This window comes from Quercus robur, chromosome 9, assembly GCF_932294415.1.
Source record: "Quercus robur chromosome 9, dhQueRobu3.1, whole genome shotgun sequence".
Taxonomy (NCBI): Eukaryota; Viridiplantae; Streptophyta; class Magnoliopsida; order Fagales; family Fagaceae; genus Quercus; species Quercus robur.
Genome location: NC_065542.1, coordinates 4,863,878 through 5,152,235, shown reverse-complemented (window position 1 = coordinate 5,152,235; position 288,358 = coordinate 4,863,878). Strand labels below are relative to the sequence as shown.

Genomic DNA, 288,358 nt, shown 5'->3' with positions numbered 1-288,358 from the left:
CTTTTAAGTTCATTGCTATGATAAAAAAAACTACATTATTAATTAATTGATTGAATTTCTTTTAATTTTCACTTTCAGCAGATAGTTGATTTTAATTAGTCAAATTACCAACGTGTTTAATAAGATCAATTATGCAATGTATTTTGTTGTTTTTAGATCCTTGTTAAAACACCTATTAACCAGTTTTAAGCCCAATTTGTTAATTTGATTAATTATGTACAGCCCTTGATTAATGAAACAATTACCAATATTTTGTAACAAATAAACACATTAGAGAAGAAGAGTACGTAGCAATATGGTAATCTAGGGAAAACCAATGAAATATAAATTCCAAAGTGATTCAACCTAACAATCCAAAGGCACAACCGTCGCATCTAGAAACCTAGGGCATGAAACCCAAGGCTTGGGTCATCATGGGCAGAAAATTGAGCTTGATCAGTCAGTTGGAGTCGAGATTTAATGAAGCTTGATTGATCGAGCTGCAATGTCCAATACCATATTGGCATTCCTTTTATCCTTCTTTTTGCATCTGTTTCTTGTCCGCGTTAATCGTGCAAATGCAACCAACTTATTCTTCAAATACCATTAATGATATGCAAAATCCTAACAAATATGATTAGAAGTAAAAATAAACTTATGCAACCAACTTATTCTTCAAATTCCATTAATGATATGCAAAATCCTAACAAATAGGATTAGTGACAAAAATCCAGTAGCGGCTTCAGGATTTTTTTTCTAGGAGGATCAATAGTGTCGAAGCTATAAATTTGTTGTAGGAGTACAAAATAAAATGATTTTTTTTTTTTTGGTATATACAACTTTCATATTATATAAAATAATCTAAAATAGTATTCTAAATACAATTTAGTATACAAACTGTATTAAACAACAGTCTAAAAAATTATTAATAGTTTAAAGATCGATAAGACAACAACCATTGAATGCATAAATAAATATAATTAAATAATAATTAAACATTTTTTTCAAATTTATAATAATTTATAATATTTATATGTACTAACAATTTAAAAAAAATGATAAAGAAGAATAATAATACACGTAAGACTGGGAGTAAATGTGAAACTAAGAAATAAAAATAGTAATTGATATAAGTTTTTGCTTTTGAAGTGTATGACTTTTTAATCATACACATGGTCATTCTCTTGGAATTAGAGCAAGCAATAAAAGACTTCTTAGATTTGGAAATCTATAAAGCACTTATCAACCTACTTTGATTAGACAGAAAGAAAACATAGAAGGGAGAAAGAAAGATAAAGAGAATAAGGAAAGAATCACAGATATAAATAGGTTTGTTGTAGAGGTGGTGTAGTTTTTTTTTTTTTTTTTTTTTATATATATATATTTTTAATTGCTAAAAGTGGAGTAATTTTTTGCTAATGAAGAAGAAAATTGGAAGGAAAAATAGTTTAGTTCCACTATCAATAGTAAAGTAAGCCAGAGTTAGATAAAGTTTATTTATTTATTTATTTTAAATGAATGAGTAATTTTAAGAGTAATGTTACTGCACAACACCTTTACAACAGAATCTAAACGACAAGTTGTTATAGATGACAAATTGTTAAAGGTATGTAAAAAAATAACGTCAATTGTGGGTCTAAATAAAATCAGTTATAACTTGCCACTTAACCTTTATTTTAAAATTATTATAAAAAAAATTATGAAAATAGCAATAAGTTAAGCATATTCAATCTTATTTCAACTAAATTTAAACAAAATTGATGTTCAAGGCATTCAAAATTTTGTTTTAAGCGTCAAAACAAAAAGATTAATATATAATTTTTTTTTTTTTTTTTTTTTTGCCCAAGTTCATTTGAACCCCTTTCTAAAAAAAAAAAAAAGTTCATTTGAACCCCTGATCAGGCTGTAAAGCCGACCCTGCAAAAATCATATAAATATTATTAAAAATTCCCGTAGCATTAAACAATTGTAAAGATCTTTCCTTCTGTCCTTCTAAAATAATTATACAAGCGTCCGGTTAATATATACTCTAAAAGTATATACTAATAAATCTGTTTTTAAAAAAATTTTATCGAATTTTTTAACTTCCAATAAATCCTTTTTAAAAAATAGTATACTATTCTGTGCTTTAGGACATGCTAGTAAAATCTATTATACAATCCACCATTGTCACGTCATTTCTTTGGAAGATTGTCCTTTTTTTTTCTTTTTCTCTTTTACATGGAAGTTGCCATGATTAGACTGATGAGAAACTTACTTTTGTTTGCTATCAATCTTTCTTCAAAGCTGACTCATTAGGACTTGTAACAGAATTGTTTGCATGGAAGTTGCCATGATTAGACTGATGAGAAACCTACTTTTGTTTGCTATCAACTTTTCTTCAAAGCTGACTCATTAGGAGTAGTAATAGAATTGTTCCATCACAATTATGACTTGACACTTAAACCTTTGAACTTGGTCATGAACGGTGAGCCATTGAACTTCTGTTTGTTCATATTTATTTTTTAAAATTTTCTTTTAAGATAAAGATGAGAGCTTCAAGCCTACACAATCCTGTTCTCATCTTGTTTCCAAGCAAATATTGTTGGAGACCCACATGCTTGCATTTTCTAGAGAAACTTCTGAGTAATTGTAGGACAACGAACAAACACACAATTTTTGTCATAATTTTACGGATGAATTGTAAATGGTAAAAGTATAAGGCCTGTTTGGTATATAAACTTAAATACATGTTTTCAGTTTTTAAACAATATTACACGTATTTTCATATTTTTTCATCCACACGTATTTTCAAAAAAATTGAAAACTGTCATTTAAATATATGTACCAAACGGGCCATAAACACAACTTTTTTTTACTATTCACAACTCACCTTCTTTTGGATAAAGATGACAACTTCAAGTCTACGGCACTCATGTTATTATATCTTGTATCAAAGCAAATATTGTCAGAGACTCACATGCTTGCATCTTCTAGAGTATCTTATTAAGCAATGCTAAGACCACAAACAAATACACAACCTTTGTCATAATTTTACCACGTGACGAGTTGTGAGTGATGAAGGTATGATCCCACGTGGACTCACCACTTTTTCCTTACTACTCATAACTCATAACTTGCCTTCTTTTGAATAAAGACAACAACTTCAAGTCTATGGCAATCCTGTTTTTATCTTGTTTCCAAGCAAATATTGTCGGAGACTCACATGCTTGCATCTTCTAGAGAAACTTACCGAGCAATGCTTGGACCACAAATAAACACACAATTTTTACCATAATTTTGCCATGTGGCAGTCATAAGTGGTAAACAAGGGCGGTTCTACCCTTTGTTCAGGGGTTCAAATGAACCCTTTGACTTCCCACAAAAAAAAAAAAAAAAATATATATATATATATATATATATATATATATTTATAATTTTTTTGTTAGTTTAATATTTTAATTTATTCTTAACAAGATTGTTGCACACCCTAACTTAAATTTATACACCCTTACTAAAGGCAATTCCAACTTTAAGAGTATGAGTAAGTGTTTGTGAACTGTAAGTGTCACTATTTATTATAAATTATATTATATGTGTGTAAGTGTGTCTAATATTAATTATGTGCATTACTTTTTGTTATAATATTATTTGTATGAATAATGATGTGTGTGAATATTTGTGTGTACAGTATAAATATAATATAACTTTATATAATTTAATAATTAGGAAATAAAGAGGGTTTTTTACATGTGTGTATTGTTATCATGTTATAATAACTTTTTGTTATAAAGTCAAAAAAATTCAAGAAGAAAAATTGTAAAGTTAGTGATTTTTCAAGCATTTAATTGGTTAAGTAGACACGTAGTGTATTATTTTATATATGAATGAGTGTGGTTGTGTGCGTTAATAATTAATATAGAGCCAATTAGTTAAGTTTATCATTTAGTTTAAAATGTTTTTATAAAAACAATGACAAGTTAATAGATAATAACAACTGCATAAAAATAAAAATGTTAGATAAATTTAACAAAATAAAATGGTCATAGCTACCTACATTGGCAATAAATACTCGTAATGAACTTTTTTTTTTTTAATAGTTTCCCACAGTGTTTCCTCAATACTTTCAACTAGAGACTAATCACTGTTCAAAATTTGAAAACTTGTAGAAGGAAATTGTAAAACAATTTTTTTTTTGGTCGATAACTTGACATATTCAAGTTCTCTTTTTATTAAATATTTTTTTAATTTAAGTTTTTTAATGACCCCCTAAACAAAGTTCCTGGAGCCGCCACTGGTGGTAAAGGCATAGACCCGAGTGAACCTACTACTTTTTCTTCATCACTCATAACTCGCCTTCTTTTGGATAAAGATGACAACTTCAAGTCTATGGCAATCCTGTTCTTATCTTGTTTCCAAGCAAATATTGTCAAAGACTCACATGCTTGCATCTTCTAGAGAAACTTAGCAATACTAGGACCACAAACAAATATACAATTTTTGTCACAATTTTGATACGCAACGAGTTGTGAGTGGTAGAGGCTTGGATCCATCACTTTTTCTTCCACACCAACAACTCGCCATGTGGCAAATTGTGCAAAAATTGTGTAATTATTTGTGGTTCTAGCATTTTCAAAACTTACTTCTAAGTGAGTTCACATTGAACCTTCAAAAAATAGCTAAAATGTTATTTTAGGAACTTCAAACACCAAAAATCTTTCTCTATTAATTAAATATTGCTTTTATTTTTCTAGTGTAGCATATCAAATTAGCTACTTACTACTAATTAATGCTTCGTTTGTTTTGATGTAAAATATTTTCACATTTTATAGTGTTTGTTTTGTAGTAAAATATTTGGTCAAAAGTAAAATATTTTCAGTCAACCAAATCATCCTGGGCAAATTTGTGTAAAATATTTTACACTTGAAATTTCGGTAAAATATTTTACATTTTTTCTCTCCCTCTTGCCTGATACTTTTCACGCTTTCTCCCTCTCACACTCTCTCTCCCTCTCAGATTTCTCTCCATAACCTAGGTTACCTAGCCACCTCCAATCCCTCTCTCCACCAGCTAGCTCTAATTTAGCAACAAACTTGGTTGTAGACTTTTCCTAAAAACAAAACTTGGTTTTAGATTAAGACTACAAATCCATTGAATATTATTTTATTAGATGTGAATTTTGATAAATCCACCATTGGATTACATTTTTTTTCTTATATCCTTCATCTTTGCAAAACTTCAAGAAAATCAAAGATCGATAGTTATGTCATCAATTAAATATTTAAATTTCGAGTTTTTGTAATCCAAAATTATACATAAAAAATAAGTATATGGATTGAATAGTAAATAGCATCTGATTAGCATTAAATTTGGCATGTGTTTTAAGAATATAAAAATATAGAATTCAACGGTTAGATTTTCAAAATATTTAGTCCTGTTAATTTTTTTAGTGAGAGTTGTAGTCTTAGGTTATTACTAAGTTTGTAGTTAAACTTTATCCTTAAACTTTGGTCCTCTTAAGTCTTAACAATATATTAGGCCCTTACAAATCCAAGAAAAATTTTATTTAACTAAAATTTAAAAAAAGATGTAACTTGTAGTATTGATAATGAGATTATCATGCAACGATTTCAAAATAAAAAAAGTCGTAGAAATAAATTGTAAGATTTTATGTATTTGCGTTTTTTTTTTCCAATAAATGAAGTTATCTTCTTATTTTCTCCACACAAAAAAAAAAAAAAGTAAAAAGTTATCTTCTTATTAGATTTTGTATAATTTAAGTTTTTTAATGACCACCTTAAAAAAATTCCTAGAGCATCCACTGGATACTTGAAACCTTGTTACAGAAAGTAGAAGTTCTCATAAAGCTTTGTTCAATTTCCATTCTCTCTTTTTCCTTAAAAAAAAAAAAAAAAAAAAAAAATCCTTTCTCTCTGTAATTAGGATAATAACATAAAAATTATAAAAAGGTCATGCCGAAATTATGAATATTTTACTTTTAAGTTATATAATGAATGCATATTGTGTGAGACTAAGTTTTAAAAGCATATATATATATATATATATATATATATATATCTGTCTAAAATAATTGAATGGAAGATGGTAGATAACTAAGTAACTAATATAAAATGAGATACATAAAAGAAATATAAAAGGATTTTTCATAATATATTGAGATTTAGGGCTCAAGTAATATTTAAATGGAAAAACCTTGAATTTAATAATTAAAAGCTATTAAAAAATGATTGAAAGCATATTTAAGTGGAAACCTCAATTCAATAATTAAGAATAATCTAAATAACTAAACATTTAAAAATATAAAGTAGAGAGACATGCATGAAAATATAATTTTTGTCCTTGAAAGCATAGGAGAAGACACTGAAACTTGAGTGATTTTCACCCAACCAAAAAATAAATAAATTCATTAGCATTGAGATATGAAGAGAATTGAGAAGTGATACCTTTCAATAGTAGCATCCATTTTGGCCTTTAGTTGTGAACAATAATCTCTATTATTTGATCTCAACCTCTCTCTCTATTATTAACAACCCAAAATAAGTAGCACAAAAAAAAAAAAAAAAAACCCAGCTTAGCATGATATTTCCTATCTAGTTCACCTAATTAAGATTTTTCAAATAAGGCTTAAACTACAAAGAGAATGGTAGACAGTAGTTTCCCAATTAACAATGTGAGCAATACGGATAAATAAAAATAAATAAAGAAGAAGCAAAAAGACCAACAAAATAAAAATTATTGAGGCATAAATAGAATAAAATAAGTGAAAGGGAAAAATGTCTTACTTTTTCTTTGGAAATCATTGAGTAATTCTTTACTTGCAATGGACAATTTATCTAGGCGTGGTGTTTATGTTGAAGCAGTTTGTCCAATATGCAGAACTTCGAATGAAACTGTACTAAATGAAAACAGAAGTGTGATATTGTTGAGTGTAATTCATATGTAATATACAAAATAATAAAAATTCATGTCTAACTCTATTTAATGATTGATGCTCAAACAATAACCAAATAAATAGGATAAAACTTTGGGAAATTAGGTTAAATAAAAGACAAAAAATATACAAAACCTATTCAATTTTATGGGAAAAAAAATTAAACAAATACATTAAAAAAAATTAGAGTAAACAAATACATGTGTAAGGTTGTAGGGAGAAGAAGGGAATAATAGAGGAAAAAAACTGTATGGTAAGTATTTATTACGAATTATCTTATATATATACACTCCACATTAAAGAAGTTGATATGAATAAAAAGTCTAATGTCAATCTAATTTATAGAGGTGTATGAAGTTAAAATTAGATGGACTTTAACGTGTACTTTAAGAAAGGATTAGATGAAGAATTTGGATTATAATGAAATTAAGATTTTTATCAACTTAGAAATTATCGGAGAATAAAAATTATATCTATTTTTTTAAAAAATCTAAAAACTTTTCTGCAATTTTTTCGTGTAGTAAGGTTTTTTTTTTTTTTTTTTTAAGATTTTACATGTAGTAATATAATTTAAAAAAAAAGAAAAAAAGAAGAAGAAGCATTAGATGGACCTTTTTTTACGTGTACTACATTGATTTTTTTAATTAAGATTCTTATCAACTTATATATTATAATAAGAAAATGATCAAATTTGGATTGTAATCAAATTATGATTTTTATCAATTTAGAAATTATAGGAGAAGAAAAATAATATATACTTAAAAAGCATCAAGATGAAAGAATCTCTTTTTTTATTTAAATTCTATCCTTAGCTAATTCTATTCTATTGATTTTAGTGTTTGTTGATAACATTTTTGATAGACACAACTGTTATAGTTGTAAATCAAATACTACTTTCTTTCATTACTTGATTTGTCATATTTATCCAAAAAATATGTATATATCTATTCTTAAAATCTAAAAATTTATTATAATTTCTGCAATTTGGTGAAGCCATGTGGCGCAACCACGGCGTTTAAGCCCAGCTTTTATTATATATAATATAATATAATATGATTTAAGCCGTAAGACAATAATGAATAGATCATTAGAGAATTAATTTCGAGCTAAGTCTCAAGAGGTCAGGTTTCCTCAGTAAAATCCAATTCTTATCTTTTTTTATTTTAGTTTAATTTTTTTTTAATTGTTATCACCAAAGAACCATCATAGGTAAAGATATTGTCTTATACGTACCAAAGTGGTATCAGAGCTTAGGGATGGACTAGAGGGTGGAGTAGTTAGGACAGAGCGTGAGTTCTCTTGTTTGCAGCCAAAAACAGATAATGGAACAGTTAATAGAGATTTACACCAAGCTTGGATCACTATCTTCCAGTCGAGAAGAGGGAGAGAGCTCCCAAAACCGCAATGGCAAGCGGCCATTGAGGGTGGTCATTCTAGCAGAAGCAGTCATTCATATGCTCCTCGTTTGGTGAAACTCGACTTTCCTAGATTCAATGGAGCCGAGGATCCCACGAGTTGGATATGCCAGGTTGAGTAATTTTTTTGCTTCCATGAAATACCCATTGAAAACCAAGTAGCGTTGGCTTCCTTTCATCTAGAGGGAGAAGCACAATTGCGGTGTCAATTGATGCAGTAAGAAGCAGAGACTCTTACTTGGGCTGCCTTCAAGATAAGGCTATTAGCTCATTATGGTCCTACTCAATTTTATGACTATTTTGGAGAGCTCACCAAGTTACAACAAACTGGGACTGTTAAGGAGTACCAAACCAAATTTGAGCAACTATTGGCCAAGGTTGGGCACCTCTCACCTGTTCGTCAAGTAAGTTGCTTTGTGAGTGGATTGAAGGAAGGTATCAAGGCTGATGTATTAGTAGGAAGGCCAACTGATTTGTCTATGGCAATTGGGTTAGCCCGATTATATGGAGCTAGAAATTCTTCTCTAAGTCGAACACCTGTGACAGTTCCTGCAACTACTAGAGTTGCTCCTCAGGTCTCTAAGGAGGATGCCTCACCACGAACCCCCCTTGAAGTCCAACGAATGTCACCCGCTGAGTTTAAAGAGTGGTGTGAAAAGGGACTTTGTTACAATTGTAATGAGCGATTTGTACTAGGGCATTGATGCAAGAAATTGTTCCTCATTGAGGCTTGTACCACAGAGGAAGATGGAGATTTGGACATGGAAGTGGAAGGTCCTTTTGAGGAAGATGCTCCTGGAATTTCCTTGCGTGCTATTAGTGGGGGTCACACACTAGAGACAATGAAGGTTGTAGGAAGCATTGAATCCGTTCTTGCTAGGGGTGTCCAGACCCGACCATGACCCATCGGACCGACCAACCAGCCCGATCTCCACCCGAGTTCAGCTCGAACCAACGCTCTTGTCGGTTGGTTTCGGGTTTTCGCGCCCAAGGCCCGACGCCAGCGGGTCGAGTGGCGGGTTTTCTTTTCCAAAATCTGAGCCACCTGACCCAACGAAGGTAATATACAAATCCGGCGAAATCACGCTCAAATCCAAGGAGATCCAGCGAGTTCTCAACCATATTTGGTGAGATTTGGCCAAATTCGGCCATTCCCAGTAGATCCCAGCGATTTTGGTGCAGATTTTGACAATTTTGAAGCAAATCTGGTGAGTTTTTACATTTTCCGACGATGATTTGTAGATTCCGGCGATGATTTGCAGCTCCAACGACGACCCGAACCCAAAATTGACCCAACCGATTGACGCCGGTGGTCGGTTTGGGGTCACTCTTCTGTCCACCCGACGCCGACAGGTTGGGTTCGGGCTGGGTCGAAAACCGACCCGGCCCGACATGTGGACACCCCTAGTTCCTGCCACTATTTTGTTAGATTTAGGAAGTTCTCATAATTTTTTGAGTGAATCCTTTGCTTAAAAAATTCAGCTGTAACCAGTTAAAGGCCCTATGATTCGAGTAATGGTAGCTTTTGGAGAAAAGCTTACTAGCAAAGGGAAGTGTGTCAATGTCATGGTAAAGCTTGGAAAATTTTTTACAAAGGCCGACTTCTACATTTTATCTCTTGAAGGGTATGATGTTGTTATGGGAACTCAATGGTTACGTACACTTCGAGAAATCATGTGGTATTTTTCTAAGATGATTATAAGGTTCCAAAGTGCTGGTAAAATGATTAGTTTGAAGGGCCTTACAGACCAAGTGGTGGATAGCTATGAAATCAATTGTTTCTCATCAAAACAACCTGTATGGGTGTTGGTTCAAGTCATGGCTATTGAAGACCATGACCAGCTAGAACCAAGGAGGGATGCACTAGAACTTCAAGAATTATTAGGCTCATTTTTAGAACTTTTCAGAGAGCCTACTGGTCTACCTCCCAATTAGGTCAATGATAATAAAATTCCACTACAACTCGGCAGCTAGCCTGTATGTTCTCGCTTGTATTAGTATCCTCATTATCAAAAGGCGGAGATTGAGAGATTGATGCCAGAAATGCTCTCTATTGGAGTGACTCACCCTAGCAATAGTCCCTTTTCCTCACCAATGATATTAGTCAAGAAGTAAGACAGAACTAGGCGCATGTGTGTGGACTATCGATCATTAAATAGGATCACCATCAACGACAAGTTCCCAATTCCAGCTATTGATGAGCTTCTTGATGAATTAAATGGAGCAAGGTTCTTTTCTAAATTAGACTCGTGTTCTGGCTATCATCAGATTTGAGTTCAAGATAAGGATGTGCCAAAAACGGCATTTTGCACTCACTATGGGCACTTCGAGTTCCTTGTTATGCCTTTCGGTCTCACAAATGCACCATCCACATTCCGCACTAATGAATGAGGTGTTCAACAACCAACTCCGTAGATTTGTGCTTGTATTATTCGACGACATCCTAGTTTATAGTGCAACTTGGGATGAACACTTACAACATCTTAAAGAAGTTTTGGAGGTTCTGAGACGCCATACTCTTCATGTTAAAATAAAAAAAAATGCAGTTTTGGCCAGACTAAGGTCCATTATTTGGGCCATATCATCTCTCGAGAAGGGGTTCTTGTGGATCCTGAAAAAATTTCAGCGATGGTACAGTGGCCTTAACCTCGGTCTCCAAAGGCAATGGAAGGCTTCCTTGGTTTAACGGGGTATTACCAAAAATTTATTCAAGACTGTGGTAAGATTGCTACTCCACTAACCAACATGTTAAAGAAGAATTCGTTCAAGTGGACTACCAAGGCTGAAGAAGCATTTCAAAGATTGAAGGAAGCAATGACCTAAGCTTCTATTTTGGCACTTCTAGATTTCACAAGGCAATTTGTGGTTGAGTGCAATGCCTCTGGGTTAGGTATTGGAGCTATTCTACGTCAAGATTATCCTATTGCCTTTCATAGTCAAGCATTACATGAGAAAAATCTGATGTTATCCACCTATGAAAAGGAGATGTTTGCCTTACTCATGGCAGTGAAAAAATGGCAACATTATTTATTGGGAAGGAAATTCATAGTGTGAACAGACCAGCGAAGTTTGCAGTATCTTTGGAGTCAGAAAATCACAACGGAGGCTTAACAGAATTGGTTACATAAGCTTATGGGATTTGATTTTTTAATTGAATACAAGAAGGGTAGTGAAAATAAAGTGGCTGATGCATTATCTCGTTGAGATGAAGCTATGGAGGAGGAGCAATTGTTAGCCTTCTCATCCCTCGTTCCTCATTGGGTTGATGCAATAAGGGAAGAACAACAATCTCAGCCTCAAGTACAGCAACTAATTTAGAAGGTTCAGGATGATGAGGTAGTGGGGCATTGGGAGCTAAGAGATGGTCTACTCTTATTCAAGGACCGGATTTACTTTGAATCAGGTTCAGCTATAAGGGTTGATATCATCAACCAGTTTCATGGAAGTGAAGGATTCCAAAAACATTTCAAAGGGTGTGAGCAAATTTTTACTGGGCTAAGATGATGGAGGACATCAAGGCATTTATTTGGGAATGTGAAATTTGTCGAAGGCACAAGGTGGAACAACTTTCTCCTGTTGGTTTACTATAGCCGTTGCCAATTCCAAGTTGAGTTTGGGAGGATATCTCCATGGATTTTGTGGATGGGCTACCCATGTCTCAAGGTAGGTCCACTATCCTGGTTGTGGTAGGTAGGCTTTCTAAATACTCACATTTTATTCCAGTAACACATCCTTACACAGCAGTGAGTATTGCCCAAATATTCTTTGAAAATGTTTTTAAGCTCCATGGTATGTCTAGAACCATAGTTTGTGATCGTGATCCAGCTTTTACTAGTGCCTTTTGGACTGAATTGTTTCGGCTTAATGAAACTAATTTCAATTTTAGTTCGGCTTACCATCCACAAACAAATGGACAATGCGAGGTGGTGAATATAACTTTAGAGATGTATTTACGTTGCTTCACTAGTGACAAACCCAAGCAGTGGGTCAGGTGGATATGTTGGGCAAAATTTTGTTACAATACTAGTTGGCATTCGACTATCCAAAAGACTCCGTTTGAAGTGGTGTATGGCAGGGAGCCACCATCATTACTGACTTATGTTCCGGGTACTACCAAGGTAGCTACTTTGGAAATAGAATTGATGAAGAGGGATCAGATTCTCAAGGATCTCAAGGAAAATCTCAAGATGGCATAAGACCAAATGAAGAAAAGATATGATTTGAAGCATAGCGAAAAGATCTATAAGGAAGGGACTTGGGTGTATGTACGGCTTCAGCCATATTTTCAAGTCTCTGTTTCTTTGCGCCAAAACGCGAAGTTAGCTCCACGCTATAATGGTCCATTTCTCATCCTGCAATGTATTGGACAAGTGGCTTACAAATTGGAATTACCTTCAAATTCTCGTATACATCCGGGTTTCCATGTGTCTTTGTTAAAGGAGAAGCTAGGTACCAAAGTTTTTGCCCAACCTTAGCTACCTATTACTATGGGAGACCAAGATGAGTTACTGGTAAGGCCACAGGCAATATTGGATCAAATGGCTCGTCGCAACAGAATTGAAGTACTCGTGCATTGGCAAGGCTTACCAACTAGTGATGCCACGTGGGAAGACTTAACAGCTATGAAGTTGCAGTTTCCTCAGTATACCCTTGAGGACAAGGGCCTTCTCAAGAGGGGAGGGAATTGATACGTGTATCTACTTGGATATGGATTGGACTCCTTTGTTTTAGGTGATTGTTATTCATGTCCTTTGTTTTAGGTGTTTGTTATTATCTTTGGGAAGATCTCTATTGTAACGTTAGGATTGTTGTTTAGTTTGGATTGTTTTTCAATTGTGAGTAAGTCCCTAGCATGTTGGGTTGTTGTGCCACAGTATCCCTTCATATTAAGAACAAGTTCTTGTATTTTGTTTTTGTTGTTATCATTATTGTGTTTAAACAATAAGACAATAATGAATAAATCATCAAAGAATTAATTTCGAGCTAAGTCTCAAGAGGTCAGGGTTTCCTCAGTAAAATGCAATTCTTATCTTTCTTTTCTCTATCGTTATCACCAAAGAACCATCATAAGTAAAGATACTATCTTATTCGTACCACATCTGTAACAAAATCTATAGTGTTTTTGTTTGCTAGTCCTCAATTCAGTGCGGAGGTTATAATTTCACTTGAATCCATTTTGTTACGGTACCTGAACGTATCGATTATCAATTTTCTTTGTTGAACTAAAGAAAAGTTCTTTTAAATCAAGTTTTTGCTGAGGGCAGTTGGAGAAAATTTAGTCCCTCTTTTACTAGTCTTCTCCTGCCAACTAGGAAAGGGCAACCTGGAAGTACTATGTCAATTATCAATTTTCTAATTATGATGTATTTAATTATGGTTCCAAAATAAGATCTTAAAAAAATCTCCAAAGCTAAATGTTAGGAACATTTTATATGCATTTTCTATGTATATCGTTAAAAAGTGAAAATTTGACGTTTATGCTTCCTTTTGTAATTATGATAGATTTAATTATGGGAAGATATTGATTGTGCAGTTAGTAGGATTTTTATATCCATAGTTATTATTAATAATAAATGAGGGATAAGTGCAGACACAAACGTTATGTTTATGACATTTTTTTCTTTCTTCTATGGCATTGTTTGGAATTGATTGTTCGAATTTTATGTTTTATTATTATTATTATTTTTAACCTCAACATGTAACTACTTTTTTTTTTTTTTTATAGTAATTTAAGGAGAAAATTTTGCTCTATAATCAATTATAAATATTTACACTCTTAAAGATTACACTATTTATTATTATATGTGTAAGGTCATGTTTTGTAGCCCAAGCCCAAAAAGGTATGAGATATTGGTCCAGTGAGCCTAATACAATAAATTTGTAGAGAGTGGGTCGAAGAACTAGGCCCTAATGAACTTGGACAACGGCTAGTATGGATTTAGTGAACAATCAAACAAAAACAAGAAGCACTGAGTTCAAAGAAGTCACTGTCCGAGGAGGTCAATTTTCATATAAATCAGTTAAATAGAGTACAATTACAATTGCTATAATATTCTTTTCCTGTTTTTCCGATCCCTTCTTCATGGAGAGTCTCTTACATTATATAGTTCCTTTTGGACCATCTTGATTCTACACTTGTTAGTCATCTAAGCCCTTATTTGAGTATTTGTCCCATCAGACACCCTCTTTGGCTTTCTGTGAGTTGTGGTAGTCAAGACAACACTGTTCAGAGGTCTTTTCTACATAAATGTGGCCAGAAAAGTAGCTGTAGTGCATTCAATGCGGTAGTAGCATTTTTTCCTTAGATATTTTTGGGTTTCCCTCCTTCTCGTATGTTCATGATGCACATCCCTATCACTGGAGTTTCATGGAAGATCACTTTGATCATTAGAATACATATTAGAGCTGTACTTATCGTATCCAAAGAGATATTCCTCCTCGGACAACCTTCCCATTTGTATTTTGCTCATTGAATCCTGAGCTTGGACCGTTCTTTACCATTTGTTCCTTCTCGGACCACCCATGCTCTCGGATAAGGTCCAAGGCCCAATATATAATTTGGGCCCTTAACCCTACAATATGCATTGGCAAAGAGGCATGTGTCGTCACTTTGTACATCCACTAGTTTGGAATCCAAATTTTATAATATCTACTACAAACAAAATTTAGCTATAAAATTGGTTGTAACCTACCTAAAGGTACAACCTTTATAAAATTGGTTGTAACCTACCTAAAGGTACAACCTTACTCAATATCTTTTTATTGGAGGTGAATTTTGACAAATCTACCATTGGATTACATCTTCTTCTTATATCCTCCATACTTGCAAAATTTCTGGAAAATTAAATATCAATAACTATGTCATCAATAAATTGTTTAAATTACAAGTTTTTGTAGTTTAAATTTGTGCATAAAATATAAACTTTTAAATCATATACTAAATAATATCCGATTGACACTAAATTTGACATGTATATTAAGAGTATAAAGAATATGCAATTCAATGATTAGATTTTCAAAATATGTAGTAATATTTATTTTATTGAGTAAGGTGCTACAACTAATTTTGTAGCTAAACTTAAGGCTACAACCAATTTTGTAGCTAAATTTTGTCCATCTAACACCTTATTAGATAATTAAATTATACACCACCGCACACCTTTGGTGCGATGGTCACTCCACAAGTATAAGTGTTTGTGGGGTGCGGTGGGTAAGGGCCGGGGTTCAAGTCTCCAGGAGGGAGGTTTACACATATATAAAATTAGGCTAGAGTAAATTTCTATCTTGTATTAAAAAAAAAAAAGATAATTGTATTATACATATATTACTAAATTAAAGTTTTTTTTTTTTTTAGAACAAAATACTTGAATATCATTTGGAAAGTGAATTGTTAGGAAAATAAATAAACAAATGACAATTTTTTTTTAGGGAGTGACAAATGACAAATTAAGAATTAATGGTGATAAATAAGAATAAAAATATAAACTTAAATACCATACTAATAAAATGAATTTACTTCATTCAAAATTTTAAATTATATGCCACGTGTTTAGGATTATGGCAGACATATTGACATGTACAAATATTTTTTTGACACATGGTATTTTTTGTCCAAATCATACCAATTAAATATAGGAAGTTGCCATATGTCATTGTAGTTTGCTTTGAAAATGAATAAGGGTACGCTTGGTGCATTGAATGGAGATTACGATAGGAATTGTAATCTTTATTACTAGTAATAAAGTTGTGAGGACACGATTTGTAACGACCCGTAATAGTGTTGGGTTCGCACGTAAAAAGGCCCAAACAATATCATTTATAGAGCGTGGGTTTGAAAACTAGGCCTTGGTCACAAGACAGTGGGTTTTTCGTGGCGGGTATACGTAATTAATATCGTGTTCGCCCTAGGAGCCTTTCTCCTGGAGGCGGGCTGGGAGGCTCTGGTTTTTGGCCATTTTTCCCAGCCACCGCTCTGGATTGCTTACTTTTCCTTTTATACTAGCATGTGTTCCTTATCCTTCGTCCACGTGTAGGATCGACTTTTCCAAGACTGATACTTGTCCCATCAACCCATATCCAGAGTGGTTGGGGGTGGTTGTAAAAGCTGGAGAGTATGGCTCTGTCAGGTGCAGAGTATTGAATGGCAGTAAGGGCAACTTTCCTTGGTCGTTATACTTTCCAGCGTATCCTTCTCTATTGACCTAGATATTTTAGATTTTTTCCAAGCTGCTCCTATACCGTTTTTGCCCTTCCTTTCAGTGAGACCTCGGATATGCCGAGGACTGAATCGTCCTCGGCTGTGTCCCAAGACTATTTTGTACTTGTATTACCGAGCCTGGGCTATAACCTTCCTCGGCTCGGGCCTTGGGCCCCAATGAATAAATGGGCCAGGGCCACAAGTTATTGGGCCCCACAAAATTAATTTTTGATTTTCTTGAAATTTTGAAAGCATGAAGGATATAATAAGAACATGCAATCTAATTGTTAGATTTTCAAAATTCACATTCAATATAAAGATATATGAGAAATTTGAAGGGTTTCTCTCTAAACTACTTTGGAGAGAAACTTTGTTCGGTTTAGAATTCTCTACACTTATATATATATATATATATATATATATATATATATATATATAGAATAATTCTCTATCCTAGACTACCAAAACACAAATCCATAAACTAATTCCATTAGTATGCAATTAACTAATAAAAAAATTCCCATAAAAAAATATTTTTGAAAAAATCACATGGAAAAAATCTATAAAATTATTTTAAAAGATTGTTGATAAAAAAAAAATGTAACTCCTTATTTTGATTAATATCAAAAGTTTAATTGAATTAGATGAAAAACTTAAATTGAATAATTTTTAAATTTAGAGTACTAAATAAAGCAAAAGTAAAGTTTAAAAGTCTGAAATGAATTTCAGTCAAATTTAGATGGTGCAATTTGCATTTTAATCAAAAATCAAAAATCAAAATCAAAATCTAAACATTAAGTGGTGTTTGATTGCAAATCATGAAAGGAAATCAGATTACAAGGGCATTTGGATTTCTACTTAACACACTTTTGTAGGAATATGGATTCCCTTTTTTAAAAAAAATGTTGATATTTACATTCTCATGTCTAGATAAAGTTACATTTTTGTATAATCTGATAATTTTACCCACCCTTTCTACCTTTACCCAATGGAAATAAAATTTAAGAAAAATAATTATATAAATTAACAATTTAAATAATTAATTTTGTATTATACATGTCATTTAAAAATGTTATATTATAGTTTCATCGATTTTTTATGATTTATTGTTTGTATTTTGATATTCATAATTTATTGTATTTACAATTCAAATGCTATCTTGGAGAAAAATAAATAATTATTATAAAATTCTTAAAAATAAACCAAATATAATATTCTCAAGATTTTTATTAGATTCTAAATCAAACCAAATATCAAAAACCAATAATCTGAATGTTACAAGTAACGTGGATTCTTCCATACCAAACATTGCATTAGGGTCAACACTTGTAATAAGTCAATAACATGTGCTATATATTTATTATTTGTTCATTGTCACAACTCACAACAAAAATTGAAAAAAAAAGTGAAAGTGAAACTTAATGGACAAGTTCTCAAAATAAAAACAAAAATTGTGTGATAGAAAACAAACTAATGAGCCATTTAACATTGCTAAGTCTATTGTCATCTCATATAGGTCTTTGGAGACGTCATAGAATTGAAAATGTTAGGTTCTAAGACCTTAGGGACTAATGTATTAGAACTTCAATATGTAATGTGTTGGCAAACTATGATCAAAACATAGAGTTTAGGTTTAGACTTACTCAAAGTATGTTTAGTTGTAAAATTGAAATCGAGTGATTGCAGAAATTATTGGACAAATTCTGCAAGGCTTGATCGGTCAAAAATTAGATTCGATCGATCGAGAATCGTGCAGAATTAATTTTCTGCAGAAATTCCAATTCAGCCCAAGTCCGTTTGACGTCTAGGGTTTTATGTTTTACTTTACTTATAAAAAGAAAAACCCTAGCTACGTTTTAGAGGTCTTTGATGTGCTGTGTGTTGAATCTCTTGTGAAATCTAGAGGTGTTTACCTTCATACACACTTAAGGTTATCAAGATCAAGATTCATGTCAAGAACTTGGTGATTGTTTCAGTTGCTGCATAAAAAACTTAAAGAAGATCTGAAATCTTTGAGTGGAGTCTCAAAGTCACAAATAGGAGAACTTGTGATTGCAATGGATCAAAGAAAGAAGTAGTCTGTGGACTTGAAGTTGTCACGTAGTTGTGGTAGTAAGTTTTCTACTCGAGGTAGCAATAAGATATTAGTGGTCTAAGTTCTATTATACAAACTTCAATTTTTTCATAGTGGACTTGTTTTACCTTAGGGATAGTTAGGTTAAATCCTCCTCGGGTTTTTTACCGGTTTGGTTTTCCTAGGTCATCAGATCTTTGTGTTCTTTACTTTCCGCATTATATTTATTTCACACATATTTGTTTAATCTAGTTTTAATTAACAAACTTGTTAATCAACTTGGCTTAATATTAGGTTAAACTTATTGTGTTAAGGGGTCTAAAACTTAACAGAAAAAAATAAAAGTGATACTAAAGTCCTAGCAAGAAATTCTAGAAAAAACAAAGTCCTTGCTAAGAAAGAAAAAAGAAATCCAATTGCTATCAGTTCATTGTCATGTTTGGCTGAGATGTGTTTCTCAAAAAAAAAAAAAAAAAATTAAATTGTTTGGCTGAGATGTGGAAAAAAAAATCCAATTGCTGTCAGTCTATTGTCATCTCATATAGGTCTTCGGCCTTATCCACAGACGTCATAGAATTGAAAAAAATAAAAGTGACACTAAAGTCCTTGCAAGAAATTCTAGAAAAAACAAAGTCCTTGCTAAGAAAGAAAAAAGAAATCCAATTGCTATCAGTTCATTGTCATGTTCGGTTGAGATGTGTTTCTCAAAAAATGAAAAAAAATTGTTTGGCTGAGATGTGGAAGATTGAAATAATATAGAGTATTCTTTCTTTTTTTTGGCTGAGAAGATAATATAGAGTATTCAAGGTTTCGTGTTTCAACACGTTTTTAGTTAAATTTAGTACGAAAAGCTAAGGGCCTATTTTGGTACTGTAGTTTAACAACAGTTTTCATTGTTTAAATTTCATAACACTTTCATAACATTTAAACAATGTTATTAAAAGTTTCTTACTAAATGGGCCTAACTTTTACTCATACGCTATTACAACCTCGACACTTTATCCATATTCTATTTAACTTATAATTTTTTTACAATATCTATATATCTATATATTTTTCTCCCCATTCTTCCGAATTTTAAACCAACTCATTCAAAAAATTAGATTCCTATGATTTCTTTCAAACGCAACCCATTCAGATCAAACACAAAAATGATTAAGTCAAACATGAGCCATTCAAATATAAATAAATAAATAATTTCCAAACAATGCAAATGATAGTCATTAGAGAGAAAACGTGATCAAAAAGAGAGAGAAGACAATCGGATCTCAAAATCATGACAGAGAGAACATGATTGTGTAAGGAAAAAAAATATCGTTGGATAAATGAAGTAAATTTGCAGAGATGATTGCATCACAATTATTACATTACATTATTTTAATTTCGTTACATATCCATTTTATATAAGAAAAAGTGACTAATTGAATTAAATATCTTATGAAATTCTCATCACAAAAAGAAAAAAAAAAAATTAGACGAGTAATATTAAGGGCACAAAGTTTTTTACAACTCACTATTGTAAACATATTGTATTGTGATAGGCCAAGAATGTATTGACCCCTTATGATGAATTAACCAATTAATTAGCCAAGTTGATTAATTAATCAGATTAACATACAATATGCGTGGCAGCACAAATAAATTACCAACTAAAATAAAATGTAGCGGAAAATAAAGTTGACACGGTGATTTATTTACGAATAGGGAAAACCTCTAAGGCAAAAACCCCACCGGGTGATTTTAAGGACACCACTCTCGAGAATTCACTATTATCACAACAAGCGATTACAAGTAAAGGAATCCCAGTACCTTATACCAACTTACAGTTGAACCCTTACCGGAATATCCAATTAGACTTGTTTTGTAGTGAAAATCTCTCATTTTAATGCACGACTCCTAGTACGTGACTAACCAATAGATGTGCAGATCCCAGTATGCGACTTAATCACCAACTTGAGAAAGATGTCAGCTGCAAAGTTCTTCAGTTTATCGCACGATAAAAACCACAAAGCTGCTTGGTCATAAAACCCAACGGCGTACAAATGCAATAGTTTCTTCAAGAGAAAGAAAAACTAGAGCGAATTAGGTTTCTGGTCACAATGTGCATGACCAACACTTTACTTCACACTCATGCAACTGTGTTACCTATGACGGCCCTTAAAATAATCCTTATATATGTTTAGGATTGTGAGAAAAGAAAACTCAAACATCTATTCACAGATTGGATGAAAATCAGAACTGAAAATTTGTTTTTCATAAATCTTGATAGATACCCTATCTATCAAGCAACTGTTGAGCATCGGGCTAAAATAGCTTTTTAAATCTCGATAGATACTAGTTGTCAAGCTAGTTGTTGAGATTTAAAAACCAGCACTTCTTCACTTGATTCTTGGACAGACTTGCATGGTTTTAACACTTGAACTTGAAACATTGTTTCTTGAAGTATTAAACACATTCTAGATCTACCTAATTACAAGTAAAGTGCGTTTTGTCAAAAGATTAGCCAATACATGATGACATATGTTCCTAACATAATGACATATGTTCCTAACATGAATCACACATGTCCTAACAATCTTCCCCTTTGGCAATCCATGACAAAACTATAACAAACAAATGAATATATGAGAGAAGTCATAAATCACTCAATTCATACTCACTTGTTGAATACAATAAAATCTATCCTAATACAAACTCTTGAAAAACTTTGCAAGAAGAGAGTTCATGGCAAGGAAGTCTTTGACAACCTGTATTTCTGAAACACTTTAAACAAAACTCATCACGGTATCTTAGTGTGAGACATAAATAAAAGATTGCATACAGTAATAAGAAGCATGTGCATAAAAAGTGAAAAGAAACAACACATGAAGAGATAGGTGAAGATGTAATAACAAGCTCAATATATATATATATATATATATATATCATCAATAAGTACAAGGTTTGCTATCACAAAGTGGTCACAAGACCAAAGGTACATGAACTAAGAATCTAAAAGATAAAGAAAAGAAAAGATACACAAGTTTTCACTACATCCCTCAACAAGTATAGACATTCCTCCTAACAAAAATCTCTTACACTAACTCTCCCCCTAAATACATGACTACTCTCATATCCAAAATTACTCCCCCCTTTTTGTCATGAATGACAAAGGGCAAGTAACTCAAGCAGTCATCTCATCATCCCTAGAAGAGCTAGCACCATCATCCTTATCATTACCGCCATCAGAGCCACCATCTTCGTCCTCATCCTCAGAAGTCTCTGGAGAAGGAGTGTGTGACTCAACGAAGCCACCAAGGCGAGCCTATCATCGTGCAATACGACTGACACGAGTGTTCACCTGACACAACTCATCGCTGAGAGTGTCAAGGCGAGCATCCATGTGCTAAAATTGCGCCATAATCGCCTTGAAAGTCACACCATCCGCAGAAGAAGGAGGAGCGAATGTGGATGGAGCTGAAGAAGCTGGAGGTGTCACCGTCTTAATCTGTGGCTGCTTCGGTCGAAGCTAGGCCTCACTTCGTCTAACAGTCGCCTCATCAATGGCACACATGACAGGGAAATGATCGGATTCAGGAAAGGAGACAGAAAAATGGTGAAGGATCCTCATGATAGCTGAAGGAAAAATAAGTTTATCACGGGTCACCGTATCCTTATAGACATCTATAAGGGAGAGGATGAAATGAGAAAGGAAGTCAATAGAGAAGTTCTCTAGGAGGGATAACAAAAATCGAGCACGAGACTCTGTGATAGAGTTATAATGAGACAAAGGATGGAGAACAAAAGTCATCACTATGTTAAGAAACCTCGGACCTTTAGCAAAGGTTGAGCAACAGGTGTTCTGACGACCACCCCCAACAGAAGGAGTCTCACAGAACAGAGACATAAGCTCGTCTTTAGACACAGTCTTAAGACGCTTACAGCCAAGGTAGTTAGGATGCGCTACCCTCGAGACATGGAGTACCTCAGATACAATATCTAGAGTGACCACAATGTGCGTACCTCAAACGCCAGTAATAAAGTGAGGTACTGAATAATCGAATCCGTGCATATTGGAGTAGAACTCCTGTATGATCACGGAAGGAAAAGTGACTGGGACGCCATACAGTGACTCCCAACCCCTCCTGTAGATGACAGTCGGAAGGTCAATATCGGAGAAATTGGATAAAATGACTTGGCGTTCCGAATGAATGTCTTGTCAAGAAAAGTTCTTCAAGAAGTCCTTACGGGCTTTCTCATCACGGAACTGAAGATGAGAAGGAGAAGGATCAGAGGAAGATGCCTTGGAATGAAGAGGATTTCAGGACGGAGTGGATTTATACTTAGGTGCCATGATGCAGATTGAAAGAAGGAGAGAGAGAGAGAGACAAGCAGAAAAGTACCAAACAGTTTAATATCAATATGATAGAAAATGGAAGGTATGTATGCATGAAAGATGCATGAGCATGTGACATGCAAAAGTAAAAAAATCATGGGCTCAGCCCAATCCAATCCTACCAGCACATAATTTTGCAACAAAGTAAACACACATTTAAAATGTATGAAACATTGTTAAAATGCAAATGTGATGCAATGCATGATCATTTAGGATCATTTATACAAAACCCATCACAAAATTTTGCAAAAAACTCATCAATTTTCAAAAACCCTAAAAAATTTTCAAAAACCCAAAAACCTAGGTCTAATGCATGAAATGCATGAAGAATGAGGGATTAAAGACCCTTATCAGAGGAGAAAAGCTAGATCTAGGCTTGAAATCAATTAGGAATGAGGTTTGGAGTGAGAGAGAGGTGTTTGGGAAGGTGAAAGGTCAGAAAGGATCGAGACAGATCGAGAAAAGTGAAGCAGAAATCGTGCTGACCCTTTAAATAGAAGTCCATAAGTCTTGACAGATCAAGAGGTATCGAGAGGTGTCGAGATTTAAGTTCAACAGATACAGCTATCGAGAAGCTATTTAGAGGTGTCCACAGCAAAAGGGGCTTGATGGATCGAAGAGCTATTGATCGAGGAGACATAAGCTTTCTCGATAGATCGAGAAGCTATCGAGTTTGCGATAAAAAGAAGGTGAAGAGCTCGATAGATAGCCTAGTTGTTGAGAGGTATCGAGAAGCTGTCGAGATTGCTTAAAAACAGTTTTTCAAAGAAGAGAAAAACACAGACATGAATGCAATCAAGCATGCTACTAAATCAAAGATCCAAACAACACTTTAAGCTCTCAAAAACATCTCTCAACAAGAAAAATGTCATGCATTTAGATCCAAAACACACACACACAAAACAAGTCTAACCAGTTTTATATTTCAAAAACAAGTCAAGACAGTTTAGTGGGTATACATTAACACATGTATTCCTTATGATGGCCAAATCACATTGTACTTGCACATGTATCAAAAGTAGCAAAGAATATTGCGTGTTGTGTGTGAAAAACTTCGCAAGATTGCACAAGTGTCTATATGTTATGACGATTTAAGATATGAGCAAATCAAATTAACTCACACAAGATCATAATTGCTTGATGGGGACTATCACCTTCGAGGTACATTCTATAACTCCCACATCTCCTAGAAGACATGCTTGTAATCATATTTAAAGCATTTTGATTTTTTTTTTTTTGCTTTAATTTTTTTTTGCATATTTTCTTTTATTAAGCAAATCATGCATATGCATAGAAGAGAGAGAAAAGAAATACCCAATTATGTTAAGCTTTTGACATTGTACTTTTGTTATGCCGAAGCATACAGATGTCATTTCATGATTGGCAGACAACAGTGGTGAGATGGTTATTTATGTTTTTCTCTTAGGTTTTTCTAGTCCTTCCCATCAAAAAGAGTGATACGAGTGTTAATTACAAGAGATTATTTAATCTTACTCATCACAAACATGAGCCACAGAGCTCACTTGCTTAGTTGTGCATAAAGATGCTCATCTAAGCTACAAGAGGTACAAAATTTAGAAAACTTTGTTTCATTAGTCATTCAAGGTACACAAGTACCAATGTACACAAACACACACTGTTTTTGTATTTTTCTGATTTTTCAATATTTTTTTGTTATGAAAATTTTTTTTTTGAAAATAAACAAACAAAAACATGTTAAACAAGGTAATGCATAAAAACTAGACTGACTCAAAACAATAAAGCAAAACACACAAGTAATGCAAACACAAATGGAAAGAGAGAGAGAGAAAAGTGACAAAATCACTTAGAACCTTTTTCCTTCTACACCTTGGAAGAACTTTTCCTTTTAGTGAACCCTTGACCCGGCGGTGAGGGGGAAGAATTACAACCGTTCAAGTTCGAAAGGAACATGAGGGCTATGAGGAGATCTCCAAGAGGAGCAAAAGAGGATGGAAACTGATTCTAATTTTCCGATGAGATCATACTGTTGCTTTGTTGAGTGACTAGCCACTTATAGCAATTAGGTCGAGTATGTCTGGTTGCTCCACAGTGATGGCAAAGATGCTACTTCTTCTGATTAGACTTTTGAGCATTACCCTTCTTAATCCTAAGGTTTTTAGGTTCTTTCTTAGTAAGCTTAGGGGGTGCTCCTAAGATAAATTTACCCTTGTCTATATTCTCACTAGCTATCACAGTTTTAACATCATTGTTCTCAGATTCAATATTATTAGCAGGAGAAACAAAAACAGTAGTACTAGAGGAAGCAGTATTAGGAGAAGAGAAATCATACCCTAAACCAATTCGTTCAGAAGTAGATTTCTGAAGGCTGGGCATTTCATCAAGCTTTGCACTTAAAGTCCTCTCCAGCTGAGCTCTGAATTGAAACAGCTCCACTTCAAACTTCTTGGTATTCTCAGCCAAGAAATTGTTCTCAAACCTCAGCGCTCCAATAGTCTGATTGGCTTCATTAAACTTTGACTCCACCAAGTCTTCCTCTTCATCCATATCTTCTACAATCCCCTCCATAGGATTGACCATGGTGATGAAGGCATTTAGGATTCTGTCATTCTCATTTTCGGAATCATCCTCAGGCTTAGTATCGCTCAAAGTAGCAGCAAGTGCCTTACTCTTCCCAATGGACTTGAGATTAGTAGGGCACTCTTGTTTCATGTGACCGAAACCTTGACACCCAAAAAACTTGGGTCCTGAGGGAACAGTGTATTGACCGCCATCCCTAGCATCCTTCTTCCCTTTGTCATGACTCTTAGACTGAGAAGAACTAGATTGCTTACGATCCTTGTCGAAGCCCTTCGCATTTGTATTCTTCATGAACTTCTTGAATTGCCTTGTGATGTAGGACTTCATTTTAGAATCTTCATCGTCTGAAGACTCATCCATGTCACTGCTTTTGACCTTTAGTGCCATGCTCTTACCCTTACTTGATTTCCCAATTCTTGTCAAACCCAACTTGTAGGTTTGCAGATTGCCAACCAGCTCTGTCAAAGGAATTTTGCCGATGTCCTTTAATTCTTCAATAGCGGTGATCTTGGCATGAAATCTCTCGGGTAGAGATCTAAGTACCTTTTTCACAATCTTGGGTTCGGGAATGGTTTCGCCAAGATTAAAGGCTAAGTTCACTATGTCCTTGAGCTTGGCATAGAACTCATCAAATGACTCATCTTCCTTCATCTTGATTTCTTCAAAACTTGTAGTGAGCCTCTGAAACTTTGAGTCCTTGACAGCCTTGGTTCCTTCAGGTTGTCTGGAGGATGGTCTATACTTCCTTCGCAGTTTCAGTAGAGGATATCTTGTTGAACTCCTCATTTGTGACTGCACTGAATAAAGCATTCAATGCTCTGCTGTTGAAGTTTGCCGCCTTGATCTTAGCATCATCCTAATTGGCCGACGCTTCCTTCAGCTTGGTCCAGCCTATCTTCACAGCTTGCCACACTTTCTCATCTAAAGACTGCAAGAAAGTTCTCATGCGTACTTTCCAGTATGCATAGTTAGTACCAAGACTTCTCCGATGTCTCCGATCAGTGCTCTCAATATGGGTTTTGAGCTCCATGCCATACGAAGGCGATTGGTTGATGAACCATTCTGTGGTCGAGTTCGAAAAGCTAAAGGGATTGGGTATATTTTTTGAGCTCAGAGTCTGTGTTGCTATCTTCTTCTTCGATGACCCCTCCACTTCCATGGCTATGTGGGTTTGCTTTTCAAAGCTTTCTCATTGTGTCTATGTCTTTGGGTCTCCATTACACTACAATGGCTTGACTTTGGGTTTGTTTGTGTTGAGTGATCAAAGTTGTAAAATGGGTATTTTTGACATGCACTTGCAAGCTGGCATAGTGGCATTTGAGCTTTGTAGTGGATTTATGGTGCTGGATGATTTGGTTGTAGTAAATCTGGGTCTATGATTTTTGGACTAGATTAGTGTTCGGTTACCAAGAAATTGCAAGAAGGGAATTAAAAGGAAATTCTGTTTGGTTAGCAATTGTAAAAGGAAAAATAAAATTGAGAAAATAAAAATAAAATTTTGATTGGTTAAAAAAATTGTAAGAATATTAAAGGCCGAAATAAAGAAAGGAAAGAAATTCGTACAATAAAATAAAAGTATTTTTAAATGTTGACTTGGCTTTTGTTTGCCAACTAAGCACTGAGTTGGCTGTTGAAATTAAGACACGTAAGTATTTCATTTAGTTTTTTAATATTAGACCTGCCAATTGTGTTAATGGTGTGCCATGTAGGCATTTTTCGTTAGTGATTTAATAGTAGGAACCAAATTGATTGCAAGTTGAAAATAACAGGAACCAAATTGACTGTTCTTAAAATGTAGGGACCAAATTGATTGTGACCCCAAAATGTAAGGACCAAAATAGTGTTTTCGCCTTTAATTTTTAGAAAAGTTAACAGATGCCCTAAGGGAATGATTTATAAAATATTTTTAGAATTTTTTTATAGATAAAATTTTGTAACAAAATTTATCGTAGTTTAAGATTACAACTCCACTCAATATATTTTTATTGGATATGAATTTTGGAAAATCCACCGTTGAATTACATTTTCTTATTATATCCTCCATGTTTGCAAAAATTTCTAGAAGATCAAAGATCAATAGTTATGTCATCATTTAAATGTTTAAATTTTAAGCTTTTTTAGTATAAAATTATGCATAAAAAATAAATTTATAGATGGAATAATAAATAAAATCTGATTAAAATGATATTTTACATTTTTGTTAAGAAAATAAAGAACATGCAATCCACGGATTAAATTTTCAAAATATGTAGTCATGTTAACTTTTCAAGTGAGGCTACAACTAAGTTTGTAACCAAATTTTGTCAATTTTTTTATTAGAAAAGGAAAAAAGTAACTTTTTTTAACAATTTTCTATATTTCTCATAGAAGTGATATTAAAACGTTTCTAAAATGGTCTGTTATCAAATACTTTAAGGGTACCCTGTTAATCGTGTTCTTTAATCTTTACTTGCTGCTCTTTAAACCAAATCAGCACCCTTAACGGGAAAAAAAACAAACAATGACAACAACAACATTAAGTGTGCCGTTTTGGTGGCGAGCAAATTTCATTAATGATAATAATAGACGGAAGGGTCACATAAACAATTATGGCAAACTTAATAGGCGAAATTGATAAAAAAAAAAAATTGAAAGTCTAGGTATTAAAATAATAACCGTCTAAAACGAACTTTTAATCTATTTTCAACGTGTTTTGTAGGTGCATTTTTGGGTCATGCTCCCACTTTAATACCACGAATGATATTGCAAGGGCAACTTCACATTGGAGCCAGGGGGGTCACAAGACCACCCTGAACTCAAAAAAAAAAAAAAAATTATTATATATAAAATTTAAAATCTTTATAAATTTTTAGATCCAATATAATTAAACTTTGGACAAAATTTGGCAACAAATTTGAATGTAGACTTTTCCTAAAAAAAACTTGGTTATAGATTAAGACAACAAATCCATTTTATATTTTTTTATTGGATGTGAATTTTGACAAATCCATCATTGGATTACTTTTTTTTCTTATATTCTCCATACTTGTAAAACTTCAAGAAGATCAAAGATCAATAGTTATGTCATCAATCAAATGTTTAAATTTCGAGTTTTTGTAATATAAAATTATATATAAAAAATAAGTATATGGATCAAATAGTAAATAGCATCTGATTAGTACCAAATTTGACATGTATTTTAAGAATATAAAAAACATAAAATTACGGTTAGATTTTCAAAATATTTAGTCTTGTTAATTTTTTCAGTGAGAGTTGTTGTCTTAGGCTACAACTAAGTTTGTAGTCAAACTTTATCCTTAAATTTTGGTTCTCTTAAGTGTTAACAAAAAGAAAAATCCAAGCTAAATTTTATTTAACTAAAATTTTGAAAAAGACGTAGCTTATAGCATTGATAATGAGATTATCATGCAACGATTTCAAAATAAAAAAAGTCGTAGAAGGAAATTGTAAGACTTTATGTATTTACGCTTTTTTTTTTTTAATATATGAAGTTATCTTCTTATTTTCTCAAAAAAAAAAAAAAAAAAAAAAAAAAAGAAAAAGTTATCTTCTTATTAAATTTTGTACAATTTAAGTTTCTTAATGACCGTCCTGAAAAAATTACCTGAAACCTTAATACAAAAAGTAGAAGTCCTCATAAAGCTTTGTTCAATTTCCATTCTCTCTTTTTCCTTAAAAAAAAAAAAAAAAAAAAAAAATTCCTTTCTCTCTATAATTAGGATAATAACATAAAATTTAAAAAAAAAAAAAAATTAACAACCGATATGAATTAAAACCCATATCTTTTCTTACATCGTATTTTAATAATTTAAGTTTTCTAAGAATGGCAGCTCTGATTTAATCCTTCTAAACTTATTATTTTTTCATTTAGGATAGGAATGATTTCACGAAAAAGGAGGGGGGGTTAGCTTTCTCTAGAATATATTTTCAAAAGGAAATGGTGTTTTGGAAATAAAAGGTCATGCCGAAAGATTCGCTATATTTTTGTTTGCAAAAGCCAACATCAACTTTTCTTCAGAGCTATAACTTGGACTATTAACAGAATTGTTTCAGCGCAATTATGATTTGAGACTTGAAATCTCTGGAAGGGTCATGAATCATCAAACCTTTTTTTTTTGAGAAAAGAATCATCAAACTTTTGTTTATTCATAAATATTTATTTTCAAATTTGTTTTGGTTAAAAATGATCGCATCTTATCCTTTTCTAAGCAAATATTGTAGAAGACTACATGCTTGCATTTTCTAAAGAAATTTACTTTTGAGGCTGCTCAATTGTTAAGAAATTTTTTTTGGATACAGAATGAAAATTCTCCTCTAACATAATCTAAGTATACATGTGTAAAATTAAATCCTAGACACTAGAACTCCAGCTTTTACCTCTCCTATCTCACAAGAATTTTATACTTGTGAAATGATTATCACGTCAAGGGTGTCAGTATTAATTTTAAATTTACTCACATGCTTGATTTAAAATTTCACCATCACACCAATGGTGCCATTATAAATTTTTAGATTTTAAACATTCAAAAATAAGAATTTCTGCAGGTTGCCATTGTTATCTGGATTACTAGATATACATAGAACTTTTTAAAACTTGAATTAATATATAATATTTCAACAATACTAATTAAAAATATAAATTTAATTTGTTTAAAAAAAATCTTATACAAACTCATTTAGGAGGTAAATACTAAATAATTAATAATTTGACTATTATGGATTATTTTGACATGACAAAAATACACATTAAAAAAAGAGGGGGGGGGGGGGGGAATTGGTCCATTCCCAGAGAGGTGGATGGAGTGTGAAACAGTGAAAGTAAGAACATGTTCCCGCTTAAAGCACCTATAAATGCCTCTCCCACGTTGCCAGGAATTTAATACCGCGAATGAAACCTTGATACAGAAAGTAGAAGTTCTCATAAAGCTTTGCTCAACTTCCATTCTCTTCCTTCTCAAAAAAAAAAAAAAAAGTTCCATTCTCTTTTTTTCCTTTAAGAAAAAAAAAAAAAAAAAAAATCCAATCTCTTTTAGTACTCTCTTTTCTCTAAACAAGCTATAGGTAGTAGTTCTCATAAATCTTTGATCAAGTTCCATTCTCTTCCTTCTCAAAAAAAAAAAAAAAAAGTTCCGTTCTCTTTTTTTCCCTTAAAAAAAAAAAGTTCCATTCTCTTTTAGTACTCCCTTTTCCAAAATGAGCTTGGCAAAATGCAAATAGCCTAACTCGGGACAATCTAGCAGAGGCAATAATGAGCTTACCTTGTTTCATCCAAAAACTAGTTAACCCATGAATTAATCACATGATGAGAATCCCATCTGCCTTTAACTACAACAACAAAATTTAAGGAAAGTGGTCCTCCACAATTAACCATCCAAAATAACTTTAAAATGGAATGGGAATAAAGAACATGGTAGTGAGGTACGATATTGAAATTGCCTACAAGTATATTTATCTTTCTTGTTCTTGTTAAAATATATCCTCATTTAGTTAATCATCTAAGAATTGGTGGCAATTAGGGAAAAAAATTATAGAACACAATTGATTTTAATTAACCAAAATTACCAATTTGTTTAATAATATCAATTATGCAATGTATTGTGTTGGTTTTTTTAGATCCTTGCTAAAACTTAAAACACCTATTAACCAGTTTTAGGGTCAAGTTGTTAGTTAGATTAATTATGTATAGCCCTTAATTAATGAAACAATTACCAACATTAGGTAACAAATAAACATAAATTTCAAAGTAAAAACAACTTCAGGGATTTAACGTAACAATCCAAGGGCACAACTGTCGCATTTGGAAACTTAGGGCATGAAACCCAAGGCTTGGGTGATCATGGGCTAAAAATTGAGTTTGATCAGTCGGTTGGAATCGAGCTTCAATTGATTGATCGAGCTGCAATGCCCAATACCATATTGGCATTCCTTTGATCTCTCTTTTTGCCCCGGTTTCTTGTCCATGTTAATCGTGCAAATGCAACCAACAGATTCTTCAAATTCCATTAATGACATGCAAAATCCTAACAAATGGGGTTAAAAGTAAGAATAAACTTAGTAACAAAAGTTATATAAATATTATTAAAAATTGTTGTAGCATTAAACAATTCTAATTTCTAAAGATCTTTCCTTTTGTCCATTTAAAACAATTATACAATTCACCATTGTCACATCATTTCTTTGGATAGTTGTCTTCCACCCGCCCCCCCCCCCCCCCCCTCCCCCCCCTTCTTTTGCATGGAAGTTGCCATGTTTAGACTGAGTTTCATTCCTTTTATTTCGTGTTGTGTGGGTGGTGCAAAACGACCACTTTGATTTGTGCATGTGGGCCTTTGTGTGGAAAAAGAAAATTCACATTATGGCTTGGAGTCTCGGAGAATGACTCAAGATTTTAAGGGCATTAGCTTCGGATCAAATTCGAGTTCTAATTTGACTGGAGAAAGAAAAATTTGAGCTCTTATGAAATTGAGCTCTACCATACAGGGAGAGTAAAAAATACCACTTGTACCAAAAGACTCACAAGTATTACTTTCTTATTTAAAAAAAAAAAAAAGTTGGCTTTTTAAGCCAATGTCAGATACAACTTAAGAGAAACATGAAATGGGCTAGGTCTTGTTCTAGCTTCACAAAACCTATAAATCAATAAGAGATCGTTGACTCCACAATAAATAATTCTTGAATCCACAAAAAAGAAGAAAAAACCTCTTTGAAAATATTATCGATAATCTAAACTCTTAATTTTTGTTTCGCATATTATGTCTATTTAAAGGTTCCAAAAAACATATTTTTCATGTAAAAATATTCTTTAACATATCTGATATAATTAGGATAAGGGTTTTGTTAAAGAATGTTCTTAGAGTATTTGTTAATGGACTATTTCAAAAAAATTTGATACAAATTTTATGAAAAAAAAGGATATTTTTTTATTTTATTATAAAAATATTTTCTAAAAAAATATGTTCAAAGCATTTATTAACTTTACATTTTAATAATTATGTTTTTTTTTTTTTTTTTTTTTTTTTTTTTTTTTTTTAAGAATGACCGCTCTAATTAAACAAAAAAAAAAAGGCATTATTTTTTTAAAGAAAAGAATGGCATTTAAAAAATAAAATAAAATAAAAGAATGGCAATTCTGATTTGATGAGGGGGCATCTATCATTTCAAAAGGTTTTGGAAATAAAAGGTTGTACCTAAAGATTCGCTATATTTTTGTTTGCAAAAGCCAAATAAACTTTTCTTCAAAGCTGACCTCATTGGGACACATTAGTTGTTCCATCGCAATTATGATTAGGCACTAGAAAGTTGAAACCTCTTCAAAGTTAAAAGGGCATGAACCATCAAACTTCTGTTTCATATTTTTTTTTTTTTTCAATTTTCTTTCGGTTAAAGATGACAGCTTTAAGCCAACGGCAGTCCTGTTCTTAACTTGTTTCCAAGCAATTGTCGGAGAATGATCACATATTTGCGTCTTTTAGAAAAACTTTTTTTTTTCAATTTTGTTTTGGTTAAAGATGACAGCTTCAAGCCTACGGGATACGGCAATCCTGTTCTTAACTTTTTTTTTTTTTTGAGAAACACCTGTTCTTAACTTGTTTCCAAGCAATTGTCAGAGACTCACATATTTGCGTCTTTTAGAAAAACTTACTTTTAAAAGAGAGTTCACATTGAAAAAAGAGCTAAAATGTCATTCTTTAAAAAAATAGCTATGGTTTTTCTTTAAAAAAAAAAAAAAAAAAAAAAGCTATAGTAAATTGAGGGGACTAAAGTAAACCCCATAGATTGATTTCGAAATCTATTTTATTGAATAATAATTATTACATACATTCTATAAATGCATCATCTTTTTCATGACATATGTGTTTTGTATATGCATTCAACAACAGTTGCATATCTATATATTTCCAAGATTTATTATAATTAAGGTTAAAAACAAATTTTCATTGTTTAAATTGAAAAATACATCATATAAAAAAAAATAATCTTAAAATACAAAACTCACCGTCTAAATTTTACTAAAATTTATTTTCGTATTTTAACTTTGCTTTTATTCATTTCAATCCTCTAATATTCAAGTTTATTTAATTAAAGTCTCTTCATCAAATTTTGTTAAATGTTGTAGTTAATTGTACAAATTTTAATTTTTTCTTGAAATTAAAAAAAAAAAAAACCAATTATGATTAAAAAATATTTTCCAAATTTTTTTTTAATAAAAATTTAACAGAAAATGAGAGAGAGACCTTAATTGAATACTTCAAACTTAGAGGACTGAATGAATTCTGTTGACACTTCCTTATACACAAAGTGCTTGAGATCTAGGAGGAAAATGGTGAATTTTGCATTTAAACTTTAAAGAATTGAAAAATACAAATTATCCCTAATTCAGGATGGTTTCTACCATTAATCTATTTGTTATTTTTTATAGAATTAATCCAATTTGTTATGTGACAGACTCACAAAGTCTATTACTAGTCCACTTTGAATTATTGCTTTGAAGTTATATATATATATATATATATATATATATATATATAGAGAGAGAGAGAGAGAGAGAGAGAGATAAGTTGATATGGCTTTTGCAAAAGCATTTGATACTGTATGTTTCTTTTGCCTGCCAAGTCAACAAACCTATCATTCTTTGGAAAACTTTTTTTTTTTTTTTTTGAGTAAAACTTCTTTGGAAAACTACACATAAAAACAAAATATTAGTAGGTGAATACAACGAGTCATGTTAGGGACACAATGGCCCCTCACGCAGAAAACTAAATGAAACTTTAATATAGGCAAATTGGGTTCAAATTCTGCTTTCATTAAAAATATATTGGTGTATGATAATTATAAATACATTTAACATAAAACAGACATGACAAGTTCAAATCTTATCTTATGTAAAAAAAACAACTAATCATGGTATCTTCACGTAGGGAAAAAAAAATTATCCCAAAGAAATGTATGATAATGGCGAATACCATGAATTATTGGTAGTTTACTTGGCACAGGCAAAGACTTCTTTCTTTTTTTCTTTTCAGTTTTTATAATGTGCATGTTGCACAACAAGATATTTATTTTAGAGGGATGCACAAAAACATTTATTGAATTTTTTTGATGTTGTAACCATTTTTATAATATTATTTTTGTCAATAATATGATTTATAATTTTAATTCTTTTGGCTAAATGGTTTGTTAGGATTTTTTGTATGCTGTAAACGAGCCGAGCTTTGTCGAGTAGTGAATGTTCAAGCTCGGCTCGATAGCAAAAATAGAATGTTCAAGCTTGACTTGAGTTTGATACAAGCCTACAAATATTGTTCAAACTTGAACTCGTTATAAATTATAAAAGCTTGAGCTCGGCTTGGTTTGGTTTGATTCATTAGTCAAGCCAAGCTCGAGCTCAATATTAAGCACAAACTCAAGCTCAATATCATGCTTTTGAGCTTGAGATCCAACATAAGTATATTATCAAGCCTATATCAAGTTTATTATCTAGCCTATTTGGTTTGGATGAGTGGTCTCAACTTATAATTAATTAAAATTTTAGAAAGATATAAGTTTACTTGTCAAGCTTATATCAATTTTATTACCAAACTCATAAATAAGTCTAGGCTCAACTTGTTTTGTTACTTTTGTATCGAATTTTGGTGTTCATGAGCTTGTTCATGAACAATATTTTTTACTCGGGCTCGGCTCGTTTATTAAACAAGTTTAAAACTAAAACTTAAGCTTGGCTTGTTTATAAACAAACAAACACGAACGAGCTTTTTATCGAGTCAAGCCCGAGCTGTTTATGAACGGCTTGGTTCATTTACAGCCCTATTTGCATATGATAAATGCAAATGAATCAATTTGATTATATATATTATATACCATTAAGTTATCACTTGAACTCTAAATCAATTTGAAATTATAGTAATAGAAAAGAAGAATATTTGTATTATAAAGTATTGAGTGATTGACTTATTTGAAAAATAAATTTATAAAATGACTTAGAGCACTAACATTAAATATGCTAAATGATATATTTTTAGCATTTAGTACATTAAACATAAAAAACACGCCTACTTTAGATCTCCCCAATGCCAGAAAAAAATTTAGCATTATGGATAGTACACTTCTATTTAGTAGAAGTGTACGGTACCATGTGCTATAATTATATGGGTTTTGCTAATGTGTGTCATAAGGGCACACAATAATTTTCATTTTTGGAAAAACTTTTCTCGAGAATTGAAAAAGTATTGACAGTTTTTTTAATTCATGAGAAAATGATTCTAAAAATGGATAGTTTAATGTGTGTCCTAACCCTAATTATATTACTCTTTCTTTTCCTTTTCTCTCTCCTCCCACATGTCATGTCTCTCATTTTTGTGGTTGAAATTTTTTTCTTTTTTTCTTGTTTAACGTGTGTACTTCTTTGGAGTGTTTTTCTTTTTTTAATAAAAAATTGATTTTATTTTAGGTTATTTTAATGGTGATGTGTTAAAAGTAAGAGATGTCACGTAGGTGAATTATAAAATTGTGTGTTAAAATAGATAAAGTAAATTTTTGAAGTGTCAAAATAATATATTTTTTTTTAGCATAATTGATGCCAATACTCTTAGATCTTATAAAAATGTTATAAACCTTATTGGTCATTTTTAGGAGAAAATGCCTCATCTATGCTTCTTCATAAAGGATCTTTGCGCTTGGAGCAATGATGCAGCTAATGAGGTTCTAACCGAGGTGCATCTATTGCTGTTTGAAAACTATAAAGGTTTTGGTAATTTAAACTCTCAATTAAAGAACTTATTTATAAGGTTTTGGTAATTTAATCACATTATGAGAATCACATTTGCCATTAACTACAGCAAACAAAAAAAAACCTTCTCCCCTTTCCTCATGTGTGTGTGTTAAAAATACTTAGTATTCTATAAAAATAAATAAATTAAGGAAAGCAGTCCTCCATAATTAACTATCCAAAATAACTTTACAAAGGAATGATGTGAGAATAAAAAACATGGTATAGTGAGGTACGATATATTGAGTTTACTGTAATCATCTCTTTAAACAAAATTTATGTTCAAGGACTTCAAAATTTTGTTTTAAGGGTCAAAACAAAAAAATTTTAAAAATTATATATATATATATATATATATATATTTTTTTTTTTTTTTTTTGCCCACGTTCATTTGAACCCCTGATCAGGCTATAAAACCGCCCCTGCAAAAATCATATAAATATCATTAAAAAATTACTGTAGCATTAAACAATTGTAAAGATCTTTCCTTCGGTCCTTCTAAAATAATTATACAATTCAGCATTATCACGTCATTTCTTTGGATGATTGTCTTTTTTTTTTCTTTTTCTCTTTTGTATGGAAGTTGCCATGATTAGACTGACGAGAAACTTGCTTTTGTTTGCTATCAACTTTTCTTCAAAGCTGACTCATTAGGACTAGTAACAGAATTGTTGAATCACAATTATGATTTGACACTTAAACCTTTGAACTTGGTCATGAACGGTGAACCATTGAACTTCTGTTTGTTCATATTTATTTTTTTTTTAAATTTTCATTTAGATAAAGATGAGAGCCTCAAGCCTACACAATCCTGTTCTTATCTTGTTTCCAAGAAAATATTGTTAGAGACTCACGTGCTTGCATTTTCTAGAGAAACTTCTGAGTAATTGTAGGACTACAAACAAACACATAATTTTTGTCATAATTTTACCACGGGATGAATTGTAAGTGGTGAAGATATAGACCCATAACTTTTTTTTACTATTCACAACTCACCTTCTTCTGGATAAAGATGACAACTTCAAGTCTACTGCAATCATGTTCTTATCTTGTATCAAAGCAAATATTGTCGAAGACTCACATGCTTGTATCTTCTAGAGTAACTTATTGAGCAATGCTAAAACCACTAACAAATACATAATTTTGCTATAATTTTACCGCGTGATGAGTTGTGAGTGGTGAAAGCATGAACCCACGTGGACTCACAACTTTTTCTTTACCACTCATAACTTACCTTCTTTTGAATAAAGACAACAACTTCAAGTCTATGGCAATCCTGTTTTTATCTTATTTCCAAGCAAATATTGTCGGAGACTCACATGCTTGCATCTTCTAGAGAAACTTACTAAGCAATGCTTGGACCACAAATAAACACACAATTTTTGCCATAATTTTGCCATATGGCGAGTATTAAGTAGTAAACAGGGATGGCTCTACCCTTTGTTCAGGGGGTTCAAATGAACCCCCTGACTTCCCACAAAAAAAAAAAAAAAAAAAATGTTTGTTAACTATTTTAATTTATTCTTAATAAAATTTTTGCACACCCTAACTTAAATTTTATACATCCTTACTACAAGTATTTCCAACTTTAAGAGTATGAGTAAGTATTTGTGAACTGTAAGTGTTACTCTTTATTATAAATTTATATTATATGTGTGTGAGAGTGTCTAATATTAATTGTGTGTATTACTTTTTGTTATAATGTTATTTGTATGAATAATGATGTGTGTGGATATTTGTGTGTACAGTATAAATATAATATAACTTTATATAATTTAGTATTTAGGAAATAAAGAGGGTTTATTACATGTGTGTGTATTGTTATTATGTTATAATAACTTTTGTTATAAAGTCGGGAAAATTCAAGAAGAAAAATTGTAAAGTTAGTGATTGTTCAAGCATTTAATTGGTTAAGTAGACACGTAGTGTATTATATTATGTATGAATGAGTATGGTTGTGTGCGTCAATAATTAATATAGAGCCAATGAGTTCAGTTTATTCATTTAGTTTAAAATATTTTTATAAAAACAATGAAAAATTAATAGATAATAACAACTGCATAAAAATAAAAATGTTAGACAAACTTAACAAAATAAAATGGTCATAGTTACCCACATTGGCAATAAATACTCATAATGAACTTTTTTTTTTTTTTGTTTCCCAAATGAACCCACTATTTTTTTCATCACTCACAACTTGCCTTCTTTTGGATAAAGATGACAACTTCAAGTCTACGGCAATCCTGTTCTTATCTTGTTTCCAAGCAAATATTGTCAAAGACTCACATGCTTGCATCTTCTAGAGAAACTTAGCAATACTAGGATCACAAACAAATACACAATTTTTGTCACAATTTTACTTGTGACAAGTCGTGAGTTGTGGAGGCTTGGACCCATCAACAACTCGCCATGTGGCAAATTGTGCAAAAATTGTGTAATTATTTGTGGTTCTAGGATTTTCAAAACTTACTTCTAAGAGAGTTCACATTGAACCTTCAAAAAACAACTAAAATGTTATTTTAGCAACTTCAAACACCAAAAATCTTGCTCTATTAATTAAATATTGCTTTTATTTTTCTAGTATAGCATATCAAATTAGCTACTTGCTACTAATTAACGCTCCGTTTGTTTCGATGTACAGTATTTTCAGGAAAATATTTTCACATTTTACAGTATTTGTTTTGTAGTAAAATATTTGGTCAAAAGTAAAATATTTTTAGTCAACCAAATCACCCTAGGCAAATTTGTGTAAAATATTTTACACTTGAAATTTCGGTAAAATATTTTACATTTTTTTCTCTCCCTCTTGCCTGATACTTGTCACGCTTTCTCCCTCTCAGATTTCTCTCCATAACCTAGGTTACCCAGCCACCCCCAATCCCTCTCTCGCACCAGCCAGCTCTAATTTGGCAACAAACATGGTTGTAGACTTTTTCTATAAAAAAAATTTGGTTGTAGATTAAGACTACAAATCCACTGAATATTTTTTTATTGGATGTGAATTTTGACAAATCCATCATTGGATTACATTTTTTTCTTATATCCTCCATCCTTGCAAAACTTTAAGAAGATCAAAGATCAATAGTTATGTCATCAATCAAATGTTTAAATTTCGAGTTTTTGTAATCTAAAATTATACGTAAAAAATAAGTATATAGATTGAATAGTAAATAGCATCTGATTAGCATCAAATTTGACATGTGTTTTAAGAATATAAAAACATAGAATTCAACGGTTAGATTTTCAAAATATTTAGTCCTGTTAATTTTTTCTGTGAGAGTTGTAGTCTTATGTTGCAACTAAGTTTGTAGTCAAATTTTATCCTTAAACTTTGGTCCTCTTAAGTCTTAACAATACATTAGGCCTTTACAAATCCAAGAAAAATTTTATTTAACTAAAATTTTGACAAAGATGTAGCTTGTAGCATTGATAATGAGATTATCATGCAACGATTTTAAAATAAATAAAAAAAAGTCGTAGAAGGAAATTGTAACACTATGTATTTGCATTTTTTTTTTAAACAATATATTAGGCCCTTACAAACAAAAAGAAAAATCCAAGGAAAAATATATTTAACTAAATTTTTAAAAAAAGATGTAGCTTGTAACATTGATAATGAGATTATCATGCAACGATTTCAAAATAAAAAAAGCCATAGAAGAAAATTGTAAGACTTTATGTATTTGCGTTTTTTTTTTCCAATATATGAAGTTATCTTCTTATTTCCTCAAAAAAAAAAAAAAAAAAAAAAAGGTTTTATCTTCTTCTTAGATTTTGTATAATTTAAGTTTCTTAATAACCACTTTGAAAAAATTCCTAAAGCATCCACTGGATACCTGAAACCTTGTTAGAGAAAGTAGAAGTTCTCATAAAGCTTTGTTCAATTTCCATTCTCTCGTTTTCCTTTTTAAAAAAAAAAAATCATTTCTCTCTATAATTAGGATAATAACATAATTTTTTTTTAAAAAAAAACAGCCGATATGAATTAAACCCCATAACTTTTCTTACCTCGTATTTTAATAATTAAGGGTCCGTTTGGTAACGTTGTTTGTATATTTTGAAAATATGTATAAGTAAAAAAATATATAAAAATACGTGTAATATTGTTTAAAAACTGAAAATTGTTACTTAAAATGTCATACCGAACTGCTCTTAAGTTTTCTAAGAATGGCAGCCCTGATTTAATCCTTCTGATTTAATAACAGAATTGTTCCAGTGCAATTATGATTTGACACTTGAAATCTCTGAGAAGGGTCATGAATCATCAAACTTTTTTTTTTTTGTTTTTTTTGAGAAAAGAATCATCAAACTTTTGTTTATTCATAAATATTTATTTCGAAATTTGTTTTGGTTAAAAATGACCGCTTCAAGCCTAGTTACGGCAATCTTATCCTTTTCCAAGCAAATATTGTAGAAGACTCACATGCTTGCATTTCCTAAAGAAACTTACTTTTGAGGCTGCTCCGTTGTTAAGAATTTTTTTTTTTCAATACAAAATGGAAATTCTTCTCTAATATAATCTAAATATATGTGTGTGGAATTAAATCCTAGAGACTAGAACTCCAGTTCTTACCCCTCTTACCTCACAAAAATTTTGTATTTATGAAGTGACTATTATGTCAAAGGTGTCATTATTAATTTTAAACTTACTCACATGCTTGATTTAAAATTTCACCATCACACCAATGGTGCCATTATAAATTTTTAGATTTTAAACATTCAAAAATAAGAATTTCTGCAGGTTGCCATTGTTATCTGGATTACTAGATATACATAGAACTTTTTGAAACTTGAATTAATATATCATATTTAAACAATACTAATTAAAAATATAAATTTAATTTGTTTAAAAAAATCTTATACAAACTCATTTAGGAGGTAAATACTAAATAATTAATAATTTGACTATTATGGATTATTTTAACATGACAAAAATACACATTTAAAAGCGGGGATTGGTCCATTCCCAGAGAGGTGGATGGAGTGTGAAACAGTGCAAGTAAGAAAATCACAGGATCCATTCCCACAAAGGTGGATGGAGATGTCAAACTAAGAACATGTTCCCACTTAAAGCACCTATATATAAATGCCTCTCCCACGTTGCCAGGAATTTAATACCGCGAATGATAACTGAAACCTTGGTACAGAAACTAGAAGTTCTCATAAAGCTTTGCTCAAGTTCCATTCTCTTCCTTCTCAAAAAAAAATTCCATTCTCTTTTTTTAATTAAATAAAAAAAAAAAAAAAAAATATATATATATATATATATATATATATATATATATATAATCCAACTCCCTTTTCCATAAATCTTTGATCAAGTTCCATTCTCTTCCTTCTCAAAAAAAAAAAAAAAAAAGTTCCATTCTCTTTTTTTCCTTTAAAAAAAAATTCCATTCTCTTTAATCCAATCTCTTTTAGTACTCCCTTTTCCATAAACAAGCTATAGGTAGTAGTACTCATAAATCTTTGATCAAGTTCCATTCTCTTCCTTCTCAAAAAAAAAAAAAAAAAAAAGTTCCGTTCTCTTTTTTTCCTTTAAAAAAAAATTCCATTCTCTTTTAGTACTCTCTTTTCCATAACAAACTATAGGTTGTGAGTTTCCAATGACTGCCATGAGCACTCAAAAAGCCTGTGCATCCTCGTCTTCCTCATCTTCTTCTTCTGCATCTCAATGGAAACACGATGTTTTTCTTAGTTTCTATGAGGAGGACACCCGTAACAATTTTACGGATCATCTATATTCTGCTTTGATACAAAAAGGCATTATTGTTTATAGAGATAATGTAAATCTCAAGGAAGGAAAACCCATTGCTTCAGAACTCATGAAAGCAATAGAAGAATCTAAGTATGCAATTATTATTCTCTCAAAAAATTATGCCTTTTCAAAGAGGTGCTTGAATGAACTTGTCAAAATTCTTGAATACAAGAAAGAGAAGGGCCTGAAAATTCTGCCCATTTTCTACCATGTAATGCCCTCTGATGTTGGGAATCAGAGGGAGACTTTTGGGAAAGCATTTCTCAAGCATGAAGAAGATCGCCAGGTTAGCATAGAGCAGATACAAAAGTGGAGAACTGCACTGAAAGAAGTGAGCAAGATCCGCGGGAGGCATTTAACGGATAGGTAAGATTCTACCTTTTCTTCTGGTCATATCATCAATGGTTTGGATAACTTTTGAAATGGTTTTGTTCTAATTATTTGAAAAATAATATGAAAAAAAAAAATTGTTGCACTAGTCCAATAAAACTATAGCAGTAAAGTAAAAGTGTAAAACCCATCAAAATCAATTTGGTACCAATTTTCCCACATTTAGCAAATTCCAAATCACCAATTGAAAAAAAAAAAAAAAAAAAATTGCCCGCTGTGAGTCTGTGACTTCGATACAGCTGGAATGTTATCTCTCCTGCTATCTAGTTTGTGTGCTGGTATAATTTTTTTGTTTGTATTGTTTTATGGAACTCTGTGTTCTGTGGCTTTAAACCTGTGGCTGAGATGTTTCCGTGGCTTACTTTTAACTTTAAGTTGCTTCTTTAACTAAACATTTTATTATAATATATAATAAATAATAGTCTGAATGAGTTTAATGTCATATCTTCTCAAAAAAAGAAAACAAAGAGAGTTTAATTTCATATAATAATATGTAACTGGCTATTAAGTATTAACCCTTGCTTCGCACAATTTTTATCTATTTTTTAGTTTATAAGCTTGTAAATATTAGAAGTAAAAATATATTTTGAAAAATGATTTTTATTAGTATTATATAGAAAAGTTTTTTTATTATTTTGTGTAGTCTCTTTAATTCCTAACTAAATAAAGATTCTTTTATTTATTATTTTTAAATATAAGTTATAAACGTCATAGTGTATCTTGCATTTTTCGTGAAATTATTTAAGTTGGATGTTATTATGGTGCCTTGTGTGCAAATTAATTAAGTTGGATATTAGTCAAAATCTAGTTCTATCATCATCCTCATCAAATTAGCTACTTAGGTTTGTGACCGAGATTTTCACAAAGCAAGACAGATATTGACTGTACATTTAGATATTGCTGTGGCTTTCACTGTAGAGGTCAGCAATTAAATTGTTAATTTGGAGTGTGGCCAGCATTAGAGGAGGCTGTGGGCCATATCATGGAGGACATTAACGTTTGGTTGGGTTTAAAAATGGTGGGGCCCGGCTGTTTCTCTATAGGCCTACCAAGACTCAATCTTTCCAAATTAGAGAGAAAATAAGAGTGATTTTGCTTAAGCCTTTTTATTTATTATTTTACCCTCAATTGTAATGTTATCTCTCTCCCTCTCTCTCTCTCTCTCTCTCTCTCTCTTTTATTTTTGTTTATTTTACTCCTTTTTGTTGTTTTCTTTTCTTTCCTATTATGCTGTATTGTTCTTTACTTTTTTTTTTAGAGAGTTTCAATCTATAACATCCGCTTTCAATGATAGTTTTTTTGTTATCAGACCAAGACATAAATCAGTTTTTTGTTAATCAGTTTTTTATTTTTATTTTTATTAACGTCGTTTCTCCCTCCCCCCTCCATCTTCATCTTCATCTTCTTCCTCTTTCTCTGCTCGTTTTTCGTCCAAACTCCAATCTATGCTCTTTTTTCTCATTGTTTTATATAAAATAAATATAATATCAAAGAAAAAAAAATACAATATGTGTAACCTGTTAATTTTTACAAGATGTAATTTAAATAATTTTAATTGACAATAACTTAATAAAGTGTTAATTTCTTGTTTACTGAAATAAGGACGTAAGAGTAATTTTATATAAATTACATTTTCCATTCTCTCACTTTTCTCCTAAATCAAACAAAAAAGTTTTATATCCTTTCACTTTTCCACTCACTTAACCAAACACCATGAGAAAAAACTAAGATATTTTCTATTCTCCCACTTTTCCACATTCTCTCCATTTTCTATCCTTTTATTTTCCATTCTCCCAACTTCAACTACAAGGTGGTGGTCCTCGGAGTGTTTGTTGATTATCCAAAGAAAAATAGCGCCATGAAAGTACTAACTTATTTTGCCATAATAGAGCCCATCTTTTTTAAGATTTCTCTAGGACCATGGTAGGAGATGATGATATGACTGAGAGATAGTGTTGATTGTTGTTAGAACACTAATTTTTTAAATTGACTTAGGCCATGAGTTTTTTTTATCCTTAGAAATTCTCGGCCTCAACAATTATTCTCTAAAACAATTGTGACTTGTGACTTTGGCCGTGTATACTGTTAAAAAATCAATGGTGGTGACCTAAAAATATATAGTGCAAGAAGAAAGAGTGAGAGAGAATGAAAGGAAGCAAATGATGACGTGGAGGAGAGTATGAGAGTTGATGTTTTTTTTTTTTTTTTTTTCCTTTTAATAAGAAGAGTTAATGTCTAAATTACTAATTTCTAGATAACAATAATGACATAACCATGAGTGTTTTTTCACTCTTAGATCTAATAATAATTAATAGTTCAAAAAAGGTGTAACTCTTATAAATCTACACCAGATGTGAGTGCGTATCTTGAACACATATCTATTAAAAAAAAAAAAGTATATTATTGTGTAGTAAATGGGTTGAGGTATATATAGAATATCTTCCATATTATATATATATGTGTGTGTGTGTGCAAGATAATTGTAGCGATTTTCTTAGATAAAGAAAGTCAATTGTTTAATTGTTTATTTTTATTAGGCGAAAAGACAAAGTTTAGCTACAAAATTAGTTGTAGCCTTAGACTACAAATTTACTTAATATCTTTTTATTGGAGGTGAATTTTGACAAATCCATCATTAGATTATATCTTTTTTTTATATCCTCCATGCTTGCAAAATCTCAAGAAAATTAAAGATCAATAGTTATTTCATCAATAAATTGTTTAAATTGCTAGTTTTTGTAATTTAAAATTATGCACAAAATATAAGCTTATAGATCATATAGTAAACAATATCTGATTGACATAAAATTTAACATGTGAATTAAAAGTGTAAAAAACATGCAATTCAATGGTTAGATTTTCAAAATATGTTGTAATATTTATTTTATTGAATTAGTTTGTAGTCTTAAACTACAACTAATTTTGTTGCTAAACTTTGTCCTTAGGTGACCATTTTGGGGTCACAGTCAATTTAGTCCCTACATTTTGATGCCAATAAATTTGGTCTCTGTTATTTTCAACTCACACTTAATTTGGTCCTTACCGTTAACTTACTAACGGAAAATGCTTACATGGCAAACAGTGTACACTGTTGGCACACTTAAATATGTAATTAATGTAATGTATAGGATTTGGACCAATTAAAAATTGCCACATCAATTAAAAAAATGCAGTAAGCTACAACTCAGCTAATCTTAGTTTTCAATCCCAGAAAGATCCCACTTCGCCCATGACCCAAACAGCCCCGTTCATTACTTGTCAATCAAACTCAACCTTCATCTTCATCTTCATTGCTACGCCGCAGGCCACCGGCTGATTTAGAAGTCTGTTTCAGATCATAGTGGACGTGTGGACATTCAAATCATTTTCCCTTTTTGAAATTTTGCCATGTTGGATCAACCTGTGGAACCCACTATCAGGTGGGTTTATAATTTCACGTAGATCACATCATCCATCACGGCAGTTCTGAAGAGGCTAAGGAGGTGCCATTTTGAAATTTGAAGAGTAACAAACATTTATTACTAAAATCATTTATATGGGTTTATCTTATGTCGACATTTTGATACGTATATACAAATTTATCATTGTTACTAGTTAAATATGAGAATAAGAATGAGATAAACACACAAGTATCGTAGAAAAGAGTCCAAAAAATTATAAACTCATAACCTGTAAAAGTCATTTAAAGGATTATTCTCGCATTTTGATACATTAAAAATTCATTAAGTGATCATAGAAAAGTGTCCACAAACAAAACTTTTGAGGGAGTGAGACCTGGAGTTTGTGGAGCGTGATGTGTTCCCAGATCTTTTGACGGCGTGGGTGCAGGATGACTCGGAGGCGCCGCTGAGAAAGTTGCCGAGTTGTGGAGATATCGGCACCGATGGCAAGCGGCGTAGCAATGAAGATAAAGATGAAGTGGTCGAGAATGGGTTGGTTTGACAGGGAATGGGCAGGACATGGTTGTTTGGGTCATGGGAGAAGTGAAATCTGTCTGGGTTGAAAACTTAGATTAGCTGAGTTGGAACTTACTGTGTTTTTCTAATTGGGCAATCTTTAATTGGTCCACATCTTTTACATGGCGTTAATTACATATTCAAGTGTAGTGCACATTGTTTGTCACATATATATTTTTTGTTAATGAGTTAATGGTAGGGACTAAATTAAGTGTGAGTTGAAAATAACAAGGATCAAATTGACTGTCACTAAAATGTAGGGACCATATTGACTATGATCCCAAAATGTAGGGACCAAAATAGTGTTTTCGCCTTTCTATCATTACATCTGAACAGTAGTTTACACTTGGTTATTCACAATTTTCTTTCATATAAATTTTTTATATAACTAATTTATAAAAAAAGTCATAACTATTGCTAAATCTTATGTTCCAAGTTCCAACTATGTTGAACCCCTAAAAAGGCTTAAAAATGTGAAAGAGAAATGGTTAGAAAATTTAGTTCATACAATTAAAAATTATTTAAATACAATGAAATAACATAAGATACAACCTAATAGAGTTAAATGTTAATTTGTTCAAGTGGCAGAGCCAAAGAATTTGTCTTGGGGGCCACGCTAAATATAAAATATATATAACTTATTATCTCCAATTGAAATTTTGTTCATAGAATAAAATTAATCTATTATAGTCTTTATCTGATACAAGAAGAAGCTATATAAAATAAAATCAAGTTAAAAAGGTACGTTTTCTTTAAAATCACTAGGCCATTTAGCCATTTTTTTATTATTATTATTTTAAAACTATTGAGTGAGCCTACTCCAATTAGGGGGAGGAGGAACTGCTATTTTAGTGGGGGAAGCCTTTAATAAGTTCTGAAGGCATATCTAGAGTGTCATATAGTTTGTACCCTATACAATTATTATAAGGAAAAGTAATTCAAATTTTTTTTTTTTTTTGGGGAATGGCCCTCCACCACAAATTTGAAGGGAAAATACACTCCCTTCTTTTGAGGCTAGAAGAAATTAACATTTTTCTCTTTTATTTATATTAGTAAAGAAATATTTTAAATTTTTATAAGAATCCTTTTAGAAAAGTTTAACCATGTTTAGTAAAAAATTAACTAATAAATTTAGAATAAAAATGAAAAATTTAACAACCCTCAAAACACTTGCAACAACAAATCCCTCCATAACCTGTTGAAAAAAGAGGAAAAAAATAATAAGCAAAATTCACGCTTAATATTTAAAATACACTTTTATTAAAAAATTTTAAAAATAAATTATAATTATGAAATAAGATAATTTTGGAAACCTACCATTGAACAAAGAGCAGGTTAGTACACAATATTTTTAATATTAATTTAACAAAATTTGGTCAATTAGGTGTGTGTTTGTATTGAGCTTTTGCGTCTACGTTTTGCGTTTCCTGCGTTTCAGTTTTTTTTTTATTTTTTAGCCGCACTTGTTGACTTTTTGTCCGTGAACAGTGCATTTGTGCACTGTTCATGGACCCACAAATTACACTTTTCAGCAACTTTTTCATTAAAAATGGGTCCCACGATACTATTCACACATTTAAAAATTATTTTGCTACAGTGTTTTCAGTTTTCAGTTTTCAGTTTCAGCAAAATAAGTTCTATCCAAACACACCCTAGATGTCAAGGGAGAGGGAGAGGGGGAAAAGTGTTTTTTTTTTTTTTTTTTTTCTTTTGAGGTGGAGTGTCATTTCCCTAAAACCTCAACGGAGGGGAATGTGATTGCCCAAAAAAAAAAAAAAAAAACCTATAAGTTTATTTATGTGACAAATTAAATCCTATATATTTAAGTGTTTCAATTTAAACTCCATATTAGTGTGACAATCAAAACCCTTATTCCCACCACCTTCTGGTATTTTTCTTTTCAAGACAAGGGTGACGTTTTAAGTTGAACTCTAGAGAGAGAGAGAGAGAGGGGTAACGGTGTCCTAATGTGTGTGTGGTTTATTTATTTATTTTTATTTTTATTTTTTCCCATTTTGATAAAGCTTTCCCCTCCCTCTCATGCGAGGAAATATATTGATGATGGGCTATACGGGTTGAATAGAGTACCTTTTTTGTGTGTATTGGTGCTAGATTTCTCGCACAAAATTTAATGGACTGGGACAAGGGTTTTGGTTGTCATGGAAATGAAAGTGTAGTAGTGCTTAAATTAACACAATTAAAATATAGCCATATATGGTTTAATTTGTCTTAAGTATAAAAGAATAGGTTTTTTATTTGGACATCTTGCCTTTCTTCTTCTTCTTCTTCGGGGTTGTTTTGACCGGTAAAACATGGCCCCATATTTCTCTACTAAAGCAAAACATATTTTTTTTTTTTTTTAGAAACAAAGCAAAATATCTTACATTTAATGATGTTTTGTTTCTTTGTGGCTACCACACTGTCTCATAAATTTTTTTTTTTTTTTAAATTTATTACAGTCACGAATCAGAAGATATTCAAGAAATCACAAAAAGCATATTTGATAAATTGAATTGTGAATCATTAGATGATTTTGAGCACCTTGTTGGAATAAACTCACGTGTGAAGGAAATGATGAACTTATTTAGCACAATGTCAGAGGATGTGCACTTCATAGGGATTTGGGGGATGTCTGGGATTGGTAAAACCACTCTAGCATATGTCATTTATAACACAATTTGTCATCAATTTGAAGCTAGCAGCTTTATTTGTGACGTTAGAGAAACAGTCGAAAAAGATAAACATGGTCTAGTTAATTTACAAGAACAGCTTCTATCTGAGACATTGATGAAAAAAGTAAACATTTGGAACCATCTTGAGGGGATCAAAGTCATAAAGAAGAGACTACGCAATAAGAAGGTTCTTATTGTTCTTGATGATGTTAACAAAGATGAACAACTAAAGGCATTAGCAGGGAGCCCTGGTTGGTTTGGTCTAGGAAGTAGGATCATTATCACAAGTAAAGATAAGCACTTGCTAAAAAGGCATCACTTGGGTACTACTATACATAAGGTTAATGGATTAGATAATGATGAAGCCCTGGAGCTCTTCAGTTGGACTGTGTTTAAGCAACCCTATCCTAGCAATGAGTTTGAGAATTTGTCCAATGGTTTTGTGAAGTATGCTAAAGGGCTTCCTATAGCTCTTAAAGTTTTGGGTTCCTCCTTGATTGATAGACCAAGAAAGTTATGGGAAGATTACCTACATCAATTAAAAGAAATCCCTGAAGGAGAAATTCTTGATAAACTTGAAATAAGTTATAGGGGATTGAAAGACATAGAGCAAAATCTATTTTTGGATATTACATGTTTCTTCAAAGGGGAGGACAAAAATCGAGTGGAACATATAGAAGGTTTTGGTACCTACAAGGATATGGAAACTCTCGAGGACAAATTTCTCATTACCATTTTAGGGGGAAAATTACGAATGCATGATTTAATACAAGAGATGGGTTGGAGAATTGTTAGTCGTGAATCACCTCAGGAGCCTGGAATACGCAGTAGGTTGTGGCTTTATAAGGATGTATTTCATGTACTAAAATATAACACTGTAAGTGGATTAGTATACATAAACTTAGAGAAGGGTATATTTTTTAATAAAATAATTCTAGCAATTTTTTGCTACAGCTTTCCCTATCTTAATCTAATTGTTCTTGATTACCAGGGAACAGATGATGTAGAAGGCATGGTGCTGAAAGAAGACTTGAATGCCGAAGATGATGTAGAAGGCATGGTGCTGAATTTGCCTCCACATAAAGAAAACTTGAATGCCGAAGCCTTCTCAAATATGAAAAATCTAAGGTTGCTTAAAATTTCAAATGTGCACCTTCCTACCGGCCTCAATTTTCTTTCTAATAAATTAAGAATGATGGAATGGCATGATTATCCTTTGAAATTCCTGCCAATGAGCTTTCAACCGGACAATCTTGTTGAACTCATCATGCCTCGCAGCCACATCAAGCAATTACCAGTGGGATTTAGTGTAAGTATTCCCTTAATTCATGCTAGCTAGTTCTGCTTTTTTTTTTTTTTTTTTTTAAATGCAGATTAAGTTCTTGACTACTTAATTTCCCATATCTATTTATTATCGCAGAAATTGACCAAGTTAAGTCTCCTGGATCTTAGCGACTCTAAAGTCTTAGTCAAGACTCCTAACTTCATCGGATGCCCAGATCTGGAGAGGCTGATTTTTCAAGGCTGTACAAGTTTGTATGAACTTCACCCATCTGTTGGAGCTCTCAAAAAGCTTACTTTGTTAAATCTGAAAGATTGCAGAAGTCTTGCTGGCCTCCCTTGCGAAATAAACTTGAAATCTCTTGAAATTTTTATTCTATCTGGCTGTTCAAGTCTCAAGAAGTTTTCAGAGATTGGAAAAAAAATGACACGCTTGTCAGAGCTGTATTTAGATGGGACTGCTGTGGAAGAATTGCCATCATCACTCAAGCGTTTGACTGGCTTGACGGTCTTGACTCTTCAAGGTTGCAAAAACCTTTCAAGTTTTCCAAATAATGTCAATTTGCCGTCTCTGAAAACTCTCAATCTATCGGGATGTAAGGTTCAACCACCTAAATCCCGGCTTATTTCGCACGGATTCTCCCTCATCCGTGCTGCACATGTTTTTTTCCAAGGTTTCTTCCCTATCCGAGAGGCCATCAACCTGTTGTTGCCTAGGTTAAGATTTATTGTATCTCTAAATCTAGCTGACCGCAATTTATGGGACGGAGGACTCCCGGATGATCTTAGTGGCTTATCCTCGTTGCAGGAACTGGATATGAGCAAAAACAACCTTACACGCCTGCCCGACAGTATTTCTCAGCTTTCTAAGCTTCACTCTCTTACGTTGAATGATTGTAGCAGGCTTCAATCATTGCCAAATCTTCCGTTAAGTGTAGGGTTTGTAACAGCACGAAGATGTCCTTTATTGGAAAAGTATTCAAATCAGTTTGCTGTATGGACTTCGGGTGAAACAGGGTTCACTCTGGTTGATTGTGACAAGGCTGAGGGCCTAACTACACCCATCCCGATTCCGTGCTTACCATACAATGACCTCGATCCATTGTTTGAAAGATTTGTGGAGGTATCTCTCTCTCTCTCACACAACACTGTCATAAACACGCGCGTTGAACATCTTTTTTATGCTTATGCATTTTAATATTTTACAGGGTATTATTCATCAAAATTGTAACTATCAACATTTGTCAAATTCAACTGAAACTCCAGAGTGGTTCAGCCATCAGAGCCCTGGGTCATCTGTAACAATCCCGCTACCTTCTAATCTGCATGGTGATAGTAATTGGATAGGGATTGCTTTGTTTACTAGAGTTGTAATCCTTGAAAATTTGAACAACGTTTCTTCTGATGGTGAGGATGAAGTTTCTATTGACTTTATTTGTAGATCAGACATAATTGAAGGTCCATGTATAAGTTGTCCTCTCGTAAACTTCTCCAAAGCGCTACCTGGACCCTTATTCCATGCTAGCTCATATGGATTGAAGGTAATTATTCCAGCCGGGAAACTTAGAGACCATTTAAAGGATTGCAGTTGCCTTAGTGCTTTTATTAGGAAGAAGTGCACTTATATCGAGATCGAAACTTGTGGTGCGCGTGTACTGTACAAGCAAGATCTGGTAAAGTTTATACGAGCTAGTGGCAAGATGAAGCAAAGATCCAAATGCTACCTTGATGATAAGGTGGAATGTTCTAAGTTGTGTCAGGTCTCCTCCTATTCTTCACTTAACATCATATTTCTGTATCTCTTTTTATCTCTCTCACGCACAAAACAAACACGTGCTTTGAACATCATTGTAATTATGTATTTTAATATTTTACAGGAAGTAATTCATCAAAATAAAAACTTTTTGGAGTTTTATTATTCAACTGAAATTCCAGAGTGGTTCAGCCATCAGAACCTTGGGTCATCTATAAGAATGCCATTACCTTTGGATCTGCATGATAATAGTAGTTGGATAGGGATTGCTCTGTTTGCTATTGTTTTAGTCCATAAAAATTTGATCAGTCAAGATTATAAAGTTTTTATCAAATTTAATTGTAGATCAGACATGGTTGAAGGTCCTGTAGGTAGACGTCCCTTGGTCTTTGACATCTCTAAATTCCTACCTGATCCCTTTCGCCATGCTAATTCATTTAGTTTTAAGTTCCTTGTTCGAGCTCGGCAACTTAGAGACCATCTAAAGGAATGCAGTTGGATTAGCACTTTGATTACGAGTGACAGCCCTCATGTCCAAATAAAGATGTGTGGTGCCCGTGCAGTTTACAAGCAAGATCTGAAAAATTTTGTACAAGCTAAAGTCAAGATCAAGCAAAGAACCAAATGCCAGATGGATAAGGTGGAATCTAGTCAGTCCAATGACCGGCTTAAAGAAAAGCTAATGTCATTGCTTTTAACAGTGTATCAGGTCTCCCCTATTCTTCACTGAACACTATATTTCTATATATATATATATATATATTTTTTTTTTTTTTTTTTTTTTGTCACACTCATTTGAACTATTTTTTAGTTCATTTTATTTTACAGGGAGACTTGGCTCGAAACCATAAATATGATTATGTCTTTCCTCATATGTCAGTTCCAGACTGGTTCAGTAATCGAAGTTTTTGTTCCGACATAAGAATTAAACTGCCCAGCAATTTGCAGCGTGAAGGGAGATGGATGGGAATCGCTGTGTGTGCTTATTATACTGTGCAAGAGCGACCAGCAATTTCTGGTGACAATAAGGATTTAACAAGTTTTCTCAACTTCTATAATCCTTTAGTTAGTCATCGAGTTTGCCTCACTCGTCACAGGGTCTTTCAGGAATCTAAAGACATTTTTCTTGAGTCATCCCATCGAATTTTGGTATTTTATATACCACACGTGTTACTTCGGCTGGAAAAGTGTCGACATATCGGGGCTTCATTTGAACACAATAAACCAGATGTGCAGGTTAAAGAGTGTGGACTCCGCCTTGTATACGAGGAAGATGTTGAAAATTTTGTGCAAACATTAGCCCAGTGCATGTTAGAAAGTCCAGATGCCGAGTGTTTTTATCAAAATTTGTTACATCAAGTTGAGGAAAGGGTGGCAAGCAAAGATTTTGGTTTCTCTTCCTCACTCCAAAGGTTTTTTAACTGGAACCAATTTTTTATTAACCTGAATGAGACATTTATCAAATTTTTATGTCAGTATGTTGAATTTCTAAGATATGTTCTTTGATACCTGCAGGATGCCTCAACCCATGCCCGTCCTTCAACCAAGTATTGAAAATATAGCAGAGGGTTGTACCTCTTCGGCAACAAGTCCGAGCTCTTTTACTGGTTTTCTCGCAACAACTAGGAAAGAGCAATATGCAATTATTATGTCAAGTGAATCTTTGATCAAAGCACGATTAGAGGTTCTCTCTGTTTCTCTCTCTCAAGAAAGTTAACCTTAGTATCATAGCATACGTACAGAGGATAAACAAGACACAATTTAGTCTTTTCTGCTCACAACTAAAATTATTATATTTGCCAATAGTAAAATACATAATAAGCTTAGAATTCATAGATACATTTAAAACATCGATATGGGTAATCTAGTCAAGGTTAATTTGTCATTTTTACATTGCCTCTTGCAAATTAAGTTTTTAATGAAAATACTATATGCAGATGCCATCATTTTGAAGTCATCATCATAATTGAATAGTGATGTCACAGAAGCCTAAAGAAAGCACACGATGCTCTCTTTGATAGAACAGAAACTAAACTGTTAGTTTCTGGTAGTAAATTTGGAATTCACGAGAGGTTCTTTGAATCCACAAGGTGATAGGTCTAGAATCCACCAAAGAAAAACAATAGAAAAAAGTCTAAATTTTTATTAATCTGAAAACTCCATTGTTTTTGGAGGCTACAATGTGTTTAAATAGTAAAAAGAAAACTTAGGCTAATTTGAAAACCTTAGGTGGCTAGGAAAGCATATAAAATTCTAATTTGACTAAACAACATTAAAAGCACCTAAAAACAAGGAAATAAATAACCTAAACCTAAAATAACGAAAATTACATAAAAATACCAAAATTAAATAGTAGATTCTATCCTACATTTGGCCCCTCCACTTGAAACAAACTCATCCTCGAATTGAAGGTTGAGATTTGAAATCTTCCATGCCAAAAGAACAAATACTTTGAATACTTCATCTCCTTTGTCTTCTTGCCAAACTTGAAAGTCATCAATTGGGAAACTTGAACTTCTTGTCCCTCGATCTTCATGCAATTGACAATATTCACGAAATAAGAGTCAATGATCAAATCAAATCTTTCCACTCCAATAAAATTAATAAACTTTGTTTCAGTGTCTCCCACTAAAATAATAGGAGCTTGAACATTGCAATCATTTAACTTGACTTCATCGAGATCATTGATAACTTCCTCTATAGTTTCTTTTTCAATGGTCTCTACTGTCTCGACTTCAAGATCTTTATGTATACTAGGATCTTCTTGGCCAATAATAATCTTGTTTTGTGTACAACAAAAGTTCTTCACAATCCAAAGGATAAAAGTTGATAACAAGTATCTTTTTCATCCATGGCCATGAGGAATTTTGTCTTTACCTTGTCAGATTCTATCAGATTGTAATCATTCCCACCAATGTAAGGCATATTCACTAAGTTTATACAAAGCAAGTTTAACTTTTCTCTTATAAAAAATATTCTCATTGTCAAATAAATCCTCTAGATCAAGAAACCAATATAAAAATAACCATTAAAACTTGCAATTCTTTTATAAGGCTTATATGAAATTTGCTTACTAATAGGTTGTCCTTGAGTTACATCTCCGTGGCAGTTGTCCCTATTGTTTCCATGCTCCAATGACAAAATTGTAGCAAAGATATTTGTGAGTGCTTGTTGTACGTCACGTAATACTTGCTAAGCTGTTCGTCGTTGTTGTTGTGGTGGTTACCGTCTTGCCGATTAATAATCATACCAGGGTAAGTCAAGGTTCTGATACCAACTTATATTGTGGAAACCTAAAGAAAGCACAAACGATGCTCTCTTTGATGGAACAGAAATTAAACTGTTAGTTTCTAGTAGTAAACCTCGAATCCACAAAGGATTCTTTGAATCCATAAGGTAATAGGTCTAAAATCCACAAGAGAAAAGTTTGAGAAAAACTTTGAATTTTATAAATCTTAAAACTGAATTGCATTTGGAGGCTACAACGCATTTAAATAGTAAAACGAAAACCTAAGGTGGCTAGGAAAGCCTATAAAACCCTAATCTAACTAAACAACATTAAAAGCACCTAAAAACAAGGAAATAAATGACCTAACTTAAAATAACAAAAATTACATAAAAATACCAAAATTAAATAATTATAAAAATTAAATAGTAGATTCTTTCCTACATCAAATAGTCCATAGGACTATAGGAGTAGAATTACCATAGTATAGTACCCCTTTTAAAATGTGCTTGAGACCTACTTTATAAGCTTCATTCACTTGGCTAAAAAGAAAAGTTTATGTAGAATCAACTTCCTAAGCGTCTTCAGCTTCACATGCTTGGATGATCAAACGTTGCCCTATCATTTGAGTCTTACTTTGTAAATGGGACCTTCCTAAGCTATTCAGATATTAATTAATTTTTATTTTTCTGAGCAATCAAGGTCATTCAGATTTATGATCTTAGTTTTGAACATCATCCTTGAGTATCAATAAACTTTCTATTCGTGAGAAATCATGAACTTCACAGCACAAGTCCTATAAAAACAAAGTGAATTTATAATTTAGCAACATTACTAGACATATGAACTGATAAAAACTCTAACAAATTATATCGTATTTTGAAACCAAAAATTTGCAAATATTATTGGAAAGCAAAAGCATTTTGAAACTTCAAGGAATCAAGAATTTCCATCTTGTCAAGGTAAAATCAAGTAAAAGGGTATTTGCTCTATCTATGAACAGAATCTTAAAAAAAAAAAAAACAATTTTCCTCAATCACTTCTACTTTCTTTAACTACATAAGTCTAGAAATTTCGTTTACTGCAAAAACAAATGACCAACTTGTATTTTTCATCAAAAACAACTTTCAGCATTTTAACTTCTGGATTTCGATTGTACTAGAATCTGACAAGCAACGTTTTTCAACCTTAATTCTTAACAACTTAAATATTCCTTCATACAAATTAAATCGATTGTTTTTTTTGTGTTTCAGTTACAGGCTTACAGCACTGTCACCCCCACAGTATATTTCTAGAGCCAATTTTTTCTGTAAACTTATTTATAGGATATATAGTACGTGTTGTATTATTCTCTCTCTGAAACTCTGTGCTTTCAGAATATCTTTTAAGCTAAACGGGGGTTTTAGACTACTTAGGGTGTGTTTGGATACCAATTATTTTGCTGAAACTGAAAATTTATTACTAAAAGTACTATAGATAAAGGTAAAAGTTAGTTGAAAGAGTACAGTGAGACCCATGAATAATACCAAAAAATGCATGAATAGTATCGTGGAACCCACCATTTTTTTTAGCAAAACGCAAAATTTTTTGCATCCCCAACGCAATCCAAATGCACGCTTACAATAAAGTATTATTATAAATAATAAAGACTTTACAACTTGTTCAGTCATTGAATCAAATCGGTCACAAATACTCTTTTCAATATTTTTCATAATTTTTAATGTGCTAAGTTGTGATTGAAATAACATCCATTTCACATAGGTATAACTCTAATCATAACATACCATCTCATCGGTCGTGAAAAGGATTTTAAGAATTTTTTGTGTTTTTAGACCTTTTGTTAAATTACCAATACATTAGTATGTTTTAGTTAGCTTAAGCTCTTCAACTGGTAATATTTTTTGTTGTTAAATAAGAGAAATGAGTTCAAAATTAGTCTACACCAAATGGTAACTCATTGGTGTCTTTGCTTAAAGAATAATAATCATTTACAGATTTCAAATACTATTGTATCTTTAAAAAAAGCAAAACTTTGATCACGCTTGATATAAATTAACTTCCGCAATATTTTCCAGAAAAACTTCGATGAGGGTGAAATATTCAATTGCTGTTTTGCTGAGCGTGAAATCCCACTGTGGTTTTGTTACGAAAATGAGCAGTCGATGAAAGTCCCGCTAGCTCCAGAATTTGTTAATGATCCTGATTGGATGGGATTTGCAGCATGTGGTCTTTTCTCATTTAATAGGCATCCAACTGCTGTTCATCAGAGACTGGGTTCAATAGGAATTGAATCGCTCCAATTCCGTTGTCTTTTGCGGACCAGCTCTTGTTATCGGCGTTTAGTATGCTATGGATTATTGACTACGGACAACGAATTAGTTACGTTAAATCAACGTGCATTCATTTGGGTAATGTTCATCCCACGTACAACTCATGCACATTTATGGAGTAAAAACACTTGGGCTGAGTTCCAGCTTGAAAGCTCAATTCCAGATTTGTCAGCACAGAGTTTTGGTATCAGTCCTGTATTCAGGCATAACATGGAAGAGTTAACGCAATTACTGGTGCAATGCTCTGCCCCGTTTGATAGCCTCCTTGACTCCTGCGATCCCCGGGTATTCTACAATATGTGGGAAAATTATCCTGAGGTATTCATTGGAACCAAGAACTCTTATGAGGACGTACACCCCCAAAGGTTATTCATTTCTCAGGAGGAGACTAGTGCAACTGCCCAATATTCTGATGAGGAGTACTTATACCCTGACAATCATTTCCGGGTAACAATTCATAACTATTTCTGCAAATTTAATAAGAAGTATATATATATATATATATATATATTATACACACATGTACCTTTATATATTTACATTGTACTTACTATGTAAACTTACATTATATACACAAAAAGTGGTAAATATTGTACACTTTTTGCAAATGTGTACAATATATGCCACTTTTTATTAGTTTATAATGTAAGTTTACATTGCAAGTAAATATAAACATAGAATTTGCAAATGTAAACATAGAATTCTCTGATATGCATGCATTGTTGTCTATGTTGGAAGTTGGAGGACCTTCATGGACTCTCACTTCCAAACACTAACGTCAAGGATCCTGGATTTTAAATTTCTATTATTAAGCAGTATATATTAATTTATCATATTTGAAACTTTTTATTGAAAAAAAAAAAAAAATCATGTATGGCCTCCCTCCAAAATTGAAAATGAGCCCTAATTAAAGAATTAGGGATTTGGATGTTGCCATATTCAATGTCTAGCTCCCCCTAAAGAATTGTTACGGTAGTCTTTTCTTTAACCATTAGCAGGATGACTTTACAATCAAGTATCATTATTAACTCCTCCTAAAAAAAAAGTATCATTATTAACTAAATATTTTCTATATTAATGCAGAAAATTTTCAATTACAATAATTGATGGATTTAGTGAGCATGTAGTTACCTATTATTATCTCATCTTTGGATTCTCCAGAGGCATATAAATATTTTTATAATTGATTATATTTGTTCATTAGTAAACAAGTTTTATTAGAAAGACTTCACAAATCATAAAAAGATACTCTTAAAAATGAAAATTCACCATTATGAGCATAATGTAGTTAAACATTTAAACTTCCAAAAATTGTTAATTTTTTTAATCCTGTCAATGGCCAATATGGACTATGAAATTAATAGCCTAATAATTTGCTTATAAAGTGGGTATACTTACACAAACTCTCTTCCAGATTCTATCGCAAATTTGGAGTTGTAGACACCCCATAAGTAGGCATGAACATTTTCAATAATGAATATTGTCTTTTGCAACAAAATAGAAAATGATTTTCTAATACATTCTTTGATATTGTATATTAAAAGAAAAATTGCTACAAAATTTAATACAAAATTAATATCGTACATCCCTTAGCTTTTGAGATATAAAAAAGATTGAGTTCCCTTTTAATAGATCATATATGATTGAGTTGAAATATTAAAATAAACTTATTTTGTATCTTTTATTTTGTTAATTCTGAATAAATTATAGTTTTATTTTTCATATATTAATTTAACTTGGAACTTTAGTGTATTTTTTATATTCTTAAATGGTCAAAAGAATTATTCATGTTTTCCCCCACACATTGATAAAATCTCGGTTTTTTTTTTATCGGTTTTGTCCCTATTCACATTACACTAAATGGAAGAAACTCACATTCACACAGCACGTACACATAGAGAGTGAGAATGAAATGGAAGAAACTCACATTCACACAGCACGTACACATAGAGAGTGAGAATGGAGAGGGAAGAGGAAGAAAACTCTTCACTTCTCTTTTTTTTTTTTTTTTTTTTTCACTCTTGGTTTGGAATAAAATGATGCATGGGATATATATACTACACCATACGACCTTTATCTCAATTACATTTATTACATAATCTCCCCACATTTATAAGTATTAAGATCCTCTTCATTATTTACAATGGATCAATTTCATGTTATAGACTTCTCAAAAACGAATTTCATGTTATTGATTGAATATTACAAATATAGAGGTACACCCAATTCGACATTTAGAATTTTACATGGCATAACATTTTGTACACTATCTATTCAAGGCATAAAATTTTAACTTGAAAATGGACTCTTTGCTCCCATTTATAAACTCTCCACATGACTTCAACAAACTCCTGGCATGAATTCACTAAAATATTGTCAAATATTAAAAAGCTTAATTAAACAATTTTAACTTCTAACAGTCTTCTCTCTCTCCCTGTAATTGGACAATGTATTTCTGTTCTGTATCTATTTTGTAGTGCTTTCATCCGTCCACTTTATATAATTCTTGTTTTCCAACAAGAAGAACTCCAATGTGGTTTGATCATCATTGTTGTCTTGGGCACTCGGTGACAATTGAGATACCCCCAAATTTGTATGAAGACAATAATTGGTTGGGGCTCGCTCTATATGCTTCTATTTTAATTCCCAGAGATCAAGAAAATGCAGTTTCAACAAATTCATCTCACTTTCTATACTGTCAATTCCAAACGAGTAAAGCTAGTCTGGACAATCAAATCCTTGTTTGCCGCACCACTGATGAAGAAAAAAACTGGTTAGATCTACTATTTGGACTCATTTGGATATCCTACATGCCTGGTGAGGCATTGAAGGATATGCTGCATCAATGTGGCCACATTAAGGCTTCATTTGTAAGTGATTGGCCAAGTGTGATGGTGCAAAAATGTGGGCTTCGTCTTTTGTACCAGCATGATCGGTTACAGTTTGAGCAACAACTAAAGCATTGCAATGCCTTCATTTCTGCACATCGGGATTTCAAATGTCAAATTAGCAGTGGTGGCACTTGGTTAGAAAGAATGGAAAGATGTCTGCTAGTGGGTGACAAAGTTAGATCTCTACTCAATAAATATGACCGGGTAAGAAATTATGAGTACTTTGTTTGCTTCAAAGAATACACCATTAACTTCCCCCTCTATGTCCTATAATTTTATTTATTTTGCAGCGCTTTGATGGGCACTATAAATATTCGTATTGTTTCCCCCCAGTGGAAATTTTAGATTATTTCAACCATCGGAGTAATGAGCCGTCAGTGAAAATCGATCTATCCAATGTTTTTTTCAATGACAGCAAATGGATGGGACTTGTTCTATGTGCTTATTTTTCAAGTGACAAGCATCAAACTGCAATTATTGAAAATCCCAAATCATCAATTTCTCACCACCTTATTTGTATTTTGGAAACGGACGTAGCTGGTCCAGAGCTAGGAATCTATGTCCATCCCACCATTAAAGAAGTATTTACGTGGCTAGATACTGAGGGTGGATTTCTTTGGCTGTGCTATATTCCATGTTGGCCGTTTCTAGATAGGTTCAATCAATGCAGTTGCATCAAGGCTTCAATTATAAGCGATTGGCCAGGTATCATTGTGAAAAAATGTGGGCTTAGTTTCTACCATATGCATGATAATTGGTTTCAGGAAATAAGATATCATTGCAATATGCAATTTGGGCATCAAGATTTATTTGATCAATTAACAGCTAGTTATAAAGCGAAAACTAGTAGAGCTGATCAATTCACAGCTAGTTATAAAGCGAAAACTAGTAGAGCTAAGAATCAGCTCTCCGAAAGCCACTTGCCGGTAATTAATAAAGTATGACTTTGCTTTGCCTCAAACATAATATTTCCTCTACCACTCTTTAAATTCTCACTCTCACTTATTAAATACAATATTTCTGTTTTACAGGGCTTTGATCCATCCTGTGACTACAATTCTTGTTGCCCTCCAATTGAAATTCCGCATTGGTTCCACATACAAAGTGATGAGTCCCACGTGACTTTCAGCCTAACTCGAAAATTGAATAATAGAAGTACTTGGATGGGAGTAGCTCTATGTGCAGTTTTTTCAATTAATAAGGATGTGGCTAACCTCAATGACGTTATGGATTCAAAATCTTCTTACAAACTTATTTGTCACTTGAAAGCAAGTAATGGCCTGAGTGTGAAACCTCGCCATATCTATTGGCCAACAAAAGAAGATATCATGATGTCACTGCTAGGTGGATTCACTTGGCTGACCTATATACCACGTGGGTCGTTTCCTGATTGGCTATATGATTGTGCCTCCATTAAGTTTTCATTTAAGACAAATTGCCATGGCTTGAAGGTGCAGAAGTGTGGCCTCCATGTATTGTCCCAGAATTCTGTGGAAAAGTTCAAGAACTGCATGAACTCCCAGTCTGATATTTCGGCCATCCTTAATCAAAAGAAGCTTGAGAATGAAAATAGAAAAATGAGGTCTTTGATTCGGAATGAACTCGGCAAAAATGACACACCGGTAATTAACAACTACGTTGTTTTTCTGTCTCAAACAAGATATTCCATCTCCCTCTCTTTGATTTCTCTCACTCTCACCCCTAAAAACACAATATTTCTGTTTCACAGGGCTTTGATCGATGCATTTCCTATAATCCCCGTTTGCCTTCAAGTGAAATTTTGGAGTGGTTCAATCATCGGAGCTATGAGCCCCGGTTGACAATCCCTCTACCTCCAAATTTGTACAATGATAGTGCTTGGATGGGTTTGGTTCTATGTGCTTATTTTGCTATGGATGTGAAAACAACTGCCCACTTTGACATTCCGGATTCAGATACTAATTATGACCTTATTTATCATTTGGAAACCAATGTTGGTAGTGTGAGACCTCTTGATGGTTATAGCCTGACTAAAGAAGATCTCGTGATGCTACAGGAAGGTGGATGCATTTTGCTATCCTATATTGAGCGTGGGTCGTTTCAAAATTATCCGAATCAAGTCACCAGCATTATGGCTTCATTTGGAACTGACTGCCCAGGTTTGAAGGTGGAGAAATGTGGCCTTCGTCTCTTGTACCATTATGATTTGGAAGAGTTTGAGGAAACAATAAGCCATAGCATGTACTCCTTGTCTGAAGATTGGGATCTCATCCATCAATTGACAACTGATGATGTAAATAGGGAGAAGCAAAAGCATGATGGTGTAGGAACATCTAGTAGAACCTCCAGCTCTAGGAAAGAGTCTAATTTTGGAAGTCAGAGGGGACCCATTGATCCTAAAGACAAGGGCAAGCGAGTTCTAGAAGAATAATTTCTCTTATGGGGCTCTTCCTTCTGAAATTATTGGTAAGTCATCCTCCCTCTAATTTTCAATTTTAACCTAATACCAAAGAACTGATAATCTTTACTGCAGTGCACAGAAAGATAAGATGGAAATCATATGGGTGGTTGTTTTCCAAGATAATAAGCCCATAGATACCAAAAAAAAAAAAAAATTTATAAAAATTTTTCACACCAATTAATGTGTTAGTGATAGTTTAAAAAATTGATGTCATGATTGGTACAGATAAAAATTAGCAAAAACTTGCTAACTTGATTGTTGTGTAAAATATTGTGAAATTTTTTGTTTCTTTAACACTGCTCCTCTCAAACAATGAATTGCTTGGACTGTGCAAAAATTTGTGTTTTTTGACTTATTTCCTTTTGATTATGTGAAGATATAATTTTACTATGTTTTAAGTTGGACTTACCTCAACGACTCAACCTTTTCTTTTTTTATAAATTATATTTCAAACCCTATTGTTTAGGAGTAATTTTAAACTTATCCTACACTTTTCAAAAATTTCAATTTAAACTATGCTTGTTCAAAAGGTTTTCAAATAACCCTTCGATTATTTTCCTAACATCATTGATGAAAAGGACGCTTTGATTTGTAATTCAGAGAACTGGATGGGCTTATTTGAAACCTTTTAAAAATAGTTTAATTTTGTCTACTTGTTCAGGGTTGAGCTTGGAGTGGAAGGGACTGTCCTAAGGCTAATCTAATGGATCCATCTGACCCGAAGCATGGAGGACTGTTTTGAATGAATGGGTCAGTTGAAATCGGGTTTGAAAAGTCAAAAAAATATTCAGGGTGTTTGGACAGGTGGCAAGTTTAATAGAGCTTCTAGGTTCTTGATTGTGTAAATTTGTTGGTAGATGTGTAACATTGGTAGTATATTTATGTTTTCAGTTGTTGATGTAAATTTGTGTAATTTTATGTCTTTTCGATGAGATTTATAAATTTAAATGTCTTTTTTTGTTAAGAGTAAATTTGCAGAGAAGTGAAGGTGAGCTTTCTAGAAGCATATTGATATTAAATAGACCTGTTAATATAATAAAAAGCCTCAATTTTTTATCTTTATGTTGTCGAGCATAAAGTGCACAACCTAGCCCATTAGGTTATGCCAATTTTTTATTTTTATTTTTTAATCCTTCTGTTCAATTTGAATTTCTATTATATAACATTTGGGTTTTATTTATGTTCAATCAATTTCAAATTGTGAATTAAGAATGGCAGAGAGGAAATTTTATATAAGCTGATATTGAGCATTTCCCACTGCAATCAGGAGTACTTGTCCACCCTGTCTTGGTTAGTGATCAATCCTCCATGTCTTGGCTAGAGATTTTAATTTTATAGATATTGTTGATTGCAAGTACAAAACAAACTGTTACAGATTCAATGAGTTTAGTATTCATGCTTTGCAGTTTCTATAGTAATTATTGTAATTGGTTTCCCTCCCAATTTCGGGCAGTGACACTAACACTACTTACATAAAGAGAATTATCGAATATGGCTTCTTCCATGTTCATTGAGCTTATCTGGAATGTGTTCTCTTGCAGATTTTCCCAATTCATGTGAAGGGGGCTGCTAGTAGCTTGATGGTGCTGGTGAACTGGTTTAGTGCTTAGGCAGTTTCCTTTACAGTCAATTTTCTTATGAAATGGAGTTCCTCATGTAAGGAAAAATTTTCCCTTAGCACCAAACGAATGTATTGTCAGTTTACATTTTTTTACAACTGACACTGTCACTCCTGTGTTTGATTTTCTTTTCCAGACTTTTTTCATCTACTCTGCATAGAATCCTAGAGGGGGAGAAGGCTACAAATAATTGAACAGACAATAGCTGGAGATACTAGATCATTGGATTTTGTTTTGGCTCAAATATCATCTTCATTTGGTGCTGAGAATTGAAGTTCAAACACGGCAAGAAGAGTTTAAACTATCTGTTTTATTAGCAATTTTTTTGGGCACCATGTAGATTAAATTTATGGGCAAAAGAAGGAAGATGAAATGAAAATTATTTGTGGGTTGGACAATAGACAGCAGAGACAATTTTTAACAAGCATAAATATGTATGCTTGTGTTCATGTAAAAGAACATAGGGATTACTACTTCTATCCAATTTTTGCAGAGTTTTCTGTTATACTTTCACGTTGCAAGCCAGAAATAATTTTTTTTACACAGTAAGTCTAATATACTAGTTTGCTAAATGCTATGACCACCTGATGCATGAGTTGCTAGCTTTGAAAGTTTAACGGAAATTTGAGATTAAAAGAAATTCAATTAAATAATAATGTAGGTTTTTTGGTCATAGTAAATTAGCAATGTACAAAACCAGTTCTAATATTCAAGAACTAGTATGGTTTGGTCGTTGATTAAGGCTTTGGGTAGAAAAAAGGCAGGGGAACAGAAAGGCTTCAACAGTTGATTGTGGCTATGAAAAGCAAACTAGAGATCTTTGGTTCCATTCTTTCTAGCTATAAAGGCACATGACTTGTGGCTGTGGGTGATCAGGTGTATAATCAGATCAAAATAAAGTTTTTATTTCATCTAGATAATATAAGTAAGTAATTGTTTGAGCAAACCAAATTTTATTGAGTTTGGTCTCTTCAATGTTCTGCATGTGGCTTGAAGTGAAACTCGAGGAATTATAATTCGAAGTCAAATGTGTCGGGGGAAAAACACCTTGGAGAGCTTCCTTGAGTAATTAATATAACATATAGAGACACACTTTAACCCAAAAGGCCTAAACCTAATAGATATGTGCTCAATTATGTTATATTAATCACTCATTCTTCTCATCTTTATTCAATGTGGGACTTCACTCACACGTGTAACCCAACAATCTCCCCCCTCACGTGTGAGTCTGCCTTTCTATGGGTTTCAAGACCTCTGTGGGCCATGATCAAGTCCTACTCACTCCCCCTTGCCTAATGGGCCTTTCACTTCATCAACGTGTCATTCATGGGTCTCTTGTACGCCATTCATGGGAATCACGTGTTAACCCCGCACGCACATCCATGGGAACCGCGCATCACACCATTATTTAGCACCATTAGCAATATTCTTTTTTTTATTTTTTTTTATTTTTTATTTTTTTATTTTTTTTATTCCAAGATCTTTGTGTGTGGGCTGTTTAGGCTTTTTCTGTCCCCGCTGGGTAGGGACCATGAACACCTCATCACCTTCGCCGCACACCACCATGGGCTCTGATACCACTTGTCTGGGGAAAAAACACATTGGAGAGCTTCCTTGAGTAATTAGTATAACATATAGAGATACACTTTAACCCAAAAGGCCTAAGCCCAATAGGTATGTGCTCAATTATATTATATTAACCACTCATTCTTCTCATCTTTATTCAATGTGGAACTTCACTCACATATGTAACCCAACAAAATGATCTGACTTCATGGATTAAATGGCTCACCTAAGAGGACTTTATGTCGTAATGCAAGTAACAATGAAAAATGAAAAATATAGACACCACAACCATGACAAAGTGCTCAGATATTTAATCTAAGTTATTTCTAAATTCTAAGAGCATCTCCAATGGTCTATGTAAACCCAAAATTCTCTCTATAATAGAGAGTGAAACCCAAAAAAGGCTCTCCAATGGACTCTCTATTCCTAGATTTTTTTTTTTTTTTTTTTGGCTCATGAACAGTAGCTCATCAAGTCTGATGAGCTACTGTTCACTCTTCAAATGCTTTTTTCCTATTATAATAATTAGATGTTGAATAAAAAAATGTTGGAAGATGCGTAGCTGTTAAAAAAATAATAAATAATGAATGAAGAAATAATATTTAAATGAGATAGAGAATGGGATAGAGAATGGGATAGAGAATCTGTTGGAAGTGTATTTGAAAAAGTGAGTAGTTAAAATGTAAAAGTCACTGTTCATTCTCCAAATAATACAAAAATTTGGAGATTCTGCTAAAGATACTCTAATGCCATTGATTCAAAAAGTCATGCAACAGTACAAGGCTTTTATCAAAAGCCTAAGGGCTATTCATTTGTACAATCTTTTTATCGAGGGGGGGTCCTAAAAATAGAATATGAACACATTCTCTCCCAAATCTTTGGCCTGTACAGACACAATAGGCTTTTATCTATTTATCATGGTAATCTTGAATGCCTCCCAGTTAAAAAATTTGTTTGTGAATAGCTTTGCTACTAATAATTTAGGTTTCCTCCAACTCTCAACCCATCATTGATTAACCTTTAGATACCTAGTTCAAATCCTCAAAAGAGAGTGGGTCTCTAAGACCTCACCTCAGGAGGTATTAGGTTTTCAGCTAAGTTTATGGTTACTAAATATTCTAGAAAAATGTAAACAAAGGAAAATGCCAAAAAGGAATAGAAAAATGTCTCATAGTATAGGTTTTTATTTTTCAGGAAAAAAAAAATTGCTATATCAAAAATGTTTTGTTTGGACTTTGGATTAGATTATTTTAAAAAAATCAAGGGGTTTTGAAGAATGACTATTAGTACTTTATATAAATTTAACAACACGTTTTATACAAAATAAAAAACCAATATATGTATATGATGAAGTGGATTTTGGAGATTTACTCAAATAAAAACACACAATAATTAGTTAAATCAATGCTATATTTTAATAAAGCTCAAATATTTCCATAATTTTTCATCAATTAAAATAATTGAAATTTCATTCTCTATTCAAATTATAGCTAAATTTAAAAACTAAAATTTTCTAATTTATTTAAATTAACCACAGGTATTGAATATTAAACAAGTTAGGACAAGAATAACAGACAAAAAATCCTGTATTTCAATGACATTGCTTGATCTCCTTAAGAGAACAAAGGCTAAATTATTTATAAAAAAAAAAAAAAAAAAAAAAAAAATTTAAAAGAAGGGGAAAAAAAAAAAAAAAAAACCAAAAGAGGGGGCCAGGAGTACAGGACCATTTAAAACAATACCAAACGCACCCGACTAATTTGGTTATGGACAGATTTAGGAATTACCTAACTAATTTCCTAACTAATTACACTGTGTAACTGCTTAACGCTTCAACCAATAGATGAGTGACAACTGGCTCTTTAAGTAACTGAATCTGCCTCGCTTCTTCTCACGCGTGAGCTATGTGGGCTGCGTGTCTTCATTAAACTAAACGCTGCCGTTTCCTTCACTGCCTTATTTCTAACTGCAAGGCTACTTGGTGTCGTTTTCTTCTCATCTTGTTCAGCCTCTTTGTCGTTTAACCTCTGAATACCTTGCTGCTGTGTTACTTCAACACTTCTCTAGAGGCCCAACTAAAACGGCAGTGAGAGAATCTCTTGTTATATCTGTAGCAAATATAACAACTGGTCTCCGAGCATATAGCTTCATTGAAGGAAGGACTAATGGGAAAATCAATTTCTTACTTTTTTTTTTTTTTTTTCTTTTTCAATGCGAAAAGACGGTAATAAAAAAAGACATAACAGAATAGTTCAGAAAATGTTTTACTCAATATAGTTAATACTTAATACAGTTATTACCAATAATATGCTATAATAAACCACCTTAGAAAGGTGCAATTCATTACTTTCTATGATCAGAAACGGAAAAAAAAAAAAAAAAAAAAAAAAAGTATTTGGTGCTTGATTGTAGGTTTTAGATCCTTTTCAGTCAATTGTGTTAGGCATAGTGCCAACGGTGTTGCTCATGCATTGGCTAGATTTGCTAGATTATCTGATAATGAAACTGTATGGTTAGAGGAGGATCCTCCACCAACAGTTGATGCTATGTATTTGGATTCTAGTATTCTTCATTAATAATATTCATTTGGTTCCGGCTTCAAAAAGAAACAAAAACAAAAGTACAGCGAAAATATTTTGAATGCAAGTTGTCTTCTAGACAAAACTTTGCTTCTAGGCAACATTTAGAGTGTTGGTTGCGTTCTAGAAAATGCCATGAAAAATATATCTTTTACTATTTTCTCACATTTTTTTCATCTCTCAAGAACATATATAATAAAAATAAGAAATTTTTAAATTAAAAAAAAAATCGTGATTGTTATTGGCAGTGGCAGTGGCCAGTGGCCACCTATCACCTACGGTAGTTGGCCACTGGAGACTGGAGACGTTAGTGGGGGTAGTGGTGGGGTGGTAGACATGTGTGGTGTGGTGTGGGGAGTGGAGGTTCGGTTGATAAGTTTTGAGTGAGACAGAAAATAGTTTACGAAAAATTAAACATTAAACCAATTTTCATTATAAGTGCTTTTATTTTACAGTCAATCGGAAAACAATTTCTGGTTGATCAACATTTTTTGTTGCCCCAAACACTTGTAAATGTAGAAAATATTTTCCAAAAATCAATTTCCATAAAACCAAACACAGCCTTACACTTAAATCTATAATCTATTGGTATTTTGCACTTAAAGTTACTTTTGAGATAGGCTTATTTAATCTATAATCTATTGGTAATTTTTGTTATTTTGCTATCTTGAAATTGAATAATTGAGCTAGTGGTCTATTTACATGTATATGTGTTGTGTTCTTCCTTTCCGATTTTCAGTGTTTTTGGTCATTGGGAGCTTTTATTTGCTTGCAAATTGGGGTGGCCTGTTTGTGTACATTGTGATAGGCCAAAAACGAATTGACTCCTTGTAATTAAAATAATTGATTAATTAGCCAAGTTATTAATTAATCAAATTAACTTGCAAAACGCGTGGTAGCAGAAACAAATCACCAATAAACTAAATATGCAGCGGAAAATAAATGACACGGTGATTTGTCTACGAATAAGGAAAACCTAATGGCAAAAACCCCACTGGGTGATTTTCAGGTCACCACTTCCGAAACTCCACTATTATCACAACAAGCGGTTACAAGTAAAGAAATCTCAAGTACCTTACCAACCTACAGTTGAACCCTTACCCCAATACCCAATTGGACTTGTTCTGTAATGACAATTTCCCTTTCGATGCACGGCTCCCAAGTATGTGACTAACCAATTCCACGGATCCCAGTACACGACTTCAATCACCAACTAAGAAGGTTGTTGGCTGCAAAATTCTTCAGTTCATCCACACGATGAAGATCAAGAAGATGCTTAGTTACAAAACCTTACGGTACACATACACAGCAACTTCTTCAAGAGAAAGAGATAAACTAGGGCAAGAACTTCGTCTCCGGTCACAATTTGCTTGAACAGAATTTGCTCAATGCTTGTGCAACTTGTGAACTACTTGACGGCCCTTAAAATAATCCTTTTATATGTTTAAGGTTGGAAGAAAAGAAGACCTAAACACATAATCATGGATTCTAAGAAATCAGATCAAAATTCTGAATTTCTTAAATCTCGACAGATAAGCTGTCGAGCAGGTGTCGAGCCACAGGCTAAATAGCTTCCTTAAACCTCGATAGATGCAGCTGTCGAGACAGCTGTCGAGGTTTAATGAATTTGCACTTCTCAGCTTGTTTCTTGAACAGACTTGATGACTTCAACACTTGATCTTGAAACTTTGTTTCTTGAAGTATTTAAACACATCCTAGAACTACCCAATTACAAGTAAGTGCGTTTTGTCAAAGGATTAGCCAATTACTTGTGCAACTTGTGAACTACTTGACGGCCCTTAAAATAATCATTTTATATGTTTAGGGTTTGAAGAAAAGAAGACCTAAACACATAATCACGGATTCCAAGAAATCAGATCAGAATTCTGAATTTCTTAAATCTCGACAGATAAGGTGTCGAGCCACAGGCTAAATAGCTTCCTTAAACCTCGATAGATGCAGCTGTCGAGATAGCTGTCAAGGTTTAATGAATTTGCACTTCTCAGCTTGTTTCTTGAACAGACTTGATGACTTCAACACTTGATCTTGAAACTTTGTTTCTTGAAGTATTTGAACACATCCTAGAACTATCCAATTACAAGTAAAGTGCGTTTTGTCAAAGGATTAACCAATTACATAAAATCATGACATATGTTCTTAACATGTGAACCACATATGTCCTAACACATTGTAGTGTCACCAGCTGTGAATTTCTCTTTACATTCATTCTGTTCGATTTGAATTTCTATTATAATTTTTTTTTGATTTTATGTTCAATTCAAATTTCATATTATGAATTAGGAGTCCATGTAAACTTGTCCTTGTCTTGGCTAGAGATACAGTTGATTCCATGTGCATTAAAATTTGGAAAAGTTTGCTTCAATAATTATTCTTCTAAAATGTAGTTTTAACAAACTGTTATAGATTCAATGAGCTTGGTATTCATGCTTTGCAATTTTTATAATCATGATTGTAATAGGTTCCCCTTCCCTAGGGGCATAGCCAGGAATAATTACTTGGAGGGGCTGAGTTGTAGTAGAGATATACTAAATATAATAAAGTTTTAATTAATAAAGTTTTACCTCAAACATAATATTTTCTCTTCCTATCTTTAATTTCTCACAGACTTATTAAACACAATATTTTTGTTTTACAGGACTTTGATCCATCCCAAGATTATAATTCTTGTTTCCCACAAAAGGAAATTCCACATTGATTCAACATTCAGAGTGGTGAGACCCACATGAGATTCTGTCTGACTCGAAAATTGTATAATAACTAATGATGCCGAAAAAATCACCCGTGAGCCACACGGTTCTCGCACACTCGAAACGACACCTGCACAACAAAAAGAGAAGATCTCGCAGAGAGCACCGGTGTGGTGCCAGCCAAATACCCTCCGAAGGTCAAGTTAGAACCTCTCTTGTTCACAACTCTAGAGTGTCAGAGTTAGGGGAAAATTGTGCGTACCTTGGCTAGTGAGGGTATTGGGGCTTTTATAGTAGTAGAGGGTTAACCACTTTTTCTTGTTGTAGAAGTCTTTTCCTTATAGGACTCTTTGTGAGCGTATTTTGCGGAATCCTTTCCTTGTAGGAGTTTAACATTGAGCATGATGTGCAAGATATTTCCTTATATACCCATGTGTGGAAGCCAGCTCAAGGTTATGTCGGAATCGTCAGCTTTGTGCGTCCCCTACAACCTTGAGCCGTCAGCTTTTCAACGTCATCGAGTTAACCCCGTCGCCCTAAAGTTCTTGATTCCTTACCGTCACTTGCCAATGGACAAAAGTGAGGCTGACGGGTCTGATTGGAACGTCGCTTCACGCCACATCAGGGTCGTCAGCTTCGCCTACTCCCTCGTCGGGGTCGTCAGTTTCGCCTACTCCTTCGTCAGGGTCGTCAACTTCGCCTACTCCCTCGTCGGGGTCGTCAGTTTCGCCTACTCCTTCGTTGGGGTCATTAACTTCGCCTACTCCCTCGTTAGGGTCGTTAGAGATTCATATATCCCCTTCAGCTTATTCTCTTCAACTTACTGTCTTTAGCTTGCTGTCTTTAGCTTCCTATCTCCAGCTTACTCTCTTCAGCTTGCTGTCTTCAACTTGCTGTCTTCAGCTTACTATCTTTAGCTTAGTGTCTTCAGCTTAGTGTCTTCAGCTTACTATCTTCAGCTTACTATTTTCAGCTTACTCTTTTCAGCTTACTCTCTTCAGCTTGCTGTCTTTAGCTTAGTGTCTTCAGCTTACTATCTTCAGCTTACTATGCCCAAGATGCAGCCGTCAGGTATGGGGTGGAGTTGTAGACTTTACAACAAGGTTGTCTCTCATGAATGAAGTTGACAATCTTGTTATGTCCGTCGCCTTTTTGTTCCATCATGGGTTAATTACAAAATTACCCTTATCAGTTGCCCCCTACTCCAAAGCCTCGTCAGCTTTAGCTGACGGGTTATGGAGTTAACGTCGTGGAAGGGTCATTTATGTGTGATGCCTTAAGATATGTATTCGCAAGTTTAGAGACGCATCCGTCTATTTAGTTATAGATCCGTCTGTTTGTTGTGGTCTGTAACCTTATCCTAACGGGGTGAACCTACTTACGGACATAATCATGGACCCGTCAACTATTTATCCCCGTCTAACTGTCCAAGTTGTCACCTTTGGGTCTCGGTTGACCAACAAGGTGCTCTTGTCAGCTTTAGGATGGGACCGTCAATCTCATTCTGTCGTCGCTCGCGCTATGGTCGTGTTGGTGAGACTGACGACTTCGCCTAACATGGATGAATTTACCAGCGCTGCAAAACTTCTCTTATCAATGAGCACTTCCAAGTGCGTGGGAGCCACGTGAGTACCGTGTGTCCCCCTCTATTGGGTTCGTCCACCTGGGGTCCGTCCCCTTTGTTGGATTCGTCCATATTGAGGTTCGCCTAACTGAGGTTCGCTTCCTCTGGATCTATTTGCCCATCGAAATGTATTCGTCAGTCTTGTCATGTCGTCAGCTTTGTAGGTCTAAAAATATCCTTATCAATAACACTACTTATGGGAGTTGCTCTATGTGCTCTTTTTTCAGTTGCAAAGGATGTAGCTAATTTCAATGACATTATGGATTCAAAAACTTCTTTCAAACTTATTTGTCACTTGAAAGTAAGTAATGAGCCTAATGATCTGAGTGTGAAACCTCGCTATATCTATTGGCCAACTAAAGAAGATCTCATGATGTCACTACAAGGTGGATCCATTTGGCTATCCTATATACTGCGTGGATCATTTCCTGATTGGCTATATGATTGCACTTGCATTAAGGTTTTTCAAGACAAATTTCCATGGCTTGAAGGTGCAGAAGCAGAAGTGTGGCCTTCGTCTCTTGTACCAGCATTCTGAGGTAAATTTCAAGAAAATAATCAAGGACTGCATGAAGTCCATGACTGATTCTTCGAGTTTCCTTAATCAAATGAAGATTAAGAATAGAAATAGAAAAATGAGGTCTTGGATGGAGAGTCAACTTGGCGAAATTTACCCCCATCATAAGGATCAACGCTGCCAAAGCAACCTACTGGTAATTAATAACTATGATCATTTGCTGTCTTAAACATAATTTTCCATCTCCCTCTCTTTAATTTCTCTCAGCTCATTAAACACAATATTTCTGTTTCACAGGGGTTTAATCGATGCCTTTTCTATGATCCCCATTTTCCTCCAAGTGAAATTTTGGAGTGGTTCAGTGATTGGAACAACGAGCACTAGGTGACAATCCCTCTACCTCCAAATTTGTACAATGATAGTACTTGGATGGGACTGGTTCTATGTGCTTCTTTTTCTCTCGACGTGAATCAAACTGCTCACATCCACATCATGGATTCTGAATACTATTGCCTTATGTTTCAGTTTGTAACAAATATTGGTACTGCAAGCCCTTTCATTGGCTATCGACTGACTAAAGAAAATCTCCAAATGTTACAGAAAGGTACCAAATCAATGCAGCTACATTAAGGCTTCAATTACAATGCGGTGCCCAGGCTTGAAGGTGGAGCAAAGTGGCCTTCGTCTCGTGTACAATCATGACGAGGACGAGTTTAAGCAAACAATAGTTGACAGCATGAAATCCTCATCTGATGATTCGGATCTTATCCCTCAATTGACAACAGATAATGGAAATAGAGATAAGCAAAAGCTTGATGAAGAAGTAACATCTAGTAAAACCTCCAGCTCTAGGGAGGAGTCTAATTTTGAAAGTCTGAGGGGATCCATTGATCCTAAAGACAAGGGCAAGGGAGTTCTAGAAGAATAGTCACTCTGATTTCCTTCTTGATGAGGTGAAAATCATCAGTCCTTGCAAGTGCATCCAGATGGAGCCGAGTCTGTGTCTGTATCTCTTCAAATAAGGTAAGATGGTTCCCTCAAGGTGGTCACTGGTGTGGTGCTTGCCACAACGTCTTTGATGCCAAAGTCAATATAAGGAAGCCTTTTAGAGAATAACACAAAATATCAGAGTAACTACAAATGCTTTTAGATGTTTCTATGTACCTTATGTTGGTACTGTGAGGTCTTTATATATGTTACCACAACTCCTAGCCATTGTGGCTGTTATTGTGGTTTTAATGCCTCTCTTGGTAACGCCTCATGCTCAGTAATATGGGCTTTGATGGACTTCCAACGATCTATACAGCTGGTTTTGTAACCGTCCGAGGCATCATTGACTGCATTGAATAGCTTGCCGACCTTCGTCAGTGACGTGGATATATTGACTGAGATCTTTGGTTTGCTCGTCTGTGATTGAGAGAGATCTTCGATCCTAGCACTTCTGAACTTACAAGTAACTGGTAAGTCATCCCCCTCTAATTTTAATTTTTAGTTCATACAAAAGAACTAGTAATCTTTACTGCACAAATAAATTAGATGGAAACTATTTTTTTGTCATGATATAGGACTTTAGTAGGGTGATGAGTTCCTTGGACTGACAATTATAGTGTAATTTATTTATTTTTTATTGTTTATGTGATTATAATGGCTTAACTTGGAATTACCTCAACACTATTTTTTTTAATAAATCGTATTCATTTCACTCTTTGTACATGTGTAAGCTCCCTTAATTTTTTTTTTTTTATTTTTGGCTGAATGCCTAAGCTATGCACCTCATCTCTCACTTTATTAGTGTTTTTTTTTCCTCCTTTCTCTACCTTAGTAGCTTTGTGTGGCTGAGGATAGGGATACCATTTTCTTGGAGGACCTCAACAATGAAGTTGACTCATGGAGGACATGGTGGAGCTTTCTTCTAGCCAGTGCCGGCTCAATGGTATAAGCCATTGATGCAGTCGCCTAAGGGCCCAAATGAAAAAAAGGCCCCTAAATTTTAACCAATAATATTAATTAAACCGAAATATTAACCAATAAATTAAATAATATAATATTTTCATATCAAATGAAAAACAAATAAAAAAGAGAAAGAAATGTTATGTTCACAATATTTTTACAAAAAATCTTAAATAGCAGATTGTTAAAGGCTGTTATGGACAGCAAAAAAATATTTTTAGTGGTAGGTTCAAATAGAAAACAAGAAACAATTTAACACCTAAGATTTGTTATGAAAAATATTGTGAATGTATCACTTCTAAAAGAAAAAAGAAATGAAAGAAAGCAATCCACAAAAAAATTTACAACATTTTTCACAATAGTTGAGTTAGCAAACTTTTACTTGTTTTCAACTAGATTCACCACTAACATCACTCTTTTACTCACAACTATCAATCTGCCACATCAACAAATGTAAAAAGTTTTGTCAAATTTTTTTGTGTTTATAAAGTTAAAAAAAAAAAAAAAAAATTCTACGTGGTACATGTTAATTAATAGTAATTTTACATATGAAACAAGATAATCAATTTTCGCCTTGGCCCCCAAATATATCAAGCCGCCCCTGCATCTAGCTCTTGTAGGCAACAATGACGAGATTGACCTCCTCAATTCCTTGATAATATGATGTCTCATTATGGTCTTTGAATCGCCTCAGTGAGGATAAGACAATGCAATGAGCTCCTAGTCCTAGGTTTCTTGATTATGTAAATTTTTTTTTTCGGTATATATGTAAAATTGGCAATAGATTTGTGTTTTTCAGTTGATGTAAATTTGTGTAAATTTTTGCTTTTTTAATGAGATTAATAAATTTAGATGTCTTTTTTTGGTTAAGAGTAAATTTTGTAGAGAAGTGAAGGAAAGCTTATTAGATACATTGATGTTAAATAGACATGTGAATATCATAAAAATCATCAATTTCATCTTCATGTTGTCGAGCCTAAAGACCTGGTACAGCCCATCTCGGGATTGGTAAATTATGCCATAGGTTTTTTTTTTTTTTTTAATTTCTATTATATAACTTTTGGGTTTTATGTTCAATCCAAATTCATATTATGATTTAAGAATTTCGAAGGGGCAAAATTCATATATGCCTGAGATTTTATAGATACTGTTGATTACATGTGCATCAAAAAATTTGTAAAAGTTTACATGAATAATATTCTTCTAAAACAATGTTTTAACATCCTGTCATAGATTCAACGACCAAAGAAAGTAGATTTTCGATTCCTTTTTCTTAGTTTGGGTTGGAATACCAAAGCTATCACTAGGAGACTGCTTAGATTAGCCCAATTGAAAAATGTAAAATAATGAGTTAGTTGGCCCATGCTGGTAACAATTTTATGGGCCAAAAGTTTCCTATCATGATTGACATAACATTGATACTTGACTTGCCTCTTTCGATGTATTGGAGGATAATATTAGATGGGCTACTGCTGGTTCGAGGGAAGTATTTTCATTATAATTAAGATTAAAATAATTTTTATTGTTTAAATTGAAAAATACATCACATTAAAAAATTGCTAAAATGCAAAATTTACTATCTAAGTTTCACTAGAATTCATTACAGTTTTTAAATTTTTTTTCATTCATTTCAGTCCACTAAATTTCAAGTTTATTTATTTAAGATCTCTTCATCAAACTTTGTTAAAGGTTGCAGTTAATTATGCAAATTTTTAATTTTTTTCTTCAAATTAAAAAAAAAAAACCAATTAATGATTAAAAAAATATCTTCCATAATTTTTTTAAAAAAAATTAACAAAAATTGAGAAAGATGCCTTAATTGAATACACTTTAAATTTAGAGTACTAAAATAAATTTTGTTGGCACTATCTCATGTGCTTTGGGGGTCTAGCCGTCTAGGAGGGAAATTGTGAATTTTTTATTTTAGCCTAAAAAAATTGAAAAATACTAACAACCCTAATTCAAGATGGTTTCTACAATTAATCTCTTTGTTATTTTTATAGGATTAATCCAATTTGTTATGTGACGGACTCACAAAGTCTATTACTAGTCCACGTTGAATTATTGCTTTCAAATTTTTTTTTTTTTTTTTTTTTGTATGTATAGAGGTTTCAAGATAAGTTGATATGGCTTTTGGAAAAGCATCTGATACTGTACATTTCTTTTGCCAGCCAAGTTAACGAACCTGTCATTCTTTGGAAAACTTTTTTTTTTTTTTTTTTTTTTAACTGAACTTCTTTGAAAAACTTATGGCTTGTTTGGATAGAGAGGAGAATGAGGGAGGTGGATCGGAGTAGAGTATCGGAGTAGAGTAAAGTTGGCTAAAAATAAGCTAATTTTGTGCTAAATCTACTCTATTTTACTCTACTCTACTCCCTCTCCCTCTCCCTTAATCCAAACAGACCATTAGTTCTGAAGAATAGGAAAAATATGCATAAAAACAAATTAATATTAGGTGAATACAGCTAGTCATGTCAGCTAGTCTGTTTGTTCATATTTATTTTTTATTTTTCTACAGTAATCCTGTTCTTATCTTGTTTCCAAGTAAATATTGGCTGAGACTCACATGCTATCTTCTAGAGAAACTTTATTGAGCAAACCACAAACAAACACATAATTTTTATCATAATTTTGCCATGTAGGGAGTTATGAGTAGTGAATGCATGAACCCAAGTAGACCTACAACTTTTTCTTCATCACTCGTAACTAGCATTCTTTTGGATAAAGATGACAGCTTTGAGTCTATCGCAATCCTGTTCTTATCTTGTTTCCAAGGAAATGCTATTGAAGACTCACATGCTTGCATCTTCTAGAGAAATTTACTTCTAGGCCGGCTCAGTTGTTAAGAATTTTTCTATATTCATTTGGTTTCTTTTATGTTTCGTGCCGATCCTTTCCTCATTTTTTCTTTTCTTTTCCTTCTTAATTCCTATGTGCTTATCCTCTCTTTTCTCAACCATTAGTTGTTTTTTGTTTTTTGATAAAAAAGCTTTGGGTTCTTGAACTTCTTGTCTTTTAAAAAAAAATGAAGTACGATTCATATACAATTTTTTAATAAAAAATATGTTACTTTTTGTTTAATTTAACATGGACATAATTGTAAATTTCTAGCCAATTTCATATTTTATTTTCTCATTTTTCTTCTCATTTAAACAAATGAGTTTTCTATCTCTTCATTGTTCCATCCTCCCAACCAAACACATATGAAAGAAAACTAAATAGTTATAATCATGTATTATTCTTTTGAATGTAACCCAATCTTTTTCTTATATTCTTTATTGTTTAGTTATATATATTTTGTTTGTTTCAATAATTTCTAAGTTGTGAATCATATGATTCTTTAATATTTTTTGGTCTTTCAGAAGTTTTAGTATCTAAATTTTTGAGTTATTTTTTTACAGTATCTGAAAGTTTCTAACAATTTTTTTTAAGCCATTGCACGTTGAAGTAATGGATTCTTCATCAAATTGTAACACAAATTGAAGTCATACAAGAGCAAATCATGCAATGGTGTAGTTTTTTATCAATTTAAAATTTTATAAAAATATTTTAGTTTACCTAACAAATAAGTAGGTTTCTATGCATAGCATGAATTAGCAACTAGTTAATGATAATAATAATAGACGGAAGTATCACGTTAACAATTATGGCAAACTTAAAAGGAGAAATTGATAAAAATTAAAAGTCCAGGTGTCAATGTGTTTGGTGGGTGCATTTTTACAAGAGAGTCAATACCGTACCAGAGACCGTTTCGGTTTAGCTATGAAAACAATATATTTCGGTTCCAGTTAATACCAGTGTACTGTTTCGAGATTACTGCTAATAATAATAATAACTAACCTCATCACATGCGCTTTGTGCGTGCGATAAGGGTCTTTTTTAGCAAAAAGAGAAAAGAAAAATGATGTGTTTTTATTATATATATGATTTTTATTTTGTGAATCTAATTTATAAGTGGATAAAGTAATTTGAAAATCAATAGAAGAGTGCTTTTTTTAGCAAAAAAAAACTCTACATTTTTATTTTATATATGTAATTTTTATTTTGTGAATCTAATTTATAAATGGATAAAGTAATTTGAAAATTAACAGGAGAGTGGTCCTATTTTTTAGGTAATATTTTAGTGGAAGTTAGAGTTGCATTTTTATGAGATTATCCTTTAGTTTTGTCTCTACTTAAATATAGGGATGTAGGGGCATTTTTTAACTAAAAAATGAGGAATCCAAACAGAGGAAGCCCCTTAAATAATAATATAGATAATTGCTCATTATTTTCATTATCATTTAATATAAAATTTTACTCACACGTATCTACTCAACCTATTATATACATGTAAAAATGGCTAGAATAACCCATAATAGACAAATAACAATTAAATTTTAAATCCTATAAAAAAACAATTCAATTTTAAAAAAAGTTAAATAAATAAATAAAGTAGAAACGAAGAAGGAAGTCTATCAAAAAATAAAGAAAGAAAGAAAGAAAGAAGAGACTAGTAGAGAGGAAACTTCGTTGTAGATTTTTTTTTTTTTTTTTTTGAGGGGAACTTCGTTGTAGACTTGTAGTTATAGACAAGTTGGTCCATCATTTCGGGCAAGAAAACGTTGAGACGGTGCAAGAGGACATTACATTAGTTATGGAATCTTGAGTTTTGTGGAATTGATTCCTTATTAATGCTGACATCGTGTTCAAAGCTGGCGGTGGTTTCAAACTCTACAACAACTATGGGAATTTCTGAAAGTTCGAAATCCTAGCCAATCATTAAAGAGTCTAGCTCATTCAATGCACCTCTTATTTTGGTTGTGGAAGTAAAGAGTGATGCATTGGTAGCAGAAATAAGTGATATTGAAGCAACATTATCCACGCATAACAACTCACCAATTATTGCTCCTATTAAGTCTAATTTCCAGCAATCCCAATGGTAAGTCTTTAATGCGATTAGTATTCCAGACAAGGAAATACTCTCAACAATAGCAATTAGGGGTAATGTGTAACACCCCGACCCAATTTTTATAATTAAACTATGTGTTTAAGTGGTTAAGTATTATTAATATTTTAAGCCACTTACTTACAAGAAATAATAGAAGAGTATTTAATAAACATATTATTTTATAATGCCTTTGAATGAGAATTGTAAAGATTATACATAATTGAATTGCAATCGGTATTTTAAATATATACTAAGTATGTGCAAAATTATATTAAGTGGTTTAAGTTATTAGATATATAATTGTTGGTGTTTAATTAATGTATAAAGGTAAGGATATATATATATACATATATATATATATGTGTGTGTGTGTAAAATAATATTATTCTTGTAGATAAGTGTGAATGCAAAGTATATATATATATATATATATATATATAAAAGTGTGAATGCAAAGAAAAAAAAAAAAAAGTTGAAAAGGGGTGGGATATTTTTTTCCCTAGCATCCCACGTACCCCACCCCTAAAGTCAATTTGACTTATCTTTATTTTGCTGCATCTGAAGTCCAGCAACTCACTTTCCTCTTTCTCTACTCCTTTCTCCCCTTTCTTTGTTCTTCTTTCCTCTTCCCTTCTTACACGGCAACATCTCTCTCTTCCTTTCTCACCAAAAATTCTAGTTTCTTTAAAGATAAATTAAACAATTAGCCTTAAGGTTTCATCTTCAAAGTGTGTGGGTAAGTAATTAAACCTCATCTGATTTTGTGTATTTGGATAGTATAATTGTTTGCTTACTTTCCCTCTTTGTTCTCTACTCTGATTTTGGAAACTGAATTGGTGATTCTGTTTTAGTTACTAGAAATATTGATGATATTTGGTCTATTGAATGCTTATTATGGTATTTTAATATGTATACTATAGATATAAAAATACCCAAATTAAATTAAGACCTATTGCTATTTGTTGATGATTTTGTAAGATTATGTACTGAAGCTGTCTCTGTGACAGATTTGATGTTGACTACAAGAAAATTATGTATTAAATTGTATATAGTGAATTTGAATGCTAGGGATAATTCCTATGAAACCTAACACACTTGTGGTTGTTATTGAATTGGTCTCACAGCATTTGGATTAATATAAAAATAATGGTTTAATTTTTAAGTTGCAAGAAATTCTGTCAGGGCAGATTTGAGTATGCTGTCTTGTGTGATTTTTAGTAAATCATGGGTTTATTCTTTGACTCCGAAAATTTATGGTTTATAATGAACATACAGGGGAGTAGTTATATAAAATTCCATGACAATTGGATGTGTTTGGACAGCCCGTTTGTATTTTACAAATGGGGTATATGCTGCTGGAATAGAACAGTGAACAGTAAGGGACATGCCTAACTTTGAGGATTTAATTCTCAAGTTAGGGTGAATGTTTTGAGCTATAATTTAATATGCTCATCCTTTGGTATGTTAGAATCATATATAAATTTTATGAATTGGTTTCTCTATGATTTAGTACATCATGTTGTCTGATGAATGCATTTTGTGTTTGTGGGAACCTCTTTGAGGTGGGATTAGGACTTCCTTGATTCTAAGAAATAGGCTTTGAGATGAATGTATAAGTCTATGATAAGGAAATTATGGATAGTAATAATTTTTGATTTATGGTTTAGGTGTTACCAGTATCCAAGTCTAAGCTCCTTCAACTTTAGGCTTTCGGTTCCTCTACTTTCAGGTAAGGGATAAGTTATATGAGCATTTGGTAAGTCATAAGGTTATTTTAAAGTATATTATGCATTAAAATGTTTTTGATTAGAGATATGACATGTAATCATTATTCTGACAAAAATATGTTCGTGAGCTTTTGAAACCTTATGTATATGATTTTAGCATATTAATGCTATTACTGATTCCGCGAACATGATGTTTAAAGAAAAGAATGAAAATGCTATTATCATGAAATGTCATGCAAAACAAGAAATTTCAGTATGATGTAAGATATGAAATGTTTTCAGGTTATGTCTTCTGGTAATCTGAACTCAGCCAGTAGGGGTTAATTATTGGCTTTCCATGGAAAAAAAAAAATGTTATCTGTTTGGTCATTTAAAGTAGAGGAAATGGGGTTGCCCGTAACTCTAATCTGAATAAGGCCTTCTCCCCAATGTGTACGGATGGTGGGGAGGAACAAAATCTGGAGGGGATGTGCCATCAGGCCTCCTAAAGGGGACAATATCATACACACGGGGGCACCCAAATGTGATGAGACCTTCTCTGTACAGCTTATCAGATATGGACTAACCAATATGATATGAACAGCTATGTTATGTTATTAATCATGAGAGAATTATTTTGTTTAAATACATTATGAAAAGTTAAAAGCTCTCATGAAAATAAGAAGTTTCTGATGAAAAGAAAGCTGTTCATTAAAGATAAAAGTTTATGAAGTTCTATTGTGCTATAAAGATAAAGTTTCTGATGAAAGTACAAGTTTATGTTTAAAAGTTATCAGATATCTATTTTTATGAAACGTTAAGTTTTATGATCATGAAAGTTATAGTATTCTATGAAAAGAAGTTTATAAAGAAAAGTTTTCTTATCAGTCAAGATGTTTCTAGTTTAATACAAAGTTGCCGATTATCTGATTTAAGTTAAAATAATTATTTTGTAATGAGAATATATATATATGGTGACTTTGTAGGAAATGAAAGAAATTTAATCCGAAAGGTTTGGTAATGTTAACCTAATAAGAAAAGGAGAACAATTGTTTTCTATGAAGAGCGTATAAGTTATTATTATGAATAGTATTAAATACTATGCATGAAAAGATGTTCTCCTATTCGAATATTCATAGAATGAAATGATCTGATTTACATGCATCCTTATTGAATTCTTGTATATCTTACCTTTACTGAACTGTGTAGCTCACCCCTTCCACTCTTTCAGTTAGCAGGTTTTATTTTGGAGCAGAGGGAGTCTTAGTCGAGTTTGGAAGGAGCTGATTTTAGTTTTATATGTATAGATCCTAAACTAGCATTCTGACGTTTAGCGTTATAGTTGTTGTGTATTCTAGGATCAAATGAAAGTTGTGTACCTGAAAGTATTAAAAGATATATTATGTAAGGATGGAAATCAAATGACTGGTGGATTATGTTATATTTTGAGTATGGTGTAGATGCTCTGACTATCAAGTGAAAAATTATATCAAGAAGTAAAGAAACAAGTATAAAAAGAAAAAGAGAAGCATTTTGGAAAAATTTACTAAAAGTTAAGTTAGTTCTTGTTAATATCAGGTTTAAATTTGATATTAGCATGCCGGTCATGGTCACAAATCCGGGTATCGGGTTTGGGGCGTGACATAATGAGTCGAATTAGTCCAATCGGCCTCCACACTGTGCCATCTAGAAACCACCTCCATGGCCAATCATGAAGGTGAACTTTGATGGTGCTATTTTTTTAGAACAAAATTCTGTGAGGGTGAGAGTTGTAATCCGAGATGATAAGGGTTAGGTCGTAGCATCCATGGACAAGAAAATCACTTTGCCTAACTTGGTTATTGCTGTGGAAGTGATTGTAGCTAAGAGAGCACTTAGGTTGGCTCTAGATATCGATCTCTCACCTATTGTCCTCGAGGGGGATTCCAAGAACACTATAGATGCCCTAATGTGTGAGGGATCATTGCTGACGGACTACGGACACTTGGTAGACGATGCAAAGAGGTTAGCAAACCAGTTTAAATCCATGGAGTTTAGTCATGTAAAAAGAGAGGATAATAGTGCGGTTCACAACATTGCTAGACATGTAAGACATATTAGCAAGTTATCGGCGTGGATGAAAGATGTTCCTCCACACCTCTCCGCTGTAATTCAAGCCAAATTGGCCTTTCGTAAAATAAAAATACATGCTCTTTCTTAAAAAAAAAAAAAGTTAGAATAAAACTTCTCTTTTGTTAATAAAATATTAAAAAAAAGTGTACTGCACGAGAAAATACACTCGGGTGTATATTTCCTCGCGTTCACAAATGCAAGACCCACTCAACTACGTGTGGGAGGAAGCTACTCCCGAAACTTCCTCCTAATTCAACCATAAAATCTGTGAGTCGTGACTTGCATCGGAAGGCACACTATACAACGATATAAAAGACGATAAGATTCCTTAAATGGATGTACATCGTCCAAACAAAAGATGATAAGATTCCTTAAATGGATGTACATCGTCCAAGCAATGGACGACAAGATGTACGTTGTGTAAATGAGAGGAAACACAATTCAAGTCTTCTTGACAAAAATTCGCACTGGGAAACCCTCGGGATGGAAGAAGGTCATCCACTGAGGAACAACAAAATTCGTTAAGTCCTTAATGGATGATAAAGAAATTAGACTAACTTGACAAGGTCAGTTGACAAACAATTACTTTTCACAAATATTTCTTTAAGTCCACAATAGACGACAAGAAACATAGATAGTTCTCTAAAGGACGATGAAAAGCAAAAAAGAGAAGCACTCACAAGCAACACAAACACAAGGTAAATCAACAAGCAGGGCACAAAAAGATTGATCGTCCATAAGCCTTAAAATAGGCAGGGCATTCAAATAATAATAATAATAATAAGACTATGCTTTAGGAGCATCGTTCCCATCTTTCTCTGGTTCTAAGGGGTCGTCACCAGTAGCAGAAGCAACCTGGGAAGCCTCGTTTGCTTCAATCTCCTTGTCCACAGCTTCAAAATCCAGGTCCTCTAAGTCTACTCTTGGACCATGTTTCACCAGGTACCTCTTGAGTAGCTCAAACCCCTTAAAGTACCAGCCAAACAATATGCATCGTATTCCTTTGTTGTCTGAAAAGCATGGACAACTTTCGCCATGGCATTCTTCATTTTCTGGCCGGCCGCTGCCAAGAGCTCATCCCTCTGCTTCACCAATTGATTCTCGGTGTCCAGCTTTTCAGTTAAAGCCTTTATTTTTTCCTTGGACGAGTTATTGTAGTCCATCGCCATAATCAAGTCTCTCCTTAAACCTGAGGCCTCAACTTCCAACGCCTCTACCTTTGAAGTGGTCATGACGGCCTTCTCCTCACTCGCCAAGTATTGGGAAGTAATTTGCATTTCCTCCCCCAACACCTGGCATTTAAGGATGCAACGTTAACAATTGATATTCTCAGTATTAAAAGGGAAGAGAGAAGACGAAGAGAACTTACCTGGACGAGTTTGTGAATGTGGCGGTTCACCATCTCGTGAGAGGGAACGCCAGAGATCTCCTTCAGTTCTTCAGGAGTAACCATTTCATTCGCCCGAGCCAAGGTCTTCTCAGCGTCAGCCCAAACGCTGGCACCTATTTTCCCCTTGCCCTTCTCACTCGACTTTCGCTTCTTATGACGAGGACTAACCTCCTCAACAGATAAGGCCGGGGAAGCTACTCGACCCTTGTCCAAGGCCAGGGCAGACGAGCCCTTTTTTGCGGCCTCCTTCTCTTTCTCTTTCTCTCTATCAATCAACCTCAACCTGCGCTGACCAATGCTGGAAAGGGGTTCATTTTTCTTTGCCTTAATCCGGGGCATAGAACTCCTGATTAAACTTGGTTGTCATTTTTGCAAAAAATAAAAATAGTGGAGTTAAGTGGGAGAAAAGAAGAATGAGAAAAGAAAAGGAAAGATGGACGATCTACATTCGTCCTAAAGAAACTTACTTTTTCTTCGCAGCAGATAGCACGAAGAACGTAATGCGAAGGTTCTGGTCCCAAGCAGTGATGGGCTAAGGTCTTGGGATCCACCAAATCGTCAAAGTCATCAATAGTGCTCGCGTACTCAATGGCTGCGTGAACGTGCCCTGTAAACCTACTCTCCAACTCTAGACGATCTTTAACTAAAAAAAAAAAAAAGGCACAAGGTCAGGATGGACGCTCCAAGCAAAAAGACGAACGAAAAAGATATAAAAAAGAGAAAAATGCAAAGCAAACGCACCAAGTACAGAGGTCTCCCACCGACGTAGTAGCCTAAGGACATCCCCCCAGAAGTCGTCAGAAAGGGTCTCCCAACCGTCACCTAACACAAAGAAGTACCTCAACTTCCAATAACGGAAGGACGAAGGCAGATCGGTGATGAGCCAAGACTTTTTATCCCAAGGCATGAGCTCATAATAAGCAAACTCCTTGGACTCTTTTAGACGGTAAAGGTGGACGAGCTCGTTCAGTGTGATCATATCACCGTCAGCTATGATCGTCCAGATCACCATACAACTTATGACGATCCTCCAAGAATTTGGCATAAGTTGTCCAGGGCTATGTTTAGATGGTGAAGAAGCTCCATTATGAATGGATAGATGGGGAACTTAAGGCCACATAGGAAGGCAACCTCGTAGAAGCAGACCTCTCCGTGGGCAAAAGCACAGGATTTCTCACCTGTCTTAGGGAGACGAACCCTGGTCTCCTCAGGAAATTGAAATCTAAGGAAGGTATCCTCGTTCAGAGAACACTCCTCCTGAAGGGCATAGAAGGGCCAGGGAGAGGCTGAGATGGAAGGACGGGAAGATGAAGGCTTGGAGATAATTGTATCCATCTTAACCCCACCCATACCGACACTGGATGACAGGATAGCCTCTAAATTGTTGGATCTAACCTTAGAACTCATTTTTTCCCTCCTTAGCACCCCTTGCATCGACTTAAACCAACTTAAGGACTCACACAACAATGGGTATAACTCACCCAGCACTAGACTCAGACTACTGTCACCTAGGGCGAAATCCCTAATCGGTGGGTAAAGGCCACTAGAACAGCCTATAAACGCACCTAAGTAGGCAAAAAAGAAGGTAACAGAGGGAGAAGTACACCTAATAATAGAATAGTCCATAAAAAAGAAGCAGATAAAGCAAGATTTCAAAAAGGGAACAAAGCACAAAAAAAGAAAAAGAAAGCAAGAAAAGTAAAGGGGGGGTACTTGAAAAAGGAAGCGAAATTGAAAGGGAAAGAAGATGAGCGCAGAAATCGCAGTGGTGAAACCCAAAGAAAGTTGAAGATTCAGAGCAAGGAAGCACAAGATGACTAGAATTTTGCAAAAATAAGCACAGAGAGAAAACATCAGAGGTTTTAAAAAGGAAGCGCCTCAAAAAACGTGGGAAACTAAAAAGTTTTTCTTGAACCAAGGACCCCTCGGCCAATCTTAAGGTGACACGTGGCCACGACATATGCCACGTTGCCACAAGGTAATAACTGCGGAGAGGGAAACCCAAAGCGCCATAACCAAAAAAAAAAAAAAAAAAAGGGGGGAGGGGGGGAGAGGGGAACTCATCACATTCCATGGCCGTTTCCAAATTGAACGACCTCGAAATAGGGGGGTAGCTGATGGACGACCATAATTCCCTCAGGGGACCTCCTTGTCCAGACAAGAAACCAACATACGAAGAAACTATTCCACTCCGTCACCATTTGAACCCATTGGATAAAGAGAGGGCCTGCCAGCTCATACATGACAAGCATACGTTACAGGGTCACAATAAATCTCTTTACCGTTGGAGCACCGAAGACCCTCTCATTAACATCTTAGGGAAGCGTTACAAATAACCCATTCAAGCCTCCATTAACAGCACTCCCCAACGGCTAGGAAAAAGAGGCAAGTATACATACAGATACCTCACACCTACCAAGGTACATAGACTAGTTCATACACTCTAGTATTTTATAACTTCTTTTCTCATTCTAGTTATTCTAACTTTAGCATCGGATGTTTTGTGGTAGGCACTACACCGGTGACCCACACTTTTCCCTTTCACCATCCATTTTCTCAGGATCAAGTTGGCTGTAGACGACTCCACTCTAGACGATCACGATTCGAGCATCATCATTATAGATGCCCTAATGTGTGAGGGATCATTGCTGACAGACTACGAACACTTGGTAGATGATGCAAAGAGCTTAGCAAACCAGTTTAAATCCATGGAGTTTAGTCATGTAAAAAGAGAGGATAATAGTGCGGTTCACAATATTGCTAGACATGTTAGCAAGTTATCGGTGTAGATGAAAGATGCTCCTCCACATCTTTCCACTGTAATTCAAGCCAAATCGGTCTTTCGTAAAATAAAAATACAGCACTCTTAAAAAAGAAAAAAAAGAAAAAAGAAAAAAAAAAGAGTTAGAATAAAACTTCTCTTTTGTTAATAAAAAAGAAAAAAAAAGTGTACTGCGCGAGAAAATACACATCTTTCCCCGCGTTCAAAAATGCAAGACCCACTCAACTACGCGTGGGAGGAAGCTACTCCCGAAACTTCCTCCTAATTCAACGATAAAATCGTGAGTCGTGACTTGCATTGGAAGGCACGCTATTCAATCCGATGACAGCTTTTTTTTGACTTTTAAGGGAAAATTTAAATCAATCTGATAAACCCAACAAAGCTTCCACCATGCTCCCGCCGTCATTTACTTTTTAATTTTTAATTTATTTATTTTATTGCTCATAGATTCACTTACCCCTTGTGCTGCTGTACTGTATGGCTGTATGACTCGCTTTTTCATCACCATCTTATTATTATTATTTGCCTCGCGCTTTTTTTAGAAAAAAGAAAAAAAAAAAATCTGTATTTTTATTATATATATAATTTTTATTTCGAGAACCTAATTTATAAATGAATTAAATAATTTAAAAATTAACAAGTGCTTTTTTTTAGCAAAATAAAAAAAAAAAAAAAACTCTATGCTTTTATTTTATATATATAATTTTTATTTTGTGAATCTAATTTACTACGTCCACAACAATTTTATAATATTTTCATAATAAATCATAGGTGATTAGTTGTTACTGATTCAAATTTGAATCTAACACTAAGATTATTTTTTTGCCTCAACAATAACAACCTGCCATTTATGATTTTTTGTAAAAATGTTGTGGACATATCATTTCTCAATTTATAAATGGATAAAGTAATTTGAAAATTAACAAGAGAGTGATCATATTTTTTAGGTAATGTTTTAGTGGAAGTTAGAGTTGTATTTTTATCAGATTATCATTTAGTTTTGTCTTTACTTATATAGGGATATAGAGGCATTTTTGAACTAAAAAATGAAGAATCCAAACATGAGAAACCCCTTAAATAATAGTATAGATAATAATAATAATTTTTATTAACATTTAAAACAAATAAATTTAATAGTCTTTAAATAATAATTGGGTCAATCTGTACAATTATATTGTAATGTTGGTCAATACCATAAACATCTTCGTTAACTTAATCCCAACCTCTCTTTATTATAAAAAAATAAAAACCCAATCCTTTGTGTTCAAAAAATAAAAGCCTCAATCCTTTTCCAATTCATTATTGGGTCTGGTTAATATGTGCACATTCCATTTTTAGAAACATTTTCTCAAAAATTGAAAAAGATGTCAATACTTTTTCAATTTTCAAAATTTTTTTTTCAAAAATAATTAATTATTATGTACCCTTAAAACACACATTAATAAAATTCTTCGTTATTTTTTCTATTTTATTTTTCCTCCACCATCTTATCTAATCAACTTTAACTTCTTGTTTATTTACGTACTTTTTTTATTACGTCATTTCTCTTTAATTCCCATCCACACATATTTTCAAATTGAATCTTATTTTAAGATCTACTGCACAGTAACCTACGTTATCCTTCAGTACTTCTCCCTTACAAATCTGTTTTTTTTTTTTTTTTTTTTTCGTGTCTCAAAAAAAATATCTGTTTTTTTCGTTCTCTCTCTAGTCTCTCACGCATACTTTTCTCATCAGATCTATTTCTCTCTTTCCCTCACAGATTAGTTTATCTCTCGCAAGTTGCTTCTCCCCAATCAAACGTTGCACCGGCTGGTCTGGCCACCTTGTGCTTGAGCTACACTGCCGTTACCGTGCCTCCTTCTATTTTTCTTTCTTTCTCTTTCTCTCTCTCTCTCTTTTTTTTTTTTTTTTTCAAGTTGCAGAGTAATTTCATTCCATGCCGAGATGCATGTTTCGGCCGGAATGACCGAAATTCGCCGGAAAGGCCGGTACAAACCGGAATAGTCCGGTATTTAAAACGAAACGGTATTGACTTCCTTTTTTTAGGTCATGTTCCCACTTAAGCACCTATAAATGCTTCTCCCACGTCGCCAGGAATTTAATACCGCGAATGATTCTGAAACCTTGATACAGAAAGTGGAATTCTCATAAAGCTTTGCTCAAGTTCCACTCTCTTTTTTTCCTTTTCGATTCTCTTTTAGTACTCCCTTTTCCATAAACAAGCCGTAGGTTGTAAGTTTCCCATGGCTTCCATGAGCACTCAAAAAGCCTGTACATCCTCATCATTGTCATCTTCTTCTTCTACACATCGGTGGAAATATGATGTTTTTCTTAGTTTCTATGGCTTGGACACCCGTAAAAATTTTACGGACCATCTATATGCTACTTTGAAACAAAAAGGCATTAACGCCTATAGAGATAATGAAAATCTCGAGGAAGGAGAACCCATTGCTTCTGGGCTCATGAAAGCAATAGAAGAATCTCAATATGCAATTATTATTCTCTCCAAAAACTATGCTTTTTCAAAGTGGTGTTTAAGAGAACTTGTCAAGATTCTTGAATGCAGGAAACAGAAGGAGATGATAGTTCGGCCCATTTTCTACCATGTAAAGCCCTCTGATGTTGGGAATCAGAGGGAAACTTTTGGGGAAGCATTTCTCAAGCATGAAAAAGATCCCAAGGTTAGCAGGGAACAGATGCGAGAGTGGAGAACTGCACTGGAAGAAGTGAGCAAGATCCGCGGGAGGCATTTATTGGATAGGTAAGATTCTACCTTCTCTTCTGGTCATATTATCAATGATTTGGATAACTTTTGTAATGGTTTTGTTGTAATTATCTGAAATATAATATGAAAAAACAAATTGTTGAACTTGTCCAATAAAACTATATTAGTAAAGTAAAACCCAACAAAATCAATTTAGTACCCAAAAAAAAAAAAAAAAAAAACCAAAAAAATTATATTTGATACCAAAAATTTAATATTTCCTTCCCAGCCTGTGGTCCTCCAAACACACTGACAAAACCCCAGTTTTCCATTTAACAAATTCCAAATCACCAATTGAAAAAAAAAAAAATCCAAATTGCCTGCTGTGAGTCTTTGACTTCCATACGGCTGGAATGACTGGTACAGTGGTATCTCTCTTGCTGCTCTAGTGTATGTACTGGTATAATTATTTTTGTTTGATAGAACTCTGTGTTCTGTGGCTGAGAATTGAGATGTTTCCGTGGCTCACTTTTAAGATTAAGTTGCTTTTTTTTTTTTTTTCTTAAGATAAATAAAATTTTACTTTAGTCTTAGTAGAGTTAAGAGGTCAGAGGGCGCCATGGCCCCTAGTTTCTTGAAAATTTCATTTGTAGCAACAACAAAATGATAAATTACATGTAAATTTTATGCAAATTAGCTGACTGCCCCCCCTAGAATTTTGAGGAAAAAATTTATCGATTCCTTTGGTCTCCTTTAAAGTTTAAACCTTACATATACTTAGAAAAGCCCAAAAATTTATTAAAAAAAAAAATTACTACAAAGACCCACAAAAAAATAGCGTCTGGCCCAGGGTCAATAAAAAATTTCCAAATCCAAACACAAAAAAATTTATAATAATTTCCCAAATCAACTAAGTAAGGAAAAGAAAAATCAACCCCTTGTAAATCAGGATTCCTCAAAATGCAAGTAAAAAAGAAAAAGAAAAAACAGAATATAGCAAAATCTTCCCTTACGCAGTATCTCCCTTTCTTTTGCTCTGCTTTGATCCATCTTTAGTCAATGACCAGTGACCACCTCTTTCTCTTTGTTCTTTTCTTTTCTTTTTTTTCTTTTTTTTTGGGTTTGCCGAGATCTCTACATTTGTCTTTTTGATCTTTCTTACTCTCTCCGTTTTGATTTTTTGATTTTTTTTTTTATTTTTTATGAAGTAAATAGTTTAGTAGATGATGGGATGATGCCACAAAGTGCAACACAGTTTCAGATTGTAGTTATTATATATATATATATATATATATTTTTTTTTTTTTTATTATTTTATAAATTTGTGGTTCACAGCTTGCAGTTTTTAATGTTCTACTATTTTATGTCATATTTAATTTTAATAAAATTAGTTTCCACTTTCCATCTCTTTGATCGTTTGTTTATTTGAAAATGGTTTTATTTTTTAAGAAGAAAAATGGGTTAAGTAATTAAAGTTTGTTATTATTAAATCTTTTTTTTTTATTACATGGTTTGCATAAAAAAAAAAAGAGTAAGAGAAAAAGTATTAGTAATTTAATGAAGGAAATCACTCATGCATATTTTAAAAGAAAAAAATGTTCAAAATTTGAAGGCCATTACTCAATTCTCTATTCAAAATGCGGAAATTGCACAAAGATGTGAACTTAAAGAAACATATATTGTTTCTTTGAACATGATCATAAATTACAAGAGTAAATATGAGAATGAGTTTTTGAGTGATTGCTTAGCTGTATATGTAGAAAAATAAATTGGCTAAAAAATTTTGTTCAAGATCAATATAACTATGAAAGAAAGTAGGAAACAACTTTGTTGAGTTAGACTTAATTATATAGTAATTTTTTTTTTATAAAGAATTTAATTATATTTAACTTTTCCTCCCTGGGAAAAATTCCTGACTCCGCCACTAAATCTAAAGTATATATCTGTGAGAAACTCCTTCCTGAAGACTTAAACTCCAACTTTTACCTCCTATATTCCACAAGCACTTACAAAAGATAATAAATAATAGTGTGATTGAGTTTAATGTCATATAATAATATATAATGCTTATCAAAACTCATTAAAAATGCTTATAAAAAATATATATTATAATATATAACATACCTTACTGTTGTTTATAATTATTTATTTATATTTGGAATTTATAAAACAATTGTATATATTGGGTAGTAAATGGGTTTGCATATTTTATATTTATTTATGATAATTTTTTTTTAGATAAAGACAATCAATTGTTTAATTGTTTGTTTGTTTGTTTGTTTTTTTTATTTTTATTACATCTAAACAGTAGCTTACACTCTTTTATTCACAATTTTCTTTCATATAAATTTGTTATATAACTAATTTATCCAAAAAAAAAAAAAAAACTTAACTACCACTAAATCTTGTTCCAATTATGTTGAACCCCTAAAAAGGCTTAAAAATGAGAAAGAGAGATGGTTGGAAATTTTAGTTCACAATCAATTATAAATTACAATGAAATAACATAAGATACAATTTTATAGAGTTAAAAATTAATTCGTTCAAGACACGGAGCCAAAATTTTGTCTTTAGGGGCCACACTAAATATAATATATATATATATATATATATATATAAAACTTATTACCTCCGATTAAAGTTATGTTCATAGAATAAAATTCATCTACTATCCTCTCAGATTTATTATAAAAATATAAAAATTTCTCTTTTGTGAAAATTTTTAAAAATATTTTATTTGTGATATAAATTACTAGATTACCTACTAAATTGAATAAAAAAATTCCAATGAAACCTATAAAATCTTCTTCAATACACATGACCTAAAATTTTATCTGATACAAGAAGAAGCTATATAAAATAAAATCAAGTTAAAATGTATGTTTTCTTTAAAATTACTAGGCCATTTAGGCATTTATTATTATTATTTATTTTTAATACTATTGAGTGAGGCTACTCAAATTAGGGAGAGGAAGAACTGCTATTTTAGTTTTAGTGGGGGAAGATAAGAAGTTGCTAGAATATGAATATGAATTGTGGAAGAGTAAGAATATTGAATGGGAATGGTAGTCGTTTGAGACCACTTCAAGGGGACCTAGACCTCCATAGATAAATAGAGAGATTAAGAGAGAGACTAAGCAATTGGTCTCATTCTTCAATATCTAAAATGTTACGGATTACAAGTATTTATTATACAAGTTGTTTAGCTATACAACCAACTAACAACTTGTAACTAACTTGGCTCAACTTGTTGCAATCCTACAACTAACTAACTAACTAACTACATGCATTCTATACTAAAATGTGGGTTCCTAACAAAGCCTTCAAAAAGTTTAAAGACATATAGAGTGTCTCATATAGTTTGTACCATATGCAATTATTATAAGGAAAAGTAATTCAAATTTTTTTCCCGGCTTCTCTAATATAAGATTTTTTTAGTATCAAAAGACAAGTAAAAAAAAAAAGTTGTACGCCTGCTGGTTGCTTAATTTTTCTGAAGTTTAAAAGGTTCATGGAATTAAAAAAAAAAAAAAAACCTCTAAGTGTATATTTTTGACAAACTAAATTCTATATATTTAATTGTTTCAATTTAAACTTCACATTTTCATTAGCGTGACAATCAAAACCCTTATTCCCACCACCTTCTGGTATTTTTCTTAAAGAGGCAAGGGTGGTGGTGTTGTGAGTTGAACTCTAATAAGAGAGAGAGAGAGAGGTAATGGTGTCCTAATGTGTTCTTTTTTTTTCCCCTTTTTAATAAAATTTCCCCATTCTCCTCATGCGAGGAAATAAATTGAAGATGAGCTATACGGGTTGAATAGAGAGTACCTTTTTTGTGTGTATTGGTGTTAGATTTCTTGCACAAAATTTAATGGACTGGGACAAGGGTTTTGGTTGTCATGGGAATGAAAGTGTAGCAGTGCTTAAATTAACACAATTAAAATATAGCCATAAAGGGTTTAATTTGTCTTTAAGTATAAAAGAATAGGTTTTTTTTTTTTGGACATCTTGCCATTCTTCTTCTTCTTCGGGGTTGTTTTGACCAGTAAAAAACATGGCTCATATTTCTCTACTAATGCAAAACATCTTACATTTAATTATGTTTTGTCTCTTTGTTGCTAGCATACTTGTATCATCAAATTTTATTTATTTATTTATTACAGTCACGAATCAGAAGATATTCAGGAAATCACAAAAAGCATATTTGATGAATTGAGTCGTGAATCATCAGATGATTCTGAGCACCTTGTTGGAATAAACTCACATGTGGAGGAAATGATGAACTTATTTAGCACAATGTCAGATGATGTGCACTTCATAGGGATTTGGGGGATGTCTGGGATTGGCAAAACCACTCTAGCATATGCCATTTATAACAGAATTTGTCATCAATTTGAAGCTAGCAGCTTTATTTGCGACATTAGAGAAATAGTTGAAAAAGATAAACAGGGTCTAGTTAATTTACAAAAACAACTTCTTTCTGAGACATTGATGGTAAAAGAAGTAAACATTTGGAACCATCTTGAGGGGATCAAAGTCATAAAGAAGAGACTACTCAATAAGAAGGTTCTTATTGTTCTTGATGATGTTGACAAAGATGAACAACTAAAGGCATTAGCAGGAAGCCCTGGTTGGTTTGGTCCAGAGAGTAGGATCATTATCACAAGTAAAGATCAGGACTTGCTAAAAAGGCATCACCTGGGTACTACTATACATAGGGTTAATGAATTAGATAATGATGAAGCCCTAGAGCTCTTCAGTTGGATTGTGTTTAACCAACCCTATCCCAAAAAAGAGTTTGAGGATTTGTCCAATAGTTTTGTGAAGTATGCTAAAGGGCTTCCCATAGCTTTTAAAATTTTGGGTTCCTCCCTGATTGATAGACCAAGAAAGGTATGGGAAGATTACCTCCATCAATTAGAAGAAATCTCTAAGGGAGAAATTCTTGATGAACTTGAAATAAGTTATAGGGGATTGAATGAAATACAGCAAAATCTATTTTTGGATATTGCATGTTTCTTCAAAGGGGAGGACGAAAATCGTGTGGCAAATATAGAAGGTGCTGGTAGCTCCAATAATATGAAAACTCTCAATGACAAATCTCTCATTACCATTTTAGAGGGAAAGTTACAGATGCATGATTTAGTAGAAGAGATGGCTTGGAGAGTTGTTCATCGTGAATCACCTAAGAAGCTTGGAAGACGCAGTAGGTTGTGGGTTTGTAAGGATGTGTTTCATGTGCTAAAGGAAAATACTGTAAGTGGATTAGTATATAGACATAAACTTAGAGGAGTGTATATTTTATGACTAGCAATTTTTTTTGCTCTATTTTTCCCAACCCTGATTTCATCGTTCTTGGTTACCAGGGAACGAAATTTGTAGAAGGCATGGTGCTAAACTCGCCTCCACATAAAGAAAACTTGAATGACAAAGCCTTCTCAAATATGATCAATCTAAGGTTGCTAAAAATTTCTAATGTGCACCTTCCTGAAGGCCTCAATTTTCTTTCTAATAAGTTACGAATGATGGAATGGCATGATTATCCTTTGAAATCCATGCCAAACAGTTTTCAACCGGACAATCTTGTTGAACTCATCATGCCTCGCAGCCACATTAAGCAATTACCGGATGGATTTGGTGTAAGTTTTCCATTAAGGCATGCTGGTGTTTTTATTTTATTTTATTTTATTTTAATTTTTAATTATAATAAATATCATTTAAGTTCTTGATTACTTAATTTGTCCATATCTATTTATTATCACAGAATTTGGCCAAGTTGAGACTCATGGATCTTAGTGACTCTCAAAACTTAGTCAAGACTCCTAACTTCATCGGATGCCCAGATCTGCAGAGGCTGATTTTTCGAGGTTGTACAAGATTGTATGACCTTCCACGCAAGCTCAACTTGGAATCTCTAGAAATTTTTATTTTATCTGGCTGTGTAAGGCTCAAGAAATTTTCAGAGATTGGAACAAACATGACAAAGTTGTCTGAGCTTTATTTGGATGGGACTGCCCTAGAAGAACTGCCATTATCAATTGAGCATTTGACTGGCCTAACTTTGTTGAGCCTTCAAGATTGCAAAAACATTTCGTGTTCGACAAGCGTCAATTTGCCATCTCTTAAAGCTCTCAATCTATCAGGATGTAAGGGCCAACAATCTAAACTCTGGTATTCACATGGAATCTTCCAAATCTTTCGACTTCTTTTGGGGATAGATTATTTCTTCCCTGCCTCATGTCCGGAACAGGAGTCCATCAACTTGCCGTTGCCTATGTTATTCGGGTTAAGCTCCTTGGTATCTTTAGATCTAAGTGACTGCAATTTATCAGACGGTGCGCTCCCCGATGATCTTAGTTGCTTTTCTTCGTTGGAAGTACTGAAATTGAACAAAAACAATTTCACAAGCCTGCCTGATAGCATTTCTCAACTTTCTAAGCTTACGTGTCTTCATTTGGAAAATTGTACCCGGCTTCAATCTTTGCCAAATCTTCCGTTAAGTGTATCCGTAAACGTAAGGGGATGTACGTCACTAGAAAATTATTCAGATAAAGTGGTTCAGTGGAATTCGCCACAATGATTCAGTTTTCTTGATTGCATCGGCTATGAACCCAAAAGAAGATTCATTTTGTTACGAGCGAACATTTGGGCCACTTGCGTGAAGCAGCAACGAAGGTCTCTCTCACACACACATATTGAACATCTTCATACTTATGCCTTTCATTTCAAACTAAAAGGTCTAAAATCCAGAGTGATTCAGCCATCAGAGCCCTGGGTCATCTTGATACGTGTATCTACTTGGATGTGGGTTGGAGTCCTTTGTTTTAAGTGATTGTTATTAGTGTCCTCTGTTTTAGGTGTTTGTTATTATCTTTGGGAAGATATCTATTGTAACGTTAGGATTGTTGTTTAGTTTGGATTGTTTTTCAATTGTGAGTGAGTCCCTAGCATGTTGGGTTGTTGTGCCACAGTATCCCTTCATATTAGGAACAAGTCCTTGTATTTCATTTTTGTTGTTATCATTACTTTATTTAAGCCATAAGACAATAATGAATAAATCTTTAGAGAATTAATTTTGAGCTAAGCCTCAAGAGGTTAGGGTTTCCTCAGTAAAATTCAATTCTTATCTTTTTTTAAAATTTTTTTTTCTTTATTGTTATCACCAAAGAACCATCATAGGTAAAGATATTGTCTTATACGTACCAAAATGGTATCAGAGCTTAGGGATGGACTGGAGGGTGGAGCAGTTAGAATAGAACATGAGTTCTCTTGTTAGCAGCCAAAAACAGATAATGGAACAGTTAACAAAGATTTACGCCAAGCTTGGATCACTATCTTCCAACCGAGAAGAGGGAGAGAGCTCCCAAAACCACAATGGCAAGCGGCCAGAAGGAAGAGTGGCCACTGAGGGTGGTCATTCTAGTAGAAGCAATCATTCATATGCTCCTCGTTTGGTGAAACTCGACTTTCCTAGATTTGATGGAGCTGAGGATCCCACGAGTTGGATATGCCGGGCTGAGCAATTTTTTCGCTTCCATGAAACACCCATTGAAGACCAAGTAGCGTTGGCTTCCTTTCATCTAGAGGGAGAAGCACAACTACGGTATCAATTGATGCAGCAAGAAGCAGAGACTCTTACTTAGGTTGCCTTCAAGATAAGGCTATTAGCCTGTTATGGTCCCACTCAATTTTATGACTATTTTGGAAAGCTCACTAAGTTAAAACAAACTGGGACTGTTAAGGAGTACCAAACCAAATTTGAGTAACTATTGGCCAAGGTTGGGCACCTCCCACACTGTTCGTCAAGTAAGTTGCTTTGTGAGTGGATTGAAGGAAGGTATCAAGGTTGATGTATTAGTAGGAAGGCCAACTGATTTGTCTATGGCAATCGGGTTAGCCCGATTATATGAAGCTAGAAATTCTTCGCTGAGACGAAAACTTGTGACAATTCCCGCAACTACCAGAGTTGTTCCTTAGGTCTCTAGGGAGGATAACTCACCATGAACCCCCTTTGCAGTCCGACAAACGTCACCCGTTGAGCTTAAAGAGCAGCGTGAAAAGGGACTTTGTTACAATTGTAATGAACGATTTGTACCAGGGCATCGATGCAAGAAATTGTTCCTCATTTAGGCTTGTACCACAGAGGAAGATGGAGATTTAGCCATGGAAGTGGAAGGTCCTTTTAAGGAAGAAGCTCCTAGAATTTCCTTGCATGTTATTAGTGAGGGTCACGCACTAAAGACAATGAAGGTTGTTGGAAGCATTGAATCCGTTCCTACCACTATTTTGTTAGACTCAGGGAGTTCTCATAATTTTTTGAGTGAATCCCTTGCTTAAAAAATTTAGTTGCAATTAGTTAAGGGCCCTATGATTCAAGTAATGGTAGCTTTTGGAAAAAAGCTTACTAGCAATGGGAAGTGTGTCAATGTCATGGTAAAGCTTGGGAATTTTTTTACAAAGGCCGACTTCTACATTTTATCTCTTGAAGGGTATGATGTTGTTGTGGGAACTCAATGGTTACGTACACTTGGAGAAATCATATGGGATTTCTCTAAGATGATTATGAGGTTCCAAAGTGCTGGTAAAATGATTACTTTGAAGGGCCTTACAGAACAAGTGGTCGATAGCCATGAAATCAATCGTCTCTCATCAAAACAACCTGTAAGGGGATGTTGGTTCAAGTAATGGCTATTGAAGACCATGACTAGCTAGAACCAAGGAGTGATGCATTAGAACTTCAAGAATTATTAGGCTCATTTTTAGAACTTTTCAGAGAGCCTACTGGTCTACCTCCCAATTGGATCCATGATCAAATTCCACTACAACTCGACAGCCAGCCTGTGTGTTCTCGCTCGTATCAGTATCCTCATTATCAAAAGGCGGAGATTGGTGACAGAAATGCTCTCTACTAGAGTGATTCGCCTTAGCAATAGTCCCTTTTCCTTACCAGTGATATTAGTCATGAAGCAAGACTGAACTTGGTGCATGTGTGTGGACTATCGATTATTAAATAGGATCACCATCAAGGACAAGTTCCCAATTCCAACTATTGATGAGCTTCTTGATGAATTAAGTGGAGCAAGGTTCTTTTCTAAATTAGACTTGCATTCTGGCTATCATCAGATTCAAGTTCAAGATAAGGATGTGCCAAAAACGACATTTTGCACTCACTATGGGCACTTCGAGTTCCTTGTTATGCCTTTCGGTCTCATAAACACACCATCCACATTTCAAGCACTAATGAATGAAGTGTTCAAGAACCAACTCTGTAGATTTGTGCTTGCATTTTTCGACAACATCCTAGTCTATAGTGTAACTTGGGATGGACACTTACGACATCTTAAAGAAGTTTTTGAGGTTCTGAGAAGCCATACTCTTCATGTTAAATTAAAAAATAAAAATAAAAAATGCAGTTTTGGCCAAACTAAGGTCCATTATTTGGGCCATATCATCTCTCGAGAAGGGGTTCTCATGGATCTTGAAAAAATTTCAACGATGGTACATTGGCCTTAACCCTCGTCTCCAAAGGCAATGCAAGGCTTCTTCAATTTGACGGGGTATTACTGAAAATTTATTCAAGACTATGGTAAGATTGCTGCTCCACTAACCAACATGTTGAAGAAGAATTCATTCAAGCGGACTACCAAGGCTGAAGAAGCATTTCAAAGATTGAAGGAAGCAATGACCCAAGCCCCTATTTGGGCACTTCCAGATTTCACAAGGCAATTTGTGGTTGAGTGCAATGCCTTTGGGTCAGATATTGGAGCTGTTCTACGTCAAGATCGTCCTATTGCCTTTCCCTTTCATAGTCAAGCATTACATGAGAAAAATTTGATGTTATCCACCTATGAAAAGGAGATGCTTGCCTTACTCATGGCAGTGAAAAAATGGCAACATTATTTATTGGGAAGGAAATTCATAGTGCAAACAGGCTAGCAAAGTTTGCAGTATCTTTGGAGTCAGAAAATCACAACGGAGGCTTAACAAAACTGGTTATATAAGCTTATGGGATTTGATTTTTTAATTGAATACAAGAAGGGTAGTGAAAATAAAGTGGCTGATGCATTATCTCATCGAGATGAAGCTATGGAGGAAGAGCCCCGTTCCTCATTGGGTTGATGCAATAAAGGAAGAACAACAATCTCAGCCTCAAGTACAACAACTAATTCAGAAGGTTCAGGATGATGAGATAGTGGGGCCTTAGGAGCTAAGAGATGGTCTACTCTTATTCAAAGATCGAATTTACCTTGGTTGATATCATCAATCAGTTTCATGGAAGTGAAGGATTCCAAAACAATAACAATCTATGATTATTATTTGAACTTATGGGATTGGATTTACCTTGGTTGATATCATCAATCAAATTTGAACTTAATTCTATGATTATTTTTTGCCCAAACAATAACAACCAGTAACGACGTGCCACTTATGATTTGTTGTGAAAATGTTATAAAAATGTTGTAGACATATCATTTCTCAATTTATAAGTGGATAAAACAATTTGAAAATCAACAGGAGAATGACCCTATTTTTTAGACAATGTATTAATGGGAGTTAAAGTTATATTTTTACTGGATTGTCCTTAGTTTTGTCTTTACTTAAACATAGATATGTAGGAGCATTTTTGAAGGGAAAAAAAAAATGAGGATCCCAAACAAAGAAAGCCCTTTAAATAATAATATAAATAATAATAATAATTTTTATTAACATTTAAAACAAATAAATTTAATAGTCTTTAAATAATTAGTGGGTCAATCTGTACAATTATATTGTAATGTTGGTCAATACCATAAACATCTTCATTAACTTAATCTCAATCCCTTTTGATTATTATAAAATAAAAGCCCAATCCCTTCGTGTTCAAAAAATAAAAATCCCAGCCCTTTTTCCAATTCTTTTTTTTTTTCTATTTTATTTTTCCTCCACCGGCTTGTCTTGTCTAGTCAACTTTATCTTTTTGTTTATTTACGTACTTTTTTATTACTATGTCATTTCTCTTTAATTCCCATCCACACACATTTTCAAATTGAATCTTATCTTAAGATCCACTACACAATAGCCCACGTTGTCTTTCAGCACTTCTCCGGGTTCTCCCTCACAAATCTTCCTTTTTTCATTCTCTCTCTAGTGTCTCACGTATACTTTTATCATCAAAAGATTTAAAACTAACCCATAATCTAACTAAGATCTATTTCTCTCTTTCCCTCACAGATTAGTTTCTCTCTCATAAGTTGCTTCTCCCCAATCAAACGTTGCACCGGCTGGTCCGCCCACCTTGTGCTTGAGCTACACTGCCATTACCGTGCCTCCTATCTTTCTTTCTCTCTCTCTCTCTCTCTCTCTCTTTTAAGTTACAGAGTAATTACATTCCGGGCCGAAATGCATTTTTCGGCCGGAATGACCGAAATTCGCTGGAAAGGCCGGTACAAACCAGAATAGTCTAGTATTTAGAACGAAACGAAATAAGGGTCTACCAGTACCGGATTGTTCACGGGTACGAAAAATTCCGGCCATACTGACCGATACGAAATGGTATTAACTTCCTTTTTTTGGGTCATGTTCCCACTTAAGCACCTATAAAAGCTTCTCCCACGTCGCCGGGAATTTAATACCACGAAGACTAGTAATTTTTAATTTATTTATTTTATTGCTCATAGATTCACTTATCCCTTGTGCTGCCGTGCTGTATGGCTGCATGACTCCCTTTTTCATCACCATCTCATTAGCCTTATCGCACGCGCAGATTATTATTATTATCATTATATTAGTGTGCGATAAGGGTTTTTTTAAGCAAAAAGAGAAAAGAAAAATTTTGTGTTTTTATTTTGAAAATCTAATTTATAAGTGGATAAAGTAATTTGAAAATTAACAAGAAAGTGTTTTTTTTAGCAAAAAAAAACCTATGTTTTTATTTTATATAAATAATTTTTATTTTGTGAGTCTAATTTATAAGTGAATAAATCAATTTGAAAATTAATAGGAGAGTGATCTTATTTTTTAGGTAATGTTTTAGTGGGAGTTAGAGTTGCATTTTTACCGAATGGTCCTTTAGTTTTGTCTCTATTTAAACATAGGGGTGTAGGGGCATTTTTAAAGTAAAAAATGAGGAATCCAAATAGAGAAGAACAAATTTTAGCTACAAAATTAGTTGTAGCCTTAGGCTACAAACTTACTTAATATCTTTTTATTGGATATGAATTTTGACAAATCCACCATTGGATTACATCTTCTTCTTATATCCTCCATGCTTGCAAAATTTCAAGAAAATTAAAGATCAATAGCTATGTCATCAATAAATTTTTAAATTGCAAGTTTTTGTAATTTAAAATCATGCACAAAATATAAGCTTATAGATCATATAGTAAATGATATCCGATTGACACAAAATCTAACATGTGTATTAAGGGCATAAAGAACATGCAATTCAACGGTTAGATTTTCAAAATATATTGTAGTATTTATTTTATTGAGTGAGTTTGTAGCCTTAAGTTACAAACAGTTTTGTAGCTAAACTTTGTCCAATAGAGAAAGAATTCCTTTAAATAATAGTATAGATAAATAATTGCTCATTATTTTCATTATCATTTAATATAAAATTTTACTCACACGTATCTACTCAACCTATTATATACACGTAAAAATGGCCAGGATAAACCCATAATAGAAAAATAACAATTAAATTTTAAATCCTATAAAAGAACAATTAAATTTAAAAGAAAGTTAAAAAAAAAAAAAAAGTAGAAAAGAAGAAGGAAGTTTATCAAAAAGAAAAAAAAGAAAAAAGAGACTAGTAGAGAGGAAACTTAGTTGTAGATTTATTTTTTTTTTGGGAGGGGAACTTCGTTGTAGACTTGTAGTTATAGACAAGTTGGTCCATCATTTTGGGCAAGAAAACGTTGAGACAGTGCAAGAGGACCTTACATTAGTTATGGAATTTGAGTTTTGTGGAATTGATTTCTCATTAATGCTGACATCGTGTTCAAAGCTGACGGTGGTTTCAAACTCTACAACTACTATGAGAATTTCTGAAAGTCTGAAATCCCAGCCAATCATTAAAGTGTCCAGCCCATTTAATGCACCTCTTATTTTGGTTGTGGAAGTAAAGAGTGATACGTTGGAAGGAAAAATAAGTGATATTGAAGTAGCATTATCCACGCATGACAGCTCACCAATTATTTCTCCTATTAAGTCTAATTCCCAGCAATCCCAATGGTAAGTCTTTAATGCGATCAGTATTCCAAACAAGGAAATACTCTTAACAATAGCAATTAGGGGTAATGAACCGGATCAGTCCAATTGGCCTCCACACTGTGCCATCTAGAAACCACCTCCATGGCCGATCATGAAGGTGAACTTTGATGGTGCTATTTTCCGAGAACAAAACTCTGTGGGGGTGGGAGTTGTAATCCGAGATGATAAGGGTTAGATCATAGCATCCATGGACAAGAAAATCACTTTGCCCTACTTGGTTATTGCTGTGTAAGTGATTGCAGCTAAGAGAGCACTCAAGTTGGCTCTAAATATTGATCTCTCACCTATTGTCCTCGAGGGGGATTCCAAGAACACTATAGATGCCCTAATGTGTGAGGGATTATTGCTGATAGACTACGGACACTTGGTAGATGATGCAAAGAGGTTAGTAAACCAATTTAAATCCATGGAGTTTAGTCATGTAAAAAGAGAGGATAATAGTGCGGTTCACAATATTACTAAACATGCAAGATATGTTAGCGAGTTATCGATGTGAATAAAAGATATTCTTTCACACTTCTCCACTGTAATTCAAGTCAAATCAATCTTTTGTTTGATAAACATACAGTGCTCTTTCTTAAAAAAAAAAAAAAAAAAAAATGTACTGCACGAGAAAATACACTCGGGTGTATATTTCCTCGCGTTCACAAATGCGAGACCCACTCAACTACGCGTGGGAGGAAGCTACTCCCGAAACTTCCTCCTAATTCAACCATAAAATCCGTGAGTCGTGACTTGCATTGGAAGGCACGCTATTCAATCCGATGACAGCTTTTTTTGACTTTTAAGGGAAATTTTAAATCAATCTGATAAACCCATCAAAGCTTCCACCATGCTCCCGCCGTCATTTACTTTTAATTTTTAATTTATTTATTTTATTGCTCATAGATTCACCTATCCCTTGTGCTGCCGTTCTGTATGGCTGTATGACTCTCTTTTTCATCACCATCTCATCATCATCATCATTATTATTAGCCTTATCTAATGTACAAATTATTATTATTGTTATTATTATTAGCCTTATCGCACGTGTAAATTATTATTATTATTATTATATTACAAGCCTTATCGCATATGTTATGTGCGTGCTATGAGAGGTTTTTTTTAGCAAAAAGAGAAGAGAAAAATTTGGTGTTTTTATTATATATACAATTTTTATTTTGAAAATTTAATTTATAAATGGATAAAGTAATTTGAAAATTAAAGAAAAAGTATTTTTTTTATCAAAAAAAACTTTATGTTTTTATTTTATATATATAATTTTTATTTTGTGAGTCTAATTTATAAATGAATAAAATAATTTGAAAATTAACAGGAGAGTGGTTCTATTTTTTATGTAATATTTTAGTAGAAGTTAGAGTTGCATTTTTATCAGATTATCTTTTAGTTTTGTTTCTACTTAAATATAGGGATGTATGGACATTTTTGAATTAAAAAATGAAAAATCCAAACAGGAGAAACCCTTTAAATAATAGTATAGATAATTGCTCATTATTTTCATTATCATTTAATATAAAATTTTACTCACACGTATCTACTCAACCTATTATATACATGTAAATATGGCCAGAATAGCCCATAATAGACAAATAACAATTAAATTTTAAATCCTATAAAAGAACAATTAAATTTAAAAAAAAAAGTTAAAAAAAATAAAGTAGAAATGAAGAAGGAAGTTTATCAAAAAAAAAAAAAAAAAAAAAAGAAAAAGAAAGAAAGAAAGAAGAGACTAGTAGAGAGAAAACTTCGTTGTAGATTTTTTTTTTTTTTTGAGGAACTTCATTGTAGACTTGTAGTTATAGACAGGTTGGTCCCTCATTTCGGGCAAGAAAACGTTGAGACGGTGCAAGAGGACGTTACATTAGTTATGGAATCTGAGTTTTGTGGAATTGATTCCTCATTAATGCTGACATCATGTTCAAAGCTGGTAGTGGTTTCAAACTCTACAACTACTATGGGAATTTCTGAAAGTCCAAAATTCCAGCCAATCATTAAAGAGTCCAGCCCATTTAATGCACCTCTTATTTTGGTTGTGGAAGTAAAGAGTGATACATTGGCAGCAAAAATAAGTGATATTGAAGTAGCATTATCCACGCATGACAGCTCATCAATTATTGCTCCTATTAGGTCTAATTCCCAGCAATCCTAATGGTAAGTCTTTAATGCAATCAGTATTCCAGACAAGGAAATACTCTCAACAATAGCAATTAGGGGTAATGAGCCGGATCAGTCCAATCGGCCTCCACACTGTGCCATCTAGAAACCACCTCCATGGTCGATCTTGAAGGTGGACTTTGATGGTGCTATTTTCCGAGAACAAAATTTTGTGGGGGTGGGAGTTGTAATCCGAGATGATAAGGGTTAGGTCGTAGCATCCATGGACATGAAAATCACTTTGCCCTACTTGGTTATTGCTATGGAAGTGATTGTAGCTAAGAGAGCACTCAGGTTGGCTCTAGATATCGATCTCTCACCTATTGTCCTCAAGGGGGATTCCAAGAACACTATATGATGGACGACCATAATTCCCTCAGGGGACCTCCTCGTCTAGACAAGGAACCAACAAACGAAGAAACTATTCCACTCCATCACCATTTGAAGCCATTGGACGAAGAGAGGGCTTGCCAGCTCATACATGACAAGCATACGTTACAGGGTCGCAATAAATCTCTTTACCGTTGGAGCATTGACGACCCTCTCATTAACATCTCAGGGAAGAGTTACAAATAACCCATTCAAGCCTCCATTATCAACACTCCCCAATGGCATAGTTTGTATTTTGTTATTCATAATTTATTGTATTTACAATTCAAATGCTATTTTGGAGAAAAATAAATATTTATTATAAAATTCTTAAAAATAAACCAAATATAATATTCTCAAGATTTTTATTAGATTCTAAATTAAACCAAATATCAAAAACCAATAATCTGAATGTTAAAAGTAACGTGGATTTTTCCATACCAAACATTACATTAGGGTCAACACTTGTAATAAGTCAATAACATGTGCTATATATTTATTATTTGTTCATTGTCACAACTCACAACAAAAATTGAAAAAAAAGTGAAAGTGAAACTTAATGGACAAGTTCTCAAAAAAAAAAAAAAAAATTGTGTGCTTGAAAATAAAGTAATGAGCCATTTAACATTGACAAGTCTATTGTCATCTCATATAGGTTGTTGGAGACGTCATAGAATTGAAAATGTTAGGTTCTAAGACCTTAGAGACTAATGTATTAGAACTTCAATATGTAATGTGTTGGCAAACCATGATCAAAATATAGAATTTAGGTTTAGACTTGCTCAAAGTATATTTAGTTGTAAAATTGGAATCGAGTGATTGCAGAAATTATTGGACAAATTTTGCAAGATTCAATCGATCGAAAATTAGATTTGATCGATCGAGAATCGTGCAGAATTAATTTTCTACCGAAATTCCAATTCAGCCCAAGCCCGTTGGACGTGTAGGTTTTTATATTCTACTTCACATAAAAAAAAAAAAAAAAAAAAAAAACTAGCTATGTTTTAGAGGTCTTTGATGTGTTGTGTGTTGAATCTCTTGTGAGATCTAAAAGTGTTTACCTTCACACATACTTAAGGTTATCAAAATCAAGATTCATGGCGAGAACTTAGTGATTGCTTCAGTTGCTGCATAAAGAACTTAAAGAAGATCTGAAATCTTTGAGTGGAGTTTCAAAGTCACAAGTAGGAGAACTTGTGATTGTGGTAGATCAAAGAAAAAAGCAGTCCGTAGACTCGGAGCTGTCACATGGTCGTGGTAGTAAGTTTTCTACTCAAAGTAGTAATAGGATGTTAGTAGTCTAAGTTCTATTATACAAATTTCAATTCTTTCATAGTGAATTTGTTTTACCTTGAGAATAGTTAGGTTAAATCCTCCTCAAGTTTTTTACTGGTTTAGTTTTTCTGAATCATCAGATCTTTGTGTTCTTTACTTTCCGCATTATATTTGTTTCACAAATATTTGTTTAACCTAGTTTTAATTAACAAACTTGTTAATCAACTTGGCTTAATATTATGTTAAACTTATAGTGTTAAAGGGTCTAAAACTTAAAAAAAAAATAATAAAAAAATAAAAATAAAAAACAGAGGAAGGTGATAGATATGTTTCCCAAAAAAAAAAAAATTTGTTTGGCTGAGATGTGGAAAAAAAAAAATCCAATTGCTGTCAGTCCATTGTCATCTCATATAGGTCTTTGGCCTTATCCACAGACGTCATAGAATTGAAAAAAATAAAAGTGATACTAAAGAAAGAAAAGTCCTTGCAAGAAATTCTGGAAAAAACAAAGCCCTTGCTAAGAAAGAAAAAAGAAATCCATTTGCTATCAGTTATGTGTCATGTTTGGCTGAGATGTGTTTCTAAAAAAAATTGTTTGGCTGAGATGTGGAAGATTGAAATAATATAGAGTTTTTTTTTTTTGCTGAGAAGATAATATAGAGTATTCAAGGTTTCATGTTTCAACACGTTTTTAGTTAAATTTAGTCTGAAAAGCTAAGGGCCTATTTTGGTACTGTAGTTTAACCATGGTTTTCATTATTTAAATATCACAACACCTATTTCACAACACCTATTTTACTCATATGCTATTACAACCTTGACACTTTATCCATATTCTATTTAATTTATAATTTTTTTTTTCAATATCTATATATCTATATATTTTTCTCCCCATTCTTCCGAATTTTAAACCAACTCATTCAAAAAATTAGATTCCTATGATTTCTTTCAAACGCAACCCATTCAGATCAAACACAAAAATGATTAAGTCAAACATGAGCCATTCAAAAATAAATAAATAAATAATTTCCAAACAACGCAAATGATAGTCATTAGAGAGAAAAAACGATCAAAAAGAGAGAAAACACAATCGGATCTCAAAATCATGACAGAGAGAACATGACTGTGTAAGGAAAAAAATATCATTGGATAAATGAAGTAAATTTGTAGAGATGATCGCATCTCAATTATTATATTACATTATTTTAATTTCGTTACATATCCATTTTATATAAGAAAAAGTGACTAATTGAATTAAATATCTTATGAAATTCTCATCACAAAAAGAAAAAAAAAATTTGACGAGTAATATTAAGTGCACAAAGTTTTTTACAACTCACTATTGTAAACATATTGTATTATGATAGGCTAAGAATGTATTGGCCCCTTGTAATGAATTAACTAATTAATTAGCCAAGTTGATTAATTAACCATATTAACATACAATATGTGTGACAGCACAAACAAATCATCAACTAAAATAAAATGCAGCGGAAAATAAAGTTGACACGGTGATTTGTTTACGAACGGGAAAAACCTTTAAAGCAAAAACCCCACCAAGTGATTTTAAGGTCACCACTCCCGAGAATTTACTATTATCACAATAAGTGGTTACAAGTAAAGGAATCCCACAATTTTATACCAACTTACAATTGAACCCTTACCCCAATATCCAATTGGACTTGTTCTGTAGTAAAAATCTCTCATTTTAATGCACGGCTCCAGTACGTGACGAACCAATAGATACACGGATCCTAGTACGCGACTTAATCACCAACTTGAGAAAAATATCGGCTGCAAAGTTCTTCATTTCATCACACGATGAAGATCATAAAGCTGCTTGGTCACAAAACCCAACAATGTACAAACGTAGTAGCTTCTTCAAGAGAAAGAAGAACTAGGGCGAATTAGGTTTCCGGTCACAATGTGCATGAACAACACTTTACTTCACACTCATGCAACTGTGCTATTTATGACGGCCCTTAAAATAATTCTTATATATGTTTAGGGTTGTAAGAAAAGAAAACTTTAACATCTATTCACGGATTGGATGAAAATTAGAACTGAAAATCTGTTTTTCATAAATTTCAATAGATACCTTATCTATCTAGCAGTTGTCGAGCATCGGGCTAGAATAGCTTTTTAAACCTCGATAGATACTAGCTGTCGAGATTTAAAAACCAGCACTTATTCACTTGATTCTTGGACAGACTTGTATGGTTTTAACACTTGAACTTGAAACCTTATTTCTTGAAGCATTAAACACATTTTAGATTTACCTAATTATAAGCAAAGTGCGTTTTGTCAAAATATTAGCTAATAAATGATGACATATGTTCCTAACGTGAATCACATATGTCCTACTCCTAACAATCTCCCATTTTGGCAATCCGTGACAAAACTACAATAAACAAATAAATATATGAGAGAAGTCATAAATCACTTAACTTATACTCACTTGTTGAATACAATAAAATCTATCCTAACACAAACTCTTGAAAAACTTTGCAAGAAGAGAGTTCACGGTAAGGAAGATTTTGACAACCTATATTTCTGAAACACTTTAAACAAAACTCATCACGGCATCTTAGTGTGAGATAGAAATAAAAGATTGCATACAGTAATAAGAAGCATGTGCATAAAGAATGAAAATAAACAACACATGAAGAGATAGGTGAAAATGTAATAACAACCTCAATATATATATCATCAATAAGTACATGGTTTGCTATTACAAAGTGGTCACAAGACCAAAGGTACATGAACTAAGTATCTAAAAGATAAAGAAAAGATACATAAGTCCTCACTATATCCTTCAACAAGTATAGACACTCCCCCTAACAAAAATCTCTTACACTAACTCTCCCTCTAAATACATGACTACTCTCATATCCAAAACTACTCCCCCCTTTTTATCATGAATAACAAAGGGCAAGTAACTCAAGCAGTCATCTCATCATCGCTGGAAGAGCTAGCACCATCATCCTTATCATCACCGCCATCAGAGCCACCATCGTTGTCCTCATCCTCAGAAGTCTCTAGAAAAGGAGTGGGAGACTCAACAAAGCCACCAAGGCGAGCCTGTCGTCATGCAATATGACTGACACGAGTGTTCACCTGACACACAACTTATCGTTGAGAGTGTCAAGGCGAGTATTCATGTGCTGAAGTTGCGCCATAATCGCCTCGAGAGTCAAACCATCTACAGAAGAAGGAGGAGCGAATGTGGATGGAGTTGAAAAACCTGAAGGTGTTGCCGTCTCAGTCTGTGGCTGCTTCGGTCAAAGCTAGGCCTCACTCCGTCCGATAGTTGCCTTATCAATGGCACATATGACAGAGAAATGATCGGAAACAGGAAAGGAGATAGAAAAATAGTGAAGGATCCTCATTATAGCTGAAGGAAAGATAAGTTTATCATGGGTCGTCGTATCCTTATAGACATTTATAAGGGAGAGGATGAAATAAGAAGAGAAGTCAATAGAGAAGTTCTCTATGAGGGATAACAAAAATCGAGTACGAGACTCTGTGATAGAGTTATAGTGAGACAAAGGATGGAGAACAAAAGTCATCACCATTTTAAGAAACCTTGGACCTTTAGCAAAGGTCGAGCAACAGGTGTTTTGACGACCACCCTAAACATAAAGAGTCTCACAGAATAGATACATAAGCTCGTCTTTAGACACAGTTTTAAGACGCTCACAATCGAGGTAGTCAGGATGCGCTATCCTCGGGACATGGAGTACCTCGGATACAATATCCGGAGTGACCACAATGTGCGTATCCCGAACGTGAGTAATAAAGTGAGGTATTGAATAATCGAATCTGATGGGAATGACGAGATTACATCCCACAGACGAGGATAACACTACTGACGAAGAAAGCACCCATGACGAAGTTGTCCTGAATAACGAAGAAACCAGTCATCACTGACGAAGGCAGGGGAGTCATTCTATGCAGTCAATCAATGACCTGGGCAGTTACCAAATCAACCAGGCAGACCGTTGGGAGCCTCTTAAAAGTCCCATTATTGGACCAGAGGCGTTACTAGGGAAAGCATTAACAACCACAATGGCTAGCCCCTAAAGCCATATGTATAAAGCCCTCACATAGTCAACAGAAGGTAGGGACATACATTCACATTTTGAGAGAGTACTCTGGTTTTTTATCTTGTTTGTCATTTCACAAGGTGCTTTGATTGTTCTGACTTTGGCATCGGAGGCGTTGTGGCAGGCACCACATCGGTGACCCTTATAGAGGATACACTCGCACCAATAAGAAGTTCCATCTGCCCACTTTGACTGACGAGCTCATGCTTCATCAGTTTTGGCGCCCACCACACCGGTGACCCTTATAGAGGATACACTCGCACCAACAAGGAGTTCTATCTGCCCACTTTGATTGACGAGCTCGTGCTTCATCAGTTTGGCGCCGTCTGTGGGAATGACATTTTCAGATTCATATTTGAAAACGTAGTTTCCATCAACCCTCTACATTTAGATGGAATCCAACCCAGATTTAGCAGCCTTGGCCCAGCAAGTTCAAGCCCTTGCAGCCACCATTGAAGAACTCACCAAACAAAACCAGGAAATGAAGCTACGACTCCAGCAAGTTCAACAGGCCCAACAGGACGAAAACCGGTCCAAGGGTAACCTAGAGGGAGAAGGGGATAGCCACAGGAGAGGTACCCCTCAAAGGCCGACTACTCCGGATGAATAGAACTCAGATCTCCTTCGAGAAATGAGGAAGGAGATGGACGAACTAAGGGGTGCCACTAAGGAGAGGACGGACCGAAGCGTAGACAAAATGGTAAGGGCTACGGATTCGCCTTTTACCACAGCGGTACTTGAATGCCCTGTACCGTCAAAGTTTCGCTTACCTCAACTTGAGCCATTCGATGGACTCAAAGACCCTTAAGATCATCTTAATACCTTTAAGACGACTCTAGGTCTTCAACAACCACCTAACAAGATACTGTATCGTTCCTTCCCAACCACTCTCAAAGGAGCTGCGAGAGAGTGGTTCACGAAGTTGCTGACCTCGTCTATAGACAACTTCGATCAATTAAGTAGTGCCTTCTTGTGCCATTTCATAGGGGGGGCAACGTCCAAAGAGGCCGGTAGACTACTTACTCACCATAAGATAGGGAGAGAAGGAAACTCTGAGGTCGCATGTCAAACGATTCACCCGGGAAAATCTAGAGGTGGACGAAGCCGATGACAAGGTGCAGCTGACGACCTTCAAGGCGGGGTTGAGGTCCAAAGATCTCGTGGCCTCCCTTGCAAAGAACCCTCCAAAGACGATGGTGAAAATGCTCCTGAAGGCACAGAAGTACATGAATGCTGAAGATGCTTTAGCTGCCATAGAGGATGCCGAAAAGCCAGGCGACAAGGCCAAAAGGGAAGACGACCGTAGGGGGCAGAAGAGAGATTGACCAGATCGCCAGAACAATAACGGAAACAGGAGGAAAGATGATAAAAGTCCTTGGACGGTAAGATTTACTCCTTTGGTTATGCATGTTGACAAAATTTTCACGCAGATTAAGGACGAGGATTATCTCAAATGGCCCAGACCATTGCACTCATCCCCCAATGTCCGTGACAAGAACAAGTACTGCCGGTTCCACAAAGATCACGGCCACAACACGGAAGATTACAGAGACCTAAAGGAGCAAATAGAGGAGTTAATACAAAAAGGGAAGTTACAGAAATATGTGAAGAAAGGACAATATAGCAAGTTCAGGGACGACAATAAAATCTAGCATGAATCCTTCTCCTGGGATAACAACCGTCCGTCCCAACCTCCACACAGGGTGATCGGGGAGATAAACACGATTACAGGAGGGCCTTTTTCAGCAGGATCCTTTAGATCACTCAAAAAGGCATACCAGAGACAAATGAACAAAGTCCACGCCATACCTCCGTCCAAGCATCGACGAACATACCAGGACATGTCCTTCAGTGAAGGAGACGCCATGGGAGTGAAGCAACCCCACAACGATCCCTTGGTCATAATGCTAAATATAGAAGGGTTCAATACCAAGAGGATCCTCGTCGATAATGGCAGCTCCGCGGACATCATCTACCTCCCAGCCTTCCAACAACTGAGACTAGATCCGAAAAGACTACGCCCTTTTGACTTTCCATTCGTCAGCTTCAACGGAGACAGGGTCTACCCCAGGGGCATAGTGACATTAACGGTGACGGCAGGGTCCTACCCAGTGCAGTTGACCTGACAAGTAGTCTTCCTGGTGGTAGATTGTCTCACATCCTACAATGTCATCATTGGGAGGCCCACGCTCAACAAGTGGAAGGCGGCGACGTCAACCTACTGTTTGAAGGTAAAATTCCCAACTGATAATGGCGTCGGTGAAGTGAAAGGAGATCAAGTCCTGGCAAGAGAATGCTATTAAGCCGTCCTGGCTGGGAAGGAGAACCACACATGGATGATTGAAGAAAAGGAAGAAGACAGGATAGAGGTCCTGGAAACGGTGGAATTGGTAGAAGGAGAAGCGAACAAGACGACCAAGATAGGAATGACGTTAAGCCCCGAGATGAGAACAAGACTCATAAGGTTCCTTAGAGAGAATCTAGATGTTTTTGCATGGAGCCACGAGGACATGCCAGGCATATCTCCAGAAGTCATCCAGCATAAGTTGAATGTGGACCCAGAACAAAAACCCGTCCAGCAACGACGAAGAACCTTCGCCCCAGAACGAGATCAGGCAGTTGCAGAGGAAGTTACCAAACTCTTGACGACAGGGTTCATCTGGGAGGTGTATTATCCTGAATGGCTCGCAAACGTCGTCCTGGTAAAGAAAGCAAACGGGAAATGGAGGATGTGTGTAGACTTCACCGACCTGAACAAGGCATGCCTAAAGGACAGCTTCCCTCTACCAAGAATAGACCAACTCGTGGACTCCACAGCCAGGCACAAGTTACTGACATTCATGGATGCCTTTACAGGGTATAACCAGATAAACATGGATGAGGAAGACCAGGAGAAAACCGCCTTCATCATAAGTCAAGGACTTTACTGTTATAAGGTAATGCCTTTTGGGTTGAAGAATGTCGGGGCTACATATCAGAGGTTGGTGAACAAAATGTTCAGCCAACAGATTGGCAGGAACATGGAAGTGTACATGGATGACATGCTCGTCAAGAGTAAAGAAGAGCTAGCACATCTGGACGACTTGAAGGAGACATTTGCAACCCTCAAAACACACCAGATGAGGTTGAATCCAAGTAAGTATGTCTTTGGGGTAGCTTCGGGAAAATTCCTGGGATTCATGGTGTCCCAAAGAGGAATAGAAGCAAACCCAGAGAAGGTGCGAGCCATCATCGACATGACATCGCCCAGGACCGTCAAGGAAGTTTAAAAACTCACAGGAAGAATAGCAGTTTTGAACAGGTTCGTTTCCAAGGCTACAGACAAATGCTTGCCCTTTTTCAAGACCTTGAAGCAGGCCTTTGCCTGGACCGACGAATGTGAAGTTGCGTTCCAGGAACTAAAGCATTACCTGAGCAGTCCACCCCTTCTAAGCCTATCCAAAGAAGGGGAAAACCTATACTTATACCTGGTAGTGTCAGCCTCGGTAGTAAGTGCAGCCCTGATCAGAGAAGAGGGCAAGAAGCAGCTCTCGGTTTACTACGTCAGCCAAGCCTTCCAAGGAGCTGAGTCCAGGTAACCAAGGATCGAAAAGATAGCGTTTGCGCTAATAGTAGCCTCGTGCAAGCTAAGGCAATACTTCCAAGCAAATCCCATTCTTGTAATGACGGACCAACCAATCGAGAAATCAATGAACAAGCCCGAAGCAGCAGGAAGAATGGTCCAATGGGCGATTGAACTTAGTCAATTTGACTTCGAGTACCATCCCAGAACGGCGATCAAGGCGCAAGCTCTGGCGGACTTCATCGCAGAGTTCACTCTTCCAGACGAGGATAGGATTACCGACGAGGTAGATAGATGGACAATATAAACTGATGGTTCGTCAGCCCAAAGGAAGGGGGGAGTAGGGGTCGTCATAACCACCCCTGACGGAGAAGTGCTAAAATATGGGGTCCAACTAAAATTCTCGGCCACCAACAACGAAGCTGAATACGAGGGGATACTGATGCTAAAAACTTGTTGATCCAAAGTGATTCAAAGCTAGTGATCGGGCAAATTAGGGGAGAGTACGAAGCAAAGGAAGAAAGGATGCAGAAATATCTCAAGCTGATGAAACATCTAACTCAGGAGTTCGATATAGTGGAGTTCATGCAGATCCCAAGGAGTTAGAATATGGGGGCTGACGAAGTCTCGAAGCTAGCGTCATCAAAAGAAGGGGAGATTAGCACAGATCTGGCGATGGAGGTCCAGAAACACCCTAGTATTGAAGAAATTGCAACATTCACCATCCAGAGCACAGGCAGCTGGATGACACCCATAATATCCTACCTCCAGGACGGGCATCTCCCTCAAAACACGGAGGAAGCTAAAAAGATCAAGAAGAGGGCGGCCAGGTTCACGATCCTTAATGACGCCTTATACAAGAGAGGCTTCTCTATGCCTTACTTGAAATGTGTCGACGAAGAAGAAGTTACTGGAAGAAATCCACGGAGGAATTTGTGGCGACCACCCTGGCCCCAGATTCCTGGTGAACAAGGTAGTACGAATAGGATATTTTTGGCCAACCATGTAGGTAGACGCTGTTGAGATCGTAAAGAGGTGCGACAAGTGCCAGCGATACGGGAATGTGCAATGGCTTCCAGTGGAGAGACTGACAACTATAGCTTCCCCATGGCCATTCGCATAATGGAGAATTGACATCGTTGGCCCACTACCCCAAGGTAAAGGTCAGGTAAAGTTCCTGCTTGTTGCTATTGATTATTTCACAAAGTGGGTTGAAGTAGAGGCTCTAGCAACGATTACTGAGGCTCGAATTCAGAGCTTTGTGTGGAAGAACATAATCTGCAGGTTCGGGATTCCCTTGACAATCATATCAGATAATGGGAGGCAGTTCGACAGCCAAGGCTTCAGAGAATTCTGTTCAAACCTTGGAATCAAGAATCAGTTCTCATCCCCGAGGCATCCCCAGGCAAACGGGCAGACGGAAGTGACGAACCGGACGCTGCTCAAGATTATCAAAACCAGGCTGGACGATGCGAAGGGTGCTTGGCCAGAAGAATTACCTAATGTCCTGTGGGCTTATAGAACCATAGCCAGAACCCCGACAGGAGAGACCCCCTTTAGGCTTACCTATGGCACGGAAGCAGTAATCCCAGTCGAAGTGGGGGTAACGAGCATCAGACGAGGAGTGTTCAGCGAAGGGCTCAATGACGATGAACTGCGACTCAACCTGGACTTTTCGGACGAGGTAAGAGACAACGCATCCAGCAAGATGACAAAGTATCAGAAAAAGATGGCCGAGTACTACAATAAGAGGGTTAAACTCAGGTGACTGGACATAGGAGACCTCGTCCTGCGCAAGACCACTACAGCAACTAAAAACCCTACCCAAGGAAAGCTGGGTCCTACATGGGAAGGACCTTACCGAGTCATTCATTACTCAAGACAAGGAAGTTACCACCTGAAAACCATGGATGAATAAAGGCTCCCTCGACCATGGAACATTGAGCATTTAAAAAAGTACCACCAGTAGATGTAATAGACGAATGCATTTATTCTTGAATTTAATAAAAGAATTATTCCTCTGATGTCTTTGTCCAAGCAGGTCTAGTCAATCACAAAGCATACAAAAACTAAGTAACAAGATTCCGCATCGACGGATGTAAGTTACTGACGACAACCCCAACAGGTATGAGACATACTAAAGTAACAAGATTTTGCCTCGACGGATGTAAGTTACTGATGACAACCCTAATGGGTATAAAACACTAAAGTAACAAGATTCCGCCTTGACAGATGTAAGTTACTGACAACCCTTATAACGGGTACAAAGGCTATAAAAGCTAAGTGATAAAATTCCGCTAAGACAGATGTAAGTCACTAATGCAGCCTGAGTGACAAGACTCCTTAAATGGATGTAGGTCACCAAAAAATGGCTAAGTGATAAGATTCCGCTTTGACGGATGTAAGTCACCAACAAAGCCATAAACGCAAAAAATGTCCTTAAAGTACATAGGTCAGACGAGAAGGGCCCGCCTCGATGGTAACAGGCCACCGCAGGCACAATCCGCTTCGTCCATTGCCATCTCCTTATCCACCTCCTCCAGTTCCAGACTCTCCATGTCGACCCCAGCAGGATGCTTGACCAGATACCTCTTAAGAAGCTTGAAGCCTTTGAAGTACCAACTGAAAAGTACGGTATTGTACTCGTAAGTGGTCTGGAAAGCCTCCACAGACCTGGCAGCGATGGTTATAAGTTTCTCCTTGGCGGAAAGAAACTGCTCATCCTTCTCCTGAGTCAATTTGCGCTCGACCCTGAGGTCGTCATCCAATGTCTTGACCTTCTCCTTCAAAGAAGTTGTCTCGTCCATAAAGGCAATCAAATTCTTCTTTAGGTCAGAATTCTCTTTCTCCAAAGCCTCCATTCGAGATGTCAGAGACGCCACCTTGGCCTCTTGAGTGAGGTATTCAGAGGTAATATGAAGGCTCTCCCCCAACACCTGGGAAGAAATCATATAGTCATCAGTAAAAAAAAAAAAAGGGGTAAAGGAGAACACCGTACCTGGACGAGCTTGTGGACATGACGAGACGCGACCTCGGTCAGTGACATGTCGGAAAGAGCCATCAAATCTGCTAGAGTGACGAACTCGTGAGCCCTGTCCACGGCCAGCCTTTCATCATCCCATATTGTGGACGAACAGGTATCAACCTTCTCCTTCTCCTTGCCAGTCACGTGTGGCCTTTTGGAGCCTGGAGTAGGGATCTCCTCTATTGACACGGTCGGAGAGGCCGTCCTCGTCATCTCAGTAGCAGAAGCTATGGGAGGGACGGAGCTAAGGGGATTGGGGGCAGAGCCCTTCCCGGTCACACGCACGGTTTTCTTCCCCAGGTTGGACAGTGGTTCGTCCTTTTTGGACCTCATCTTCGCATACATGTCTTTGTTAAATTTGGTCGTCATCTCTGCAAGAGGAAAATGTTTAACAGGAAATCCTAAGTGTACATGAGAAGAATCAACACTAACGAGGATAATACTTACTATTTTTGCCCTTAATTCCGATTTGTCGAAGAATGTAAGAAGACGAATCAGGACTGAGGTTGTAGAAAGCGAGGGTCCGACGATCAACCAGGTCGTCCCAGTTCTCAATCGTCTCAGCATACCCGATTGTAGTTTCAATGCGCTCCTTGTGCCTGCTCTTAAGCTTAGGCCGTCTCTTTATTGTACCAAATAGGAAATAAAGGAGTTAGCAATACTAAAGCCTCAGAGATGGCAAAATTAAAACGACAAGGAGAAATACTGACGCACCTAAGGTCGGGGTTCCCCACCTACAAAGCAACCTCGGGATATCGTCCCAATCACTACTGGATTGAGTCTCGAAATCATCCCCAGACACAAAGAAAAAGCGCGACTTCCAATATCTAAAGGACGAAGGTAAACCCTTGACAATCCTCGTTCTTCTCTCCCAAGGGACTAACTCATAATACCCACACTCCTTAGACTCTTTCAAACGGTATAGATAGGTGAGTTCACCCATCCTGATCATATCTCCATTGGAAGCCAATCATATTTGCATATAGTTGATCACGATCCTCCACGAGTTGGGCATGAGCTGCCCCGGAGCAATACCAAAATGGGCCAAAAGTTCCATCAGGAATGGGTGGACGGGGAGCCTAAGCCCGCAGGAGAAGGTCGACTCATAAAAACATACTTCACCCGAAAAATAGTGGCAGGCCCTATCTTCGTCCTTGGGTAGACGGACACGAACTCATGTCGGGAACTGGAACCTATCCTTGAATCTATTCACAGTTTCGACATCCAAACCACACGCCTCTCTGAGGGCATAAAAAGCCCTAACCTCTCGAGGAGCGGAGACGGCTGTGTCCCCTTCCACTGGGTCACCATTAGATGACAACCCAGTCTCGAGATCGCTAGACCTAACCTCAGACATCACTTCTCTCCTTACTAAACCCTCGAACCAATTGAGCGATTGACGAAGCAAAGGCAGCAAGTCGCCTAAAACCACACTTAGACAATTGCCCTCAAACACAAAATTTTCCAAATATGGGAAAACACCCAAAGACCCCCCTAGGCGCGCAAAAAGAAAGGAGATCGATGGGCAAGCTATCCTAACCTCCAAACTATCAACCATGGAAATATAGAAAACAGAGGGCAAAGAAAGACAACACAAGCTAAATCTCCTAGAAAATCAAAGACCAACAAAAGCAAAGGAAGAAAAGAAAAAGAGAATCAGAAACTACACTACAGTAAGATAAAGGGAAAAGATAAGGAAAAGACTGGTAAGAAAAAACATACCTCCAATGGCGAAACACCAAGGCGCAGCACAACGGTTTGGAGAAGAAGGAAGTCTTGAGAAAAACGCTCGGAGTACCGTTTGGGTGTTTTTGTTTTGCTTTCTGAAAAGTAAAAGAAATTAGAAGAGGAGAAGTTTTAAACTTAGGCCAAAAAAACGATTGAAAAACCAGCGGGAAACCCAAGAGTCATGCCCTTAACTCCACGAACCAGCACGCGCCACGTGGCCACGTTGCGTGTAGCGCCGCCACTAAGCATTAAATTCAGAACGGAACCCCAAGAGTCACAGACAACTCAAGAAAACTTTTCATCTTCTGTGATCATCATGACACGTCACAGTCGACCACAGAACCTGAGGGGCGACTGATGGAAATGACGAGATTACATCCCACAGACGAAGATAACACTACTGACGAAGAAAGCACCCATGATGAAGTCGTCCTGAACAACGAAGAAACCAGTCATCACTGACGAAGGCAAGGGAGTCATTCTATGCAGTCAATCAATGACCTGGGCAGTTACCAAATCAACCAGGCAGACCGTTGGGAGCCTCTTAAAAGTCCCATTATTGGACCAGAGGCGTTACCAGGGAAAGCATTAACAACCACAACGGTTAGCCCCTAAAGCCATATGTATAAAGCCTTCACATAGTCAACAGAAGGTAGGGACATACATTCACATTTTGAGAGAGTGCTCTGGTTTTTTATCTTGTTTGTCATTTCATAAGGTGCTTTCATTGTTCGGACTTTGGCATCGGAGGCGTTATGGCAGGCACCACACCGGTGACCCTTATACAGGATACACTCGCACCAACAAGGAGTTCCATCTGCCTACTTTGACTGACGAGCTCACGCTTCGTCAAAATCCGTGCATATTGGAGTAGAACTCCTGTATGATCACGGAAGGACAAGTGACCAGGACACCACACAGTGACTCCCAACCCCTATTGTAGATGACAATGGGAATGTCAATATCGGAGAAATCCGATAAAATGACTTGATGTTCCGAATGAATGCCTTGCCGAGAAAAGTTTTTACGAGCTTTCTCATCACGGAACCGAAGATGAAAAGGAGAAGAATCAGAGGAAGATGCCTTGGAATGAAGAGGATTCCGGGATGGAGTGGATTTATGCTTAGGTGCCATGATGCAGACTAAGAGAGAGAGAGAGAGAGAGAGAGAGAGAGAGAGAGAGAGAGAGAGAGAGAGAGAGAAGCAGAAAAGTACCAAATAGTTTAATATCAATATGATAGAAAATGGAAGGTATGTATGCATGAAAGATGCATGAGCATGTGACATGCAAAAGTAAAAACATTATGGGCTCAACCTAATCCAATCTTACCAGCACACAAGTTTGCAACAAAGTAAACACACATTTAAACTACATGAAACATTGTTAAAATGAAAATATGATGCAATGCATGATCATTTAGGATCATTTATACAAAACCCACCCCAAAATTTTGCAAAAAACTCATCAATTTTGAAAAACCTCAAAAAAATTTCAAAAACCTAAAAACCTAAGTCTAATGCATGAAATGCATGAAGAATGAGGGATTAAAGATCCTTACCAAAGGAGAAAAGCTAGATCTAGGTTGAAAATCAACTGGGAATAAGGTTTGGAGTGAGAGAGAGGTGTTTGGGAAGGTGAGAGGTAAGAAAGGTTCGAGAGAGATCGATAAAAGTGAAGTAGAAATCATGCTGACCCTTTAAATAGAAGTCCATAATTCTCGACAGATTGAGAGGTATCAAGAGGTGTTGAGATTTAAAGTTCAACAGATACAGCTATCGAGAAGCTACCCAAAGGTGTCCACAGCAAAAGAGGTTTGATTGATCGAGGAGCTATTGAGGAGACAGAAACTTTCTCGATGGATCGAGAGCTATTGAGTTTGCGATAAAAAGAAGTTGAAGAGCTCGATAGATAGCCTGGCTGTCGAGAGGTATCGAGATTGCTTAAAAATAGTTTTTCAAATAAGAGAAAAATACAGACATGAATGCAATCAAGCATACTACTTAATCAAAAATCCAAACAACATTTTAAGCTCTCAAAAATATCTCTCAACAAGAAAAATGTCATGCATTTAGATTCAAAACACACACACACTTACTGAACAAGTCTAACCAATTTTATATTTCAAAAACAAGTCAAGACAGTTTAGTGGGTATACATTAACACATATATTCCTTATGATGACCAAATCATATTGTACCTACACATGTATCAAAAGTAGTAAAGAATATTACGTGTTGTGTGTGAAAAATATCGCAAGATTGCACAAGTGTCTATATGTTATGACGATTTGAGATATGAGCAAATCAAATTAACTCACACACGATCATAACTGCTTGATGTGGACTATCACCTTCGAGGTACATCCTATAACTCTCACATCTCCTAAAAGACACGCTTGCAATCATATTTAAAGCATTTTGATTTTTTTTTTTTTTTGCTTTAATTTTTCTTTGCATATTTTCTTTTATTAAGCATATCATGCATGAGCATAGAAGAGAAAGAAAAGAAATACCCAATCATGTTAAACTTTTGACATTGCACTTTTGTTATGTCGAAGCATACAAATGTCATTTCATGCTTGACGGGCAACAGTGATAAGATGGTTTTTTATGCCTTCCTCTTAGAATTTTCTAGTCCTTCCCCTCAAAAAAAGTTATACGAGTGTTAAGTACAAGAGATTACTTAATCTTACTTATCACAAACATGAGCCACAAAACTCACTTGCTTAGTTGTGCATAAAGATGCTCGTCTAAGTTACAAGAGATACAAAATTTAAAAAACTTTGTTTCATTGGCCATTCAAGGTACACATGTACCAATGTATACAAACACACACTGTTTTTGTATTTTTCTGATTTTTCAATATTTTTTTATTATTAAAAAAAAAGAAAAAAAAAAAAAAGCAAAACTGAAAACAAACAAACAAAAACATGTTAAGCAAGGCAATGCATAAAAATTAGACTGATTCAAAACAATAAAGCAAAACACACAAGTAATGCAAACACAAATGGAGGGAAAGAGAGAGAGAAAAGTGACAAAATTACTTAGAGCCTTTTTCCTTCCACACCTTGGAAGAACCTTTTCTTTTAATGAACCCTTGAACCGGTGGTGAAGTGGAATAATTACAACCGTTCAAGTTCGAAAGGAACATGAGAGCTTTGAGGAAATCTCCCAAGAGAAGCAAAAGAGGATGGAAACTGATTCTGGTTTCCCGATGAGATCATACTATTGCTCTGTTGAGTGGCTAGCAACTTATAGCAATTAGGTCAAGTATGTCAGGTTGCTCCATAGTGATGGCAAAGATGCTACTTCTTTTGATTAGACTTTTGTGCATTACCCTTCTTAATCCTAGGGTTTTTAGTTTCTTTCTTAGTAAGCTTAGGGGGTACTCCTAAGATAAATTTACCATTGTCTATGTTCTCACTAGCTATCACAGTTTCAACATCATTGTTCTCAGGTTCAACATTATTAGCAAGAGAAACAAAAACAGTAGTACTAGAGGAAGCAATATTAGGAGAAGAGAAATCATATCCTAGACCAGTTCGATCAGAAGCAGATTTTTGAAGGCTAAGCATCTCATTAAGCTTTGCACTTGAAGTCCTCTCCAGCTAAGCTCTGACTTGAAATAGCTCCACTTCAAGCTTTTTGGTCTTCTCAGCCAAGAAATTGTTCTCAAACCTTAGCGCTCCAATAGTCTAATTAGCTTCATTAAATTTTGACTCCATCAAGTCCTCCTCTTCATCCACATTTTCTACAATCCCCTCCATAGGATTAACAATGGCGGTGAAGGCATTTGGGATTCTGTCATTCTCATTTTCGGAATCATCCTCAAGCTCAGTATTGCATATAGTAGCAGCAAGTGTTTTGTTCTTCCCAATGGACTTGAGATAAGTAGGGCACTCTTGTTTCATGTGACCAAAACCTTGACGCCCGAAACACTTGGGTCTAGCATCCTTCTTCCCTTTGTCATGGCTCTTAAACTAAGAAGAACTAGATTGCTTACGGTCCTTGTCGAAGCCCTTCGCATTTGCATTCTTCAAGAACTTCTTGAATTGCCTTATGATGTAGAACTTCATTTTAGAAACTTTATCGTCTGAAGACTTATCTATGTCACTGCTCTTGGCCTTTAGTGCCATGCTCTTACCCTTACTTGATTTCCCAATTCTTGTCAAACCTAACTCGTAGGTCTGTAGATTGCCAACCAGTTCTGTCAAAGGAATTTTGTCGATGTCCTTTAATTCTTCAATAACAGTGATCTTAGCATAAAATCTCTCGGGTAGAGATCTGAGTACCTTTCTCACAATCTTGGGTTCAAAAATGGTTTTGCCAAGATTAAAGACTAAGTTCACTATGTCCTTGAGCTTGGCATAGAACTCATCAAATGACTCATCCTCTTCCATCTTGATTTCTTCAAAGCTTGTAGTGAGCCTCTGAAGTTTTGAATCCTTGACAGCCTTGGTTCCTTCTTAGGTTGTCTGGAGGATGGTCCATACTTCCTTCGCAGTTTCAGTGGAGGATATCTTTTTGAACTTCTCGTTTGTGACTGCACTAAATAAAACATTCAATGCCCTGCTGTTGAAGTTTACTGCCTTAATCTTAGCATCATTCCAATTGGCCAGCACTTCCTTCGGCTTGGTCCAGCCTATCTCCACAACTTGCCACACTTTCTCATCTAAAGACTGCAAGAAAACTTTCATGCGTACTTTCTAGTATGCATAGTTAGTACCATCAAAATAAATGAGGTATAATGAGAGACTTTCCTCTATCCATGATAAACAGGGGTCAATGGATCACACAGAAAAGATTGAAACCTAATTAAAGTGTGTCTGCTCTGATCCCACTTGATAGACCAAGAATGTATTAACCCCTTGTGATGAATTAACCAATTAATTAGCCAAGTTGATTAATTAATCAGATTAACATACAATATGCATGGCAGCATAAACAAATCACCAACTAAAATAAAATGCAGCGGAAAATAAAGTTGACATGGTGATTTGTTTATGAATGGGGAAAACCTCCAAGGTAAAAACCTCACCTGATGATTTTAAGGTCACCACTCTTGAGAATTTACTATTATAACAACAAGCGGTTACAAGTAAAGGAATCCCAGTTCCTTTTACTAACTTACAATTGAACATTTACTCCAATACCCAATTGGACTTGTTCTGTAGTGATAATTTCTCATTTTAATGCATAGCTTCCAGTATGTGACTAACCAATAGATGCACGGATCCCAGTATGCGACTTAATCACTAACTTGAGAAAGATGTTGGTTACAAAGTTCTTCATTTCATCATACGATGAAGATCATGAAGCTTCTTAATCACAAAATCCAACGGCGTACAAACGTAGTAGCTTCTTCAAGAGAAAGAAGAACTAGGGCGAATTAGGTTTCCGGTCACAATGTGCGTGAACAACACTTTACTTCACACTTGTGCAACTGTGCTACCTATGACGACCCTTAAAATAATCCTTATATATGTTTAGGGTTATGAAAAAAGAAAGCCTAAACATCTATTCACGGATTGGATGGAAATCAGAATTGAAAATCTGTTTTTCATAAATCTCAATAGATACCCTATCTATTGAGCAGTTGTCGGGCATCGAGCTAGAATAGCTTTTTAAACCTCGATAGATACTAACTATCTAGCTAGTTGTCGAGATTTAAAAACTAGCACTTCTTCACTTGATTCTTGGACAGACTTGCATGGCTTTAACACTTGAACTTGAAACATTATTTCTTGAAATATTAAACACATCCTAGATCTACCAAATTACAAGTAAAGTGCATTTTGTCAAAGGCTTAGCCAATACATGATGAAATATATTCCTAACATGAATCACATATGTCCTAACATATTGCAATTAAAGTGACAACACTTTGCTGCTCAAAAAAAAAAAAAAAAGTGACAACACTTTTATTTGTGTTCCTCACTAATCTCACTTTTATTATGAAAAATACATCACATAAAAAAATGTTAAAATGCAAAAACTCACTGTCTAAGTTTTACTAAGAGTTCATTTCAGTCTTTTAACTTTGCTTTTATTCATTTCAATCCTCTAATTTTCAAGTTTATTTCATTAAAGTCTCTTCATCAAATTTTGTTGAATGTTGTAGTTAATTGTACAAATTTTAGTTTTTTCTTCAAAATTTTTTTTTTTTAAAACCAATTATGATTTAAAAATATTTTCCAAATTTTTTTAATAAAAATTTAACAAAAAGTGAGAGAGAGGTCTTAATTGAATACTTCAAACTTAAAGGACCGAATGAATTCTGTTGACACCTCCTTATGCACAAAGTTCTTGGGGTTTAAGAGGAAAGTGGTGAATTTTGCATTTAAACCTTAAAAAAAATTGGAAAATACAAATTAACCCTAATTCAAGATGGTTTCTACCATTAATCTATTTGTTATTTTTTATAGGATTAATCCAATGTGTTATGTGACAGACTCACAAAGTCTATTAGTAGTCCACGTCGAATTATTGCTTTCAAGATATATTAGAGATTCCAAGATAAGTTGATATGGCTTTGGCAAATTCTTTTGCCAGCTAAGTCAACGAACCTGTCATTCTTTGGAAAAACCTTCTTTTTTTTTTTTTTTTTTTTACTGAACTTTGGAAAACTTTTTTTTTTTTGGAGAATGTTCTTTGGAAAACTTAGTTCTGAAGAATAGGAAAAATATACATAAAAACAAATTAATAGTAGGTGAATACAGCTAGTCATGTCAAGGACACAATGGCCACCACTCGCAGAAAATTAAATGAAACTTTAATGTCGGCAAATTGGGTTCAAATTCTGCTTTCATTAAAAATCTATTGGTGTATGATAATTATAAATACGTTTAACATAAAACAGACATGACAAGCTCAAATCCTATCTAATGGATTCTCAAAAAAAAAAAAAAAAAAAAAAATCCTATCTTATGTTAAAAACAAAAAAAAAAAAAAAAAAAAAATACTAATCATGGCATCTTCACTGCAATAGGGAAAAAAAGAAAAATTATCCCAAAGAAATGTATGATAATGGTGAATACCATGAATTGGTAGTTTACTTGGCACATACACAGACTTCTTTCTTTTTTCTTTTCTTTTTTTATAATGTGCATGTTGCACAGCATGATATTTATTTTAGAGGGATGCACAAAAACATTTATTGAATTTTTTGATGTTGTAACCATTTTTATAATATGATTTATAATTTTAATTCTTTTGGCTAAATGGTTTGTTGGGATTTTTTGCATATGATAAATGCAATGAATCAATTTGATTATATATATTATATACTATTGAACTATTACTTGAACTCTAAATCAATTTGAAATTATTGTAATAGAAAAGAAGAATATTTGTATAATAAAGTATTTGGTGACTGACTTATTTTTCTAAAAAAAGAAACAAGTGATTGACTTATTTGGAAAGTAAATTCATAAGATGGCTTAGAGCACTAGCTTTAAATGTGCCAAATGATATATTTTTAACATTTAGCACGTCAAACATAAAAAATACCCCTACTTTAGTTCTCCCAAATGCCCCAAAAAAAAAAAAAAAATAGCATATGGCATAGTACACTTCTATTAAGTAGGAGCGTACAGTACCATGTGCAATAATTATTTTACTCATTCTTTTCCTTTTCTCTCTCCTTTCACATGTCACGTCATTTCTTCAAATAATTGTTTTTTTTTTTTTTTTTTACATGGAAGTTGCTAATGCCATGACTAGGCTGATGAGTTTCATTCCTTCTATTTTTGTGTTGAGTGGGTGGTGGCATGACTAGACCTCATATCTTGTCCTATATTGGACCCTCCTGCTTGAATAAAAGTCGACCTTAAGAGCATCCACATCAGTTGGTGGATACTTTTCTATAATACAAAAACTCCTTCATTTTAAACATTTGGACCAAAAAGACACTCACATCAGTGGGTGTAAAGTTATACATAAATATACAAATGCTACAATGACTGTGTATATATGCACGGTCACTGTAGCTCGTGTATTTATTATTTTAATAATTTCTTCTCTCTCCTACGTCTAACTCTCATCTCACCTCTCTCTTTCTCATTTCATCACAGCTCTCTCTTTCTTTTATCTCGACTCTGCAAAGCTGATTAGCTTCTCCTTCTTCAAAATCTTAGGCTTCGAAGATGAAGATGACGATAGCTCTACAAAGATCTTGCATGCCACGGACTGAGTCCGATCGGCGAGTGAGTTGCGAACGTCGATGTGGGTGATGGAGAATTGATCGGACGGGAGCAATTCGTGACTGGGTGTGGGTGTTTTTGTTCTACGTCGATCTGTGTTGAGATCCACGATCGATTGGGTGTGGGTATCCAAGGGCTTGATCTGTGTTGAGAATCCATGGTTGAGCTTTGAGTTCCGCATCAAGAAGACGGTGTCTGGCTGGGTGATTTTGTTCTATTTGATCATTGATGGTGGCTGGGTGTGAGTGATTTTGGGTTTGTGCTGGGTCTGTAGCTCGACAGAGAAGATGGTGGCTAGCGGCAGGCGGTTGGGTGTGGGTGATTTTGGGTTTGTGTTGGGTCTATAGCTTGATGGAGAAGACGATAGCTTGACGGAGAAGATGGTGGCTGGGTGTGGGTGATTTTGGATTATGTTAGGTCTGTGAGAGGGTTCTAGAGAGGAGAGGGAAGGAAATAATAAAAAATGTAAAAAGAATGAATATTTTATTGAATAAATGTGTAGAATAGATAAACTGATGTGGGTGTATTGTAAAAGCGGATGTGTAAAATAGAAAAAGTAGGATTTTTCTTGCAAAATAGAAAGAAAATTTGCACGAACTGATGTGGTTGCTCTAAGTTTTTGTGGTTTTGAAACTTGCATCCTTGAGATCTCTTTTGCCTCCAATTGATTTTCAACATCAACCAACAAAGGACTAAATGAAAAATCAAAGTTTGTTAGTACCAAAAGTATTCAACTTATAATTTTTGTCATTCTCCCCAATCAATTCTATATTTTCTTTTTGAGCCTCTTCAAGAACTTCTATAATGTCACTTTCAACAAAGAATCTTTCTTCAAATTTTTTGGCTTCCAACTCTTCAATTGTTGTCAAAACTTGATCCTTTTTGACTTTTTTAATTGAAAGTTCTTTTCGTTAATAATATCTAAAATTAAATCTTCAATGAACTTATATTAAGATTCTTACTACAATCCTCATCAATTATTTTTTTTTCTCTATAACCATAAGTTGTGTAAATTAATATGTCATCAACTCATCATAATCAAGGGAAAAGGAAAAAAAATTAACCATCAAATAATTTCTTTTTTTCTCTATAACTCTATATTAGGTCAAAATAGGGTTTTTCCCATTTTTCACAAACTTTCCAGTAAAATGCCTCATGTCCGAAATTATTTGGTAATGTGTCCCTATTTTGAAACTCAATTTTTAGAAGATCAAGGAACTCGAGTTCCACAAATTTTTTTTTTTAGTTTCAATTCGCTATAACTTGATTGTTCGAATATCGAGTTTTAAAACAAGGGCATTTCCCTAAATAGTTTCAGATAGAGAGCATTTTGCTAGAAAATTTTGACGAAAGGGGTAAATGCCCATTTTGGCCGTCTAATTTAACTAACAGACCCTTAAAACATTTAGAATTAAGGAAATAAAATCCTATATTCCATAATTAGGATAATAACATATAAAAATTATTAAAAAAATTAACACAATATGAATTAAACCCTATATCTCATCCTACATAGCATTTTAATAAAGGACCTGTTAGAGCATTTTTTCTAAATATATTTCCTATAAAAAAATATTTAGGGCATTCATTAACTTTTTCATTTTTAATAATTAAGGACCCGTTTGGTAATGTTGTTCTAATAATGTTGTTTGTATTTTTTTGAAATACGTGTGGGTGAAAAAATGTGTGAAAATACGTGTAATGTTGTTTTAAAAATTGAAAATTTTAGGATAATTGTGAAAATACGAAGCCAGAAAATAAAAAATTTTGAAGGATAAAGTGTGTGGGATAATCATTTTTTCATTTTTCTATAAAAAATTTTATAAAATGGTTTACTAATGTATGCCCTTAGGGCATATGTTAGTAAAACTCTATAAACAATCTAGTGTATACAATTTTCCATTAGAAATGCTAAAAAAAAAAAAGAAAAAAAAAGGGGATTTTTACATTCCCCAACTGGATGGAGATGTGAAAGTAAGAAAATCATTGGTTATATGTAATCTTGGTGAAAACACTATTTTGGTCCCTACATTTTGGGGTCATAATTAATTTAGTCCATACATTTTAAGAACAGTCAATTTCGTTCCTACTGTTAAATCACTAACGAAAAATGGCTACGTTGCAAACCGTTAACCGAGTTGACTGGTCTAATATTAAAAAATTAAATGAAATACTGATGTGTCTTTATTTCAACAGCCAACTCAGTGCTTAGTTGGCAAATAAAAGCCACATCAACACTTTATTTTTTTATTTTTTATTTTTTATTGTATGAATTCCTTTCCTTAGAAATTAATATGCCACATCCCATCTAACTTATCTTGTTTTCCCTTCATACACTTTTCTTTTATCTTGATTTTCCTTCATCTCATTTCTAAGCTTATCTCTTTCTCATTAATCTTTTGTTATGTCTGATTCATAGCTGAAGAAGCCAAATCCCATATTCATACAAAACCCGAAATCCAGATCCCTTAGGCCGAGCTTCTCCAAACCCAGATTCAACACAGATTGACCATGACTTCTCTGACGTCTTCGATCAGTGCTCTCGATATGGGTTTTGAGCTCCACGCCATACGAAGGCGATTGGTTGATGAACCATTCTGTGGTCGGGTTCAAAAAGCTAAAGGGATTGGATATGTTTTTTGAGCTCAGAGTCTGCATTGCTATCTTCTTCTTCGATGACCCCTCCATTTCCATGGCTATGTGGGTTTGCTTTTCAAAGCTTTCTCATTGTGTCTATGTCTTTGGGTCTCCATCACACTATAATGGCTTGACTTTGGGTTTGTTTGTGTTGAGTGATCAAAGTTGTAAAATTGGTATTTTTAACATGCACTTGCAAACTGGCATAGTGGCATTTGAGCTCTGTAGTGGATTTGTGGTGCTGGACGATTTGGTTGTAGTAAATCTAGGTCTATGATTTTTGGACTAGATTAGTGTTCGGTTACCAAGAAATTGCAAGAAGGGAATTAAAAGGAAATTCTGTTTGGTTAGCAATTGTAAAAGGAAAAATAAAATTGAGAAAAAAAAAATTCTGATTGGTTAAAAAAATTGTAAGAATATTAAAGACTGAAATAAAGAAAGGAAAGAAATTCGTACAATAAAAGAAAACTATTTTTAAACGTTGATTTGGCTTTTGTTTGCCAACTAAGCGCTGAGTTGGCTGTTGAAATTAAGACATGTTAGTATTTCATTTAGTTTTTTAATATTAGACCTGTCAATTGTGTTAACGGTTTGCCATGTAAGCATTTTTTGTTAGTGATTTAATGACAGGAACCAAATTGATTGTAAGTTGAAAATAATAGGGACCAAATTGATTGTTCTAAATATGTAAGGACCAAATTAATTGTGACCCCAAAATGTAGGGACTAAAATAATGTTTTCGCCTTTAATCTTTAGAAAAGTTAACAGATGCCCTAAGGGAATGATTTATAAAATATTTTTAGAATTTTTTTTATAGATAAAATTTTGTAACAAAGTTGATTGTAGCTTAAGATTACAACTCCACTCAATATATTTTTATTGGATATGAATTTTGGAAAATCCACCGTTGAATTACATTTTCTTATTATATCCTCCATGTTTGCAAAAATTTATAGAAGATCAAAGATCAATAGCTATGTCATCAATTAAATGTTTAAATTTTAAACTTTTTTAGTATAAAATTATGCATAAAAAAATAAATTTATAGATAGAATAATTAATAAAATCTGATTAAAATGATATTTTACATTTTTGTTAATAAAATAAAGAACATGCAATCCACTGTTTAAATTTTCAAAATATGTAGTCATGTTAACTTTTCAAGTGAGGCTACAACTAAGTTTAAAGCCAAATTTTGTCAATTTTTTTATTAGGAAAGGAAAAAAGTAACTTTTTTTTAACAATTTTCTATATTTCTCCTGGAAGTGGTATTAAAACGTTTCTAAAATAGTCTGTTATCAAATACTTTAAAGGTACACTGTTAATCGTGTTCTTTAATCTTTACTTGCTTCTCTTTAAACCAAATCAGCACGCTTAACGGGAAAAAACAAACAAACAATGACAACAACAACGTAAAGTGTGCCGTTTCGGTGGCGAGCAAATTTCATTAATGATAATAACAGACGGAAGGGTCACAGAAACCATTAGAGTCATTGGCTGAATATTTTTAAATTCGAAGTTTATTTGCGTTATAAGCACTATTCCAACTTATTTAGGGAAATGAGGAAAGGGAGTGAATTTCGGCAACGGTGTTGTTGAAATTCAACAAAAGTATGAGAGAGAGAGAATTTTGAATTTTGGTAATGTGATTACCGAAATTCTCACATTACCGAAATTCCTACTGCCCAAGACTGCACTGTGTGCTCAAAAAAGAAACCAATTGTGGCAATGCAATTGCCGAAATAGGGGAAGAAAAAAAAAATTTGTGGCAAATGTGGCAATGCCATTGTCGAAAATGGGAGGGGAAAAAAAAATAGTGGTTGCCGAAATTTGGGGAGGAATTAAAAAAAAAATGTTTCGTCCACAATATTTTTACGATATTTTCACCACAAATCACAAGTGATTAGTTATTATTAGTTTAAATTTATTAGGAAAGGAAAAAAAGACACTTTTTTTAACAATTTTCTATATTTCTCCTAGAAGTGGTATTAAAACATTTCTAAAATAGTTTGTTATCAAATACTTTAAAGGTACACTGTTAATCGTGTTCTTTAATCTTTACTTGCTGCTCTTTAAACCAAATCAGCACACTTAATGGGAAAAAAAAAAAACAAACAATGACAACAACAACGTAAAGTGTGCCGTTTTGGTGGCGAGCAAATTTCATTAATGATAATAATAGACGGAAGGGTCACATAAACAATTAAAGTTATTTGGCTGAATATTGTTAAATTCGAAGTTTATTTGCGTTATAAGCACTGTTTCAACTTATTTAGGGAAATGAGGAAAGGGAGTGAATTTCGGCAACGGTGTTGCCAAAATTCAACAAAAGTATGAGAGAGAAAATTTTGAATTTCGGTAATGTGATTACCGAAATTCTCACATTACCGGAATTCCTACTGCCCGAGACTGCACTGTGTGCTCAAAAAAGAAACCAATTGTGGCAATGCCATTGCCGAAATAGGGGAAGAAAAAAAAAAATTGTTGCAATTGTGGCAATGCCATTGCCGAAAATGGGAGGAGAAAAAAAAATAGTGGTTGCCGAAATCTGGGGAGGAATTAAAAAAAAATGTTACGTTCACAATATTTTTACAATATTTTCACCACAAATCATAGGTGATTAGTTATTATTAGTTTAAATTTGAATTTAACACTGAGATTAATTTTTTAATCCAACAATAACAACCCGCTAGTTAAAATTTGTTGTAAAGATATTGTAAAAATTGTGTGCACATATCATTTCTTAAAAAAAAAAAACGTGGAATGGAATTGTGGCAATGGCATTGCCGAAATAGGAGGGGGGAAAAAATTCCCTCCTATTTCGGCAATGCCATTGCCACAATTCCATTTCACTTTTTTTTTATTTTTTTATTTTTATTTTTTAAGAAATGATATGTGAACACAATTTTTACAACAAATTTTAAGTGGCGGGTTGTTATTGTTGGATTAAAAAAGTAATCTCAGTATTAAATTCAAATTTGAACTAATAATAACTAAACACCTGTGATTTATTGTGAAAATGTTATAAATATATTGTGAACGTAGCACTTTTTTTTTTTTTTTTAAATTCCTCCCTAGATTTCGGCAATCACTATTTTTTTTCCCTCCCATTTTTAGCAATGGCATTGCCACAATTGCTGCAAATTTTTTTTTTCTTCCCCTATTTCGGCAATGGCATTACCACAATTGGTTTCTTTTTTGAGCACAGGCAGGTGGTTCGGGCAGCAAGAATTTTGGTAATCACAATACCGAAATTCAAAATTTTCTCTCTTCCACTTTTTCTCTTTCTCTCTCATACTTTTGTTGAATTTCGGTAACACCATTGCTGAAATTCATTATCTTTCCTCATTTCCCTAAGTAAGTTGGAACAGTGCCTATAATGCAAATAAATTCTGAATTTAACAATATTCAGCCAAATGACTCGAAACAATTATGGCAAACTTAAAAGGTGAAATTGATAAAAAAAAAATTTTGAAAGTCTAGGTATTAAAATAATAACCGTCTAAAAAGAACTTTTAATCTATTTTCAACGTGTTTGGTAGGTGCATTTTTGGGTCATGCTCCCACTTTAATACCAAGGATGATATTGCAAGGGCAGCTTCACATTGGAGTCAGGGTGGTCACAAGAGCACCCTAATCTCAAAAAAAAAAAAAATATTATTATATATAAAATTTGAAATCTTTATAATTTTTTAGGCCCAATATAATTAAACTTTGGACACAATTTGACAACAAATTTGGATGTAGACTTTTTCTTAAAAAAAACTTGGTTATAGATTAAGACAACAAATCCATTTTATATTTTTTTTTATTGGATGTGAATTTTGACAAATCTATCGTTGGATTATTTTTTTTTCTTATATCCTCCATACTTGCAAAACTTCAAGAAGATCAAAGATCAATAGTTATGTCATCAATCAAATGTTTAAATTTTGAGTTTTTGTAATATAAAATTTTACATAAAAATAGTAAATAGCATCTGATTAGTACCAAATAGTAAATAGCATCTGATTAGTACCAAATTTTACATAAGTATATGGATCAAATAGTAAATAGCATCTAATTAGTACCAAATTTTACATGTATTTTAAGAATATAAAAAACATAAAATTCAACGGTTAGATTTCAAAATATTTAGTCCTGTTAATCTTTTCGGTGAGAGTTGTAGTCTTAAACTACAACTAAGTTTGTATTCAAACTTTATTCTTAAATTTTGGTCCTCGTAAGTGTTAACAAAAAGAACAATCCAAGCTAAATTTTATTTAACTAAAATTTTGAAAAAGATGTAGCTTATAGCATTGATAATGAGATTATCATGCAACGATTTCAAAATAAAAAAAGTCGTAGAAGGAAATTGTAAGACTTTATTTATTTGCATTTTTTTTTAATATATGAAGTTATCTTCTTATTTTCTCAAAAAAAAAAAAAAGTTATCTTCTGATTAAATTTTGTATAATTTAAGTTTCTTAATGACCACCCTTAAAAAATTACCTGAAACCTTGATACAAAAAGTAGATGTCCTCATAAAGCTTTGTTCAATTTCCATTCTCTCTTTTTCCTTAAAAAAATTCCTTTCTCTCTATAATTAGGATAATAACATAAAAATTAAAAAAAAAAAAAATTAACGACCGATATGAATTAAACCCCATATCTTTTCATACATCATATTTTAATAATTTAAGTTTTCTAAGAATGGTAGCTCTGATTTTTTTTTTTTGAGAATCCGCCCCTTAAAGATGAAGGGGGAGAGAGTTCATTAGATTAATTCAGAAGTGCACACAGAGAGGATGTCTGGAGGAACATCCTCCATCCAGACAATAAAAGGAGAAAAATTACAAGCACGTCTAGCAATCGAGTGAGCGACTTTGTTGCCTTGTCTGCGAGTATGGCAAAATTTGATCTCACTGAATGCAGCAGCAGCAATCTTGATGTCATGGATTATATGCCCAAAGCTGGTGGAGGAAGCACTAGAACTGTTAAGAGCCTTAATCACCACTTCCGAGTCACCTTTGATAATTACCTTGTTGAACTGAAGCTCCCGAGCAAGACATATGGCATTACGAGCTGCCAGCACTTCCACCGTCTCTACCGAAGTAGGCAGCGGAATGACTTGTGCCGAGGTAGCCATTACTTGACCAAGGTCGTTTCTTATAATCACACCCAACCCAACAGAGTCGGACTCCTTGAATAAAGCTCCATCGAAGTTAACTTTCATCCAACTTACTGGAGGCGGAGACCATTTGACAGGAAAGGGGGAAGGGGAAGGGCCACACTGGAGAAGATTTGCCTCCTGGTATTCTTTAAGGGAGTCACAAGCCATGGAATTGATTTTCTGCAGCGGTAAAGGAATTTCACCAACTCTCAACCTGTTCCGACGGGTCCAAATAAATGAGGATATGGTTGCAAACATATCGAGGGACTCACTTTTAGAGCAGCAGCCTTGTATAATGTCCAGGAAATTAGAACACATCCTCGTTTGCCTGATTAGCCAAGCAAAGCGAAAAGACCAAACCTCCACCAATGCCGGACAAGACCAGAGGGCATGCAAAGTCGTTTCTTGCTCCAGACCGCAGCTGGGACATATCGGATCACAATTCACCATTCTTTTAACCAAATTTATCCGAGAAGGCAAAGCATCCAGCCCCGCCCTCCACAATAGAATTTTAACTCTGTTTGGCACTTTCATATTCCAGATTGCTTTCCAAATTTTCTTGGAATGGGAACTATCCGAAGAGCTTGGGTTATCGCTGGCATTCAAACTCGAGAGTAGTCTATAACCAGACTTCACCGAGTATTCACCATTAGGAGACAAAGGCCAGAAAATTTTATCATCACAGTCAACCAAGCTGATAGGAATAGACTTGATCAATTTTGCTTCGTGAGGAAAAAAGAGGTTATCAATCGTCTCACATAACCAGCTTCTATTGACACCATCCATCAACACAGACACTCTAGCATCTATGCTAAGAAAATCAGGGGGAGACAGAACTCTACTAAGGTAAGGATCCGGGAGCCAGTTGTCCTGGAAAATTCTAATCTCCGAGCCACTACCCACCCTCCAGCGCATCCCTTTGCTGATCACTTCTCGACCTTTGAGGATGCTTTTCCAAGCAAAAGAACCATTCCCAGCCTTTGCATCTAGGATACTCCCATTCGGGAAGAATTTTGCTTTGAAGAATCTATGGAAAAGAGAATCTTCGCTGCCCAAGAGACGCCATACTTGCTTGGCCAACATAGAATCATTAAATTTTTGGAGGTCCTTAAAGCCCAAACCACCCATACACTTGGATTTACACAGAGAATGCCAACTTGTCCAGTGGATTTTCCTTTGATTACCACGCTGCCCCCACTAGAACTTCCTAATCAAAGCTTCAATGTCGTTGCACAGAGAGATGGGGAGCTTAAAGCAACTCATGGCATAAGCCGGGATGGCTTGGACAACAGCTTTTAGAAGGATTTCCCGGCCCGCTTGAGAGAGGAGCTGCTCTTTCCAGCCTTGGAGCTTTGCCCAGACCCGCTCCTTAATAAAATTCAGGCTGGCTCTCTTAGCCTTGCCGACTAGAGCAGGGAGCCCGAGATACTTTTCGTATAACTTGATGTCTTGAACCCCCAGGGAGTCTTTTATTTGAATTTGGATCTCAGTAGGCGTGGATTTACTGAAGAACAAGCCAGTTTTGCACCTATTTAACATCTGCCCCGAAGCTTTTTCGTAACAAGTTAGCAAACTCTGAATCGTGTGACATTCGGCTAAGGAAGCCCTATAGAAAACAGCGCTATCGTCTGCAAAGAAAAGATGCGTCAGTCTAGGGCCTTTTTTACATATGGACACACCCCTGATAAGGCTAGCATCAGCAGCATTAGCTAGGAGGCCATGAAGGCCTTCCGTGCACAGAATAAATAAATATGGCGACAACGGGTCGCCCTGCCTAATGCCCCTTGATGGAATGATTGTATTCGTGGGTTCCCCATTAATCAAAATAGAATAGCTAACTGTCGATATACATTCCATAATTAACGCCACCCAGGAATCACAAAAACCCATCCTTTTCATCAGTGCTTCTAAATAGGACCATTCTAACCGGTCGTAGGCTTTGCTCATATCCAATTTGAGCGCCATGAACCCTGATTTTCCAGTTTGGTGATGTTTCATATAGTGTAAGGTCTCAAAAGCCATGAGGACATTATCAGTAATGACTTTCCCTGCTTGGAAGGCACTTTGATTTTCAGAAATGATACAAGGGAGGACAGATTTGAGCCTATTAGCTAGGACTTTTGAGACTAACTTATATATCACATTGCACAGGCTTATCGGCCTGAACTCAGTAATGCTTTCTGGAGACTTAACTTTCGGGATCAAGGTGATATTAGTGTGGTTTATTTCTCTAGGAATCTTACAGTTATTAAGGCAATCCAAAACAGCATTATATACATCATCACCAAGAAAAGACCAGAAAGAGTGATAGAAAATCGGGGGCATACTGTCGGGGCCAGGAGCCTTAATGGGGTCCATCTCTTTAATTGCTGTATCCACTTCTTCTCTTGTAAATGGTTTGGTTAGTTGAAAATTCATGTCTGCAGAGACCGAGGGCCGAACTGTATCCAGAATTTCATTCATATCCGTTGGGTTGGAAGAGGTGAAGAGGGAGTTATAGTACTCGACAGCTATCTCTTTGATCTGGCTCACCTCCGAGCACCACACATTGGCATTGTTCTTAAGGCCGGAAATCCGATTTCTTCGATATCTGTGGGAGGCTTTGCTGTGGAAGTAGCTGGTGTTTCTATCATTGCACTTCAGAAATAAAGCCCTGGCACGCTGCTCCCACATTTGACTCTCCTTGTCCAGAAGAGCATTCACCTCCAGTTGCAAAGCCGTAACAGTATCATGGTTACCTCCCTCTCTAGCAGCTGCAAGTTCAGCTTTAGCAAGCAATTTACTTTTAGACTCAATCATTTTCTTAATACATCCAAAAGATTGTTTGCTCCAAATGGAAAGTCTATCACCGCAGAGTTTGATTTTACTTGCAACCTGGGCCATGGTAGAATCCGGAGTAGAATTGCCCCATGCCGAGATGACTGTGTCGGAGCAACCTCTGTCGCTCAACCACATTTTCTCAAACTTGAAAGGTCTGCATGGCTTGGGGAAGATTCCATCCGGCATCACTAAGATAGGTCTATGATCCGAAGCATGGGTTTGTAAGTGTTGTACCTGAGTTCTCGGGTTGGAAGCAAACCAAGAGTTATTCGCTACTGCCCGATCAAGCCGCTCCAAGACCAAGCCCCCTGGGCGCTTTCCTTTCCATGTGAATTTCTCACCTCTAAAGCCCAAATCCATGAGACCGCATTCATCCAAGACTTCTCTAAATTCCGTCATCATGCGATCATTTCTCGGGCCCCTGCCTAATTTTTCGTGTGCCCACATCATTTCGTTGAAATCTCCCGCACAGAGCCAGGGGAGGGAGATGCGCCGATGTAGCTGGCGTAGCAGAGCCCAAGTTTCATGCTTCCTTCTAGTGTCCGCAAAACCATAAATACCGGTAAAGCGCCATCGATCCTCGCCGGACTTCCCAACGATTGTATCCACATGGTTCGGCGAGGAGGAGATCACTTCGATGTGGACTGTCTTCTTCCAAAAGAGGCTGAGACAACCAGTACTGTTGATCCGAGGAACAATCCAAGCTTGATCGAAGTTCAATTTATTACACAAACTATGAAGTTTCTCTTCATCTGCCCACGTCTCAGCTAAAAAAAGGGCAACGGGATCTTGTGCTCGGACTAAAGCTTCGAGCTCACGAACGGTGCGCCGGTTCCCAAGCTCGCGCACGTTCCAGCATAGCCAACTCATGGCTGTCGGCGGGGCTAGGAGTCAGCCGCCGCCGATGGAAAAGTGTTTTCATTTTGAGGAGGGGTTTCTATTGCTCTGCGTTTTGGGGATGAAGAGTAATCTGGAAAAGGAGGGGAGTTCCTTTTACCTATAATGAGATTAGTTTCTTGTTGCTCTGAGATGATGGGGGGCCTTTGGATCCGGGTCCATTTCTTACCACTTTGGGCCTGGTTAGGCAGGTTATGAAGGTCAAGGTTTGTAATATCTCTTAATGGAGTGGGCTGGGTGGGCTGGGCTTGCTTCCCATTTGTGTTTGGGTTGTAGTGAACAGAGGGCCTAAAATCCTCATCAGGCAAATGTTCCCGCCCCTTTAAATTTGAAAGCCCCTCTTGCATGTTCCCACCCTCAAATAGATTGATATCTTTGTCAATCTCTCGGATTAAGTGCTCAAAATCTACTTGTATATTGGGTTTCCGAGAAACGTCAGGTTCTGTCCAATCCGAGCTGTCCAAGGCGCCGTTTGTACCCCCATGAGTTGCAGGAGAGCCCAGGTTCGCACAGGGAGCATTAACTGTCGTCGGGCGGTTGTCTACTGGTACATCCGCCAACGGGTGGTTCTTTTCGAGAGGTAGGGCTGTCGAAGATGGTGCTTTTTGGGGCGTATTTTCCATTTTCTTTTTGGAAAAAAAACCAGGAACCTCCACAACGTTCTTACGAGCTGCTACGAATGGCGGGGCTCTCAACCATGCCCCAAACTGCTGGTCTTCTTGTTGCAGGGAGCCCTCACTATCGATCCATTTCTCGCAGTCCTTATCGGAATGAGTGAGCCGGCCACACCAGTAACAAAGATTGGGGAGTCTCTCGTACTTAAAAGAAACCCAATGTTCTCTGTCGTCATCCAGGGTGATGAGCCTACCACGGCAAAGGGGTAGAGAAATGTTGATGGACACTCTGACTCTAATAAAACTACCTCCGTCGCAGTCAGGGGAATCCTTTGGGTGTTGTATGATCCCAATTGCTTCACAAATTTGTTCTGCAACTTCTTTGCTCCTGTAACATAATGGTATATTGTAGACTTGAACCCAGAAGGAGACTTGGTTGAAATTACATACCTCTAGCACCGTTTCCCTATTGGCTTTTGAGAAGGCCATTAGAAATTTGTCAAAGCACCACGGTTCCAGCGAAAGAATTCTATCTACTTCCGCTTCATTATCAAAAGTGAACAAGATGATATGATCTCCATTATTCTTGATGCTAAAACCCTTTTTTGATCTCCATAAGGGCGAGAAGGTTCTTGCTATGGCATCAATATTCAGAGCACGCTTAGTAAAGAATTTAGCTGCAATGGTGAAAACATCTGCCGCTTGTTCTTTCTTTAACTTGAGACCTATACCCTCTCTCTCTGAAAGGGATAGAGAGCTCCAATGTTTTGTAAGGTCGTCCATTTAACTGAGAAATATGCAGAAAATAAAAGGTGTTTCCCAGACCCCTTGAAAGTATAATACCACTAGCCTTGAGAGAACACTGTTAACTCAAGGGACAAACCACCTTTCAAGGAAGGGACGACAATGCCACACTACAGCAGAGCTCTCAGAGTGAAGCTTTGCTAGAGAGCAGGCAACTAATGATGGTAGCTCTGATTTAATCCTTCTAAACTTATTATTTTTTCATTTAGGATATGATTTCAAAAGGAAATGGTGTTTTGAAAATAAAAGGTCATGCCGAAAGATTCGCTATATTTCTTCAGAGCTATAACTTGGACTGTTAAGTATTAACAGAATTGTTCCAGCGCAATTATGATTTGACGCTTGAAATCTCTGAGAAGGGTTATGAATCATCAAACTTTTTTTTTTTTTTTTTGGAGAAAAGAATCATCAAACTTTTGTTTATTCATAAATATTTATTTTCAATTTTGTTTTGATTAAAAATGACAGCTTCAAGCCTAGTTACGGCTATCTTATCCTTTTCCAAGCAAATATTGTAGAAGAATCACACGCTTGCATTTTCTAAAGAAACTTACTTCTGAGGCTTCTCAGTGGTTAAATTTTTTTTTGTTTTTTGTTTTTTTTTTGTAAAGAATGAAAATTCTACTTTAACATAATTTAATGTAGCGTTTGATACGGGGTAATATTTTAGGATTCCTAAGAATATTTAAAAATTCTCATGTTTAGTTGCAAATTACGCCATGGAATCAGATGTCAGGGGAATTTGGATTCCCCCCTTAAACCCCTCTAAGTAGGAATGTGATTCCCTTTAAAACAAGTGGGTATTTAGATTCCCAAGCTTAAAGGAAATTTTATTTTTTATAAATTGACAATTTTAACATCTTTTTCTTATCATTTAAGTAATTAAGATAAAATATAAAATAAATCATCAATATTTTTTCTCTTTTTTTTATCTTTTCCCTCCAAAACAACATAAACATGATAGACAACTCTGTTAATATATTTTTTAACAAAGTTCTATTTAGATTTTACATGTGGAAAAAAAAGTTTGAAGAGGACCCTTCATTATTGCCAGGTATTCACTTTTACTCTTAGTTTTGTTTAGTTGCTAGAAATATAGATTTGGATTGGTGGCTTCATCTGTTTTTATTTTTATTTTATATATATATATATATATATATATATATATAGACCAATGGCTTTGTTTCTAGATTCATATGTTAGACTACAGTTTTAATGAATATGTTGCTAATTAATAGTTTATATTTTGTTTTTCATTATTTATTTAGAGGAAGATATTTTTTTAAAGGACTAATTAATAATTTATATTTTTTTTTCATTATTTATTTAGAGGAAGATTTTTTTTTAAAAGACTTGGTAGTTCACATTCAAATTTAAGGATAGAATGGGAAAAATAAATAATTCATTTAAGATTCTTGGGAATAAACCAAACATTATTATCTCACATTCTTAGAAATCTTAAGAGATTCCCAATGAAACCAAACATAGGAATAGCTACATTCCTAGAAATGTGATTCCTAAATATCACATTCCTAGAAGTCTAGATGTCAGGAGTAATGTGGATTCTCTCATACCAAACGCCACCTAAGTGTATGTGTATGAAATTAAATTTTAGAGACTGGAACTCCGACTCTTGCTCCTCCTACCTCACAAGAACTTTGTACTTGTGGAGTAACTATCACGTCAAGAGTCTCATTATTAATTTTAATCTTACTCCCATGCTTGATTTAAAATTTCACCATCACACCAATGGTGCCATTATAAATTTTTAGATTTTAAACATTCAAAAATAAGAATTTCTGCAGGCTGCCATTGTTATCTGGATTAATAGATATACATAGACCTTTTTAAAACTTGAATTAATATATCATATTTAAACAATACTAATTAAAAATATAAATTTAATTTGTTTAAAAAAATCTTATACAAACTCATTTAGGAGGTAAATACTAAATAATTAATAATTTGACTATTATGGATTATTTTAACATGACAAAAATACACATAAAAAAAAAAAAAAAAGGTGGATTGGTCCATTCCCAGAGAGGTGGATGGAGTGTGAAACAGTGAAAGTAAGAAAATCATAGGATCCATTCCAACAAAGGTGGATGGAGACATCTTTTTGAAATTGGGTTTTTTCAAAAAGTGCAGTATAAAATTATGTTTTTTAAAAAAGTTGAGTATTTGGTAAAAATGGTTAAAAAATATTTTTTAAAAAAAATTGAGTATTTGATTAGCATTTATAAAAGTGGCATTTTAAGTTATAAATTATTAAAAATGACAATATATATATATATATGTGAGAGTATATTCCATACTTAAACCAACTACTTAATAATACTTACTAAAAAAATTTACTTAATAATAATAATAATAATTTATCATTAACTAGTATTTGTTGTACAAATATTTTAAAGATAGCATTTTTCTAATATAAATTTTTTTTTTCATAAGCTTACTTAAAAAAAAAAAAAAAACTGTTCAAGTCCGTGCCCCACACCACACGTATAACCAACACAAAACCTTTTATTTTATTTTTTTTCCCCTTTTTTTCTCAGCCACATCTTCTTCACCTTTTCTCTTCTTGATTTCTCCCTTATCTCTATTTTCCTCCACACAGCACACACTTCTTCACATTTTTTCTTCTTTCAAGTTTCAGAACCTATAAATGCCTCTCCCACGTTGCCAGGAATTTAATACCGCGAATGATAACTGAAACCTTGATACAGAAAGTAGAAGTTATCATAAAGCTTTGCTCAAGTTCCATTCTCTTAGGTTCCATTCTCTTTTTTTCCTTTAAGAAAAAAAAAAATCCAATCTCTTTTAGTACTCCCTTTTCCGCAAACAAACTATAGGTAGTAGTTCTCATAAATCTTTGATCAAGTTCCATTCTCTTCCTTCTGAAAAAAAAAAAAAAAAAGAAGTTCCATTCTCTTGTTTTCCTTTTAAAAAAAAAGTTCCATTCTCTTTTAATACTCCCTTTTCCATAAACAAGCTATAGGTTGAGTTTCCAATGACTTCCATGAGCACTCAAAAAGCCTGTGCATCCTCGTCTTCCTCATCTTCTTTTTCTGCATCTCAATGGAAACACGAAGTTTTTCTTAGTTTCTATGAGGAGGACACCCGTAACAATTTTACGGATCATCTATATTCTGCTTTGATACAAAAAGGCATTATTGTTTATAGAGATAATGTAAATCTCAAGGAAGAAAAACCCATTGATTCAGAACTCATGAAAGCAATAGAAAAATCTAAGTATGCAATTATTATTTTCTCAAAAAATTATGCCTTTTCAAAGTGGTGCTTGAATGAACTTGTCAAAATTCTTGAATGCAAGAAAGAGAAGGGCCTGAAAATTCTGCCCATTTTCTACCATGTAATGCCCTCTGATGTTGGGAATCGGAGGGAGACTTTTGGGAAAGCATTTCTCAATCATGAAGAAGATCGCCAGGTTAGCATAGAGCAGATACAAAAGTGGAGAACTGCACTGAAAGAAGTGAGCAAGATCCGCGGGAGGCATTTAACGGATAGGTAAGATTCTACCTTTTCTTCTGGTCATATCATCAATGGTTTTGTTCTAATTATTTGAAAAATAATATGAAAAACCAAATTGTTGCACTAGTCCAATAAAACTATAGAAGTAAAGTGAAAGTGTAAAACCTAGGGCTGTAATCGGTTCGGTTCGGTCGGTTTTTTTTTATCTAGCCAACCGAAACCGAAATTTTCGGTTTTTAGAAGTCTCATCCGAAACCGACCGAAATAGTTGAAAAACTGTCGGTTTCGGTTTGTTTCAGTTTCGGTTGGTTTTTCGGTCGGTTTCGGTTCCTTTACATTTATTTTCTAAGAAAGCAAACAAAGAAAAAAAACAAACCCAGAATATAAAAAAGAGAGAATAAATTGAAAAAATAAACAACCAAGCACATGGGTTTTTTCAAAACCTTAACTTTCTTTGCACATAAAAATTGAAAAAATAGCATTTTTTTTTTAACACGAAAAAATAGCATTGATTCAATATTAAACAAACCCAGAATGGCAGAATATAAAAAAGAGAGAAGAAATTGAAAAAATAAACAACCAAGCACATGGGTTTTTTCAAAACCCTAACTTTCTTTGCACATAAAAATTGAAAAAATAGCATTGATTCAATATTAAACAAACCCAAAATGGCAGAATATAAAAAAGTGAGAGGAAACTATGGAGAAATTAAAGAGAGAGAGGGGGTCACCGTGAATATGAAAAGATTAGCCGGCGTTGGGAGCCCGGCGTGTGGAGACCACCGTGTGGAGGCCGTGGAGGCTGCTGCAGGAAGGCCGATGTGTGGAGGCGGAATGTGAAGGCATGGAGCGATGAGAGAAGAGGAGGGGCTGAGGGCTGAACTCTTTGAAAGACAGAAAAAAAATTTGAGAGAAAGAGTTGAGGAAGGGGGCGGTTGAACTGAAGAAAAGAAAAGAAAAGAATAAAAGAGGGGAGGGGTATTTCCGTCTTTATGTCATGTCCTAGGGTTTTAAAAAATTAAATAGCAAAAAAACACAAGCCCCCACGCGAAGGCTCGAACCTGGGATTAGTTTTGAGTTGAGGAAGGGGGCGGCTGAACTGAAGAAAAGAAAAGAAAAGAATAAAAGAGGGGAGGGGTATTTCCGTCTTTATGTCATGTCCTAGGGTTTTAAAAAATTAAATAGCAAAAAAACACAAGCCCCCACGCGAAGGCTCGAACCTGGGATCAGTAGCAAAACTACAACGTAGCATACCACTAAGCCACTAATCAGATACATAATAGAGTTACATAAATATATATATATTCGGTCGGTTCGGTTCGGTTTCGGATGAAAAAATCCAACACCGAAACCAAAACCGAAAATTTCGGTTTTTAAAAAATGAAACCGAAACCGAACCGAACCGAAACCAAACAGAAAATTTGGCAACGGTTCGGTTGGTTTCGGTCGGTTTGTTCGGTTCGTCGGTTTTTTGCACACCCCTAGTAAAACCCATCAAAATCAATTTGGTACCAAAAAAAACAGAAGCCTAAAAAAATTATATTTGATACCAAAAATTTACGTTTCCTGTGTGGCCCTGGCCCATTCCTCAGCGGCTCAGCCCGTGGTCCTGCAAACACACTAACAAAACCCCAATTTTCCCACATTTAACAAATTCTAAATCACCAATTGAAAAAAAAAAAAAAAAAAAAAAAAATTGCCCGCTTTGAGTCTGTGACTTCCATACAGCTGGAATGATATCTCTCCTGCTATCTAGTTTGTGTGCTGGTATAACTTTTTTGTTTGTATTGTTTTATGGAACTCTGTGTTCTGTGGCTTTAAACCTATGGCTGAGATATTTCCGTGGCTTACTTTTAACTTTAAGTTGCTTCTTTAACTAAACATTATATTATAATATATAATAAATAATATTGTGAATGAGTTTAATGTCATATCTTCTCAAAAAAAGAAAACAAAGAGAGTTTAATTTCATATAATAATATGTAATTGGCTATTAACCCTTGCTTAGCACAATTTTTTATTTAATTTTAAGTTTATAAGCTTGTAAATATTAGAAGTAAAAATATATTTTGAAAAATGATTTTTATTAGTATTATATAGAGAAGATTTTTATTATTTTGTGTGGTCTCTTTAATTCCTAACTAAATAAAGATTCTTTTATCTATTATATTTTTAAATATAAGTTATAAACGTCATAGTGTATCTTGCATCTTTCGTGAAATTATTTAAGTTGGATGTTGTGGGGCCCGGCCCAAAAATGATAGGCTATTCCAAGCTCAGGCCCGTCCGAGGAGCGTCCTGTCCAACGAAAAGCCTCATATGAAACGCTATTCAACCCCAATAGCATCAAGGAAACCTGTCCGAGGAGTAACTCCTCCTCGGACATCGCGAAGCCCAGACGAGAAACTTGCCCCAGCCATTTCAGCTCGTCTTCCCAACATATAAAACGAATTAAATTCAAAATATCTCACGGAAGGCTACCACCACATTAATTGCACCCCAACCACCCTCTTGGCCGCATTAATGAGGAAAAGACTCCTGAACAGTACCGCCTTGGCCTCTGCAACTCACAAAGGGTCTGATGAGGGCGTCTGATGGGACAGGTGCTCGAGTGGATGCTTGGATGATTAACAGGTGTAAGGCTGGGATGAAAAGAAGAAAAATATATAATGTAGTGGAGTCCCTCAAAGAAGGGGACGAGAGAACTGTATCAGAAACAAAAAAAGAAATAAAATCAGACTTGAGAAAGATCCATTCTGGTGTTTTTCTATTTTCCTTTTGCAAACCATACTGCCCATGCATAAGACCGAACAAGTCCACTGAGGCCAAGTTCTTTGACCCATCCTCTACAAATAATTATTGTGGGTTGCGCTTTGGGCCAGGGCCCAATCAACACGAGTTGGGCCAGGAAAATCGTGTAACCACAATTGGCGCCGTCTGTGGGAAGAGCTAGGGCATCAGCTAGTGCAACTGTCGAGCATGGAAGAACTAGATCCACACCAGGACGATCCTCACCAAGCTAACTCCCAACGAACACGACCTGCCGAGTCCTAGAGGCAAAATAACCCAACCAACCCAGGCGGGAGGGGGAATCGTGAGGGGAGTGTGCATACCACCCGGACGAGCCAGAGTCACACTCAGATAGGAAGTCACGTGTCTCAGAGGCGAAATAGTCACCAGGCCATGCAGCGAGAGATAGATGACCTAAAAAGGAAGTTACGACGTGCGCAGCGAAGACGATCTCCCTCTGACTCAGGTGAGTCTTCTAATCCGGAAGACGTGAGTTACAGACGAAGGTCAAGGACCCCCCCAAGCGAAACCTTTTCTTACGAAAAGGAACCACGCCTTGTACGAAAGTATGAGCGCCCGTCCAGCAAAGGTTCTGGGAGCGACGCCATGAAGAAGGCGTTGGATCAGGTTTCAAGATCACCCTTCACGAATAGAATCGAAGGGGCTAAGATGCCAAGACGCTTCAACCAACCGGCGTTCGCCATCTATCACGGCAAAGCAGACCCGGTGGAGCACGTGAGTCAGTTTAATCAAAAGATGGCAATTTACTCGCAAAACGAGGCCCTGATGTGCAAAATCTTCCCCTCTAGCTTGGGATCGATGGCAATGAGATGGTTCAACAGCCTGAAGACAAACTCCGTGGGCTCCTACAAGCAGCTCACTCAAGCTTTTTGCTCCCGTTTCATTACAAACACCAGAGTCCCTCGACCTCTCAGTTCGCTGCTGTCCTTATCCATGCACGAAGGAGAAACCCTGAAAGCGTACTCGGATAGGTATTGGGAGGTGTATAACGATTTAGATGACAACCATGATAACGTTGCTATCAGCACGTTCACAAGCGGCCTCCCCACCGGGCATGGCTTAAGGAAATCCCTCACCGGGAAACCAGCTACTGACGTCCAACAGCTGATGGATAGGATCGACAAGTACAAAAGAGTGGAGGAGGATCAGCTGCAAGGGAAGGGCAAGGAGAAGGTCATCCCCTTTAAAGGAAATGATTTCAGAATGGAACGTCACAATCCTGGTCAGCCGAGGAGAGATTTTCCGCGACAGGCTGGGCAGAGCACCCCGCAAACAGTGAATGCCGTATTCAGAGAGCCGGTACAACAAGTATTGGAGAAAGTAAGGGATGAACCCTATTTCAGATGGCCGGGAAAGATGGCTGGAAACCCTGCCAATCGTAATCAGAACTTGTATTGCCAATATCATTAGGACCACGGGCATACTACTGAGGACTGCAGGAATTTGTGGAATCACCTGGATCAATTGGTCCGAGAAGGAAAGCTACGTCACCTGCTGCACCCATTGAGCGGCCATCCCGGCCAAGCGACACAAGAGCCTCGAAGGGACGTGTCTTTAAGACCCCCCACCGGGACGATACATGTCATCCTCGCTGCACCAGGAAGAACTGGGCCACCCATCCCCAGGGTATTGGCCGTGGACCACCTTCCCTCCGAGGGCAGACAAAGGGAACCTAAAAGGATAAAAAAGGGAAGCTCTTTGATACTGGGATTCTCGGATGAGGATAAGGGAGGAACAATTCAACCTCACGATGACGCCTTGGTGGTCACCTTGCGGATTGGAGGTTTCGATGTGAAAAGGGTATTAGTAGACTCTGGAAGTGCGGTGGAGATAATGTACCCCGACCTATACAAGGGGCTGAATCTGAAGTCAGAAGACTTGACAGCTTACGACTCCCCCCTCCTCAGCTTCGAGGGGAAGCTTGTAACGCCAAAGGGGCAAATCCGACTGCCCATACAGACTGGGGCAGAAGTGGTGGAGGTGAATTTCATCGTGGTCGACGCTTATTCACCCTACACCGCGATAGTCGCAAGGCCATGGATCCACAGCCTAGAGGCCGTGACCTCCACACTTCACCAGAAAGTGAAATACCCATCCGGAGGACGAGTGGAAGAGATCCGAGGAGATCAGGCCGTGGCCAGGAAGTGTGTGGTGGACGCCATTTTACATCGGCTCTTGGTCGAGACCTCGGCCCCAAAGAGCTTATAGCAACCAACCTCCTCGGCAAAGCAAGACGAGGGGCTGGCCGAGGAGATAAGGTGTGAAGGTTTAGATAAGGTTGCTATCAGCAATGACCCGGAGAAGTTCTTTCAGGTCGGCTCTGAATTGCCCTCTCAGGAAAAGGAGGAACTGGTCAGATTTCTCAGAGAAAATGTCGACGTATTCGCTTGGGACGCCTACGATGCCCCTGGAGTTGATCCCAGCCTCATCTGTCACCACCTGAACGTCAACCCCTCTTCCACTCCGAGGAAGCAACCACCCCGACGCCCTTCAAAGGAACACGCTGGTGCCGTGAGAGACGAAGTGGCCAAGTTGAAAAGAGCAGGAGCTATCAAAGAGGTCTTTTATCCTGAATGGTTGGCGAACACAGTGGTGGTAAGGAAAAAGACGGGGAAGTGGAGGGTTTGGGTGGACTTCACGGACCTGAACAAGGCGTGCCCCAAGGACCCATTCCCCCTACCCAAAATTGATCGATTGGTGGATGCAACCGTGGGACACCCTCGAATGAGCTTCCTGGACGCCTTCCAGGGCTATCATCAGATACCCCTTGCGCTAGAGGACCAAGAGAAAACGGCTTTCATGACGCCCATCGGAAATTATCATTATAAGGTGATGCCATTCGGGCTAAAGAACGCGGGCTCAACCTACCAAAGGATGATGACTCGGATGTTCGAGCCGCAACTGGGCAAGATCATTGAGGTGTATATAGACGATATGGTTGTGAAGAGTAAAAGGGTGTCCGAGCACGTGCAAGACCTTGGAACAGTCTTCGCTATCTTAAGGGAGCACCGGTTGCGGCTGAATGCCTCCAAATGTTCATTCGGGGTCGGGTCTGGGAAATTCCTAGGGTACATGGTCACCCATAGAGGAATAGAAGTAAGTCCTGACCAAATCAAAGCCATTAACAGTCTACAGACTCCTCGGAACTCGAAGGAAGTGCAGAAGCTCACTGGCATGATTGCGGCATTAAGCCGGTTCATATCACGATCGGCGGATCGATGTCGGCCTTTTTACCTCCTGATAAACAAGTGGAAAGAGTTTAAATGGTCGGAGGATTGCGTTCAGGCTTTCCAGCAGCTTAAGGACTACCTGTCCCGACCACCCATCATGTCCAGTTCGGAGGCAGACGAGGTGCTGTTTGCCTACATCGCCGTAGCTCCCCACGCCGTAAGCCTGGTATTAATACGGGATGATAATGGGGTGCAGCGACCGGTGTACTATGTGAGCAAGTCACTACATGAAGCCGAGGTGCGATACCTACCCTTAGAGAAGGCAATTTTGGCGATAGTGCATGCAACCCGGAAGCTTCCTCATTACTTTCAGGCGCACACGGTCATCGTCCTGACTCAGCTTCCACTTCGAGCCGTGCTTCGAAGTGCTGACTACACAGGAAGGATCGCCATGTGGAGTGCTCTTCTGGGGGCTTTTGATATTAAATATATGCCCAGACCCTCCGTCAAAGGACAGGTCCTCGCGGACTTGGTAGCAGAGTTCGCTGAGCCCCCTATAGAAACGGTGACCGAGAAGAAAGACCTGTGCGGAAAACTGGTCGGCGCGATTTCGGCCGGGGAAACCATGCATTGGAAGGTCTACGTGGATGGTGCGGCCAACCAGAGAGGATCAGGAGTTGGGATAGTTTTAATATCGCCAGACGGCGCTGTCATTGAAAAGTCATTAAGACTCGGATTCTCAGCTACGAACAATGAAGCCGAATACGAAGCCTTACTTCAAGGAATGGCAATGGTTCAAAGGTTGGGTGGAAGAGTAATAGAAGCCTTCTCGGACTCCAGATTAGTGGTCGGACAAGTGATGGGAGAGCTGGAAGCTCGAGATACTAGGATGCAAGAGTATCTGGGACAAGTCAAACGGCTACAGGAGAGCTTTGAATCCTTCAGTTTAACGCACATCTCCAGGAGCGTAAACACTCATGCAGACTCGCTGGCCACTCTTGCCACGTCCTCGGCACGTAATTTGCCACGAGTGATCCTAGTCGAAGATCTAGTTAAGGTCAGTCCCATCAGTGGAAACCCGACCCAAGTCCATCAGATAAGACAGAGCCCCAGTTGGATGGACCCCCTAAGGAATTTCCTCCAAGATGAGATCCTACCGGAAGAAAGACTAGAAGCCGAGAAGATACGTAGAAATGCTCCTCGTTTTTGGCTATCAGAGGACCGCAAACTTTATCGGCGCTCCTACTTTGGACCGTACCTGCTCTGTGTACATCCAGAGGAGTCCGAGTCTCTTCTTGAAGAGTTGCATGAGGGAGTTTGTGGAAGTCACACCGGAGGAAGATCGCTGGCGCACAGGGCACTCACCCAAAGATACTGGTGGCCGAACATGCAGAGACAAGCCCAGGAATACGCTAAGAAGTGCGATCAGTGCCAAAGATTCGCCCCAAATATCCACCAACCCGGAGGGGTTCTCAACCCACTCTCCAGTCCATGGCCGTTCGCGCAATGGGGTCTTGATATTGTCGGACCTTTCCCCAAGGCTGCGGGGAACAAGCGATACATAATAGTCGGAACCGATTACTTCACTAAATGGGTGGAGGCTGAGCCTTTGGCCAACATTAGGGACGTGGACACCCAGAAATTCATCTGGAAGAACATTATCACCCGCTTCGGAACTCCGAGAACACTCATTTCCGACAATGGTCTTCAGTTTGACAGCAAGAATTTTAGGGAGTATTGCCGTGAGTTTGGGATCATTAATCGATATTCCACCCCCGCATACCCCCAAGGAAATGGACAAGTCGAGGCCGTAAACAAGGTCATAGTGAACGGATTGAAGAAAAGATTGGATGAGTCAAAGGGGAGATGGGTAGAAGAACTACCGCACGTCTTATGGACCTATCGGACAACGCCGCGGCGTTCCACCGGTGAGACCCCCTGCTCAATGACTTACGGGGCTGAGGCTGTGCTTCCGATCGAGAACAATTTCCCCACGTTGAGGTCTAGCTCGTTTACCCCAAGCGATAACGATGAGTTGCTAGGAAGAAGTCTGGACCTAGCCGAGGAAAGGAGGGAGAAGGCCGCGATTCACATGGCCTATTATCACCAGAAGCTAAGACAAGGGTATGATGCTAACGTCAAACTGCGGCCTCTGGGTCCAGGTGATCTCGTGATGAGAAAGATTCTTGGCAGCGCAAAGAACCCCTCTTGGGGCAAGTTGGGGCCCAATTGGGAGGGACCATACCGTGTCACATCCGTGGCCGGAATAGGCGCCTACTACCTAGAAGATTTGGATGAAAAAGCTGTACCTCGACCATGGAATGTAAATAACCTCAGGAGGTATTATTATTAATAAGAATGGCTTAGCGTACGTTCTCTTTCATGACTATTTGCCGCTTGCCAGTCTACATTACAATTATTTATAAGTTTTAAACAGAACCCAAGTCCTGCATGGCTTCTCGGACCACAGACTTGGGGGAAATTAGTACTTAAGCCGATTATTTATAAGTTTTAAACAGAACCCAAGTCCTGCATGGCTCCTCGGACCACAGACTTGGGGGAAATTGTTACTTAAGCCAACTATTTATAAGTTTTAAACAAAACCAAAGTCCTGCATGGCTCCTCGGACCACAGACTTTTGGGGAAGTTATTACTCATGACAGCTCATAGTTTTAAACAGAACCTAAGTCCTGCATGGCTCCTCGGACCACAGACTCTAGGGGAAATTATTGCTCATGACAAGTCATAGTTTTAAGCAGAACCTAAGTCCTGCCTGGCTCCTCGGACCACAGACTTTTGGGGAGATTATTACTTGTGATAGATTGGGAGATTATTACTTAAAGGAAATCACTTTTAATACATGCGCACAGTCTAGCACCATCGCGACCCTCAAATGAGCAACCCAAAAACCCATTTTCATTTTGACCGTTTGCCTGTATCTACCTCGTTGCAAATGTTTAAAAAAGAACGCTATTGACATACATTCTTAGTAAGCAAAACGAGCATTTTATATTAATATTCCGAGTACATTAAAAGGAGAGGTCCTTACAAAAGAATAAAAAAACAAGACAACTCTCATTAAAAAAAAAAAAAAAAAAAAAAAGGGGGGCTAAGCCTTAGCGGGAGAATCTTCTTTCTGCTCGGGCTGAGGAGGAGGAACCTCAATGGTAGAGTCTGTGGCAGGATCCTTAGCCACATCAGGCACAAAGACGGCATCAGGCACCGCCAGGTCTTGCTCCGAAGCAACTTGGGCTTCATCAGGGTTAGCTCGGATCTCCGGAGGATAGAAGATGCTCTCGGGCAGTCTTAGTGCCGAATCCGCAGGAACTCCTGCAGCATCAAGAGTATGAGCCCATGAAATACTGCAGTAATCCCTGCATACCTCGGGAATCTCCTCAGATAGCCTGGCCTCCGTCTCTTCGGCCCCAAGCTGTCGAGCGGCCTCTTTCTCGGCCTCTATTGCCTCTCGGATCAGCTGAGCATCCTCCTTTACCCGCCTCAGCTCATCCTCTACTTTTTGCAGGGCAGTTTTGAGGTCCTGCACTGCCTGCCTCTCGGTGTTAAGGTTAAGCTGAGCCGTGTACAGTTGTTTGCGCTGGTCCTCCGCCTGATCCTCGGCACTCTTCAAGCCAGCCTCTGCACTTTTACGTCGGTTCTCCGAATCCTTGAACTCAGCCGTGAGTTTAATGTGATCATGCTTGAGGGACCCCAAGGCTTTCTCCACCTCTGTCCGAGCCTGGGTCTCAGCCTCAGCCAGATTGCGGCTATTACGGCAAAACTCCTCAGCCACGAAGACCTGCTGAGTAATCTGCAGACAAAACAAGAGTGTCCTTAAAAGAAAAATATATAATCTAACAGGAGCAAGTAAATGGACAAAGCAGTAAAAGGATTACTTACCAGCGCGAGATCCCTTTTAAGGGATAGGAAGAGCTCGGACTGAGTGCACCGCCTGTAGGCCTCCATGTCCCGAGGAAGAAGTAGGGGCTGCTCTAAGGCCTCCGCCACGTACCCTGCCCGGCCACGATTATACTCTCGGACCGAAGCAGTGTAAGGAATGGCGAGCCCATCCAGCTCCAACTTTGGGTCCCATGGACGAGGGGAAGTGCGCACTTCAGCAAGGTTCCCCTCATCCCTGCTGTCCGAGGAGGTGCCCCTTTTGCTCCTTGGCGCCCGTGTGGTTTTCTGCTGCTTGGTCGGCTGGACAGCCACCTCGCCTTTCTCAGGCGTGTCCACCGGCCTCTTCTTCTTCAGGTCCGGGATAACCTTAAGACCAGGGTCCGAGACGCCCTGGGGGACCACAGGGGGAAGGGTTTTGACCTTTGATGGACTTGGTCCCTTCGATGGTTGAACCTTTGATGACTGACCTTTCCCCCGAGAGGTCATCAGCTCCTTCAGAGACTTTCCCTTTCCTGCCATGGGCTCTACCTCTTCGTCTGAAGTATCGTCCGAGCAGATAACGATTGAGGGAACACCAACTGCGGAATGTTGGTCCTGCTCTACTTCGGGATTAGAAGACTCCACCAAGGGGTTTTGCTGAATTTCCTCCTCGAAGTAAAACTTATCTATCTCCTCTTCAAGGGAAAGACGAGATGATTCAGCCTCTTCTTCAACCAAAACAGCAGCACCAGGCTCGTTTACCGGAGGTAACTGCTCCGCTAAGTAGGGATTTCTGACACCTGGCAACACAACTGGTGGCAAATCGTGGTCAGCTAGGAATCCGTCCCGGGACACGTCAATTCTGGCTAGCCTCGGGCTGCCAGCCCTTATAGCGTGACCGATTGCCTGGAAAGCGCTGCTCAGAGGTTGATAGCCCAAAACCAGATGGGCCGCACGCAACTGTCCGTCCCCGGTAACGTAAATCTCCGACCTGAGAAGATAGTTCAGCGCTGGCACGTTCACAAGTCTTATCCGAGGAGCAACGTGACTTTTGTCTGCAAACAAACCAAGAAAAGTGAGGTTAGATCATGAAATTTTCCAATTACAAAGAAAGCCAGAAAAAAATAACCCCTCAACACTAAATCCTTTCCCCAAAAAGGATCAATCCTAAAAGCGCCGCACCTGGGTTTCCTGCCCGAGTTGGACAGTGAATACCGTCGAACCACTCCCCAGAAGCAATGAGGAAGTCATTCTTCACGGTCTTATTGGAAACTGGAAGACAAGAGATCAACCTAACGTCCTCGTTCCGCTCATCTACACAGCCTAGTATCTTGAACATATTTGGGGCACACTGATACGGCGTCAACCTATGGTTGAACAGGTATTCCCTTGTGATCCTGCGCATGGGAAGTGTCATCCCTCCCTCTATGAAAGCAATCATGGGGATAACGACTTCTCCCTCAACTCTATCGGTCAATATTCCTTCAAGAGGACAGTGCCGCAGCCCAACCCTCGGGGGAATGTGGTATTTAGCCCTAAAGGCTTCCATAGCGGCAGGAGTTTTTACTAATTTTTCGAATCTACCCATCTAAACTGAACTGAGGAAATGAAAGTAAAGACTGAAAAGAAAAGTAGAGTCCGAGGAGGGAATTGAAACGGAGAGAAAGGCGAAATGTACTGGTACCTTCACAAAACGCTCAAGGGGACGCCTGGGAATCTCTCTTGGACGAAGCGCTTCACAAGAACGGCTACGGCGGCGTAACGGACGCAAGTGTTCGTATATCTCTGGGATTCGATGGAGTTCTCTGGAGTCTTTTGAGGTTTGCGAAATGCAGATGAAAGAAGGAACTGAGCCCCTCTGGCGTCTTATATAGCCGGGAGGAGAGAGAAAGGATCATCCCCGCCTAGAAATACGGGAAGAAACGATGGCCGTTCGATCCACGCCAAGCCGTTGGATGAAGGGAACATAACGCCTCCAGAAGTTAATGACCACGTCTCGTAAATTGTAGCGCGTCAAAAGTAACGGTCCGCACGCGCGCCCCACGATCTCCTTATTTCCCTCCACTCACAAACATCAAAACCCCGCCTTTCCCCTCGGATGGAGGTAAAAACCGGAGTTTTGAGGGGCTATTGTGGGGCCCGGCCCAAAAATGATGGGCTATTCCAAGCTCAGGCCCGTCCGAGGAGCGTCCTGTCCAACGAAAAGCCTCATATGAAGTGCTATTCAACCCCAATAGCGTCAAGGAAACCTGTCCGAGGAGTAACTCCTCCTCGGACATCGCGAAGCCCAGACGAGAAACTTGCCCCAGCCATTTCAGCTCGTCTTCCCAACATATAAAACGAATTAAATTCAAAATATCTCACGGAAGGCTACCACCACATTAATTGCGCCCCAACCACCCTCTTGGCCGCATTAATGAGGAAAAGACTCCTGAACAGTACCGCCTTGGCCTCTGCAACTCACAAAGGGTCTGATGAGGGCGTCTGATGGGACAGGTGCTCGAGTGGATGCTTGGATGATTAACAGGTGTAAGGCTGGGATGAAAAGAAGAAAAATATATAATGTAGTGGAGTCCCTCAAAGAAGGGGACGAGAGAACTGTATCAAAAACAAAAAAAGAAATAAAATCAGACTTGAGAAAGATCCATTCTGGTGTTTTTCTATTTTCCTTTTGCAAACCATACTGCCCATGCATAAGACCGAACAAGTCCACTGAGGCCAAGTTCTTTGACCCATCCTCTACAAATAATTATTGTGGGTTGCGCTTTGGGCCAGGGCCCAATCAACACGAGTTGGGCCAGGAAAATCGTGTAACCACAGATGTTATTATGGTGCCTTGTGTGCAAATTAATTAAGTTGGATATTAGTCAAAATCTAGTTCTATCATCATCCTCATCAAATTAGCTACTTAGGTTTGTGACCGAGATTTTCACCAAGCAAGGCAGATATTGGCTGTACATTTAACCACTTAGGTTTGCCGTTGCTTTCACTGTAGAGGTCAGCAATTAACGTTGTGGGCCATATCATGGAGGACAATAACGTTTGTTTGGGGTGAAAAATGGTGGGGCCCGGCTGTTTCTCTCTACACCCACCAAAACTCAAAATTTTTTTTTTTTTTTTTTGATAGTGAAACACTCCACAGCATTCGCATTACTTAGGACAAAAAGTCCTCACAAATTACATCCAAGCTAACTTGGTTTGCTATTACAGGGGTTGTCTTCCACCCAAATATGACATTCATTACTACTGCTAGCTGTCCTAGCCATAAGATGTGCAACATTGTTACTCTATCTGCAGATATGGTTTATCGACCAGAATTTAAAGGAACTCAGCCCCATTCTTATACCTTCCACCACCTTCATGATTGAACTTGGCCCCGGTTCTGCCCCTGTGACTGCTTTGATTACCACCTGAGCATCACTCTCCAACTCCACTTTCTACAAACCCAGGTCCCTAGCCAACTCAATCCCCCCTTCCAAAGCCTTAGCTTCCACTTCCAACGCTCCTAAAGGGAGAGGCAAATTTTTGCTCATCGCTCCCATAATCTGACCATCCTCATTCCTTATGACCACCCAATCCCACTGCTTTTTAGGCTTGTGAACACTGCCCCATCAACATTAACTTTGTACCTCCCATGTTGAGGTGGGCACCATTTGGTTCTAACAGTGGCAATACTGCGGCTAGGAGGCAGTGACTCAACTGCCACTTCTTTCGAATACTCCCTGGCTACCATTGCTATTTTCTTTGGGTCTTTGCACCTACCTTCATGCTTGAACGCGTTCCTATTATTCCATACCATCCACGCTGTGATGGCAAACAGCTCCCAATCCGAGACACCTTCCCTCTCTTTTAGCATCCACACCACATCAATGAATTCCTTCATGGGCTGATTTAGTTTGGGGAGGTTGAGGCCTCCTTCCTTCCATACCTCAGCAGCAATAGCGCAGTCCCATAAGGCATGGCCCGAAGAATTCATAGGCACCACAGAAGCAGCAGCCACAATCCGCCGCCACTCTCCTTGATGCTAGGCAGAAATTTGTCGGTAAAATATTCTTACATGCCCTCCATAGAAAGTGCTTTATCTTGTTTGGGCAATTAAGCTTCCAAACCAAACTCCACAAACCTGCACTCTTTCCCTTATCTAAACAAGCTCCACTCTCTTTAGCTGAATTTGCTGTTTTAAGCATCTTGAGGGCCACCCCATATGCACTCCTTACTGTGAAGTTGTTGTTCTTTGACCAAGCCCAAATAAGGGAATCCTCTGGCATTCTGGGACTCAATGGTACTCCCAGTATAATTTCAGCCTCATGGGGAAGGAAATTCTTCTTGATAAGGTCCGCCTTCCACATTCCGGTATCCCCATCTATAAGTTGTGCCACCTTAACCAACTCCCCATCCGAACCTTTGGGACTGATTACCTTAAAGTTGTCCTGGGTTGGAATCCACCTGTCGCGCTAAATCTCCACTGTTCTGCCATTACCGATACACCACCTTGATCCTTGCAGCCATTATACTTCGCCACACATAAGAAGGCTTTTTCCCCACTTGTGCTTCTATAAAAGAGCAGCCCGCAAAGTACTTTGCCTTAAACACTCTATGGGTGAGTGAAGTCGGATTTTTGCTCAGCTGCCAACCTTGCTTTGCTAGAAGAGCCAAGTTAAACGCTTTCAAGTCTTTAAACCCCATTCCCCCCTCCGCTTTGGGTCTGCACAGATTGTCCAATGAAGGCCACACCATCTTCCACTCTTTATCTTTCTGCCTCCACCAAAATTGGCTCACCATTGAATTAAGATCATGACATAGGGAATTCGAGAGCTTGAAGCAACTCATAGTATATGTTGTAGTCGCTTGTGCTACTGCTTTAATCAGAATTTCATATCCTGCATTTCTCAATCTTCTTAAATTGGAGAGAAAATAGGAGTGATTTTGCTTAAGCCTTCTTATTTACTATTTTACCCTCTATTGTAATGTTATCTCTCTCTCTCTCTCTCTCTCTCTTATATTATTATTATTATTTTTATTTTACTCCTTTTTGTTGTTTTCTTTTCTTTCCTACTATGTTGTATTGTTTTTTACTCTTTTTTTTTTTTTTTTTTTTTTGAGAGTTATTTATGATGTTCGCTTCTAATGATAGTTCTTTATTATCAGACCAAGACATCAATCGGTTTTCTGTTAATCAGTTCTCTAGTTTTTATTTTTTTTGTTTTTTATTAACATTGTTCCCCCCCCCCCCCCTCCCCCCCTCCCCCTCCCCCCTTCTTCTTCTTCTTTGCTTGTTTTTTGTCCAAACTCCAATCTATGCTCTTTTTTCTCATTGTTTTATATAAAATAAATATAATATCAAAGAAAAAAAAAATACAATATGTGTAACGTGTTAATTTTTACAAGATGTAATTTAAATAATTTTAATTGACAATAAATTAATAACGTGTTAATTTATTGTTTAATGAAATAAGGACATAAGAGTAATTTTATATAAATTACATTTTTCATTCTTTCACTTTTCTCCTAAACCAAACAAAAAAGTTTTAGATTCTTTCACTTTTCCATCCACCCAACCAAACACCATGAGAAAAAACTAAGATATTTTTTGTTCTCCTACTTTGTCACCCTCTCTCCATTTTCTATCATTTTACTTTTCCATCCTCCCAACTTCAACTACAAGGTGGTGGTCCTTGGAGTGTTTGTTGATTATCCAAAGAAAAATAGTGCCATGAAAGTACTAACCTATTTTGTCATAAACCATGATGCTTTGCATATATTGATGTAATGTAGCCCATCTTTTTTAAGATCTTTCTAGGACCATGGTAGGAGATGATGATATGACTGAGAGATAGTGTTGACTGTTGTTAGAACACTAATTTTTTAAATTGACTTCAGCCATAAGTTTTTTTTATCCTTAGAAATTCTCGGCCTCAACAATTATTCTCTAAAACAATTGTGACTTGTGACTTTGACCATGTATACTGTTAAAAAATCTATGGTGGAGACCAAAAAATATATAGTGCAAGAAGAAAGATGTGAGAGAGAATGAAAGGAAGCAAAGGATGACGTGGAGGAGAGTGTGAGAGTTGATTTTTTTTTTCTTTTCTTCCTTTAATAAAAAGAGTTAATGCCTAAATTACTAATTTCTAGATAACAATAATGACATAACCATGAGTGTTTTTTCACTCTTAGATCTAATAATAATTAATTATTCAAAAAATGTGTAACTCTTGTGAAGTTACACTAGATGTAAGTGTGTATCTTGAACACATATCTATATAAAAAAAAATGTATATTATTGCGTAGTAAATGGGTTGAGGTATAAATAGAGTATCTTTCATATTTTATATATATATATATATATGTGTGTGTGTGTGTGTGTGTGAGAGAGAGAGAGAGAGATAATTGTAGCTGTTTTCTTAGATAAAGAAAATCAATTGTTTAATTGTTTATTTTTATTATTACATCTAAACAGTAGTTTACACTTGGTTATTCACAATTTTCTTTTATATTAATTTTTTATATAACTAATTTATAAAAAAATCTTAACTATTGCTAAATCTTATGTTCCAAGTTCCAACTATGTTGAACCCCTAAAAAGGCTTAAAAATGTGAAAGAGAAGTGGTTAGAAAATTTAGTTCATACAATTAAAAATTATTTAAATACAATGAAAGAACATAAGATGCAAATTAATAGAGTTAAATGTTAATTTGTTCAAGTGGCAGAGCCAAAGAATTTGTCTTGGGGGCCACGCTAAATATAAAATATATATAACTTATTATCTCCAATTGAAGATATGTTCATAGAATAAAATTAATCTATTAGTCTTTACAATGAATTTGTTTTTTCAAAAAAAAAAAAAATTCTCTATAGTGAAATTCTTAAAATATTTTATTTGCGATATAAATTACTAAATTACCTACTAAATTGAATAAAAAATTTTCAATGAGACCTATAAAATATTCTAAAATGCAAATGACCTAAAACTTTATCTGATACAAGAAGAAGCTATATAAAATAAAATCAAGTTAAAAAGGCACGTTTTCTTTAAAATCACTAGGCCATTTAGCCATTTTTTTTTAATTATTTTAAAACTATTGAGTGAGCCTACTCCAATTAGGGGGAGGAGGAACTGCTATTTTAGTGGGGGAAGCCTTTAAAAAGTTCTAAAGGCATTTTGAGTGTCATATAGTTTGTACCGGGTACAATTATTACAAGGAAACGTGATTCAAATTATTTTTTGGGGGGAATGGCACTCCATCCCAAATTTGAAGGGAAAATACACTCTTTAACCCAAAAAAAAAAAAGAAAAAAAAAGAAGGGAAAATACACTCCCCTCTCTTGAGATTTGAAGAAATTCACATTTTTCTCTTTTATTTATATTAGTAATGAAATATTCTAATTTTTTATAAGAATATTTTTAGAAAAGTTTAACTATGTTTAGTAAAAAAATAACTAATAAATTTAGAATAAAAATGAAAAATTTGACAAGCCTCTAAACACTTGCAACGACAAATCTTTCCATAACTCATTGAAAAAAGAAAAAATAATAATAAGCAAAATTCACGCTTAATATTTTAAAATACACTTTTATTAAAAATTTTAAAAAATAAATTTTAATTATGAAATAAGATAATTTTGGAAACCTACCATTGAACAAAGAGCAAGTCAGTACACAACATTTTTAATATAATTTAACCAAATTTGGTCAATCAGATGTCAAGGGAGAGGGCGAGGGGGGAAAGTGACCGGTAAAACATGGCTCATATTTCTCTACTTAAGCAAAACATCCTCCTTTTTTTTTTTTATATATATAAATTTTTAGAAACAAAGCAAAACATCTTACATTTAATGATGTTTTGTTTCTTTGTGGCTAGCACACTGTCTCATAATTTTTTATTTTTTTTTAATTACAGTCACGAATCAGAAGATATTCAGGAAATCACAAAAAGCATATTTGATAAATTGAATTGTGAATTATTAGATGATTCTGAGCACCTTGTTGGAATAAACTCACGTGTGAAGGAAATGATGAACTTATTTAGCACAATGTCAGAGGATGTGCACTTCATAGGGATTTGTGGGATGTCTGGGATTGGTAAAACCACTCTAGCATATGTCATTTATAATAGATTTTGTCATCAATTTGAAGCTAGTAGCTTTATTTGTGACGTTAGAGAAATAGTTGAAAAAGATAAACAGGGTCTAGTTAATTTACAAAAACAGCTTCTTTATGAGACATTGAAGGAAAAAGTAGACATTTGGAACCATCTTAAGGGGATCAAAGTCATAAAGAAGAGACTACGCTATAAGAAGGTTCTTATTGTTCTTGATGATGTTAACAAAGATGAACAACTAAAGGCATTAGCAGGGAACCCTGGTTGGTTTGGTCCAGGAAGTAGGATCATTATCACAAGTAAAGATAAGCACTTGCTAAAAAGGCATCACTTGGGTACTACTATACATAAGGTTAATGGATTAGATAATGATGAAGCCCTGGAGCTCTTTAGTTGGACTGTGTTTAAGCAACCCTATCCTAAAAATGAGTTTGAGAATTTGTCCAATGGTTTTGTGAAGTATGCTAAAGGGCTTCCTATAGCTCTTAAAGTTCTGGGTTCCTCCTTGATTGATAGACCAAGGAAGTTATGGGAAGATTACCTACATCAATTAAAAGAAATCCCTGAAGGAGCAATTCTTGATAAACTTGAAATAAGTTATAGGGGATTGAAAGACATAGAGCAAAATCTATTTTTGGATATTGCATGTTTCTTCAAAGGGGAGGACAAAAATCGAGTGGAACATATAGAAGGTTTTGGTAGCTACAAGGATATGGAAACTCTCAAGGACAGATTTCTCATTACCATTTTAGGGGGAAAATTACGGATGCATGATTTAATACAAGAGATGGGTTGGAGAATTGTTAGTCGTGAATCACCTCTAGAGCCTGGATTACGCAGTAGGTTGTGGCTTTATAAGGATGTATTTCATGTACTAAAATATAACACTGTAAGTGGATTAGTATACATAAACTTAGAGAAGTGTATATTTTTTAATATAATAATTCTAGCAATTTTTTGCTACAGCTTTCCCTACCCTAATCTAATTGTTCTTGATTACCAGGGAACAGATGATGTAGAAGGCATGGTTCTGAATTCGCCTCCACATAAAGAAAACTTGAATGCTGAAGCCTTCTCAAATATGAAAAATCTAAGGTTGCTTAAAATTTCAAATGTGCACCTTCCTACCGGCCTCAATTTTCTTTCTAATAAGTTAAGAATGATGGAATGGCGTGATTATCCTTTGAAATTCCTGCCAATGAGCTTTCAACCGGACAATCTTGTTGAACTCATCATGCCTTGCAGTCACATTGAGCAATTACCAGTGGGATTTAGTGTAAGTATTCCCTTAATGCATGCTAGTTATGCTTTTTTTTTTTTAAAAAAAAAAAAAAATGCAGATTAAGTTCTTGACTACTTAATTTCCCATATCTATTTATTATCGCAGAAATTGGCCAAGTTAAGACTCCTGGATCTTAGCGACTCTAAAGTCTTAGTCAAGACTCCTAACTTCATCGGATGCCCAAATCTGGAGAGGCTGATTTTTCAAGGATGTACAAGTTTGTATGAGCTTCACCCATCTGTCGGAGCTCTCAATAAGCTTACTTTGTTAAATCTGAAAGATTGCAGAAGTCTTACTGGCCTCCCTTGCGAAATAAACTTGAAATCTCTTAAAATTTTTATTCTATCTGGCTGTTCAAGTCTCAAGAACTTTTCGGAGATTGGAACAAATATGACAAGCTTGTCAGAGGTGTATTTAGATGGGACTGCTGTGGAAGAATTGCCATCATCACTCGAGCGTTTGACTGGCTTGACGGTCTTGAGTCTTCAAGGTTGCAAAAACCTTTCAAGTTTCCCAAGTGTCAATTTGCCGTCTCTGAAAACTCTCAATCTATCGGGGTTTAAGGTTCAACCACCTAAGTCCTGGCTTTCGCATGGATTCTCCCTTGTCCGTGCTGCACATGTTTTTTTCCAAGGTTTCTTCCCTATCCGAGAGGCCATCAACCTGTTGTTGCCTAGGTTAAGATTTATTGTATCTCTAAATCTAGCTGACCGCAATTTATGGGACGAAGCACTCCCTGATGATCTTAGTGGCTTATCCTCATTGCAGGATTTGGATTTGAGCAAAAACATTTTTACATGCCTGCCTGATAGTATTTCTCAGCTTTCTAAGCTTAAACATCTTACATTGAATGATTGTAGCAAGCTTCAATCATTGCCAAATCTTCCATTAAGTGTAGGATATGTAACAGCACGAAGATGTATTTCACTGGAAAATTATTCAAATCAGAACTTCGTGTTGACTTCGGGCGGAACAGGATTCACTATTGTTATTTGTGACGACAAGGATGATGACAAAATGGCATTTTACCCCTCTCCAAGAGTACCTTTCGATGACTCCGACCCACTCTGGGAAAGATTTATAGAGGTCAATCACTCTCTCTCTCTCTCACACACACACACATACACACACATTCTCACAGACAACACAAACACATCTTTATACTTATCCATTTTAATATTTACAGGAGGATGGAAGTCATAAAGATTTGGGGTTTATGGAGTTTACACCTTCAACTGAAGTTTCAGAGTGGTTCAGCCATCAGAGCCCTGGGTCATCAGTAACAGTCCCACTACCTTCTGATGAATCTGATCTGCATTATAATAATAGTTGGTCAGGGATGGCTCTGTTTATTGTTGTTGAAATCCATGAAAATTCTTACAATGTTTCTTCTAGTCAGGATTATGAAGTTGATATTGACTTTATTTATAGAAAACACATGGTTGAAGGTCCTGTCCATCAGATACGGTTGAAGGCATTTGACATCTCTGAAGTACCTGAATTCTTATTAGATGATAGATCATTTGGATTTAAAATACGTTTTCCAGCTGGGGAACGTGAAGACCATTTAGAGGGATGCAATTCCATTGAAGCTTCGTTTAGCAGCCACTGCCCTTATATTGAGATAAAAAATTGTGGTGCGCGTATATTGTACAAGAAAGAGCTGATAGAGTTTCCACAAGCTTCAATAATTGGTGAGCATGGACTGTTAAAGCAAGATCAGCAAAAGGTGGAACTGGAATCTAGTAAGTCTGATGACCAAAGTGACTCGAAAGTTCAGCTGAAAGAAAAGCTCGAGTCATTGCTTCTAAGAGTGTATCAGGTCTTCCCTTATTCTTCACTGAACACTGTATTTCTGTTTTCTCTTTTTGTCTCACTCATTGAACACTATATTTTAAATGCATTTTACAGGGAGATTTGGCACGAAACCATAAATATGATTATGTGTTTCCTCATATTACAGTTCCAAACTGGTTCAACAATCAAAGTATTTGTTCTGAAATGAGAATTAAACTGCCTAGAAATTTGCAGTCTGATGGGAGATGGATGGGAATCGCTGTGTGTGTTTATTATACTGTCCACAACCACAAGCAACCAGCTATTTCTGGTGACAATCAGGATTTAACAAGTTTTCTTGACTTTTATACTCCTTTAGATGGTCATCGAGTTCACCTCACTCGTCACAGAGTCTTTCAAGACTCTAAAGACATTTTTGTTGAGTCATCACATCGAATTTTGTTATTTTATATACCCCACTTGTTTCTTTGTTTGGAAGGGTGTCGACACGTTGGGGCTTCATTTGAACGCAATAACCCAGGTGTGATGGTTAAAGAATGTGGAATCCGCCTTGTATTCGAGCAAGATGTTGAAGAGTTTATGGAAACATTAGTCCAGTGCATGTTAGGAAGTCCGGATGCCTATCATGATATATTTTATCAAAATCTGTCGCATCAAGTTGAGAAAAGAGTGGCAGGCTTTGACAACGAAAAAGATTTTGGTTGCTCTTCCTCGCTGCAAAGGTATTGTACCTGAATTAATCGATTTTTTTGTGTGCGAGTGTGTGTTTTTTTTAACCTGCAAACATTTATAAAAGAACAATTATAAGTTTAGATTGTACTGTTCATGTAACAGTGTATAGTAATATTGTACACATGTTTAGTTTACAATGAAAATTGTACATGAAAAGTAAATGTCGTTTTATAAAATTCCAAAGTTGAATTAAAGATACGTTGTTTGATACTCGCAGGATGCCTCAACGCATGCCCAAGCTTCTGCCAAGTATTGAAAATATAGCAGAGGGGTGTACCTTTACAGAAACAAGTCCCTCCTATACCGGTTTTCTCGTACCAACTAGGAAAAGGCAACTTGGAAGTACTATGTCCAGTGAATCTTTGATCAAAGCATGTTTTCAGGTCTCTTTATCTCTCTCAAGATAGCCTCTGTATCATTTTATATATACATAAGATAAACAAGACACAATTCACTCTTTCTTGCTCTCGACTAAAATTATTATTGTTGCTCAATAATGATATACTCAAAAACTAAGAATTCGTCATTCACTTATCTAACAAGAAAAGTTTATGTAGAATCATCTTTTAATTAGGCTATTAGCGTCTTGTCCTGATGGTAAAGAATAAATCATTTACAGTTTTCAAATACTATTGTATCTCAAAAAATAGAAGAAAAAAAAAAAAAAATGAAGACTTTCGCCTGATTGACTATTCTGCCATGTTTTCCAGAAAAACTTCAATGAGGGTGAAATTTTTGATTGCTGTTTCGCTGAGCGTGAGATCCCACAGTGGTTTTCCTGTCAAGATGTGAGGTCAGTGGAAATCGAGCTATCTTCAGATATTTGTAATGATCCTGATTGGATGGGATTTGCTTTATGTGGTCTTTTCTCTTTTAATACGCATCCAGGTCTTGTTCGTACGAATCTAGCATCAGGACGTTCTGAAGTCTCCCAATTTCGTTGTAAAATGCAGACCAACTCTTGTCCTGTGCGTTTAGTATGCTATGGAATATTGGCTACAAGCAACGAATTAATTTCGTTAAATAAACGTACATTCATTTGGGTATTGTTCATACCACGTACAACGCATGCACATTTATGGACTCAAACCGATTGGGTTGAGTTTTGGCTTGAAAGTGCCATTCCCGATTTGTCTGTTCAAAATTTTGGGATCAATCTTGTATTCAGGAAAAACATGGACGAGTTAACGAGTGTAATGGTACAATGCTCTGCCCCATTTGATAGCTTCCTTGACTCTTGCTCTCCGCAGTGTTTCTATTACATATGGAACGGTCATCCTGAGGTGTTCGTTGGAACTAAGAGCTCTTTTGAGGACCTACACCCTCAGAGTTTATTCATTTCGCAGGGGGAGACTAGTGGAATTGCCAAAAATTCTTATGACAAGGACCCATACCCTCACAATCATTTTCGGGTAAGAATTTATTAAATTATCAATTGACCAAAAAGTAAGTTATTAGGATTTGGTAAACTTAGTGGAGCAGACAGAGATCAAACTTAAAAATTTTTGCTCTAATACTGTATTAAATTTATTGGGATAGGTAAATTTAATGATTTAACCACATAATTCTCACAGAATTCTTAACTTTTTGTTCAAATAATAAGAAATACAGTCTTCTCTATTTCATTTGACAATATTTCTATTTTGCAGTACTTTCATCCGACCACTGCATATAATTCATGTTTCCCAACAAGACAAACTCCAAAGTGGTTCAATCATCAGAGTCGTGGGCACTTGGTCACAATTGACATACCCCCAAATTTGTACTATGACAGTAACTGGCTGGGACTCACTCTATGTGCTTCATTTTTAATCCCCAGGGATCAAAATGATGAAATTATAGCAAAATCTTCTCACTTCCTATCCTGTCAGTTCCAAACGAGTAAAGCTGGTCTGGATGATCAAATCCTTGGTTACCGCACCACTGATGAAGAAAACCAGTGGTTATTACGTGGTCTGAATGGACACATTTGGATATCCTACATACCTGGCGAGTCATTTAAGCATGTGTTCCATCAGGGCAGCCACATTGAGGCTTCATTTGTCACTAATTGGCCAGGTGTGACAGTGCAAAAATGTGGGTTTCGTCTTTTGTACAAGCATGATCGGGTACAGTTTGAGCAAGAACTAAAACATTGCAACACCTTCATTTCTGCGCATCGGGATTTTACATGTCAACTTAGCCAGCGAGCCACGAAGTTAGAATTCAAGGAAGAACTTATGCAAGTGCTTAAAAAGGTTAAGACTCTACTCAATGAAAATGATATGCTGGTAAGAAATTATGAGTAATTGCTTTGTTTCAATTCCACTATCAATTCTCCCTCCATACGTCTCATAATTTTTATTTTTTATACAGGGCTTTGACAGGCACTCCAAATATTCGTATTGCTTCCCCCCAGTAGAAATTTTACCTTTGTTTAATCATAACACTAATGAGCCTTCGGTGACAATTGATACACTCAAAGAGTACAATGACAATGAATGGCATGGATTTGTACTATGCGCTTATTTTTCAATTGACGAGCATCAAACTGCAATGCTTGAAAATTTCGATTCAACAATATCTCACTACCTAGTTTGTCATTTGGAAACTGATATAGCTGGTCCAGACATAATACTCAATGTCCATTGCACCACTAAAGAAGAATTCATGTGGCTAGATACTGAAGATGGATTTCTTTGGTTGTCCTATATTCCACGTGAGTCGTTCCCAGATCAGTTCAATCAATTCACTTGGATTAAGGCTTCAATTATAAGTGATTGGCCAGGTGTGATGGTGCAGAAATGTGGGCTTAGTTTCTACCACAAGAATGATATTTGGTTTCAGCAAATAAGAATATACTGCAACGGGGAATACAAGTCTCGAGATCTCCCCAATCAAGTAATGGCTAGTTATATAGAGAAAACCAGTAGTGCAAAGAGTCTTCTCTGCAAAAATGACCCACAACCTAAAGATCAACACTGCCAAAGCAACCTGCTGGTATGTAATTAATAAACTACGAGTATTTGTTTTACCTCAAACATAATATTTTCTCTGCCTATCTTTAATTTCTCACTCGGACCTATTAAACACAATATTTTTGTTTTACAGGAATTTGATCCATCCCTAGACTATAATTCTTGTTTCCCACAAAAGGAAATTCCACATTGGTTCAATATTCAGAGTGGTGAGACTCACGTGAGATTCTGTCTGACTCGAAAATTGTATAATGACACTACTTGGATGGGAGTTGCTCTATGTGCTCTTTTTTCAGTTGCAAAGGATGTAGCTAATGTCAATGACATTATGGATTCAAAAACTTCTTTCAAACTTATTTGTCAATTGAAAGCAAGTAATGGGCCTAATGATCTCAGTGTGAAACCTCGCCATATCTATTGGCCAACTAAAGAAGATCTCATGATGTCACTGCAAGGTGGATCCATTTGGCTATCATATATACCGCGTGGATCGTTTCCTGATTGGCTATATGATTGTACCTGCATTAAGGTTTCATTCAAGACAAATTTCCATGGCTTGAAGGTGCAGAAGTGTGGCCTTCGTCTCTTGTACCAGCATTCCGAGGTAAATTTCAAGAAAATAATCAGGGACTGCATGAAGTCCATGACTGATTCTTCGAGTTTCCTTAATCAAATGAAGATTAAGAATAGAAATAGAAAAATGAGGTCTTGGATTGAGAGTCAACTTGGCGAAATTTACCCCCATCATAAGGATCAACGCTGCCAAAGCAACCTACTGGTAATTAATAACTATGATTATTTGCTGTCTTAAACTTAATTTTCCATCTCCCTCTCTTTAATTTCTCTCAGCTCATTAAACACAATATTTCTGTTTCACAGGGGTTTGATCGATGCCTTTTCTATGATCCCCATTTTCCTCCAAGTGAAATTTTGGAGTGGTTCAGTGATTGGAACGATGAGCACTGGGTGACAATCCCTCTACCTCCAAATTTGTACAATGATAGTACTTGGATGGGACTGGTTCTATGTGCTTCTTTTTCTGTCGACGTGAATCAGACTGCTCACATTCACATCATGGATTCTGAATACTATTGCCTTATGTTTCAGTTTGTAACAAATATTGGTACTGCAAGCCCTCTCATTGGCTATCAACTGACTAAAGAAAATCTCCAAATGTTAAAGCAAGGTACCAGATTTATTTGGCTATCCTATATACCACGTGGGTCGCTTCGAAATTGTCCAAATCAATGCAGCTACGTTAAGGCTTCAATTACAGCCCGGTGCCCAGGCTTGAAAGTGGAGCAAACCGGCCTTCGTCTCGTGCACAATCATGACGAGGACGAGTTTAAGCAAACAATAGGTGACAGCATGAAATCCTCGTCTGATGATTTGGATCTCATCCCTCAATTGACAATAGATAATGGAAATAGAGATAAGCAAAAGCTTGATGAAGAAGGAACATCTAGTAAAATCTCCAGCTCTAGGGAGGAGTCTAATTTTGAAAGTCTGAGGGGATCCATTGATCCTAAAGACAAGGGCAAGGGAGTTCTAGAAGAATAGCCACTCTAATTTCCTTCTGAACTTACAGGTAACTGGTAAGTCACCCCCCTCTAATTTTCAATTTTTAGTTTATACAAAAGAACTAGTAATATTTACTGCAAAGATAAATCAGATGGAAAATATTTTTTTATCATGATATAGGACTTTGATAGGGTGATGAGTTCCTTGGACTGACAATTATAGTGTAATTTATTTATTTCTTATTGTTTATGTGATTATAATGGCTTAACTTGGACTTACCTCAACACTTTTTTTTTTTTTTTTTAATAAATCGTATTTTAAACAATATGGAATAGCAGTAATATTAAACTGATCATACTTTAAAAAAAAATTCAATTTAAATCCTATACTTTTTCAAAACGTTTCGAATAAAACTTTCCATTAATTTCCCTGACATTATTGACAAAATTGACGTCATTTTAAATTTGTTTTACAATTGGCCAAAATTTCAAAAGTGGCATATCTTTTTCAGTATATATATTTATATATGTATATATTTTTTTTTTCAAGTATTGAAATGAGAAAGAGTGGAGAATTAAATCCCTCTTCTCCATTGTAATTATCAAATTATCAAAAGAAAATATTGGGTATGAAGGCTCAAAAAAATCTAGGTGATTGAGCCGATTGTGGGTTTAATATAATTTCATTTCACTCTTTGTACATGTGTAAGCTCCCTTAATTTTTTATTATTATTATTTTTGGCTGAATGTGTAAGCTATGCACCTCATCTCTCATCTTTATTAGTGTTTTTTTTTTTTTTTTTTCTTTCTCCTTTCTCTACCTTAGTAGCTTTGTGTGGCTGAGGATAGGGATACCATTTTCTTGGAGGACCTCAACAATGAAGTTGACTCATGGAGGATGAGGTGGAGCTTTCTTCTAGCTCTTGTAGGCAACAACGACGAGATTGACCTCCTCAATTCTTCGATAATATGACGTCTCATCATGGTCTTTGAATCGCCTTAGTGAGGATGAGACAAGTCAATGAGCTCCTAGTCCTAGGTTTCTCGATCATGTAATTTTTTTTTTCTTTAGTAGATGTGTAAAATTGGTAGTAGATTTGTGTTTTTCAGTTGATGTAAATTTGTGTAAATTTTTTCTTTTTTGATGAGATTTATAAATTTAGATGTCTTTTTTTGGTTAAGAGTAAATTTTGTAGAGAAGTTAAGAAAAGTTTACTAGATACATTGATGTTAAATAGACATGTGAATATCATAAAAATCATCAATTTCATCTTTATGTTGTCGAGCCTAAAGACCTAGTTAGCCCATCCCGGGATTGGTAAATTATGCCAAGTGCCCGTTTGGTTCAGCATTTGAAGCCCAAAAAGCGCTTTTTCAAAAAAGCTCAACCCAGTTTTGCGTTTGGTAAGCTCAAAACGCAACTTTTTTATAAAAGTTGTGTTTTGAACTTTTAGATAAAACTGAAGGCAAAACGCGGAAGGAAAATGGTGAGGCAACGGTCCATAAATGAAAACGCGCACTGCGCGTTTTGATGGTTACCGTTGCTAATGATGAAATTCCAGAAATACCCATGAACAAACACAGAACAAACACTACAGAACAAACACTACAAATCATAACAATAAACAATCTTTCTCTCAAACATCTCTAAACTCAAACATAATCAGATTACCAGAATACAAACTCAAAAACACAGTTTTAAAATTAATCAAATCATAACAATAAAAGCAAAAAAAAAAAAAAAAAAAAAAGACAGGACAGAAGCTTGCTGACCCATCTGGACTGGGTTGGGGACGAAGATGAGCAATAGCACGAAGATGAGAGCTCCTTGGAATGTTCTTGAATGACGGAGAAAAGGAAAATTTTCTTATCAGAGAGAGTTTTGGAATCAAGTTAAAAAAGAAAAAAAAAAAAAAAAAAAAAAAAAGAGACGGAGCTGGAGAAAGAAGGACCTCCTGGAATGTTCTGATGAATGAGGGAGAATGAGGGAGAAAAGGAGAGTTAAAAAGAGGGGTAGAGATAGTGGAGAACGTGTGGAGGAGAGAAAAAAGAAAAAATAAAATAAAACTAAACGTATGGTTGGTATGGTTGAACGTGAAATGGAAAAAGAAAAAATAATATAAAAAATAAAAAAATCCAAATTGAGAAATACTACTGTAATATTTTCACAATAAATTTTAAGTAACAGATTGTTATTAGTTAATATTGGTTAGTAAAAAAATAATTTCAGTTGTGGGTTCAAATTAGAACTAGTAACAACTTTCCACATAAATTTTATTGTGAAAATATTGCGAAAAATGTTGTAAATGTAACACTTCTAATAATAAGTTTTACACAGTAATTTGTTATTGGTTCTCATTTGAACCTACTAATGACATTATTATTTTTCTTATCTACCATTAACAACTTGTCATATAGACTTTATAGTGAAATTTTTGTAAAAATATTGTGTCCATAATTTGCATTAAGAGAGATAATTAAAACAAAAAATTCACTTATATATATATATATATATATATATATCTTGTCCTTTTTGGTAATTTATAACTCAAACCTCCACTTTTATAAGTGCTAGCCAAACACTCAACTTTTTCAAAAAGCACTTTTTAACAGTTTTTACCAAACACTCAGCTTTTTAAAAATGCACTTTTTCATTATGCACTTTTTGAAAACTCTACTTTTTCATTATGCACTTTTACAAAAAAACTAAACCAAACTCACATTATGCCAAAACTTTTTTTTTTTTTAAATTCTTTCTGTTGAATTTGAATTTCTATTATACAACTTTTGGGTTTTATGTTCAATCCAAATTCTTATTATGCTTTAAGAATTTCGAAGGGGCAAAATTCATATACGCCTGTCTTGGCTAGAGATTTTATAGATTCTGTTGATTACATGTGCATCAAAAAATTTGTAAAAGGATGCATGAATAATTATTCTTCTAAAACAATGTTTTAACATCCTGTCATAGAGTCAACGACCAAAGAATGTAGATTTTTGATTCCTTTTTCTTAGTTTGGGTTGGAATACCAAGTTATTACTAGGAGACTGCTTAGCCTAGCCCAATTGAAAAAAAAAAGGTAAGGTAATAAGTTGGTCGGCCCATACTGGTAACAATTTTATGGGCCAAAAGTTTCCTATCAAGATTGACATAACATTGATACTTGACTTGCCTCTTTTGATGTTCTGGAGGATGATATTAGATAGGCTACTACTGGTTTGAGGGAAGTACATTTTCATTGTATAGGATTTGTACGTAACCATGCTCCTCATGCTTTGGCAACATAGGCTATTGTGAGATGCAATATGCATTTGAATGAATAAAATAGCTCTGGTTTTTCTATTAAAAAAAAAAAAAAAAAAAAAAAAAAACCAAAGCTACAGTAAATCAAGGGGACTAATATAAACCCCATAGATTGAATTCCAAGTCTATTTTATTGAATAATAATTACATTCCTTAAATGCATCATCTTTTTCATGACATGTGTATTTCGCATGTGGATTCAACAACAATTTCATGTCTATATATTTCTAAGGTTTATTATAATTAAGACTGAATTCGCAAATTTTTATTGTTTAAATTGAAAAATACATCACATAAAAAAAAATGCTAAAATGCAAAATTCACCATCTAAGTTTCACTAGAATTTATTTTAGTCTTTTAATTTTGTTTTTGTTCATTTTAGTCCACTAAATTTCAAGTTTATTCAATTAAGGTCTCTTCATCAAATTTTGTTAAAGGTTGCTATACGGCACCATGGTACCCAGATCTATTTGGGCCTTGAATTCTGACCCAGCAGCATGCCCCATGGCCCCAATCTCTTTCTACCCAAAACCCTAGCCTGAACCCACACAAACTGCAGGCCCAAGTTTTGTCACCTGGTCCTTTCTCGGCAAACCATTCCCGACCAACAAAGAAAGAATAACGTTCAAACACCATCCTTCTTATACCCAGCAGTACCTTAGGAAACATCGCTGCCGAGCATGTCTACTAGAGTGGGAACCAAGTTCCAAGGCCACTCTCACCACACTCCACTCCCACCTAACCATCCACTTATGACTAATGATATTGGACCTCCCATTGCACTAACCATGGCAGTAATCATGATCTCTCCACTAATTTAGAGCTATAAATATGAGAAGATGGAGGAAGAAAAAAGGTTGTTGAAAGGTTCTCAAGGAAATAGAGAGTAGAGAAAAAAGAGTGATTCAGAGAGAGAGAGAGAGAGAGAGAGAGGTAGCTTCATTGAGTCTCTGTGCCGAGAACAACCCAAAGTAGGAAATCCTAAACTCACTTTACAAATAACTTGTGAGCCAAAGTGAGGTCAGGCCCAATAGCCTCATTTTAGGCGTGCACAATTACAGTTAGTTGCGCAAATTTTTAATTTTTTTATTCAAATTAAAAAAAAATAATGATTAAAAAATATCTTCCATAATTTTTTTAAAAAAATTTAACAAAAGTTGCGAAAGAGGCCTTAATTGAATACACTTTAAACTTAGAAAACTGAAATAAATTATGTTGGCACTTCCTCATGTGCTTGGGAGTCCAGCGGTCTAGGAGGAAAATGGTGAATTTTTTATTTTAGCCTAAAAAAATTGAAAAATACAAACAACCCTAATTCATGATGGTTTCTACAATTAATCTATTTGTTATTTTTCATAGTATTAACCCAATTTGTTACGTGACAGACTCACAAAGTCTATTACTAGTCCATGTTGAATTATTGCTTTCAAGATTATTATTATTATTTTGTATAGAGATTTCAAGATAAGTTTTTTTTTTTTTTTTTTTTTTTTTTTTCTTTCAAAAAAAGATAAGTTTTTTTTTGAGAATGGGATTTCAAGACAAGTTGATGTGGCTTTTGCAACAGCATCTAATATTGTATGTTTCTTTTGCCAGCCAAGTCAATGAACCTGTCATTCTTTGGAAAAACTTTTTTTTTTTTTTTGGAGTACTGAACTCCTTTGGAAAACTTAGTCTTGGAGAATGGGAAAAATATACATAAAAACAAATTAATAGTAGGTGAATACAGCTAGTCATGTCAGGGAAACAATGACCCCCACACGCAGAAAATTAAATGAAACTTTAATGTTGGCAAATTGGGTTCAAATTTTGCATTCATTAAAAATCTATTGGTGTATGATAATTATAAATGCATTTATCATAAAACAGACATGAGAAGTTCAAATCCTATCTTATGTGAAAAAAACAACAACTAATCATGGCATCTTCACTGCAAAGACTTCTTTTTTTTTTTTTTTTTTTTTAATGTGCATGTTGCTCATCATGATATTTATTTTAGAGGAATGCACAAAAACATTTATTGAATTTTTTGATGTTGTAACCATTTTTATAATATGACTTTTTTCAATAATATGATTTATAATTTTAATTCTTTTGGCCAAATGGTTTGTTAGGATTTTTTTTTTTTTGAATGGGTTTGTTAGGATTTTTTGCATATGATAAATGCAATGAATCAATTTGATTATATATATTATATATCATTGAGTTATCACTTGAATTCTAAATCAATTTGAAATCTACATATTATATAATAATAGGTGAAACTGAGAGAAATTCAAATTAGAATTTCAATTTTGCGCCATGTGTTCTAAATTATTTATTTTTAAAGAGTTTTATTTCTTAATTTTAGAATCAAATGTGGGACTACATCATAAATATTCATCCAAGTGAGTTATTAAGTATAAAAACTAAAAAGTCTAGAATAAATAAATCATAAAAAAAAGTGTTTCACAATAATTAAAAAAAATGAACAATTTACATTTTATACCTAATAATATCTTTACAAAAATTTTTAAAGAGTTAACAAAATATAAAAATGACTATCAATAGTATTTAAATTATATATATAAGAATTATATTATGCATTCTATTGTATATTTTTAAGTGTATCCATATATATACATAGGGTTACAAGCTAGTTATAGTAATAGAAAAAAAGAATATTTGTATTATAGAGTATTGAGTGACTGACTTATTTTTCTAAAAAACAAAAAGAGTGATTGACTTATTTGGAAAGTAAATTTATAAGATTGGCTTAGAGCACTAGCATTAAGAGCATTCTCATTAAAAGTTTCAAATGCTAAATATGCTATTTTTTAACATCTGATTCTAAAAAGGCACACTACTTAAGGGTGCTATACTTAAAAGTTTTAACATCTTAACTATAGTAGAATGTCATCTTTGACATCCTACTGTAGCTGAAATCTTAAAAATAAAAATAAAAATAACAATTTATTATCACTTCAATTAAAATAAGAATTTCTCTCTCATACTCTTTCTCTTTCCTTCTCTCTTTCTCTTTTCTTCTAATGTTGACACAAGTTTTTGAGAGTCCATTTTTTTATACATCATTATTTTAATATATATTTATAATTAGGCTAAATTTCAAATTACACTCTTTAAGTTTTGGGTAACTCCTAAAGTATAAAAATTTAGATAGTTGCATTATATTTTGATAACAAGGACCTTTAAATTTTAAATGCACATTTTTCTTCCAATTATACTCTAACTTTATGTCAATTATATTTAGGGTAAATTGTAAATTACACCTCTAAAATTTTGGAGTGTTTGGATTTTACACCCTAAAGTTTTAGAATTTGAATTTTACATCCTGAAGTTTTGGGGTATTTGGATTTTACATCCTGATATTTCATAATTTAGATTTTACCCCCTAAATTTTGGGGGTGTTTGGATTTTATGCATTATATATTACCTTTAAATATTGATTTATTGCACCACCGCATACCCTTGGTACGATGGTCACTTTACAAGTATTAGTGCTTGTGGGGTGTGGGGAGAAAGGGCCAAGGTTCAAGTCTCTAGAAGGGAGTTTTCCCACACATATACACTTAGATTAGGATCGAATAGAATTTCTATCTTGTATTAAAAGCAAAAAATCATAATACCGAAAAAAAAAAAATCACTTTATAAAAATTGTCGTGGCGTCAAACGATTCTAATTTTTTTTTTTTTTTGGTCAGTCTAAAAAATTTCTTTTGGATACATACGTTATTTTTTTAATTGATTAATAACTATCATGTAGTGCAACATAAAATTAAAAAAAATAAAAAATAAAAACTTTGTATGTGACTAGGGGCCAAGTAAACCACCAACCATTTTTTTTTTTCTTTTCCCTTTTGCTTTGAAGATGCCATGAGTACACTGAGAATTTCATTCCTTTTAGAGTGTTTCATGTTAAGCGGTTAGTGCAAAACGCGGACATTGTTTTATGAGTGTGGGCCGTTGTTGTGGAAAAAGCAATCTGATTTAGAAAGGAAATGACATCTTGGAGTTGTCCCATGTAAGATTTGTTATGTTCAAAGCTATAATTCATTTGGACAAGTAAAACAATTTGCGCCTTGACAAATATGATGGACCCCCTGAAACTTTGAGAAAGGTCTTCGAAATTTTTTTTGGATTCGTACATGGGCTCAGATTATATTAAGGTCGTGCTGGTGTATGTTGAATTCACACAAGGTGTTTATTAGAATGTTTTGGTTTCTCAAAAAAAGAAGAAAAAAAATTATTACTTACTCCTTTGAAAGTATAATAAATGTATAGTTATTAAACCCGGTCCGTAAACTGGTGACTTGTCACTTAGACTGGTTTTATTATTTAAATAGACTGTTTGTGCATAAGACCCAGTCAAGTCTAGTTAAATCTGACAGGTTTGTGGCGACCTGTGTAAACTAGATGAGTTTTTATCACTTGGTTGGGTTTGTGAAATTTTTAAAATTACATATGTAAGTCCACTTTATTGACTTCTATATTGTTTTATGAATTATAATATGGTAATATAAAGAGGAGAGAACCTAATTTTATTATTATTATTATCAAACAAATGCACTTCTTTGTTTTTATGCCTACCTCCAAGAATTCTATCTCATCAAAAGATTACTTTATTATTGTGAAACCTTAATTTTGAATTATAAAAATAAGTTTAATTTAGCCATTTGTCTATTTTTTAATTTAAATATTTATATTATGATTTCTATGTGTGTATATGTACATATATTCTTTTCAAAAAAAAAAAAATTATACGTACATATATAATTTTTTTTATTTGACTTGCGGTTTAACTAATGACTCACTAGTTAAACCGGTAACCAAGTGACCCAGCTCATAGACCGGTTAATGTTCGGGCAGGTTTAATAACTATAATGTTTGCAATTGTTAAAAAGTATATTTCACTTTCTTTGTGAATGAAGAGCAAATCAAGATTTTTATTACATTTATATGTGATATTTTATTACTGATTGATTGCCTTAATCATGTGCAAAATTGAAAATCCTAAAAAATTTATTTGATAGCCAAAAGATTAAAAGTAGAAATCATTTTATAAAAAATTGTTATAGCGTCAAAAAATTCTATAAACCTATTTGGGAATCAGTCTAAATAATTTCTTTTGGATACATTTTTTTTTTTGGATTAATAATTATCATGTCGTGCAAGTTTGCAAGTTGTAACCAAAAAAATAAAAAAAAATAAAAAAGGACTTTGTATCATGTGCCAAATGCCAATAAAGTAAAACCCACTAATTCATCATTGTCTTACCTTTTTTTTCTTCTTTTCCATATTTGCTTTGAAGATGCCATGATTTCATCGAGTTTCATTCCTTTTGGAGTGTTCGTGTCAAGCAGGTAGTGTGAAACGCGGAAATTGCTTTGTGCTTGTGGGCCGTCGTTGTGGAAAAAGCTTGGCTTAATTGTAGTATTATTTTTATTACTATATTTTTTCATTCTTTATGTTCAAGTTTCTAGAGGATGACAGCTATGTTGACTTGTTGGGATAAGAAACGCAATCTGCAAATAAATTACAAGGAAAAAAAAAAAAAAAAATGCAATCTGCTTTCAAAAGGAAATGGCCTCTTGGAAAGAAAATGTTAGCATTCACACCAAAGGTGTGAAAATTGCTATATTATCATTTTAGCACCAAAACCAAGAAAAAAAAAATCATATTTATCAAAGTCGCCAAACTTAAAAGTTTTTAGCAACTTGCTAAAATTTGAACAAAAACACTGTAACTTAACAAAATTGATTAAACTTGAAACTTTTAAGATAATCAAAAGTTTTATTTGTGAGGAGTGTGAAAACAAACACACAGAGAAAGAAAGCACAGAGTCCATTCCTAGTGAAAATGGCCAAATATCACCATTTTCAGAAATTTGTAGTAAAAAAGCACTGTTTCGGAACTAAATGGGAATTTACCACTTTTTATGTACTTGGGCTCACTAAACTTGAGTTCTAAACGTTACTTGAGTTTAGTAAACTTGAGTTCCTAGTTTCATTCCACCATGGCGTTGCTGACCTGAAATTTGTGCAATAAAAAAAAAAAACATGGTACTCGAGCTTGGTAAACTCGAGTTCCTTGTAAATAATGCAGAAAAAAGAGTGAACAATTTTTTAAATAATGCTGAATAGAAAATAATTTTATGCAGAATGCTAGAAATAATTTTATGCTACTTATTTTTATCTTTATGTTTATTTGTCGATTATCCAAAAAAAAAAAAAATTGTAAGGAACTCGAGCTTGGTGAGCTCGAGTACCTTAGAAAAACAATACCGAGCATTTTATTTACAAAGAACTCGAGCTTGGTATGCTCGAGTTCCATATTACAATTAAGGAACTCAAGTTTACCAAGCTCAAGTACCACATTATTTTTTTTTTATTGCACAAATTCCAGGTCAGTAGCGCCACGGTGGAATGAAACTAGGAACTCAAGTTTACTAAACTCGAGTACTGTTTAAAACTGGAGTTTAGTGAGCTCGAGTACATAAAAAGTGGTAGATTCCCATTTAGTTCCGAAACAGTGCTTTTTTACTACAAATTTCTGAAAATGGTGGTATTTGGCCATTTTCACCGTCCATTCCTTTATTAAACAGTATCTGATAATATTACATGCAGGAAATAGTTTTTGAATAGCAGATGATAAATAAATATCAATAGGAAATGAAGAAGGATGTAGAAGTAGAGACATTTTTGAACGGCTTTTTGTTTGTACTTTTAAAAGTTTTGATAGTATCAAGTATTGGGAAAAGTTTAATGATAATTTTTATATTTTACCATAAATTTTAGCTAAATAATTTTTTTTTTCTTCAATTCTCTAAACGAGGAGACTAGAGAGAAAACTTTCTTGTTAATGGAAATATCTCATACCTGGTACGCCCCACCACATCTGAAAATGTCTATTTCACACACACATGATTCACACACTCACCACTTTTGCACAGAAAATCATAATTTTCAATTATTTAACGTCATAATTTTAGTTTAAAAAATTGAATGTGTGTAGATAAATGAGTGTGTGAAATGGACATATTTCTTAAAGAAATTTTAGCAGCTTCGTTTTGGTCATAGCTGATAGCTGGTTACCACTAAACTACCATGTCCTCCACCATCGATTTAAAAAAGAAAAAGAAAAAGCAACAAAAGGAGAGGAGTGCAAGTGGGGGACTGGTAATCAATAACTCGTGCCACGCAAAAGCTCTGAAAAAAAGTAATGGTAAAAGGAATAAATTTCCTTGAGGGTGGCCCAGGAAAAGTTGTTGACTTGACTGAGAACAGGGGATTTGAAATTGTGAAAACACACGGAAAAAGAAAGAACAGAGTACAATCAATTATTTAATAGGCAGAGTTTTAGAAAAAGTATATTAGTATATAATTAAAATTTTTAAGGCTAAATGATAATTTATTTTATTAAAAAAATTAAAATGAAAATTAATCCGATCTGCCTCTGAGATTGGGGTTATCATAAGCTATCAAGATTTTTTTTTTTTAATATTCAATTTGCTCCCTATGCTCATAGAACAATTTACACCATTAAAAAAAAAAAAAAATTCATGCTCTTCTAATTCTAAGTCCTTGCTTCTTTTCAATTTCTCGTTTTAACTGCATATATCTCACATTGTAGCAATTATATATGCAAAAGAATTTCTAGTAGCCAATGTAGATAAATAATTGTTAGAAATGGAGAAGGATACAAATTAGGTTATGCCAATTATATGCGTGAAAGAGTAACTAGTGGCTAGTGATAGATAAATAAAAGTTTAAGATGGAGAAGGAAGAGCAATAGAATTTTCAAATTGTATTAACTGATGTTGTTTATGCTTATAGAGTAAATTGAATATTTAAAAAAAAATTGATAATATCTGACAATTAACCTAAATCTCAAGACGGTTCGAGTAGTGACACTTTAACGAATGTGTTGTGCTCTCTATGATAGCTTTATCAAGGATCCAATGATACTTGTGGTGTTACTCTTATCATCACATGGTGTGAGGTTGATGATGATGAGTCCACACTCCATACCAAGAACTTCCTTTTTTACTAAAAAAGAAAAATGAGGTAACTTTGTCCACCTCTATTGATAATAATAATAATAATAAACCAACAAACAATAAAGCAAAGGAGTAAGAAACTGGGGGACTGGATAAAGTGCTAAACTAACCACTAAAAAAGTAGAGGGTAAAAGTGTGGTTGATTGACTAAAAGACATATGTAAAATTATGAATAGTGAACACACACATAAATAGGAGACATAACAGATTCCAATTGAGCATTGAAATATAATATAAAGTACACCATTTAATTTAAAAACTTAAGTTTACGAGTTTGGATCAAATTATATTATAACTAACCTTATCACATGCGCTTTGCGTGTGAGATGGAACTTTTTTTTTTTTTTTTTTTTTGGTTTAGTATCATAATTTTCTCTTAAAAAAAATTTGTATAAGTTTGTTTTGAAAACATAGATTAATAGAAGAATGTCCTATTTTGTAGGCATTTTAAATAAAGTTGGAGATATATTTTTACCAGGTTATCTTTAAGTTTTTTCTCTGTTAAACCTAAGATTTAGAGTATTTCTGAAACACAAAAAAGTCTAGTCCAAAGAAGAGAATCATCTTTGGGGGTGTAATTTTAATTTACCTTTATATTTATATACAAATTTATGCATTATTTATTACCTTTGAATATTGATTCATTGCCATAGTCATATGCAAAATCCTAACAAATTATTTAATTAACCAAAATTTTTTTTTTTTTGAGGAACAATTAACCAAAACATTAAAAGTAAAGAATCATCATACCGAAAAACAAAATCATTTTATAAAAATTGTTGTGGCGTCAAATGATTCTATAAATCTTTTTTTTTTTTGGTCAGTCTAAACAATTTCTTTTGGATACATACGTTTTTTTTTAATTGATTAATAATTATCATGTTGTGCAATATAAATAAAAAATAAAAACTTTTTATGTGACGAGGGGCCAAGTAAACCACCAACCATTTTTTTCTTTTCCCTTTTGCTTTGAAGATGCCATGAATACACTGAGAATTTCATTCCTTTTAGTGCGTTTCGTGTTAAGCGGGTAGTGCAAAACGCGGACATTGTTTTATGAGTGTGGGCTGTTGTTGTAGAAAAAACTCAGAGAAAGGTTTTCGAATTTTTTTTGGATTCGTTCGTGGATTCGGCTTATATTGATGTTGTGCCAATGTATGTTGAATTCACACCATGTGTTTATTAGAATGTTTTGGTTTCACAGAAAGAAAAAATTATATATTCTAACTTACTAATCCTTTCAAAGTATAATAAATGCGTAGTTATTAAACCCGGATTGAAAATCGGTGACCTGTCACTTAGACCAGTTTTGTTGTTTAAATAGACTGTTTGTGCACAAGACCCGGTCAAATCTAGTTAAATCTGAATGGTTTGTGGCGACCTATGTAACCTAGATGAGTTTTTATCACTTGGTTGGGTTTGTGAAATTTGTAAAATTACATATATAAGTCCACTTTATTGACTTCTTTACTGTTTTATGAATTATAATATGGTAATATAAAGAGGAGAGAACCTAATTATTATTATCAAACAAATTCACTTCTTTGTTTGTATGCCTACCTCTATGACTTCTATCTCATTAAAAGACTACTCTATTATTGTGAAACCTTAATTTTAAATTATAACTAGTCGCTAACCCATGCAATGCACAGAAGAGTCGAACAAAAGTTATAAATTTTCACTTATAAAAGTTACAACTTAAGAGGAAAAATAAAATACTAAGACCAAAAGTGAAACTCTAACACCAATAATGTTGTATGGTCTCAACCTTCAGATGAATAAAATGACATTGTTAGGGAGTGAAGACAAATAAATGTATCAAATATTTAGTAAAGATTGCTTTAGTTATCTGGCTTAATAGTAAAACTATTGTAAAAAAAATTCATTTGGACACTTTTAAGCCAATAAACAAAACAAACCCTCATCACGCACACAAATGTGAGAAATTTGGAAAGAATAGATGTTGAAATATATGAATGTAAAAAAGAAGAAGAGGTACCAATTGAAAGGCAAAAAAGAGTATTAATCGAGTAAAAATGCAAATTGATCAAATATATGAAAAAAATAAATAAAGGGTGAGGCATTAAATTCAAACAGAAGATGGGCTACTAATAACATATTTCATAATTTAAAAATAAAATCAAATCTATAAAGATGTATTTCATGCCTCTTAGCCAACCTTTTCTTTACATACCAACAATAAAAAAAATAAAAATAAAACAAAGTTATAAATCAAAGTTTACAATTATTTTATGTGTTAGTTTTTTTTTTTTATTATAAATTATTATAGTTTCTTGATTACACCTAGCATCATTGTATATGAATGCTAAAATACAAATATATTCGTAACAGATTAATGGTGAAATATGTCTGGTATTCCATAGCAAAAGTGATTCTCATTAGGATATGAAATCATGAAAAACACGTATTAAAAAAAAACAAAAGGGTGGAAAATTTTTATTACCTACAGCCTTGCAATAAGGTTGCTCTCTAAGAAGCTTCAACATTGTAAATTGCCAAGCAACGATGGCTAGCATGAAAACCACCCCTTTCTACTTGCTCTTATTTTCCTTCTTTTGCAAACTGAGTTTATTTCATCTTGAAGCTATATGGTCCAATTCTAGTGTTGGCAACTCCACTGTGGGTTGCATTGACATGGAAAGGGAAGCCCTTCTTAAATTTAAAGAAGGTCTTGATGATCCTTCAAGAACTCTTTCCTCCTGGGTTAGTGAAGATTGCTGCAACTGGTTGGGAGTAGGCTGTAGCAATCGAACAGGTAACATCATAAAACTCAACCTCAATGGCCAACTTTTATGTGATCAAATGTCTGGTTATACATGTTGGACGCCTTTGGGTGGTGTTTTATCTCCTTCTTTGCTTGAATTAAAATATCTAAATTACTTGGACCAAAGCCACAACTATTTCCAAGAAATTCCCATCCCAAATTTCATTGGTTCTCTCAATAAGTTTACTTACCTTAATCTCTCAAATAAAAAGAAGTTGTATTAGGTTTAGGGTTAGTGCCGTGGAGGAATAATTCAAATTTATTATTTTATAGAGTCTAAAATGAAGTAGGAAATACATTAAAGTAAAAAACCTAAAATAAAAAAGAAAAAGAAAATAGTGATGATGTGGAAAATTGTGGGAGTTTCAGAGGCTTCGGTTATATATATATATATATATATATATATATATAGATGATCAGTTTAATTTAGCCATTTGTGTATTTTTTAATTTAAATATTTATATTATGATTTCTCAAACTTTTTTGTATATGTATGTGTGTGTGTATATAGATGTACATATATTCTTTAAAAAATATATATATAACAAATATAATTTTTTTATTTGACCTTGCAATTTGACTGATGACTTACTAGTTAAACTGGTAACCTAGTGACCCAGCTCATAGGCTGGCCCATGTTCAGGTGGGTTTAATAACTATAATGATTGCAATTGTTGAAAAGTATATTTCACATATTTTTCTTGTCTGTCAAGTTTTACAAAGTCCTTAAATAGGCCTCTAAGTCTGTAAACGTTTTTGATAGACTATTATTAATAAAATACAGGCTTTTTGTTGAATTCTTTCTCTAGTAGATTCTAGTTTATCACCTTGTGGATTTAAAGAACCCCTCGTGGATTTGAGGTTCACTACCCAAAAACTAACATTTTAGGTTCTGTTCATCAAAGAGGGCATTGTGTGTGCTTTCTTTAGACTTCTATGACATCAATTAGTAATAGAGCCTTGACTTATCCTGGCCTGGTGGCTGACGTATGAGACGGTAGCAATTTCGATGACAGAAAACTTAGCAAGTATTACGTGACATACAGTTAGCACTCATAAATATCTTTGCCAGGATACCGTTGTTGGAACATGGAAACAATAGGGATAACTGTCGCAAAGACATAACTCATGGGCAACCTATTGGTAAGCAAATTTCATATAAACCTTATAGAAGAATTGCAAGTTTTAATAGTTATTTTTATAAAGATGATTTTCTTAATTAGTTACTGGATCTAGAGGATTTATTTGACTATGAGAATATTTGTGATGAGAAAAAAAATTAAACTTGCTTTGTATAAACTTAGTGGATATGCCTTATATTGGTGGGAACGATTACAATCTAATAGAACCCAACAAGGTGAAGACAAAATTCGTTCATGGCCAAAGATGAAAAAGATGCTTGCTATCAACTTTTATCCTTTGGATTGTGATGAACTTTTGTCGTATACAAAACAAGATTATTATTGGCCAAAACTTTCATACTTGAATTGTTTTGAAGAGCCATATATTCCACCATTAAAGGAAGAATTGCATGTTGAAGAAATTATTGTTCTTGAAGATTATGTAGAAGTCAAAGAACAAAATATAGAGATTTTTGAAGAAATTAATAAAGGTCTTGTTATGGAAGAAGATCTTAAAATCAAGAAAATACCAAAATATAGAGATTTTTATGTAATTTATTATTTTTGGTATTTTTATGTAATTTGTTATGGAAGAAAATCCTAAAATACCAAAAATAATAAATTACAATAATTAAATAGTAAATTGTATCCTACATCAGGAGAGAGAAATGATGTGATGTAAGGGAAGGAGAGAGAAAAAGTGATTTTGGCAATGGTATTGTCAAAGCTCCCCAACTGAACTGACCTAACCGATTGTTTTGATTGAAACAAGGATAAATTTTTTTTTTTTTTTTTTGAATTTTGGCAATGCTATTGTTGAAATAGGAGGAGAGAGGAGAGAGAAAAGAATTGAATTATGGGAATCTCATTGCCACAATTCAACTTAAAATTTGTTTTTTTCCTCTCATCATATTTTCACACAAGAAATAAGAATCTCTTCAACTTTTCATTTTAATATATTTTTTATGTACCTCTCTGTGTTGCAACTGTATTTTTTTTTGGCAACTGTGTTGAGATGGGGAGAATGAGAACTAAAAATATAAGAGGCGGGGGGATCATAATATGCAGAGGAGTCACACACTCACACCTATTCTTCATAGACGATGGTCACTTTTTTTTAGGCTATAGAAGGGGAATGTATTTACTTCTGATTAATACAAAATTTGTTAAAATTTAATCTAAAATATTTTTTAGATAATAACAATTTATTGAGTAGTATAACATTAATAAATATTTGAGGGGTTAATTATAATTTTAATAATGGGATTTTATTTAAATTTTATTTTTTTATTTTTTTGCCTGAGTAAAAGTTGAGGGGATTTGACCACCACATTTCTAATAAAACATATAGGTGAAATGGCATTGGACCAGATGGCTATTAGTTTTTATGTAAACACCTTCATTTACCTCTTCTAATTTTCCTTAAGATTATGGTAAGTGGCTCAAGAGAATTTATTTATTATTTTTTAAAAAGTTCAAGGACAAAAAGTATAATGTTTCCAATGATTATGGGGAAAAAAAACGTTTTTTTTTTTTTTTTTTTTTTTTTTTTTTTTTTTTTTTTTTTTTTTTTTTTTTTAAAGCTTAGGAGTTAGGAACAAAAATTGAATGTCATTCAAACTTTAAGAACGAAAACACCATTTTAGCATAATATGTGTAATTTTTTTAATAAGTGCTTAAGAGTATTCACATCTGATTCCTGAAGTGCTAAAAACTTAGCATTTAACACCCCCAAAATGCTACAAGTGTTTTGGCTAAATATTGCTTAAACATGAGTTTATGGGCTTTATGTGTTTAAATATTGAAATATCTCCTAATTTTAGCTGTCTACTGGTTGTTTCTTAAGGTGAAGAACTTTTACTTTAAAGGGGAGCCTTTTAGATTTAGTATTTGGTGTTTGGAATTTCGGTAATGAATTTGGTGCTCAATCACCAAAAATGCTATATTACCATTCCAAACACTAAAAAAATAGCGTTTGCCCAAAAAAAAAAAAAGTTGCCAAATATATTTAGATTTAATATATGGGATAAAGCAAGTTTTTTTGGTGTTTGGAATGCTAATATAGCATTTTTTGGTAATTGAGCACCCCTAATGTGAATGCTCTTATTATATACATTATAATATTATATTTTATGCAAAACTTTTCAATCATATTGCATGTGTTTGTGGCCAACTGAGGATATTCCTATCTTATATCTTTATGCCAAACTTTTCATACATATTGCATGTGTTTGTGACTTATTGAGGATGATATTTACTCAATGCACTAATTTTACGCAAATCCCTAATAAATCAACTGCAAAACAAGACATGAAAGGTGAATTTATTGATCAAAATCACGTTATAAAAATTGTTATAATGTAAACAATGAATAAGAATCTTGTGCGACATATAAAAAGGGAAAAAAAATTGTACTTGCTAAGTAGATAGCATTATTCATTTAAAAAAAAAATAGATAACATTATTGACCCTATAAATTAAGCACAATCAATCAAAAAAACAAAAAACAAAAAAGAAAAGAAGCAAAAGCACTCGATATCCTTGTTTTTGTAATACTTTTTATATAATAATAACTTGGAAGGAACCTCATAATATATTAACTTGAAAAGAAGATAAAAAAGAATGGTTATAATACGAATATCCTTTCTTTTTCTATTACTATAATGTCATATTGATTCATTGCATCTAATCATATGCATGATCCTAACAAATCATTTAACCAAAAAAATCAAAAGTAGAAATTATCATGTTGTGCAACATGCACATAAAGAAATAATAATAATAATAACAAAAATAAAATAAAATAAAAAAACTTTGTATGTGGCAACTTCCAAGTAAACCACCATTATTCTTCTCAAAAAAGAAAAAGTAAAAGTAAACCACCATTATCGTGGAGTTTCATTCCTTTTTAGCCTGTGGGCCGTTGTGGCAGAAAAGACTTGTCATTTCGGACTGGAGTTTCGTAGAATGCCTCTGCTACGTTCACCAAGTATTTATTTTTAATCATTTTTATTAGGGTAAATTGTAAATTACACCCCTAAAGTTTATGAATAGTTAGATTTTACACCTTGAAGTTATAGAATTTATATTTTACCTCATGACATTTGGGGGTGTTTGGATTTTACACCATGACATTTCAGAATTTGGATTTTATCCCTTATATTTTAGGGGTACACTTTAAAGTTTCAGAATTTGGAGGTGTAAAATCTAAACATTCCCTAACTTTAGGAGGCAAAATTCAAATTCTAAAATGTTAAGGTGTAAAATCCAATCACCTTAAAATTTAGGGGATAAAGTCTAAAGTTTGAAACTTCAGAATGTAAAATCTAAATACTCTCAAACTTTAGGGGTGCAATTTCCAATTTACCTCTATTATTATTATTATTATTATTATTATTATTATTATTATTATTATTATCATTATTCGGAGTTAAGTATTCTATGGAATGAGCTTTGTTGACTTGGCTGGTGAAAGAAACATAAAGTATCAACTGCTTTTGCAAAAGCCATATTATCTTGAAAGCATTATAATAGAATTTGCAAATAGGATTAATTGTAATAGAAGTTGTGAGTATGTGATTATGATAGAACAGAAAAATAGTATTAATCGTATAAAACACACCCTGAATTAGGGGTATTTGTATTTTGCAATCAAAACTATGAAAATTTGCAATTTAATTTTTTTATTCTTTTTTTATTTTTTTTTATTTTTTTTTATGAATGAAATTTGCAATTATAACCTTAATTTTATCATAATAAATCATATAAATAATACCCTATATCATCCTTTTTTTAAAAATTATTTATTATAGATAAAATGAGATTTTAATTTATGACATCCATTATATAATAATTTACTCCCTACTATCAAATTAAGGCCCAAATTAAGTGGTTTTTATGATTTTTGTTGTTGTTGTTGTTAGATTCAATCCAGGTCCCTCATTTGATAAATAAATAAAAACTTTGATAGCTTTTTACTTTATGCTTAGTAAGTCTAATATATTAGTTTGCTTGTTTCTCTCTCTCTCTCTCTCTCTCTCTCTCTCTCTCTCTATATATATATATATATATAGAGAGAGAGAGAGAGAGAGAGAGAGAGAGAGAAATACGTATACATTTTTTAGGTTTAGAAATAAGTATGGAATATTATAAATAGGAGATTGTAAATGAGATTCTAATCAGAATATCAGCATTAATGACTATCTTTTTTTAACCGTTGGATATACTTAAATCCAATGATTTAGAAAATGTGTAACTCTTTAGAGTTATACTTGGTGTAACTTGACCCATATATATATATATATATATATGTATATATTGAAAGCTCAATTAGTGTGAAAACACTAATGCTTGTTTAGATCCTCAATTTTAAATTACGACATAATTGTTTTTACTCTAACTTATCTAAATGCAAAACAAGGGTAAATAAGGGCCTATTTGGTAAGAGTATTCTTGAGTTACCTGTGGTTTGGTTGAAATTTAAATTACCTACCTGTGGTTTGGAATTTTACACTTTATCCACCTAAGGTTAGCTCAGTTAGATTTCCATAACCCACATTGTTAAAAACAAAGCTAAATATGTAATTTTACTCAACTTTTATTTCTCTCTCCTCCAAAAATATAAAAATACATAAAAATACAAGATCAAATAAGATAAAAAATAATCTAGTGGAACACTTGCATCATGGAATTTCAAAACACAATTAGACAACTTAAATTTGGTGGATAAAGTATCAAATTTCAGTCAAACCATAGATGAATAAGTTGTAATTTGCCGTAAAAGGAATGAAACTCATCAGTCTAGTCATGGCATTGGCAACTTCCATGAAAAAGGGGAACCCAAAATAGAAAAGAAAAAAGAGGACAATCATTCAAAGAAATGACGTGACAATGATGAATTGTATGATTATTTTAAACGGACCAAAGGAAAGATCTTTTTTTTTTTTTTTTTTTTTTGATAGGACCAAAGGAAAGATCTTTAGAATTGTTTAATGCTACAGCAATTTTTAATGATACTTATATGATTTTTGTCACTAAGTTTATTTTTACTTCTAATCTAATTAACAAATTGGACTTAAAACTGGTTAATAGATGTTTTAACAAGGATCTAAAATCCAACAAAATACATTGCATAATTGATCTTATTAAACACGTTAGTAATTTGGCTAATTAAAATCAACTACATGCTTCTTCTCCAAAAAAAAAAAAAAAAAAAAAAAAAAAAAAAAAAAATCAACTGCGTGGTGTATTTTTTTAACTAATTGCCACCACTTCTCAGATGATTAAGTAAATGAGGATATACAAGAAAGATAAATATACTTCTAGGCAATTTCAATATATCGTACCTCACTACCAGGTTCTTTATTCTCACATCATTCCTTCGTAAGGTTATTTTGGATGGTTAATTATGGAGGACTACTTTCCATAAATTTTTTTTTTTTTTTTTTTTTTTGGTAGTTAATGGCAGATGTGATTCTGATAATGTGATTAATTCATGGCTTAACTAGTGTATATAACACCACTAAGGCATGGGAGAATGCGTGAGTTGTTGAATCCGAACCTTACACGTGTAGCAGCTGTGAGGGAAGGGAGAGTACGTGTTGGCTAAGAGATTTTGTATTTTGTTTTTCATTATTTATTTACAGGAAGATTTTTTTTAAAGGACTCGGTAGTTTACATTCAAATCTAAGGATAGAATAGGAAAAATAAATAATTCATTTAAGATTCCTAAGAATAAACCAAACATTATCATCTCACATTCCTAGGAATCTTAAAATATTCCTAATGAAATCAAACATAAGAATAGCTACATTCCTAGGCATTCAGATTGCAATGAATCACATTCCTAGGAATCTGGATGTTAGGAGTAATGTGGATTCCCTCGTACCAAACGCCACCTAAAGGCGTGTCTGCCTTGGAAAGGAAGTGAGATTTACGCTTGACACGGAACTCAAGCACTCACCAAAAAGGGACATGGTGACATTTTAGGGTTAGAGGCTATGAGGACACTCCTTATTGGTTGAATGCACAATGAGTCACCTCAGGGACACGTGTACCAATCACAGTACTCTTGATGTCCATCTCAATATCCAAGACTTGTCTCCCAAGCAGTGACAAAGCTACCTACCTACAGGTCCCAGTGCCACATTGGCATAGTTCTTATTCCTTAGTTAGCTGATAATATCAAAGGTGTGAAAAGATCCAAATGAGAGAATATGATGACTTGACCCCTGTCCTTTGTACGTAGCCATATTCCTCAGAGTATAGGATGAACATGCAGCTGTGCTATTAGGGCAAGAGCCCAAGTAAATATTTTGAGATGAAAGTAGAGAGTTGATAGGAGAGAAAGGCAACTTCATTGTAAATTGACTTCTTTTTCACACATAATACAAGCTAAGCTGAGCAAGAATGTTATGTTCTTGGTCAAATCGTGGTTTTTTATCCCTTCTCTAGGATTTTCCACGTACATCCTGTATTGTTTTGATAATCAGTTTCTTTGTCTTGTTTAAATGTGCATCTTTTTCATGTTCTATCATCACTTTCTTTATTTCTTGTTTGAGTGTCATGTCAAAACTTGCATATATTCGAGCTTTCTCATGTAGATGTACTGTTAGATAACTGATTTCACTTTCATAAATAAGCTCAAATCTAACTTGCACGTGTATATATATGAATTATATTATTTATTTTATTATATATCTTTAAGTGTATCCATGCATATGCATGGGGTTACAAGCTAGTTAATGATAATAATAATAGATGAAAGGATCACATTAACAATAATGGCAAACTTAGAGGCAAAATCATTCCTCAAAAAAAAAAAAAAAAAAAAAATAATAGAGGCAAAATCAATAAAAATTGAAAGTCTAGGTATCAAAATAATAACTGTCTAAAATGAACTTTTAATCTATTTTCAAAGCGTTCGGTGAGTGCGTTTTTGGTCATGTTCCCACTTAAGCACCTATAAATGCTTCTCCCACGTCGCCAAGAATTTAATACCGCGAATGATTCTGAAACATTGATACAGAAAGTAGAAGTTCTAATAAAGCTTTTCCCAAGTTCCATTCTCTCTTTTTCCTTTAAAAAAAAAAAAAAAATCCATTCTCTTTTAGTACTCCCTTTTCCATGATCACGCCATAGGTTGAGTTTCCAATGGCTTCCATGTGCACTCAAAAAGCCTGTACATCCTTCTCATCGTCATCTTCTTCTAATCCTCTATGGAAATATGATGTTTTTCTTAGTTTCTATGGTGAGGACACCCGGAAGAATTTTACGGATCATCTATATGCTACTTTGAAACAAAAAGGTATTAACACTTATAGAGATAATGAAAATCTTGAGCAAGGAAAACCCATTGCTTCTGGGCTCATGAAAGCAATAGAAGAATCCAAGTATGCAATTATCGTTCTCTCAAAAAACTATGCTTTTTCAAAGTGGTTCTTGAATGAACTTGTTAAAATTCTTGAATGCATGAAAGACAAGGAGCTGAAAGTTCTGCCCGTTTTCTACCACGTAAATCCCTCTGATGTTGGGAATCAGAGGGAGACTTTTGGGAAAGCATGTCTCAAGCATGAAGAAGATCGCAAGGTTAGCATAGAACAGATACAAAAGTGGAGAACTGCACTAAAAGAAGTGAGCAAGATCCGCGGATGGCATTTGTTGGATAGGTAAGATTCTACCTTTTCTTCTGGTCATATCATCAATGATTTGGATAACTTCTGAAAAATTATTTTAGTTTTATTCTAATTATTTGAAAGATTATTCTGCACTAGAAGCGTCGATTAGACAGACTAATAAACGATCAGATTTTTTTTTTCTTATCTAATTGTGTTGAAATATGTCCATAGCATACAAGAATTTTCTCCTTTTATTTTCTTATAATTTTCTGAACTAATCTCACCATTCACAATCACAACTCTCAAAACCCATTCAAATTCAACGGGCCGCAACCCATCCCACAGCCAAACCCACAATCTCCACTAGCAAACCAACGCCAATCTCCACTGGAAAATCTAATGCCGATCTCCACAAGTAAACCAGTAAACAAGAGAGAGAGAGGGGGAAGAGAGAAAGAGAGGTCTGAGAGAGGGAAGAGAGAAGAGAGTTTTTTGAGAGAGAAGAGAGAGGTGAGACATATTGAGAAACAGAGAGGAGAGAGAGAAGAGATATTGAGAGACAGATGAGAGAATATTGAATAAAAAAAAGTAATTAGTTTTAGAATTTGTGACTCTACGCTTCTATCACAGTCAAATTTTTTGGTATTCTACGCATCTGATTTAGAGCCATTTTTCATGTTTGGTGTGCTTAAGCCAAAAATTTGATATTTATTAATGCCAAAAATAAATTAATATGTTCGGTTTGTTTGGCACAATTGGTGTTAGTACTCTATGAGCATTTACCATTTACATTAAACTAGCCAAAAATTTAGCTTTTAGCACTTTAAAAAACTATTTTATCTATTTTAACATATCATTTTACTCTATACCCTACATCAAATAATCTATTTTTACATACAACTCATTAAAATAATATAAACAAACCGAACATATTAATTTATTTATAACCTCTCCCTCTCTCTTTTCTCTTTTCTTCTCCAACCTATGAAAATAAATGAATTAAATAATTGAAGTATCATGCTATAATGGTTTGGTACTAGTAATAGATCACTGTAGCGTGTTGCTGAATTTTTAGCTTTAGCATCTTTGATATAGCATGTACTTTGGTGTTTGAAGTGCTAAAAATAGTTTTTTTAGTTGTTTTACAATCACCACTCTGAATGATCTAACACGATTAATATATACTTTGTTTTTCTAAATTTTATTCTAGGATCCAATCCAATAACAATGAAAACAAAATTAATTAACAAACATACACACATATAAAGAATTCAAAAATTTATGTGGTTTAGCAATATGCTTAACTTTGTGGGTGACAACAAACATAAGCATATTATTTCATGGGTCTTTATATGGAGGGAGAGTCTATTTCATGGGTAATCTTTTATTTCATGGATTAGACAATGTACAAAGTGTCATGTCATTTAAAATTTTAAATGACATGGCACTTGATATACCTTTTGTTGTGAAAATGTTTACACAAGATTAAAGAGAAGAGAGAAGAGAGAAATCAATACAGAAAACTTATGTGGTTTGGTAGTTGTCCTTTGTCCACGATAGTGAGCAGCTAATGATCTATTATATAAGGGCTACAATAATGTTTAAAAAATATATAGAAACCCTACCCAGTTCAAATTCCTAAAATACCCTTAATAATTAAAATATGGCTCACTTTGTTCTACGAATAATGCTTGAGATACAAACTATTTTACAAAAAATTTTACAAATTGTTGATGTGGTGAGTGATTATTAGTAAATGAAAAAGTGATATTAATAGTGGGTCTAGATAAAAACTAATAAGAGGTTGGTCACATCAACATTTTGTAAAAATATTGTAAAATAGTTTTTAGCTGTAGCATTACTCTTGTTCCACTCTACTTGCTTCACCCTTAAGGCCCCTAAGCTAGTGGCCTAGAACCAAATATAAGCCAACATTCATGAGCAGACAAGCACTCTACCAATAATTATAGGGTCATGCTAACGAGTGCCCTTAGAACACCTATTAACAATCTATTTTAGGAAAGTTTTGACATCACTTTTATGGGAAATGAAAAAACTGTCAAAACATTAATTGTTTTTTTTTCCCATAAAAACTTTTTTTAACTGGATTCTTAACCAGTGTCTTAAGGGCACTTGTTAGCATTTTCCATAATTATATAGACAAAATTATTAATAATTAATGGCTTAGTGCACATTTAAGAGAACAAATTATTAATAATTTTACCTTATAGGAGAGATTTGAGGAGGTCATTTTGCATTAATTAATTAATGTAGCAGTTTATATGAAAAAAACTCATTTTATAATCTTATTGCTAGCCTTTCAACTTATGAACTTAATGATAATGGGATATTTTTGGAGGTTATTTTTTCTTCTTTAGTGTTTTAAGCCATCTAGTGTAATGTCAAGGAAATATTTTTGGGATTTATTTTTAATTAGTCCTTTAATAAGTAATTTAAGGGTCTTGAAATAATGTAATGTCAATTAAATTTTTTTGTAGGATTCAAAAAAAAAAATTAAAAATTTTGAAAGATTTTTTTTAATTACTAGTGTACTATAAGTCTATAATGCTAACGGAATATTTTTAGCATATTCGTTTTATTTTTTATTTTTTGGTTTGAAGCTATGTAGAGTATATTGCCAAGAAATGTTATTAATACCATTTTGGAGCCCGTTTTGGTTTGTCCAGTGGAATGGAATATTTCGGTACCGGTCGATTTTGGCGTACCGTTTCAGGGTGTTTCAGGGTTCCTAAAAAACAATTTATATATATTCTTGTAGAATATAAAATTGTCAATTCTAATAAATAAATAACTAAATATCAAATAATACAAATCATTTAGTCTTAACTCTTAAGTCTTAAACATCAATATAACATCACACAATAAGAACATTTAACATTGATTTAACATAATATTACTCCTCCTCCTCATCATCATCCATGAGAAAATGATCAAATTCATCATCAAAAGAACTCCCACAAGAACCACTAGCACCCATTGGAAGATTTGTCAAGCCATGTCCATTGTTGTTGTCATCATCATCATCGTCATCAACATCAATAGTTTCAAGTTTAGTATCCTCTTCCACATTCACTAGGGGTGCTGGTTCATTAAGACAATCCCAATTTATGTCATCTGGATTAAGAAGTGCAGGTTCTTCAGCCACCCAATCTCCCATCAAGTCAATGTTATCCAAGCTTATAGGATCCAATGCATACTTATTCCTTTGAATGTTCCTACTAATGAGAATATTAAACATTAGTAACATTTTATAAATTATAATTATTTGAAAGTACATTTCATTTACATATGAGTAACGATTATAAATTTACCTTTCTCGAAGCCTTAAATTATAATGGACAAAGACCAAATCATTTACTCGTTTATGTTCCAATCTATTTCTCTTCTTTGAGTGAACATATTCAAATGTGCTCCAATTTCTCTCACAACCAGTTGCACTACAACATTGACTTAGCACACGAATGGCAAATGATTGTAAGTCTGGAGCTCCAAGTCCAAATTGCTCCCACCATGAAACTACAATAACAAATAAAAATGTAAAATAAGCATTGCTCATGTAATCTTACAATGACAACTATAAAGGATAAATAGACATATTGAAAGGAAATACTATTAAATTGTTAATGTTTACCTGGATTTAGTCTTTCTCGTGGTGGATTGCTAGTGATGTGCCAAAGTCACCAATTGACTTTTTGTACTCATCAAGTTGTGAACTTATTTTGTCTTGAATGTCAGGATTGGGAACCAACCTCATTAGGGTGCTTAGCAACCCTCTTTGAACTTCATTTTGCCTTTTAAATGAAGGCCTAAAGTAAATTGCAGGGTTAAGAAAGCAACATGTTGCATGCAAAGGACTATGAAGTTGCTTGTCCCATCTAGCATCAATAACTCTAATATAATGTCCATACAAAGAAACTTTGTTCTTCAACCTTCTTTTTATTTCCTCTTTTACTTTGTCCATTGCTTCATACAAGTACCCCATAGTAGGTTTCTCATCCCCATCAACAAGACAAAGTACTCTAACTAAAGGCTCACTAACTTTCACTATGTTCCTGCATTGAGACCAAAATGAATAATCTTCCAAAACAATTTTACTTATCTCCTTCCCAATGGCAGTCTTAGCATGGGGGCATGAAAGCCATTTATCACAAGTGAACAATTATCTAAGCTCTTTTTTGAACCTTAGCATGCTCTGTAGACTTAAGAAGTTAGTGGCAAACCTTGTAATTGCAGGACGACATAACTCTCTTCCATTTGTAAAATCTTGCTTCATCAAGTCTAAAACAACTCCATGGTTGTAAATGAACTTTGTTATCTTTTTTGCCTTCTTAATTGCTTCACCAACAAGAGGGAACCACTTAGGATTAGCAATATTCTCCAATATCAAGTCTATGCAATGAGATGCACAAGGAGACCAAAATAAAGTACCATACTTCTGCTGTAATTTTTTTCCAGCTTTTTTATAGGCAGAAGCATTATCTGTAATCAATTGGACAATATATTCCACACCAATTTCTTAAAAAACAGAATCAAATATATTGAACAAAGTTTCAGCATCCTTTATAAGGCCTGAAGTGTCAATAGATTTCAAGAACATGGCACCCCTTGGACAATACACCAAAAAATTCATTATTGGTTGTTGTTTTTGATTTGTCCACCCATTAGACATCACTGAACAGCCATATACTTTCCAATCATTTTTTATATCTAACAAAAAATCATTAACTTTATGGACAACATTTTTCAAAAGGGGTCCCCTCAACTTATAAAAAGAAGGTCCCTTAAATCCCGGCCCAATAGCAGCAATGGAATCTATCATAGGTTGATAATAGGGTGACTGAGATGCATAAAAGGGTACATTAGAATGATACCACCATCTTGCCACATTCATTTTTGCATTATCTATCATTGCTTTTGTAGCCAAAGCACTTCTTATAGAGGGTTGAGCACCGGGGGTTGTTCTAGGAGCAAAATAACTCTTAATTTTCTTCTTTCCTCTTATTTGACCCATATCAGTGTCAACATCCTTTCCCCTAGATTTTCGTTTACCTAATGTTTGAGGGGGACTCTTTTCAACAACCCTAACCTCATCCTCCTCCTCATCAACATCATATGGGTTCCCAATTTCTGATTGAATCCTCTTTTTAGTTTGTTTAGATTTTTTCAAGTCTTCAATCATTTGTTCAATTTGAAACCTAATATCAGATGAAACCTTTTTACATGGTTCAACTTAACCTCTAATCCCAGCAAGATGATACTTAAGTCTAGTAATACCACCCCCTTTAATCAACTTATTACAATGCAAACATATAGTGTTATTTTTTGCGTTAGGCACTGCACGGGCATGAGCCCATGCGGGATCCTCTGAACTATGATGAACCATAGTTTACTGTTCAATGAAATGAAATGAAATTCAATCAAATGCATGAAGTGAATGAAGTTAATGAACAAACAAATCACATATCTTAAATTCTTAACTCTTACGTCCTAAGTTAGTAAGTTCTTAAATCTTAACCACAAAACAAATCATAAGAAAAAAAAATTATAATTTGGCTGAAGCTTGAATCCGAGAGAGTGAGAGTAGAGAAAGAATACTTGATTTGGATGTTCAATCTGAGAGAGTGAGAGAGTCAGAGACAGATGAGTATGAGAGACTGAGAGAGCACAACACAGAGCCAATGAAATGAGAGAGCACAACACAATGAGCACAGAGACTCCACAGAGAGCACGATGGCAGTGAGTGAGGGATTTGAGAGTGAAAGAATGAAAGAAAAGAACAGATTTGAGATTAGGTCTTTTAGTAAAGTCCAAAACGGTGTCGTTTGGACCTTTACTGTTTTTTTTTTTTTTAATAATAGGCCAAATCTTGTATCAGCCGAAATTGACCGGAATGGTCCAAAACTGCCTGAAATCTGACTCGAGGTGGAACGGGGGGTATTCTAGTACCGGTTTGCATACTGGTATGAAAAATTTCGGCTGTTCCAGCCGGAACGGAACGATATTAATAACAATGTTGCCAAGGAAATATTTTTGGGATTTATTATTATTATTTTATTTTTATAATTAATCCTTTAATAAGACACTTAAGGTTCTCCAATTAATGTAATGTCCATTTAAAATTTATGTAAGATTCATCAAAAATTTAAATTTTTTGTAAGATTATTTTTTAATTACTCGTGTACTATAATGCTAACGGAATATTAGATCCAAGGGTAAAAAAACACTTATAGTAATGTTATTATTGTTTTTTAGAAATTAGTGATTTAGGCATTAAATCTTCTTATTAAAGGAAAAAAAGAGTAATGTTAGGATCGCAACTTTCCTCAAAACTTTTGCCACAACTTACTCACATGTCAAGTCATGAGTGGTGGAGTAAAAGTGGTGGGTCCACAACTACACTACTCACGACTTGTCACGTGAGCAAGTTGTGGTCTTTCTCATCATCATCTTCTTCCTCTCTCTCACATCATCTTCTTGCTATCAGTCCCCCCCCCCCCCCCTCCCCCACCCCCAAAAAAAAAAAAAAAAAAAAAAAATCTTCTTGCTATCGTGCAAACTAATGGTAAAGGAAGCAAGACAGAGGATGATTGTACATTTAGCTACTTAGGTTTGCCGTGACTTTCATTGTAGAAGTCGGCAATTAAATTGTTATTTTGGAGTGTGGCAAGCATTGGAGGAGGGTGTGGGCCATATCATGGAGGACATTAATTAAACTTCAACTCCAAGGTTGTGGTCCTTGGAGTGTTTGTTGATTTTCCAAAGACAAATAGCGCCACCAATGTACTAACCTATTTAATTGCTTGGAGTGTCTGTTGCTTTGCATATATAGATGTAAGAGAGCCCATCTTTTTAAAGAGTTTTCAAGGGCCATGGTAGGAGGTGATGATATGGTTGAGAGATAGTGTTGACTGTTGTTACAGCACTAATTTTTTAAATTGACTTTGGCCATGAGTGTTTTTTATCCTTCGAAATTCTTGGCCTCAACAATTATCCTCTAAAACAATTGACTTATGACTTTTGCCATGTATACTACTAAAAAATAAATGGAGGAGACCAAAAACTATTTAGTGCAAGAAGAAAGAAGTGAGAGAGGATGAAAGGAAGCAAATGATGATGTAGAGGAGAGTGTGAGAGTTAATGCTGTTATTTATTTCTTTTTTTTCCTTTAATAAGAATAATTAATGCCTAAATCACTAATTTCTAGAGAACAATAATGACATTACTATGAGTGTTTTTTCACTCTTAGATCTAATAATAATGTCCAAAAAATGTGTAACTCTTGTGAAACTACACAAGATGTAACTTGAACACATCTTTATAAAAAAAAAAAAGTATATATATTGTGTATAGTAAATGGATTGAGGTATACATAGAATACCTTCCATATTATATATTTATGTAAGATAATTGTAGGTGTTTTCTTAGATAAATAAAATCAATTGTTTAATTGTTTGTTTTTTTTATTACATCTAAACAGTAGTTTACACTTTGTTACTCACAATTTTCTTTTATATAAATTTGTTAATAACTAATTTATATAAAAAAAAAATCTAAACTATTGCTAAATCTTCTGTTCCAAGTTCCAACTATGTTGAACCCCTAAAAAGGCTTTAAAACGTGAAAGAGAGATGGTTAGAAAATTTAGTTCATAATAAATTAAAAATATTTAAATGCAATGAAAGAACATAAGATACAACTTAATAGAGTTAAATGTTAATTTGTTCAAGTGGCGAGCCAGAGAATTTGTCTTGGGGGCCACGCTAAACATAAAATATATATAACTTATTATTTCCAATTAAAAATATGTTCATTGAATAAAATTCATCTATTATAATTTCTATAGTGAGTTTTCTTTTTTCTAAAAAAATATATATATATATATATATAGTGAAATTCTTAAAATATTTTATTTGTGATATAAATTACTAGATTACCTACTAAATTGAATAAAAAAATTTCAATGAAACCTATAAAATCTTCTAAAATACAAATGACCTAAAACTTTATCTGATACAATTAAGAAGAAGCTATATAAAATGAAATCAAGTTAAAAAGGTGCATTTTCTTTAAAATCACTAGGCCATTTAGCCATTTTTTTAAATTTATTTTAAGACTATTGAGTGAGCCTACTCAAATTAGGGGAGGAGGAATTGCTATTTTAATGGGGGAAGCCTTTAAAAAGTTCTAAAGGCATATAGACTATAGTCTATAGAGTGTCTCATACCGTTTGTAAAGGATGCAATTATTATAAGGAAAAATAATTCAATTTTTTTCCTGGATTTAGTAATATAAGATGTTTTAGGGTCTGTTTGAGTCCGCTTATTTTGCATAATTGAACACTTTTTGCTGAAAGTACTGTAGATAAAGGTAAAAGTTAGCTAAAATAGTACAGTGGGACCCATAAATAATACCTAAAAGTGCAGTGAGGCCCATGAATAGTAGCAAAAATAAGTTGAATAGTTTCTTTCTAGAAACACAGGCCCTAACATGCAATGGGTCTATAACTCCCAATAGTCCTGTTTTCTCTCTAGAGAAGAAGAAATTGAACTTGCACGCAACAACAAGAAAGTGAAGGTTATACATCACGTAGACTTTAGATTCAGCAATGGAGAGGGGGCATCCTCACAAGAAAAAAATGGAAACAAAGACTTCTCATCAGTCTTGGAGAAGGGTCCCTAGTTTATTGGAGAGCACTTCCTATCCATAAAACCATGGGAGCCTAACTTTAAGCCATTAGCAGCAAATGTGGCATCCATTGTAGTTTGGATTAGACTCTCGAAGCTTCCAATCGAATACTATGATGTGGAAGTGCTTAAGCAAATTGGAAAGTCCATTGGGAATGTCTTGAGGATAGATACCCATACGGCTTCTGAGTCCAGGGGAAGGTATGCTAGATTATGCATTCAAGTGGATGTTGAGAAGCCACTGACCTCTTCACTTATCATCGGAGGAATATAGCAGCCTATTAGCTATGAAGGCATACATAAAATTTCTCATGTGAGTGGATTGGCCACCAGAGAGATGCATGTTCGTTCTTGGTATGCTCCACCTTGCCGAAGAAGGGAGAGGAAGATGTCATGCAGTGGGATCAGGAAGGGACAACATGCAAGAAGCATGATTCAGGGCCCTACAGGCATAAGTTAGGAGAGGACACATTGTAAGAGAGTATTGATAGTACGCATGTAGAGGGTAGCTATGGACTATGGGTAGTGGTGACAAGGAAAAGGAGTGGGAATAATAGTCCAAAAAAGGTTAGTGCCTACGCTAGCTCAGCTTTGTACAAAAATGATAGAATTGGTTATTTAAATGGTGCTCTAGCTAAGACAAGGACCACCAGTAAAGCCACGGGGGCTGAGTTAGCCCAAAAAAGAGATGGGAAAAGGAAGGCTGGACCTTTAATTATAGGCAAGAGCTTTAGTGGGCTTGAGGGCTTAGGCCAGGACATTGAAACGAATAGAATGGGGTTTTTATCAAAGCCTAAGGGTGCAGAATCTGTAAAGGGCAAGAAGGTAATTGCCCGTTCAATGGCTTCAGCAAACTTAGCCAATAGTTTGTCTAAAGAAGTGTAGAACCAGCCGCCACTCCCAAACCAAAAGCAAGGAAGCTTTGCTTTTTCTTTGAATCATGATGTCCAACCAATTTTTAAGTCACAATTTCACTTCTCAGCCTCACAAGGGGATGAGATGGGCCATAAATCTAGAGGGCTCAGTGGTGGAGATTCCGGAGATAGTCATTGCGGAGATTCGAGCAAATCCAACTCATTGATGTGTTGGTTCAACCAAAGCTGAAGAAAGCATGGAATTTCATATTTCCACTAATAGAAATGATTGCAAAGGAGGGGACCCTTCCACTGACAGACCCATTGTGGGGGGAGATTCCAAATCCTTGGTGGATATTTCTGTCAGATGATCTGTTACTGAAGGAGGAACGACGAGTGGTTTGGGAGACAAACCCACATATATCCCTAACTCCATTCCTTTGCAAGGTGAACTCGTTGGAGAAGCTAACAGAGAGGAGAATGCTTGAAACCATGTCGATCTCAACCAACATCATGAGCAGCAGAAACTCCACGAAGCTCCTCTAGATCTTTCAGCCAACTCTGGAGTTTAGTTTGTACTCCATTTCACACAAGATGGAAGTGGGAGTTATAGACCATTGTCTCACCTTAATGCTAGGAAAGGGTTAGACAAAGGAGATGATTCGACAGATGTGATGGAATTTAAGGGAGGAAGCGAAATGCCAAACTCAAATTGAAGAATGCCCCACTCCTTACCATCATCTCATCATGAATATCATAGTGTGGAATAGCAAGGGCGTGCTAAAGCCCAATTTTCAGAACCATGTTCAGGAGCTGACTCGATTGCATGATCCAACCATTTTTGTTGTGATGGAGACTCGGCTTAGCGGTGAAAGAGCGAAAGAAATCACAGATAGGCTGCCATTTGATGGTGCAATACATGTTGACACAATTTGGTATGCTGGAGGATTGTGGGTGTTATGGAACTTTGAGAAAGCAGAGGTAGCTCAGCTTGCGAACATAGAGCAGGAGATTCATGGATCAGTTAAGGTTTGTAGCTCAGACTTAACCTGGATTTTTTCTACTATTTATGTTAGTCCTAGGGAGGCTAAAAGGTTTATTTTATGGAATAATTTGGTTAGAGTAGCAGATTCTCATAGTTTACCTTGGGTTATTGCTGGGGATTTTAATGAACCCCTCATTAACAATGATAAGCTTGGTGGTAGAAATGTTAATGTGAATAGGTCTTTGCCCTTTAAGAAGTGTTTAGACAGGTGTAACATGATTGATCTGGGATTTTTGGGACCAAGGTTTACCAAGACGAATTGCAGAGGCATTGAAGATCTCATCCAAGAAAGGATTGATAATTTTTTTGTAAACCTAGGGTGGTATAGTCTGTTTCCTGAAGCCAGGGTTACCCATCTCACTTGATGTCACTTTGACCACTACCCTGTGCTATTGGAATCTCAGCCCAGGCCTGCTCTTTTCTTGGAAAGACCATTCAAATTTCAAAGTTTTTGGGTTTCAGATCTAACTTTTCCTTCTATGGTCTCTAATGCATGGAAAATCTCTACCCCTCTCCCGGAAGCTATTGAAAGTTTTTCCAAGAGTGCTGACCATTGGAACAGAACTCACTTTGGAAATATCTTTTGGAAAAAGAGGAAGCTTATGGCCAGATTGAATGGGATTTAGTGTTCTCTCGCCCTATGCCTTTTGAGTTTTCTGATTGAGTTGGAAAAGAAACTTCAAATGGAGTTGGATTTGGTTCTCACTTAGGAGGAGGAACTGTGGGCATTAAAATCCAGAATTAATTTGATGATCTTTGGAGATCGGAACACTTCGTTCTACCATTTGTCTGCTATTGTGAGAAGAAAAAGGAATAAGATCCTGGCTATTAAGAATAGTGTTGGCAATTGGCTGCTGATGAGAGGGAGCTAATGGATTACATTAGGAAGAGTTTCATAGAGCTTTACACCACCTCCCATAATCAATCCAATTGGAATCCGACTCTTCCTTCTAAATGGCAGCCAGCCCTGACTGAGGAAGAACATGGCAGTTTGGAAATGGAGTTGAATGATGAGGAAAATAAAGCAGTGCTTTGGTCTTTGAAAGCATCCAAAGCTCCGGGCCGGATGGCCTTCATGCGGGTTTCTTTTATCGGTTTTGGCTACTTGTTGGAGGTTCAGTCAAAGATGAAGTTAAAAGGATATTTGGGGAGAAGGGAATTCCAGATTACTTGAACAAGACACTCATAACTCTTATTCCTAAAATCCTTGGGCCTGAGACTATTGGGAGTTATAGACCCATTAGTTTATGCAATACAATTTACAAAATGGTCAAAAAGATCATAGTGGCCAGATTGAGGCCGTTTCTAAGCAAGCTAGTGTCCCCTTTCCAAACAGCCTTTGTGCAAGGTAGAAGGGGGATGGATAACGCAATTATTGTGCAGGAACTAAACCACACCATCAGTCGGAAAAAAGGAAGGGTTAGGTACATGGCGATAAAAATTGACCTTGAGAAAGCTTACGACAAGTTGGAGTGGAGCTTCATTAAAGACACCTTGAGATGAGTGAACTTGCTTGAAAGCCTGACCGATATCATCATGAGTTGTCTCCACTATCTCCACCTCAATCCTTTTTAATGGGGGCTACCTTAAGGGATTTTTCCCAACAAGAGGACAAGGGGACCCTTTCTCCCCTTATCTACTTATACTCTGTATGGATTACCTTGGGCAACTTATTGAAGAAAAATGTGAAGCTAAGCTTTGGACCCCGATGACAGCTTCAAGAGGAGGACCTGCCTTCTCCCATCTATTCTTTGCCAATAACCTTGTGTTGTTTGCCAAGGTAAACCATATCAGTTGTCTAGCTATTACAAAGGTATTAGACTGTTTTTGCACTAGATTTGGATAGACGGTTAATTAGTCAAAATCGAAGGTCTACTTCTCTCCAAATGTGGATAGAGATACATGAGAAGCCTTGGGGGGTATTCTTGGCTTTAGGACTACTCTTGCTATAGGAAAATATCTCAGAATCCCTATCAAAAGCCCAAGTTCATCTAGCCAAGATTTCAACTTCGTTTTGGATAGAGTGAAGCAAAAATTGGTAGGATGGAAGGCGAATCTACTTTCCTTAGCGGGAAGAGCTATTTTGGTTCAAGCTTCCTCAATAGCCATACCTGTGTATGCTATGTAATGTACTTATCTCCCCAACAAGATTCTAGAAGGAATAGACCGGGTGAATAAGAATTTCCTTTGGGGAACCACTGACCAAGTTAAAAGGATGCATTGGGTTAGTTGGAGCAAGATAACAAGACCAAAAGCTGAAAGTGGTTTGGGTTTGCAAACGGTCAAGGGTAAAAATATTACCCTATTAGCAAAATTGAATTGGAGATTTCATACGAAGGGTGAAGCCTTATGGGCTAGAGTACTAAAGAATAAATATTGTTCCCAGTTAAGAGTGAGATCAAGAAACCAAGATAAGCTTCCTTGCTCTCGAATTTGGACTGGAATGAAGAAAGGGAAGAATGTGTTCAAACTAGGTACAAGGTGGATGTTAGGGAGAAATAGCCAGTTGAGATTCTGGTTTGATAATTGGTCGAACCAAGTTCCATTAAGGCAGGTGATATAAGGGCCTTTGCCCTTAGCTAGTGAGGAGGACAAAGTGGGGGATGTGTTCACAAACCTTGGGTGCAATTAGGATGAGATTCCTTTTGAGTTTCTACCTAACAATAGAAAGGAAATACAAGCAACTCTGATCTCCATAGTAGCTAATAGACAAGATAAGCTAATCTGGATGGGAGGAAAACATGGAGATTTTGATTTATGGAGTGCTTACAAACTTGCTATGGACCTTGGTCCACCTCAGCCTTTTCATGGTAGTTAGGTTTGGTCCATCAAAACCCTCCCTAGAATCCAAATCTTTATGGAAGTGCTGCCATAACAGTATTGGTGTCCAAGAGTGCCTGGTTGCGAGGGGTATGGAAATGGAGACTTGCTACCCTTTATATCGTGGTGGTATCGAATCCATTGAGCAAGCACTTAGAAGATGTCCTATTATTGCCACGGTTTGGAATGCACTAGGAATAATCAATAATAACGGGTCTTTCTTTGATCAAAATTTTCACTCTTGGTTAGTCATGAACTGTACCACAGAGAAATTTGGTCCTTAAGGGCTGCCGTGGAAGGCATTATTTCCTTTTGCGGTATGGATGATCTGGGACAACAGGAATCAAGTGGTTTTCAAAAACAAAAACTCAAACCTGAACCTTTCTAAGCTAATAATGCAAAGAGTAAGGGAGTACTATCATTTTGCATATAGTCCCAAGGAAGCAGAAACATGGGTTGTTAAGGCAATCAGAAGGGAAAAACCAGCTAGAAGGTGGGTGAAGCTAAACACTGACAGTTCATCCTTAGGTAATCCTAGGTTGGCAGGTGGTGGAGGTCTAATTTGAGATGAGAATGGTGAATGGAAATTGGGTTTTGCTAGAAATATAGGCATCACCACCAGTTTTCAAGCTGAGTTATGGGCCCTCTGCGACGGTCTTTCGCTATGTGTTGATAGGAATTTTTCTACTGTTGAAGTTGATTTAGATGCTAAATCTGTCATTGATGTTCTGACTTCCCCATCTTGTTCTAACAATTTGACTCTCCCTCTGGTGGATGATTGTAGGCTGTTGGCTACCAAAATTCCCCAGATCAAATTTAATCATTGCTATTGAGAAGCAAATAGAAGCACTGATAAGCTAGCTAGGTTGGGAGTTGTCCAAGATAGCTATTTTGAGATTTTTACCCGTTCGCCTGTGGATGTAGTTAGAACTCTTAACTGAGTCAGATGGTTTATACTTAAACAGGGTGTGCCCTAAGACCTTGTATTCAGTTTTGTTGCTATAATGAATTTCATGCTTTACCATGATGGTTGCTTAATTTTTCTGAAGTTTAAAAGGTTCTTAGATTTTTTTTTTAAACCTATAAGTTTATATTTGTGACAAATTAAATCCTATATATTTAATTGTTTCAATTTAACCTCCACATTTTCATTAATGTGACAATCAAAACCTTTATTCTCGCCACTTTCTAGTATTTTTTTTTTATTTTAAAACAAGGGTGATGTTTTAAGTACTCTAAAGTGTTTTTCCCTTTTTGATAAATCTCTCTCTCTCTCTCTCTCTCCATGGGAATGAAAGTGTAGAGGTGTTTAAATTGACACAATTAAAATAGAGGGTTAATTTTGTCTTTTTTTATTAGTTTAAATAGTGATAATTACAATATGTTGTTAACTTGCAGCTAGAACCCTTTTCCCCCTCGACCTTTGTGCATGAGAAAGTGTCAATTCAACTATAAGGCCCTTGGCTTAAGCATGAAAGGACAAGTTATTTTATTATTATTATTTTTTGCCTTTCTTCATCTTCGGGTTGTTTTGACTGGTAATAGCATTCGCATCAGTTCGTGCAAAAATTCCTGTCTATTTTAGCGTAAGAACCTAATTTTTATTTTTTACATATTCAGTTTTCAAAAAACCACAAATTAGATTATCTATTTTGCACTAAATTTCGTTAAAATATCAATTTTTCTTGATTTTTTAATTGTTTTTTATTTTTATTTTTTACATACAACAATTACCATTCACTCTCTTTCTTTATCCTCAAGATACGTAAAGAAATAATAAAAAACTAAAGACAAAATGAACAGTGCCATTACAAATTTACACGATTACTATAACAAACTTTAAATTTATACAATTATACACTCACTGAGTCATTTTTAAATGCGTAAATTTTACACATTTTTCTAATACTCTAAAACATGGCTCGTATTTTTCTACTGAAGCAAAATATCTTACATTTAATGTTGTTTTGTCTCTTTGTGGCTAGCACCCTTGTCTCATCAAAATTATTTTTTATTTTTTAATACAGTCACGAATCAGAAGATATTCAGGAAATCACAAAAAACATATTTGATGAATTGAATCATGAAATCCCAAATGATCATGAGCACCTTTTTGGTATAAACTCACGTGTGAAGGAGATGATGAACTTATTTAGTACAATGTCAGATGCTGTGCACTTCATAGGGATTTGGGGGATGCCAGGGATTGGTAAAACCACTCTAGCACTTGCCATTTATGGTAGAATTTGTCATCAATTTGAAGCTAGCTGCCTTATTCATGATGTTAGAGAAACAGTTGAAAAAGAAAAAGCTGGTCTAGTTAATTTACAAAAACAACTTCTTTTTAAGACCTTGAAGGTAAAAGAAGAAAACATATGGGACTATCATGAGGGGATCAAAGTCATAAAGACTAGACTATCCAATAAGAAGGTTCTTATTGTTATTGATGATGTTGACAAAGTTGAACAACTACAAGCATTAGCAGGGAGCTGTGATTGGTTTGGCTTAGGGAGTAGGATCATTATCACAAGTAAAGATAAGCACTTGCTAATAAGGCATCACCGGGATACTATTGTACATAGGGCAAATGGATTAGATAATGATGAAGCCTTGGAACTCTTCAGTTGGATTGTGTTTAACCAAACCTATCCTAAAAAAGATTTTGAGGATTTGTCCAATGGTTTTGTGAAGTATGCTAATGGGCTTCCTATAGCTCTTAAAGTTATAAGTTCCTCCTTGATTGATAGACCAAGAGAGGTATGGGAAGATTACCTACATCAATTAGAAGAAATCCCTGAAGGAGAAATTCTTGATAAACTTGAAATAAGTTATAGGGGATTGAATGAAATAGAGCAAAATCTATTTTTGGATATTGCATGTTTCTTCAAAGGGGAGGATAAAAATCGAGTGGCACACATAGAAGGTTTTGGTTGCGAGAAGAATATAAAAACTCTCGAGGACAAATCTCTCATTGCCATTTTAGGGGGAAAATTATGGCTGCATGATTTAATACAAGAGATGGGTTGGAGAATTGTTCGTCGTGAATCACCTCAAGAGCCTGGAAGACACAGTAGGTTGTGGTTTTGTAAGGATGTGTTTCATGTGCTAAAGGAAAATACGGTAAGCAGACATAAACTTAGAGAAGTGTGTATTTATGTAATTCTAGCAATTTTTTGCTATATCTTTCCCAACACTAATTTCATTGTTCTTGATTACCAGGGAACAGAAGTTGTAGAAGGCATAGTTCTTGATTTCCAGGGAACAGAAGTTGTAGAAGGCATGGTGCTAAACTCGCCTCCACGTAAAGAAAACTTGAATGACAAAGCCTTCTTATATATGAAAAGTCTAAGGTTGCTTAAAATTTCTAATGTGCACCTTCCTACAGGCCTCAATTTTCTTTCTAATAAGTTAAGAATGATGGAGTGGCATGATTATCCTTTGAAATTCATGCCGATCAGTTTTCAACCGGACAATCTTGTTGAACTCATCATGCCTCGCAGCCACATTGAGGAATTACCAGAGGGACTTACTGTAAGTTTTCCATTAATGCATGCTAGTGTTGCTTTTTTATTTATTTTTAAAATGCGGATTAAGTTCTTGACTACTTAATTTCCAATATCTATTTATTATAGCAGAACTTGGCCAAGTTAAGACTCCTGGATCTTAGCGACTCTAAAGTCTTAGTCAAGACTCCTAACTTCATCGGATGCCCAAATCTGGAGAGGCTGATTTTTCAAGGATGTACAAGTTTGTATGAGCTTCACCCATCTGTCGGAGCTCTCAATAAGCTAACTTTGTTAAATCTGAAAGATTGCAGAAGTCTTACTGGCCTCCCTTGCGAAATAAACTTGAAATCTCTTAAAATTTTTATTCTATCTGGCTGTTCAAGTCTCAAGAAGTTTTCAGAGATTGGAACTAATATGACAAGCTTGTCAGAGCTGTATTTAGATGGGATTGCTGTGGAAGAATTGCCGTCATCACTCGAGCGTTTGACTGGCATGACAGTCTTGAGTCTTCAAGGTTGCAAAAACCTTTCAAGTTTTCCAAGTGTCAATTTGCCGTCTCTGAAAACTCTCAATCTATCGGGATTTAAGGTTCAACCACCTAAATCCTGGCTTTCGCACGGATTCTCCCTCGTCCGTGCTGCACGTGCTTTTTTCCAAGGTTGCTTCCCTATCCGAGAGGCCATCAACCTGTTGTTGCCTAGGTTAAGATTTATTGCATCTCTAAATCTAGCTGACCGCAATTTATGGGACGGAGGACTCCCCGATGATCTTAGTGGCTTATCCTCGTTGCAGGAACTGGATTTGAGCAAAAACAACTTTACACGCCTGCCTGATAGTATTTCTCAGCTTTCTAAGCTTAATTCTCTTGCGTTGAATGATTGTAGCAGGCTTCAATCATTGCCAGACCTTCCGTTAAGTGTAGGATATGTAAGGGCAAGAAGATGTCCTTTATTGGAAAAGTATTCAAATCAGGATGTTGCATGGACTTCGGGTGAGACAGGGTTCACTATGGTTGTTTGTGACAACAAGGAGGATGACCAAATTGCACTCATCCGCATCCCGATCTTACCATACGATGACTTCGATCCATCCTTAGAAAGATTTGTTGAGGTATCTCTCTCGCACTCGCAACACAATGTCACAAACACCCGCGTTGAACATCTTTTTTATGCTTATGCATTTTAATATTTTACAGGGTGAAATTCAGCAAAATAAGTGCTTCTGCGACTTTTCAAATTCAACTGAAACTCCAGAGTGGTTCAGCCATCAGAGCCCTGGGTCATCTGTAACAATTCCGCTACCTTCTGATCTGCGTGATGATAGTAGTTGGATAGGGATTGCTTTGTTTACTAGTGTTGTAATCCTTGAAAATTTGAACAATGTTTCTTCTGCTCAGGATGATGAAGTTTCTATTGACTTTATTTGTAGATCAGACATAATTGAAGTTTCACGAATAAATTGTCTCTTAAACGTCACTGGATATCTACCTGTACCCCTTTTCCATGCTAGTTCATTTGGATTGAAGATACTTATTCCAGCCGGGATACTTAAAGACCATTTAAAGGATTGCAGTTGCATTAGGGCTTTTATTAGGAGCAAGTGCACTTATTTCGAGATCAAAACTTGTGGTGCGCGTGTACTGTACGAGCAAGATCTGGTAAAGGTTATACGAGCTAGTGGCAAGATGTAGCAAATATCTAGATGGTGTCAGGTCTCGCCCCCTATTCCATCACTTAACTTCATATTTCTGTATCTCTTTTTATCTCTCTCACACAACACAAACACGTGCGTTGAACATCATTGTAATTATGTATTTTAATATTTTACAGGAAGAAGTTCAGCAAAATAAATGCTTTTTAGAGTTATCAAATTCAACTGAAATTCCAGAGTGGTTCAGCCATCAGAACCTTGGGTCATCTATAAGAATGCCACTACCTTTGGATCTGCATGATAATAGTAGTTGGCTAGGGATTGCTCTGTTTGCTGTCTTTGTAGTCCATAAAAATTTGAACAGTCAGGATTATAAAATTTTTATCGAATTTAATTGTAAACCAGACATGGTTGAAGGTCCTGTAGATAGATGTACCTTGGGCCTTGACATCTCTGAATTCGTACCTGAACCCCTTCGCCATGATGGTTCATTTAGTTTTAAGTTATTTGTTCAAGCTTGGCTACTTAGAGACCTTCTAAAGGAATGCAGTTGGATTAGCACTTTGATTACGAGTGACAGCCCTTATATCAAGATCAAGATGTGTGGTGCCGGTGTAGTTTACAAGCAAGATCTGGAAAAGTTTGTACAAGCTGAAGGCAAGATCAATCAAAGATCCAAATGCCAGATGGATAAGGTGGAATCTAGTCAGTCCAACGACCGGCTTAAAGGAAAGCTAATGTCATTGCTTTTAAGAGTGTATCAGGTCTCCCCTATTCTTCACTGAACACTATATTCCTATATTTATTTTTGTCTCACTCATTTGAACTATTTTTTAATTCATTTTATTTTACAGGGAGACTTGGCTCGAAACCATAAATATGATTATGTCTTTCCTCATACGACAGTCCCAGACTGGTTCAGTAATCGAAATTTTTGTTCCGACATAAGAATTAGACTCCCCCCCAATTTGCAGTGTGATGGGAGATGGATGGGAATCGCTGTGTGTGCTTATTATACTGTCCACAAGCAACCAGCAATTTCTGGTGACAATAAGAATTTAACAAGTTTTCTCAACTTTTATAATCCTTTAATTAGCCATCGAGTTCACCTCACTCGTCACAAGGTCATTCAGGAATCTAAAGACATTTTTGTTGAGTCATCCCATCGAATTTTGGTATTTTATATACCCCACGTGTTACTTCGGCTGAAAGAGTGCCAACATATCGGGGCTTCATTTGAGCACAATAAACCAGATGTGCAGGTTAAAGAGTGTGGACTCCGCCTTGTATACGAGCAAGATGTTGAAAAGTTTGTGCAAACATTAGCCCAGTGCATGTTAGAAAGTCCAGATGCCTATCATGAGTGTTTTTATCAAAATTTGTTACATCAAGTTGAGGAAAGAGTGGCAAGCAAAGATTTTGGTTTCTCTTCCTCACTGCAAAGGTATTTTAACTGGGAACAATTTTTTATTAACCTGAATTTCTAAGATGTTGAATATCTAAGATATGTTCTTTGATACCTGCAGGATGCCTCAACCCATGCCCATCCTTCAACCAAGTATTGAAAATATAGCAGAGGGCTGTACCTCTTCGGAAACAAGTCCGAGCTCTTTTATTGGTTTTCTCGCAACAGCTAGGAAAGAGCAATGTGCAAGTATTATGTCAAGTGAATCTTTGATCAAAGCACGTTTAGAGGTTCTCTCTCTTTCTCTCTCTATCAAGAAAGTTAACCTTAGTATCATAGCATACATACAGAGGATAAACAAGACACAATTTAGTCTTTTCTGCTCACAACTAAAATTATTATAGTTGCTAATGGTAAAATACATAATAAGCTTAGAATTCATAGATACATTTAAAACATCGATATGGATAATCTAGTCAAGGTTAATTTGTCATTTTTTACATTGCCTCCTTCAAATTAAGTTTCTAATGAAAATACTATATGCAGATGCCATCATTTTGAAGTTATCCTCATAATTGAATGGTTCATAGGAGTAGAATTACCGTAGTATTAGTACCCCTTTTAAAATGTGCTTGAGACCTACTTTATAAGCTTCATTCACTTGGCCAAAAAAAAAAAAAAGTTTATGTAGAATCAACTTTCTAAGTGTCTTCACCTTCACGTACTTGGATGATCAATGCACCATTTGAGTCCGTCTTTGTAAAGGGAACATTCCTAAGCTATTCAGACATCAATTAATTTTTGTTTTTTTGAGTAATCTAAGCCATTCAGATTTATGATCATAGTTTTGAACACCATCCTTGAGTGTCAATAAACTTTCTATTCGTGAGAAATCATTAACTTCACAGCACGTCCTATAAAAACAATGTGAATTTATAATTTAGCAATATTACTAGACATATGAACTGATACAAACTCTAACAAACAAATTATATCGTATTTGGAAACCAAAATTTGCAAATATTATTGGAAAGCAAAAGTATATTGAAACTTCAAGGAATCAAGAATTTCCATCTTGTCAAGGTAAATCAAGTAAAAGAGTATTTGCTCTATGTATGAACAGAATCTTTTATAAAAAAAATTTTCCTCAATCACTTCTACTTTCTTTAACTACATAAGTCTAGAAATTTCATTTACTGCAAAAACAATTGACCAACTTGTATTTTTCATTAAAAACAACTTTCAGCATTTCAACTTCTGGATTTCGATTGTACTAGAACCTGACAAGCAACGTTTATCAACCTTAATTCTTAACAACTTAAATATTCCTTCAATAAAATTGAATCGATTATTTTTTGATGTGTTTTCAGTTACAGTATTAACTGTCACCCCCACATGCCGTATATTTCTAGAGCCAATTTTTTCTGTCAACATATTTATAGGATATATATATATATATATATATATATATAGTACAAGTTGTATTATTCTCTCTCTGAAACTCTGTTCTTTCAGAATATCTTTTTAGCTAAACAGGGGTTTTAGACCAACAATTAAGTATCATTATAAATAATAAAGACTGTACAACTTGTTCACTCATTGAATCAAATCGGTCACAAATATTCTCTTAAATATTTTTCACAATTATTGATGTGCTAAGTTGTAATTGAAATAACAACCCTTTCACATAGGTATGACATTACTGATCATAACATACCATCTCATCAGTCGTGAAAAGGATTTTAAGAATTTTTGTGTTTTTAGACTTTTTGTTAAATTACTAATATATTAGTAGATTTTAGTTAGCTCAAATTGCTCAACTAATAATATTTTTTGTTGTTAAATAAGGGAAATGAGTTCGAATTTAGCCTACACCAAAAGGGAACTCATTGGTGTATGGTCAAAGAATAATAACCATTTACAGATTTCAAATACCATTGTATCTAAAAAAAAATAAGAAAAACTTTGATCACGCCTGATATAAATTTCTGCCATGTTTTCCAAAAAAACTTCGATGAGGGTGAAATTTTCCATTGCTGTTTTGCTGAGCGTGAAATCCCACAGTGGTTTTGTTGCAAAAAAAAGCGGTCAGTGGAACTCCGGCTATCTCCAGAATTTGTTAATGATCCTGATTGGATGGGATTTGCACTATGTGGTCTTTTCTTATTTAATAGGCATCCAACTGCAGTTCGACAGAGTCTGGGTTCAAAACAAGCTGTAGCGTTCCCATTCTGCTGTTTTTTCCAGACCAGCTCTTGTCATTCGCGTTTAGTATGCAATGGATTATTGAATATCAACAACGAATTAGTTACATTAAATCAACGTGCATTCATTTGGGTAATGTTCATCCCACGTACAACGCATGCACATTTTTGGAGTCAAAGTACTGAGGTCAAATTCTGGCTTAACAGCTCAGTTCCAGATTTGTCTGTAGAGAGTTTTGGGATCAATCTTGTATTCCGGCATAACATGGAAGAGTTAAGGCAAATACTGGTGCAATGCTCTGCCCCATTTGATAGCTTCCTTGACTCCTGCAATCCCTGGGAATTCTGCGATATATGGGATAATCATCCTGAGGTATTCATTGGAACAAAGAACTCTTATGAGGAACTACACCCCCAAAGGTTATTCATTTCTCAGGAGGAGACTAGTGTAACTGCTCAATATTCTTATGAGGAGGACTCGTACCCTCACAATTGTTTCCGGGTAAGAATTCTTAACTATTTGTGCAAATTTAATTAATTCTATGAAATATATATAGTCGTCTGTGTTGGAAGTTGGTGGCCTTTAGAACTCTCACTTCCAAACACTGACGTCAAGGATCCTGGATTTAAATTTCTATTAAGCAGTATATAACTATATATATATATATATATATGTATGTATGTATGTATGTATATGTGTGTGTATATATATATATATATATATTAATTTATCAAATTTGAAGCTCTTTATTAAAAAATAAAATATAAAAATCATGCATGGCTTCCCTCCAAAGGAAAATTATTGTGTACTCCCGAAATACCACAAATGCATACTCTCTCATCTCACATGAATGGTGGGTTCCACTAATTAAATTCATAATGGATCCACCATTTATGTGAGAGGAGGGAGTACGTATTTATGGTACTCCGGGAGTACCTAATAATTTTTTCTCTCGAAAATTAGAAATGAGATCTTAAACCAAAAAACTCAAAAATTAAAGTGATCACCTAAGAGGTTAGTAACATCCTAAAACAAAACAACAACAAAATCCATTTTTACTAACCCAAAAAAACATCTCATATATATATATATATATATATAAACTCCACTAAGAAAAAAAGTAAATAACTTCACCACAAGAAAAAAAGAAAAAAGAAGAAGCTATTTTGCAACAAAGCTATTGCAACAAAGAGAGCAATAGACATACAAATATGGGTATATTACTTTTTGTTGCAATAGAGATTTAAAAATACTAATATATTGCAACAAATTTATATTTGTTGCAATAAGTTGCAATAAATTTGTTGCATTAGAATTATTCTCTCCCGCGTTTTATTTTTCCCAATTTTTCAATTTTCCACAGTTACATTCCCCTTTTCCTTCTATCTCACAAAATCAAAAGATTCAAAACTTGAGTTTGTACACTATGGGTTTTTAATGGTGGATTGGATTTTCAGGTTTAAAGCTAGGTTAAAAACCCTGATCCCAAATGGCAGTGGCCTCCATGGCCAAGAGCTCTAAGCTCTATCACCATGGCCGAACCTAAGCTCTCTTCCTTCTCTCTCTATCTCGCATTATCTCTTGATCTCTCTTCAGCTTAGACCCAAAGCTCCATGGCTATGGACCACTACTCTTCGGTGGTGATTCTCTTTGTTTCCCTTCTCTTGGCCCTCCACACCCCGCCCCCCTCTCTATCGCGCTTTCTCATTCTAATCACAGTGGTGAGGTTTTGGGTATGGTTATTTGCAGATTCAAGGTTTGGCTATAGACCTATAGTTGTTGATTCTGCATGGAACTGTATAGTCCCACATTGACAAGATGTGTATATGGAAGTGATTTGGTACATATCAATATTACTTAAGACTAACTACTCATATGAATTTTTACATTTTTGTTTCGTATTGATTGTGATGTGAGCTCTCTGAACTGCTTGTATGGGATGTATATAATCGCCTTTTGATTTTTGAAAAAAATCCTATTTCATTTCTTTCTAATGATGTTTTTGAAAAGTTAACGTCATTGATTAATTCAAGGCATTTGTTTCGTATAAGTTTTTGAAAAAAAAAAATCCTATTTTTTCTATATGTTTCTTATAACACTTCGATTGTTTCATTTTAGGATCCAAAAGTAAATTGTTGTAGTGGTCTTTTCTTTCACCATTAGTAGGAAGACCTTACAATTGAGTATCATTATTAACTAAATATTTCCTATATCAATGCAGAAAATTCTCAATTACTATAATTGAATCATGAATTTAGTGAGCATGTAGTTATTGTTATCTATTTTGGATCCTCAAGAGGCATATAAATATTTTTTAGATTATTAAGACTTCACAAATCATGAAAAAATACTCTTAAAAATGAAATTTCACTGTTATGAGCATAATGTAGTTCGACATTTAAATTTCAAAAAATTATTAATTTTTAAAAATCATGTCAATGACTAATATGGACTATGAAATCAATAGCCTAATAATTTGCTTATAAAGTGAGTATACTTACACTATCTCTCTCAGGTTCTATTGCAATTTTGGAGTTGTAGACACCCCATATAGGAGCATGTACATTTTCAATAATGAATAATGTCTTTCGCAACAAAATGGAATTTAATTTTCAAATAATTTCTTTGATTTTTTATATTAAAAGGGAAATTGCTACAAAATTTAGTAAAAACTAATATCGTACATGCTTTTTGGGATATAAAAGCCATTGAGTTCCATTTTAATGGATCATATATGATTGAGTTGAAATATTAAAAAACACTTATTTTGTATCTTTTATTTTGTTAATGCTTAATAAATGATAGTTTTATTTTTCATTTATTAATTTAGCTTGGAATTTTAGTGTATTTTTTATTCTTAAATGGTCAAAAAAAATATTCATGTTTTGCCCACACATAAAATCTCAGTTTCGGCTTTGATTCACATAACACTAAATGAAGAAACTCACATTCACACGAAGAGGAAGAAAACTTTTAACTACTCTTTTTTTTTTCCTCTTATTTCACTCTTGGTTCAGAATGAAATAATGCATGGGATATATATAGTTATATACTACACCATGCAACCTTTAATTATCTCAATTACATATATTATATGAACTCCCCACATTTATAAGTATTAGGATCCTCTTCATTTTACAATCAATTTCTTGTTATAATTAAATATTACAAATATAGAGGTATATCCAATACTACATTTAGGATTTTACATGACATAACATTTTGTACACTATTGTATTCAAGAAATAAAATTTTAACTTGAAAATGAACTCTTTGTTCCCATTTATAAACTCTCCACGTGACATCAACAGACTTCTCACAGGAATTCACTATATTATTGTCAAATATTAAAAAGCTTAATTAAACAATTTTAACTTCTAACAGTCTTCTCTCTGTCTTCCTCTAATTGAACACTGTATTTCTGTTTTGTATCTATTTTGTAGTACTTTCATCCATCCACTTTATATAATTCTTGTTTCCCAACAAGAAGAACTCCAAGGTGGTTTAATCATCATTGTCGTCTTGGGCACTCGGTGACAATTGAGATACCCCCAAATTTGTACGAAGACAACAATTGGTTGGGGCTCGCTCTATATGCTTCTATTTTAATCCCCAGGGATCAAGAAAATGCAGTTTCAGCAAATTCATCTCACTTTCTATATTGTCAATTCCAAACGAGTAAAGCTAGTCTAGACAATCAAATCCTTGTTTGCCGCACCACTGATGAAGAAAACAACTGGTTACATCTATTCTTTGGACTCATTTGGATATCTTATATACCTAGTGAGGCCTTGAAGGATATGCTGCGTCAATGTGGCCACATTAAGGCTTCGTTTGTTAGTGATTGGCCAAGCGTGATGGTGCAAAAATGTGGGCTTCGTCTTTTGTACCAGCATGATCTGTCACAGTTTGAGCAACAACTAAAACATTGCAATGCTTCCATTTCTGCACATCGGGATTTCATATGTCAATTTAGCGGTAGTGGCACGATACAAGAGGAAGGATGGACGACGCATATGCCTAAAATTCCTAACGAAGTTGTATCTCCTCTCAATAAATATGACCAGCTGGTAAGAAATTATGAGTACTTTCTTTGTTTCAAACACACCATTAACTTCCCCCTCTATGTCCTATAGTTTTATTTATTTTACAGGGTGGGCACTCTGAATATTCATTTTGTTTTCCCCCAGTGGAAATTTTACATCGTTTCAATTATCATAGTAATGAGCCATCAGTGAAAATTGATATATCCACTACTTTTTTCAATGACAACAAATGGATGGGACTTGTTTTGTGTGCTTATTTTTCAAGCGATAAGCATCAAACTGCAATTATTGAAGATCCTTCATCGATTTCTCACCATCTTATTTGTATTTTGGAAACGGACCTAGTTGGTCCAGAGCTAGGAATCTATGTCCACCGCACCAGTAAAAAAGATTTTACGTGGCTAGATATTGAGGGTGGATTTCTTTGGCTGTGCTATATTCCATATTGTCCGTTTCTAGATAAGTTCAATGAATGCAGTTGCATCAAGGCTTCAATTATAAGCGATTGGCCAGGTATCATTGTGCAAAAATGTGGGCTTAGTATCTACCATAAGGGTGATGATTGGTTTCAGAAAATAATAGATCATTGCATTATGGAAAACCAACATGAATCTCAATATTTCAACGATCAATTAACAGCTCGTTATAAAGTGAAAATTAGTAGAGCTACGAATCAGCTCTCCCAAAGCCACTTACCGGTAATTAATAAATTATGACTTTGCTTTACCTCAAACCTAATATTTCCTCTCCCTTTCTTTAACTTCTCACTCTCACTTATTAAACACAATATTTCTGTTTCACAGGGCTTTGATGGATCCTGTGACTATAATTCTTGTTGCCCTCCAATTGAAATTCCGCGTTGGTTCAACATTCGAAGTGACAAGTCCCACGTGACAGGCAGACTAACTCGAAAATTGCATGATAGATGTACTTGGCTGGGCGTTGCTCTATGTGCAGTTTTTTTCGTTACAGAGGATGTGGCTGGTCTCAATGACGTTATGGATTCAATATCTTCTTGCAAACTTATTTGTCACTTGAAAGCAAGTAATGGCTTGAGTGTGAAACCTCGCCATATCCATTGGCCAACTAAAGAAAATCTCATGATGTCAGTGCTAGGTGGTGGATTCACTTGGCTGACCTACATACCACGTGGGTCGTTTCCTGATTGGCTATATGATTGTGCCTCCATCAAGTTTTCATTTAAGACAAATATCCATTACTTGAAGGTGCAGAATTGTGGCCTTTGTCCATTGTACCAGCATTCGGTGGAAGAGTTCAAGAACTGCATGAAGTCCGAGTCTGAGTTTTTGGGCATCCTTGATCAAAAGAAGACTGAGAATATAAATAGAAAAATTTGGTCTGGGATTCAGAATGTAATCCGCAAAACTGACACACTGGTAATTAATAACTATGTCTCAAACAAGATATTCCATATCCCTCTCTTTAATTTCTCTCACTGTCACCCATAAAACACAATATTTCTGTTTCACAGGGCCGTGATCAATGCATTTTCTATAATTCCCGTTTGCCTTCAAGTGAATTTTTGGAGTGGTTCAGTCATCGGAGCGATGAGCCCCGGCTGAAAATCCCTCTACCTCCAAATTTGTACAATGATAGTACTTGGATGGGTTTGGTTCTATGTGCTTATTTTGCTATAGATGAGAATCCAACTACCCACTTTGACATTCTGGATTCAGATATTACTTATGGCCTTGTATATCATTTGCAAACCAATGTTGGTAGTGTGAGACCTCTTGTCGCTTATCACCTGACTAAAGAAAATCTCGTGATGTTACAGCAAGGTGGATGCATTCTGCTATCCTATGAAGGGCGTGGGTCATTTCAAAATTGTCTGAATCAAGTGAGCTGCATTAAGGCTTCATTTAGAGCTGACTGCCCAGGTTTGAAGGTGGAGAAATGTGGCCTTCGTCTTTTGTACCATTATGATTTGGAAGAGTTTGAGCAAACAATAAGCCATAGCATGAACTCCTCGTTGGATGGTTGGAATATCATCTGTCAAGGAACATCTAGTAGAACCTCCAGCTCTATCGGAAGGAGTCTAATTTTGGAAATCTGAGGGGACCCATTGATCCTAAAGTCAAGGGCAAGCCAGTTCTGGAAGAATAATCTCTCTTATTGGGCTCTTCCTTCTGAACTTATTGGTAAGTCATCCTCCATCTAATTTTCAATTTTAACCTTATACCAAAGAACTGATAATCTTTACTACGCAGAAAAATAAGATGGAAAACATTCTTTGAGACAATGGGAAATTGTTTCTCAAAAGAGAAAATCCATGGACAAAAAAAAAAAAAAAAATTGATAAAACATTTTCACATTGACTAACGTGGCAGATTGTTAGTGATTGGTTAAAAAAATAATGTCAATGGTGGGTAAGGATAAAAACCAATAAAAGCTTAGTAACTCATTTTGAAACCATGAATTGCTTGGACTGTGCAACAACTGTGTTTTTTTATTTTTATTTTTATTATGTGATTATGTGAAGATATAATTTTACCATGTTTTAAGTTGGACTTACCTCAACCTTATCTTTTTTCTTTTTTTTTTTAATAATTTATATTTCAAACCCTATTGTTTAGGAGTAATTTTAAACTAATCCTACACTTTTCAAAAATTTCAATTTAAACTATGCTTGTTCAAAAGGTTTCAATTAACCCTTCCATTATTTTCCAAACATCATCGATGAAAAGGACGTTTTGATATGTAATTCAGTGAAATGGTGTAGTTTTCTATCAGCAGCGTTAATAGGAAAATAATGGATGGGCTTATTTGAAACCGTTTAAAAATGATAAGAGTTTAATTTTGTCTACTTGTACAGGGTTGAGCTTGGAGTGAAAGGGACTGTTCTAAGGCTAATCTAATTGATCCATCTGACCAAACCTATCTGATCCAAAGCATTGAGGACTGTTTTGAATGAATGGGTCAGTTGAAATTGGGTATGGAGGTTCAAAAAATAATTTGGGTGGCTGGGCAGGTGGCGAGTTTAATAGAGTTCCTAGGTTCTTGATTATGTAAATTTGTCAGTAAATGTGTAACATTGGTAGTATATTTATGTTTTCAGTTGATGTAAATTTGTGTAATTTTTTTGTCTTTTTGATGAGATTTATAAATTTAAATGTCTTTTTTTGTTAAGAGTAAATTTGCAGAGAAGTGAAGGTGAGCTTTCTAGAAGCATTGATATTAAATAGACCTGTGAATATCATAAAAAGCATCAATTTTTTTTTTTCTATTTATGTTGTTGAGTCTAAAGTGCTCAACCTAGCACAGTAGGTTATGCCAATTATTTATTTATTTTTTTAATCCTTCTGTTCAATTTGAATTTCTATTATATAACATTTGGGTTTTATTTATGTTCAATCAATTTCAAATTGTGATTTAAGAATGGCAGAGAGGAAATTTTATATAAGCTGATATTGTGCATTTCCCACTGCAATCAGGAGTACTTGTCCACCCTCTCTTGGTTAGTGATCAATCCTCCACGTCTTGGCTAGAGATTTTAATTTTATAGATACTGTTGATTGCAAGTGCATAACAAGCTGTTACAGATCCAATGAGCTTAGTATTCATGCTTTGCAGTTTCTGTAGTAATTTCCCTTCCCAATAGCGGGCAGTGACACTAATACTACTTACATAAAGAGAATTATTGAATATGGCTTCTTCCATGTTCATTGAGCTTATCTGGAATGTGCTCTCTTGCAGATTTTCCCAATTCATGTGAAGGGGGCTGGTGAACTGGTTTAGTGCTTAGGCAGTTTCCTTTACATTCAATTTTCTTACGAAATGGAGTTCTTCATAATGTAAGGAAAAATTTTCCCTTAGCACCAAACGAATGTATTGTCAGTCTGCATTTTTTTACAACTGACATTGTCACTCCTATGTTTGATTTTCTTTTCCAGACTTTTTTCATCTACCCTGCATAGAATCCAAGAGGGGGAAAAGGCTACAAATATTTGAACCGACAATAGCTGGAGATACTAGACCATTGGATTATATTTTGGCTCAAGTATCATCTTTATTTGGTGCTGAGAATTCAAGTTCAAACACGGCAAGAAGAATTTAAACCATCTGTTTTATTAACAAATTATTTGGGCACCAAGTAGATTAAATTTATGGGCAAAAGAAGGGAAGATGAAATGAAAATTATTTGTGGGTTGGACAATAGACAGCAGAGACAATTTTTAACAAGCATAATATGTGTACTTGTGCTCATGTAAAAGAACACAGGGATTACTACTTCTATCCAATTATTGCAGAGTTTTCTGTTATACTCTCGCATTGCAAGCCAGAAATAAATTTTTTTGCACAGTAAGTCTAATATAATAGTTTGCTAAATGCTATGACCACCTGATGCATGAGTTGCTAGCTTTGAAAGTTTAACGGAAAGTTGAAATTAAAAGAAATTCAATTAAATAATAATGTAGGTTTTTTGGTCATAGTAAATTAGCAATGTACAAAACCAGTTCTAATATTCAAGAACTAGTATGGTTTGGTCGTTGATTGAGGCTTTGGGTGGAAAAAAGGCAGGGGAATATACAGGGACACAGGGTTCAACAGTTGATTGTGGCTTTGGAAAGCAAACTAGAGATCTTTGGCTCCATTCTTTCTGGCTAAAGGCACATGACTTGCGGCTGCGGGTGATCAGGTGTATAATCAGATCAAAATAAAGTTTTTATTTCATGTAAATAATATTAGTAAGTAATTGTTTGAGCAAACCAAATTTTATTAAGTTTGGTCTCTTATATGTTCCGCATGTGGCTTGAAGTGAAACTCGAGGAATTATAATTCGAAATCCGACTTCATGGATTAAATGGCTCACCTAAGAGGACTTTATGTCGTAATGCAAGTAACAATGAAAAATGAAAAATATAGACACTACAACTGTGACAAAGTGCTGAGATATTTAATCCAAGTTATTTCAAAATTCTAATGCCATTGATTCAAAAAGTCATGCAACAGTACAAGGCTTTTATCAAAAGCCTAAGGGCTATTCATTTGTACAATCTTTTTTATCGAGGGGGGTCCTAAAAATAGAATATGAACACATTTCTCTCCCAAATTTCTGGCCTGTACAGACAAAATAGGCTTCCATCTATTTATCATGGTAATCTTGAATGTCTCCCAGTTAAAAGTTTCTGAATAGTTTTGCTACTAATAATTTAGGTTTCCTCCAACTCTCAACCCATCCTTGATTAACCTTTAGATACCTAGTTCAAATCCTCAAAAGAGAGTGGGTCTCTAAGACCTCACCTCAGGAGGTATTAGGTTTTCAACTAAGTTTATGATTACTAAATATTCTAGAAAAATGTCTCATAGTATAGGTTTTTATTTTTCAAGAAAAAAAAATTGCTATATCAAAAATGTTTTGTTTGGACTTTGGATTAGATTATTTAAAAAAAAAATCAAGGGATTTTGAAGAATGACTATTAGTATAAATTACTTTATATAAATTTAACAACACCGTTTTATACAAAATAAAAAACCAATATATGTATATGATGAAGTGGATTTTGGAGATTTACTCAAATAAAAACACAAGATAATTAGTTAAATCAATGCTACATTTTAATAAAGCTCAAATATTTCCATAATTTTTCATCAATTAAAATAATTGGAATTTCATTCTCTATTCAAATTATATTTCAATCTAAATTTAAAAACTAAAATTTTCTAATTTATTTAAATTAACCACAGGAATTGAATATTAAACAAGTTAGGAAAAGAATAACAGACAAAAAATCTTGTATTTCAATGACATTGCTTGATCTCCTTAAGAGAACAAAGGCTAATTTTTTTTTTTTTTTTTTTAATTTAAAAGAAGGAAAAAAAAAACCAAAAAAAAAAAAAACAAGAGGGGGCCAGGAGTACAGGACCAGTAAAAACAATACCAAAAGCACCCGACTTGAAGGCCCACTTTCTGCAGGAATGGGCTGCTTCATAGGCTTCTTGTAAAGAAAAGAATTCAAAGAAGCTTAGAGAGAGTAAAGAAGACTCTGATTGAAAACTGTATATTGATTATGAAGAATGAGTTTACATAAATAACTACTCTTCCTTTACAGAGAAAGCAAAGAAGCGGGAAATTAGGAATTACCTAACTAATTTCCTAACTAATTACACTGTGTAACTGCTTAAGGCTTCAACCAATAGATGAGTGACAACTGGCTCTTTAAGTAACTGAATCTGCCTCGCTTCTTCTCACGCGTGAGCTATGTGGGCTGCGTGTCTTCATTAAACTAAACGCTGCCGTTTCCTTCACTGCCTTATTTCTAACTGCAAGGCAACTTAGTGTCGTTTTCTTCTCATCTTGTTCAGCCTCTTTGTCGTTTAACCTTTGAATACCTTGCTGCTGTGTTACTTCAACACTTCTCTAGAGGCCCAACTAAAACGGCAGTGAGAGAATCTCTTGTTATATCTGTAGCAACTATAATAACTGGTCTCCGAGCTTAGCTTCATTGAAGGAAGGACTAATGGGAAAATCAATTTCTTTCTTTTTTTTCTTTTTCAATGGGAAAAGACGGTAATAAAAAGAGGCATAACAGAATGGTTCATAAAATGTTTTACTCAATATAGTTAATACAGTTATTACCAATAATATGCTATAATAAACCACCTTAGAAAGGTGCAATTCATTACTTTCTATGATCAGAAACAAAAACAAAAGTACAGCGAAAATATTTTGAATGCAGGTTGTCTTCTGGACAAAACTCTGCTTCCAGGCAACATTAAGAGTGTTGGTTGCGTTCTAGAAAATGCCATGAAAAATATATTTTTTATTACTTTCTCACATTTTCTCATCTCTCAAGAACATATATAATAAAAATAAGAAATTTTTAGATTTAAAAAAAAAAAAAAATCGTGATCGTTATGGTGGTGGCAGTGGCCGGTGGCCACCTATCACTTGTGGTAGTTGGCCATTGGAGACTGGGGACGTTAGTGGGGGTAGTGGTTGGGTGGCAAACATGTGAGGTGTGGTGTGGGGGGTGGAGGTTCAATTGATAAGTTTTGAGTGAGACAGAAAATAGTTTATGGAAAATTAAACATTAAACCAATTTTCGTTATAAGTACTTTTATTTTACAGTCAATTGGAAAACAATTTTCGGTTGATCAACATTTTTTGTCACCCCCAAACACTTGTAAATGCAGAAAATATTTTCCAGAAATCAATTTCCATAAAACCAAACACAACCTTACACTTAAATCTATAATCTATTGGTATTTTGCACTTAAAGTTACTTTGGAGATAGGCTTATTTGATCTATAATCTATTGGTAATTTTTGGTATTTTACCATCTTGAAATTGAATAATTGAGCTAGTGGTTTATTTACACGTATATATGTTGTGTTCTTCCTCTCCGATTTTCAGTGTTTTTGGTCATTGGGAGCTTTTATTTGCTTGCAAATTGGGGTGGCCTGTTTGTGTACATTGTAGTGTCACCAGCTGTGAATTTCTCTTTTCATTCATTCTGTTTGATTTGAATTTCTATTATAAATTTTTTTGATTTTATGTTCAATTCAAATTTCATATTATGAATTAGGAGTCCATGTCAACTTGTTCTTGTCTTGGCTAGAGATACGGTTGATTCCATGTGCATTAAAATTTGTAGAAGTTTGCTTCGATAATTATTCTTCTAAAACGTTGTTTTGACAAACTGTTATAGATTCAATGAGCTTGGTATTCATGCTTTGCAATTTTTATAATCATGATTGTAATAGGTTCCCCTTCCCTAGGGGCATAGCCAGGAATAATTACTTGGAGGGACTGGGTTGTAGTAAATATATACTAAATATAATAAAGTTTTACCTCAAACATAATATTTTCTCTTCCTATCTTTAATTTCTCACAGACTTATTAAACACAATATTTTTGTTTTACAGGACTTTGATCCATCCCAAGATTATAATTCTTGCTTCCCACAAAAGGAAATTCCACATTGATTCAACATTTAGAGTGGTGAGACCCATGTGAGATTCTGTCTTACTCGAAAATTGTATAATAACACTACTTGGATGGGAGTTGCTCTATGTGCCCTTTTTTCAGTTGCAAAGGATGTAGCTAATGTCAATGACATTATGGATTCAAAATCTTCTTCCAAACTTATTTGTCAATTGAAAGCAAGTAATGGGCCGAATGATTTGAGTGTGAAACCTCGCCATATCTGTTGGCCAACTAAAGAAGATCTCATGGTGTCACTGCAAATGTTAAAAAAAAAAATTTGGGTTTTACACCAAGTTAGGATTGGAGGGGTAAAACTTGGATTTTACACCACATCCTTATAGAATTTAATCTCTCATGTCATAAACGTGTAATTCATATATATACATAATAATAGATCTTCCAAAAGGCAAATAAGAGATTTGTAAAAATTAATCAATCATGTCTAACCATATTTAATCTTTGATTCTCTCAAACCTTAAGTATATAATTAGATCAAATTTATGAAAATTATCTTAAACAAAAGGCAACAAACACACAGAGTCTATTCAATTTAATGGAAAAAAATAGAGAAAATAAATACATACCTTAAGCTTATGGGTACAGTAGTTGAGCAAAGGGAAAAATTACATCAAAAAGCCTTAGGTAAGAGAAGGAAAGAATACACCAAAATTTATATGAACAATACAATAAAATTCAAGTTGTTAACTTGTTGGATTTATTGAAGCTAACGTGTATTCCATAAAATAAAAATAAAAAATAAAGATGGTGTTTACATCCAAAAAAATTTGTCAAACTTCAATGTGAGGGCCCAAATTTTATTATAGAGTATACAATATGATGTAACTTCTTATAATATATGGGTCATACTCAAATCTTTTTTTTTTTTTTTGGGTCCTATTCATTTCATATGTGGGTTCCACTCGTTTTGAATGGAAAAAGTCACAGTACCAACACACCACATGCTGCCTCTTATTTATTTATTTAACAAAATGACAAATTTTTACCACAATTATATTATGTATCACATTATGAACAAGTGTCTATCACTTTCACATACATGATTCACCTACCGCTTACAATTGACTTACTATGTCAACAATTATGACACAAATTATAGCATTTTACGGGGGTCTTTGAATTGTTTTTATAAACATATACTGGCTATCTAAGGAAAGGCATGGTGGCCTTGTGGGATCCACCGCATACCTTTAGTGTGATAATCATTTCATAAGTATAAGTGTTTGTGGGGTGTGGGAGGTAAGGACCGGAATTCAAGTCTTTAGGAAGGAGGTTCACACATATATACACTTAGATTAAGTTAAAGTAAAAATTCTATTTTGTATCAAAAAATCAGGATAAAAGACGACGTAGTAGAAGAGTGTCTTTGCAAAACACTTGCACACAGCGACCAATCTCTTTCTACTCTTTTGCCTTACTGCAATCACTTCCCTTGACCTCTCTCCCAAACTTCTTCCTACTAAGAAGAAATCATGGTTGGAGCCTTGGTGGGTGCAATCGTTGGATCATTGCTCTCTGTATCCCTTAAGGCGGCTTATGACAAGTTGACTTCTCCAGAGGTTGCCAACTACTTCAAGCGAAAGAACAATGATTTATTGCTGACAAAATTGAAGATGCTGCTGAATTCTGCTGATGCAGTACTCATTGATGCGGAGGAGAAGCAAATTACAAACTCAGTCGTGAAAAAGTGGCTGGACGATCTCAGAGATGCTGTTTATGTTGCGGATGACCTCCTGGATGACATAGGCACTGAAGCCTTAGTAGCTGAATTTTCGGATGATAATGAGGTACGTAAATTCTTATCTGATACATTTAATTCGTTTGACAATCGGATAAAATCAGATCTGAAAAAAATCTTTGAAAGGTTAGAAAATGCTATGAAAGAAAAGGATGTCCTTGGTCTGAAAGCGTTTGCTGGTGAATTACCACCACGATAATTAACAACTACTTGTCCCGAAGAATATGGTCTATATGGTAGAGATATTGATAAGCAGGAGATATTTAAGAAGTTGGTATCAGATGGTAATGTTAGTGGGGATGGGATTAGTGTTATTCCTATAGTGGGCATGGCTGGGGTTGGTAAAACAACCCTTGCTCGACTTGTATACAACGACAACAGAATTAAGAAAAATTTTGATATCAAAGCATGGGTTTGTGTTTCTGAAAAAATTGATAATTTCATAATAGCAAAAACTATTCTTGAAGAAGTCACTTTATCCAATTGCGACATTCAAAACTTAAATCTGTTGCAAATTAAAATAAGTGAGAGTTTAGCAGGGAAGAGATTTCTCCTTGTTTTAGATGATGTTTGGAATGAAAATTATGTTGCTTGGGATGAGTTGGTCAGAGTTTTTAGATGTGAGGCAAAAAAAAATTAAGATAATTGTCACAACACGCAGTGAAAAGGTTGCATCAATTATCTGTCATTTTCCACCTCATCATCTAAAACAATTGTCAGATGAAGGATGTTGGTTGTTATTTGAAATACATGCATTTAAAAATGGGAAATCTAGTGAATATCAAGACCTCTAAGTAATTGGTAGAGAAATTGTCCATAAGTGTAAAGGCTTACCTTTAGCTGCAAAAACACTTTGGGGTTTTTTGCGCTCAAAACAAGACCAAAGAGAGCGGAAAAGGATTTTAGAGAGTGATATATGGGATCTATCAGAAGGTGAAAGTGGTATCCTTTCAGCTCTAAGATTAAGTTTTCGTTATCTCTCATCACATTTGAAGCAATGTTTTGCTTATTGTTCGATATTTCCAAAGGATTATGAATTTTCAAAGGAAGAATTAGTTTTGTTGTGGATGGCAGAAGATTTATTGTAGCCATCCAAAGGAAATGTGAAGATGGAAGAATTAGGTGAACAATACTTTGATGATCTAGTATCAAGATCATTTTTTCAACAATCAAGTAACAACCAATCATGTTTCATAATGCATAACCTTGTTAATGACTTGGCAAAATCTATATTTGGGGAATTTTGTTTTAGGTTGGACATCAACGATTTATCTGAAATGACAAAAAAGACACGTCATTTGTCATATTTTACAACTGAATTTGATTCCTTAGGGAAATTTGAGGTGTCTTATAAAGCCGAGGGTTTGCGGACCTTCTTGGGACTAAAATCATCATTTGAGCTGTCTTCACCATCAAATAAGATAACACTGATGGTGACAGATGGTTTGCTGCAAAAATTTCAGTGTTTACGGGTGTTATCATTTTTTACCTATAAAAACATAATGGTGCTTAAATCTATTGATAATTTGAAACATCTACGTTATTTGAATCTTAGTAGCACTAACATCCAAGACTTACCTGATTCTGTGTGTAGATTGTATAATTTGCAAACCTTGTTATTGTGGGAATATCGATTCCTTGAAAACTTGCCAATCAACATGGTAAGCCTAGTAAACCTACGGTACCTTGATATAAGTGGAACTGTTTTGAATGAGATGCCATTACAGATGGGTCAATTAAGAAGCCTCCAAAAATTAAATTCTTTTGTTGTGGGAAAAGACAGCAGGTCTAGCATTAAAGAATTGGGGAAGCTTTGACATCTTTCTGGAATATTGCCTATATCAAACTTGGAAAATGTCCTTTCCAGTGAAGATGCCAAGGAGGTTAATTTGAAGGATAAAAAGTACTTGTCAGAGTTGGAGTTGCAATGGGGACGGGGCCATATCATCTCCCAGGATGGAAATGAAATAGATGTGCTGAAGCATTTGTGTCATCATACAAACTTGAAATCTCTCACCATCCGATGTTATTATGGTAAAACATTTCCAAATTGGTTAGGAGATACTTCATTCTCTAATATGGTGTCCCTGAAGCTTTGTGATTGTGAGTGTTGCTTGGCCTTACCTCCACTTGGAAGTCTACCTGTCCTGAAGAAACTCTCAATTGAAGGCTTTAATGACGTGGTAAATGTGGATAAAGAGTTCTATAGGAATGACTCCATTACAACTACGCCATTCAAATCCCTCGAAACATTAACATTTAAAACGATGCCAAAGTGGAAAGAATGGGCCACATTTGAAGGTGACATTTTCTCTACTCTTCGAGAACTTCACATTATCAACTGTCCCGTGCTAATTGGGAATCTACCCAAAACCCTTCCCTCTTTAACTGTACTTGAAATTACAAATTGTAAGCCGCTTGTTGCTTCACTTTCTAGTTTTATGGCTCTCCGTGAATTGCACTTGACAGACTGTGATAAGGTGCAATTGAGGAAAGTACCAACTAGTCTCCAAAGTCTCACAATTGGAGGATGCCATACACCTCTCCCAATGGGTGGTCTACCCGGTACATTAAAATCACTTGTAATCTCTGGGATATTACAATTGTCAAGGGATTATAGCTCTCCATCAGTTGAAACCTTGAAAGTAAAGAAGGGCCCTGGTTTGCTCTGGTCTTTACCACTAGAGTTATTCCCAAAGCTCAAACGAGTTGAAATGTTGGACTGTGAACATCTTCAATCTCTTTCCACATTGGAGCAATCTTGCCAGAGTCTTACTTCTCTTACTTGTTTGGAAATCAAAAATTGCCGTAATTTTGTGTCCTTTCCTCGCAGTGGACTTTGCGCCCCAAATTTAAGAAAGATTGAAGTTTCTGATTGCCAAAAGTTAAAGTCACTACCTGATAGTATGGCTTTGATATTGATTCGGTGTCCAGAACTCGAATCAGTTGCTGGCTGCAGTTTTAATTTTGTTTGTTATTACCAAGAATCCTTATTCAAAGAATTTGCTTTTTATATTATTTTATTTTATTTTTAAATGGGCTTGCATTTGTTTCGGGGAGCATAAATTAAAATCTCAGACAAAATTTATTTTATAAATAACTCATATTGTGTATTTTTCAAAAGATTATTTGTCTATTCATCAAACTTAATAACTCCTAGCCATAAAATAGCGTCATCAATATTTTAAAATCTTTTGTAACAAATCATTTTGTTTCATCTTAATTTTTTTTATTTTTTTTATGAGAAGCTTGAAAAAAAAATGATAATACAATTAATGAAAATGGACAAATAAAAATGACTGCATCAATTTGAGACTTAAAAAAGGCCTACAAACACACAGCTAACTCAAACTAGCAATCAACCGTGTTTTACATATAGAGAGGAAAAAAAGAAGATTTTTTCTTCAATTTAAGTTCTAATCAATAAGAAAATCAATGGCTATTAGTTATTGGATTTTTTTCATGATAATGTTTTGTTGTAGAAATATTAAAATTGGGTTTTATAATATTTAGGCTTGTTTATGTTGATAAAGACATCACATGGCTTAACTCTACATGCCATATACCATGTTTTATGATAGCACAATTTTAGTTTTGGTTGGATTATTTATATTTTTTTAAAAGAAAATAAAATTATAGGAAAACTTCAAAACATCGAGAAAGTATATATATATATATATATATATTTATTTTTTTTTTTCTAATTGTAGAAGTTAATATATTTTTGGTATACCTATATCGAGATGTTAAATGCTATTCTACCCAAGACCTTGGAGAGAGAGAGAAGAAAAAAAGAAGAAGCACTATATCATGCTAATTAACAAAAAAATTAATGACCTATGCGATTTTCACATGGCGGTATATGCTCATTTCCTTGCCTTTCTTTTGCAGGGTCACTTTCTGTTGTCAATGACAAGTGCCTTACCCTTCGCAGTCAATTTCATGCCACTGCTAGTTTGATCCTTTAGCATTGTGTACAAGCTCTTATGGGTCTGTTTGGATTGACCTTATTTTTGCTGAAACTGAAAACTGAAATTGAAAACACTGTAGCAAAATAATTTTTAAATGTGTAAATAGTGCCGTGAGATCTATTTTTAATGAAAAAATTGCTGAAAAGTGGAATTTGTGGCTCCGTAAATAGTACACAGGTGCACTGTTTACGTTGGAAAAGTCAACCTTTGTGGCTACTGTTCATGAACAGTAGCCATATTACTCCTTGAAACGCGTGAAAAAAAAAATTGAAAAACACAAACGCCCAATCCAAATGAATACTATATGTCTTTAAGTCATATACAGTTCATCCTTGTTTAAACCCCAAAAAAAAAAAAAAAAATTTACTCTCATTCTTTCGGAGCTGCTTTGGCTTCATCAAACATTCACTGCATTTCTACTTTGGACTTTTGATATACAAGACAAAGACCTTTAAGGAATGATTAACCCAAGGTGGGACATTTTTTCAAGAATATGTATTTGATGATTAACAATTTTTTTTTGTAAGTTTTAGACTATTTTAAGTAATTATTGGGATTTGACGTGGGCAATATGGTGTGCTATTTAATCTCAGGTAGACACTGGGGCAGTTGAAAGCTATGCTACTTCAAAAACTTCCTACATATCAGTTGAAACACACGACTTGTGTGTGGAGAGGGACTTGCTCAAGCTGTCTTTGAGATTTCAAAACTTGTGGTGAATTGGAATATGTATAGTCCTCTCCAGTGGACAGGATGCTGCTTTTGGTTCTTTCTTCTATTCCTAACTTGAGAGAGCATAAATGGTTCAGCTCTTGACTGCTCTTGCTGTCCTCACCAGTTGGAACTGTCAAACTTAAACACCCTCTCTTACTGCCATAAATTTTATTGTCCTATGGTGAGGCATTGCAGCCAGATTGCTCAGGTGCTTGTTCAATGACAAATCAAGGCCAATTTCAAGGCACTCTCATGTCATTACCAGCAATTACTAATCTATATATTACTAAAAGTTAAAGCGTAGCGTTTAATGCCGCTGCTCTCACATTGCGTCACATCAGCTGCCACGTCATTCTTTTTTTTCTTTTCTTTTTTAAAATATAATTTGTCCTACAATTTTAAAATGATTTTTACAATTTTCAGCCCTATAAATGCAGCCCACTATTATTTATTTACTTCCACTATCACCCTATAATAAATCTGTATAATTAATCCAGCCCGCCTCTTATTTATTTAGTTCTACTATCAAGCCCAACCCAAAACCTTTTCAGTTTAGCTTTAGGGTTTTGTGTGAGCTTTTTTAGCTTAAAAAAAAAAAAAAAAACTTTGAAGCCTTTCAAGATTTAGGGTTTTTTTTTCCTTCAATTTTCCTTACCATTTCATCTCCCCACTACTTCTTCAATCTTTCTCCCTCCCTTACCTTTTCATCTCTCCACTACCTTCTACATTAATATCATTCTTCCTCTTTCCCTTCATCTTCCTTTATTTTTGTCTCTTTTTATTCACACCCTCTTACTATAAATTTGTCACTATCTCTTCTATTCTATGCATAGTTCTCTCTCACAAAAAAAAGTTCCGTCTCTCTCTCTCTCTCTCTCTCTAAATTTTTTGGTGGATTTTTTTTATTTTTCTTGCATCTCTACTTTAGGTTGATAATTTTTTATATTCTTTAAAACTCTATTTTGGATTAATGCGATTTAGTTTTGTTTTTAAATTTTTTTTTATTCTCTTTGATTGTTAAATATTATCCTATTGCGTTCTAAAGAATTAAATATAGCATATAAAAATATAATATTATTCTATTACATAGCATGATTTGGATAATTTGGTATTTATTCTGTTACATAGCATGATTTTTTATAGTGCTCAATTTAGATGTTAAACTATGAGACTTTACTAATTTTGGTTATTTTCTAATCTTTTGTGGTTGACAAAGTACTCTTAATAGTTGTATTAGAAGTATTCTATAATGCTATTTATTTAAAGAAAAGCAAAGGTTAGCCAAACGAAAATAATCGGATAGGTTACAAATTTTAACTTTTGCAATTTTATTTTTATTATTATAATTTTATAACAATGCATGTATAGAAATTTAATTCTTAGATCTTGCTAATAATTGTTTATTTGATAATATGTTTTCGACGGCCGAAATTATAATTTCTACAAAGAAAATAATCTTAATAGATTATCAAAAACAAAATTTTATCCTAATATTGGTTCAATTAATCATTGTTAACTTTTATTAATTTTTTTTAGTTTACGTTTTTTTGGTGTTTTGGATTGTTCCTATATTACATTTATGATTGTTCCTATAATAAATAAAAATATAATTACGAAATACATTACTCATTATTAGATTAGTTTAAATTGTAAAAAAAAAAAAAAATTTAATAAAACCACCATAAAAATAGTTATCACGCACAATGCGCGGGTTCATGGCTAGTACATTTTTAAAAGCCAAAGATGATCTGTGCCTGTGGTTGTTAGGTTTGTTCAATTGAGTTGTTCTTCTTGGTATAAACTTTAGGCCTATAATCATAAATTTTTTTAAAACTTTGTCAATTCTTCCGCAGGTTTTCAGATTCAAATGCACAAATTATTGATGCATCTGACAATATTATATGTGACAATTCCTTCAACTCATTTTATCGATGAATAGAATATTCATAAACCTGTTTGAGAGCTGAGGGGGTTGCTACCATCCAAATGAATCTCCTGCGATCAAAACTTCCAAAGAGCTTTTTATGTCCAATGAGTTGATGTCTTCTGTCAACATGTTCTGTTTACTTCAAGTTTGGACTGCCATATATACAGTGTTTCAATGAAGAGCATTGAAGGTAATGGTGCCTCTTAGCTCCAATTTCATCTCGTTTGTGACACCTTGACAACTAGATGACAAAGTCATTATATGAACTAAAATTCTAATTTGAGCCAAGCCACCATTTTACAGTTAGGTACTTCATTCTACTCGACCAGTTTCAGTTTGATTTTATTTATATCTTTTTTTAAATTTATCTTTTGATAAATACATCTCAAAAAATGTTTGAAGGATTAGCTGAAGAACGCCTTCCAGAAGATGGGGTTGCCTATCTCCCTTTATTTATTGAGCATTGTTGAGTATTGTCCTTTCTTGAAGGAATGGTGCCATAAGAAGATGCAAAAACAAGGGTGAATTCTCATTTTAACAGCATGTGAATCAATAATGAAGTGATCATGATTCATATGAGCTGAAAGTGTAGGCTGAGTCCCCACCTGCTGTTTTCTTCATTCACATCTCAACATTTTAATATTAAAGTAAGGTATATCCTTTTCTACTGGAACCAGCTAGTTGTCAAATTGATTCAGTACCTTTTTTATTGGATAATCAAATTTTGATTGGTGTGAATTCTGACAAAGCAAAAGGCTTTCCTGCTTGCTTCCTTTACTTTTTCAGACATCATGATCAATTTCTCTGTTTGAATATCTATCTCTCATGTGACTATGCGAGCACCTGAAACTAGAAGAAGCCCATACAAAATCGTGGGGAGGTCTGCAATTCTTCAGGTTTGTTCAGTTGATATGTGTTTCTATTAGATTCCCGTTGCACTATGCTCAATTCCTCATTGTGTTCCTTTGTAGGGGAATTTCTTTTTGTCAATAACATTTGCCTCACAATCTGTGTCAAATTTGTGTGACTAGTTGCTTAATATTTCTAAAATTCTCAAGTAGTTACAAGTCACCATTAAAATTAAAATTGAAAAAATAATAAAAAACCATTCTTGAGGATATCTGTATTGAAGAGTCCTTTTCATACCAATGTATTTGTTGATTAACAGATAATTTTTGGGGTTTGAGTAAACTATGTTTTTGTAGCATATAATTTATTGCAGACATTGTGGCAGTTTGAAGCAACTTTGTTTGCGTACCTTCTTACCATGGACATGTTTTTCATGGCAGACAACTGCTTGATCTAGCAACTCTGTTCTGTGTTATATAATCTTTTCTTTCTTTTTCTTTTAATGTTGTTGTTTGTTTCTTTTTTTCTTTTTTTTAGGAGAATAAGAATGGTTTACAGGGGAGAAAATTGAACAAGGAATGAGAACTCAAAAATGTTCCAAAAAATAGCAAAAAAATGTTTTTTAAAAGACAATCTCTCCCCCCTTTAAAAGACTCCCTCACCCCCCCCAAAAAAAGAAATCAGTTTCGTTAAGAAATAACAAGAAGATTAACGTGTATTAGAACATATTTTTCCACTGCCTATGTTTTTAAATATTTAATTATGCCTTTTTTTTTTCTCTCAACTCCTTTCTTGGCCTGCGTTTTTTCTGGATACACTGGAATTTTCCAGGTGCTGAATATTTGGCTTTCGTCTTTAGTACTCAAGTAATCTAAATCATATTTCCATAAGAAATTTCAAGCCAGCTTTCATCTTCCATATTCATTGGGAAAAGTAAAGAATGATGTAATTGGGGTGGACAGCTAGATACTAATTAAATAAATACAATCATTGGTTACTTATTTCTTTTGATCGTATGCTAGTGAAGGATAAAACCTTGTTCATTATTTATTATGTTTTCCAATTTTTGTTCTGTTAGCAGAATCTCCTTCTATTGGCCTGTTCCAAGAAGAGCATTGATCTGGTGCATTTATATAGGAAGTGCAATGGTTTCGCAGATGAGATTTGAAACTTATATTTTTAAGGCTGTCCTTTGCAACAATGATTGTGGCAGACGGAGTCTAGGTAAGCGTTGTACAGGATTGCTGATGTCTATCACATACAGATTGACAGCCTTCACAAAATGAAGTTTATGTGCAACGATTTAATTTGGCACGCAGAGAACTTCAAACAATTTATAGTACTTTCCACACTCTTAGACAATGTTGTGGCTTTCTCAGCTTTACTACCAGCAATTTCAGCTAAACATTATTCTTTGTTCTGTTTTTTTAGTTTATATATTATTTTCAAGGATGCTGCATCATTCAATATGTTTTCCAGTTGACATGTATTTCTTTGCATGTTCATTGGGTGCTTCCAACAATAATATCTTGTAAATAGCTCCGTGAGATTCAAGCGAACCAACTAAATCGGAGGTGGCTGCAGCAAACCAACTAAATCTTCCTTTGCACTCAAGTCTTCCGGTAAGTATTCTAATCTTATCATTCTTCAAGACTATAAACAGCTGTAATTCCCCCTTTTTTTCCCAAGAATTCTAGCATAAATTTCCTAAGCTCTATTGTTGCTGGAGCCAGGAGGTAGGCTCTGAGAGCATGTATTGTTTGCTTTTGTTCAAGATTGGACTTCCAAGAGCAATTGAAAAAGTGGCCACAGTTGGACCTCAGTTTTAGCTTTGAAATTTGATTAAAATGAAAGCATTTCCTTTAGGCAAATTGAGTGTGAACCATGATATTGAATTTTACAACTTGATTATTTTATAATTCTTTTCCTTTTTGCACATGGTTATTGAATTTAATTTATATTTTCTAGGACTCTTCATTTGCTCCACGACAGAATTGAGGTTGGGAAATTTCGGAGAAAGAGTACCTTTAAATGAATATTAACAGTGGCAGCATTTCACAGCTCACCAGGTACTCCATCCTAGTTCCCTCTAAACTTGTTTGATATAAAAATATTATAACGAACAAGACTGCTCCTGCATTTATGCATTTCCATGCTTCAAATCAATTGAATCCTTGTTTTTCCCCTTCAAAAATATTAAAAAATTATAAGCAGCATATCAAGTTTCTGGTAGTCCTCACTAAAACTTTTACTTTGTTTATGCACACATGTCATATATTTCTTTTACTTTGTTTACGCACACATGAAAAAGGCCAATGTTTTGGCTTTTTCAGCTCACCACCATCAAATTCCCTCTTTGGCTTTGGATAGGTTTGGTGTCTTATCCACAGATCACTAGAAATTTTTTGTTCAAGCAATCCAGTAATATAACATCGCAAGAGATTGCAAGGAACAAATCTACCTGACTTCAGGTTAGTCCTAGGTGCCAATGCCATCCTCTAATTTTCTTACAGATGCATACAAGTGCAATTTTGTTGTCGAATTTTCAAGGCCAGAGCAGTAGTTCCAATGAGAACTATGTGGGCTTGCTAGTCATGGAATGCATAAAATCCATACAAATGGATCATGCAACTAAATGGGGTTAGCTCATTTGCTTCAAACCATTGCTCTGGTTTGTCATTATCTAACAAATAGAGAAGCATTTATGAACAATTCCTTCATTGCTAAAAGAATTTCTTCTTCTGTTTTACTAACCAATATTTTGGTGCTTGATAATGCCAAGTTATATCCCATTGAATACTTATCAAAACAATTATTTCCCACTAAACATAATTCTTTTTTTATTTATTTTCATAACATGACTGTAAAAATCCACCATCCAGAATGGATATATCACAAGCAGAAAATGAAATGGTGGATTTTATTTTACTTATGTAATTAAAGTGGGGTCAAGGAATGAAATTCAGTATATTTCATATGACTCAGTTTAAATCCAATTTACATAATCAGATGAAACAAACACACCTGCAAGTGGATATGGGCTTAATAAGATACACTCTTCAAGATTTTGGAATTGGTGGTGAACTTGAAGATGTGAAGTCCTGAGGACAGGTTGCTACTTTTGGTTTTCATCTTTCTAATTTCAGACAGCTCAAAGGATCACAAATCACTACTCTAGCTTTGGTTGCTATTGTCACCAGTAGGAGCTACTGAACTCTCTGTTTTACATGAAGAATATTATAAAGTCCTATGTTGAGACAATGTTGCCTGAAAGAGAGAGGAAAAGCTGGTTGCTGTGCCATTCTTGAGGCACTCATGTCAATACCAGTATTATGTGATCTCCAACTGGAAGAAGGTGCTATGTGATTGCAGGTTCGTTCAATTGATTGATTTAATTATTTTCACCAAGTTAAAAGTAGATTAGTAAATGAGCTTTATAGATCTTCAATCGATTTATGTTTCTTAATATAAGCTTTGGACTTTTATCGACTATCGAGTGATTATTGTTAAAATATTTGCAAACTCTTCCACAGATTTTGAGACGCAATATGTGCAACATGTTCAAGGCTTCTACAAATGGTATACTCGGCAATTGGGTCACATAATTCTATTTACCGCCTGATTGAAGATTTGTGATGGTTGCTACAAGCCAAGTTTACAACCCGCAATAAAAACTTACAAAGAGCAAAATTTACATCAACTGAGTTGCAATGATGAATGTCCTGTTAGCATGTTCTGTTTGTTGGGAAAAATTCTATATTACTGTGAATAAATTTTAGCAAGCATAGCGGAAGCACAACCACACAAAAAACACAAAGATTTACGTGGAAACCCTTTCTTCTTGAAGGGAAAAACCACGGGACAAACTCCGAATAATTTCACTATATAAAATAGATATTACAACACTTAGAGATACAACTTGAGTAAAAAAAACTCTCTTTTTCTTTTCACTCACTGCTCTCTTCCTCACTGTGTATTTTTTCTTACTCTCTCTATTTTTCTCTTCTCTCTTGCTTGCTCTCACTCACGCAGCTCTTCAAGACTGCACCTAGTCCTCACCACACTATGGGACTTCACTTTTTTTTTTTTTTTTTTTTTCCTTCCAACGTGTCTCACAAGTTTAATATCACATAATCATTTATGTGGCTTGACTTTTGGACATCCCTTCATAAATGTTGATGGACTTTTGTACATAATTATAGAGGAAAAGATGAACCCAATTTCTTCTCTTTTGGACAAGCTCTTCCAGCAAGTTCAATTTGCTTTGTTGACTTCTTGCCAATTTTTCTACAATCTCATTTAATGAGCTAAGACAAAGTGTGGGCTGGAACATGGTGCAGTGCACCCAACAATCTCCCCCTCCAGCCCACTACGGAGGAGATCTTCGATCCAACTCTTCAGTTAGAATCCATGCCGACCAAGTCAATACTAGACTCAACCTTCTTCATTATCTTCACTAACACTGAGAAAATTTCATCAGAATTAATTCCTTTCATTCTCAAAGAATTTATTTCACTTTGGATATCCTTAATCCAATTTCTTGGCTCCCCTTGCTCAAGACCTTTACAATCTTTCACTTCATCATTCTTCCTTGCATCATGATATTTTTCATCAAATATCACTTTCTCATTTAAATCACTTCCAGGTTGAGAGAATTTTACTCTCTTGGCTGCAACACCATTACTATCAACTCTCAACTGTTGAGTTTTCTCAAAATCTTTGGTTGCATTGGACTTTTTCTTACAAGCCCTCACATGAGTCCTGTACATACCGCAACAAGCACGTCCTCTTGCAATAACCAATAATCCTTTAGAAAGTTTCCATCTTCCATTGCCAAGATGGTTACTATAACCCGCTCGATCCAAAGCCAAAGTAGCAACACATTCATCCTTAAATTTGGAACATGCTGCACATCCTTCAATATCAACGTGCAACCAACATTTGTCTTGATGCACACATCACCAATTCCCACAATTTTTGAATAACTGGAGTTACCCATCTTCAAACACCAAAGTCACCTGCTTTGTATGTGGTGAACAACCTTTTTGTGGGGATAACATGGTGGGAAGCTGCTGAATCAACACCCACTCAACATCATTCTTAGCAACATGCTTACATTTTTGCTCTTCAAGAGAGAGCATCAAAACATCCTTATGAAACACAACTACTGCAGTATTCTTCTCATCATCATTCTTTTCATCTTTCTCTTCAGTTTGTTCTTTATTCCAATGCCAGCAGTTTCTTTTTATGTGACCTTTTTCCCACAATGGAAACATTCTCTCATCTCTTTAAACTGAGATCTACCTTTTGACTGTGACCTGTCATTAGATTTGGCCCGATCATCAAGCCCTCTGCTTCTATTTCTGCCCTTGTTCTCCATAACAAGAGCTTGATCTTGTGCATTGTTTGTATCAGCATCTCTTCTGCGAACCTCCTCACTTAGAATTAAATATCGAATATCATCATATTTGAGTTTGCTTTTTCCTGCAGAATTGCTCACTGCCATTCTCATGGCCTCCCAACTGTTTGGCAAAGAAGCCAAAACAATTAATGCACAGATCTTATCGTCAAAATCAATCTCCACAGAGGACAATTGATTTGTGATGGTGTTAAACTCATTCAGATGCTGAGCCACAAGAGTACCTTCTACTATCTTCAGATTAAACAACTTCTTCATCAGATGCACCTTATTGTTAGCTGAAGGCTTTTCATACATACTAGACAAGGCCTTCATCAGATCCACTGTGGTCTTTTCCTTCATAACGTTGTGTGCAACTGATCTTGTTAGAGTTAATCGTATAACTTCTAGCACCTGTCTATCAAGAAGACTCCATTCTTCTTCTTCCATACTATCTGGTTTCCTTCCCGAAAGAGGAAGATGTAATTTCTTCCCATACAAATAATCTTCGATCTGCATCTTCCAATAGCCAAAGTCCGTGCCGTCAAACTTCTCGATTCCTGACGTCTTTCCTTCTTCTCCGGCCATTGCTCCCAGTCGAACCTACGCTCTGATACCACTTGTTGGGAAAAATTCTATATTACTGTGAATAAATTTTAGCAAGCACAGCGGAAGCACAACCACACAAAAACACAAAGATTTACGTGGAAACCCTTTCTTCTTGAAGGGAAAAACCACAGGACAAACTCCGAATAATTTCACTATATAAAATAGAGATTACAACACTTAGAGATACAACTTGAGTAAAAAAAAACTCTCTTTTTCTTTTCACTCACTGCTCTCTTCTTCACTGTGTATTTTCTCTTACTCTCTCTATTTTTCTCTTCTCTCTTGCTTGCTCTCACTCCCGCAGCTCTTCAAGACTGCACCTAGTCCTCACCACACTATGGGACTTCACTTCCTTTTTTTTTTTTTTTTCCTTCCAACGTGTCTCACAAGTTTAATATCACATAATCATTTATGTGGCTTGACTTTTGTACATCCCTTCATAAATGTTGATGGACTTTTGTACATAATTATAGAGGAAAAGATGAACCCAATTTCTTCTCTTTTGGACAAGCTCCTCTAGCAAGTTCAATTTGCTTTGTTGACTTCTTGCCAATTTTTCTACAAGCTCATTTAATGAGCTAAGACAAAGTGTGGGCTGGAACATGGTGCAGTGCACCCAACACTGTTTACTTCAAGTTTAAACCTCCCTTTGCACAGTTATACTATGAAGAGCATGGTGCCCCAAAACTCCAATTTTCAGCACCTATATTTGGTTGAAAAAAATTTCTGTAGGCAATTTGTATGATATCATTTGTGATTGTGACATGTCTAGAACTTTTTCATTTTCCGTGAGTTTCTAGGATGTCTTCCAAAAATATTTTCCTGAATTTGTCTTCCTTGGTTACTTCTTCAATGCTATCAAGTATTCACCTTATTTTTAGCAATTTTGTTTTCTCTTAAGAATTCTATATATTGTGCCCATCTTTGATAATTTTGGCATCTGTCTTGTTTGTTAGTTTCGTGGGCTTTGTATAGTGTTCGATCCAGCCTAGGAGGACTAATTTTTCCTTAGAAATTGATACAAGTTCAAGATTTGAAAATACTAAGGGGGTGTTTGGTAGAGGAGTTTGAGTAATGTTGTTTGAGTGTTTTTGATATACGTGTGGATGAAAAAGTGTGTAATGTTGTTTAAAATGCTCAAAAGTATGTTCAAACACACTTACCAAACAGGGCCTAAGTGGTTTAAAGGCATCACTTTATGGAAGTGCCAAATTTGCTTAGTCAATTGAATTTCAACACAAAATGTTTTTGAGATCATAGTGAGATCAAAACAGTTTCCAACTTCAATTTTACACAAATTGATATGACAAAGGAGCATAAGTTCTTCAATTTTGGTTTCAAGTGAGAGACATTTAGGTATTTCAAGTGAGAGACATTTTAGTAGTCTATTCCCTGGCAAACAAGTTCGGGTTAAAAGCTTTGACTAAAACAGTTGTTCCAATGACCCTTTACTCAATCTATGATAAACCTGGTCGATATGGAATGATCCATATTTTTGTTTACATAAAAGAAAACTTTAACATACTTTCTATCCTCTTTTTTGTATTTCTTTTAATACAAATAATTTTTTTTTTTTAAGTCAAAGATTATAAGTGGAAATACATAATTCCATTAACTTATCATCTAATTAATAGTCTTTTAGTCTAATAATTTCACAAAAGAAGAAAAAGAAAATGCGTATATATGCAACATTAAATAAAGTAAAATGGCCTAAAAACATTTATATTTGAGAATTGCTCATCAAGTTGATGAGTAATGTTATAAGTATTTTCATTTACCATATGGAAAATTTCATACAACTACAATATACAAATATATGGTGAAAATAATTCCAAAAAAATTAAGTTTAAAATCCTATATATAGTAAAGGCTTGATGAACGCTCGGATCAAGTATGGGTTTGACCTAGAGGAGTTAGGTCCAAATCAAATACAGAAACTTATCAAACTAAACCAGTTGCCATTTCCATATCCTATTTTTTCAATTGGGTTTGGACAGAGTAACAAGTTCAGGTAGGGATAGCAAAAATTCCCCGGCCCAAAAAGACAACGGAACAGTGGTATATGCCATGAAAGTAATCTCATATATAATATATCTCAATTTTGATTTCTTAGTGTATACTAACTAAAAGTAGCACAAAAATTGTAAAACAGCACTTGGAAATTTTTTGAACGCCAAAACCCCATTCACATGAATCATATATGGCATTTTTTTGACCAACATTTTCAATCCCATACCCGAGCTTATTTTGGTTTAACTAGGGGAAAATAAATAGTATTGCGGTAGATATGCAACCCCAATAGAAAATTTGGGTCTAGCATACCTAGAGCCTATAAACTCCAAGAGTCCAACCTCCACTTAAAAAACAACTAATATCTCCGTGTCAAGCTCATTTTAGTTCTTCTTTTTTTTTTTTTTTTTTTTTTTTTTTTTTTTTTTTTAAAAGCTCATTTTAATAAATTTCCCATATCCTCAACTTATTCTTTTTTTCTTTTTTTATCCTTAACTTATTAAAAAACTTTAATTATTCATAAACTGATTATATATCCAGCCCAATTGAAGTTGCAATTTACCAAATAGGGATCTTAATCACATTTTTTAAAAAAAAATTAATAAAAATAATAATAAAAAAACCTTTCTATTTGATAGACTTAAAACACCCAGCAATTTGAGATAATAGTAACTGAACAAATCCCAAATTTCTTACCTAAACTGAATCTTATATATATTTTTTTTTTTTTTTTTTTGAGAAACAAACACACACACAGAGGAGAAGGAAAAGAGTTCTAACACAAAAGCACACCACAACTCCACAACTCAACTGAATCTTATATTCAATTCTATAATTAATCAGGATCTTATCATTATTCACCATATTAAAGGTTCATGCACGTCAATTCAGGACCTCAATTTCACATTATTAACAAATTATCATTTTTTTAAAGATAAGTAAATACGCATATTTCGATTACAACCGGAGGAAAATGAATGACAACAACAACAATTATAACTTGAGCTTGGTCTTGCATATAGACTCAACTGTCTGAGGACTAATAAAAACAGATATATTACAATTGTTATAAACAGTGGCGTGGAACTTGAAGATGTTTAGCACAATCACTTTCCCAGGCAACACGGCTGTTGAAGTCAAATTCAAGCTCCCACCAGCAAAATCAGATAATAAATGGGGATTGATTAGCAATTTACCAGCCTTAAGCTCCACAGAAGTTGTAATGTTAAGCTTGTGGCGTGCAGGCACATATCTTTGCTCTATTGAAGCTTCACCGACAACTTCCCCATGATAAGTAACATAAGACGTGGTGTTTTTGTACTTGAAGCTTCCATAGTTTGGGTTCTCAATGGCAACAACAGTGCCTAATGACAATGTGACATTAGGTGTTAAGGCTGAGAAGTCAATGTTTTTTATGCCTTCAGGGTAGAGGGAAATTTTGGGGTCTTTAGGCTTGAAGATGGTAAAGAACAAGGTCATGATAACAATGACAAAGATAACAAAGAAAGTTGCTGTAACACGACAGCATAGTTTATGACTTCTACGGGAAGGTTTGCCATTAGCCATGTTCTCAGATTAACAATAGGCTTTAAGAGATTTTTCCCAAGAGGAATTCTATAAATCAAGATACTAGTAACATATTATTTAATGTAAAGTGAATAGCAAATATAATGAGAAAAATCCCAAAATAGTACGAACACAACACTAGCCTCAAAGTTCTTTCAATTCACACCATTACAGTGAAATTCAACGGAACTAAGATCAAAACAAGAAAGAAAGAAAAGGGTTGATAAACAGCATGTGGGGTGGTTCAATTTGTCAAAAAGTATTCAAAATCAAGGTCGTTCACTTTCGGTGGAGCCGATATTTATTAGCAGAAATTTTGACCAAACAGTGGCCCTGGTGACTTACTTCGGTTTATGAGCCACACAACATCACTAGTTCAGACAAGGTCGTTGACGCCAAGTCCACACTCGTTCGAATTTTGGTTTGAACAATCCATGAAAAAGGAGGCGAGTCTAAGTTTTTGTTTTCCAAAAGGGCTGGTGTGAATGAGACAACTTTTAGATGAAAGTGTTGCCAGTGGATAAAAGTGTGGTGGTGTGAGCTGGTTTCAGTGCAAACTACAAAGAAAAAGAGAGAGACAGAGATATTTAGAGAGGAGATAATTCAATCCGTGTGGTTTAATAAAGAACAAGTGCAACTGCCTCTATGGACCAAAATAATTTCTAATTTCCCATTGCAGGTGATAATTGCAAGGCATATAATTTACAACCTAATTGAAAACAAACTTATGTTAAAAATTCATGGAGTTAATATTGTTGCCAATACTTGCCATGGATAATCCATTTTAACTAGATGGTTAATATAACATATAAGAATACCACTTAACCAAAAACTTTAAGTCTATGAGTTTGAACACAACTATGTTATGTTAATCACCCACTTTTCTTCTTAATATTCATTGTGGGAGTTCAATAACACACATATATCCAACATTAAATAAACAAAATAAAATTGTGTCAAAATCCAAGATTATTGCAAAATGTGATTTATTAAAAGCCTAATTCTCTCTCTGTAAAATCCTAGCACAAATTAGGTGATTATGCAGAGGAAGTATGTAAATCTTCATATTGAAATTGATAAGGAAGAGGAAGATATATGTGAAAGAAGAGATCAAGAGAACAATGCAAAAGAAGTTATCATGACATCTCATCTAGGGAACAATTTTTTTGTTATTTTCTTCTTATTAGTATATAGAAACATTACTTAAAAATATTAGTGTAAACAATATGATTTATGTTTTACTATCCTAAGAAGGATCCTATCTTTGATGTCTTAGATGGTATATAATCATTCAATAATCTTGTTTCCATAAAAATTAAAAAAAAAAAAAAAAGTGTTGTTGCTTATGCCAAGAATTTCTATATGTTTTTCCTATTAAAAAAAACACTTAATGAACATTTGGGCACACATGAATAATACTCTAACAAATGAAGAGTATACATCAATGAATAATTCTCCCAACTAATAAATTTAGAACAGGCACATAGCATGGGTGAAAAGTAGTTAAAATTTTGTTTTGCACATTTGAACTATAATTTTCTAAATCATACCTATGAATTTTCTTATTAGCATAAATTTTTTTGTCTATTGACAGAAAAGAAATGAGGATTCACTCCTGTGTTGAGACTAGTCACGAATTAACAAAAAATAAAAGGAAATAAATGCACTTGAGTTAAGGCGGTTGATTTTGACATTCAAATCAAATCATCAGTTTTGGTAACATGGGCAATGTCTTCCTCCTCCTCACTTTGACCTTCTTTTCCACTTTTAAAGGACATTCAAACCTCTGTTAATAAAAGAACTTAATTTGGACTAGTTGACTAGATTTAGAAATAAAGACCGTTCTCTATAAAATTCATCAAAAGCTTTATATGCGTGTCCCACGAGTGGCACACATATTCAAAGAAGTGAAAAATGCCAGAGACCCCTGAATTGTAATACTGTGATGGAGAAAGTGAACGTTAAGATTGGGTTTAAATTCTTGACTATACACGCGTGATATGTTATATGTCGTTTTACTTATGTCTTTGATGATAAACGCAAAGCTACAGGTCGTTTAACTGAAGTTTGTTAAATAGCCGCTAAGGCCGTTAATTTGTTGCTGTTGTTCAGTTTTACTTTGGCGCTAACCTCTGTTTTCTAAGTATATCTACTTTAATGATGTGGTTTATGAATTACTTTGCTGCATAAAGACAAGGGCAAGTGAGTTCTAGATTAACCTCTCCTTTCAGAAGTCTGCTGCTCTTCTTTGAATGCTCTTTTTTAAGATGTCCTGTGCAATTGGTTATGCTTTTGAAAACATTTTGTAATAAATTATCTCATGCACATGTTTAATACTCATTATATTATTTTGGGAATCAACTTCAACTATATAATATGCCATTAGAAATATTTTGCAAGAAATTATGTTATGACTTATGACCTATGTTTAGTGCTTATTAATATTTGTTATAATATTTTGAGAATTAACTTTAATTATATGCCATTTGCTTTTGAAATCATTTTAGTAAAATTAATATAGTTATGAATATGAGCTTATTATGCAAGTAAATTGAAAAACATGTAATCATTTTCATTGACTTAAACATTTATTTTTTGTGGGTTACAGTTAGCTCAACATATGGTCTCTTAAAATTAGTGCATTGGTCTGATAATAAAAAGCAATTATCATAGTAGACATCATATGTTGAAATTTTATGGTCACTTCATTCTCAAAAAAAAAAAAATTTATGGTCACTATATTCTTAACTACATGTTATTAAACTTGATTTGTAGAATGCTATATTCCAAAATAAATAGCATTAAAAAGATCTAACCATTAAAAAAATAACTCTACATATTTATCGTTTTTTACCTCATTTACAAAATAAATAGCATTTTTTTTTTCTCCTTGTTAATTGCTTTCCATCTACAATTTTATTGCAATTTTACAAATTAACAAGGCAACCACTTCTCTTTCTCTAGTATCCTTGTTAAAAAAGAAAAAAAAAAAGTAAAAACTTGTTGCACACACCTCTACTCACAAAAAAGCAACTGAAATTGCACTACTTAAAAATAAATAAATAAATAAACACTAAGGCAACTGCAACAGTAATTGTTCATAGGCTTTCTACAGCAACAGAGAACTTCCCCAGTTGGATCTATAATCAGAACTTCCCCATGCCAAACGCTACTCATGCTCTGCAACATATCTTGGGTAAAAATGGCTCCATAAAGTGGTATAATAAATTGTTTGTGGCTCACATTTTGGAGAGAGAAGGAATTAGTGATCACGCCCTTATAAATCTCATCAAGTTCCTTATGGTCATGTTCTTGAGAATTTTCAAGTTTTCCCATTATTTTCATCTCATTATCTCTTTTGTCAATGCCAAAATTACTCCCATCTTGAGGATCTTCAATTTTATTTCCTGGACACTTCAATACACTTCTCATTTCTCAATAGCATAATAACCTCAATTTTTAAGACCTTCATCCTGCTATTTTTCTACCTTCTGCGTCTGTAATTAGTGGTTTCCTGTAGATGATCTTGCCCTTCCATTCAAATGAATTATTAGCTTCGAAAATCTTACGGGATAATTCCAAGATGCCATTTGCTTTTGAAATCATTTTTTTTTCTTTATTTTATTTGCAATTTATCATCCTCTAGAAAACTTAAACAAAAACAAAAAATTATAACAAAAATAATACTAGAGGTGAACACAGCAGAGTCATTCTCTGCTACTCCAACTCCAAGCCAAGTTTTTTTTCCTCAACAGCCCACACGCACACAACAATGTCCTCCTTTTGCATTACTACTACCTGCACAACACGAAACTCGATAAAAGGTAAAAGAATTAATGAGAAAAATGATTGTGTTGATTGATTCATAATTGTGCTAATTACAGATATATATAGCAATGCTTAAGCAGCTAAAACAAACCCAAAACTAACTTATCTGATCTAACAAACTCCTAACTAACTAACAGAAATGTACAGCTAAGCAAACACGTGCAAGTCATGTGTCTACTAACTATAATTAAAACTACATGTAGCTTTTATTCTTAAACTACATGCCGTTGGTCTCTGCTTCAGCTATACTGCTACTTGGACTTCTGGACTGAGGTGATTCAGCTAGCTCTTCTAGTTTCCTTGAATTCTGATACCCCCCCTCAGGATGGACATCATGAGAGTGAATATTGGAGATGCCCATCCTGGTAAGAAGACCAGAAAATTGACTCCAGCTCAAAGCCTTTGTCAACAAATCAGCTATCTGACATTGGGTACGAATGTCCATCAGCTTTATAACTCCTGCCTGCACTTTGTCTCTAACAATGTGACAGTCTATTTCAATGTGTTTTGTACGCTCATGGAATACAGGATTAGTTCCTATGTGAATAGCAGCTTGAGAGTCACTGAACAACAATGCAGCCTGATCATGTTTTATATCCAGATCCTTAAGTAAGTATAAGATCCATGTCACTTCACATACTGCAACTGCCATGGCCCTGTACTCTGCTTCTGCCGTGGATCTTGAAACTGTGTTCTGCTTCTTAGACTTCCAAGAAATGAGAGAGTCACCAAGAAACACACAATAACCAGTGATGGATCTTCTAGAATCAGTACATGCAGCCCAATCAGCATCTGCAAATGCTTTGATATGCAAAGAGGATTGAGAAGAAAAGAACAACCCTTGTCCTGAAGTACCCTTAAGATACTGAACCACTCTATAGGCTGCCCTGAGATGAGGCTCTCTAGGCTTAGACATAAATTGACTCAACCTATGTACTGAGTAGGTGATATCAGGCCTAGAAATGGTAAGAAACAGTAGCCTCCCTATCAGTCTTCTGTACATACCAGCATCAGTCAATAACTTGCCTTCATCTTTACTTAACTTGAGATTTGTCTCCATGGGAGTCTTAACAGGTTTACACCCAAGCATTCCCACATCATTGATCACTTCAAGAGCATACTTTCTTTGGCATAAAGAGATGCCTTTCTCAGATCTAGCCACTTCCAAACCCAAGAAGTATTTCAAACTGCCCAGATCCTTCAACTTGAACTCCTTATTTAAGAGAACCTTAAGGTCTGCTACAGATTGAGGATCATTGCTGGCAACAAGTATATCATCAACATATACCAAAAGTGCCATGAAAGAAGCTCCTGAGTGCTTGGTGAACAAAGAGTAGTCTGCCTTAGATTGCAGAAAACCATGGTGCAGTAGAGTTGTTGAGAACTTTGAATACCATTGTCTTGAGGCTTGTTTAAGGCCATACAATGATTTGTTCAACTTGCACACAAGCTCCCCCTTGCTGGGCAGGCCTGGAGGAGGACACATATACACTTCTTCATGCAAATCACCATGAAGAAATGCATTGTTAACATCCAATTGATGGAGAGTCCAGCCATGCACAGCAGCCAAAGAGAGAAGGAGTTTGACAGTCACCATCTTGGCAACAGGAGAGAATGTCTCAGTATAGTCTAAACCCTTTTGTTGAGTATATCCTTTGGCCACTAACCTTGCTTTGTACCTCTCTACACTACCATCTGACTTGTACTTGATTTTGAACACCCACTTACATCCAACAGCCCTTTTATGTGGAGGCAAAGGAACAAGAGACCAAGTGTTATTAAGTTCTAAAGCCTGAATTTCAGCTGCCATGGCAGCATCCCAATTAGGATCACCAACTGCCTGATGGTAAAACTGAGGTTCAGGAATTTGGGAGATACTATTGCAAAAATGAGAATAAGAAGGGGAAAGTTTATGATTAGAAACATAATTGGCAATAGGGTATTTGGTGGAAACAGCATGGCACTTGTAAGCTTGAAGGTAAGCAGGTGGCTTAGAGATTCTAGAAGACTTCCTAGGACCAAGAGTAGTTGGAATAGGACCAGCTGGAAGAGAGGGAAGAGCATGGACAGAATCAGTTGACAAAGAGGAAGAGGAAAGGTCAGGGAGAGGAGTAGTGATGTCATTAGGAACAAAAACAGATAGCTCCTCAGGAAGATCAACAAAATGTTCTTCAAGAATGGTGGAATCAACATGATCAGAAGTATCTAATACAGGAGTAGAATGATGAATAGAATCAGTGATAGGAAGAGGTGGAGCATCAGGAAAACAATCATGAAAAAGAGGATCAGATTGAGATAAGGGAGCAGAAGTAGGAAGAGACTGAAATGGAAATACAGATTCATGGAAAACAACATCTCTAGAAATGAAACAAGACCTGGTTTGCAAGTTTAAAAGTTTATAACCCTTAACCCCAAAAGGATAACCCAAGAAGACACACTTAAGAGCCCTAGGATCAAATTTGCCTCTATTATGAGAAAGAGTAGAAGCAAAACATAAACAACCAAACACTTTGAGATGGGAGTAATCTGGGAGTTTATTATAAAGAAGCTCAAAAGGGGATTTGTGGTTCAAAAGAGGATAAGGGAGTCTGTTGATGAGGTGAACAGCAGTGAGGATGCAATCACCCCAATAAGCAATAGGGATATTTGATTGAAGTCTTAAGGCTCTAGCAACACAGAGTATATGCTGATGCTTTCTCTCCACAACAGAGTTTTGTTGTGGAGTAGCAACACAGCTGTGCTGATGAATGATACCATGAAGTTTGAAAAATTCATTCATTTGAAATTCAAGTCCATTGTCAGTCCTAAAGACTTTAATAGACTTACCAAATTGAGTCTTAATCATGGTATAAAAGGACTGTAATAAGGACCTGGTTTCAGACTTGGATTTCATGAGATATACCCAAGTTGATCTAGTGCAATCATCAACAATGGTGAGAAAATACTTGTGACCTGCAACAGTAGGAACCACATAGGGACCCCATATGTCACAATGTATCAAATCAAAGGGAAATTCAGATATATGATTATGGAAAGGAAAAGGAAGTCTTTTATGCTTGGCTAGAGGACAAACATCACAGATTTTATTAGAGACAGAATTGAGATCAGGAAGTACATTTTTCAAAAAAGAAATCTTAGCATCAGAGGGATGCCTAAGTCTAGAATGCCATACAGAAAATGGAACTTTGACAATATTGACAACATGAGATTTATTTGGACTAAAAATGGAATGAAAAACAGAATTGAAAACAGAATGAAAACTTGGAATAGCCTGGGACTGAGTTGGAATGGCACAAGTATCAGAGGGGCTATGTTGAAGAAGATACAACCCATCATGAACTTCACCCACACCAATCGTCCTCCAGCATTTCAGGTCCTGAATGAAACAGAAGGTAGACAAGAAAATGAGACAACAATGCATTTTCTTGGTGAGCTGACTAACTGATAATAGGTTGAATGAGAAGGATGGGACACAAAGCACATTGGTTAAGACAAGATTTTCAGAAAGGCATATAGAACCAATATGAGTTACCAAAGCAGTTTCACCATTAGGAAGAGCAACCACACAATTAACAGCAGTAAAATCAGTCAACAGATTAACAGAATACACTATATGGTCTGTTGCTCCAGTATCAATAACCCAAACATTACCACCAAAAGCAGTTCTATGTGTGATTTGGGCAGAAAAAACTGAATGCCTCAAATTTGAACACGTATGATTGAATGTACCTGCCATGGTGAAAGCATCTATGCCACTGGAAGAGGAAGATGCAGATGAATTAGGCTTGATCACACTGTTAGCCATGTGTGCTTCCTTATTCCCCATATTGAACTGAGCTTCCTTGCCACCAGAATGAAGATGAGCAGCTTGCATTTGAGTCCCCAACATAGTAAAAAATTGTTGACATTGCTCTTGAGAAAAAGGGAAATTAGCAGAGGTATGATCATCATCTGCATAAGTCTCTTGAACATTTACTTGATTCACCCTAAAATTCTTGCCTTTAGGCTTAAAACCTGGAGGAAAGCCGTGTAGTTTGAAGCATTTTTCCATGACATGCCCAAGCTTCCCACAGTGAGTGCATATAGGTCTGTCTCTACCTTTGGAATTCTTTCCTCCAAAAACACCAGAATTAGCAAAGAAGGCAGGAAAATTAGGAAAATTAGGATTGGAGTTAACATCAGATCCTTTCACTGCAAGAGTGGTAGACTCTATGTGAGCAGAATTTCCAATCCCTACACTCCTCTGCCTCTCTTCTTGAATCAATAAAGAATAAGCTTTGTTGACGGTTGGCAATGGTTCCATCAATAGGATCTGACCTTTGATCTGAGAATATGACTCGTTGAGTCCCATCAGAAATTGCATGACTGAGTCTTGGAGACGAAGCTCTTCAATCTTCTGAGGCAGATTGCATGTACACTTCCCACAAGAACAGGTAGGAGTAGGCCTAAAATTCTGGAGTTGATCCCAGAAAAGCTTCAATTGAGTGAAATAGTTGGTGATTGAAGAATCACCTTGACACATTGAAGCTATATCTTTCTGAAGCTGGAAAATCCTAGGTCCATTCCCTTGAGAATGTGTATCCCTGAGGTCATTCCAGATTTCCAGAGCAGTATCCCTGTAGGTGATGCTCACTCGAATCTGAGGTGACACAGCCTTCATCAACCAAGAACCTACCATGTTATCACATCGAATCCAAGCATCAACAGCTGCTGGAGTTTTTATCAATGGCGAAGAGAGAGTGATACTACCATTGACAAAACCAAACTTATTCTTAGCAACCAATGCTTTTCTCATTGATCGAACCCAAGCATGATAGTTCTCACCAATCAATTGTTCGGACACAAGCATGGCTCCAGGACTCTCAGCGTGATGAAGAAACAGAGGATTTGAGATATCCTCTACAAGTGCAGGATCTTGCACAGAGGAAGAAGATGAAGTATTCGTTGCTTCCGCCATTGACGAAGCTTCAAGACTCTCAAGAACAAACCCTAGGAATTTTGGGAGAAAATAGAGCAAGAAGGCTCTGATACCATAAAAGAATTAATGAGAAAAATGATTGTGTTGATTGATTCATAATTGTGCTAATTACAGATATATATAGCAATGCTTAAGCAGCTAAAACAAACCCAAAACTAACTTATCTGATCTAACAAACTCCTAACTAACTAACAGAAATGTACAGCTAAGCAAACACGTGCAAGTCATGTGTCTACTAACTATAATTAAAACTACATGTAGCTTTTATTCTTAAACTACATGCCGTTGGTCTCTGCTTCAGCTATACTGCTACTTGGACTTCTGGACTGAGGTGATTCAGCTAGCTCTTCTAGTTTCCTTGAATTCTGATAAAAGGAATGAAACTCAGTTTATATGAGTATGAAAATGGTGAATCCGCGGTTTAATCGGCACATACAAAGTCCTTTTCTTTATATGTTGTACAACATGATAATATTGTCGATGTACACTTTCTCCTAGTCCTATCTCACAACATGAGCTGCAATGCAAGGCATATTATAAAGAGAGAGAAAAAAAAGATTGCAGAGAGACACTGCCAAAAGAAAGTTATATGTCGTTCTTGGAGCTATGCTGTTATACTGCATGCCGTTGAGAGATTGGGTTTAACCGTTTAAGTTCTTGGCTGTACTGCGTGATATGTTATATGTCGTTCTACTCGAGTTTTTAATGATAAAAGCAAAACTACAGGTCGTTGAGCAGTTAGTTTCCCATTGCTCATTTCATCTCTCCCTGCAACTTCTATGCATTTGTATTCCTGTTCTTTGTTTTTCCTTTTAAGTTCATTGATATTACCAAAAAAACTACATTATTAATTAATTTAATTTCTTTTAATTTCCACTTTCAATCAAATTGTTTTATGTCCCTATCCTATTTCCAGCCAAATTTTTCTGGACATGAGAATATATTTAATTTATCCCATTTCCACCAAAGTTCCTAACACATTAAAAAGTACTATTCCCAAAGCGTGCTTCTCCATAATGCTTGATTACGATTGATTTAAAAAAGGAAAATTCATAAGATCCCAAAAAAAAATTGCTAGGCAAACGTTTATAGGAGATAACATGCACTAGGACATTCTTAACTTTTTTTCCAATTAATTTAGTACATAAACTTTGATAGTATAACAAATGGACTTCTTATGTGGTAGTCTATAATTTTAAAAAACTCATGCCAAAATTTTTATATTGGGCTAAAATAGCAATAGCCCAAAAATATTATTTAAAAACAATTAGAAAAGCATTCTGCCTCCGATCAAAGCCCAGAATTTTAGTAAAAACTCCAATTTAAACTATATGTGGGTATTACTATATATATCACACACACACACACATATATATATATATATATATCATGGGATTCATAGCCACTTCTGATATTTTTTATAATACAAAACTTTTTCTAAATCATAATAACGTGTATCGTACAATACTGAAAACTACCAATACCAAAGATATAGACATAAACCATCCAAGTCAAGTTACATTCATTCTCTGTTCTCTTTCTTTTAGTCTTTCCCTTACTTCCTTCTTTGTCTCTCTGCATTATATTATTTTCTTCTTTCTATTTTCATTTTTCACATCAACTTGAAGATTTTTGAATAAGCATTTGAAATTTTCTCTCCTAAACATATAATAAAATTTAATATAGACCAAAAAAAGAGAGCATCCTTGTAGATTGTGTGATTAGACTAGTCATGTACGAACAAGGAAAAAGGAAATGAGAGCACTTAATGTTAAGGTGGTATATTTTGACATTGGACTGTACATATGAACCATTCATTCAGTCCCCAAGCCATTCAAATCAAAGCATCAGTTTAGTAAGATGGGCTTTTTATTCACCAATTGTGCTAGTTGGCTTGGTTGGAAATAAAGACTATGTTGTGTAGAAAATTTATCAAAAGTTAATATGCGTGTCCCACAAAGTGGCATACATATTCAAAGAAGGGGAAAATGTCAAGAGATCCCCTGAACTGTAATACTGTGATGGAGAAAGTGAAAATTGGCATTAGGTATAAATTCTTGACTATAAATGCGTGATATGTTATATGTCGCTTTACTTATGTCTTTAATATTAAAAGAAAAGTTACAGGTCGTTTAACTGAAGTTTGTTAAATAGCCGTTAACGCTATTATTTTATTGCTGTTCAGTTTTTACTTTGGCGCCAACCTGTGTTTTCTATTATATAATTAGTTCTGTAAGGTTGTAGTTAAGCAGAACCATTTTGCTCAATATGAAAGTTACCTAGTTTGAGCACTTTGACTTCTTTGTTTTTTCAAGTTATAGACTTTTAGTTTTAGAAGGGAGGCAAGGCATAAATGATAAACCATAGGAATATGCTAAAGCTACTAAATTTAGTAGTATGTGTATGTGTGTGGCTGAGTATGTTCAACCCACTCTTGATATGATATGTTTGTTAAATACATTAACGTCCAATCCTAATTAGGGGCAAAAGTCTGTTGTTGTCCATATTCAGTGTATCTAGTCCTAAATGGTGTACAATCAATACAAGAAATTGCGTTATTGTAGTTCGTCTTTTTCGTATAGGATTTATTTAGCCTACTATAGATATTGTCAACGAGGACTTTTTGCTATGGACATAAACCATTCAGGACAAACCACGTTAGTTCTTTGTGTTCTCTCGCTTTCTCTTACTTCTGCTTTGTCTCTCTACATTTTTTTTTCTTCCTCTTGTATTCACATATTATGAAAACCTTTTCTAATAATATGTTTAGCCTCTGCCATCAACTTCAAGATTCTTAAATATACATTTGAAATTTCCATGTGATTTTTAATAACATCTATTCCTTCGATGAATTAGTCAAGTTTCTAACGCAAATACTGCCACATCCCAAGCAAAAGGTATTTTATTGACAAGGAGACACCTTCAAATTTAAAAAAAAAAAAAAAAAAAAAAAAAAATCCAAACAATAGATTAGTGGAAGGGTTATACTTACAGTCTAGAACGAAAGGTACTATCTTACTTTTCAACACCTAAAAAAAAAAAGGCAAAAGAATATTGGTAATGAATAAATTAAATAATTATTAAAATTGTTCAAAAAGAAAACTTAAAATTCAATATAGTGTATATTTTATACTTCATATGACTATATTTCTATTAACTGAATATATATATATATTTTATATATAAATTTGCTTCCCAAAAGCAGAGTCTTTCTACTAACACACACTAAAAAATAAAAAAAAATAATTAACAGCATCAACAACAATTATTATACAATATTCCTAAATTTGTCTACCACCTCATGTGTACATGATTCATTAAAAATATTCCGGAAAATTACAGACAATACCTCTGTGGCATACCCTTAGGACATAGAGGGGGATAGAGCTTCCCTATGTTTTATAATAGTAGTTGGTTAGGGATGGCTCTGTTTATTGTTGTTGAAATCCACGAAAATTCTTACAATGTTTCTTCTAGTCAGGATTATGAAGTTAATATTGACTTTATTTATAGAAAACACATGGTTGAAGGTCCTGTCCATCAGATACGGTTGAAGGCATTTGACATCTCTGAAGTACCTAAATTCTTATTAGATGACAGATCATTTGGATTTAAAATACGTTTTCCAGCTGGGGAACGTGAAGACAATTTAGAGGGATGCAATTCCATTGAAGCTTCGTTTAGCAGCCACTGCGCTTATATTGAGATAAAAAATTGTGGTGCGCGTATATTGTACAAGAAAGAGCTGATAGAGTTTCCACAAGCTTCAATAATTGGCGAGCATGGACTGTTAAAGCAAGATCAGCAAAAGGTGGAACTGGAATCTAGTAAGTCTGATGACCAAAGTGACTCGAAAGTTCAGCTGAAAGAAAAGCTCAAGTCATTGCTTCTAAGAGTGTATCAGGTCTTCCCTTATTCTTCACTGAACACTGTATTTCTGTTTTCTCTTTTTGTCTCACTCATTGAACACTATATTTTAAATGCATTTTACAGGGAGATTTGGCACGAAGCCATAAATATGATTATGTGTTTCCTCATATTACAGTTCCAAACTGGTTCAACAATCGAAGTATTTGTTCTGAAATGAGAATTAAACTGCCTAGAAATTTGCAGTCCGATGGGAGATGGATGGGAATCGCTGTGTGTGTTTATTATACTGTCCACAGCCACAACCAACCAGCTATTTCCTGGTGACAATCAGGATTTAACAAGTTTTCTCGACTTTTATACTCCTTTAGTTGGTCATCGAGTTCACCTCACACGTTAGAGAGTCTTTCAGGACTCTAAAGACATTTTTGTTGAGTCATCACATCGAAATTTGGTATTTTATATACCCCACTTGTTTCTTTGTTTGGAAGGGTGTCGTCACGTTGGGGCTTCATTTGAACGCAATAACCCAGGTGTGATGGTTAAAGAATGTGGAATCCGCCTTGTATTCGAGCAAGATGTTGAAGAGTTTATGGAAACATTAGTCCAGTGCATGTTAGGAAGTCCGGATGCCTATCATGATTTTTTTTTATCAAAATCTGTCGCATCAAGTTGAGGAAAGAGTGGAAGGCTTTGACAACGGAAAAGATTTTGGTTGCTCTTCCTCGCTGCAAAGGTATTGTACCTGAATTAATCGATTTTTTTGTGTGTGAGCGTGTGTGTGTTTTTTTAACCTGCAAACATTTATAAAAGAACAATTATAAGTTTAGATTGTACTGTTCATGTAAAATGTATGTAACAGTGTATAATATTGTACACATTTGTTTAGTTTACAATGAAAATTGTACATGAAAAGTAAATGTCGTTTTATAAAATTCCAAAGTTGAATTAAAGATACATTGTTTGATACTTGCAGGATGCCTCAACGCATGCCAAAGCTTCTACCAAGTATTGAAAATATAGCAGAGGGGTGTACCTTTACAGAAACAAGTCCCTCCTATACCGGTTTTCTCGTACCAACTAGGAAAAGGCAACTTGGAAGTATTATGTCCAGTGAATCTTTGATCAAAGCATGTTTTCAGGTCTCTTTATCTCTCTCAAGATAGCCTATGTAACATTGTATATATTCATAAGATAAACAAGACACAATTCACTCTTTCTTGCTCTCGACTAAAATTATTATTGTTGCTCAATAATGATACACTCAAAAACTAAGAATTCATCATTCACTTATCTAACAAGAAAAGTTTATGTAGAATCATATTTTAATTATGTTATTGGAGTCTTGTCCTGATGGTAAAGAATAAATCATTTACAGTTTTCAAAGACTATTGTATCTCAAAAACTAGAAAAAAAAAAAAATGAAGACTTACGCCTGAATGACAATTCTGCCATGTTTTCCAGAAAAACTTCAATGAGGGTGAAATTTTTGATTGCTGTTTCGCTGAGCGTGAGATCCCACAGTGGTTTTCCTGTCAAGATGTGAGGTCAGTGGAAATCGAGCTATCTTCAGATATTTGTAATGATCCTGATTGGATGGGATTTGCTTTATGTGGTCTTTTCTCTTTTAATACGCATCCAGCTCTTGTTCGTACGAATCTAGCATCAGGACGTTCTGAAGTCTCCCAATTTCGTTGTAAAATGCAGACCAACTCTTGTCCTGTGCGTTTAGTATGCTATGGAATATTGGCTACAAGCAACGAATTAATTTCGTTAAATAAACGTACATTCATTTGGGTATTGTTCATACCACGTACAACGCATGCACATTTATGGACTCAAACCGATTGGGTTGAGTTTTGGCTTGAAAGTGCTATTCCCGATTTGTCTGTTCAAAATTTTGGGATCAATCTTGTATTCAGGAAAAACATGGACGAGTTAACGAGTGTAATGGTACAATGCTCTGCCCCATTTGATAGCTTCCTTGACTCTTGCTCTCCGCAGTGTTTCTATTACATATGGAACGGTCATCCTGAGGTGTTCGTTGGAACAAAGAGCTCTTTTGAGGACCTACACCCTCAGAGTTTATTCATTTCGCAGGGGGAGACTAGTGGAATTGCCAAAAATTCTTATGACAAGGACCCATACCCTCACAATCATTTTCGGGTAAGAATTTATTAAATTATCAATTGACCAAAAAGTAAGTTATTAGGATTTGGTAAACTTAGTGGAGGAGTCAGAGATCAAACTTAAAAATTTTTGCTCTAATACTGTATTAAATTTATTGGGATAGGTAAATTTAATGATTTAACCACATAATTCTCACAGAATTCTTAACTTTTTGTTCAAATAATAAGAAATACAGTCTTCTCTATTTCATTTGACAATATTTCTATTTTGCAGTACTTTCATCCGTCCACTGCATATAATTCATGTTTCCCAACAAGACAAACTCCAAAGTGGTTCAATCATCAGAGTCGTGGGCACTTGGTCACAATTGACATACCCCCAAATTTGTACTATGACAGTAACTGGCTGGGACTCACTCTATGTGCTTCATTTTTAATCCCCAGGGATCAAAATGATGAAATTATAGCAAAATCTTCTCACTTCCTATCCTGTCAGTTCCAAACGAGTAAAGCTGGTCTGGATGATCAAATCCTTGGTTACCGCACCACTGATGAAGAAAACCAGTGGTTATTACGTGGTCTGAATGGACACATTTGGATATCCTACATACCTGGCGAGTCATTTAAGCATGTGTTCCATCAGGGCAGCCACATTGAGGCTTCATTTGTCACTAATTGGCCAGGTGTGACAGTGCAAAAATGTGGGTTTCGTCTTTTGTACAAGCATGATCGGGTACAGTTTGAGCAAGAACTAAAACATTGCAACACCTTCATTTCTGCACATCGGGATTTTACATGTCAACTTAGCCAGCGAGCCACGAAGTTAGAATTCAAGGAAGAATTTATGCAAGTGCTTAAAAAGGTTAAGACTCTACTCAATGAAAATGATATGCTGGTAAGAAATTATGAGTAATTGCTTTGTTTCAATTCCACTATCAATTCTCCCTCCATACGTCTCATAATTTTTATTTTTTATACAGGGCTTTGACAGGCACTCCAAATATTCGTATTGCTTCCCCCCAGTAGAAATTTTACCTTTGTTTAATCATAACACTGATGAGCCTTCGGTGACAATTGATACACTCAAAGAGTACAATGACAATGAATGGCATGGATTTGTACTATGCGCTTATTTTTCAATTGACGAGCATCAAACTGCAATGCTTGAAAATTTCGATTCAACAATATCTCACTACCTAGTTTGTCATTTGGAAACTGATATAGCTGGTCCAGACATAATACTCAATGTCCATTGCACCACTAAAGAAGAATTCATGTGGCTAGATACTGAAGATGGATTTCTTTGGTTGTCCTATATTCCACGTGAGTCGTTCCCAGATCAGTTCAATCAATTCACTTGGATTAAGGCTTCAATTATAAGTGATTGGCCAGGTGTGATGGTGCAGAAATGTGGGCTTAGTTTCTACCACAAGAATGATATTTGGTTTCAGCAAATAAGAATATACTGCAACGAGGAATACAAGTCTCGAGATCTCCCCAATCAAGTAATGGCTAGTTATATAGAGAAAACCAGTAGTGCAAAGAGTCTTCTCTGCAAAAATGACCCACAACCTAAAGATCAACACTGCCAAAGCAACCTGCTGGTATGTAATTAATAAACTACGAGTATTTGTTTTACCTCAAACATAATATTTTCTCTGCCTATCTTTAATTTCTCACTCGGACCTATTAAACACAATATTTTTGTTTTACAGGAATTTGATCCATCCCTAGACTATAATTCTTGTTTCCCACAAAAGGAAATTCCACATTGGTTCAATATTCACAGTGGTGAGACTCACGTGAGATTCTGTCTGACTCGAAAATTGTATAATGACACTACTTGGATGGGAGTTGCTCTATGTGCTCTTTTTTCAGTTGCAAAGGATGTAGCTAATGTCAATGACATTATGGATTCAAAAACTTCTTTCAAACTTATTTGTCAATTGAAAGCAAGTAATGGGCCTAATGATCTGAGTGTGAAACCTCGCCATATCTATTGGCCAACTAAAGAAGATCTCATGATGTCACTGCAAGGTGGATCCATTTGGCTATCATATATACCGCGTGGATCGTTTCCTGATTGGCTATATGATTGTACCTGCATTAAGGTTTCATTCAAGACAAATTTCCATGGCTTGAAGGTGCAGAAGTGTGGCCTTCGTCTCTTGTACCAGCATTCCGAGGTAAATTTCAAGAAAATAATCAGGGACTGCATGAAGTCCATGACTGATTCTTCGAGTTTCCTTAATCAAATGAAGATTAAAAAGAGAAATAGAAAAATGAGGTCTTGGATTGAGAGTCAACTTGGCGAAATTTACCCCCATCATAAGGATCAACGCTGCCAAAGCAACCTACTGGTAATTAATAACTATGATTATTTGCTGTCTTAAACATAATTTTCCATCTCCCTCTCTTTAATTTCTCTCAGCTCATTAAACACAATATTTCTGTTTCACAGGGGTTTGATCAATGCCTTTTCTATGATCCCCATTTTCCTCCAAGTGAAATTTTGGAGTGGTTCATTGATTGGAAGGATGAGCACTGGGTGACAATCCCTCTCCCTCCAAATTTGTACAATGATAGTACTTGGATGGGACTGGTTCTATGTGCTTCTTTTTCTGTCGACGTGAATCAGACTGCTCACATTCACATCATGGATTCTGAATACTATTGCCTTATGTTTCAGTTTGTAACAAATATTGGTACTGCAAGCCCTCTCATTGGCTATCAACTGACTAAAGAAAATCTCCAAATGTTAAAGCAAGGTACCAGATTTATTTGGCTGTCCTATATACCAAGTGGGTCACTTTGAAATTGTCCAAATCAATGCAGCTACATTAAGGCTTCAATTACAACCCGGTGCCCAGGCTTGAAGGTGGAGCAAAGTGGCCTTTGTCTCGTGTACAATCATGACGAGGACGAGTTTAAGCAAACAATAGGTGACAGCATAAAATCCTCGTCTGATGATTCGGATCTCATCCCTTAATTGACAACAGATAATGGAAATAGAGATAAGCAAAAGCTTGATGAAGAAGGAACATCTAGTAAAACCTCCAGCTCTAGGGAGGAGTCTAATTTTGAAAGTCTGAGGGGATCCATTGATCCTAAAGACAAGGGCAAGGGAGTTCTAGAAGAATAGCCTCTCTAATTTCCTTCTGAACTTACAGGTAACTGGTAAGTCATCCCCCTCTAATTTTCAATTTTTAGTTGATACAAAAGAACTAGTAATCTTTACTGCACAGATAAATCAGATGGAAAATATTTTTTTATCATGATATAGGACTTTTATAGGGTGATGAGTTCCTTGGACTGACAATTATAGTGTAATTTATTTGTTTCTTATTGTTTATGTGATTATAATGGCTTAACTTGGACTTACCTCTACACTAATTTTTTTTTTAATAAATCGTATTTTAAACAATATGGAATAGCAGTAATATTAAACTGATCATACTTTTTAAAAAAATTTCAATTTAAATCCTATACTTTTTCAAAACGTTTCGAATAAAACTTTCCATTAATTTCCTTGACATTATTGACAAAATTGACGTCATTTTAAATTTGTTTTACAATTGGCCAAAATTTCAAAAGTGGCATATCTTTTTCAGTATATATATATATATATATATATTTTCAAGTATTGAAATGAGAAAGAGTGGAGAATTAAATCCCTCTTCTCCATTGTAATTATCGAATTATGAAAAGAAAATATTGGGTATGAAGGTTCAAAAAAATCTAGGTGATTGAGCCGATTGTGGGTTTAATATAATTTCATTTCACTCTTTGTACATGTGTAAGCTCCCTTAATTTTTATTATTATTATTTTTGGCTGAATGTGTAAGCTATGCACCTCATCTCTCATCTTTATTAGTGTTTTTTTTTTCTTTCTTCTTTCTCTACCTTAGTAGCTTTGTGTGGCTGAGGATAGGGATACCATTTTCTTGGAGGACCTCAACAATGAAGTTGACTCATGGAGGATGAGGTAGAGCTTTCTTCTAGCTCTTGTAGGCAACAACGACAAGATTGACCTCCTCAATTCTTCGATAATATGACGTCTCATCATGGTCTTTGAATCGCCTTAGTGAGGACGAGACAAGTCAATGAGCTCCTAGTCCTAGGTTTCTCGATTATGTAATTTTTTTTTTCTTCAGTAGATGTGTAAAATTGGTAGTAGATTTCTGTTTTTCAGTTGATGTAAATTTGTGTAAATTTTTTCTTTTTTGATGAGATTTATAAATTTAGATGTCTTTTTTTGGTTAAGAGTAAATTTTGTAGAGAAGTTAAGGAAAGCTTACTAGATACATTGATGTTAAATAGACATGTGAATATCATAAAAATCATCAATTTCATCTTTATGTTGTCGAGCCTAAAGACCTAGTCAGCCCATCCCAGGATTGGTAAATTATGCCAAACCTTTTATTTTATTTTATTAATTTTGTAGAGAAGTTAAGGAAAGCTTACTAGATACATTGATGTTAAATAGACATGTGAATATCATAAAAATCATCAATTTCATCTTTATGTTGTCGAGCCTAAAGACCTAGTCAGCCCATCCCGGGATTGGTAAATTATGCCAAACCTTTTATTTTATTTTATTTTATTTTAATTCCTTCTGTTGAATTTGAATTTCTATTATACAACTTTTGGGTTTTATGTTCAATCCAAATTCTTATTATGCTTTAAGAATTTCGAAGGGGCAAAATTCATATATGCCTGTCTTGGCTAGAGATTTTATAGATTCTGTTGATTACATGTGCATCAAAAAATTTGTAAAAGGATGCATGAATAATTATTCTTCTAAAACAATGTTTTAACATCCTGTCATAGAGTCAACGACCAAAGAATGTAGATTTTTGATTCCTTTTTCTTAGTTTGGGTTGGAATACCAAGTTATTACTAGGAGACTGCTTAGCCTAGCCCAATTGAAAAAAAAAGGTAAGGTAATAAGTTGGTCGGCCCATATTGGTAACAATTTTATGGGCCAAAAGTTTCCTATCAAGAACATAACATTGATACTTGACTTGCCTCTTTCGATGTTCTGGAGGATGATATTAGATGGGCTACTACTGGTTTGAGGGAAGTACATTTTCATTGTATAGGATTTGAACGTAACCATGCTCCTCATGCTTTGGCAACATAGGCTATTGTGAGATGCAATATGCATTTGAATGAATAAAATAGCTCTGGTTTTTCTATTAAAAAAAAAAAAAAAAAAGCTACAGTAAATCAAGGGGACTAATATAAACCCCATAGATTGAATTCCAAGTCTATTTTATTGAATAATAATTATTACATACATTCCTTAAATGCATCATCTTTTTCATGACATGTGTATTTCGCATGTGGATTCAACAACAATTTCATGTCTATATATTTCTAAGGTTTATTATAATTAAGATTGAATTCACAAATTTTTATTGTTTAAATTGAAAAATACATCACATAAAAAAAAAATGCTAAAATGAAAAATTCACCATCTAAGTTTCACTAGAATTTATTTTAGTCTTTTTATTTTGTTTTCATTCATTTCAGTCCAATAAATTTCAAGTTTATTCAATTAAGCTCTCTTCATCAAATTTTGTTAAAGGTTGCTATACAGCACCATGGTACCCAGATCCATTTGGGCCTTGAATTCTGACCCAGCAGCGTGCCCCATGGCCCCAATCTCTTTCTACCCAAAACCCTAGCCCGAACCCACACAAACTACAGGCCCAAGTTTTGTCACTTGGTCCTTGCTTGGCAAACCATTCCCGAACAACAAAGAAAGAATGACGTTCAAACACCATCCTTCTCATACCCGGCAGTGCCTTAGGAAACATCGCTGTCGAGCATGTCTGCTAGAGTGGGAACCAAGTTCCAAGGCCACTCTCACCACACTCCACTCCCACCTAACCATCCACTTATGACTAATGATATTGGACCTCCCATTGCACTAACCATGGCAGTAATCATGATCTCTCCACTAATTTAGAGCTATAAATATGAGAAGATGGAGGAAGAAAAAAGGTTGTTGAAAGGTTCTCAAGGAAATAGAGAGTAGAGAAAAAAGAGTGATTCAGAGAGAGAGAGAGAGAGAGAGAGAGAGAGAGAGAGAGAGAGAGGTAGTTTCACTGAGTCTCTATGCCGAGAACAATCCGAAGTAGGAAATCCTAAACTCACTTTACAAATAACTTGTGAGCCAAAGTGAGGTCAGGCCTAATAGCCTCATTTTAGGTGTGCACAGTTGCAGTTAATTGCGCAAATTTTTAATTTTTTTATTATTCAAATTAAAAAAAAAAACAATTAATGATTAAAAAATATCTTCCATAATTTTTTTTAAAAAATTTAATAGAAGTTGCGAAAGAGGCCTTAATTGAATACACTTTAAACTTAGAAAACTGAAATAAATTCTGTTGGCACTTTCTCATGTGCTTGGGAGTCCAGCCGTCTAGGAGGAAAATGGTGAATTTTTTATTTTAGCCTAAAAAAATTGAAAAATACAAACAACCCTAATTTATGATGGTTTCTACAATTAATCTATTTGTTATTTTTTATAGTATTAATCCAATTTGTTACGTGACAAACTCACAAAGTCTATTACTAGTCCATGTTGAATTATTGCTTTCAAGATTATTATTATTATTATTTGGATAGAGATTTCAAGATAAGTTGATGTGGCTTTTGCAACAGCATCTAATATTGTATGTTTCTTTTGCCAGCCAAGTCAATGAACCTGTCATTCTTTGGAAAAACTTTTTTTTTTTTTTTTTTTTTTGGAGTACTGAACTCCTTTGGAAAACTTAGTCTTGGACAATGGGAAAAATATACATAAAAACAAATTAATAGTAGGTGAATACAGCTAGTCATGTCAGGGAAACAATGACCCCCACACGCAGAAAATTAAATGAAACTTTAATGTTGGTAAATTGGGTTCAAATTTTGCATTCATTAAAAATCTATTGATGTATGATAATTATAAATGCATTTATCATAAAACAGACATGAGAAGTTCAAATCCTATCTTATGTGAAAAAAACAACAACTAATCATGGCATCTTCACTGCAAAGACTTCTTTCTTTTTTCTTTTCTTTTTTTAATAATGTGTATGTTGCTCATCATGATATTTATTTTAGAGGAATGCACAAAAACATTTATTGAATTTTTTGATGTTGTAACCATTTTTATAATATGACTTTTGTGAATAATATGATTTATAATTTTAATTCTTTTGGCTAAATGGTTTGTTAGGATTTTTTGCATATGATAAATGCAATGAATCAATTTGATTATATATATTATATATCATTGAGTTATCACTTGAACTCTAAATCAATTTGAAATCTACATATTATATAATAATATGTGAAACTGAGAGAAATTCAAATTAGAGTTTCAATTTTGCGCCATGTGTTTTAAATTATTTATTTTTAAAGAGTTTTATTTCTTAATTTTAGAATCAAATGTGGGACCATATCATAAATATTCATCCAAGTGAGTTATTAAGTATAAAAACTAAAAAGTCTAGAATAAATAAATCATAAAAAAAGTGTTTCACAATAATTAAAAAAAAAATGAACAATTTACATTTTATACCTAATAATATCTTTACAAAATTTTTTAAAGAGTTAACAAAATATAAAAATGACTATCAATAGTATTTAAATTATATATATAAGAATTATATTATGCATTCTATTGTATATTTTTAAGTGTATCCATACATATACATAGGGTTACAAGCTAGTTATAGTAATAGAAAAGAAGAATATTTGTATTATAGAGTATTGAGTGACTGACTTATTTTTCTAAAAAACGAAAAGAGTGATTGACTTATTTGGAAAGTAAATTTATAAGATTGGCTTAGAGCACTAGCATTAAGAGCATTCTTATCAAAAGTTTCAAATGCTAAATATGCTATTTTTTAATATCTGATTCTAAAAAGGCACACTACTTAAGGGTGCTATACTTAAAAGTTTTAACATCTTAACTATAGTAGAATGTCATCTTTGACATCCTACTGTAGCTGAAATCTTAAAAATAAAAATAAAAATAACAATTTATTATCACTTCAATTAAAATAAGAATTTCTCTTTTCTTCTAATGTTGACACAAGTTTTTGAGAGTCCATTTTTTTATACATCATTATTTTAATATATATTTATAATTATGCTAAATTTCAAATTACACTCTTTAAGTTTTGGGTAACTCCTAAAGTATAAAAATTTAGATAGTTGCATTATATTTTGATAACAAGGACCTTTAAATTTTAAATGCACATTTTTCTTCCAATTATACTCTAACTTTATGTCAATTATATTTAGGGTAAATTGTAAATTACACCTCTAAAATTTTGGAGTGTTTAGATTTTACACCTTGAAGTTTTAGAATTTGAATTTTACCTCCTGAAGTTTTGGGGTGTTTGGATTTTACATCCTGATATTTCATAATTTAGATTTTACCCCCTAAATTTTGGGGGTGTTTGGATTTTATGCATTATATATTACCTTTAAATATTGATTTATTGCATCACCGCATACCCTTGGTGCGATGGTCACTTTACAAGTATTAGTGCTTGTGGGGTGTGGGGAGAAAGGACCGAGGTTCAAGTCTTTAGAAGGGAGTTTTCCCACATATATACACTTAGATTAGGATCAAATAAAATTTCTATCTTGTATTAAAAGTAAAAAATCATAATACCGAAAAAAAAAAATCACTTTATAAAAATTGTCGTGGCGTCAAACGATTCTAAATTTTTTTTTTGGTCAGTCTAAAACATTTCTTTTGTATACATACGTTATTTTTTTAATTGATTAATAACTATCATGTTGTGCAACATAAAATTAAAAAAAATTAAAAAATAAAAACTTTGTATTTGACTAGGGGCCAAGTAAACCACCAACCATTTTTTTTTTCTTTTCACTTTTGCTTTGAAGATGCCATGAGTACACTGAGAATTTCATTCCTTTTAGAGTGTTTCGTGCTAAGCGGGTAGTGCAAAACGCGGACATTGTTTTATGAGTGTGGGCCGTTGTTGTGGAAAAAGCAATCTGATTTCGAAAGGAAATGACATCTTGGAGTTGTCCCATGTAAGATTTGTTATGTTCAAAGCTATAATTCATTTGGACAAGTAAAACAATTTGCGCCTTGACAAATATGATGGACCCCCTGAAACTTTGAGAAAGGTCTTTGAAATTTTTTTTGGGTTCGTACGTGGGCTCGGATTATATTGAGGTCGTGCCGGTGTATGTTGAATTCACACCAGGTGTTTATTAGAATGTTTTGGTTTCTCAAAAAAAAAAAGAAAAAAAATTCTAACTTACTCCTTTCAAAGTATAATAAATGCATAGTTATTAAACCCGGTCCGTAAACGGGTGACATGTCACTTAGACCGGTTTTATTATTTAAATAGACTGTTTGTGCATAAGACTCAGTCAAGTCCAGTTAAATCTGACAGGTTTGTGGCGACCTGTGTAAACTAGATGAGTTTTTATCACTTTGTTGGCTTTGTGAAATTTGTAAAATTACATATGTAAGTCCACTTTATCGACTTCTATACTGTTTTATGAATTATAATATGGTAATATAAAGAGGAGAGAACCTAATTTTATTATTATTATTATCAAACAAATGCACTTCTTTGTTTTTTTGCCTACCTCCAAGAATTCTATCTCATCAAAAGATTACTTTATTATTGTGAAACCTTAATTTTGAATTATAAAAATAAGTTTAATTTAGCCATTTGTCTATTTTTTTAATTTAAATATTTATATTATGATTTCTATGTGTGTATATGTACATATATTCTTTTCAAAAAAAAAAAATTTATACGTACATATATAATTTTTTTTATTTGACTTGCGGTTTAACTGATGACTCACTAGTTAAACCGGTAACCAAGTGACCCGGCTCAGAGACCGGTTAATGTTCGGGCAGGTCTAATAACTATAATGTTTGCAACTGTTGAAAAGTATATTTCACTTTCTTTGTGAATGAAGAGCAAATCAAGATTTTTATTACATTTAAATGTAATATTTTACTACTGATTGATTGCCTTAATCATGTGCAAAATTGAAAATCCTAAAAAATTTATTTGATAGCCAAAAGATTAAAAGTAGAAATCATCTTACTGACAGAAATCATTTTATAAAAAATTGTTATAGCGTCAAAAAATTCTATAAACCTATTTGGGGATCAGTCTAAATAATTTCTTTTGGATACATATTTTTTTTTTGGATTAATAATTATCATGTCGTGCAAGTTTGCAAGTTGTAACCAAAAAAATAAAATAAATAAAAAAGGACTTTGTATATATGTGCCAAATGCCAATAAAGTAAAACCCACTAATTCATCATTGTCTTACCTTTTTTTTCTTCTTTTCCATATTTGCTTTGAAGATGCCATGAATTCATCGAGTTTCATTCCTTTTGGAGTGTTCGTGTCAAGCAGCTATGTTGACTTGTTGGGATAAGAAACGCAATCTGCAAATAAATTACAAGGAAAAAAAAAAAAATGCAATCTGCTTTCAAAAGGAAATGGCCTCTTGGAAAGAAAATGTTAGCATTCACACCAAAGGTGTGAAAATTACTATATTATCATTTTAGCACCAAAATCAAGAAAAAAAAAATCATCTTTATCAAAGTCGCCAAACTTAAAAGTTTTTAGCAACTTGCTAAAATTTGAACAAAAACACTGTAACTTAACAAAATTGATTAAACTTGAAACTTTTAAGATAATCAAAAGTTTTATTTGTGAGGAGTGTGAAAACAAACACACGGAGAAAGAAAGCACAGAGTCCATTCCTAGTGAAAATGGCCAAATACCACCATTTTCAGAAATTTGTAGCAAAAAAGCACTGTTTCGGAACTAAATGGGAATTTACCACTTTTTATGTACTTGGGCTCACTAAACTTGAGTTCTAAACGTTACTCGAGTTTAGTAAACTTGAGTTTCTAGTTTCATTCCAACGTGGCATTGCTGACCTGGAATTTGTGCAATAAAAAAAAAATAACGTGGTACTCGAGCTTGGTAAACTTGAGTTCCTTGTAAATAATGCAGAAAAGAGAGTGAACAATTTTTGAAATAATGCTGAATAGAAAATAATTTTATGCAAAATGCTAGAAATAATTTTATGCTACTTATTTTTATCTTTATGTTTATTTGTCGATTATCCCAAAAAAAAAATTATAAGGAACTCAAGTTTACCAAGCTCGAATTCCATATTACTTAATTTTATGTTTATGTTTATTTATCAATTATCCAAAAAAAAAAAAAAAAAATTGTAAGGAACTCAAGCTTGGTGAGCTCGAGTACCTTAGAAAAACAATACTGAGCATTTTATTTACAAAGAACTCGAGTTTGGTATGCTCGAGTTCCATATTACAATTAAGGAACTCAAGTTTACCAAACTCGAGTACCACATTATTATTTTTTTTTTTATTGCACAAATTCCACGTTAGTAGCGCCACGGTGGAATGAAACTAGGAACTCAAGTTTACTAAACACGAGTACCGTTTAAAACTGGAGTTTAGTGAGCTTGAGTACATAAAAAGTGGTAGATTCCCATTTAGTTCCGAAACAATGCTTTTTTGCTACAAATTTATGAAAATGGTGGTATTTGGCCACTTTCACCGTCCATTCCTTTATTAAACAGTATCTGATAATATTACATGCAGGAAATAGTTTTTGAATAGCAGATGATAAATAAATATCAATAGGAAATGAAGAAGGATGCAGAAGTAGAGACATTTTTGAACGGCTTTTTGTTTGTACTTTTAAAAGTTTTGATAGTATCAAGTATTGGGAAAAGTTTAATGATAATTTTTTTATTTTACCATAAATTTTAGCTAAATAAAATTTTTTTTTCTTCAATTCTCTAAACGAGGAGACTAGAGAGAAAACTTTCTTGTTAATGGAAATATCTCATACCTGGTACGCCCCACCACATCTGAAAATGTCTATTTCACACACACATGATTCACACACTCACCACTTTTGCATAGAAAATCATAATTTTCAACTATTTCACGTCATAATTTTAGTTTAAAAAATTGAATGTGTGTAGATAAATGAGTGTGTGAAATAGACATATTTCTTAAAGAAATTTTAGCAGCTTCGTTTTAGTCATAGCTGATAGCTGGTTACCACTAAACTACCATGTCCTCCACCATCGATTTAAAAAAGAAAAAGAAAAAGCAATAAAAGGAGAGGAGTGCAAGTGGGGGACTGGTAATCAATAACTCGTGCCATGCAAAAGCTCTGAAAAAAAGTAATGGGAAAAGGAATAAATTTCCTTGAGGGTGGCCCAGGAAAAGTTGTTGACTTGACTGAGAACAGGGGATTTGAAATTGTGAAAACACACGGAAAAAGAAAGAACAGAGTACAATCAATTATTTAACAGGTAGAGTTTTAGAAAAAGTATATTAGTATATAATTAAAATTTTTAAGGCTAAATGATAATTTATTTAATTAAAAAAATTAAAATGAAAATTAATCCAATCTGCCTCTGAGATTGGGGTTATCATAAGCTATCAAGAATTTTTTCTTTTTTAATATTCAATTTGCTCCCTATGCTCATAGAACAATTTAAACCATTAAAAAAAAAAAAAAAAATTCATGCTCTTCTAATTCTAAGTCCTTGCTTCTTTTCAATATCTTGTTTTAACTGCATATATCTCACATTGTAGCAATTATATATGCAAAAGAATTTCTAGTAGCCAATGTAGATAAATAATTGTTAGAAATGGAGAAGGATACAAATTAGGTTATGCCAATTATATGCGTGAAAGAGTAACTAGTGGCTAGTGATAGATAAATAAAAGTTTAAGATGGAGAAGGAAGAGCAATAGAATTTTCAAAGTGTATTAACAGATGTTTGTTTATGCTTATAGAGTAAATTGAATATTTTAAAAAAAAATTGATAATATCTAACAATTAACCCAAATCTGAAGACGGTTCGAGTAGTGACACTTTAACGAATATGTTGTGCTCTCTACGATAGCTTTATCAAGGATCCAATGATACTTGTGGTGTTACTCTTATCATCACATGGTGTGAGGTCGATGACGATGAGTCCACACTCCATACCAAAAACTTCCTTTTTTACTAAAAAGGAAAAATGAGGTAACTTTGTCCACCTCTATTGATAATAATAATAATAATAATAATAATAAACCAACAAACAATAAAGCAAAGGAGTAAGAAACTGGGGGACTAGATAAAGTGCTAAACTAACCACTAAAAAAGTAGAGGGTAAAAGTGTGGTTGATTGACTAAAAGACATATGTAAAATTTTGAATGGTGAACACACACATGAATAGGAGATATAACAGATTCCAATTGAGCATTGAACTATAATATAAAGTACACCATTTAATTTAAAAACTTAAGTTTACGAGTTTGGATCAAATTATATTATAACTAACCTCATCACATGTGCTTTGCGCGTGAGATGGGACTTTTTTTTTTTTTTGGTTTAGTATCATAATTTTCTCTTAAAAAAAAATTTGTATAAGTTTGTTTTGAAAACATAGATTAGTAGAAGAATGTCCTATTTTGTAGCCATTTTAAATAAAGTTGGAGATATACTTTTACCGGGTTATCTTTAAGTTTTTTCTCTGTTAAACCTAAGGTTTAAAGTATTTCTAAACCACATAAAAGTCTAGTCCAAAGAAGAGAATCATCTTTGGGGGTGTAATTTTAATTTACCTTTATATTTATATACAAATTTATGCATTATTTATTACCTTTGAATATTGATTCATTGCCATAGTCATATGCAAAATCCTAACAAATTATTTAATTAACCATTTTTTTTTTTTTTGAGGAACAATTAACCAAAACATTAAAAGTAAAGAATCATCATACCGAAAAACAAAATCATTTTATAAAAATTGTTGTGGCGTCAAATGATTCTATAAATCTTTTTTTTTTTTTTTTTGGTCAATTTGATATGGATAAAAGAGATTGATCACAAAAGATAAGCTGACGGTTTATTGGTGACGGAATCTACTGAACTGTCAGCCCTCATTTAATGATTGACGGCACGCAAGAGTTATAGGGAGAGTCACCAGAGGCATCCAAAGGCTGACGGGATCATAAAGCTGAAGGGAGACTGAAGCTGACGGGATGAAGACTGAAGGCATAATGTAAGCTGACGGAACTAGTCAAAGAATGCTTGCTAACCACGTTTGCGTGTATAAGGAAATGACTTGCCCTCCACGTTTTGAGAAACCTAAGAGGGATTCCTATATGGAAAGGATCCCGCAAAATACGCTCAAGAAGACTCATATAAGGAAAAAACTTCTACTCCAAGGAAAAGGGGTCAACCCCTACTACTATAAAAACCCAAGCACTCTCACGAACCAAGGTACGCATAATTTACCGTCTCTAGTACTCTAGAGTTGTGAGAATAGTTCTGACTTGACCTTCGGAGGGTATTTGGCCGGTACCACACCGGTGCTCTCTGCTAGGTCCTTTCTTTTTGCTGTGCAGGTGCTGTTTGGAGCGCGCGAGGACCGTGTGGCTTACTAGTGATATTTTCAGCATCATCACAGTCTAAACAATTTCTTTTGGATACATACGTTTTTTTTTTAATTGATTAATAATTATCATGTTGTGCAATATAAATAAAAAAATAAAAGCTTTTTATGTGACGAGGGGCCAAGTAAACCACCAACCATTTTTTTTCCTTTTCCCTTTTGCTTTGAAGATGCCATGAATACATAGAGAATTTCATTCCTTTTAGTGCGTTTCGTGTTAAGCGGGTAGTGCAAAACGCGGACATTGTTTTATGAGTGTGGGCTGTTGTTGTAGAAAAAACTCAGAGAAAGGTTTTCGAAATTTTTTTGGATTCGTTCGTGGATTCAGCTTATATTGATGTTGTGCCAGTGTATGTTGAATTCACACCATGTGTTTATTAGAATGTTTTGGTTTCTCAGAAGAAAAAAAATTATATATTCTAACTTACTAATCCTTTCAAAGTATAATAAATGCGTAGTTATTAAACCCGGATCGAAAACCGGTGACCTGTCACTTAGACCAGTTTTTTTGTTTAAATAGACTGTTTGTGCACAAGACCCGGTCAAATCCAGTTAAATTTGATGGGTTTGTGGCGACCTATGTAACCTAGATGAGTTTTTATCACTTGGTTGGGTTTGTGAAATTTGTAAAATTACATATATAAGTCCACTTTATTGACTTCTTTACTATTTTATGAATTATAATATGGTAATATAAAGAGGAGAGAACCTAATTATTATTATTATTATCAAACAAATTCACTTCTTTGTTTGTATGCCTACCTCTATGACTTCTATCTCATCAAAAGACTACTCTATTATTGTGAAACCTTAATTTTAAATTATAATAATCAGTTTAATTTAAATATTTATATTATGATTTCTCAAACTTTTTTGTATATGTATGTGTGTGTATATATAGATGTACATATATTCTTTTAAAAAATATATATAACAAATATAATTTTTTTATTTGACCTTGCAATTTGACCGATGACTTACTAGTTAAACTGGTAACCTAATGACCCAGCTCATAGGTTGGTCAATGTTCGGGTGGGTTTAATAACTATAATGATTGCAATTGTTGAAAAGTATATTTCACATATTTTTCTTGTTTGTCAAGTTTTACAAAGTCCTTAAATAGGCCTCTAAGTCTATAAGCGTTTTTGATAGACTATTATTAATAAAATACAGGCTTTTTGTTGAATTCTTTCTCTAGTAGATTCTAGTTTATCACCTTGTGGATTTAAAGAACCCCTCGTGGATTCGAGGTTCACTACCCAAAAACTAACATTTTAGGTTTTGTTCATCAAAGAGGGCATCGTGTGTGCTTTCTTCAGACTTCTATGACATCAATTGGTATTAGAGCCTTGACTTATCCTGGCCTGGTGGCTGACGTATGAGACGGTAGCAATTCCGATGACAGAAAACTTAGTAAGTATTACGTGGCATACAGTTAGCACTCATAAATATCTTTGCTAGGATACCGTTGTTGGAAAATGGAAACAATAGGGATAACTGTCGCAAAGACATAACTCATGGGCAACCTATTGGTAAGCAAATTTCATATAAACCTTATAGAAGAATTGCAAGTTTTAATAGTTATTTTTATAATGACGATTTTCTTAATTAGTTACTGGATCTAGAGGATTTATTTGACTATGAGAATATTTGTGATGAGAAAAAAAAATTAAACTTGCTTTGTATAAACTTAGTGGATATGCCTTACATTGGTGGGAACGATTACAATTTAATTGAATCCAACAAGGTGAAGACAAAATTCGTTCATGGCCAAAGATGAAAAAGATGCTTGCTATCAACTTTTATCCTTTGGATTGTGATGAACTTTGTCGTATACAAAACAAGATTATTATTGGCCAAAACTTTCATACTTGAATTGTTTTGAAGAGCCATATATTCCACCATTAAAGGAAGAATTGCATGTTGAAGAAATTATTGTTCTTGAAGATTATGTACAAGTCAAAGAACAAAATATAGATATTTCTGAAGAAATTAATGAAGGTCTTGTTATGGAAGAAGATCCTAAAATCAAGAAAATACCAAAATATAGAGATTTTTATGTAATTTATTATTTTTGGTATTTTTATGTAATTTGTTATGGAAGAAGATCCAAAAATACCAAAAATAATAAATTACAATAATTAAATAGTAAATTGTATCCTACATCAGGAGAGAGAAATGATGCGACGTAAGGGAAGGAAAGAGAAAAAGTGATTTCGGCAATGGTATTGTCAAAGCTTCCCAACTGAACTGACCTAACCGATTGTTTTGATTGAAACAAGGATAAAGAAAATTTTTTTTTGAATTGTGGCAATGCTATTGCTGAAATAGGAGGAGAGAGGAGAGAGAAAAAAATTGAATTGTGGCAATCTCATTACCACAATTCAACTTAAAATTTGTTTTTTTCCTCTCATCATATTTTCACACAAGAAATAAGAATCTCTTCAACTTTTCATTTTAATATATTTTTTATGTACCTCTCTGTGTTGCAACTGTATTTTTTTTTTTTTTTTTGGCAACTGTGTTGAGATAGGGAGAATGATAACTAAAAATTTAAGAGGCGGGGGGATCATAATATGCAGAGGAGTCACACACTCACACCTATTCTTCATAGACGACGGTCACTTTTTTTTAGGCTATAGAAGGGGAATGTATTTACTTCTGATTAATACAAAATTTGTTAAAATTTAATCTAAAATATTTTTTAGATAATAACAATTTATTGAGTGGTATAACATTAATAAATATTTGAGGAGTTAATTATAATTTTAATAATGGGATTTTATTTAAATTTTATTTTTTTATTTTTTTGCCTGAGTAAAAGTTGAGGGGATTTGACCACCACATTTCTAACAAAACATATAGGTGAAATGGCATTGGACCAGATGGCTATTAGTTTTTATGGCAACACCTTCATTTACCTCTTTTAATTTTCCTTAAGATTAAGGTAAGTGGCTCAAGAGAATTTATTTATTATTTTTTAAAAAGTTCAAGGACAAAAAGTATAATGTTTCCAATGATTATGGGGAAAAAAAAGTTTTTTTTTTTTTTTTTTTTTTTTTTTTTTTTTTTTTTTTTTTTTTTTTTTAAGCTTAGGAGTTAGGAACAAAAATTGAATGTCATTCAAACTTTAAGAACGAAAACACCATTTTAGCATAATATGTGTAATTTTTTTTAATAAGTGCTTAAGAGTATTCACATCTGAAGTGCTAAAAACTTAGCATTTAACACCCCCAAAAAGCTACAAGTGTTTTGGCTAAATATTGCTTAAACATGAGTTTATGGGCTTTATGTGTTTAAAATTGAAATATCTCCTAATTTTAGCTGTCTACTGGTTGTTTCTTAAGGTGAAGAATTTTTCCTTTAAAGGGGAGCCTTTTAGATTTAGTATTTGGTGTTTGGAATTTCGGTAATGAATTTGGTGCTCAAACACCAAAAATGCTATATTACCATTCCAAACACTAAAAAAATAGCGTTTGCCCAAAAAAAAAAAAGGTGCCAAATATATTTAGATTTAATATATGGGATAAAGCAAGTTTTTTTGGTGTTTGGAAGGCTAATATAGCATTTTTGGTAATTGAGCACCCCTAATGTGAGGGAGAAAATGGGCAAATACCCTTTTTTGGGAAATTAAACATTCGTTTGCCCTCTTTCTGAAACTAAATAGGGAATTGCCCCTCTTTTGTAACTCGACAATAGAGAAATCGAGTTTTAATGAATAACTCGATATTTGTATAGTCGAGTTAGTCTGACACTTCGAATTTCTCCCAATTAAAAAATGTTTGTGTAGACGGTCATAACTCGGGAAACTGGAAATCGAGTTATTTTCAGCGGTTTGAATCAATAGGACCCTAACGTCTCACAACGCTATTCAGTCACTCGCTCTCCCTGTACACTCTCTTTCCCTCGCTCTCTGCCATCACTCTCTCTCCACACTCTGTCTCTCTCGCTCTGCGATCAGGCTTCCCCACTCTTCGTCGAGTCTCCATCAGTCGTCGTTGGTTCCCGCCGCCGCTGATTACAGGTACGGTCCTCTCCCTCTGAAATATTTTCTGATGTTGGTTAATGTTAGGTTGCGTTTTGTGTGGGATTTTGATTATTTTGTTGAAACTTAAGGAAGTAGTAAATTTACTAATGAAGATGAGAATTTTGTTGTCTTTTATATGCTGCAATGATGATTTTCTCATTAATGAGTTTAAATGTGCTTGGGGTTTTGATGAGGGGTTTTGGCAAATCGAGTGGTGTTATAACTTATATTTTCATAAATAGTTAATTAATAATTATCCGAAGCTTTAAGAAGTGATTTAAATAGTTCTGAAATAATTTTTTTTATGGCAAGTTCTTATTTATTTAAGAAGTGATGTTGAAAATCTTGTGCTCAAAATATAATGTCTTACTGAATCTATGCTTTTATTTTATATTAAATGTGGTTTACTTGTTAGAAAATTGCTAACAATGTATTTGCTGCCATGTCAGATATGCAACCATACATTGATAGAGTGCGGCCTGGACCCGATGTGGATACCCAGTTGGCCCAGCAGCCGAATCATCGGTCAAGTCCACTTTGGAGGTGCGCCGCTGACGAGGTATGTAGTAGTATTATTAATACATGTTTTTTTTATAATTACCTCGTGTTTAATCTCCTAACACAATACTCGTCCGTGTGCAGGAGGCGCCTGGCATGATAAAGGTTCAACGCCGTAAATGTGTATTGCCACAGGGTGGGTTAGATCCACGTATCATGCAACACATAGATGCAGCAGGGTTGACTGGTTTATTCAAGGTTCCTGATATGGAGGTCGACCACGCCTTGATCACGGCGTTGGTTGAGCGGTGGCGTCCGGAGACGCACACGTTCCACTTACCCCATGGAGAAATGGGTATCACCTTGCAAGATATGGAGGTGATGCTGGGGCTTCCGGTGGATGGGTTGCCTGTCACTGGGAAGACAGACTACAATTGGAGTGAGCTGTGCGAACAGTTGTTGGGCGATAAACCTCCACCCCCGATACCAAACTCAAACAAGTCTACCCTTGCTGGGGCGAGGATAAGATACACCTAGCTTGATGCACAGTTTGCCGATCCCTTAGTTGTGGACGCTACTGACGAAGTCGTGCAGCAACATGCCCGCTACCACCTACTTGTACGGATGGGGGCCCTCTTGTTCATGGACAGGTCTGCGGACCGGGTCTCACTACTGCCTCTGCAGTTGCTCAACCCAGTCAGCAATGCGAGACGGTATAGCTGGGGTAGTGCAGCATTGGCCTGGCTGTATAGGCAACTTTGTGGTTCATCGAAGAAGGATGCGATGCAGATTGGAGGAGCACTCTTGTTGGTGCAGCTATGGGCCTATTCAAGGTTCCCACAATTATGCCCTGTTGTGAGGCCGCCTCTACCGCCAGTGCACTCAGGGCCCCTTGCCATTAGGTACGTTCATTGAGTTCTCGTTATTTGTCTCTTTCATATAATTAAAAATATGCCAAACTAACAAACGAAAGAAACTTATCAATGCTTAGTATATGGATGTGAAATATAAAAGCAAAGTTTGTTAAATGTAAGGTTCAGTAATGAGCATTTGTCGACACCTCATGTTTGGTAGGTGGAGCGGGCCAAAATGCACCGCAGAGCATGCCACACACGTCCTTGCTGCGTACCGGGCGTCACTGGCTACAGTACAGGCCGAGCAGGTATTCGGTTAATTTAGTTTGAATTCTTATGACCATGTTTCCCTCAATTCTTATGACTACGGGCCGAGCACGTTTCCCTCAAATGCACCGCACATGCTTTTATTTTTGTTTCCCTCAATTTTTATTTTATTTTGAATTCTTGGATTGTTGTAGGAATGAGTTGATTTCATAATACCATCCAATCATTTTGTTTGATACTTGGATTTCCATCCCATCATTTAACTCAATTGGAATGTCCATCGTGAAGTACTTCACATTAGAACTTCCATTTGTAGCACCTGCATGAATACTTGCTCGTCCTTACATAAAGTAAAACAAAAGTAAAAAATTCTTGAATGTTAAATCAAAGGGTTTTTTCCAAATTGGGTTGGATTGAAGGGTTTTTTCCAATGCAACCCAACTCACATGACTCAGGTTAAGTTGGGTTAAATCAATGGGTTATATATAAATTTAGTCATATATATATAAAGTAGAATTTGGCTATATTCTTCATTATGTACGGAAACGTTTGTGATTTACACCGAAAAAAAAAAAAAAACACAGAATAAATTGTCCCTTTTCCAAGATGTTTGAAGCATGTGCAACATGCGCAAAAGATTGAGCATGAAGTCTTGGTTTAGTGCAAGACAGTGAGTTCAAACTTGTGTTGCAACCAAAAAACAAAAACTCCACCAATTGTTACAAATGTCATTAAGCTGATGCAATGAAGAGAAGACGCACATATTGGATTATGTAATTGGTTATAATTCAATGAGAAATTAATTTACCTAATAGTATACCGAAGATAATCAGATTTGTCTTTGGTTGTATTTGTGTGCTCAAGTAATTCATTTGATTTTAATGATGCAACTTCGAAACTGACGATGACATCTTTAAATTCTTTCCAGCTACTAACTGAATCAAAAGTTTGTGTTCATTTATTGATTATGTCATTATACACCGTTTCAACCTATTTAACATGAGAAAATAGAACCCTACAACCATATAGAAAATACAAATTACAAGAGTCTGATTAAAAGATGATGTGAAAACATGACATGATACAGTCATATGTCTTTACCGTCTCATCCCATCCAGCAATCATGGTCCCAACAGACAGACCCATTCCAGGGTAAGAGTACAGAATGTTTGCCAACAGCTTTGATGCTCCTGTAACTGAAATTCTGCCCTTGTTTGCCAATTCGTGCAATCGGCAAGAAAAGTGTCAATTAGGAAGTGACAAAAGAAGAAAAACACATCATATTGGGTTTTAAAGCTACTTAAAAAATGGGCACTGCCTGTGATGACATATTCACACCAGGGCATGCCAGGAGCTCAAACTATTTTCCATGGCTAGGCTATGGTCTCTTCAGTGGGCATGGGGTCAGCCACCACTTAAATATTTAAGTAAAATGCCTAATGACTTTGCATAAACAGTCAAATTAGAAGTGACAATGCAGCCCCAAATCAAATTATATTTCCTTTTTGGGAGGGATTATTATTATTATTTCTACCATTTCTATTATCCATCTTCAAAAAGAACTAAGGAATCAGTGTTATGATGAAAATAAATTTTCTTTTTTTGTTAGTCAAGATAACCCAGTATGTAGAAACCCTCACCACTACACCAATTTCTAGCAACCTAATGTATATACAAAGCAATAAGACTTCACTATACTAAAAAAGTTCACTTAACAAATTGGACTTTTCCTGAGAACATCAACACTACAAAGCAGACAGCATTAAGCTAACGATACTAACTTATCATAATCGTTATACACTCACTGACTCAAATTAATTGGAGCCAACATGCCTGAAAAAATATGTTCTAAATCTGGGGAAAACAGCAAAAACATTTTTAATGCATTACCTTAATGCCCAGATTTCTGTGCCAAAACTGACAGTCAGCAGCTATGAAAATGAACTAAAAAATTTCAAAACAATATTTCTTGAGACTTTATATAAGGCGAATGATTGTAAACGCAGAAGATATCAATTAAATTCTAAACAACAAATTTCGTACTATAAACTTGACAAATATGGGTCTTTTCAGAACAAGGGAATCAAGGCATATTAGAATACAAATGATATTTTCAAAACGCATGGCCCCTGCGCAAGGATGACACGCATAAATCGAGAAATGGTCCAAATTTTTTTCTTTCCCTAATCCTGCCGTGAATTCTGCTTCACTGTCTTCTTCGTTGTTTTTGCACTTTCTGCTTCTTTACATGCGTTTTGGAGTCTTGCTTAACAGGTTAGCCCAGACTTGTGCTCATAATTCTTTTAGAGAGAGTTTGAATCTTTGATAGTTGTTATACTTCAATATCAATATTAAAGCTTTAAAATAGAAATTTTTTTTAGAACTGTTGAAGCTTATTAATATTTCACACCTTCTGGATTCGCTATAGTTTTGGTGGTTGACTTAGATATTACCACAATTATATTCCAGATTTTCGTTGAATTAAATTTGCTGAGTTAGAGCTTCTCTTCACTGTTGTAATATAGTTGGCTGTTAAATCTCATAAAATGATAAAATTCTTTAAATTTAGAACATTGGGAAAGCTGCAAATGTTAAACTACGAAAATTTTATCTACTTATTGTGTAATCATGACATGAGAGCAAAAATATAACCCCAATTTGCATTTTTGGCCTAAGTACAGAAACAGAGGGAATGATGACATTATTGATCATTGGCCCGTAAAACACATGATCACTTCTCTTGCTTTCATTGAAATTTGAAATTAAGCAAACTAAAGGATGGAGTTACTCTGCCTTGAATGTCATAGAGTGACCATAGGCTAAGCCATTGCCATAGCTTGTCCTTGTCCAATGCTGGATGGTTGTCATTGCTTGGGTCCACACTGTGAAATTTCCAAAATACAAAGCCATTAGTGCCCCCCCACTAGGAACTCGAGAGTCCAGGGTATAGGTTAAACCCTTTGTGAGATTTGGGGTTGTTTAGGATGCCAGAGTGAGCACCGAAGATAGTCTCAATTGTTGCTTTGCCTTCAAAAACTTACTAATGTTTGGAGTTTATGCATTTCACTACCCCTGTGACAGAACATAGCAATATTTAGTATTAAGTGACCATCTAAGGTTAATATAAACTTTTATGTTATCTAAACATCCGTTTGGGATGTTCTAGTTGATGGTGTTTTCATAGGTAGTCAATGTGAATCTAAGCTCTTTACAATTGATGTTCGCCACTGGTGCTGCAGGTGGTTTTAGTGTGTGAGCTCCATTTGGGCATAGATATAAGTTTCATAGGTACGATCGAACTCTCTTGGCTAGAAGTTTCATATGTACAATTGCACCAGATTACTATCACGCTCTACTTTAGTCGGTTGTTTTTGCATATAGTCTCAATATATGCTACAAATTTGATTAAACAAATAAAATTTAAGCTTGTACGGTTTGTAATTAAGCTTGTGAAATCACTTGTAATTAATTAATAAAATGTTATGAGCTTAAAACCATAGTTATTGCTCTGCCTAATAAGTAGACAATTTAGTATTTCTTCTTCTAACATAGGGGTATCCAGGATTACAAACATTGTTATTGTGATGCAAAAAACATTGTTACATTGTACGTTATAAATTACCTTTGCTGAATTGAAGGTTATATTTTTACAGTCTAGTAGAATACTGTTTGACTTCGATTTACGTATTCAAGTGGTATATTTTGAATATGCACAGCCTCGATTGTCTTCTTGGAAAACAATGGCCTAAGTTTAAAGAAACAAATAATTGTTAATCAGTGATATATGAGAAAACATAAAGACGCTTGACACATTACCTCTTGTTGTTGACCTAAATGAAAAGTTAGTTCGTGCTCCTTGCACCAAAGTTGGAGAGCACAATTTAATTGCAGCATGCAACTCCTTAAGTTGTCCCCACTTTAGCTGCGTTAATAGTCCTAAAATTATTAAAAGCTATGGATTATTAACGAGTACTTTATTCATATAATTTTAGAAGCGTGCAAAATATGCTGCTCACCATATTCTTCAAGAGGAATGTAATTTTAGACATTGACATGATTAGTTTGAGATAACTAAAAGGCTTACGTAATTTCCAACACTAAAATTTATAAGAATTATATATTTACATAGAAATATAATAACAGTATTTGATGAGGATTATACCATGTAATAATTTACATAGCTTCCATTTCTTGCAATATAAAGTGGTACTTGAAATGCAATGTCTTCAGTAGACCTTATAATAGTCATTTTGTTCTCATTCATTGAAACATTGTTAATGACTAATGCAATTAATGTAGCACAATATTTCTATTACGATAAAAAGATTTTGCGAAATCATCAACTTGGATTCATCTTACAGCCATAAGGATGCTCTAGTACCCTCCTCTAAGTTTGGTTCAGATTGAAAACCCTAGTATTTGATGGTGTCAGTTAGCTTTGAACCCTGTCCAGCATATGAACATGGGGCTGAAAATGGTGGACATGAACAACCTAGATCTTTTAATATTTTTTGCAGGTCAATTTTGTTGTTCTTTTAGTTTCTGCCCAATAATCCCTGAAGATTTTGTGTACGACTAGAAGCAAGAAATTCCATGCTTTGCATATTACATATCACAAACATAATGTTAAATTAGTATGATGTCTCACTATCACAAACACTACTTATGCAGATTGTATGGGAGCCGTACACGCATACGCTAGGCTCCCTACCTGCGTATTGCACTACTGGGCAGCATATTTGGAGGGCCGAGGTGCCGTTGATATTCTTTTGGATAGTGGAGTGGCATCATCCTGAGCGAGTCCTCCGTCAGTTTGGGATGAAGCAACCAGTTCCAAGTGTCGTGGATACGTCGACTACCCTTCACAAGATATCCCTTCAGGGTAAATGGGAGAAGAACTGGGAGGTAGAACATGATCCCTTTATTCGGCAATGGGCCAACCGAGTGAATGTAGTTCGCGGGTCCGATCTCCTAGACGATGACGATACGTATCTCGTTGAGTACATGATGTGGTACAATCGCCACACAAGGCGGTACATAACACCAGAGTCTGCGTATTGGGAACTCATGGTGAGGCAACAATTCCTATTTTATGGATGAAACCATTGTTGGATTAAATATCCTCAGCAGCTTTATCATGCATGCAAAAGTCCACAATAATTATCGTTGTTACATCTCTATAAGTTTCTCTGTCATTTTGTTTTAAAGTCAAAAAATACTGCATGACATGTCATTATGTTTTAAAGTCAAAATACTGCATGATTTAAGTTGTTCATAATAAACTGAATTTGTCTTGATCCAATTTGTTTGCATGAGGAATGGTTAATGGGCAATGACTAATGATGACCACACCTTTGTTCATATAATTACATTCAACTTTTAAAAAGGGTAGGTTGGGTTGGGTTTTATTGTATTTTATTTTATTTTTTGTTTATTTTTTTTTTTGTTTTTGGTTGGCTTGTACTTTAAAATGGACGGTGCAACTCTGTGTAGTAGTGATGAATTCACATTTCATGATAGTTTAGATAGCCTTTCCTCCAGGACTGATTAATGTATTACATATTCCTTGATAGATATTACCTCTACGATTGGGAAGTCCCTTACTAAACTGTTGGTAGAATGCAATTCCCAACAGCTTAAAGGTCATTTAAAATCTTGCAAGTATGCAGCAAGGAGATGTGCATTTATACTAGATTCAAGTATGATATATGTTCTAAGTTTTTGGTACTTCCCTTAATTGAAACTTGAAGCTTGCGTTTGATATTTTCAATTCATTTGATTTGGGTATGTACGTTAGGAAATAATAACTTCGAAATATGTGTCCTGATTGCAATGTGATATTAATGGAGTTGTAAATCTGGTGAAGCCTAGATACTAAAGTGAAATTCTGATATTTTCACTTATGCTAAGATTGAACTTATGTACAACCAACTATACGTGTTTGAAGCATGTGCAACTCAATGTTTAGATTGCATAGCGATAAACATAACAGGAAACTGAAAA

At 34.7% G+C, this 288,358-nt stretch overlaps 10 protein-coding genes, 2 long non-coding RNA genes, 1 other non-coding gene and 1 pseudogene across 27 annotated transcripts; 13 read left to right on the top strand and 1 right to left on the bottom strand.

Moving 5' to 3' along the window:
* The first annotated feature begins 36,193 nt into the window (after positions 1-36,193).
* Positions 36,194-36,341, top strand: LOC126701286 (U4 spliceosomal RNA). The gene has a single exon (XR_007647274.1). It is a non-coding gene; the product is annotated as a U4 spliceosomal RNA (small nuclear RNA).
* A 5,379-nt stretch (positions 36,342-41,720) lies between these two features.
* LOC126700158 (TMV resistance protein N-like) lies at positions 41,721-50,094 on the top strand. Its single transcript, XM_050398174.1, has 2 exons — positions 41,721-42,419; positions 50,063-50,094. Exons 1-2 carry the CDS (start codon positions 41,902-41,904, stop codon positions 50,076-50,078), a joined length of 534 nt encoding a protein of 177 aa, XP_050254131.1. The 5' UTR covers positions 41,721-41,901; the 3' UTR covers positions 50,079-50,094.
* On the top strand, positions 50,084-52,236 carry LOC126700615 (disease resistance-like protein DSC1). Its single transcript, XM_050398834.1, has 4 exons — positions 50,084-50,380; positions 50,492-51,475; positions 51,561-52,147; positions 52,230-52,236. Exons 1-4 carry the CDS (start codon positions 50,084-50,086, stop codon positions 52,234-52,236), a joined length of 1,875 nt encoding a protein of 624 aa, XP_050254791.1.
* A 31-nt stretch (positions 52,237-52,267) lies between these two features.
* On the top strand, positions 52,268-65,118 carry LOC126699887 (uncharacterized). Of its 2 annotated transcripts, none has more exons than XM_050397856.1 (11): positions 52,268-52,814; positions 52,934-53,517; positions 53,621-53,789; positions 57,407-58,108; positions 60,139-60,756; positions 60,843-61,478; positions 61,584-62,174; positions 62,282-62,997; positions 63,654-64,282; positions 64,534-64,648; positions 64,748-65,118. In XM_050397856.1, exons 1-8 carry the CDS (start codon positions 52,326-52,328, stop codon positions 62,960-62,962), a joined length of 4,470 nt encoding a protein of 1,489 aa, XP_050253813.1. In that variant the 5' UTR covers positions 52,268-52,325; the 3' UTR covers positions 62,963-62,997; positions 63,654-64,282; positions 64,534-64,648; positions 64,748-65,118. The 2 variants fall into 2 exon arrangements, with proteins under 2 accessions (XP_050253813.1, XP_050253812.1); XM_050397855.1 differs by having other exon boundaries at positions 60,843-61,490.
* Positions 65,119-80,969: 15,851 nt separating this feature from the next.
* Positions 80,970-83,632, top strand: LOC126699755 (uncharacterized). Of its 2 annotated transcripts, XR_007646878.1 has the most exons (3): positions 80,974-81,221; positions 82,153-82,214; positions 83,423-83,632. It is a non-coding gene; the product is annotated as an uncharacterized LOC126699755 (long non-coding RNA). The 2 variants fall into 2 exon arrangements; XR_007646877.1 differs by having other exon boundaries at positions 80,970-81,221; positions 82,153-83,632.
* Positions 83,633-90,141: 6,509 nt separating this feature from the next.
* On the top strand, positions 90,142-214,675 carry LOC126698178 (TMV resistance protein N-like). 5 transcript variants are annotated; one of them, XM_050395208.1, is made up of 9 exons: positions 90,142-91,239; positions 163,031-164,120; positions 164,235-164,507; positions 164,619-165,190; positions 212,032-212,440; positions 212,526-213,041; positions 213,160-213,744; positions 213,835-214,424; positions 214,507-214,675. In XM_050395208.1, exons 1-6 carry the CDS (start codon positions 90,722-90,724, stop codon positions 213,018-213,020), a joined length of 3,357 nt encoding a protein of 1,118 aa, XP_050251165.1. In that variant the 5' UTR covers positions 90,142-90,721; the 3' UTR covers positions 213,021-213,041; positions 213,160-213,744; positions 213,835-214,424; positions 214,507-214,675. The 5 variants fall into 5 exon arrangements, with proteins under 5 accessions (XP_050251165.1, XP_050251166.1, XP_050251164.1 ...); XM_050395207.1 differs by lacking the exons at positions 90,142-91,239; positions 163,031-164,120; positions 164,235-164,507; positions 164,619-165,190 and adding exons at positions 193,795-194,451; positions 209,852-210,944; positions 211,083-211,355 and having other exon boundaries at positions 211,457-212,440; XM_050395206.1 differs by lacking the exons at positions 90,142-91,239; positions 163,031-164,120; positions 164,235-164,507; positions 164,619-165,190 and adding exons at positions 193,795-194,451; positions 209,852-210,944; positions 211,044-211,355 and having other exon boundaries at positions 211,460-212,440.
* LOC126698179 (uncharacterized) lies at positions 167,944-172,642 on the top strand. The gene is made up of 6 exons (XM_050395210.1): positions 167,944-168,454; positions 168,692-169,312; positions 169,398-170,021; positions 170,133-170,777; positions 170,879-171,594; positions 172,346-172,642. Exons 1-5 carry the CDS (start codon positions 167,990-167,992, stop codon positions 171,557-171,559), a joined length of 3,036 nt encoding a protein of 1,011 aa, XP_050251167.1. The 5' UTR covers positions 167,944-167,989; the 3' UTR covers positions 171,560-171,594; positions 172,346-172,642.
* Positions 214,676-216,366: 1,691 nt separating the features above from the next.
* On the top strand, positions 216,367-224,921 carry LOC126699467 (uncharacterized). 3 transcript variants are annotated; one of them, XM_050397304.1, is made up of 8 exons: positions 216,367-217,091; positions 220,034-220,660; positions 220,744-221,334; positions 221,440-222,033; positions 222,129-222,798; positions 224,035-224,114; positions 224,354-224,451; positions 224,551-224,921. In XM_050397304.1, the coding sequence occupies exons 1-5, from the start codon at positions 216,522-216,524 to the stop codon at positions 222,711-222,713; spliced, it is 2,967 nt and encodes a 988-aa protein (XP_050253261.1). In that variant the 5' UTR covers positions 216,367-216,521; the 3' UTR covers positions 222,714-222,798; positions 224,035-224,114; positions 224,354-224,451; positions 224,551-224,921. The 3 variants fall into 3 exon arrangements, with proteins under 3 accessions (XP_050253261.1, XP_050253262.1, XP_050253260.1); XM_050397305.1 differs by lacking the exon at positions 224,035-224,114; XM_050397303.1 differs by lacking the exons at positions 224,035-224,114; positions 224,354-224,451; positions 224,551-224,921 and adding an exon at positions 223,473-223,879.
* Positions 224,922-230,077: 5,156 nt separating this feature from the next.
* Positions 230,078-234,311, top strand: LOC126700614 (putative disease resistance RPP13-like protein 1). Its single transcript, XM_050398833.1, has 3 exons — positions 230,078-230,469; positions 232,211-233,301; positions 234,235-234,311. Exons 1-3 carry the CDS (start codon positions 230,078-230,080, stop codon positions 234,309-234,311), a joined length of 1,560 nt encoding a protein of 519 aa, XP_050254790.1.
* Positions 234,312-237,713: 3,402 nt separating this feature from the next.
* Positions 237,714-241,539, top strand: LOC126700001 (uncharacterized). Of its 7 annotated transcripts, none has more exons than XR_007646964.1 (6): positions 237,714-237,851; positions 238,886-239,143; positions 239,344-239,426; positions 239,773-239,873; positions 240,175-241,176; positions 241,338-241,539. It is a non-coding gene; the product is annotated as an uncharacterized LOC126700001 (long non-coding RNA). The 7 variants fall into 7 exon arrangements; XR_007646963.1 differs by having other exon boundaries at positions 238,886-239,426; positions 240,175-240,275; positions 240,814-241,176; XR_007646966.1 differs by having other exon boundaries at positions 238,962-239,426.
* A 5,275-nt stretch (positions 241,540-246,814) lies between these two features.
* Positions 246,815-247,387, bottom strand: LOC126700613 (uncharacterized). Its single transcript, XM_050398832.1, has one exon. It carries the CDS (start codon positions 247,385-247,387, stop codon positions 246,815-246,817), a length of 573 nt encoding a protein of 190 aa, XP_050254789.1.
* Positions 247,388-261,488: 14,101 nt separating this feature from the next.
* LOC126700089 (uncharacterized) lies at positions 261,489-263,158 on the top strand. The gene is made up of 2 exons (XM_050398074.1): positions 261,489-262,226; positions 262,464-263,158. The coding sequence occupies exons 1-2, from the start codon at positions 261,657-261,659 to the stop codon at positions 263,100-263,102; spliced, it is 1,209 nt and encodes a 402-aa protein (XP_050254031.1). The 5' UTR covers positions 261,489-261,656; the 3' UTR covers positions 263,103-263,158.
* Positions 263,159-263,284: 126 nt separating this feature from the next.
* LOC126700088 (uncharacterized) lies at positions 263,285-266,477 on the top strand. Its single transcript, XM_050398072.1, has 4 exons — positions 263,285-263,793; positions 263,905-264,549; positions 264,651-265,366; positions 266,098-266,477. The coding sequence occupies exons 1-3, from the start codon at positions 263,350-263,352 to the stop codon at positions 265,002-265,004; spliced, it is 1,443 nt and encodes a 480-aa protein (XP_050254029.1). The 5' UTR covers positions 263,285-263,349; the 3' UTR covers positions 265,005-265,366; positions 266,098-266,477.
* Positions 266,478-284,419: 17,942 nt separating this feature from the next.
* LOC126701290 (U6 spliceosomal RNA) lies at positions 284,420-284,530 on the top strand (annotated as a pseudogene).
* Positions 284,531-288,358: the final 3,828 nt, after the last annotated feature.

What these genes read in the sequence shown, in the direction of transcription:
- LOC126700088 (XM_050398072.1), top strand. Translation starts at nt 263,350, where the DNA reads ATGCTTGAAAATTTCGATTCAACAATATCTCACTACCTAGTTTGTCAT. An exon ending in ACTGCCAAAGCAACCTGCTG is followed by an intron (nt 263,794 to 263,904) that starts GTATGTAATTAA and finishes TTTGTTTTACAG; the next exon opens with GAATTTGATCCATCCCTAGA. An exon ending in GCTGCCAAAGCAACCTACTG is followed by an intron (nt 264,550 to 264,650) that starts GTAATTAATAAC and finishes TCTGTTTCACAG; the next exon opens with GGGTTTGATCAATGCCTTTT.
- LOC126700158 (XM_050398174.1), top strand. Translation starts at nt 41,902, where the DNA reads ATGACTGCCATGAGCACTCAAAAAGCCTGTGCATCCTCGTCTTCCTCA.
- LOC126700615 (XM_050398834.1), top strand. Translation starts at nt 50,084, where the DNA reads ATGGTGCTGAAAGAAGACTTGAATGCCGAAGATGATGTAGAAGGCATG. An exon ending in AATTACCAGTGGGATTTAGT is followed by an intron (nt 50,381 to 50,491) that starts GTAAGTATTCCC and finishes TTATTATCGCAG; the next exon opens with AAATTGACCAAGTTAAGTCT. An exon ending in TGTTTGAAAGATTTGTGGAG is followed by an intron (nt 51,476 to 51,560) that starts GTATCTCTCTCT and finishes AATATTTTACAG; the next exon opens with GGTATTATTCATCAAAATTG.
- LOC126698179 (XM_050395210.1), top strand. Translation starts at nt 167,990, where the DNA reads ATGCAGACCAACTCTTGTCCTGTGCGTTTAGTATGCTATGGAATATTG. An exon ending in ACCCTCACAATCATTTTCGG is followed by an intron (nt 168,455 to 168,691) that starts GTAAGAATTTAT and finishes TCTATTTTGCAG; the next exon opens with TACTTTCATCCGACCACTGC. An exon ending in TCAATGAAAATGATATGCTG is followed by an intron (nt 169,313 to 169,397) that starts GTAAGAAATTAT and finishes TTTTTTATACAG; the next exon opens with GGCTTTGACAGGCACTCCAA.
- LOC126699467 (XM_050397305.1), top strand. Translation starts at nt 216,522, where the DNA reads ATGGGATTTGCACTATGTGGTCTTTTCTTATTTAATAGGCATCCAACT. An exon ending in ACCCTCACAATTGTTTCCGG is followed by an intron (nt 217,092 to 220,033) that starts GTAAGAATTCTT and finishes TCTATTTTGTAG; the next exon opens with TACTTTCATCCATCCACTTT. An exon ending in TCCGCAAAACTGACACACTG is followed by an intron (nt 222,034 to 222,128) that starts GTAATTAATAAC and finishes TCTGTTTCACAG; the next exon opens with GGCCGTGATCAATGCATTTT.
- LOC126700614 (XM_050398833.1), top strand. Translation starts at nt 230,078, where the DNA reads ATGGTTGGAGCCTTGGTGGGTGCAATCGTTGGATCATTGCTCTCTGTA. An exon ending in CTGAAAAAAATCTTTGAAAG is followed by an intron (nt 230,470 to 232,210) that starts GTTAGAAAATGC and finishes TGTCCTTTCCAG; the next exon opens with TGAAGATGCCAAGGAGGTTA. An exon ending in CGAATCAGTTGCTGGCTGCA is followed by an intron (nt 233,302 to 234,234) that starts GTTTTAATTTTG and finishes TTTCTTTTGCAG; the next exon opens with GGTCACTTTCTGTTGTCAAT.
- LOC126699887 (XM_050397855.1), top strand. Translation starts at nt 52,326, where the DNA reads ATGCCATTACCTTTGGATCTGCATGATAATAGTAGTTGGATAGGGATT. An exon ending in TTCTCTTCCTCACTCCAAAG is followed by an intron (nt 53,518 to 53,620) that starts GTTTTTTAACTG and finishes TGATACCTGCAG; the next exon opens with GATGCCTCAACCCATGCCCG. An exon ending in TACTCAATAAATATGACCGG is followed by an intron (nt 60,757 to 60,842) that starts GTAAGAAATTAT and finishes TTTATTTTGCAG; the next exon opens with CGCTTTGATGGGCACTATAA.
- LOC126700089 (XM_050398074.1), top strand. Translation starts at nt 261,657, where the DNA reads ATGGGATTTGCTTTATGTGGTCTTTTCTCTTTTAATACGCATCCAGCT. An exon ending in ACCCTCACAATCATTTTCGG is followed by an intron (nt 262,227 to 262,463) that starts GTAAGAATTTAT and finishes TCTATTTTGCAG; the next exon opens with TACTTTCATCCGTCCACTGC.
- LOC126698178 (XM_050395205.1), top strand. Translation starts at nt 193,937, where the DNA reads ATGGCTTCCATGTGCACTCAAAAAGCCTGTACATCCTTCTCATCGTCA. An exon ending in ATGTGCTAAAGGAAAATACG is followed by an intron (nt 210,945 to 211,043) that starts GTAAGCAGACAT and finishes CTTGATTACCAG; the next exon opens with GGAACAGAAGTTGTAGAAGG. An exon ending in CCTTAGAAAGATTTGTTGAG is followed by an intron (nt 212,441 to 212,525) that starts GTATCTCTCTCG and finishes AATATTTTACAG; the next exon opens with GGTGAAATTCAGCAAAATAA.
- LOC126700613 (XM_050398832.1), bottom strand. Translation starts at nt 247,387, where the DNA reads ATGGCTAATGGCAAACCTTCCCGTAGAAGTCATAAACTATGCTGTCGT.